This window comes from Heterodontus francisci, chromosome 30 (genome assembly GCF_036365525.1).
Source record: "Heterodontus francisci isolate sHetFra1 chromosome 30, sHetFra1.hap1, whole genome shotgun sequence".
In the NCBI taxonomy this organism is placed as follows: domain Eukaryota; kingdom Metazoa; phylum Chordata; class Chondrichthyes; order Heterodontiformes; family Heterodontidae; genus Heterodontus; species Heterodontus francisci.
Window position 1 is genome coordinate 46,043,744 of NC_090400.1, and position 285,233 is coordinate 46,328,976.

Sequence of the window (285,233 nt, forward strand, 5' to 3'; positions counted from 1 at the left end):
ATGGTGTGTTTAAAATTAAACTCTGTTACGGTAAGACCAAGTGAAGGCTGAGAGGGAACCCTAGACCCCTTTCTCACCTGGTCGTAACAGACCAATTCTCATTTGAAGAAGTTTCTGAAGTATGTCCTTCACCCCCAAACGACCATTGATTCTTTCATAAGGTGCAGGGTTCTTACCTCCAACAGGAAACTACGCATATTTCATTTGCATATAGAAAATTATCGATGAATATATGAATATAATGTGGATAGAATGTCTTCAAGAACCATCATTACTGAGGTTTATCTACCTTGCTGATCTGAATAACAAATTCCAATTGTTCCCCACACCAAACTGGTGACAGTTCACAAAGCAAATGGAAAGGAACATCCTGGAAAGTTGAAAAGGTAGGCACCTCCAATAGATCTGCAATGGATGTTGACCTCCTGTAAGGTTTGCAAAGATGGATACATCCAAACATCACATTACTTAGGATTGGCAATGATTTTTAAACGCTCAGAAAATAGAAGAAACATGCGTCCTTCCTTCTGTTTCTCGTCCACTGGTTCAGAAAACTTGAAAGGGTATTCTAAATCAGAAAGCACCTCAATATTTCCAAGCAAGGTGATTGAAACAGATCAAGGACCACAGAAGGCAAAGGCAGCATCAGGGCACTGCTCGTTGCTGGCATTCACGGTCTCAAAGGAGTTTTGTATAATATCGACAGGCACGGTGATGCCTCATTTACTCTTTTCAACCAAGTAGCTTAATTCTATGCTGAAAATACCCCACCTTGTCAATCTACTTCCTCTGTGTATCCTTGTGCCATCTCCGTTAGGTTTGTGAAAATAGTGCGAACTTTACAGCAAATCATACTGACATGAAGAATTTCATTTTGAAAGGGTAATCCACAGCCAAGGATTTTCCAGAGCTGATAGCCGTTCTCCATAGCCTGGCAGTATCAGCAATGTTTATAATGGTGTTTCAGTCAGGAACCATCCAGGAATGGCTAATTCAAGAACAAGCTGACAACCTCAAACTGTACTCACAACCTATCTATGTAGGAATAAACAGAGAAGCCAATATACAACCATAGATTCCAAACAGGTCCTTACCCTGCATTAGGCAATACAGCTCTGAAGGAGAATTTCTATTCTCGGACAATGGGCCTATCCCACTGCATGTGAAGTGTAACTGGAAATGAAAGAAGCAAGATTTATTTTTCCACTACCACGTTTGATGCCACCAAATTGCATCTTTTCTGAGGTGTTTGGATCTCTATATTTGGAAACTATTTATAGATTGGTAACTAGGTGTCCTAAATTGAATTGAAGGCTTTTGAAATTCTTTGCTAATAAAAACACAATGCATAGTGGATACAATCCATAAATAACTCCCAAATATAGAGATCCAAACACCTCAGAAAAGAAGAAATTTGGTGGCATCAAATATGGTAGTGGAAAAGTAAACCTACTTCTTTCAATTTACATAAAAAACACAATCCATAGTGCTTAATTTGGAAAGTCCTATAAAATTAAATACGGATATAAAAAACAACTATTTTATACAAATATTTGAAAATATTGGTCCACTGTCTCTTTAAGTTATGTAATCCAATTACAGCTCCCCAAACATCTCCTTTCTGTTGGACAGAATATATAACCTGGTGACGTTGCTTTAAGAGCCTGGGAGGTGGTGCTGTTTTTTTTTCCAGATCAGGTTTGTAGTAGCGACAGTGAGTGTAATCCTGGAGGCTGCGGGCAGGGAAGCAGTGATCTGTTAGACCGGCGCTGAGTGCATCTGCCCTTCTTCAAGACTGAAGTCCAAGGGGAGATAGAATGGCAGCTCAACAAACCAAGGTAATGTGAATCGAGGAGGGAAGTGGGGGACCCCAGCCTAAAGACTTCAGTCCGAGTATTTAACCTTAGCCTATTAGAGAAACACTAATCCATGTCATCAAGCAGATATTGTACAGTGGGGGCAGAATTTACACTGAAACCTCATTTACAATAACTAGGGCCACGAGTGCTTTTATTAAAAAAAATAGAAATTTCCACTGCGGTCCAGTATTTTTTTGTGTTGTTGAATAAGTTGGTATAGCGCCAAGTCAAGATGTGAAGTGGATTTGAAAGTAAAATCTTTTAGATGCAGTGTGGTATGGTTTTTTTTTGTGACTGCGACACTCCGGGCAATCGCTGTATTTTGACCCCAAACAATATTCCCAGTGCTGTTTGTTGAGCGAGGATGGCTTCTTGTAAATATTTGCTCATTTTAATTAATAAATGTCCGCATCCAAACATTGTGGATACTTGGAGGTTGATCAGTGTCTGAGCCTCTTGCTGTTTCTTGTTTGTTTTCTCCAGCATTGCAACACATAAACATAGGACATTGCAAAAATCTGGCCCAAAAAAAGAAGCGATGAGATCTGTTGGTCCCAAGTTCCATTGAAGCTGGTGCACAGCTCGGAAAGGTGTGTGTTTCTGTTTGTGCATTATTGCACATTAAGGCATATCGATTAGCAACGGGTTGCAACCAAAGCGACACAGGGAACCAACAGTGTCCATTCATTATACGATTATTTTAAGGAAGTGTTGCCACGGTGACCTCGCTGGCAGGACACATTTGCAGCAACGTTTTGTTTGGTCCGAGTCAGCGCGAACGATTTCATGCCCTGCTCCATTTGCAAATCATTAACTCGAAAACTGTCTTGAAAAATGAGAATGAAGTTTAAGCGACACGGTGAGCCTGCTGCAGTGCAAACCTCTCGCACTGGCCTGGTATTTTTTGAGTAGGTTGGTCCTGACTGAGAGATTGAGAACACTGACAGTCCCCCCTTTAAATTGTACAAACACTGGCTGTTGCATTGGGCAGTGCTTTGTTTGATGTATGTCTAGCTCCCCAGTGTAAACCTACTTGAAGGGGTGTTTGATGTTCTCTGTTAAAAAATCCATGAGCTGCATTGATTCAACATTTGTATGCATCATCATGATCAACTGGTATGCTGTGGGTCTTGGATGTTTCAGCACACTCTCTTTACTGAGTACTGTTCCTGTATTATAATTGGGGAATGGATCCCATCCTCTAGGTGATGGATGTTATCCTGAGCAGCATTGCATACGCACTGAGCCAAGTGCTGTTGGAGACAGAGCATGTGGGTAGGAGGTAACGTGCAGCTACAAGCTGCTCAGCTTGCTCACTTTCAAAATGGAGGGCTCCAGCTGGGCGGGATTGAAATGCTGTCCTTTGCTTTAATCAGATTGCTGATCTGCTCTGTAGCTGATCTGGGAGCTCATGGTGTGGATGTAGGTGCCAAAAGTGGGGTAGTGTACCATTTCCTTGCACCGATTTATCTCAACTTGATGACCACACAGTTTACCAAATAAATAGAAAAGTTCTTCTGGTCCAGTTAAAATAAACACTAAAGACAAAATCCCAGTAATGTTCCATGTACATGCTAAGATGACCTCCATACATTCGCCCAGGCATGCGCCATGGAGAGGTCACTCCATAGTTGCCTCACAGCGACTGACACCACTGACCACCTCTAGGCGCTTACCCATTGTCTCTCGAGACAAGGAGGCCGAAGAAGAAGAAGAAGAATTCATGGGATGTGGGCATCGCTGGCAAGGTCACCATTTATTGCCCATCCCTAATTGCCCTTCAGAAGGTGGTGGTGAGCTGCCTTCTTGAACCGCTGCAGTCCAGGTGGTGTAGGCACACCCACAGTACTATAAGGGAGGGAGTTCCAGGATTTTGACTCAATGACAGTGAAGAAACAGTGATATAATTCCAAGTCAGGATGATGTCTGGCTTGGAGGGGAACTTGCAGGTGGTGGTGTTCCCATGCATCTGCTGCCCTTGTCCTTCTAGATGGTAGAGGTTGTGGGTTTAGAAGGTGCTGTCTAAGAAGCCTTGGTAAGTTGCTGCAGTGCGTCTTGTAGATGGTACATACTGCTGCCACAGTGTGCCAGTCATGGAGGGCATGAATGATTAAAGTGGTACATGAGATGCCCTGGATGGTGTTGAGCTTCTTGAGTGTTGTTGGAGCTGCATCCATCCAGGCAAGTGGAGAGTATTCCATCACACTCCTGACTTGTGCCTTGTAGATGGTGGACAGGCTTTCGGGTGTCAGGAGGTGGGCTACTCACCACAGAATTCCCATTTTCTGAGCTGGGAGGTGGTTAGATTCTCTCTTGTAAGAGATAGTCATTGCCTGGCACTTGTGTGGCGCAGATGTTACTACTTATCTTCGGGTCTTGCTGCAGGCGGGCATGAACTGCTTCATTATCTGAGGAGTTGTGAATGGTGCTGAACACTGTGCAATCACCAGCAAACATCACCACTGCTGACTTTATGATGGAGGGAAGGTCATTGATGAATCAGCTAAAGATGGTTGCGCCTAGGACATTGTCCTGCTGATAAGACAGGACATACCTAGGATTGGTGATGAAGGAGGCTGGGATATTGGTTGAAAGATATGGATTCTGTGAGTATGACTTTGAGAGGCTAGACTTTGAGAGGCTGTTGCTTGACTAGTCTGTGGGACAGCTGTCCCAAAGTTGACACAAGACCCCAGCTGTTACTGAGGAGGACTTTGCAGATTTGATTGGTCAGGGTGTACGTTTGTTATATCCGGTGTCTAGGTCAATGCCATGTGCTCCATCTGGTTTTATTACTGTTTTGTGTAGTGATTTGATACAACTGAGTGGCTTGCTAGGCCATTTCAGAGGGCAGTGAAGACTTAACCACATTCTGGTTCTGGAGTCACATATAGGCCAGACCGGATAAGGACAGCAGATTTCCTTCCCTAAAGGACATTAGTGAATCAGTTGGGTTTCTATTACATTTTGGTAGTTCTGTTACTGATACTAGCTTTTTTTTAAAATTTCAGATTTATTCAATAAACTTAATTTAAATTCCCAGCTGTTATGGTGGAATTCGAACTCTTGTCATCATTAGTCCACGTCCAGTAACATAACACCGTACACATGAACTTTGGACAAATGGCTTTTCTCACCCTTGAGAAATGTTTTGACGTTTTGATTTAATATTTAATTCCTGCTGAACACTTGGAAGGGAATTTTGTACTTACTTTAATTTTATTTATTTAGAGATACAGCACCAAAACAGGCCCTTCCGCCCACCGAGTCTGTGCCGACCATCAACCACCCATTTATATTAATCCTACATTAATCCCATATTCCTATCACATCCCCACCTGTCCCTATATTTCCCTACCACCTACCTATACTAGGGGTAATTTATAATGGCCAATTTACCTACCAACCTGCAAGTCTTTGGCATGTGGGAGGAAACCGGAGCACCCAGAGAAAACCCACGCAAACACAGGGAGAACTTGCAAACGCCACACAGGCAGTACCCAGAATTGAACCCGGGTCCCTGGAGCTGTGAGGCTGCGGTGCTAACCACTGCGCCACTGTGCCACCCCTGATCCACTCCTGCTCCTTTTAGCCCCTCGAGCTTTTTCCCCCATTGAGTTAGATCATTGCTGATCTGTATCTTAACTCCATCTACCCGCCTTGGTTCCGTAACCCTTAAAATCCTTACCTAGTAACAATTGGGGAGAGAGCAGGGTAGTGGGATTAATTTTGGATTGCTCTTACAAAGAGCCATCGGACATGATGGGCTGCATGGCCTTTCATGGTGTGAACTTCTATAGTTCAGTGGCTCTTACAGAAACATGACTTGAGTTGAAAATATTTTCGTGAAGATCGACGATGAGCTCAAACAAAATGAGCCCATCTAAGGGAGAATTTCAACGTCCTGTTTCTCACCTGAAAAGTGGATGATCGGCAGCAAAGACATTAAGTGGGCACCCATTTTCCAACCAGATTCCATTTTCAAGCAAGCCTTTAAATGAGCAGTTAGTGCTCCCGCCTCAAACAGCATGTTTCCCTTGAATCTCAGTGACCAGAACTGAACTCAGAGCACGCTAGGAAAGCCATGCCAAGATGCTGTACAATTTTAGCACAGCTTTGTGTTTTGCACTCTACTGGTCTGGCTATATAGTTCAGTATTCTGTTTGCTCTCTTACCTCTGCCCTGTAACGTTGGGACATGTTGAGCATTGAGTCAGGATCTCTTTCAGTGTCACCCATGGCTATTTTGACAGGTAAGTCACCTAATTATTCTTCCTATGTGTGGTATTTTCCATTTGACCTGATTCAAAGTTTTATCTCTCCAATTAAAACTCTTTGTCCAACTCCTTCTATAGTTCAGTTGTTGCCACAGATTGAACTGCCCCTTTAATTGAGGTGTATAAAATTGAGGGGCCTAGATAGAGTGGATAGGAAGGACCTATTTCTGTTAGCAGAGAGGTCAATAGCCAGGGGGCATAGATCTAAAGTAATTTGTAGAAGGATTAGAGGGGAGTTAAGGGGTGATTTTTTCACCCAGAGGGTGGTGGGGGTCCAGAACGCATTATCTGAAAGGGTGCTAGAGGCAGAATTTCTCATCGAATTTAAAAATAGTTAGATATGCACTTGAGGTGCTGTAACCTACAGGCTATGGACAAAGAGCTGGAACACGGGATTAGACTAGATACTCGTTTTCAGCCAGCACGAACACGAAGGGCTGAATAGCCTCCTTTCTATATTTCCTAGTTTGGTATTGTATCTGAATTTGACCAATTCAATCCTAACATATACATTCAATGTTATAGAAAAGAAATGTATTTATTACTTGAGACCCCTAAAATGGACATCGCTATTGCATTTGCAGAGTTTTGAGTAGCTGGACTTGTGGTCAGGCAACTTCAAATACTTACATTAGTCAATCTCCTGTGGCATTGCGCACAGGCAGTTAGGGCCCAGTGTAGTCTCCTGGTGAAATGGTGTTAGACAGGAGTGGGAGAAATCATTGAACCAGTACTCAGATTTTTAATAAAGTCATTCTGATAAATCCAATAAGGAATTCAGGAGAAACTTAGAACGGTTAGAATGTGGAACTTGCTGTCTCAAGGAGTAGTTGAGGGGAATAACATAGATGCATTTAAGAAGATGCCTGATAAACACATGAGGGAGAAAGGAACAAAGGGTTATGCTGATAGGATTAGATGAGGCTTGTGTGCAGCACAAACACCGGCAGATACCTGTTGGGCTGAATGGCCTGCTTCTGTGCTGTACTTTCTGAATAATTCCATGTATGTAATCCAAAATAAGGAGTGGCGAGATGCAAAACTGAAGTGCTGTAGTGTCATCACTGGCTGGAGGGAGTAATTACAATGTAATAAGTTTCGATAGAAGAGACTTCCATTAATGTGGAAATGTAAACTTCATAATGGAAGAAGTTAACACAAAAAGTGCAACAATAATATGACATGAAGTAAATATTTTGCAGACAGGAAGCATGTGTAGACATAAGATTTTTAATATTATTGATGTCACCATAATAATGGCTGTCATCATTATGGGCCTATCCACAAGAGGCTGTTGCCTTTTATCAGCTTCTTCCAGTCTTTACAGTTCAGGGTTGTTCACTTGTGCTTCAAAAGCAGTTAGGCCCATTATGCCAAGGAACACTTTAAGTTGTCGTCGTATCTTGGTCTGGGTTTGTCTTGGGGCCTGTCCCATGTGGGGTGTGGCTTTTTGATGAATACTCTCAGAGAGTCAAACTCAGGTGGTGCACGAAGTGTCCATACAAGAAGAGAGGATATCGTTTGATTAGTTGGGTTGCATACAGTATCATTTGACATTTTGCCTTGAGGCTGAACCTTTTCGTGTGCAACGCGCCCTAGAATTAAATGCACCAATTTGCTCCTCGTTACTTGGTGCATATCTACTTTTCTAAGTCGTATTTAAACATGAATATCACTAATACCTTGCGTTGAGATTGCAGCTTATGTTTGGCCTTTATGTATAGGACTGAGAGTTCATTGCAAAGTTCACAAATATAGTGCGGTCAGGGAAACTGTCCCCATTGGAGGAAATCATGCCCCCTTTGTAAGTGAATTGTGTCAGAATCCAGTCTTGGATTGGAACAGTGTCTGCCAAGAAGGTAGCTGGAATGATATCACTCTTCCATCTTGCTGCAGCTGACCTGCAGACCAAAGCTAGGTGCCTGTTAGGATCAAATCATAATGAATCTTTTTTAGCACATAGTTGGGATATGCTATTACCAGGTCTTATTTTAACCATCAGCAAAAACTATCCATAGGGTACTAATAGGCAATGCTGACAGTGGGTCAGAAGATGCAGTAAAGTGTGATTTTTGAAATGTAATGTCTAAAATAGTGACAGGAAGTAAATGTGCCATTTCAGGAAGTGCATACTATATGCAAGACCTATAACATACTGTGGATGTGTAACTTAATGGAAGAGTGCCCTTTATGCAGTCCTCTATGTAAGGTTGGTAAAGGAATTTCACACAAGAACAAGGGCTCATTTATTCATGTATCACTCAGATGGAGTATTTGACTAGAATTCTCTGCGTAAGTAAGAAACATTTTAATTGATTGTGCAGTATTGATATTCCTGTGTAGTGCCTCATTTCTTCCACAATAGTTAGAATTTAAACTAGTTCTGAAATTGATGCAGACCAAAATCAGCTCAGAGAGATGCAAGTCGTTTGAGGCAGTTTGTTCTTTTTGGAACAAAATATGCTACATTTTCCTCACTCCAGATATAAAAACAACATTTTAAAATGCTTTTGGCCACTGCTGTGCTCGACTTGACCCTGAGAATTGTGAGGTAAATCTGAGACAAACAGCACCGGTTCGAGCCCCTGTTAGTCCATTGTGTCATGCTAACCACATCCATTCTTGATATTTTATATAAAATGCCATTTGTTGATTTGTAATCCTTTCAGAATAGGAGAAATTAATGGCACAGGAGTAGGCTGTTCAGCCTATTGTGTCATATCTTATAACATGCATTCATGTTTCTATAGTTATGGCTATCTAAAGGGATTTTAATTAAGTGCAGTTACATTAAGTGTATTGTATTACACTGGCTGGTTTTGTTTGAGTTTTCCTTTTCAAGTTGTTCTCATTGGCGGTCACATCTTTTAACACCTTCAGTTTCCCCAAATTGCTGTCGTGGCGGCCAGTTTTCACCGTGCTGTTTCTCACGTGATGGGGAGGAATTTTGCTCTGTGTATGTCTGCACACGCATGCCTGTATTATGTTGGACTGGTCTAGTGCAGCAGTAGCTGATAGTGTTGCGATGAGGCATAGTGCATGTAGTTTTGTTGGGTCCTGATCACCCATTTATATCTTGCACAACGTTCACTGGTTGAAATTCAATATGTTTAGTTTCGGAGAAGGATTTCTCTGTATTAATATGGTGCTGTTGTTTGGTGAATTTTGATTGAATCAGTGCTATTTGATTGTATGGCAGGTAGTTTTGATCATTGACTTTATTGTATTATGCATTGAATTTTCGCTAGGGGTTAGAAATTTGTCTTGCTGCATTGTAACTGGCGCTCCTTGATACAACGAACCCGATATTCAATTCTGTTAACTGTGGTGTAGCTGAGTGTGGAGCTGGGTGTATAACAGGCAGTCCAGGTAGTAAACACCCAAGACAGATCTCTACCACCATGTTTTTTTCCTTTTTTTGACCATTCAGAAATTAAAAGTAAATCAGTTGGACCTCTGACTGGAGTAAGTTATGACTTTTAGAATCAACCAAAGCAGAGTCTTTGTGCTTCTCCAGCAGGGTTTCTGATGTTAGTTGATTGAGGAGATATATGTAATCCCTGTTGCTAAGGCTTCACTGTCAGCCCCGATGGTGAGGAGTAGGAGGATGGTGTTAGTTATATTTATGGACACCTGATTCAGCTACTCAGCATGGTGAACAAATTGAGCAGAATATGTTAGATGCTATTCATTCATGTCCAGTGACATAGTGCTGCAGCTGTAGTGGAGGTGTCTCATTGTAATAAACCAGATTATGAACTAGATAAATCTATAGTTGTACCCGAAACTATTTTTTGCAGCATGTGTTTTTAATCAAATAAAGTAGGATTAGAAGCACTGGGAAATAAATGAAAGATATTTTCTCTTTGCTCTTACGGCAGCATCATCTCAGGTACAGTTATAACACAGATCCGATTCAGTACAGAGGTCCCTTACAGTTCTTAACATCAACCTTCAGCAGACCATGCTCCCATACATCAGTGTGACATTACACTTACTGTCCTCATGGACAACTGCTAATTTACCAGTTTAGGGGTTATTCTTGTGCATTTGTACCCATTGGATTATATCAAATGAAGCCAGTGCCACATTTATACTTGAGAGCTGCTTCTAAAAGGAGTCATAGATCTTGTTTCTATTGCTGGCTCTGAAATTCTCGATTGTCAAGGGGAGGCTTGTATAGGTCAACACAAAATGATGGCACGCAGCAATAGTGAAACACATCCATCTCAAGTGCTGAAGAAGCATTAATGCATCCCCATTTGGACAGAGGTAGCCCATCTCCAGCAGTTTGTCGAGAGATATAAATGCAGAGAAATTTGGATCTGCTGTTATTTTAGAGCTGTCCTAAGCCAGTTGTATCCTTTGGAGGATTCAGATTGATACTTTAGCTCATTTCTTTTGGGATAAAGTATTGTCCTGCACTTTATCCCCATTCGGGATTGAGTTCAACCACTGGAAATGAATAAGGGGATTTAATTTCCTCTGATTAATATATTGCATGTAATTCCTTTCTGTTTTAATGCTGCCCTGAACTCTTTTTTTAAAAAGGGTTGTTGATTGTCGTGTTATAATGACACATGAAGGAAACTAACAAGAACACATTTATCAGTGTGCAGTCAGAGGGAAATTGAAGCCCAAGATAGGTGCCAAATATTTAAACTGGTTAGATAAATCCTGTCCATGCAAGGGGCAGTGTGCTACACTTCCACATTCTTCACAGAATTATAAACAGATGAGATCCTTTAGGAGTTGTTGCTGGAATTTTGATGCCTTCTGATTACTTTCTTTAATCCCAGTGGTCTCCCGGACTAGGTTTCAATCACCGTTTAAGGGGGTCGGAGAGGAATTCCCCAATTTTTGCCACTGATTGACCTTGGGTTTTTTCTGGTTCAGGACTGATAGTGGGCAGGGGGTCTGGGTGCCTAATCAGAATGCTCTAGGCATCAAGGTTGTACGGAGCTGACTCAATAGACCAGCTGGTCTTAACAGCAATGAGATAAATGGCCAGTCGATCTGTCATGGTGGGTTACGTTGAAGAGTAAATGTTGGCCAGGGCACTGGGGGACCTCCCTGGATCTTCAATAATGATGCCATGGAATCTTTCACATCCACCGGGGCAGGCACATGGGGCCTCAGTGTAATATCCTGTCCCAAAAATAGTGCCTCTGATAATGCAGCATTCCTTCAGTTCTGCATTGATGTGTCTGCCTAGATTATATACTCAGATCCTGGAATGGAGTATGATCCTTTGGTCACATGACCCAGATACTAGAAGGTGACGAAGTGAATGTGGGCCCCAGTGAATGAGTTGAATGTCTTCAGGACTGGAAGAAAGAAAACTGGAGAGATTTAAAAACAGAAACTATGGTATTGCAGGAAGGGGAATCCATTACAGTTTGGTGAAATCTCCTCAGTGAAACAGAAAATAGCACGAAAATGATTTAGAAAGTGGGTTATCAGTTTTTAAATGGTGTGGGGGAGGTTCAGACTTTATTTTAGTGCTCCATTTTTGTTTTAACCAAATTAGATTTTAAAGGGGATTTTGTTCATTTCTGTTTGGAAAGAAAAGCTAAAATTGGCTTTTTCGTCTGACTTTAATCCAGTGATCAACAAATAGCTTATTGTTCACTTACGACCAACCCAACAGGGGAGAGAGCAGGGTTACTGCCATTCTACCGCAATCCATTCCAAAGGAAATTTAAAACATTTGTCTGAAAGTTTAACCATTTGATATTTATAAACATACTTCATTTGTAAAACTGTAAAACATCTCCTTTAAAATTAGCCCATTTTTAATGAATTGAACTCATCATCAGTTATACTGGATCTTCATTGTGAGCCTGTAATTTTTTTTCCAAACATATATTTTATTCATAAAAGCTTTGTAAAAAGTACATAACAAAATAGTTCAAAACAGTTCAAATTTGATATTTCAGGAAGTGCAGTAGAGATCAGATTCCTTCGATACAGAACATGAGTTGCCTCACAAATCTTGCTATTTCATTTTATATGCAATGTACATTTGCATTACACAAAAACATCTTTTTTTATTTTCAAAATATACTTCATAAAAATCTGTAAAAAATACATTACAAAACAGTTCCAAACAGCACCAAGTCAAACAATACAAAGAGTGCAAAGGAGGTCAGTTTCCTTCAATACAGGAGTGAGTTGCCTCACAACCCTTCCATTTAATTTTACATGCCATGTACATTTTACAGCAAACAAATATTTTCTGGATACAGCCCGAGGGGTTTTCCATGGATCCAGCCCCTCAGTTCAGCTTGGTGGGGGGACCTTACACTGTGGTCTTTCCCCATTGAGCCTTTGCTGCGGCTGCCCAAAGCTTTAGTGCGTCCCTCAGCACCTAGTGCTGCACCTTGGAATGTGCCAGTCTGCAACACTCGGTCATGGACAACTCTTTGTGCTGGAAGACCAGCAAGCTTCGGGCAGACCAAAGGGGGTCTTTCACCGAATTGATAGTTCTCCAGCAGCAGTTGATGTTTATCTCGGTGTGCGTCCCTGGGAACAGCCTGTAGAGCACAGACTCCTGTATTACAGAGCTGCTTGAGATGAACCTCGATAAAAACCACTGCATCTCTTTCCACACCCGCTTTACAAAGACACATTCCAGAAGGAGGTGGGCAACCATCTCTTCCCCACCACAGCCACCTCGAGGGCATTGTGCGGAGGTGGCTGCATTGTGGAGGGGGTGAGACTTCGGGCAGAAAATGCAAAAACATTGTTGGTGTATCATTCTTGCTCCTTTTTCGCTTTGGAGAAAGTGCTTTCAACATTGGCACCCAATACCCCAAATCCTTTTCACATCATTGTCAATGTGCGCATCATATTTCTTTTTGATTGCCTCTTAGTGAGAAAAACATTGTGAAGGATTCCATACTGTAAGTAACAAGCAAGCCGCTTCAGTAATGAATGCCATTATGTCACAGTTGGGATAGCTCTTCAATTCATTTTTACTCAAGTGACAATTTTGATGTATGTGCATCTTCTTCTTTGGCCTCCTTGTCTCGAGAGACAATGGGTAAGCGCCTGGAGGTGGTCAGTGGTTTGTGAAGCAGCGCCTGGAGTGGCTATAAAGGCCAATTCTAGACTGACAGACTCTTCCACAGGTGCTGCAGATAAAATTGGTTGTTGGGGCTGTTGCACAGTTGGCTCTCTCCTTGCGCTCTGTCTTTTTTCCTGCCAACTGCCTCGTCTCTTCGACTTGCCACGCTTTAGCCCCGCCTTTATGGTTCCCCGCCAGCTCTGGCGATCACTGGCAACTGACTCCCACGACTTGTGATCAATGTCACAGGACTTCATGTCGCATTTGCAGACGTCTTTAAAGCGGAGCCATGGACGGCCAGTGGGTCTGGTACCAGTGACGAACTCGCAGTACAATGTGTCCTTGGGGATCCTGCCATCTTCCATGCGGCTCACATGGCCAAGCCATCTCAGGCGCCGCTGGCTTAGTAGGGTGTATATGCTGGGGATGTTGGCCGCCTCGAGGACTTCTGTGTTGGACATACGGTCCTGCCACCTGATGCCAAGGATTCTCCGGAGGCAGCGAAGATGGAATGAATTGAGACGTCGCTCTTGGCTGATGTACGTTGTCCAGGCCTCGCTGTCGTAGAGCAAGGTACTGAGGACACAGGCTTGATACACTTGGACTATTGTGTTCCGTGTCAGTGCGCCATTTTCCCACACTCTCTTGGCCAGTCTGGACATAGCAGTGGAAGCCTTTCCCATGCACTTGTTTAATTCTGCATCGAGAGACAGGTTACTGGTGATAGTTGAGCCTAGGTAGGTGAACTCTTGAACCACTTCGAGAGTGTGGTCGCCGATATTGATAGATGGGGCATTTCTGACGTCCTGTCCCATGATGTTCGTTTTCTTGAGGCTGATGGTTAGGCCAAATTCATTGCAGGCAGCCGCAAACCTGTCGATGAGTCTCTGCAGACACTCTTCAGTGTGAGATGTTAATGCAGCATCGTCAGCAAAGAGGAGTTCCTTGACGAGGACTTTCCGTACTTTGGTCTTCGCTTTTAGACAGGCAACATTGAACAACCTGCCACCTGATATTGTGTGGAGGAAAATTCCTTCTTCAGAGGACTTAAATGCATGTGAGAGCAGCAGGGAGAAGAAGATCCCAAACAGTGTAGGTGCAAGAACACAGCCCTGTTTCACGCCGCTCAGGGTTGGAAAGGGGTCTGACGAGGCACCGCTATGCTGAATATTGTGCCTTTCATTTTGTCATGGAATGAGGTGATGATAGTTAGTAGCTTTGGTGGACATCCAATCTTTTCTAGTGGTCTGAAGAGACCACTTCTGCTGACGAGGTCAAAGGCTTTGGTGAGATCAATGAAAGCAACATAGAGGGGCATCTGTTGTTCACGACATTTCTCCTGTAGCTGGCGAAGGGAGAACAGCATGTCAATGGTGGATCTCTCTGCTCGAAAGCCACACTGTGCCTCAGGATAGACATGCTCAGCCAGCTGCATGTGCAGTATGCATGTGCATACTTGTAACAAAATTAACAGCATTTGTAATCATACTGGAGGGACCTGTAAAGCTACCCTGCCATCATGAACAGCAGTGGAAATCCTGTTCTAGGAGTTGGCGACTGTGTTAGTCCTGAAGGTATGTTGAGCCCTGTATTATTGTTATCTATGAATATGGAGAGTTCAGCATTCATTGTCCCCCATCTCTTCCCACATGTAATTCTAGGATTCTATCAATAGTGAGTAAAATAGTCTAAATAAGCTAAATTTCTTGACATCAGCCTGAAATACTTTGCTCAGATTATCTCTCATACATTTAACTGATTTTTGGACCTGACAGCAAGGGTCCTCCACCCAAACAGGTCACCATTGGGATCATTTAATCTGACTTAAGACTAATGGCTCATGGAAAGCAGTTATGAATAGCTTGAGAGGGGTCAATAGTAATGATTATTTCCACTGCTAACTGGATGACGAGGGCATAAGCTCAGGATTATTACTGGAAACATAAAGGGGGAGGTTAAAATAATTTCTTTTAACGCAAAGAGTTATTAGGAGTGCTTTACCACAAATGGCTTTTCCAAATCAATCTCAAAATTTAAGAGGGAGTTAGACAGCTAACTGGAAAAACAAAATAATGGAATGCATGGCCACAATAAACTGAATGCTAGAAGTTTAGGCACAGAAGTAAGTCAAAGTTTTCACCTGCGCCTCCCCCAACACCCACCCCCCCCCACCTCCTGCCCCACCGACCACACCCCCAGCTGGTGTTTTCTTTTGAATCTAGTTGCCTTAGCAAGTAACATCCAGTTGAGCTCACTCTGCTCTTTGCTTGGTGGGTCTTAAGTCTGGTGTCTGCGGTTTGCAAGTATTTGGATATATGAGCTACAGTAGCTCCAGTGACAAACAGTATGGCTACATAGCAACCCTTGCAGATGAAAACCCTCTTGCTTCTCATCAACTGAACAATAAAATTTGGATGCTCTCGCACACAATCTTCTGGAGCTTTGATCTCCTTTGTAACGCTGTATAAGGAATTACGACCTCAGAGCTGCAACAGATGTCTTCTGTGATGCCGATAAAGGAAAGCAGTGGGCTTAAAATTAATCTACAAAAGGAAATGTGATAACCTCTTGGTCACAAAGCAATTATGCTGGAGGGAATTACTTTAGAATTGGTTCAAATCAAACTGTTGCCAATAGTAATGCATTTTATTAGTTCTTTTCATGTTTCTTGGGTGATTTATTCCTGAAAACTAGACACTCTAAAATATATACAAAAAATGACAAGTCATCCATTTGAATTTGGCAGCATCTTCAACACAAGGGATAGAAGGAAGCCATTCAGCCCATCACACATGTACTAATGCCAGTTGTTGACCTAGGTCTATCTACTCCTAATTTCCGTTAACATCAATTACATTTTGTAAGGTACTGAACTGATTGAATTTAGGAACCTTGCATCCTCACTTTACAAATACTACTTCAATATGCTTTTTAAAATTGTTACAATATCTACTCAACAGCCAAGCATCCCATTTTGTTTATTGGTTGGCACGTGAGTGTAAAAGACAAGGCTGAAGAATTTGCAGTTATCTTGAGCCAGAAGTGCTGAGTGGATGATCCATCTTGACCTTCTGAGGACCCCACCATCACCGATGCCAGTCTTCAGCCAATTCGATTCTCTCCATATGATATCAAGAAACAGCTGAGTGGACTGGATACAGCAAACATTCTGGGTGCCGACCACATCCCAGCTGTAGTACTGAAGACTTGTGCTATAAAACTAGCCGTGCCTCTAGCCAAGCTGTTCCGGTACAGCTACAACACTGGCATCTACCCTATAAAGTAGGAAGTTGCTCCAGTATGTCCTGTCCACAGAAAGCAGAACAAATCCAATCCATCCAATTACTGCCCCATCAGTCCACTCTCAATCATCAGCAAGTTGAAGGAAGGTGTCATCGACAGTGCCATCAAGTAGCACTTATTCACCAATAACCAGCTCGCTGATCATTTTGAGTATCACCATGACCACTCGGCTCCATTACAGCCTTGGTCCAAACATAGACAAAAGAACTGAATTCCAGAGGTGAGATGAGAGTGATTGCCCTTGATATTAAGGCTGCATTTGTCCAAGTGTGGTCTCGGGGCCTAAGTAAAATTTAAGTCGATGGGAATTGAGGAAAACTCTCCCTGGCTGGAGTCATACCTAGCACAAAGGAAGATGTTTGTTATGGTTGTGGGAGGCCAATCATCTCTGCTTAGGACTCACTGTAGGAGTTCATTGGGGTAGTATCCTAGACTCACCCATCTTCAGCTGACATCGTCAATGACCTTCCCTCAATCATAAGATCAAAAGTGGGGATGTTTGTTGATGATTGCACAATGTTCAGTTTTATTTTCAACTCCTCAGATAATGAAGCAGTCCGTGCTCACATGCAGCAAGACCTGCATTGATAAATGGCAAGTAACATTTGTGCCACACATGTGCCATCTCCAACAAGACAGAACCTAACCATCTGCCCTTGACATTCATTAGCATTACCATCATCAGATTCCCCTCCATCAACATCCTGGGGGTCACTATTGACCAGAAACTTATTGGGGACCAGCCACATAAATACTGTGGCTGCACGTGTGGGTCAGAAGTTGGGAATTCTGCATTGAGTGACTCATGTGACTGTCCAAAGACTGTCCACAAGGCACAAGTCAGGAGTGTGATGAAATACTCTCCACTTGCCTGGATGAGTGCAGCTCCAACAACACTCAAGAAGGTCAACACCATCCAAGACAAAACAGCCCACTTGATTGGCACCCCATCCATTACCTTAAACTTTCACTGCCTCCAACACTGGAGTGCCATGGCTGCAGCCTCTGCCACCCACACGATGCACTGCAGCAACTTGTCAAGGTTACTTCAACAGCATCATCCAAACCTGCTCTCCTTGTCCATCTAGAAGCACAGCAGGTGCATGGGGACACCACCTGAATGTTTGTATCACACACCATCCTGACTTGGAACTACATCGGCATTCCTTCACTGTCGCTGGGTCAAAATCCTGGAACTCCCTTCCTAACAGCACTGTGGGTGTACCTACCCCACATGGACTGCAGAGGTTCAAGAGCGGCTCCACTCCTTTTTTTAAGGGCAGTGAGGGATGTGCAATAGTACTGGACTTGTCAGTGATGCCAAAATCCCATGAATGAATAAAAACATTATAATTATGACCTCTTATTCTGGATTACTTTACCAGAGGAAATTTGTTTTTCTGCATCTATCCTATTGAATCCATTTATCATTTTAAATATCTTGATTAGATCAGTGTGAAAAGAGGTGATTAGCAGAGTTCCATATTTGTACAACCTTTCCATCTTCCAATAATTAAATACCTGTTCTAATTATATCAGGAAATTGGACAGAAAGAAGTTTTTGCATAGTGGAAGCTGCGTAGAACGGTGTGAATTTTTGAAAGCAAGTGTGCTGTCATTTTAATGAGCTGAAAATGTCCCCATGTCCCTCCGGAGTGTCGTGTTCTAATTTTGCTTTGGTAATTGGTCCAGGGCACCCACAGCCCACATGATCCTGCTGCAAATGTAAACTACCTGTGAGTTTGACAGTTATCGATGCATTAGTCAGTGTGTCAGCAGTGGCTGAGTTGGCAGCATTCTCTTCTGAGTTGGAACATTGTGGGTTCAAGACCCACTCCAGGAACTTGAGCACAAAGATCCAGTTGACACTCACTCCAGTACATTGTTGGAGTTACCATGAGGTGTTAAATTGAGGTCCTGTCAGCCCTCTTGGGTGGGGCATTAAAGATCCTATGGCACTATTATCCCCTGTGTCCTAGCCAATATTTATCCCCCAATCAAAGTTATCTGGTTATTACCACAGCGGTGTTTGTGGGAGCTTTCTCTGCGCAGGTTGCCTGCCGCATTACCGACATTACAACAGTCGCGACACTGTCCTTCATGGTGGTAAAGCACTTTGGGACATCCTAAGGTTGTGAAAGGTGCTATTTAAATGCAGTTCTGTCTGTCTTTCTTTATCCAGTCTGTCATTGAGAAATGGATGAGGGCCTGAGCTGTAGGTGGACAAACATGGACTCTCAGTCTGCTGACACTACTCAAGGCATTAATGTTTAAAAGGAAGTTTGAGCTGGAATTACATTATTTTACAACTAGTGTCAATTAAAACATACAACAGGTCTCAACCCGTTGAAGTTTCCTTTGAATTAAACAATACAGATAATCATTATGAGATAGAAAGTAAGCTCCCTGGTTTTTTCACTGTCAATAAGGAATTTGGGTTTTGTAGCTTGTGGGGGTTTGGGGTTTATTTCCACATCATAGTTTGCACAAACTGAATACTAATCCATGATTCATACCCGTTGCTGCTGTATCCTGCAGTGATGTCTGAATCCTTACTCACTGTCCAGCTAATGAACTAATAAGTTTTGTTCAAAAAGTGTTTGGATCCCTGGTCAATCTGAGTAAGCTGACCCCAGCCAGGATGCTACACGTGGCCTCAGCATCCCTGGGCTAGGGAGGGGGAAAGGTCAGCCAGGGTGTACACTTCTGATCTCAGTCTCAATTCCTGATGGTGGAAAGGGTATGGAGTATGTAACTGGAAGTAGTGCAAGGACGGGAGTGGTCGCCGCTGTACTGTTCCTCTTGGGAGAATAGACAGATGAAAGCCTCTCAAGTCAGACCTCCCAATGAATCAGTGCTTTGATAAGGAAAGAAAACGGAGAGAAAGATGGGGGAGCAATAAATATTTTTTTGAAAGTTCTGTTTACATATTGCAACAACTTTTTGTTTAAACCAAAAAATATGCATAATGCCCTCTCTGCTCCGTGTGTTTTGTTCAGACCTCGGTCTGTCCACTGGTTGAGGGAGTATCTAAGTTCACGGAAAGAAATAAATCCTGCACACATGAGGATATTTTATCAAGTGTACAACACATAGGAAGAAAGAATGGGAATATAAGTTCTTGACAAATGATGAAAAAATAGCTGAGGATGAAGTTGAAAGAGATCTTTGGGTTTTAGTCTCAATGCTAAAGATGTCCAATCAACAAAGGGTTAAAGCTAAAGAATGTTGTCTAGGTTGCAGTTTATAATATTGCGTCAAGTTTTGGGCAACATTCTTGAAAATAAGATGTCAAGACTATCGAACGGGTGCAGAAGAGGGGTCCTGATCCTTGGATGAGGGGATTGCCCTATCAGGAGAAATTGAGTACGGTAGGCCTATATTCCCTAGGATCTCATTGACAGGGGCTTGACAGGGTCAATGCTGGGAGGATGTTTCTCTCGGTTGGGGAGTCTAGAGGTAGGGGTCACAGTCTCAGAATAAGGGGTCAGCCATTTAGGACTGAAATGAGGAGAAATTTCTTCACTCATAGGGTTATGAATCCTCTTTATCAATTTTCTCCCTCTTTATCTTGCTCATCCTTTGCTGGTTTCTAAAACTCACCCAATCCTCAGGCTTGCTACTCTTCTTGGCCTCATCTTTCAATCTAATACTATCCCTAATCCCTTTATTTAACCCACAGATGAATCAATTTTCTGTGTCATTTTTAATTTCTCAATGGAATGTATATTCGTTGAGAATTATGAATTATTTCTTTTAAATGCTTGCCAATTAGTGGCAGCAAGTTGAATGCGCGATAGTCGCCCGAATCCCAACTATTTAACAAACCCAGTCCCATTAACCAAGCTATTAAATTGAACCAGCAACTTCATCATTATTTATTATTCAAATAGTTGACTGATTTATTAATCCAGGATGATTTTTAAAAATAATTTAGATATTGAAGGTAACAGGAATCAGACTGTAACTGGAAAATCAAATGAGAAATTGGAAAAAGAGAAGGTAAAATAAAGTTTAAATAAGGTAAATAAAAACTAAAAACCAAACGAAACAAGCATAATTAACCCCTTTAGCTGAATCCTATGAACTTTAGTAACATTCTGTTGGAATCTAAAGTATATGTAAGAGATGGGAAAAATTGATGTCACATGATGGGGCGGCACAACGGCGCAGTGGTTAGCACCGCAGCCTCACAGCTCCAGCGACCCAGGTTCAGTTCTGGGTACTGCCTGCGCGGAGTTTGTGACCGCGTGGGTTTCCACCGGGTGCTCCGGTTTCCTCCCACAGCCAAAGACTTGCAGGTTGATAGGTAAATTGGCCATTGTAAGTTGCCCCTAGACTAGGTAGGTGGTAGGAGAATTGTGGGGATGTGATAGGGGATATGGGATTAATGTGGGATTAGTATAAATGGGTGGTTGTTGGTCGGCACAGACTCGGTGGGCCGAAGGGCCTGTTTCAGTGCTGTATCAATAAATAAAAATGATAATGGAAGCACACAAGGAGTGTGAATTTAACATTGAGGAGAAATAAATGCAAGGGATACAAACTGTCTCCAAAATGGAAGAACAAAGTAATTAGAATGGCAGTAAGGACAAAAATGTACAGAGCAAAGAACTTGTGGGGTGGGGGGTGGGGGAAATATATTAAAATATTCAAAAGGGTTAAATCTGTGAAATATGAAAAGGGTGGTATAATTGACAAATTGTTGTTGCTGCTTTCAAAAGCCAACCATCTGTCTCTGTTCAATCATGTCAATTACTGTTAGCTCTTGCCCCTTTTCCCCACCTGCACGCCCCCCCCCCCCCCCCCATTTGAGCACCAGAAGCTCCACTCAGCCCTCAGAGAGCAGAAGATGATGACGAAGAGGGCAGCACTGGACAGCAGGAGCCGTCCCTCAGTTTTACACTTGTAGACACCAGCTCAGAGATTGGCACCATGTGTAGTTCAGAGGGTTAGCTATTGGGGTCTTCACGTGGAGCTGCACCTGAAGTGAGTGAGTGGGAGCATGCGTAGGAGGATACGATCTCTCAGAAAGGAGCTGGCTGGAGGCAGAGCTCATATCTTCACTCAGCCATGCAGGGGAGAGTTGAAGAATTCAAGGGCCCACCCTACAAAAGGAGACTGGTGGCAATCCACATGGACTGTCTAAGAGTGCACAAGCTCACTGGCAGGCAGCCCTGTGCAGTGTCTGAGAACATGCAGTCAAACAAGGAGTGAGTGGTCAGCTCCGAGCCAGTGGAAGAGCCCCCACAGCAATGGAGTTTCTGGAGAATACTTTTATGGAATCTGAGTGCTGCCACCTTGGCTGTGAGGTCTAACATATCTCCTCTGGCTAACAAAGCCTGAAGGAGAGGCTAGATAGGGACGTTAAGAGCCTCCCAACCTGCCTGCATTCTGCTCTCGTGCAGAGAAGTGGGAGTGCTGAATCTCAATTTCCCCTGAGAGTGACATTTGCTCCATGCTCCAGGCACCTGCTGTCCTTTCTGGGGATGACAACATACCTGTTCCTCCACCAGACTCTCAACCAGGTTGGTGGCAGACAGCCAGCTGGGCCAGACTGATCAGGCTGAAGCTGAGTCCCAGTGTCCAGCAGTCAGGTCATTGATGGCTGGAGCTGCCTGAGGTCACCCATCACGGTCATCTCCACTGCCCTCAGTGGAAATTCAGCAACCTTCCAGCTCCCGTACTCTAGCCACAGTGGAACCATCTTGTAGGAGCTGTAGAATAGGTAAAAAAAAAACTAAGTATTAAGGAGCCACAGTGTTAGTGCATGGGCTACATTTCATCACATTGTAAATATCCCCCATTTTATTAACTAACCATGTAAAGCCTTTGTTTTTTCCCAAAAATCCTGCAATGTCTGCTCTCTACTTGTAGCAGAGAGAGAGAATTCTTATCATTTTTGTCTATTCTCGATCCAAATCCAATTTAAAGGCTGGATTATAGAGCCTGTAAGATGGCAGCTGGTTAATGCACTTATGCGTCTGCTTCTCGAAAATTTGCAAAGTACTGTGTTTCATATTGAAATTTGGAACGACTGTGTCAGTGAGTGTTTCTGCCTTGCAAGCCAAAATTGATACCATGTCGAGGTCTGTGACCTGGATGGCATCGTCCCATCAGCAGCACCCTTCTGAAACCAGTGTGTGCTGGCACTGTGCAGAATGCTCTCCTCACGACCTTCATTTCACTTTTATTTTGGCCAATGCTAAGTATGAACTGAATGAATCTTTGAGCAAAGGTGGAATTATCCAATTGTTGAATTCATAGCCTTGCTGTGAAAAAACTCTGTTCTCTTTGAGCAAAGCTGGAACTAGAACCAGTTTATAAATATTTAATCACATAAAATACATTATTAATTTGTAATAAACTTGGGTAAACAATGTTTGTGTTCTGCCATTGCCACCCTCAGAACGTCTGTCTTTATTGTGAATTATAAATCATTCTCATGTCTGTTCATCCGAGCATAGCATCCTTCCATTAATGATGAATTGCAGTGAGCTGTATCTTGGTGTACGGTTTATCTATGCATCTTTAAATATTGAGGTGGATTGTACATGGTTATAACACAAATCAGTATCACTTTCCTACATTACAACGGTTAGCTGTGAAACGCCCCGTGATGTCATGAAAGGCACTATATAAATGCAAGTTCGTTCCTTCTCGCTAATTATGCCGGCTAAACCTTTCAAAATTAGCTGAGAATCTCGCCATGCTGGTTCAGGAGGAGCCAGATGTTATACTGAGACCACGGGAATGTACATCAGTATCTACAAAGAGCAGAAAAAGGGGTTAAAAATGTTAAAATTAGGGTGTAGAGTAGACCCTTCAACAGAACCCCCAAAACATTAAACCAGCCTTTTCTCTTTAGGGATGCTGATTGATCTATTGTGTATTTCTACTATTTTCTGGGGGGGGTTTCAAGCATTTCCAGCATTTTTATTTTATTTTCAATTTAATAGCATGTTTATAAATATTTTAATCTTCCTTGTTGTAGGACTCTAACCATGGACCATGACATATAAACAGGGATCTCACAAGATATTTTCAAATGATAATGAACAGCTTCCTGTTTTACACTTGCAGATCTGCAGCGTTTATTGCAGCAGTTCTTGCACTGTTCCAAAGTTGGGGATGTTGCCATTTAAGAGACCAGAGGCTGAGAATTTCTGACTTTACACAAAGCTTGCTGGATTGTTCACTGTCTCTTCTGTTATTCAAGACTGCAGTATTTTGATAGCTTTACTTGTGCTTTTTAGATTTGTTAGGGATTTGAGGGAAGTGCTTCAGTTTATAAAGAGGGATTTCGTAATTTATTTTCGTGGAAAGGTCTATCAAAGTATAGAATGTACTAACTACAAGTTATTGCAACTGAATCAATCATGGTGCGTGTCGGTGTTTATGCTCCACACGAGCCTCATCTCACTCTACATTATCTCACCCTATCAGCATATTCCTTTCTCCCTCCATGAATTTATCTAGCTTTCCTTAAATACAATTTGGGGGAATCAATTAAATACCTGACGAATTATTAAGTAGCATAGGGAAAAGGGAGTAGAGTAGATGGCTCAGGGTGGAGCAAGCACAATGAGTGGAATGGGTTCTTTCTGTGCTGAAAGTTCTGCTGGGCTAGTGTGTCCAGGTTCATTGCTCAGAATGGCATTGCTAAGGTGCTGTCACTATGGTAACCACTCGAGCTGTTTCTGTACAATCTCCCTGGTTCTGCATTGCGGGAAACCCAACATTTTTTCAATACTTCCTCCCACTTGGTATTAACTGAAACAATTAGCAGCCATCCTGGTGAGATTTCTTGTACAGTTCGCTGAGGTGACACTCCTCATTGTCAGTTAGTTTCTTCTGTCTGCAGGAGCGTGAGCCCCAAATGGTGCCGAGCCTCTGCATTTAAAGGGAAGCTAGATAGGATCATGAGGGAGAAAGGAATAGAATGATATGTTGATGCAGTTAGATGAAGAAGGTTGGAGGAGGCTTGTGCGGAGCATAAACACTGACCTAGACCTGTTGTGCCGAATAGTCTAGTTCTGTTTTACAAGTGCTTTGTAATATTTGTAATGCTTTGTAGCTTCCAGTAGTGGGACTGAGGAAAAAGAGCTCCATTTGTTAAATAGACTGGGTAGATTTTGGACTGTGCCCATTATCTGGTTTAATTCGTGTGTCTTGGCCTTTCAGTGTAGCTCACCATATTTGGCATGAGCTGGTGGCACCCCCACAGTCTGAGCGAAAAGTTCAGTACTGGGACACGTGCCTTGTCAGCAGAGACCCTTGGGTAAGTTCTGGGAATGGTGGGGGGGGGGACTGCGGCAGGGAGGGCAGGAGGGGCTTTGATTGTGACTCCACAGAACTCGAGCACTCATTTTCCTCCTGTCTCCACAGAACCAGTGTTTTTAAAAAAAAAAACATTTCTTCACTTGCCCTCTGTTAGTGGTCGTGGGGGGCCTCCGTGGTGCAGGCCAGAAGCCTGCCCTTCACATCATCAGTAAATTTCTTGACGAGGTCCTTCAACGGGCAGTAGGCCCATAACTTACATATTCAAGGGGCCTTTAAATTTAGCAGTGGGGCCAACACCTGCACAAATTAGGCGCAGGATATCCTATTCCTCAATTGCTATACTTTGTGACCATTTTACACCTGTAAAACAGGCACAACGCAAACTAATTACCCCACTGCCTCACCTCAAAAATAGATGGAGAGCAACCTTGTTGTAAATTGCTTTTCCCATATAAGTCTTAATACAAATTCTGATGAAGAATATGCAAAGTTCCAAATAATCAAAAACCAGGTTTGATTTTGAACAGTGAGCTGGGCCAGGGTTCAGTGTAGCCTGTTGCTAAGCACCAGTCATGCCAGTCTGTTCTCTGACCTGGAGTTAACCCAGCCATGTTATGAAAGCCTTCCTTTTGAATTGGCATTGTGGTTATACTTTAGCCGTGTGTTGATGGAATTTTTTTTAAATAAGTGATTTATGTTAATGAAGAGATTATTACAGAATTAATTCACTAGAGTTGAGATACTGGATGGGCCAAAAATTGATAAAGAGGAGATACTAGATAGGCTGGCTGTACAAAAAGCTGATAAGTCACCAGGACCAGATGAGATGCATCTGAGGATACTGAGAAAAGTACGAGTGGAAATTGCAGAGGCACTGGCCTTAATCTTCCAATCCTCCTTGGATACAGGGGTGGTGCCAGAGGATTGGAGAATTGCAAATATTACATCATTGTTCAAAAAGGGGATAAGGACAAGCTCAGAAATTGTAGGCCAGTCAGTTTAACCTCGGTAGTGGCAAAACTTTTAGAAACATAATTCGGGACCAAATTAACAGATGTGGATTAATTAAGGAAAGCCAGAATGGATATGTAAAGGGCAAATTGTGTTTAGCTAACTTGCTTGAGATTTTTGATGCGGCAATGGAGAGGGTAATGTGGTTGATGTGGTGTACTTTGACTTCCAAAAGACATTATATAAAGTGCCACATAACAGGCTTGTCAGCAAAGTTGAAGCCCATGGAATAAAAGGGACAGTGGCAACATGGATACGAAATTGGCTGAGTGAGAGGAAACAGAGTGTCATAGTGAACGGTTGTTTTTCATACTGGAGGAAGGGGTTCCTCAGGGGTCGGTGCTGGGACCCCCTGCTTTTCTTGATATACATTTATGACGCAGATTAGGGTGTATAGTGCACAGTTTCAGAATTTGCATTTGATACAAAACTTGCTAGTATTGTGAACTGTGAGGAGGATAGAGATAAACTTCAAGACAGAGAGGCTGGTGGAATGGGCGGACAAGTGGCAGATGAAATTTAATGCAGAAAAGTGTGAAGTGAATCATTTTGGTAGGAAGAATGAGGAGTGGCAATATAAATTATGGGGGACAATTCTAGAAAGGATGCAGGAGCAGAGGTACCTAGGGGTGTATGTGCACAAATCATTGAAGGTTGCAGGGCAGATTGAGAAAGTGGTTAGTAAAGCATATGGAATCCTGGGATTTATAAAGAGGAGCATAGAGTACAAGAACAAGGAACTCATGATGAAACTTTATAAACATCGGTTCAGTCTCAACTGGAGTATTGTGTGCCGTTCTGGGCACCACACTTTTGGAAGGATGTGAAGGCATTAGAGAGGGTACAGAAAAGATTCACGAGAATGGTTCCAGAGATGAGAAACTTCAGTTACGTGGAAAGATTGGAGAAGCTGGGGCTGTTCTCCTTGGAGGAGAAGATTGAGGCGATTTGATAGAGGTGTTCAAAAGCATGAGGGATCTGGACAGAGTGGATGAGGAGAAACTGTTTCCATTGGCAGAAGGATCCAGAACTAGAGGACACTGATTTAAGGTGATTGGCAAAAGAAACAGAGGTGCCACGAGGAAAAACATTTTTGCACAGTGAGCGGTTAGGATCTGAAATGCACTGTCCGAGAGTGCGACGGAGGCATATTCAATCGAGGCCTTTAAAAGAGAATTGAATAAATATCTGAAGAGAAAAAATTTGCAGGGCTACGGGGAGATGGCCAGGGAGTGGGACTAAGTGAATTGCTCTTGCAGAGAGCCTGCACAGTCACGATGGGCCGAATGGCCTCCTTCTGTGCTGTAGACATTCTATGACTCTAGACGACTTCAGCGGTTCAAGAAGGCAGCTCACCACCATCTTCTCTAGGTCAATTAGGGATGGGCAATAAATGCTGGCCGAGCCAGTGACATCTATGTCCCATGAGTGAATTAAAAAAAAATGTGGGGGTGGGTAAGGAATGTGGATGAAATATTATGGACGCTGCTGCAAGGTTTCTTTTTCTTCATTGTTCTTTTTTTTTCGTTTATCCTCTCTTTCCTTCTGTCCCCATGACTATCCATACTCTTTGTCACTTTCTGTCTCTCACTGCCACTTCTTTTTTTACGTACCCACTCTATCTTTCTGCAGCATCTCGGTCTGTAATATTCCTATCTCTATAGGGGTACGGTATTTTCTTTCAATACACAATGCATGACAAATAACCACAAATAATGTTCCTGCTGTTTAGAGCACGTCAAAAATGTTGAAGCGATGCTTTCTGAAAGGAATAACTATAGGAAAAAGGCACACAGTCCTTTCAAGACCCAGTCATCTGAGGAACTCCTGGAAACCTTCACGTCGATAAACCTTAGATGTATCTTCTCCAGTGGAACTGGGATGGATGTTGGAATATGGGCGGAAGCTGATTTCAGCTGGGATTTTGTTCCATGTGCAGAATTCCTATGGGGAGAGGGTAGATCAAGGGGACTTGTCTGGGATAGATCCTGGCCTATCCTGGGAACTCCTTGGTGGGCCTCGGCTGAACAGTTACAGTGGAGAGCTGGCGTGACCTGCAAAGGCTCCCTGAAGCTCAGCAGGCAAAGGTAATTAATGCTGGAGGGAAATGAATGTCTTGTTCTTTGACGCTTTTTAATCTGAGAGGGAAATGAAGGTGGTGAGGCCCTCTGCTCCTCAGCCCTTCAGTTGGCTATTCCTGTCCCATCTGAGTGGAATGGCACTGAGGTTTACACTGTGCTGGTGTTCCTTTTCCACCTTTTTCCTTGACCATAATAACCAAGGGATGTGGTGCTTCCCCCATCACTGAACTACACCATAATTAAGCATGTAATATTAGTTCGGCTGATTCCAGGTCTGTAGAATTGTCAATGAAAGGAGATTTCTTACTTTTTTGACAGATCTGTAGCACTTATATTTTTGTTTGTTTTAGCAAAGTCTAACCAAGCTTCAGAAGGCTGCCTAGTTTTGGCCTCGAATGGAAAGGAAATCCTAGTTTGTTTCTCCAGGCCAAATTCAGAAAGTCTCTGTCAGGCTTTTCCCTCTTGGTTCCAGGACAGCTTTTGCCAGAGGCTTGGGTGGTTGCTCTGCTTACTCTCTCATTAGAATTGTTTTGAGAGGCTGGGAAGGAAAAGCGGTTTCCAGAAGCAATCTTAAACCTATCTGAAAACTGAGAATTTTATCTTTCTGCTATTTGTTCTTAGAGAAAAATATTATATTGGTAAATAGTTTTTCCCCCTCCATTGGCTGGTTTAGTTGTCTTTGGTCTGTTTGCTACACAGATGATTTAATGTACTAACATTCTTATAAACTGTTTTTCAGGACCAATAACATGAGCAGAAGGGCAGCTGTGTGGCCAAGAGCTTAAATCCAGTGGAGAAGTTTTTGCCCTCTCTAACATTCCACTGCACCCACCCGTTAAGGCAACATTTCGATGAGTTCCCGGAGTCAAAGCTTCTTTCACCGGAGCCCACCCGGTCCCTCTTCCAAACCCCGGCTGGTAACTGGGGGAGTCCTGGGTGGGATTGCTCAAATAACCCCATGCCTCTACCTCAGCAGTGGCAATGCAGCCACCAACCGCAACCTGGTCCTGTCAAAGGGCATTACCTGCATCATTAATGCAACCTTGGAGATCCCCAATGCCAACTGGCCTGAGGTTGAGTATGTCAAAGTGCCTGTCGCTGACCTGCCGCACGCCCCAATCTCTCTGTACTTTGACAGCATTGCCGATAAAATCCACAGCATCAGTAAAAAGCACGGCTCGGCTTTGGTCCATTGCGTTGCCGGCGTGAGCAGATCAGCCTCCCTCTGTATTGCCTACCTGATGAAGTTCCACAAGATCTCCCTCCTCGAGGCTCATAACTGGGTCAAATCTCGCCGCCCCATCATTCGGCCCAATGTGGGCTTCTGGAGGCAACTGATAGAATATGAACGGAAACTGTTTGGCAAGAACAGTGTTAAAATGGTGCAGTCTCCCATCGGGGTAATCCCAGACATTTATGAAAAGGAAACAAGGAACCTCACTCCTTTCTGGGGCATTTAACACAAATTGAGGGACTAATCTGCTACTACTGTGTAAAAAGGATTTAAAGTCTCCCAGAGGATCATAAATCTGATGCAAAATATTAACATGTAGACACTGCTAAACCCATCATAAATGGATTGAACATCAATTGTTCTGTTGCCCACAAGGCCCTCAGATAAACCAGTGATTCAGAATACTGTAAATCCATTAAAAGTTGCTGGGCTTTATACAGCTTTAATAGTGAAATTAATTTCTTTGTATTTATTTTTAAACATAGATGTATTTCTAAAGTCTAATTCTAATTATTTTATCTTTAATGATTTTATTGCAGTCCTTTTCAATGGGACACCCAGGCAGATATTAAAATTTCTGATGTTGGCTTGAAGTGGATGACTAGAATGGTAGGCTTTAGAATGGAGAGTTCTGCTTGATTTGTGGATAATTGTACAAATTTCAAACATAACCTCAGAATCTCTCCTCCTCCCACCTGTTAAGCTGCTGCTATGAACTTGGGAAGATCATAGCTGATGTTCATTTTGAACAAGAAGTAAACTGTAAATGTAATGATCCTATTTGCACTGCTGCGTTATTGTTGCGTCTTGTGTACTACCTTTGAGACTTACCTGAAAGGTGAGTTTAAACCAGCAGAGATGCGCTTGCCTGTTAAATAGTATGATATAAGATTTCAGTATAGTCAGTGAAATATAAAATGGCGTTGCTATTTTACATTAAGACAAGTGAATAGAAATTTACTCACTGGAGAGTATTGAACCCACGTTCTATAACAGGGACTTGTGAAAGATTGGTTAAATTTGTGGGTCTGTTGCAGTTAAGAAAGATAATTGCATTTGTCTTACCCAGTGAGTGCTTAGGTATTTCTCAGTGGTGTATGTTTCTCATAGAGGTTTACAGATTCCAGGTCTGCGCTTTCCCTTATGCCAGCACAGTCTATATTAGTGAGCCAGACCTCACCATATAATGTGCACTTTCTCCTCTATTTTGACCTGTGAGGAACTTTGAACTGTATTTCTGGGCAGCTGTAGATCACTCCGACCAATTTGGGACTTGTAGAAACTTTTGTCTTTTTTGAGCACATTGTCTAAATGACGTATTGAATGGTCTATGCTTGAGAGTGTCTGCAAAGCTGAGCAAAAGTAATCCAGGCAGTGCAAGAAAACTGTAAATGAAAGCAAATTTATCTGCAGAACTGCTTGTAATTCGTTTTCTTTAATGAGAATTGCAGTGTAGGACGAACTCTATCAACAACGTACAACTTCAAAAAAAAAATAAAAGTGTTTTTTTTGTATAAAGTATTGTCCATTTGTCTATTTTGATATGTCTTACTGCACTGGATCCATTAATCCTACACCATGTGTTGTAACTCAACTCTACATCTATAATAGACCAATCGTGGCTTCTCTAGCTCTAGGATGGGGCTATTGACACCTCAATGATCTACTTCTAACTTTTGAATAGAATATCTCTGATGTGAATTAACAATGGATGATTTTAATTATCGAAAGTAAAAACACATTATACACATTTAAGAAAATAGTCGCCACTGAGTTTATGCACAGAAAATTTGATTATTTCTATTGCTGTCTTGGCAAAGAGCGATAACTGTCTTTCTGGGGCCCTGCCAGGGTTTGAGACCTCTGCAACTAGGTGCTAACATAAAATAACCCTAAAATAAAATAGAAAATTCAGGGAATGTACAGCAGATTGATCAGCATCTTAAAGAGAAATGAAAGATGAACAGATCTTGTGTTCTGTCTATTGCTGATCCAAGCCATCTTGGCATTCAGTCATAGAGTTGCTAATCCTCTCAGGATTGACCTGAAGTCTCCGGAAATTAATGATTAATCTCTAGGACATTGCTTACAGAGAATAATTATTGAGGCATTTAATATTGGAGATGTGGAAAACAAGCTGTTTGACTGACAGCCAAGAATCTTCCAATCAGATAATGACCAATCTGTTCATTTTCTAATTAGTGTGAGAAGGTGGGCATCATGTGGATGGAGGTGTTGGGCGACCAATGGGAGCAAAGGGGTGTCGAGGTTGTAGGTAGGCTGGTCATGTGATGATACTTACAGAAATGCTTTGAGTGAGTAAACCATGACACCATATTTACCTTGTCTAACTCCTACTGCCCCTTCAATTTGAAGCTTATTTCTAATGCTGGGATATGCACCACTGGGACCTGCGGATGCAAGCAGGGCCTTTGAAGAAAGAATTTCCAACTATTATAGTCCAGGACTTGAGCACAATAAGCTAGGCTGGCATTCCAGTGCAGTACTGAGAGAGTGCTGCACTGTTGGAGGTGCCATCTTTCGGATGAGATGTTAAACCGAGGCCTCATCTGTTCTCTCAGGTGGACGTAAAGATCCCATGGCAGTATTTTGAAGGAGAAAGAGATTTATTCCTCAATCAACATCACAAAATAGTTTGTTCATTTTCACATTGCTGTTTGTGGGAGCTTGCTGCAGGATAATTGACTAGCATTTCCTACATTACAACAATGACTACACTTCAAAAGTACTTCATTGGCTGTCGGCTGCTTTTGGGAGGTCTGGGGATTGTGAAAGGAGTTATATAAATGCAAGTCTTTCTTTGTGTGACATCTGTCAGAAACATCCCAAAGCACATCACAGAAAATGAAATAATTTGAAGTGCAGTCATATAGTGAACTATGTCGGCCCCCTTGTGCACAGGAGTATCCCACCGAGGAACCACAGAAAACCATGCTAGAAACTTGCAGGATTTAACAAAAAACTGACGCTTTCATTGTGGACATGTGATTTTAAAAATAATCTCACCTTTTCTAATGAAGAATGGTAAGACCTGAAATGGTAACTTTTGTTCCTTCTTCCACAGATGCTGCCTGACCTACTGAGTGTTTCCAGAATTTTCTGTTTTTATTTAGGAATATCACTGACTTTAGTACAAGTTTGACTTTTACAAGTACAATATCTGGTAAAGTGCAATATCTGGTAATGTACAAGTGCCCCAGGAGTTGGACAGGACACCCCTGTTCACTGTAATTTGCTCTCTGGAACTGATATAGAGTTTCTCATATTCCCCTAGTCTTTAAAGAACAGAAGAATAATCATTTGGTCAGATAATGAGTTTTATTCAAAGTAAAAAGTAAACAACAGCAGGAGGATAAACACAGCAGATTCCACTAGATTGCAACCTTTCATTTATGTCTCCCAACAACTTTCACAGCAGGTGTCTGAGACACATGAAAATATCTTTAATATTCAATGTAGATTCTCTTCCAACACTGAGCAATCAGACCTGCAGTAACCAATTTAAACTGGCAGTCTCATAAGTCTTCATAAAATAAGGATTCCTATAGCATTAAGCAAGATAGACTTCTGATTTGTCAGAATGCTGTTTTATAATACTGAATGTCATATCACATAATGCACAATGTATGATAAAATAACAAAGGCTGTGTTTACGATTATGCCTTTTAATTGGCTTAAAGAGGAAAGTGGTCAGCTATTAAAGAGGAATTGAGTTCAAAGCAACCTGCACCTTTTCAAGGCCTTAAAGTATAAGTACTGTTAAAAAAGGCACATTCTGAGATCAAGTTAAAGGCAAATTGCTATTGCCGAGTGAAGAAGGATTTAGATTAGCAGCAATTTGTAAATCCTCAACTGGTTCTGATCAAAGGTCAGAAAACCCAATAGGAAATGATTGGATTTCCTTTCCTCCCCGCTCACCGCACCCCCGCCCCCCCCCCCAACCCACCATGCAGTCAAACTGCTGGGTTTTATACAGTGTGATTTATTGCTATTTGATGAATATGACATTTGAGCTAATCAGATACAATGTACTTTGCATTTGTGGCTCTTTGAGGCTAGATGTAAGATTGTTATTACAACATATAGATTATGGAATGGATAAGGACCATCCAATCATGTGATAAACATAGGATCCATCCATTTTTTAAAAGAGCCCAAATAGTACAAAAGGAGAGGAAGTGGTTTACTGGAAAGACTGCTGTAGGACCTCACACTACATTAAATAACTTGCCTTATAGAACGTTTGACCCTTCGTCACAGCTTTAAAGCTGTTGACCATTCACTTAAAACATGGGATGTACAGAAGTGAATTCATTTTTTAATAACTAGTTCAGCTAGTTTTATTTTTTTTCATTCATTCATGGGATGTGGGCGTCGCTGGCTAGGCCAGCATTTATTGCCCATCCCTAATTGCCCTGAACCGCTGCAGTCCATGTGGGGTAGGTATACCCACAGTGCTGTTAGGAAGGGAGTTCCAGGATTTTGACCCAGCCACAGTGAAGGAACGGCGATATAGTTCCAAGTCAGGATGGTGTGTGACTTGGAGGGGAACTTGCAGGTGGTAGTGTTCCCATGCATTTGCTGCCCTTGTCCTTCTAGTTGGTAGAGGTCGTGGGTTTGGAAGGTGCTGTCTAAGGAGCCTTGGTGCGTTGCTGCAGTGCATCTTATAGATGGTACACACTGCTGCCACTGTGCGTCGGTGGTGGAGGGAGTGAATGTTTGTAGATGGGGGTGCCAATCAAGCGGGCTTTGTCCTGGATGATGTCGAGCTTCTTGAGTGTTGTCAGAGTTGCACCCATCCAGGCAAGTGGAGAGTATTCCATCACACTCCTGACTTGTGACTTGTAGATGGTGGGCAGGCTTTGGGGAGTCAGGAGATGAGTTATTCACTGCTGGATTCCTAGCTTCTGACCTGCTCTTGTAGCCACAGTATTTATATGGCTACTCCAGTTCAGTTTCTGGTCAATGGTAGCCCCTAGGATGTTGATAGTGGGGGATTCAGCGATAATAATGCCATTGAATGTTAAGGGGAGATGGTTAGATTCTCTCTTGTTGGAGATGGTCATTGCCTGGCACTTGTGTGGCGTGACAGTTACTTGCCACCTCCAGCTGCAAGAAATAAAATGCCATGAATGCTTGTATTCGGTTATTGATCAGACCACATGAATATGAAATTAAAGAATCAGTAACTAGTCATATTCCCTATAATTGAGAAAAATAAATTTGTGCCATTTATGAAGAAGTCTGCAGCAAGCAGGTTTCCCAAATTGAATTTCTCGCGTGCAGTGTTATGTGATACCACACTATGTGGTGTGACATACCGGTAGCATAAAAACCCTTTGTTAGAATCTTGTTACGACCGGGTAAGGAAGGGGTCTCAGGTTCCCCTCTGGCCCCTTTCCTAGTTTGGCCGTAACAGTGTTTAATTTTTTAAAACATTGTGTTTTAGCTCCATCTCAGTGAGTCCTTACTCACTGCTCTCTAATTGTAATTGTAAATGAACCAATAAGACAGGCTTTCTTAGGTTTAAACAAGAAAGATGTAAGTTTATTAACCTTATTACTAAGTCAGTTAAAATTACTAAAATACGCAATGCAACGATGCTAGCATGCACACGCGATGAACACACAAATAGATACAGAGGAGAAAGAATTAGAGGGGGAGGATTTGGAGTAGTAGATGGAATTCAGTTACTGTCTTTAGTTTTGCTATAAAGTCTTTGGTTGGAATTGCGGGTCTTGCAGTTCTCACTGGGGCCCAGTGCACACTTTCAAACTTGCTCCTCTGGTACCAGAAGGCTGAAGAGGTCCTCTGTCTTGAGGTTTAAGTTGCTTCCATGGGTCCCTGGGACTTTGCTTGAGAGAGACAGGGAGCTAGCTTCCTTCTCCTTTATCTTCAAATTGCAGTCTGCACCAAACCTTTCTGTGAGGCACAATTCAACAGTTCCCAGTCTGCCGGCAGGTAAGTCATGTGACCAGCTCTTGGTTTGAAACACCCACTTCTCGGGAGAATTGTTGATTCTTCAAAGTTTACTACACACACTCGGTGGAGGGGTGGGGGTAGGGGGGGGGGGGGGTGGTTGGAGTGCTGGCTCTTAGACACACAAGACGTGGATCATCACTGTTGCCCAGACCAATCATGTTAATTGAATCAGCGAGCACTTCCATTGGCTCTCTAGTCAACTGTCTCTCAGACTGCAAATGTGCAGCCAGGTATCAGCTGTCCAACTCTGGTCGTTTTTTAAATAGTTATGTTCAGTGTCCAGTAAAAAGTTCAAGTAGTGTTCCATATGACAAAATTAATACGTTTCCATTTGGCAGGTGTGGTTTCGGTCACAATCTGTTGGTCGAATAGGAAACAGAGTCCCAGTATTAAGGATGAAAAGTAATTTACAAAAGCACAGATGATTGAGATTTCTTATTCAGTGCAATTTCTCACCTCGCCAGGTTTCCCTATGCCATTTGCCACTGTCTGTTCAACTAGGAAGGCAAACAACTAATTGCCAAAACTCTTGGTGCTACAGAAGAATAGAGCAGGGTGACAGTATCCTAATTCCTCCTCCCTGTGTGGGAACATCTACAAGTCCGAAAGCCAGTACTATTATAAGATGCTGGCAATCTTGTGTTCAAGTACCTTACCTATTCTGCCCCGTTTGAGTGGGCATGGGGTACTTGGCACCTCCTCCATAAACATAGCAAAAAGCTGAAATTTGACATGAAATGAGTCATGGGCACATTGTAGCATTATGTGGTAGAATGCAGTGGAATACCAACAGGCTGTGCTGCTAATCCCACAGGGGCTCAAGTGCAGTCATGGATAGATTGACCTTGTGAATTATCCTTACGGGAAGTGCAGTCTTTCCCATGATGTCAGAATTTAAGTCAGAGAGCTGTAGGCAATGCCATTATTCACAGACTAACATGTTAGTTCAGCTGATAGTTCACCGTTGAAGAACAGGCCTCCTGTAGTAACTAATACAGTGTCACTGGTAATATAGACGGTTAGTGATCGGTTCACTATTAGTTTACAGCTAATTAAGAAAGTCTAGAATGCCACTTGAAAAGAGTCTGCAGTATGAAGTCACCAAAAATTTAAATCATTTAAACTTATTTACTTGGAAAGAGACACATATTTGGGATCATCTTTTTTTTATTCATTTATGGCATGTGGGCGTCGCTGGACAGGTCAGCATTTATTGCCCATCCCTAATTGCCCTTGCGAAGGTGGTGGTGAGCTGCCTTCTTGAACCGCTGCAGTCCATTTGGGGTAGATATGTAGAGATACAGCACTGAAACAGGCCCTTCGGCCCACCGAGTCTGTGCCGACCATCAACCACCCATTTTTATACTAATCCTACACTAATTCCATATTCCTACAACATCCCCACCTGTCCCTATATATTTCCCGACCACCTACCTATACTCGGGGCAATTTATAATGGCCAATTTACCTATCAACCTGCAAGTCTTTTGGCTGTGGGAGGAAACCGGAGCACCCGGAGGAAACCTACACAAACACAGGGAGAACTTGCAAACTCCACACAGGCAGTACCCAGAATTGAACCCGGGTCGCTGGAGCTGTGAGGCTGCGGTGCTAACCACTGCGTCACTGTGCCGCCCATAGTGCTGTTAGGAAGGGAGTTCCAGGATTTTGACCCAGTGACAGTGAAGGAATGGCGATATAGTTCCAAGTCAAGATGGTGTGTGACTTGGAGGGGAATTTGAACGTGGTTGTGTTCCCATGCATTTGCTGCTCTTGTCCCTCTAGTTGGTAGAGGTTGCGGGTTTGGAAGGTGCTGTCTAAGGAGCCTTGGCGCATTGCTGCAGTGCATCTTGTAGATGGCACACACTGCTGCCACTGTGCATCGGTGGTGGAGGGACTGAATGTTTGTAGATGGGGTGCCAATCAAGCGGGCTGCTTTGTACTGGATGGTGTCGAACTTCTTGAGTGTTGTTTGAGCTGCACCCATCCAGGCAAGTGGAGAGTATTCCATCACACTCCTGACTTGTGTCTTGTAGATGGTGGACAGGCTTTGGGGAGTCAGGAGGTGAGTTACACGCCTTCGGATTCCTAGCCTCTGACCTGCTCTTGTAGCCACGGTATTTACATAGCTACTCCAGTTCAGTTTCTGGTCAATGGTAGCCCCTAGGATGTTGATAGTGGGGGATTCAGCGATAGTAATGCCATTGAATGTCAAGGGGAGATGGTTAGATTCTCTCTTGTTGGAGATGGTCATTGCCTGGCACTTGTGTGGCGTGAATGTTACTTGCCACTTATCAGCCCAAGCCTGGATATTGTCCAAGTGTTGCTGCATTTCTACATGGACTGCTTCAGTATTTGAGGAGTCACGAATGGTGCTGAACATTGTGCAATCATCAGCGAACATCTCCACTTCTGACCTTATGATTGAAGGAAGATCATTGATGAAGCAGCTGAAGATGGCTCAGCCTAGGACACTACCCTGAGGAACTCCTGCAGTGATGTCCTGGAGCTGAGATGATTGACCTCCAACAACCAAAACCACCTTCCTTTGCACTAGGTATGACTCCAGCCAGCGGAGGGTTTTCCCGCTGATTCCCATTGACCTCAGTTTTGCTCGGGCTCCTTGATGCCATACTCGGTCAAATGCTGCCTTGATGTCAAGGGCAGTCACTCTCACCTCATCTCTTGAGTTCAGCTCTTTTGTCCATGTTTGAACCAAGGTTGTAATGAGGTCAGGAGCTGAGTGGCCCTGGCGGAACCCAAACTGAGTGTCACTGAGCAGGTTATTGCTAAGCAAGTGCCGCTTGATGGCACTGTTGATAACACCTTCATCACTTTACTGATGATTGAGAGTAGGCTGATGGGGCAGTAATTGGCCAGGTTGGACTTGTCCTGCTTTTTGTGTACAGGACATACCTGGGCAATTTTCCACATTGCCGGGTAGATGCCAGTGTTGTAGCTGTACTGGAACAGCTTGGCTTGGGGCGCGGTAAGTTCTGGAGCACAGGTCTTCAGTACTATTGCCGGAATATTGTCAGGGCCCATAGCTTTTGCAGTATCCATTGCCTTCAGTGGTTTCTTGATATCACGTGGAGTGAATTGAATCGGCTGAAGTCTGGCATCTGTGATGCTGGGGTCTTCAGGAGGAGGCCGCGATGGATCATCAACTCAGCACTTCTGGCTGAAAATTGTTGCAAATGCTTCAGCCTTATCTTTTGCACTGATATGCTGGGCTCTACCATCGGAACATGGGAAATAGGAGCAGGAATAGGCCATTCAGCTCCTCGAGACTGCTCGCCAGTCAACTAGATCATGGCTGATCATCTACCTCAATGCCATTTTCCTGTACTCTCCCCATACTCCTTGATATCTTTAATATCTAAAAATCTATCGATCTCTGTCTTGAAAATACGCAATGACTGAGCCTCCACATCCCTCTGAGGTACAGAATTCCAAAGATTCACCACCCTCCGAGTGAAGAAATTCCTCCTCGTCTCAGTCCTAAATGGCCAACCTCTTATTCTGAGACTGTGTCCCCTGGTTCTCTAAACACCCCCCAGCCAGAGGAAGCATCCTTCCTGCATCTACCCTGTGGAGCCTTGTAAGAATTTTGTATCCTTCAATGAGATTACCTCTCATTCTTCTAAACTCTAGAATATACAGGCCCAGTCTCTTCAATCTCTCCTCATAGGACAATCCCACCATCCCAGGAATCAATGTGGCAAACCTTTGTTGCACTCTCTCAGGCAGTGTTAAAATACATTATTCACATTTGCAAAGCTGTTGGATTCTAAATTGGGTGAATTAAGATACGATAGAAATCAACTTTCATGAGCCTAATAATCTTTCCTAATCTTTGACTGTTATACGTTCTAATCCATCAGTTGGTGCTTGCCTTAAAATAGTGGAGAGAGGAATTTGGTATGAAAGCTTTATGAGTTCGTACGAGCCAGGCGCACATTGAAATTTATGCTCAAGAAGAAGGGATGCATCAAGATTGAGCACAAAGAAAGAAAGGGACAGCAACACTGAGATAGGGGACAGAAGTAGCGATGCCTGGGGAAAAAGCCACAGAAAGTAAAAATAGCCACAGACCATGTAAATCAGAGGCTTCAAAGATCACATGGAGGTTCAAAAAGTCACATTGTTGCAGGAAGTATACAGGAGGAGTGGAAATAAACTGTTACTGATCCAGTCATTTACAACATAAAACTCACTATTTGTTCAGAGATGTAATGTTCACGTTCAGCCTCGTTCCAAGAACATAACCACATTGTCCCACCTTTGCTCAATGGCAAGGTAAACTCCAGGTTCTGTTCTCACTTTCATTGCACCTTTACTGATTAATATAATGGAAACTTTTGCAAATTAGTGGAAGTTGGCCATTTAACCCTTTAACCCATCAATCATGTTTAAGAAAAACTAGATAAGAAGTATTCCTTCTACCAATATTTAGAGCAATGTGAAGGAAGTATGCCAGGGGAGAAATGAGGACAACACTAATCTAATGCACAAGAATATCTTCTATTCATTTTTACTAGAAACTCATCTGCTGTATTAATATTCATTGTTTTCCCTTGATAGACAGGTCTTAAACGTGCCTGCATAAAACTAGTATGGTTGGAGACTTTCCTGAGGGTAACAGCTTTGGACTTTTGGGGATAAGAAAGCAATCTGCACCATGTCACAGTTTATTAAAATGAAGAGCAAATTGCTCATCTGCAATGCTTCTCCCTAGTGTGAAAGCTATGTGGGACAAAGTCTGCCCTCGCTCAGCACTTGGGAATTAACATGAAATGTGAAAAATAACAAGCTGGTCACTGAAGAATCTGCAAACACTGTGGAATGAATATCGCACTGGAAATTTGCCAAAGTAAAAGGGGAAAAGAATTTTGTAGTGTTTTGGAATTGCATTGTACATTCCGTCTGCTTGGTGTCACTATACACACCCATGCTAACAAAGGGAAACTGAAAGTAAAACAGAATAAAGAAGACTCCATTATATTCAGCAGTATACTGTCTCAGTTTTTTTGCCTCAGATTTCTTACTAAACTTGGCTATACCTCACTCCAGGCCCAATGACATCACAACTTGAACCTTACTCACAGCCTCAGGACGTCCCAAAGCACTGACAAGTACTTTTTTTTAAAAAAGAAGTGCACTGACTATTGCAATGCAAGAAATGCATTTGCCAATTTGCACACAGCAAGGTCTCACAAACAGCACTGTGATAATGACAGATAATCTGTTTTTTACTGATGTTGGCCGAGGGAAAAATGTTGCCAAGAAAATGGGCTTACCTTTTCTATTCGTTTTCCCGTGATCTTTTATTGTGAAAGCAGGATTATCATCTTTTTGATGGTCAAAACTAGGCAGGAGGCAGAATGTGGACAGAGAATGACATGAATCATAGTTGGAACCCTAAGGCTTGCTTTGCCGCTGATGAAAATTTAATAACCTCACTAATTGACTAGGTGACTATCTCATGAGGCACAGGAAAATCTGATTGTTATTTTTATAAGATTTATAGGGGTGGAAATTCATTTTGGCCCTTTTCGGGTCTGAAATAGATATTGGGGTAGGAGTAGGCACCAGAAGCTGGAGGTCCAAGGCTCTCCTGAAATTTCCACTTTTCCTGTATATTCCTTGCAACAATGTGAAACAACTTCCATGTGATCTTTGAAGCCTCTGATTTACACAGTCTTGACTACTTTTACTTTATCTGGCTTTTTCCCTCAGGCATCACTCCTTCTGTCTCCTTGCCGTCTCAGTGTTGCTATCTCTTTCTCTGCGCTCAATCTCAGTGCATCCCTTCTTGAGCATAAATTACAATCTGTGCCTAGCTCATAGGAACACATAAAGCGTTCATACTAAATTGCTGACGCACTGCTGTGACCCAGAGTCATTTTGGAGGACACCTGTATGCAAGTTACTTGCAAGTCATGTGTGATGCTGGGACTTGTAAAGGAGATAATTAAGTTATGATAAATAAAGACTGTTTTAAGTCAAGAAGCTGCAACTATGCCCATTGGCAGTAAATAGCTAACTCTAAACTTTTTAGACTCAAAAGGATTGGATTCCTTTTTATTGTTCAGACATTGATAGTACAGTGAGACCTGGATTTATATGCAGGCCAGCAATCCATGCTTCTAAGAGAAAAGAAGTTTAGGTAATTGCAACCCAGTTTGATTTGGCTACAGATGCTCACGACTCCTTCTTCTTTGGCCTCCTTGTCTCGGGAGACAATGGGTAAGCACCTGGAGGTGGTCAGTGGTTTGTGCAGCAGCGCCTGGAGTGGCTATAAAGGCCAATTCTAGAATGGCAGACTCTTCCACAGGTGCTGCAGATAAAATTGGTTGTCAGGGCTGTTACACAGTTGTCTCTCTCCTTGTGATCTGTCTTTTTTCCTGCCAACTGCTAAGACTCTTCGACTCACCACGCTTTAGCCCCGTCTTTATGGTTGCCCGCCAGCTCTGGCGATCGCTGGCAACTGACTCCCACGACTTGTGATCAATGTCACAGGACTTCATGTCACGTTTGCAGACGTCTTTAAAGCGGAGCCATGGACGGCCAGTGGGTCTGGTACCAGTGACGAGCTCGCTGTACAATGTATCCTTGGGGATCCTGCCATCTTCCATGCGGCTCACATGGCCAAGCCATCTCAGGCGCCGCTAGCATAGTAGGGTGTATATGCTGGGGATGTTGGCCGCCTCAAGGACTTCTGTGTTGGAGATACGGTCCTGCCACCTGATGCCAAGGATTCTCCGGAGGCAGCGAAGATGGAATGAATTGAGACGTCGCTTTTGGCTGATGTACGTTGTCCAGGCCTCGCTGCCGTAGAGCAAGGTACTGAGGACACAGGCTTGATACATTTGGACTTTTGTGTTCTGTGTCAGTGTGCCATTTTCCCACACTCTCTTGGCCAATCTGGACATAGCAGAGGAAGCCTTTCTAATGCGCTTGTTGATTTCTGCATCTAGAGACAGGTTACTGGTGATAGTTGAGCCTAGGTAGGTGAACTCTTGAACCACTTCCAGAGTGTGATCGCCGATATTGATAGATGGGGCATTTCTGACGTCCTGTCCCATGATGTTCGTTTTCTTGAGGCTGATGGTTAGGCCAAATTCATTGCAGGCAGCCGCAAACCTGTCGATGAGTCTCTGCAGACACTCTTCGGTGTGAGATGTTAATGCAGCATCGTCAGCAAAGAGGAGTTCCCTGATGAGGACTTTTCGTACTTTGGTCTTCGCTTTTAGACGGGCAAGGTTGAACAACCTGCCACCTGATCTTGCGTGGAGGAAAATTCCTTCTTCAGAGGACTTGAATGCATGTGAGAGCAGCAGGGAGAAGAAGGTCCCAAACAGTGTAGGTGCGAGAACACAGCCCTGTTTCACGCCACTCAGGATAGGAAAGGGGTCTGATGAAGCGCCGCTATGCTGAATTGTGCCTTTCATATTGTCATGGAATGAGGTGATGATACTTAGTAGCTTTGGTGGACATCCGATCTTTTCTAGTAGTCTGAAGAGACCACGTCTGCTGACGAGGTCAAAGGCTTTGGTGAGATCAATGAAAGCAACGTAGAGGGGCATCTGTTGTTCACGACATTTCTCCTGTAGCTGGCGAAGGGAGAACAGCATGTCAATGGTGGATCTCTCTGCTTGAAAGCCACACTGTGCCTCAGGATAGACACGCTCAGCCAGCTTCTGGAGCCTGTTTAAAGCGACACGAGCGAAGACCTTCCCCACTATGCTGAGCAGGGAGATTCCACGGTAGTTGTTGCAGTCACCGCGGTCACCCTTGTTCTTATAGAGGGTGATGATATTGGCATCACGCATGTCCTGTGGTACTGCTCCCTCATCCCAGCACAGGCAAAGCAGTTCGTGCAGAGCTGAGAGTATAGCAGGCTTGGCACTCTTGATGATTTCAGGGGTAATGCCGTCCTTCCCAAGGGCTTTTCTACTGGCTAGAGAATCAATGGCATCACTGAGTTCCGATTTTGTTGGCTGTTCATCCAGCTCATCCATGACTGGCAGAGACTGGGCTGCATTGAGGGCAGTCTCAGTGACAACATTTTCCCTGGAGTACAGTTCTAGGTAGTGTTCCACCCAGCGGTCCATTTGTTTGCGTTGGTCAGTGGTTGTGTCCTCTGATTTAGATTTGAGGGGGGCAATCTTCTTGACGGTTGGCCCAAAAGCCCTCTTAATGCCATCATATATCCCTCTGATGTTTCCTGTGTCAGAGGCCAGCTGGATATGACTGCATAGGTGTTGCCAGTAGTCATTTGCTCAGCGCCTGGCTGTTCTTTGTGCAGCGCTTCTGGCAGCTTTAAGTGCTACGGATGTTAACTCGCTGGGGGCTTTCTTGTAGTTCAGCAGTGCAATGCGCTTAGCACTACTAAACTGCACATAATAGGCTGTCAGAAATGGAAATTTTGTGCTGGTGCAGAAAGGGTTCGAGCATCAGCTTGGCTCAGTTGGTAACTCTGTTGCTGTTGTTGCAGATTCAAATTTCACTGCAGGACTATATACTCTCGGCTGATGTTTCTGTGCAACAATGACAGAGTGCTGCATTGTCAGAGGTGCTGCTCTTGTGATGTCTAACTGAAGCTCTCTGTTAGTGAATGTTAAAGAACCTAACGTACTATTTGAAGAGCAGAAGGGTATCCAAGCCAACATTCATCCCTCATCCCTACTGCTAAAGGATGATTAATCTCATTCATTTCAATACTGTCTGTGGGATCTGACCCTGCCGATATATCATTCTATTTGAAGTGCTTTCAGATATGATATGGTGCTAGAAGTCTTATTTTTCCTTCTCAAAACCTAGGAGCCCCAGTTATCATTCCTTTCTCAACTCCCAACACCACAAGAGTCCTTTGTGGACCCTTGCTGTGTACGGAATGTGGTAATTTAGGGGGTATTTAGTTTCAGAGTCTCACCAACGTAAGAAGTGTTGCATAAATGCAAGTTTGTTCTTTTGCACAAAATGTGGAGTAGTAGAATTTTAGGAATAAAACTGAAAGCTGCAGAATTGGGTTTTTTAAATGCTGTAATAAAGAATTTTTAAACCCAAGTCGTTCGATTGATTTTTTAAAAGACATACCTTGCTTATTAGATTACAAGAGGATTGGTTCAAATCAAAACTGCGAATAATAATAAGCCCTGCTTACACAAAGCAAACCATTTTACTCTAAAGTAAATGACTTATTAGTGGGAATGATTTTGCTGTTAGGAACTTGTAATCTCCTGAATGCAACATCCGAGGGGGTCAGACTATTTATTTACACTATCTGACCAAGGATCTGGGAAACCTCAATCATTCGAGTGATTCAGCAACTAGAACGCATGAATGCATCTGTGCCTTTCTTCAAAACAAGGGCATAGGAATTAGGAGCAGGAGTAGCCTTCAGTAAGATCATGGCTGATCTGATTATAACCTCGACTCCACATTCCCACCTACCTCCGATAACCTTACACATCCCTTGCTTATCAAGAATCTATCTACCTCTGCCTTAAAAATATTTAAAGACTCTGCTTCCACTGCCTTTTGAGGAAGAAAATTCCAAAGACTCATGACCCTCAGAGAAAACATTTCTCCTCATCTCTAACGTAAATGGGCACAAATCTCTGTTGTCAGCAAATTTAGCAACCATATCTTCGGTCCCTTCATCCAAGTCATTTATATAAATTGGAAAAAGTTGAGGCCCCAGCACTGATCCCTGCGGCACACCACTCGTTACATCTTGTCAACCAAAAAATGACCCATTTATACCTATTCTCTGTTTCCTGTTACCTAACCAATCTTCTATCTATGCTAATATGTTACCCCCTACACCATGTGCTTTTATTTTCCACAATAACCTTTGATGTGGCACCTTATGGTGGTCTTTTTGTGGACGTGAACCCAGGACTTCTGAAAATCTAAGTACAATACATCCACCGGTTCCCCATTATCCACAACACGTTACTTCTTCAAAGAACTAAGCAATAGATTTGATACTTGTTTGATTTGGAAAGTTGCACAAGGGCATTGGTTTCCTGATTTGAAAAACTGCACGAGTCCAGTACCAAGACAGCAGAGCGCGAGAGAGCTAGGGCCATTTAGAATTTGTTCATTCAATCTTAATTTGTAGCAGAGGGGACGAGACACAGAATAAACTGTGCATAATGTACCTTACTCCACACAGATCCAGCCAGCTCAACAGCATTCTTCTGGGGAGGGAGGGAAGGAAGGTTAGGTCCCTATCTCCACCTATTGTAGAAATGGTCCCACATCCATCCCTTTTGGTGAAAGATAGATCATTGCATGATTTTGCACCCTGGTAGTCCCTTATTTTTATCTCCTAAGATCACTGTATGGCTGAACATGATCATTTACAAGCGGTGATTCCAGGATCCAGCAGTCTTTAATGGGCTGCCAGTCTACCGTGCTACACTGGGCCCATAACAAAGCTCATTGAACAGGGGAAAGAACTTGGTTCCACTGCGTCATCACCCCTCCTCCCTCCCCAGGAGATAGTCACATCAAGAGCTAAGAATCAGCACTCTATTTGTTTTGTTAAATATTGCCTATGTTTATAAATACACTGAATTCCATTTATTGACATAACAGTAAACTCATTAGATATAAATCCAAGAGCACACCATTGTTGCAACCATTTTACTGGCTCCCATCAGTCTATTTTATAGACGGTCACCCAGTATGTCCATGGATAACCAGATGATGAAACCTGAAATACATCAATAAAATAGTATTTTACTTATATGAAAAAGCTAGAAAATTCACTCCTGAACTAACTGTTTCAACAGACAACTCAAATTTATAGGGTACCTTTAACAGTGAAAACCAAACGGAGGCACTTGACAAAAGAAAAAACAGATGCCAAGTCAAGGCAGAGGGAGGAGGCGTTATTAGGAGTTAGGAGGAGTGACCAAAAGATTGGTTGAAGTGGGGGATTTTAAGGAAAACATCAGCAGCATTGAGTAGAAGGGGAGTGGGAAGAAAAGGGTGGGATGTTCCATCAGCAGGAACTTCCTGTTCAGTAAACGACAAATTGTGTGAAATTGAATTCAAAGTCTTGGTGGTTTTGATATTTAAATTATCACAGCGGGTGTGTGTGTGTGTACACGTGTGTGTGTGTGTACACGTGTGTGTATGGGTGTGTGTGTGTGCATCCTGTCACATGTTCTTCGAAGGATTCCTATATATATCATGTCATAATCCCTGAGATGATCAGTTATATAATTAGCTGGCTTTAGGGAGGAACCACAACTGGATTCACCACCCAGCTTATTCATTTAAATCAGTTCTGTGTTCAAGAATATCTAATTCAACAGCTATAATTCTCTGATTTCCTGACTAGCTCGAATGCACTAATTTGCACAATAGGTCAAGTATGTGCAGATTCAAAAAGTAGGACTGGTCCATGACTAATGCAGCTTCCAGTTGTATGAGGCTAGCTTAAGTGACCTTTTCCTTTTTTGGCAGTTATATAGAAAACCTGTGTTGGGCTCTTGCATCGCCAGTAGCTCAACCTACTAAACCGTTTGTTTTTACTGTGCTAACTTGATTTGTAGTAGTATTAGGCAACATAGAAATGAATAACCCTTTCCTACACATTGTTCGTTCGTACTAAAATTGGTATCTCTCCTATAGAATGAATAAAGCCTATGTTGCCCAGGCAGTGAGAGATTCCACTTGTCCTCCCCTATCTTTTTTTGCAGACCGAGTTGGCAATTAAGCTCTGAGCCTATTGTAAGCTTATAAAGCTCTTGGCAGTATAATGGCAGACTGCTGTTGCAATGCATTGCATGCACAGAATCGTAATCATACGAGTGGATGATGACAACAGTGGCATTTTGTTTCCAATCCACCCTCAAGGGTTACAGCTTTGAGTGTGTGTTAAAGTGTGAGCTGTGAATGGCAGCACAGAAAGATGAAACAAAATTAGATTAGCTCTTTAGTCCTGGGTTCACGTCCACAAAAAGAGAGAAACTTGTTTTTTTATCCTGGTAAAGTCCTGGACTGATTTAGATATTGCTTACTCCCAGGGCTGGATTTTATAGTCATGCCACCGGGAGCAAAATGGCAGCCGTCCCGCACGTGACCCACTCACCGTAATGACGGCAGCCGTCCCCCCAATCCCGGGGGTGGTATTGGTGACGTCGTGAACAGCGTCACCTGTTGTCAGATCAGGTCCTGCTGCCATCTTTAAAAGGCTGCCAGCCCTGCACTCACTCTTTCCTTGAATTCTACAGCAGCTCAGTCATCGAAAACGTCCATCCGTTAGCATCAATTACAACCTCAGCAAGCAGAACCTCTGGGCATAGTGCTGAGAATGCCAGAGGTGAGAGCAGGGATGGCCCCATGCTTCAGTGATACCTCCCTGCTGATTCTCCTCTGGGATGCAAGGAAAAGGTGGCAGGTCTACTTCCCCAGTGATGGTCCTCCCGTCTGACCAAACAAGCCTGGACAGAGATCGCAGAGGAGGTTCGCAGCCATGGGGTCACCCAGCGCAACTGGGTCAAGTGCAGGAACAGGGTCAATGACCTCCTACACTCAGCGAAGGTAAGTTTCATGGTTCCACATAGCTTGTTGCGTTCTGTTTGCCCACAAGTGTAAAGCCGCATGGCACAGTCATTCTAATGATAGGAGAATCATAACGTAATGATAGCAGATTACTGACTGCATAAGTGAGACCAGTCGCCCTCATTTCTATCGCAGCCCACATTAGATCCATTACAGTTAGAGTCATTATGAGGGCAGTGACATCCTCCAGGTGCAGAAGAGGGGCCCATATTCGCATTGATGTCCTGTAGTGACGTTTGGAACTTAATAATGACTGCATCCTTGATCTTTCCAAAGAGGGCCCACAAGAGTAGGGAGGCGTCCAGGACCGGTAGTGGTGTGGCCGACCTGAGGCCTTTGTCACAGGCTGAAGAGGCGGCGCTGGAGTTAGCCAGGAGCCAAGGAGCACGTGCGATACTGGACGTCGAGCTCAGGATCCCAGTTGAAGAGAGTGATTATTGACAAACACAGAATGAATCAAAATAACATCTCATATGCAAACGCTCTGCTGTCATTGTTGCGACCTGTGTACCATAACACCTAAACATCTGTTCTTCCCGTTGCATCGTGCAGGGCAGCACCCGCAAATGCTTGCGGACACCAAGGGGACGACGACAACCTCAGGAAGAACTACACTTCGAGGATGCACCGTCCCCAGACACTCCCGCACCTTCCACCAGCGCAGATACACTCACCTCGGAGGGTATCCAATCAGCATTAAATGAAGGGTCACAAGCTGTTGAGAGCAACACACGTGTGCCTGAGCAGCTGGCTGAGGCTCAGAGAACCCAGGCCTCTGACAATCAGAGGACTGTGGGTAGACGGGCCTATGCTGAGCCCCGGGCTGATGATGTGTCTCTGGTGTCGACAGCATAGAGCATGCTGGCGCTGCAGGGAGAGGTTTCAGCAACACTTGGCGGAGATGCCAGAGACCATTCACAGTCTAGAGCGGATGATGGAAGACTCCATCCATGCCATGACTGGTGCGATATCCCAGCCACGTGCATGCATGGCTTCATCCATGGAGAGGTTGACAATTCTCATGGAGGGACACATTCCATGGATATGCCATGACCTGCAAACACTCACCTTGGTCATGACTTCAGCAGTGGCAGGACGAAAGAAGGACCAGGAGCATGGAGAGTGTTTCCGTTCCTGGTCCTTCTCAAGGCTGCAGTGAGGATCCAATGAGCCTTGAGAGGGAGGAGGAGAGTCTGCACTCCACTTCTGGGGTCTCCCCTCAGGGTGATTAAAGTGTGGATATGGCTGATGTACTTTAATTAAATGTGTTTTCCTGCCAATCATCAGCCTTTATTGTCTGCAAACCTCATTCTACCATCGAGTTATGTGGCTTTCAATTACACCATAAACTTTACAGTATTGCCAATGTAACCACTGGGACATCATCGGCATGTCAATATGCCCGAGGTGTAACTGCACAAATTATGTCACATGGGCAATGGCTCATTTTGTTGCTGCCAGTTATGCCAGAGAGACAGATATTATGGAGACAGAGGACTACAGAGGACATGCATGATGGTGAGTTGTGTTCTCAAATTTATTGAAGTTTACAGATTCTGGAAGCGCCCATTATCAGTTTCTGCCTTGCCTCCCTTGCTTGCTGTTCATGTCGGGCCTCCATCACTGCATTCTTGTTCTTGAGTGCCTTCTGTGTCCTCATCGTCAGAGGATGTGTTATGCTCCCGTACTGCTTCATCCTGCAAGGCCTCCCTCCTCTGTACTGCAATGTTGTGCAGAACGCAGCAGACTGCAACAATGTGCCCAACCCTGTTTGGTGTGTGCTACAGGGCTGCAGCAGATCTATAGAGGCAGCAGAAACACATCTTCAGCATACCGATGGCTTCTCGGGGGAAGCCATGGCAGGTGACGTAACGCTCTTCAGCATCATTGGTGACGTTCCTCATCAGCATCAGAAGTCATGTCATCAATTCATATCCCCAAGAATCCACCCCTGCGGGTGAGCAGGGGGAGGGTAAAGCAGTGGCACCTGAGACTGGCGCAGTATGTACGAGTCTGGGAGCTTCCTCCTGGGCTGCATCTGCCTCTCGGGCCTGCTTCCGGTGAAGATGCCTCATCACAGCAAGGGCATCCAGGAAAACAGGGTGGATCAGACCCATCTCTATGCTCCTGGTAACTTCAGATTCCTTCAAAAGGACAAGTACACCTATCTGGGCAGAGATTGTGTTAATTCCTGCTTTAGCAGTGTTCCGGCATGAGCTCTATGGTATGGCCTGACGTTGCCCACACAACCTTTAAATAAGTGCGAACCATCATGACCATCAGAATACCATTTGAGTTGCCTGCAATGGACCCCCAACAAAAGCAGCCTATATATTTCCCATTTCTGCGCCCCCCCCCCCCCCCCACCTTTACAAACAGTGCATCCACTTGCAGTGTTCCTCCCCTCTCCCCCACCCCAACAATTTACAATTGCAGAGTTCACCCCAATTCCTCCTCCCTCCCCAAACAACGATTTACACTTGCAGATTTCCAACCTCCTCTCACTTCTGGGGAATAACCTTAGTGACAGTGTCCGGTATTGTGACAGGTTCTGCAGGACAGCAGGGCAAAACTTACCTAACCTTTGCAGGCACCGAGGACTCTCGCCTCAGTGGCTCCAGCTTTTCAAGGATGGGAAAGTGAAAGCACGTGAGTGCCGCACATCAAGCAGAAAATTGCGAATGGCTGGTTCTAATTAATGCAAAAAGGTCATGAACATATTTAAAGTCCAGTTCTGTCGCAGAGCGGCAGAGTTGCTGCTACGGACCTTTGCTCCCTCGGGAAAATCGGAACCGGACGTACGGCGTCGGGTTCCGTGGTGGGCAATTTTGCTCTAATTCTCTGCCCCCATCACCACCACCACCACCACCAACCCCTGCCACGAAACCTGCCTTCAGGCTGAGCACAAGATCCAGCTCCCAGTGTGGAAGGCAAAGTGTGTGGTGACCATACTGTGCAGTAGGAAAGAGTCTCACCATTGGTATATTTAAAGCTTAAGTGTGATCATAATTAATTTGCTTTCTTTGGTAAAAATGAGATTAAACCTGGATATTCTGATCCCATTAAACAAAGAGGGGAATATATACATGCAAGTTTCAGGACTTAGATTGTGAGTTCAAAACTAGAAGATATGAGTATAAAATTAATGAGCTAAAAAAAAACTAGAAATTTGAAGAACGTTTTTAAATCTTAGTTGCTCCGTGAAATAGATTCACAAATAGAATTATTAATGTTGTGTTAGGCAAAAAACTTACATTTATACAGCACTTTTCACGACCTACTGATGTCCCAAGGTGCATTACAACCAATTAAGTCCTTTTTGAAAGTGGAATCGCGGTTGTGAAATATGTCAGTATCTTGAAAAAAAAAGTGGATGGACGGGACAGAAAAATATGATTGACAGTTATTGGAATATGGATAGATAAGTTGCCTTGGGGATACATATCCCACTAGTTCTGGGAAATAGATTTTTGCTCACCTGATGGCAACGCCATTGTTAACTTCCTGGATCTACTAATACCAGTTGCTGGAAAAGTTCTGTGTTTTTTTTCTTTAAAATAGGCCACCCAAGCTGATGGCGTAGAGAGTCATTGGGCTTACTGCTAGGTGTACAATAGGATTGCCAATGCTCCAGGATTGCTCAGTAGTCTCCTGGAATGGAAAATGAAGCTCCCAGGAACCGCTGCTAGCGACCCACGAGAAAAGGTCGTCTTGCACCTGAGGTTTGCGTCTGTATACATCTTTCACTTGCTTATGTGCCGCCTCCCAGACCTAGGAACTTCCCGCACAACAACTGCTAGTGCAAAACTACCAGCAAAGATATTACAAGTAACGTAGTAGCATTTGCCAACTGCGAGTATCTCGTGATCAAAACCTCCAACAACACATCCAAAGTTGGCAGCCCTGATGCACGATAGTCAATTGGGAACCAGTGTTGCAAGCACCCCTCTAGGCCACTACAAAGATGGCTGTATGCATTCAAACAGCACAGCTCCTCGCCTGCTAGGATCCTGAAAGTGTCATGCCAAAGGCAGCTGAATCCAGAATGGAAAAAAGTTCCACTAAAAGTCTGGGGTTCACTTGATTTACAATGATTTGGAGGGGCGTGGGACAGCAAGATGCTTCCAAAACTATTCCTCAGGAGATTTCACAGGCTGTAGAGGCAATAGGCCCCACAGTCTCTCATCACACGCTCGACATTCTTTAAAGTTTAAAAGTCCTCTGGTTTTTCAATGCTTATGAATTTGTTGAATGCATTAACAATGAGTGTTGACGACATCATCAAAATAATTAGGGCTCAAAGGAGCTATTTTGTGCAGTGGTTTGAGGAAGCACTTACATAAGATCACTAAAGCATAAGGGGCAATGTACAAAACCTACTGCGACTGTCTATTGCTGCATGTTTAGGCTCAAAGCCTCACCTCAGTCAGTCCTCCAGTGAATTCAATCTGAAAAAAATTACAATAGGATAAATCACAAAAGATATTGATCATAAATTTAATATTTTTTTTAAATGGCACACTGATTAAGAAGCTCAGAAATCAGTCACTCAGGGTTTCAGCTAGCCCAGTGTTGTATTAAATCACTAGTTCACTCATTACTTGGAGAGCAGTGAAACAAACAACAGAATCCAATGCCACTTGGAGCCTATGTTTACAGTTTACATAACAATTACCATCTCACAGTCAAAGTGTTTGATGTTTGTGTTATAAGACTTTCAGTGTGAACACAAAGGTTTACACATTTTCACCAGACTAAAAGCTGTACTGGGATCATCTCCAAACAACTGCTTTACAACAACAACTTGGATCTATATAGCACCTTTAATGTAGTAAAATGTCCCAAGGGTGCTTCACAGGAGCATTGTCAAACAAAATTAAACACCAAGCCATATAAGGAGATAATCAGACAGGTGACCAAAAGCTTGATTAAAGAGGGGGAGGTTTTCAGGAGCATCTTAAAGGAGGAAAGGTAGAGAAGCGGTGAAGTGTAGAGACAGAATTCCAGAGATTAGGGCCTAGGCAGCTGAATACACGGTCACCAATGCAGCAATGAAAACATAAGGACAACTGAAGGACTCCCACATGCATTTACAGCAAGACATTTGGTAATGATATTGTTATTTTATAATTTATAGCAGCCTAGATCTAGGAGGGAGGTTACATCCCTCCTAGATCTAGGCTTCAATAAACTATAAGAACAAACAAATGTAAAACCACTCAGTGAATGCTAGCCTGACAAGGCCCTTTGGGCATCTCATGAGATATAGTCTGGGACAATTTGTGTTTATGTCAGGTTTTTAACATTGATAGCTTTCAGGTGATTTAGTCAGAACTGTGCAACAGCCCCGACAAACAAATTTCTCTGCAGCACCTGTGGAAGAGCCTGTCACTCTAGAATTGGCCTTTATAGCCACTCCAGGCGCTGCTTCACAAACCACAGACCACCTCCAGGCGCATATCCATTGTCTCTCGAGATAAGGCGGCCCAAAGAGTCAGAAAAGCACAATAGTTGCCTTTAGGCTGTTCAAATTTTTGCTTAAATTGTTTTTTTAAAAAAATGGTTGATATGTGCGAAACTGGTTTCTAGAGTGCACACAACAGACTATGAAAAATACCAACTTTATCTGCACCACAGGTACATCAACGCAATGAAATGTTTGTTAGCTTTTGTGCAACGAGAAATTATGTAATGCAAAGGCAGATTTTCAGATTGACATTTAATTTGCACACACAAGACAAAATATACTGTACACACACAAAAGACCAAACATCAAAAATAGTTTCATCACACACTTCAAATGGTTCAACATAACTTGTCATTCACAATGAAAAATGAATTCTGGGATTAACATGAAGCTCAGATATTACTATAGACCAAATATGTCTCCAAACAGTTCTATATAGAACACAGCTTTCTTGTCTGTTCTAACAGTACACACAAACATCAGTCAAGAGCTGTGGTGCTTCTAGTGAAGGTTACCTACACTTCATGCATCTCAATGATTTAGAAGAGTAAGAGTTGTGGTCACACACAGACAGACAATATTGTCATAGTGTGGCTGCTGAAGCCCATTGCTGGAGCAACATTTATATAATACACTGCATGGTGCATTTTCCTGAAATCCACTGCCTAAAGGAACCTTGAAACATTACATAAACTCACTTTGAGATGCTGCATTGAGGTATTACAAAATAGGCAATTATTTTCATCGAAACAAATGATAGAAATGAAAAATTCACTGCTCAGTATTTATATTTACTTTAAATACCTCTCAGTGGATTACAAGAGAGCAACCAATGTCATTGTGTTTAGACCAGAAGGAAACCACTCAAAATTTTGAGACATGGTTCAAAGATCATCCAAAGCCTTTGAATAGCCAATTCACTCAGAGGGGCTGGTTCATTAGGTTATGTCAGTTTATCTAGTTGATAAAAGTAGTTGATGAGCAACTAGGCTGTGTGCACTGTGGATATAGGCTGAGATAAATATCTATCAAAGGGTTGAAAGATTTATCTGCAAAGTAGAGAGTTACCATGTTCATTTAATATACAATAACTGAATCCTCATTGCATTAGCATTCCAGTACACCAGAGAAAATACAATTATGCATTACAAACATGTTTTCGGCAAAATAGGAATGTCTGTTCAGTAGCCACAATCAATATGCATGTGCCCCTGTACTAACATGTTTAGTCTGAGAGCAATTTCAAAATTCCCCCTTCCCCATAGTGCAGTCAATGAATGTATAAATCTGGTAAATAACACAGCTAAATATAACAGCACAGTTTCTGTTTCTGCCATGCTGAATTAGCTAATCTCCATCAGTGCTGGCAGTGAATTTTATACTATTGGTGGATGTGACATTTTATTTTCTCTACTTCTTGGGAAGCCCCTCTTGTTTGCTGTTCTCACTCTTGAGATGAAGAACATATGCTACCACTAAATTACCTCCCCAAGAAAACTTTATATATTAAAGGAAAAGACATATTTATGTAGCACTATTGATAAAAGTACCACATGGGTAATTGCTTTACAAAGAAGGAAGGCATAGAAGTAGGATAACTAACTGTTTGAATCAGAGAATGCAAAGGGTAGCTGTTAAGGGAGTAGAATCAATGTGAGAAGAGGTCATTAGCAGGATATTGCTGTGATTGGCTCTGAAGTCGTTGTTGTTCTTGGCCTAACATTTAACTTACAGGAAATGACACAGGAATTGGATCTGGGGCTTTTGCTAAAAGAAAATGTGAGCACAATGGGCATTGATGCTGAAAAATGCAAGTATGATCTTAGGACATATAATTCAAGTAAGTGATAGCTAGCTTGTATAAATCACTGGTCAGGCCTCCAGCTCTGTGCACTGAACAAGTACCACCAACTGATTTTGAAGGGAGTACAAAGAGGAGCTAAGTTGATAAATAGGAATGACTTGAGCTTTAAGGAAGGTTTTGGGTGCACTGGAAAAAAAAGGAGCTTAGAGATATTTAATATTTAAACTTGCTCCAAGTATGATATTTAACAGTAATAAATGCTATAGGTCAAGGGGCTATGGATTTAACCTTTGGTGAGAAAAGGTGAATACACAGTTAAGAACCTACTTCACGCAAAGGGTGAGAAACATTTGGAGTAGGCCATTCAGGAAAGTAGTGGAAATGCAAGTCTTGAAAAGGGATAGACTAATGTTTTATACAAAATTTTCATGGGGAGGGTAACCTTATAATTCATCCAATAGATGTGGTCGGATACAGGTTACTGACCTAAAGTATGGGACAGCAAAGAAGAGGGACTTCCTAAGGAGAGAAAATAAAATGTCAAATCCACCAATAGTGCAAAATCCACAGGAGCCCTTGGTGGAGATCTGCTATTGAGCACCATTAGAGATAAAATAGTTTGTGATCTTTTGAATCAGCCAGATGAATAGAGATCGTCAAGTCCAGTCCTGTATATTGCTAAGATGCTACGGAGATTAGGACATAGAACAGTACAGCACAGTACAGGCCCTTCGGCCCACGATGTTGTGCCGAACATTTAACCTACTCTAATATCAAACTAACTACCTACCCTTCATTCTACTATCATCCATGTACCTAGCCAAGAGTCGCTTAAATGCCCCTAATGTATCTGCTTCTACTACCACCGCTGGCAGCGCATTCCACGCACCCACCACTCACTGTGTAAAGAACCTACCTCTGACATCTCCCCGAAACCTTCCTCCAATCACCTTAAAATTATGCCCCCTGGTGATAGCCCTTTCCACCCTGGGAAAAAGTCTCTGACTATCCACTCTATGCCTCTCATCATCTTGTACCCCTCTATCAAGTCACCTCTCATCCTCTAGGCTCCAATGAGAAAAGCCCTAGCTCCCTCAATCTTTCTTCGTAGGACATATGGGGGCTTACCAGTTAAATTTACTTATGAGTGATGGATAGTCGAACATGGTCTCCTGCTGCTACCTTGGTTGCTTTAGGCAGTTGGGGGGCAGAATTTCTTTTCCTCAAAATTGCCTACCCCAGCCACTGAACACCTAACCTGGCTGCCAATTGCACCCCCCCCACCTACAAATCCCCCAGACCCGGCCACCACTCCCTCCGGCCTGTAACCTGATTAGTGTAACCCAGCTTTTCTCCCCGACGGCCTCGACTGCCCTCCCCAAAGATTGTTCCCCCTCATCCCCATTCCCCGGACCAATATTACCTCCCTCTGGTCAGCAATAACCCACCTCGCTGGTCCACTTGTCGACTCCCCAGCAACTGATTCCGTTGCCCTCTGGATTAAAGACAGTATCTTCGCATTGCTCTATACAGACAGGGTTTGTAAAATGATCTAAGATCAAATTATAAGAATAGTTACAAAAGATTAGATCAAACAGAAAATCTGAATGTTCACCATAAAGTTGCATTTATAATGAAACATCATGTAGAGTCACAAACAGGCTTTTGCCTTTAACTTCCAGTACCTCACCTAACTAATCATTCATTATCTATGTATGTGCCTTGACAAGCGTGTTGGCAGTTTATTTCAACACAGAGGACATCAGAGCTGAGCCTGATGAACCCCATCACTTACAGCACTCATCATTAGATAAATAACTGAAATGGAAATCATTTGCCAATGTTCCTCTCCTCAATTCAGAGGCATTGAGGCCAAATGTAGTAGAATCTGGGTACAAAACATTCCAGAGCTTGGAAATCTGAAATAAAAACAGAAAATGCTGGAAACACAGTAGGTCAGGCAGCACCTGTGGACAGAACAGATCCATTAATGTCAAAACTGCTTTGACGAAGGTCCACACAGATGCACGGGAACACCACCACCTGCAAGTTTCCCCAAACACCATCCTGATTTGGAACTATGTCGCTGTTCCTTCACTGTCGCTGGGTTAAAATCCTGGAACTCCCTTCCTAACAGCACTGTGGGTGTACCTACAATCCAAGGACTGCAGCGATTCCAGAAGGCAGCTTACCACCACCTTCTCAAGGGCAATTAGGGATGGGCAATAAATGCTGGTCTAGCCAGTGACACCCACATCCCATGAACAAATTTAAAAAAACAAAATGTAAACTTGCCTATTGCCAGAACCTGGGACCATTCCAGTCTGTATGACTCAGCTGTTTCACTGCAGGAAGTGCAAAAAGATTCAGATTGGCCCAGCTGGTCCATAGCAACAGCAACATTGACAAGAGGCCCATGGTTGGGAGCCTGCCCACATAACCACATCTGAAGCATGGCTTGGAGAACAGAAGATATGGAGGGAAGAATGGAGGTAGCTTCCTATTCAAACACCAAAACCTCCTTGCTACCAGTTTTCGTATCATGTCTTTTGATTTACTGTAAACCTGATTGTTAAAGATTCTTACAAATAAGAAAAAATTGATCTTGAGGTCTGAGAGATATCATGGGATATGAATTTCACAGATGTTGTGACAGGCCAGATGAACTACAATGTTTTCTGGTCCTGCGCATTCTAGGCTCCTATATAATCATTAAAGATTCCAATGTGGCTAATTTCAAATATATTTTCAAGTTAACTGAAAACATTATTTTTCTTTGTAAAAGGCAAGAGTATATATATGAAAGAATTAAGCTAATAATTTTTGTCCACAAATTTGATTTATGGATCTAAATCTTGCCGCAAAAAGTGATTAATAAATTTTCAAAGATGTGGTTTTGAATTTTTGAAGTGTTGCTAAGTAATGCTTCACAATGTTTTCAGTGTGTGTGGGGTACGATCTCGGGGTTGGGGGAATATATCTCTGAGATTTTCCAATGAATTTTTTGAAGCATAATTTCACTTTAAATTTTTAAAGCTCCAAATGTAGGAACTATTGATGTTTCGACAAGCAGGCAAAACCTGCTGCACAAAAATGGCTGCCACACATTCTGTAACAATGCACAAGGTTTCTATAGCAACAGGAACATCACCTTAGAGACAGTAACGTAGGACACTAGAGGTGCCAATGAGGAAGAGCCCAATCTGATGTTAACTCTGGTGCTGAGTCATTACAGAGAAAGGATATCCAACTACACCAAACTGCCAGTAAGAAACTGTTCCAGTCATCTCTAATTTTTTTTAGAATTACATCAAAACTCTATTAACATGATTATAAACAAGTTTTCATCCTACATTCTTTATTAAAATTATAATTTAGAAGCCATGTCAAACAAAAACAAAGGAATGCTCATTATTAGGAATGCATGCTAAAAATGTAGAAAATACCAGTCACATATATTTCAACTGCAAAAACCCAAACAGTAAGGTTTAATGTACAATACAATATTGTGATTGAAAGTTTTAAATACATCACCAATCACACTATTAATTTCTCACTTTGAATGGACACAAAGCAGTTTTTATCCTGGTATCAGGAATCAGCAAAATGAACGAGATAGTCAAATAAAAACTCATTCAGGCAAAGCAAGTCTGTAAATCCCCCCCTCCCCATGATTACATAAATACCACACGGAAAACAATTCTCACAGTATATTAACATGGATAAAAGAAACACATAAAAAGTGCATTTACAGTTAAGATCGCACACCTTACATAACAAATCAAGTGAAGTGCTCCCCAACACACACAGGGCTGATTAAAACCAACTCGGAAAAGCACTGAGTCTGCTTATGTACTCCATTTAACCACTACTGAATTGAATACGGAGTCAAACCATGGAGTCAAACCATGTAACAGAGTGTTCATAAAAAGCGAATACTGCCTCGAGTTTCTGCTTCCCAAACCTCCCGATTAACTTTTGTGATGGTTAAGTTAATTTCAAATATACTACATATGTATCCCTTCACATAAAGCAAATGTTTCGATCTATAGTGTTAGAGCTGAGTCTCTGAAACATCAAATAACATGATCATGGAGTACTTTTGTGGCCGTCACAGAATTTATTGTACAGTGATTAATATAATTTGCACTGCACCTGGTTCAGTTCTGACAAAAGTTCACTGCAATTTATTTGTTATTCCAGCAACAATTTTAGACAATTAAAACTGTTTCTTGAAATAGACACTTTATTATAAAACAGAAATTCTGTTGCAAGAATTTAAGCTAGAAATGGATATTGTAGGAAATAAATCTACCCACCCAAACCACCACACCCCCCTCTCCCCAGCAATACAATCAAACACATCAACTTCTACTGAACTGGATTATCCCAGTGGAATTCCATATTTCCATCATCAAATCCTAAATTCAGATTCCAGAGGTAGTGAAACACTTGACTCACGACCAGAAAATCGCACATTTCACAATTAGGTTCTCCAGTGCTCAAGTTCACTCTCAACCAGGAAAATGTCTGCACAGATAGATTGCTGTCTATACTTCCATGGGATGCATCACAGCCTGTCCAATTGTGAGCACACTATTTGCCAGCTGATCATTGAGCCAACCTAACAGCGATAGTGTGAGCTCGACACTGAAAGAGGTTGTGGAGGGAGGAGTGGGGTGGGCGGTGGTTATAAAGATATTTTATATTGTGTATAGATATATAAATGTAAATGCTTAAACCAAGCAGTACAAGAACTGGACCTGATGAAAATTCAAATTAATTTGTACATTGTGAAAGAATATTGAACTTTTTCCAAGAAAACGGGGATGTTTTCATAAGACATCTCAACTGCATTTGATCGAGATAAACATTAAATTGCAACCAAGGGAAACCTACAAAAGGGACAACATTGCTTCAAGCCTTCCCAAATACAATTTGTAGTACTGTACTTCCACAATATACTTAGGCGATATATCCATGAAACACAACAAATTTTTTGCATGCTACTTTGAGGAAAAGTGCCAGAAGAAGATGCCATGATAGAGTTATTGGATATATTGGGGGCTAACTTTGACTTTGGGTGATGGCGTGAAACCGACAATATCAATTTGGCCACCTGTTATACATCCCTCAATCAGGAGATGTATAAAAGGTGGCTGGTCCAATATGGCCCGTTTTACACCATCACCCAAAGTCAAAGTTACCCCCATAGAGTGCATACAGCATATGTGACTTTGATAACCCAGTGCTTCCAATTTAGCTCAGTGGTTGAGTGAAATGGGCTCAACTGCGTTGCATTTGACACTCCAAAAAAAAAATGTATACATCAGAAAAGGAGTGCAGCCATAAAAAGAATTTGCAGTTTTCAAAATCTTCCTATACAGGATTATTTAGGGGTATTCTTTGAATTCACACAGCAATTAAATAGACTGGTCAAAATCTAACAACTTTCACATTGTGAATAAAGATCATTGATCCCTTTAAATGATACACTATATACAATACCTGCTGCTTCCATACTGCCAGATGTGTTCTGCAAATCTTTTAAGTTTTCATCTCCACTCTGCCATGTTCTGATTGGAATTCAGCAAGAGTGAGGAATGGACCTGTGCAAGGTTTTGACATTAGTATAATTCCATGTCCACCTGTGCATTGTGTATTTCTTCCCTTCCTACACCCCCCTAAATTAGGAAGCACTCAACTACTATCATTCACTTCACTCAGTGCGCTTGCTGAGAACCGGTGAAAGTTAAGGACATCTGAAGGACGTGAAGTAAGTTGTTTTACTCATTTGACTATCAGACATTTAGATAATTTAAAATAAAGACTTTTAGTATCCTTTCATATAATTACAAAACCAGAGTGAGGTTAACACTTCCCAGTCAGATTGCCCATTTAAAATTGACTAACATTTAAACCATTGTATCTATTGCCTGCAACTGCAACCTCTGGACTTCAAGTAACTAGGAACAGACAGATAAGCATAGGTCTGTCTGAAGTGCTGCTGCATATCTTCTGGAAGGAGAACCTTTAGGCAATCCTGCTTCTTTAGCTTTTGTTAGACAGTAACTCATGTAAATAACTTCAAAACAACATTGGTGCATATTAAATATACTTTAAAAAAAATTAAAAGTTGCAAATTGATTTTCTTTCCAGGCTACACTATGTCATCCTCCACTTTCTGTGAAATGTCAGTGAGGTGCAAACAGTGGACAAGTTAAGTTTGATATCCTTCGTTCGCATGGCAATATGTCAGAGCAGGTCTGGTAGGATGAGGCCTGGAGGTTTAGGCTCCACGCAATTAATCCAGAAATTGGCACAGCTAGCATGATACTGGTGACCGCCATAAGACAACTTAAAATTGTCACTCTCTGAGTTAAAGGCCTGGAAAGGAAAAGGAGCAATAAGAATTTTCAGATTAAACACAACTAGCATTAGCTGTAAAAATTAAGCACAAGTTTATATATATTTACATTCCAGTAAATATTTGATATCAGGTCTATCTACTGTATATACTTGCATATACAACTAGAAATGTTTGGGGTTTAAAGTAGGGATTTGCATATATACGTGGGTCATAATTTCCCTCAGGTTCCATGCTTGTGAAGGAGTTTTGCCAAAGGCAGACCAAGCAGTACCATATCAATGCAGTCCTATCAGTTACTGCTATCAGCTGCTGCTTCACTCTGCTCCTCCAATGCTGTAAATATTTAATTGCAACTTCTCTTCTTGACCCCTGAAGTTCCCACCATCAACTTGAAATAGGACGGACTAGCAGAATAAATGCAGGGAGAAGAGATTTAGAATCAGTGCCAGGAGCCACAACTGAAGTCATTGCCATTTAAATGTCACAATACTTGAAGAGCAGAGTAACAGCTGGTTGAAATGAGAAGAGGTAAAATAATGTTGTGGGTATGAAGTACGCATTATGGTGGACAGGAGATTTTTAATGTTGACCCTTATCTTATATAAAGGTCATGGATTTTTTTTTGGATGGTGTAATTTGTTGGGGGGTTGTAACCATACACAAATATATACAGTCGGTGTATATGAAAAGTCAATGAAGGATGGTTAATGTTACAGAAAACTACCAATGATGGTTGACAAAAAGCTGAAACTCTATGCTGTTACGATCACTCGAACTAAAAGTTATTTTACAAGTGGAGAAAAAAGTAGTCTAGAATTCTCTTTTATATAGAGTGCCAGAAGCTCAGAGGTGATGTGATCCACAGGTGCTCGAGTCAGCATGCCACATGTAAGTTTTGTATACAACCCAAAAATAAACATGGATCCTGTTCACATCTATAATTACTTCCTCTATTACTATTCATTCATTTATATTTTGATTGGTCAGCAGCTTAAGTCTGAACATATTTGAAACTGTAATAATTGAAATTTATGCATAAGATGCGATAATTCCTTAGTGCATCAAATGCTTGTCACAAAACAAATCTGAACATCATTCACAAATCCAGCTTTCAATTTAGCACACTTGAAGAATTTAAAGTGACAAGTTCTTAAACTATTATGTCTCAGATAAATCATAGTTTTAAGTTCGACTCTCCAGGACTGATTATGGGAAAGCTCTCCCCTTACAGATATAGCCTATGCTTGCAGATTAAACAATTAATGGACCTGGCATCAGACTGTAGGACTCTACAAAGGGGCCGTTCAACTAATGACAGTCTTTTAAAAAGCCTATGAGTTTGTTCAAAGCTCACACTGAGGGATGCGTCAACATTGCATCAATATATAAGGCATATCGTAATTGTGCTGTCAACTGGATTCGATAACTAATGGATCAATCTGAAAGGCAAAATAGATAAAATTTTACAGATTGCAAACAGTACATTGGGGAGCTTTGTGCTGCAAATAACCCAAACTAAACCTGACTTAAATGCAATAGATGCCATAGAATATAAAGAAGCAAATTTTTGACTTTCATCGCATAGTCACTCCTCATCTGAACAGACACAAATCCCACACTGAAAAAAATCCCAGGTTTCTGTATTTTATTAGTGCAATCACAATTATAGTTTACTTTGCTTCAAGAAAAGAAGTCAGATACCAAGACATAACACACAGCAAGTGAGAGGGAAGTAAAAATGAATTGAAAGTCAATCTGGCCACACACTTTACACAAATTGAAATAAGCATGCTGTGAAAACATCTGGCTAACTGGAATAATACCTGACGTGGCAGAATGTGCCGATTAAGTTTATGGGTCATAATAATAACTATACACATGTTGGTATATCTGTGTCAAAATCCATTATAAATCCAGGAAAATTATGGGTGACAAAATCCATGATACATGTTTAGTACAATTGGGGCTGTATCCATTGTTGTTACAAGGAATTTATTTTTGTATTAAAAAACTTAGGATTTTGTGTGTTTCTGTATGATTAAAAGATTAATCAGGAGAAAGAAATTAGAGTATGAGAGGAAGCTAGCTAGAAATGTAAAAACGGATAGCAAGAGTTTCTACAGGTATTTAAAAAGGAAAAAAGTAAAGTGAGTGTTGGTCCTCTAGAGAGTGAGAATGGAGAGTTAATAGTAGATAATAAGGAAATGGCAGATGAAAGTAACAAATATTTCGCTTCTGTCTTCACTATAGGGACTACAAAAAACATTCTAGTAATAGCTGTAAATCAGGAGGTGGAAGGAAGAGAGGAACCTGGTGAAATTACAATCACCAGGGAAGCGATACTGAGAAAACTGAAGGAGCTGCAGGCTGACAAGTCCCTGGTCTTGATGGACGTCATCCTAGGGTCTTAAAAGAGGTGGCTAAGTAGGTAGTAGATGCGTTGGTGTTAATTTTTCAAAATTCGCTTGATTCTGGAAAGTAGCAAACATAACCCCTCTATTCAACAACGGGGTGGAGGGGGGCCAGTTAGCTGGACATCTCTTGTGGGGAAGGTGTTAGAATCGATCATTAAGGAGGCTATAGCTGGGCACTTAGAAAAACTCAAGGTAATCGGGAATAGTCAGCATGGCTTTGTGAAAGGGAAATCATGTTTGACCAATTTAATGGAGTTCTCTGAAGGAGTTACATGTGCCGTGGATAAAGGGGAGCCCATTGATGTACTGTACTTGGATTTCCAGAAGGCACTCGACAAGGTGCCACATAAAAGGTTACTGCACAAAGTAGGAGCTCATGGTGTAGAGGGTAACATATTAGCATGGATTGAGGATTGGTTGGCTGGCAGAAGAGAGTATGCATAAATGGGTCCTTTTCTGATTGGCAGGATGTGACATGTGGAATCGCATAGGGGTCTGTGCTGGGACCTCATATTTTTACAATATATATCAATGACTTAGATGAGGGGAGCAATTGCATGGCAGCTAAATTTGTAGATGACACAAAGATAGGTAGGAAAGTATGTTGTAAAGAGGACATAAGAAGGTTGCAGACCGATATATAGGTTGAGTGAGTGGGCAAAAATCTGGCAGATGGAGTATAACGTGGGAAAATGTGAAGTTGTTCACTTTCGCAGGAAGAATAAAAATGCAAAGTATTACTTAAATGGAGAACGACTGCAGGATTCTGAGGTGCAGAGGGATCTAGATGTTCTAGTGCATGAGTCACAAAAAGTTAGTTTGCAGGTATAGCAAGTAATAAAGGCGGCTAATGGAATACTCTCCTTTATTACGAGAGGAATTGAAAATAAAAGTAAGGATGTTATGCTTCAGTTATACAGGGCATTGGTGAGACCACATGTCGAATACCGTGTGCAGTTTTGGTCTCCTTATTTAAGGAAGGGTGTACATGCGTTGGAGGCGGTTCAGAGGAGGTTTACTAAATTGACACCTGGAATGAGAGGGTTGTCTTATGAGGAAAGGTTGGACAGACTGAGCTCGTTTTCACTGGAATTTAGAAGAGTGAAGGGAGACTTGATTGAAGTATTTAAAATCCTGAATGATCTTGACAAGCTGGACATGGAAAAGAAAAGATGTTTCCTCCTGTGGGTGAGTCCAGAACTAGAGGGCACTGTTTTAGAATTAGGGGACACCCTTTTAGGGCAGAAATGAGGAGAAATTTTTTCTCTCTGTATTGAAACTTTGGAACTCTCTGCCTCAGGTGGTGGTGGAGGTGGGGTAATTGAATATTTTTAAGGTGGAGGTAGATAGATTCTTGTTAGGCAAGGGAATCAAAGGTTATCGGGAGTGGAATTAGAGACACAAAGAGATCAGCCATGATCTTATTGAATGGCGGAGCAGGCCAGAGGGGCTGAATGGCCTACTTCTGCTCCTAATTCATACGTTCATATATGTTTTTAAAAAACTGAGAAAGGATTTCAGTGGACATCGAGACACCTGAACTTTATTGATGTTTTGAAAGGAAGTTCAACAAAATCTGAACTCTATGGACGTTTTGAAAGGAAGTTCAACAGGAGCTGAATTTGTAAACAAGGACAAGAAAGCAGGTAATTTCAAGGAAACCAGTGAGCAGTTTGACCTCAGAGCTACTCTTTGAGTGACGAGAGAGAGAAGTTTCAGTTTCGAACTTTAAAAAGCCAGTGAGTTTGGACAAAAAGCAGGCATTCTGAAATTTGATTCTGACCTGCCTAGAGATTGGAAGAGAACCCAGAAAAAGTATTACCTCTCTGTAAAGGAATCCTGCATCTCTCAAGAAACCCTGTATTTCAAATGTGGCGGATTCCTATTGCCTCCTGTCTCTGAAGAATCCCTGCATCAAGCTGTACTGTTGCCTCCTGCATTTTTAAGAAATCCTGAATGCTTGCAGAAATCTTGTCTCTTTAAAAAAAACTTTTGCATCGAATGTGTAACAGAGAACTGACACCTGTTGCTACACCTCTGAAGGTAGACCTATGTGAAGCTGCTGCAGCTGAATTTCCTTGAAATGCCTACCCATCACAGACTGTTCATCAACCTCGCCTGGAAAGATTTCGAGTGGCATTCAACTATTCGACTTTGGGACACCAAGCCTAACCGAAGATTTTCCTTCCAGATCATGACAGACTAAGTTATTTTATTATTCCTTTCATTCCTAGGAAACAGCTGTAAACCAAAATCCTTTTTTTTCCCGATTAACTGGTTTTTGGATGTGTGTGTGCATGAGGGCTAGGGAAAATAAGGAGCTTTAATATCTCAACTCATATCGATTTACTTCATTATTGGTTAAGACTTGGTTTTATAATAAATATTTAATTTTGTTGTTGATTACAGAAACCTGGTTGGTGTGCTTTATTCTGGGGACAAATAGAATATCTAGCTGTTTGATTTTGGTAAAAGGGAAAACTTGTTGATATGCTGTGACCCGTGGAGAAGTGGGACTGAATTAACAATGCACTCCTCCCGCCTCAGTCGTAACATTGTTGATTGGCCCTTTCTTGGTTATAAAGTACACTAAAACTGATCTCAAATCAATAAGCCTTAATGTATCAGCAACTATTCATAAGGCAAAAAATTGTATAAATATTTAGTCTCTGACAGTAGAATCTTCCAAAAATAATTTTATTTAAACATTAAAATTAATCTCACCTCCAAATCCTAATTCATTACAAAACAATTTTGTTTAAGTTTACAGTCAATGTTATTGGGTGCAAGCCCATCCCTCCTCAAAGGATAGCTGCATTTTATCTCACTATGATCAAAATATTTAGTGTAATAGTCCACTTTGCTTAAATGAAAGGAACCAAATACTGACAGACAACACAGTAAAGAAAAGGAAACAAATTCAATGACATTTCTGACAACACACGAACAAAAAGCACTGAATGAACGCATGCTTTATGCTGGAATATGTGCAAAAATATTTCTACAAATTTCAAGTGTTCAATGTTATGAAGTAAATGAGAACACAAAATATTTCTTCCTCTGTAGTATTCTCTACAGTGAAAGAGCATTTTCTTCTTTTAAAACAGAAAAGTACTGGAACTACAATGTTCCCCAGTCCTCAAAGGATTAATTCCTTCGATATTGTATCTCAGTAAGATCAAGACTTCACTGTCCTGCACCCCCACAAACCTTTCACTAGGAAAATTCTCTTCAGATTTCACTGTTCTGCACAAAAGAAACCACAACCAGTTTTCGAGACAATGACCAGCAATCATTCAAAAGCAAAATATAGCAGATGCTGGAAATGTGAAAGTAAAAACAGAAAATGCTGGAAATACTCAGGCAGCATCTGTGAAGAGGGGAAACAGCTAATGTTTCAATGACCTTTCATCAGAACAAAATAAGAGCGATGAACAGGGTTTTAAACAAGTAAAGAGGCAGGGAAAGGGGTGGGTGGGGAGAACAAAAGGGACGGTCAGTGATAAGGTGGACAGCAGGAAAGGTTAAATGACAAAAATGGCACAAAGCAAAAGGAGATGGTAATGGGACAAGTAAAGAAACAAAAGATGGGTCTAGAAGAGATGGAAATGGGAAAAGCAGAATCATCATCAACAGCTACCGTCCGGCAAAAAATGGGGCAGAGGTTATGATCTGAAATTGTTGAACTCAATATCAAGTCTGGGAGGCTATAAAGTGCTTAACTGAAAGATGTACTGTTCGTCGATCCCAGGTTGAGCTTCATTGGAACAAATGTAGCAAGCCAAGAACAGAAAGATCAGAGTGGGAGTGGGGTACAGAATTAATATAATAAGTGACTGGAAGGTCCAGGTCATGCGTGTGGACTGAACAGAGGAGTTCTGCAAAGCAGTCACCCGATCTGCATTTCTCTCCCCAGTGTAGAGGAGATTGCATTGAGAGCAGCGAATACAGTCTATTAAATTGAAAGTAGTACAAGTAAATCACTGTTTTACATGGAAGAACTATTTGGGTCCTTGGACAATGAGAAAGGAGGTGGTAAAAGGGCAGATGTATCTCCTGTGCTTGCATGGCAAGGTGACATAGGAAGAGGTGGTGGTGTTCGGGGAATGGTCCCTTCAGAATGCTGAAATATTCCAATGAAGCTCAATTTAAGCTCGAGGAACAGCACCTCATCTTTCAATTAGGCATTTTACAGCCTTCCAGCTCAACAGGTTTATGGACCCTGTGTTACCCCACATTACTCGATATTTCAGTGGGATTCTCTGCTGCACCGTATTTGGGGCCATTTTCAATGTTCCCATCCTCAACGAAAGAGAAATACTTGGTTGGTTATGAACCATCATCCCTTATGTCATTTAATCTCTCCTGCCTTCCACCCTATTACAGGCCTTCTGTTTTAGCCTTCCCCCAACTTTTACCTGTCTCCGTACTTGCTTAAAACCTGTTACATCTGTAACTTTGTTCACTTTGATGAAAAGTCATCGACCTGAAATATTAATCCTGTTTCTCTCTCCACTGATGCTGCCTGACCTGCTGAGTATTTCCAGCATTCTTCAAGTTAATGCATTGCTCCAACAGTGAAATGGGTAACAATGAATTCCTAGTGAGGTGTCTTAATTATTACTTTAATAATTACAATACAATTTGAATTCAGCACAGTGACAGGCTGACGGGCTATAATTTTAGGCTATTCAAGATGAACACTCCACCATTCTGACGTACCCTTGTGGCACTAGCCTCATATTGTTAGGTATATTAAGCGGATTGTGGAATTATTCGTCATCACTCAAGATACTACTTTCCCTTTTCCCCTCTCTCTCCCTGGTGATGACCCCTCACCGAAGTACAGTCTAATCAGTGGCTGTTGCCTTTTGTGTCCTTTGCAAGTGGCCGTTATTCAAGTGTGAGATATGCAACTGAGGAAGTCACCACAGGCAAGCCTGATCCTGTTATCATCTGAGGTCTACCCATGCACATTTCCAGCAGGGGTTGCCACACAGTGATCAGAAGCAAAAACCATAACCCCCCCTTCCCTAACCCCAGGAGCAGTGCAGCAAATTATTTTGCTTAGATCACCTTACTCAGCACATACTGGATGCAAGCCTTGGACCCTCCTGGTCTGGCTGGCTCAGAGATGGATACTGTCCCTCTGAACCAGAAGGACTAAAATACTGTTTTAAGGCGAATAATCTGATTTGTATGGTCGTTGCATGTTGTTAACTAAACACTAGGTGGCCCCCTGATTGGAATGAGCACATTGCAGCAATTACACTTTGGTTGTATTCCTAGGTTAGTCTTTGATGGAAGACTCTGGAGGGTCTGGAAATAAAAACAGCTATTACCACAGTAATTAGGAACCTATGGTGTAACCAGGTCAGCTGACATTCAAAGTGGGTACATCATTGATTGGAAAGATTTCCAGTACAGACAACTCTATAAGTCTATAAAATAATTCCTTCCAAAAGAGTCTCCTGTCCATTAGATGACTTTAAATTGACACTGATACTAATATCATAATTCCTCGCAACAGAAGTGAAGCAATTTTGTCCATGGTTTAGCTTACTACTGGTAATTCTGTCACAATATATAAAGGTTAAAAACTGGTTTTACTCACAGAAATCACGTCCCTCTTAACTTGGTACAATATTGCGACAACTGCTCAGTTGGCTGCTGGGCAGTTTGTTTGAGCAAGCAGCCGAGTCACTCAATTCAAAAATAAATATGCTGTATGATTTGTTCATATACGTATCTGATTGGTACTTTTTGAATTTCATTAACTGAGCTGTTTTGGCTTAGAGTTTTTGGGGGTATTTATAAGTCTGCATCCTTCAAATCTGAAGTCTTTAAACTAAGGTTCTGATTGGAACCTCTGAACAAAGTAAACAAGAACTATTCCCAGAGAATATATTGTGACATTCTCTGTAGTTGGTGAGGAAAGGATTAAAACTGTGTGAAAAAGTAATTATGGTCATACTTTTACACTGCAGTGTGAACTATTTATTATTTTCAATTAAATAAGAAACTAGTCAAGTTTAAATTGTTGTAAATATATGAAATATTTTGGTTATTATTTGTTTGTTCATATACTACTTAATAGTTAGTTTGGCATTAAAGCCTAAAATAAGATCCAGTGTTTGTGTTTCTTAGCACATCCCAAAGACAAGGAGGGTCCCATTAAAATAGCCCATGGAACTGTGTGCACTGTCATATTTCATCTGGATAACCAGGTGAGTTTGGGTTGCCAACTCTGCCTGGAGGCATTGAGAGGTTTAATCAGGTGGCGTTCTTGACACCGGACCACTTGACATCTAACCATGCGTCATCTGCAAATGTTATTGCAACTCTCTCCCCATCTTCTTGGATTCTGGTTTGGACTCAGGCTCTACGTGAAGGGTCTGGGCCCCTCCGTCAGAGCCAATCTGTACTTGGACTTCACGTGTCAAAACTGGACCACATGGGCTGACCTGAATCAACCGGAGAGATGTACAATGGGCAACGGGCTTGGTGTATGGAGCATTTCTCACAGGGCACATCGCCCTAAACACAGCTCCAGACCAACATTTCTAAACCACCCCTTGGGTTTAGAATAACAAAGGAGAGTTTTCCTAGAATTATTGAAATTAAAGCACAGGAGGAGGCCATTCAACCCATGGTGCCAGTGCTGAGCAGCAGTCCAGGAGATCCATGCCCCATTCTGAAAGACTCTCGGGCAATCTGGGAGCATTGACACCACCTAAGGTGAGTGAAAAAACTCACAAGGAATTAGGGAATGTGGGCTTACCTACAAGAATGGTCAAACACAGAAACTAAAAATGTTCAGCGTCAAAAGGGTAAAAGCATTTTTTTTTTCTAAAGGCATTCAGCTATATCTTTATCATTTCTTGTTGGACTGTCATTTAATTGCAGCAATAATTCTTCCTCTTACACCTATGTAAATATTATAAATGAAAAGTGACACATATAGTCTTTTGAGCATGCATAAATGAAGTATTTGGGAATGTGGTAATTAAGAACATTGTATTGTATAATACTGCAGATGGAGTAGGCAAAACTTAGTGTTTAAATAATAGAACAAATGGATGATAAAATATGTCAAAAAATCATTTCTTTTCTTCAAAATGTCAGTATACAGCACAACCTCCTGTAGGTTTATTAACCCCTTATGCACTGTGACAGAATTAAGAAAACCAATACCTAAGTAAATCTTAGACATAAATGCTTCATTTTTGTTACAATATATTCTCATGAAACAGTTCTCATTTGTGTGTAATGGGTACCCACTTCAAGGACAAAAGAGCAGCACTGCACTAACGGAAGTGTCGCCTTTCGGATGAGACATCAAATCGACCCCCTATCTGCCGTCTCATGTGGCTACAAAAGATCTCATGGCACTATGTCAAAAGGTGCAGGGGAGTACTCCCAGTGCCCTGGCCAACATTTATCCCTCAACCAACATCTAAAAATGGATGACCTTGTCATTTATATCATTGCTGTTTGTGGTAGTATGTTGTGGGCAAATTGGCTGTCACATTTCTTACATTACAAAAGTGACTACACTTCAAAAATACTTCATTGGCTGTAAAGTGCTGTGGGATATCCTTTCTTTTCTTTCTCGTTAACTTTGCAATTAAAAATCCATAAATAGTAAAGGAGTGACTCCTAGTCCAGTTTTTAAAGCATTTGGAATTTCTACTTAATAAACCCTCAATTTAGGTCCAAATTAAATTTCTCAAAGATGAAATTCAGAATTTGACTGCAAATCTCCTTTACAAAATCTGTTGTGAAGAATTCACTCAATACATCTACCAAATACTACATACATAGATATATATACACACACACACACATATATATATATATTATAAATTCTACCCCATTCATACTTTAATCCTTTAGGATAATTGTGCCCTAATCATTTTTTCTTTGTTCTGCAGGAACAATGATTAGTAAGCAGGGTGTCACATATACCTGCCAACCTTTTAGTTTAGCCATAATTGAACCACGATTGAAGTCAAAGCAGAGACCTTCAGCTGTTTAGGATGCTCCTAAGGAAACATTAACACAGACCAAATTGTGAACCTTGGTTTCCAATACTTTCTGTTGCTCTTCATAAGGTGATGGCTCATGATGGAGTACGGTTCCACAGATGCCAACAGCCAACTAGCTTGTTATCTAAATGGACAGATATTCTTGATGAGTGACAGTTGGGCATTCTTTTAACCAAGTGGGAATCACTGCTGTGTTCGGTTCTGTTCTCATCTGACATTCACATGCACAGTTAGGCTTTCTCGCAGGAGTTACTGCATACTTCTCAATTCAGGCTGACTGCTCCCAGCTACCGAAAGCCCCAATACTGCCCTTGCTGAGATTACCAAACTCAGTACAGACTGATGATCGAATTTGTGATCTTGAATCTTGCTCTTCAACCTTTTGTTTTCAAATCATATTCATTAGAACTGTTAAAGTGCAGGCTGAATGGAGTCATGATTATGCATCTGTATTGTAATAGACCGATCAGTCTTTTAACTTGTCTACTATATGAAATGGCCCCATTATGGGTGATAGACATTCCTTTCCTTGTTGGACAATGAGGTGTACATTCATTTTGGAGTCCTTCATGCATCAATCAAAAACTCTGTCCCCACACTTTGAGCATTAAGTTTATACTGTTGGGAACCTGCATTTTTAGTGCATGGCACCCATTTAAAGCAATCCCTCATTACATTTAATTGTATATTTTAGAGTTGTAATATGTTACATTTGTTAGATGCAAGAAATTTTACATTTTTGAAAAAATGCATTAATATTCACCAACATGCATGTTGAAACAACCCATTTCTGATGAGTGAAATACCAATTTCCTCATGCAATCCAAAAATTACAACTGAAATACCAGCAGAAAAGTGAGACCCATCAGCTTTTGTTAGGAGACAGATTTTTAACCACTCCAAAAAAACTCAAGACCCCAAAATGATTATAGTGTAAGAAAGGAAAGGAAAGATATTAAAATTATCCCTGCAAGCAGTTCAAGGGTTAATTTTAATTTAGCCCAATTCCATAGCCATTTGGCAGATGAAATGTTTTGAGAACATAACTTTTAGAAGGTCATACTTGTTTAGGATGATCCTCCAAGTTTTCTTCCTCCTGGAATAAGTGAGATGTGAAGTCAGTATCCTGGTTAGCACCACAGCAACTGAATGATTTAATCCTCAAAAGGTCAGCTCAAATTATTTTGCATCAAAACCCTTTTCATATAGTTTCAAGTTACACAGAATAGACCCTGGTTGAAAGGGGTCAAAGAGGAGTGGAAGGCAGGGAAGAAATGCCTGGAAACATTTCCTCAGCCTGTTGCTGCTACTTTTGGCCAGTTAAAGCAGCTGCTAAACCTTTAGTGGATGTTGATTTAGCTCCCTCTGCACCTTGTAATGTACCTGATCACGAGGCTCAGTGGACAACTCATCACCAGGGACCAGTTTAAGTATGATTTCCAACTGAGGTTGTTCTTCAATCCAGGTCCTCCCTATTCATGCTGCAGCTAAGCAATGCACTGCATTGGGACCGCAATCAAGACTTGAAAACCTGCAGAACCATGAAATGCCTTGCTGGTTTTCACATGCAGTTTCTGATTTATTAGCTGTAAACAAAGGAATAGAGAGGCATCAATGGGCACAGACAAATGCCCACTGGGCTGGATCTGCTCCTTGCAGTTACTCATCACTACATTAGTCCATTAAGTAAATAACTATTGGAATGTGAGCAAGCTACAGGTAGCTTGTGCTTACCTTGCTTCTGGAGTCAACATTAAGCAGACAAACTCCACAGGCGAGCTCTTTCGCATTTTTTATCCCAGGACGTAGAATACATGAGGAGAAATCCAGTGAGTTTTCATCTGGCTGTGAAGAATGCAGATGGCTTAGATTCATAATTACATTTCAGACAATGTAGCTTCAAAGTCTAGCTTCTCTGTCTCATAGTCACACTGTAAAATTATTTTCCTATGGATAAAAGGAGGGCTTGTTGGGTGGAACCCAACAGCCATGTCCTGCTCAAAATTCTTCTTAGCAACCATTCAAGACTGGACTGCTGGATTTTTTGAACTCAACATAATTCAGCAAACGGCTTGACGACCAGCTTTGGTCTAACATTTTAAGTTAATATTGAGTATCCAATCTTATGATGCTCACCCAGCTTCATTAAGTCACAAAATCACCTACTGCAATTGGCTTCCATTTTTTTCAAAACAAAAACTAACTGAAAGTGATCTACAATACACTTTAGTCTAAGATTGCTGAATTCCCTAGTTGTAAGGTCCATCTGGCCAGACTGGATAGCTGACCACAATAATTCAATTGATGTGCTTCTGCATAAACAGTCAGAATACTGATATAAAACTAAGTAACTATGATATATAGATATAGCTAGATAGATAGAGGTAGAGACAGAAGAGAGAGAGATAGAAAGAAAGAAAGAAAGAAAGAAAGATAGAAATAAGGATACATATATAGATTGATTAAATATATAGAGGTAGATTTTCCGGTTTGGGCGCAATCGGCAATTCTGACGCTAATTGCACTCATTTGAAAGTTATTGTTCCCATAAGTCTCCACTCACACTTATCTGCATATTGCCAAATGCAAAATCTACTATGAACCAGTGCAAGGGGCAGAGTTTTAAAATGTAATTAAAAAAAAAATTGTTTTAAAATATTCCTTGATATATTTAAGAGTGGTAACTTGGCAATGTTTGATTAATACAGCAGAAAATGGGTTTAATCACAAGAAATCAGCATTTTAAATCACAGTGTCAATCCATCACCTGTGAGTAACCTGATTTTAAATTACTGAAAAGAACTTAAAAAAAAAATATACAAAACTATTTTCTGGTTAGACGGGTACAATTGCCAGTTACTTAGTAAATTAAAAAAAAACCTATTAGTGTGCTTGTGCCCAAAATATCCAGCTTAATTTTTGGAGCCTCTTTGAAGGCCTATAAGCGAGCCCAATTAGCGGATCCTCCCAATGGTGATTAATTCACCCTGGGGGTGCGCTGGGCCAGCTTCTAGCATGATGTTTGTTAAAACTAGCATAAAAGATCACGGAAATGCTATTTGTGCTGAATGCAATTTGCGCTTAAAGTTCTGCAATCTTTTCCACCAGTTACATCAACATTAGGGGAACAGCACCCAAAGAAACCAGTGCAATCGAGCGGAAACTCCTGGCCATATTCTACATAAACTAGAATGCCATTGGCCTTTGCTTCCGTTTTCTTTGGCTGTATTGGGAAGATGTGATTTTGGACAGTTCAAAGCTGAAATTTAAAAACAGTACAGCAAGGAACAGCAAAATTAATCCTCATACAATTCTTCAATGGATATTTCAATTTTATAGTTACTTCAGTGATAAGACAATTATGGCTTTTGTCAAAATGCGCCAATTTGGTTACACATTTTGAATTTCCAAGTTATAACTTTTGTGATGTGTGAAATCAAAATTACTTGAAGTTCGACAGTTGCAACAATCATTTTCACCATTTATGTTCTCCAAGGCAATTTTAATGATTGGATCTTTAAGCAACAATCATTAAAATGATGGAACATAAACACTGCTACCGTAGAAAATGATCCATTAAGCTTCAATATCACCCAAGTGAAGAAATTGATTCCTGGTATAAAATCAAAATTAATGCGCAATGGAAGATAGCCACATCTGAAAATGCATTATAGTTTGAGGAAAATGCAAATCTTTTGCTGATGCAGATTTTTATTTTGATATGTATATATCAAGCATATGTGTATTTATATTAGGTGTAAATAAGTACTATAAATAAGTATACAATGATAGCAATTTGGTAGTTACAATTATCAGTATTCTTTTTCTTAAAGTTGGCAACTGTAATCATTATGACAATGTCTATACTGCTGTTTTTTTGACCTGTATGATCAATGGGTGGAAAAGCAAATCAGTCTGATTCACTTGTCAGATACTTTTCTTTGATCTAAGGAATCGGCTTGCGTCATTGTTAAAACCGGAATGCTTGATGCAGTTGCGCAAGGTGTTCATATCTCACTAACCGAACTTCTGTAAATGAAGGTTTGCAGTTCTATCCCCTCTGTTTAATTGTATGCATGTAATGAAACTACATTAAATTTAGTAAGTAAGTGGGGTAATATTTGGTCCTCAAGTACCCACCTCTTAGGAACATAGGAGCAGGAGTAAGCCATTCAGCCCATCGAGCCTGCTGCGCCATTCAGTACGATCATGGCTGATAATCCACTTCAATGCCTTTTTCCCACACTATCCCCATATCCCTTTATGTAATTGGTATTTAGAAATCTGTCAATCTCTGCTTTAAACATACTCAATGACTAAGCTTCCTTAGCTCTCTGGGGTAAAGAATTCCAAGATTCACAATCCTCTGAGTAAAGAAATTTTTCCTTATCTCGGTCCTAAGTGGCTTCCCCCTTATTTTGAAATTACGTCCCCTGGTTCTAGACTCCCCAACCAGGGGAAACATCTTACCTGCATCTAAGTTGTCTATCCCTTTAAGTATTTTGCAGGTTTCAATGAGATCACCTCTCATTCTTCGAAACTCGAGAGAATACAGGCCCAGTTTCCCCAATCTCTCTTCATAGGTCAGTCCCACCATCCCGGGAACAAGTCTGGTGAACCTTCGTTGCACTCCCTCGTACTCAAATCCTCTTGCAAAAAAGGCTAACATACCATTAGCCTTCCTAATTGCTTGCTGCACCTGCATGTTAGTTTTCAGTGACTTATTGACGAGGACATCCAGGTCCCTTTGTACATCTACACTATCTAATCCCTTACCATTTAAAAAATACTCCAAGGGGAATAGTAAAGATAGTTTCCAGATAGTAGGGGACAACAGTTGTTTACAGTAACAGCTGGATCGCTGAAGGAGAAGTTGGCGCTTTATAAAACCCAAAGCTATAATCGCTATAAATAATTTTTCTTGAATTAACTTAACACATAGGTGCTGGTGTCAATTTAATGTGAACATCAAGTGTTATTTTGTGAACAAAGACTAAAACTAAATGCTTTTCTTACCTTCTGTAGCATCCCAAAGGAACGCAATTGTAGAAAGAAAACTCAGTGAATGCAAGGTATTTTGATTCTCTACTGCCATATGCATCTTCAACTATTACTTTAAAACTACTCAAGATTTCTCCAATTACCTGCTCATAGCCACAGTATCCATGGAAAAAAATTCTCCAGCTTTTTATCTCAACAATAAACCTGAAACCAAGCTCACAATACCAAATCAAAGCAAAATAGAGAGTTCTAGCTTGTTTTACGTTAATGAAGAATATGGATCTCAATTAACTTACAAAACTGTAGGGATTACTCAAAAGTTTTACTGTAGATCTCAAAATCTAGTGGAGTTGGGAAATTATCTATCCCATAGGGGAACAGACAGCATTCTACCTGTTGCTGATTAGCTTCTTTACCTTATCAAAACTGGGGGTGGCAGCTAATGTCCAGGGGACAAATTCCAATTTTAGGGACGGCTAATGTGTACTTAAGGTTTGTTCTCCCCCACCAACACCCCACCCCCCAAACCCTCCTTGGAATGGATGGCCATATTTCGCAGCTGCACATTTTAGCTGCTGCTAACTGGCATTATGGTAAGCTCTCATCTCGCAGACACCAGATTATCTGAAAGACTCTTGCTGAGTCAAATAAAATGACTCCTGCTAAAATAGTAACTCCTGTGATCCACTAAGCATAGCTATATTTCATTTTTGCTCTAACCAGACCACTTGCATATATATATATATATACTCATTTAAAAAAAAAATTCCAGTTTTACAAATATCCTTAGGAACAAAGTTGTAGCTCTCAGCTTAGAATGGGATAGCATGTTGGATCATCCCAAGCTTTCTACTTGGATAGAGCATCATGTCTTCAAAATAATGTACAATAATCAGGATAATCCCTACCTTTTGACAGAGATTCCCAATCTCAATATTGAAGCTCTATAATAGATGCTCAGAAACAACCTCATCATGGAGGAAGCAAAATCCATTTCAAAACCCAATTGCAGCCTTACCGTGAGGGGAGTGAGAGACATGAATATCATCAAGCTGCTCCAGATCTTCTCTATTTCCTTCATCAGTAGCTGAAGCTTCTCATTGCACACTGCTGTTGCTTTAATTCCAAGCTCAACACGTTTGCTTACTCTATACACCTCTATCACCCCTGTTAAAATAAACAAAGTGTTCACTTGTGCATAGTCTACTTTTCACTTTTTTTTTTAAGTGCCAATTTTTACTATAGTGATTTTTATAGTTAATTTTATGATTACTTCCTCCCTCCAAGCAGTCTCCTGACCCCTGTTTTATATTGAACAATGTTAAAGGAAGTCAAAAGGAACCTAGACAATGCGATCACCATCAAAGACTTTTTAAAAAAGGAAGGAAACAGCAAGGCTCTAGCTAACATTTTTAGAAACTCTCTCTGTGGGAAGAATATATTTCCAGGTTCCTTGCTACAGATGGAGCATAATAGCCCTGGAGAAACCGCAAAACTGACTGATCAGGAGGATACCAGGATAAAGAGGCTGGTTTATGAGGACTGTCAGTGAGTGAAGCATTTGCTGATTGTTAAGGCAGAATATTACAGTAAACAGCTGGTCTTTCAGACTCCATCTCCGGATTTAGCTATTGCCTGGCTGCCCAGACAAATGGCCATTAACAGACAGTTGTTGCCTTTTACCACAGGCTAGAGCAATTAGGTCTGCATTCTCTTAAACTGATATGATAGAGGAGAGGAGAGATTTGATAGACCTTCAAAATAGTAAAAGGAATAAACATGGTAAACTCAGACAGATGATTTCCATTGGTAAGTAAACCAAAGACTTAGGGCTGTAATCACTAGATACACAAAAGTGGAGAGTAGAAGAAACTTTATTCATACAGAGTGACCTAAGCAGGTGCAATGCTTTGTCGCAAGTGGCTATCAATGCTAAAAATCGATAATAGTATTCAAAAATGTAAAGACGAATATAAAAGGGTATAGGGAGAAAACACAAAGCTGGGACTGTGGAAAATCAGCCCCAAGAGCAACCTAAATTCAACACAGGCAAAAAGGGTCCAATGGCCTCCTCCTGTGTTAAAACTTATATAAATAAAGGAGCAAAACCTAAGGACTAGAGTTCAGCAAACACTGCCTCACAATTCCAAAAAAATCAGAGAATTATATAACCAGTAGAACAGAATATTATTGCTGGCCATCTGAAGGACATAATAAATGGTCAATATGGTTTTAGAAATATTAGGTCATGTCTTGTGGTTTGCTGTGGCAAAATTGCTGAAAATCACAGGTAATGGCAGGGGATAGTCTGCCTGCAGATGTGAGTCAGTCCTTTCAATTTGTTCTTTTACCAGCACTTTAATTTTAATCAACAATCTGTTTTAAAGTAGTGGCAATCTGTGCCGCTCAAACACCTAACAGTGAAGCAAGTTTCCACCTAATTACCGGAACAGATAATCTTGAAGTGGGCAAGCACCGCACAAATTCAAGTCTGAATTTAAGTGTCAGTAAGCTGAGCACTTGCTGATTGTACAAGTCAGAGTATTACAGACAAAGGGTCACTAACAACTAACAGACCAGCGTTATTTTTTTCTCTGCAGCTGTCTCTGTGTTGCTAACTTGCATTGGTCTGTGGAAGCTTAGATGCTGGATAACTTCAGTGACTCATTGGCAGCTTTGAAGAGTTTTTAGGTATTTAAGCGATCACTCTGGAGAAAGTCTGTAAGATGAGCTGATAACAACAGGTTTTACAGTCAGCTCATTAACACTAGCTTGGACTCAACATCAAACAGTGTTGGTGGGCTGAGCAATTGATGACAGCTGTTACAGTAACCAGATAGAAAATTCTGTTATGCTGAGGCAGTCTGAGTGAGACAGAACACTTTGAATCATGCCGCTGATTAAAACTGAAGTACCAGCGAAGAACTGACAGTTCAGGAGAAATGTCAGGGACTATTGTGCTATGAAGGTGAAAATCAGAGGACTCAAAGTGGCATAACACACTGTGACAAATCACTTGCCCACAATATGTCTCACCAATCTACAGACATTTTCAGGAGTGAAGTAAACTGGCAGACAAATGCTTTCTGATGGCATTGGACAGTTCTGATGTGAGGCTTACAAATTAAGATTGAGGGTCAGACAATAGCAAATTAGCTATTTTGGTAGTTGGTCTGAGCAGCAGAAAGCAGAAGACAATGACAAATCGAAAAAGCTCCAGCTGGGCCAGTAACAATTGGATTTCTGTGCAGTTTATTCAAGGATCATTGCTGTTTACACTATTCATTAATGCTATGGAGGAAAGTGTTATAATAAAATTAGATTACTGGCGTGAAGTGATTGAGAACATTCAAAGGAACCTGGGCAAATAAAGTGGATAGTCTAAAGAATGGCTGATGAATTTTAATGCGGAAAATATAAGGTACTGCACATGGCACAGGAAACATCTGCAGAATGAATTTGTGGAGATTCTCAAAAGTGGAAAAGGATTTTGGAGCAATCATCTAGTGAAGAAATGTTATCAACCAGGTTAATAAAGGACAAAGAGGAATCTCAAGGGCATTTGATTAAAAGTTATTTCAACTTCATGTAACTCAATAGCAAGACCATTGTGTGCCATTATTAGCAATCTACCTTCAAAAAAAATTGATCCTTTGGAGTATGACAAGAATAATTCCACAATTTAAACCTTCTGTGTTACATGGAAAGGCTTTTTGAAATGAGCTTATTTTCACTGTAGAAAAGATAATTAAGAGGGAGCGTGATTCTGGTCTTTAAAATACAGCAAAGCATTAAGATGGAAGTTACTTAACTTAAACTATGATTACAGAACTGCAAGACACAAGAACAAAATTAATCAGCCTTGAGCAAAACTACTAAACTATTGATTAAAATAAATTATTTCACCCCATAGTGGGTGATCTGCAAAATAGACTGTGAACAGGTCAGTTCATTCTAGTTCAATAAAAGTTTTTTAAAAAGTAGTTGGATATACATTTAGTTAAAAGCAGTACTAAAAATAAGTGTAGAAGCAGATGATTATATATTCTAGAAAATACAATGGGGTTCTGTCCTGGTGAAACCAAGGAAATGCAACCCATGAAACGCATTTGGTGATGACAGTTCAGTATTTTAGGTTAGGCTAATATTCTGAAGTCTCAGTAGATTAAGCTCAAAAAAGCATTTGATGACGAAACTTACAAAGTAGGGGATGAATGAATGTGCAAATGGAGTCTGAGTGGGCCACAAATAAAGTTTAACGTAATGTTCTCAATAATTTACATATTCCTCAAGCTGCTGATACCAACATAACTTGGTCTTCTGATTTGCAATTCATCCATCAACGAAAAATGGACATTAAAAAATAGCGAATAAGAAATATAAGTGCAAATAGGACTAAGATACCGAGGCTTCCAAGGACAGATTTGCAGTGGAGGTTGGTTGTGGTGGGGTGGGGTGACGGCAGGGGGTGCGGGGTGCTGCCAATTGGACAGCCCTTCCCTAGAGGTTTGAGGGGAAACTTTGCAGTCCATTACCTTTAGGAGGCGTTAAGTACAGCTTTTTTTTAACCTCCCTCATGAGGGCAAATAAATTGGATGATCCAAGCTACACATGGTCTGTTGGAAGGAAGAGATTTGATGGGTCCATTTCTAATTCCACATTTATGTATAAGATTGTGTTTTACAGTTACAATAAGAGCACTAATGCATTGATCATGAATTGTTCTGTTCCATTATCAGTATCTTCACAGATCAGGAATCTCTACATCCATTTAATGATTCACCAATAGGTATCCTCAAAATAGCTGTGTAAAATGCAGAGAATCAATGCAGCAAAGTAAAAATATAAATACAAACTGCAAGGTAGTTTCCACCTCCTTTTAACTGGCTGGGAAATAATGTGTTATTTGTTATTATGAATAAATTACTTGAAGGGGAGTCAAATAGTTATGTCATGCAGGCTCCCACCTGCCAAGAATGAGGCGCACCTTATTTCGCCACATGAACATTAAAACTTAAAAGTGCTGCTGGGAAGAAAAGAGGGCCTATCACAAGGAATTGCCAGACTCCTCACCAGAAAGACCTTTTTTGCATAGTACTTGGACCAAAGAGGCCACTCCCTGCTCCAATTTAATCCACAATGGACTTTTGATTACCAGACGTTGAAGGTAGAGAGGCTAGTATTCCAGGTGAACTGCTAAGATAGCCAAATACACAAACAGACATGGTCAGACCAGCTTAGTCACATGCCTAGCTGACTTGGAGCTTTTTGAATTTGAACTTGCCACAGAGAATCTGAACGGAGAAAGCTGTTTGCTTCTGGACTGAAAAGATCTCTCTCCTGTCTGCTTCCATCTCTTTATCACGGAAATGAAGACCCATTGAAGACACATGAACCCCAAGACAGAAAAGTCTCTTACAGTGAACACGGTTTAAGAATAATACTGGGCCCTAATGAAAAGCAAGACTACCTACAATCAAGGACTACAGCAAGCTCGAAGCACAGTAAAAACCCCTCTTCAGAGATTGCCTCAAACTTTTTAACTTTATTTTTTCTTCTCTTTTCTGTCTCCATTTGCATGCGCATATAGCATATGCATGCTAGCGTGGGGCGCGGCGTGTATCTGTAGGCGTTAACCAAATTAGCGTTTAAGTTTAAGGTTTAATAAATTTCACTTTTCTTCTTTAAACCAAACAAAACCTGGTCTACTCATTTCTTTGCATTATAATTGGAAAGTGGTGAACAACGATTCACTGAGGGGGAGATCAAAACACAGTGTGTTTAAAATTAAACCCTGTTACGATAAGACCAGGGGAAGACAGTAAAAGATCCCTAGACACCTTTCACACCTGATCATAACAGTTACAAAATAATATTTTCCTGATCAATCAGTGCTTATAGCACAGCCATTTTGGTATATTCTCAGCTATTTAAGGATGCTCCAGGATGATTTTGTTTCCACACATGGTCAAAATGACACACTTGTACTAAGATCTGCAATCATGGTAGCCAAAAAGAGTCACTGTGATTTTTATGGAGATTATATACTGTGACATCCATGCTACCAACATTCATATTACAATGCATGCATACAATGCTACTAAGTGGAAGCATTTCCAGCTTAATTTACTATTTTATGCATCTCTACAAATATAGAAAACTTTATGACTATATATTACTGGTATGAATACTTTTTCCAATAAGTTAACTGCAATACACTAAGCCATATAGGTCACAGATTCGATTGCAAGTCTGAGTCGAGTTCTCAGATATTAGCTGGTATAACAACTGAACCATCACAAGTAATCTGCATGTCACTGTTATACAGTGAAAAGTGCTTGTGGATAGATGTTGGGTGAAGACAGGACTGGGCTTGGCTGTGATGCCCCTTGCAGCCAAACAGCCTGCTGGCATGCAATGCTGGCTTGTGCATGAAGAATGACCATTTGAACAAGGCAGTGAAAGGCTTCCAGTGGCTACGGAACAATTTCCTATTAATATTCGGTACGTTCGGGGAAAAGGGGGGAGATAATTGGAGAACAAGTACGAACTATTTAAATTAACCATATAGATAATGCTCTACAAGCTGCTGAATGTGTTTTTTTAAAAAAAAATTTTAATATAGAGATACAGCACTGAAACAGGCCCTTCGGCCCACCGAGTCTGTGCCGACCATCAACCACCCATTTATACTAATCCTACACTAATCACATATTCCTACCACATCCCCACCTGTTCCTATATTTCCCTACCACCTACCTATACTAGGGGCAATTTATAATGGCCAATTTACCTACCAACCTGCAAGTCTTTTGGCTTGTGGGAGGAAACCGGAGCACCCGGAGAAAACCCACGAAGACACAGGGAGAACTTGCAAACTCCACACAGGCAGCACCCAGAATTGAACCCGGGTCGCTGGAGCTGTGAGGCTGCGGTGCTAACCACTGCGCCGCCCTAAGTAGCCTGATATGAATGCCATTTTGTTAAAATTACCTACATTAAAAATACTTGTAGCATTTGTTAAATTGAATGAAGGCCCCTTGTGATTTTCAAAATACACAAGTATCTTCCTTCACACACCTGCAAAAAACATTTTCTGCAAACTCTAATGAAGAATGTCAAAAGTAGAATTGAGAATATGCATAATGAGAAAGCATTTAATAATTGATGAAATTCAAATTGCTGGACCCTGCCTGCAATTTGACATGCCACAGGGTCCAGATCACAAGCAGCAAGAGGAGCTTGAAGAGAAGTTAGGCTCTTCTCAATGGGGGAGGGGGGTGGAAGGGAAGGTAGGAGAGAATAGTCAATTTTAATGAACTGCTAGTTTAACAGTATTATTCATAAAAGCCTGAGGAGACAGTCATCTGCTCAACCCTCAACCATAAACTACTGAACATGATTTCAAAAGTGTATACTTGGAGACCCAAAAAATGAATAAAAAGTAGGATGTTAAATTTTTAAGAAAGGAATAATGTTTTGTTTTGATACAGAAATATTACTGACATCATCTTTCCTGGAGGACAAAATGCTCTTGGGTCTTCAAAGTGCATCCCCCCATAACCAGAAACCCCCAGACACGAACAAAGCAATATCAATTAACAATTGCTGCCGTTTATTCCATACCCAAGAGGTATTCCATGCCTTGTGTTGACTGGATGACTTCACTACACACAGTTGAACTGCTGATTCCATTCAAGGTATCACTGGCCTTCCTGATCACCTAAAAAAAAATGTTTACAATGAAAATATAAAGACTGGAACAATGAAATGAAGCAAGTAACAAACTGATATATCCATCGATGGGCAACTAAATAGAATGTTTATATCAAATCTCTAAACCTCAGGAGTAATTGATAGTTTCACAAATTGTGGCAATGCTGGTGGGGTATTTAAAACTTCTGCCATATCAAGAGTTTATTTGAAGCTGCCCTGATGAATCTTTCAAAAACAGCTTGCATTTATACAGCGCCTTTAATGTACAAAAATATCCCAAGGTGCTTCACAGGAGTGTAATCAAGCAAAAAGTGGCATCGACCCAATGAACAAGATATTAGGATGGCTGACTAAAAACTTGGTAAATGAGATCAGCTTTCAGGAGCATCTTAAAAGAGAGTGGGTAGCGAGGCAGACAGGTTTAGGGAGGGAATTCCTGACCTTAGAACTAAGACAGCTCAAGGCATGGCCGCCAGTGGTGGGGGAAGGGAGTGGGGATTGCACAGTGGCCAAAGTTGGAGGAATGCAGAGTACTTGGAGGGTTGAAGGGTGGAGGTCACCGAGATAGGGAGAGGCGAGGCCATGCAGGAATGTATATCACAAGGACCTATATCTTAAAATTGAACTTTACTGGACTGAACCAAGGTTGCGAGTGCAAGGGTGATGGGTGAGTGAGATCCGGTACCAGTTGAAATACAGGCAGCTCGTGGGACGAGTGTGGAGCTGATACTGATCGTGTACAACCAGCTAAAACCAAGTAGTCCAATAAGCATTGATAAGCTTCTTGTTGCTTAGGACACTCCACCTATTACACCATTAACTTACAGGTTTGCCTTATCTGGAGCAGAGTGAGGAGAAACCCATCACCCTACTCCGCCACGTGCCATTAAAGAACTAGGTTGGCTGGTTAATCATCAACAGTGCTCTGGAGTATTGCAGAGCTGCCTCGTGGGGTATCAGATTACCAAGCTTGCTAAAAAGACTTGATTTGGCTCTGATCCCTTAGCAGACATTTTACTTTGGAACCACCTCAAACCCAAAAAGAGGTTCAAAAAACAAGTGATATAAACAAAACATTAAACAATACCCCTGTTACACGCTTATTTTTGTTCATCATGATCAAGACCCAACTGTGGAAACAAAACCAAAATCAGACATATTTATTTAGCATCTCTTGTGGCGCTGGACAAGAGACAAGAATAATATTCTGAATAGCGGCATACCATTAAACAATGTTCATAGCAAATTATGAACTGCCCAGCATTATGTCTTTTGTCACAAGTAAAACAGCAAGCTGCAGTCATAGAGTCATACAGCATAGAAACAGGCCCTTTGGCCCACCGCATCCATGCCGACCATAATGCCTATCTATACTAATCCCACCTGCCTGTATTAATTCCATATCCCTCTATGCCTTGCTCATTCAAGTACCTGTCCAGATGCCTCTTAAATGTTGCTACTGTTCCTGCCTCCACCACCACCTGTGCCAGGTCATTCCAGATACCCATTATTCTTTGTGTGAAAAATTTACCCCTTTGAACCTCCTCAGTCTCACTTTGCTTGTTGAACAGTTCAGAATATGTAGAACCGACACAAGCACGACATTTTTCAGCTCAAACTGGGAAATTAAATGCGGTGTCCCGTTTCAATTACAGTACCTTACCCAAAGTAAATCCCAACGTACATCGATGGAGACTAAAGTGACCTGAGCTGTAGTTATACTGCACTACTGATTTGAGATTGCTGGTTGTAACGAGTAGTTCACAATCAGTAAAAAGCACATTATACATGGATGTAAATTACGCTCCCTAGAAACAGCTTCATGTATTCATAGAGCTCTACTCCCCAGCCAGTAAGTTTTAAATGTCAAGAGTGCAGGTGGGAGCATCCACATACTCAGTTTTTTAAAAACTCTGCTTATATTTGTAAAGCATGCGGACGGCCCAACAGAGGATCAAAGTATATTTTGTACCTAACTCAATGCCCCACTGGTGTTAAACCCCCTGTAGTGCTAAGCCCAAGGAGAGCAGGAGGATCTCCTTGCAGGGATCTCACACTATGGTGTCCTGGCACCAGATTTTAGACTTAATTCAGAGTTATAAAGTTGCTTTTGCATTACTGTAAAATGATCCAGAAAGTGAATATACAGTTGTACCCCTAGTCAATTAGCAGCAAGTTCAGACTCAGGTCCAGGCAGACAATGTCCATGTACTTCTGAAAATGACATAGGATTCTGCTACAGCATACTATTACAATACAGCGCTAAATAAGATGTTGAAGGTTTCACCTGTAATGCACTTTCTAAACATCTTTGCCATTCATAAGCGTAGCGTTCATTCTCCTGAAACAAAACAAAAGACAACAAAAGCGATTCACCAACTCTTAGCTGAAGCTAAATCCAACTCCTTCCACATGTGGTATACTAAAATATGTGTAGCTTACTGCAGTCAAACTGAAATATTAATTAAGCAATTATTACAGTAGAAGAGAGTCAACAAAATATACTGCTCTGTGAAATGCACATTATGAGTGCCCAGGTCAAGAACTGACAAAACCATCACACGCCTGGATGGCCCTAGTAACAGAACTAGTCACCACAAGGCAGTCAAGCCAGTTCATAGATAATCATCAACCCATAACCTTAAAAATTTGTAATATATCAACACCACAACACATACCTACTTCAAACTTTAAGCAGCTCTTTTCTCTAACAAATATTCCAGGTAAGTAAATCTCACCAGTTATCATGAACACAATCCTACATAAAGGCTAATTTGTTGCTAAACTCTAAAGAAATCTAGCTTGTAACACTTTTTCCACCATCTGTGAATGTCACTTTATCTTGCTGCAATGTGTTCCTGGCAGGATAACGTCCCTGTAAGACAGTTGTGAAACTGTGCTATATAAAATATTGTACAGCTAAAAAAGTGCATCTTTATTTACAAGTTTTGTTCATTTATTTTGAAACACAAATACTGTTTGCAAGTAAACTAGTGACATTTACCCTCTTAATATGCACATAAGTTAATTTCTCAAAGCCATTCCTTTCTTGGCTTCAGTTTCAGAACACCCCTGGTGCCAGCCAGTTGGACCAGCTCGTTTACAATAATGTGTAACCTTTCCTGCAGAACAAAACCTGTAATCGGGCACAGAGATTCTGCAGCTAGAAACTGTGAACCATCAAAATTTCCTTCCTCAGCAGCAAGTAGAAATCTGAAACATCTTCCAGCTCTGTGCTTAACAAGTAATCGTTTTCGGAATACGCAATCTTTACCTCCACTTCCCCAGTTAGGTCCTTATATTTGTCCCTGATGACAGGCAGTGGTGCTGGCTTCTCATTTAGGGTATTTGATCTGTCCCTGAAAGGCTGCTCTGAAGCTGGTGGAGCATGGGTGACTTCTTTATCCCCGAGACTCAGACTCCTTTTATGAGATCCTGCAGGGGTAGGGTTGAAATCTTGTGTTAACCTAGTTACTCCATTTGAGAGAAAGTCACAAACATAAATTATGTCTGGCCAATATACCACAAAATTGTAACCATGGAAAGAAGCAATTCTCACAACAGAGGCTTCAGTCAATAATATATTTTAAAAATCCTCTCTGCTCATAAGAGAAGGTTCAATGTTCTGTGGTATTTTAATAAAAGTTCCATATTACTTCAATTAAATAACAAATTAATATATATAATAATAAACAGTTAAATAATTTTAAAATGCCAGTTAATTTGATACTTTGAGCACTACAATACAAACTACTGGATTGCACAGTACATTGAGAATCTCTATCACGGAGATCTCAGCCACCATTAGACCATTGTTCCCTTTTCGAAAGTGCCAATATTTTGTCAGAGAAGTGAGCAATATATTTCTCTTGGAGAAGCTTCAGAAGACAGAAACACATTATCTAAGGAATGGCTTTTACTGAAAATTTAAAAGTGGTCACCGGCGATATTTGGAAAAAATGTTGGATTTCAACAGGTGGGTGCATTTTTGGGGGAATGGGAAGAGGGGTTTGGCTCCAACACAAGGGAGAAAATTTTAGCTGAACTGAGCAGTTTTATGGAGGACTCCATCCCCCTTCCCCATCTTAGGCTGACCCATAATATTTGCAACCTCGGCGTCCTGTTCGGCTCCCATATCCTCTCCATCACAAAGACCACCTATTTTCATCCCCATTACATTGCCTGTCTACAAACCATCGCCTGCCCCCTGTAAACTTCAGCTCATCAAAAACTCTGCTGCTCAGTTTGGATCCCATACCAAGTCTTGCTGACACACCACCCATGTTCTCTCTGACCTACATTCATTACCAGTCTTCTAGTGCCTCAAATTTAAAATTTTTATCCTCATGTTTAAATCCCTCCATGGCCCAACCCCTCCCCCATCTCTCTAACCTTCTTAAGCAAAACACCCACCCCAGAACATTCTGTTCCTTTGACTCCGGCTTCTTCTCCATCCCCACCATGCCTTTAGCTGTCTAGGACCACACTCTGAAATCCATCCCTAAGCTACTGCGTCTCTTCACCCTCCTCTCCTTCTTTAAGGCCCTCCTAAAAACCCAAGTTTATGGTCACCCCTCCTAGATCCTCCTCTTTCAGTTTGGCCTCCATTTATGCCATTGTGAAGTGCTTTGGGACATTTCCTACATTAAAGACACATAAATGTAAGTAGCTGTTATTGCTGTGGTTGAGGAGGAAACTCAATGAAGAAAGCATTCAACTACACCCTAAAATAAGTTAATAAGGCACATGTGCAATCAATAAATTTGCTCTTTGCAAATTCAGACAAAACAGAATTACTATTTTCAACTTTGTTTTTGGCTACCGTGAATTTTCTTGGCAACCCAAGATCTAAATTTTGCTTTCAGCAAAAACAGCTTGTTGCAAAAGCCAACTCTGAGGTTAAGCAACCAGAAACAGTAATATTACAATTACTTCAATACAGGATACAGATTGTCCATACATACCTTGTGCAGAAAGGTCAAAGGTTTCCATCTCACTCTTGATCATCTCCTCACTGGACTTCACCTTACCCTGGGAACTAGCCATAAGAAAATCAAATTTACTAATTTTGGGCTTTTCACTTTGGAATTCGCCAAATTCATCAAAGGCTTCAGTTTTTGTCTCTTCAGAAGAAACTCCATTTGTGGAGACTGCAGTCCTTTGCTCTGCGTCATCCAGGTTTGACTCTTTAGGCTTAGTTATCTGTCCCTCCCTAGATGAAGTAATTGCAAAGTCTCCAAAATCATCACCATTTTCCTTTTTCCCTTTGGCCTGTTCTGCAGTTTCTTTGAGGTCTCCAAAAGCCCCAAACTTATGCTGTGAGCTTGTATCCTCAGCTGTGAATGTTGTTACCGTGGAGACAGTCGTCATGGTGATATTCTCTGAACTACCGAAAGAGGTTTCTTTCTTCTGAAGCACTGAGGTGGAGGACAAGGATCTGCCTTCCAAGTTCAGGAAGAATGGTGGCTGCTTCTTCATCTGGGTGCCAGAGTCGTCTTTCTCAGACCAATCGTAATTGGTTAAACTGCTCACTGCAGAGCCATTACTGAAGTTACCAAAGGGGTCAAATTTAAAGTCGTCCAGATCTGAAAGAAACAGTGAATTCTGGTCATTGACCTTGAACTTTGAATTTTAAAGTAAGTCTCTAATTTGGCAGAATGACATTTTCTGAATACTTAACTGTACAAAAAATAAACGACAAAGACTAAAACTGATCAGTGGCTGTACAATTCTTGATTATTTGCATTTCAGCAGATTAATTTGAGACAGCACTCAGCCAGTGGCAGGGTCTTCTAAGGTTTCAGAAGCACAGCTGACATCTGCTCCAAAAAATTTAAATATGTCAAAACTGATTAGGATTTTTGTTACTGCTGAGGCACAGTTCCAAAATTTATTTTCCAGCTAATGTGGCAGGAAAATCCTTTAGTGTTAGACTGATATGTCATATTCTGACAAATGCCTTTTCTCTTTCAGCTTGAAGCATTGGCCTAAAGCAACTTATGTTAAAGATAGTGGTGCTCCAAACAGACATTAAAGCAGATTTTTCAGTCAGCTTCAGTTCTGTAAAGCTGAAGAATGTTGCTGGTTGTAACCAGCAATTGTGGCCTTTACTTCCTCAACCATTGATCTCATGACAAGACAAGCGCAGCCTGTTAATTCTTAGGCAATCTGCACATGCTTTAGACCATGGAAATGTAATAATAGATAACCCAAAGTTTAGGTATGACAATGCATTCAAGTGGAGAAGGAATTTAGCATTCTTTATGGTTAAATTTCTGACTATTTTAGGGTGGTCTGCTGCATTTGGTCAGCCAGCAAAAATGTACACAATCAGAATTTTATAAAGAGCATAATTAGCTGAATGTGTCTGAATGGTGGAGCTCCTGTGTTCTGTACCACAGAGTGGTAAGCACCCACGATACTCCACAGCTAATTCCTGATCTTGAACACCCTAAGGACAAAGGTAAGGATCAGTAGCTCCCTTCAGGATGGAACAGTCTATCCTTGGCCTTTCCACCTCCAAGTAGTCAGTTAGGGTATCAATGAGACAGGTCTATGAGCAGATCATCCCACAAATTTCATTGCATCAAAATATTTTTGCAGTGCAGGGAAAAACTAAAAAATGACAAAAAATTCAAGAAATTTATAGCAATTTGCCAATCTTGATTCTATAATCTTCATTGTGATATCCTGACTCACATACCAAAGAAAATCATTGTTTTTTTTTTAAAAAGATGACTAATGTTCAATTTCTTACATTGTCAGATACAGTTTTATGTTGTTTTTTGATGGTACTGACATTAGCCTGAAAACAATCAGAACTTGCTGCCAACGAGCTGCCTGATGAGATTGGGACTGAAATCTGCAGCAAATGCAGATTGCCAACAGTGATGGTCAGAATAAATTACTAACAGCTGCACTGAAACCAAAACTACCACTCTATAGGTAAACAGAGATCATTATTGTTAACATAAAAATTACATTGTTTTGAATACTGTAACAACAGTTGATTACACTTTTTTTTAATTGCAACTGTAGAATGCCATTGTCAACTTCAGAAATGAGAGCTCCATTTGTTATCATCACAGTTTCACTTGTCATTCGGAACACATATTCAAGTATCATCAAGCTGTAATAAAGTACTTCAAAGATAAACATTAGGCAAATCTGGATACAGCCTATGCTCACTAGTGTAAATCCGTTCTTGGATCAGACAGATCTTTACTGAGACTTAACTTCATCAAGTTTATCAGTTATAAGGAATTATAATTAGTTTTTCTGTCTGGACAAATGTCACAAAATGATAACTAAATGGTTGGGTGCACTTTTGAATAAATTGTCCCAACAAAAATGTAGCTTGCGTCAGATGCTAAAATAGGTGCATTTCTGCATGGAAGATCAAATCTTGGCACAATAGTTGACTTCTTCCCAGCCTAATTCTACTGAGTATCAACTACCAACAATAGACAATTTCAAGACTGAAAGTTCGGAATATAATTGGTGCATTATTTCGGTATTAGATAATAGTAGCTTAGGATTTCTGGATTATAAAGATAGATAACGTGGACCTGATACAGCCCCAACAGAGACATGAAGACCGCTGGACACCTGATCAGCAGTCCCAGAGGTGAAATTATAACACTTGCTGATATTCAAAGATAAGTTTTCCTTATTGCTTAGGATTTGACAAAGCTCTGTTGAGAACCATATTGATCAATTCACAGCTGTAAAACGCTTTCAGGAATCGAGAGATGTATGGGGGGGGGGGGGGGGGGGGGAGGTGGAGCAAGGGAAGAGAATGACAGAAATATTAATGGGGGAGTTCATCCTCCACAGGAACGGTTCTCAATACAACAGCACAAATGTTGGCCAGGAATAACTTCTGTTCCCCCTGCACAGCAACCCCCCCCCATTCCCTAAACCGCTCACCCTTCAGGGTGAAGGAGAAAGTGCAACATCTGATGGAACTAACGATCACCTAAAAAGGTGATGAGAGGAGGCACAAAATAAACCATCTTGGTCAGGTTTATGTACAGTAAGAAGTACAAGTCAGCTGCTAATTGTCAAGGATACTTGTAAGAGGATCTCAAGTCTTTGCTAGTTACTTAGCACTTACTGCAGTGTTGTGAAGTCACCTTCACAACCCAATCACTGGTTGTACCTATTAGAAACAGGGAGATTAGTTTACAGCTCGGGCTGATGGAATTCCTTTTTAGCAAACTTGAATGTAACGCATCCAGCAAGCTAACCCAATCAAAAAAGGTAGAGATCTTTTAGCATGGCATGACATGACATGACTAAAGTTATTTTTTTCTTACATTTAAGCACAAAAAAGTAAGCCACTTAATGACGGCAGAAAGAAGGGACAATAAGCAGAAGTGCCTTCAATAACTATTTATTTTCCTTTAAAGCATTTTTTTTAATAACTTGCAGAATATTCTACTCATTCTCCCCTGGGCCAGGTAATTGTTATTAGAATAAGGAAGGTGATTTGTTCTCTTGGCTTCAGCATTGCTGCTTTGAACTGGAATGCTACAACATGCCCAACGTGACTCAAGAACAACTCTCCCTCAGATTTTCCGCTTTTCTGGGGGTAGGTGACTTTTAGCAGCACCTCCTTTTAAATATAGTGCTGAGATCAAGACCTCAATGGCAATGGAATTAATGCAAGGTAGCAGACCAGCTTTGAAGAATGTATTAACTAGGGAAGACTGCTGAGAATATCATTAGATGTCAAAGTTGTCTTTACGTTACTCAGTTTAAAACAAAACTTGAGATGTAGACAACTGTATTATTTTGCCAAACTGACTGAGGAAATTGGACGGATGGGGGAAAATCTTAAAACTTTAGAAAACAAATTATAATTCTAAAACTAAATGTGCATTTAACAATGGCAAGACAAAATATTGCTGAATAATATTTGGCTTCAATTCTAATAGTTACCTAGCTGCAAATACTGAATAAAGTATTTGATAATGCTTTACTGGATATAGTTTGAACTGGTAGAATTGAATAATAAATTGTAGAGTTGTTAATCCAGTCAGATTTCTTTTACAAATTTATAGGACTGAGCTAACTGGTCAAAACTAATGGAAAAGCCAAGGTCGCCGACAGAAATGCTGTGCCCAACTTAAAGATGGTGTGAGAGAAATATTTGCATTTCTGTAGTACTTTATTGCATCTCCCAGGCTGTCCTGAAGAAAATACTTTGCAGTCCGGAGACTCTGCCTCCGGAGAATACTTGGCATCAGGTGGCAGGACCGTATCTCCAATGCAGAAGTCCTCGAGGCGGCCAACATCCCCAGCTTATACACACTACTGAGTCAGCAGCGCTTGAGATGGCTTGGCCATGTGAGCCGCATGGAAGATGGCAGGATCCCCAAAGACACATTGTACAGCGAGCTCGCCACTGGTATCAGACCCACCGGCCGTCCATGTCTCCGCTATAAAGACGTCTGCAAACGCGACATGAAACCCTGTGACATTGATCACAAGTCGTGGGAGTCAGTTGCCAGCGTTCGCCAGAGCTGGCGGGCAGCCATAAAGACGGGGTTAAAATGTGGCGAGTCGAAGAGACTTAGTAGTTGGCAGGAAAAAAGACAGAGGCGCAAGGGGAGAGCCAACTGTGTAACAGCCCCAACAAACAAATTTCTCTGCAGCACCTGTGGAAGAGCTGTCACTCTAGAATTGGCCTTTATAGCCACTCCAGGCGCTGCTTCACAAACCACTGACCACCTCCAGGCACTTATCCATTGTCTCTCGAGATAAGGAGGCCAAAGAAGATAATAATCCCAGTTCTGCATAATAGTTCACAGGTTATGAAGATAACGTCTTATTCTAATTTATATTTTCTGCTACGAAAATTTGTTTTATGAGAATGTTGAAAACATAATCGTTCCAAAGTCAGGTCACACTAACACCTAACTTGCAGTCATAGCATCTCCAGATGCTATTTTTAACCTCTTTAGCCAGTTCACATTGAATCAGGTGTATTAATATATGAAATGTCTTGCATATAATACACACTTCTTGTAAATGTAACATATACTTCCTGTAACACTTTCCCATCACACTGTTTTGTCGATGTTATTGTTATAACACAGTATATCTGCTAACACACTATAAGCAATGCCATAGGAGATCGGTTAGTAACAAATATTTGATCCATATGCTTGCCTGTCATATTGTTTGATTGTAATGTTGTGTTGAACTTTTAATGTAGTTATTTCATCAATGCTATCCATGTGATGCTATGGGGCTGGATCACTGGAAATATATTTTCAGTTGGTTTTTGGCTGCCCTGAGGACTCCCATTCTCCCCTCAATTCCAGACATTTTACACACTGCTTGTGTTCTAACCCCTTTTAGGCAGACCTGAATGGCTCCAAGCTCTGCCTCTCTTCCCATCTATTGTCATCCACCTTAAGTACTCCAATTCTGCTGCCTCCATTGCAGTAGTTGTATGGGTTTACAGCTCTGCATAGTTCTAGGGCCCATTCTCAATGTTCTTTCCGGCCATATGGCCCACTCCTGTCACATTCTCTATTCTCCACGTGCAGACTCTGCTCTCACTACTCTCCCTAGCTCAATGCCCAAATCCGGTCATTCGCCCTGGTTCCATAGCTATGCCTGCAGCTGTTGTCCTCGGCTTTATACTGCCTTATGTCTGGTCACTACTTACCATTCCTTTCCAATCCCAAGCTTATGACCAACAACTCCAATCCTTCCCAACCAGGAACTTCATACTCTTTTCCAACTGAGCCTTTGCGCCAGCCCTTTAGGTCTCTCCCATAATGCAGTGGCCCCACATTTTGGCATTGGTCACAGCCGTGGCTCTTGAACCACGGCAACAACAATGACTACATGACAATTGATAGGTGTAGCAAATGGAATGCTATCCTTTTATTAAGAGAGGAATAGAAAATAAAAGGATGTTATGCTTCAGTTATACAAGCATTGGTGAGACCACATCTCGAATACTGTGTGCAGTTTTGGTCTTCTTATTTAAGGCAGGATGTGATTGGAGGTGGTTTAGAGGCGATTTACTAGATTGATACCCGGAATGAGCAGGTTGTCTTATGAGGAAAGGTTGGACAGACTGGGCTTGTTTTTATTGGAGTTTAGAAGAGTGAGGGGAGACTTGATTGAAGTATGTAAGATCCTGAATGGTCTTGACAAGGTAGATGCGGAAAGGATGTTTCCTCTTATGGGGGTGTCCAGAACTAGGGGGCACTGTTTTAAAATTAGGGGTCGCCCTTTTAGAACAGCAATGAGAATTTTTTTCTCCGAGGGTTATGCGACTTTGGAACTCTCTGCCTCACACGGTGGTGGAGGCAGGGTCATTGAATAACTTTAAGGCGGGGGTAGATAGATTCTTGTTAGGCAAGGGAACCAAAGGTCATTAGGGGTAGATGGGAGTGTGGAATTAGAGACACACAGATCAGCCATGTTCTTATTGAATGGCGGAACAGGCTAGAGGGGCCGAATGGCCTACTTCTACACCTAATTCGTATGTCTGTATGTAGTTTTCAGACTGCTCTCCTCCCTCCCAGTTCCAACCCCTATTCACTTACTCCCAACCCAGGTCACATGTTCTCTGTCACCCGTGCAATACAGTTGTTCCAGGACGGTTTTGATCCCCTGCTTCTCTCCACATGGACCTAGAACCTATCTAGCATGTTATCAACCTTCTCACTGTATGCTCTTGCCTTTACAACAAAGCTTTGAATGCTCCATGGCACTTCACATAGGAGAACACAAAAGCATAAGATGTTACAGAATACTTGGGAGAGATAACCAAAGGCATGGTCAAAAATGTAGGTTTTGAGGAGACAACTAGCAAGGAAAAGGGGGATAAAACCAAAAAGTGCTGAAAATACTCAGCAGGTCTGGCAGCATCTGTGGAGGGAGAAGCAAAGTTAACGTTTCAGGTCAGTGACCTGAAACATTAACTCTGCTTCTCTCTCCACTAATACTGCCAGACCTGCTGAGTATTTCCAGCACTTTTTGGTTTTTATTTTATTTTTTTTAAATTTTATTTATTTAGAGATACAGCACTGAAACAGGCCCACCGAATCTGTGCCGACCATCAACCACCCATTTATACTAATCTACACTATTTCCATATTCCTACCACATCCCCACCTTTCTCTATATTTCCCTACCACCTACCTATACTAAGGGCAATATATAATGGCCAATTTACCTATCAACCTGCAGGTCTTTGGCATGTGGGAGGAAACCGGCGCACCCGGAGGAAACCCATGCAGACACAGGGAGAACTTGCAAACTCCACACAGGCAGTACCCAGAATTGAACCCGGGTTGCTGGAGTTGTGAGGCTGCAGTGCTAACCACTGCGCCGCCCTAATTTCAGATTTCCAGCATCTGCAGTATTTTGGTTTTATTTAAGGAAAAGAGGGAGTTCAAAGTAATAAAAATACAAACTGAGTGAATCAGTAAAGCAACATTTGTTGAGGGGCATGCAATGTGAGAGATATGTGGAGATACAGGGGTGCAGACTCTGGTGAAGGGAGACAGAAATAGGAACAAAAGAAGTCAAAGACAAACACAGATAAAGAACAATGACAAAGTCCATGAGAACCAGAGGAGAGGGGGAAAAGAAAAAGAGAGAAAAATGGAAAGATAGGCAAAAAGAGAAACAATAGAGAATGGAACACAATTGCAGGGACAGAGGAAGAATCAATCTTGGGATTTCTGTCAGCAAGCAACATCATGGAAGAACAACAAGTTTAACCCAAAAGAAATTAAGATTCCAAAATATGATTATCACATCAATGGAACTGACTATAATGGAACAACTGGAGGAAAAACACCAGTTGTGGGATATAAATTTCATCTCAGGAGTCATCCTTCTGACAAAAGTGTAGATGGCATACAAGATATTTGAGAGAAGTTACACCATTTAAATCATTTAGCCTTCAATAGCCAAACAAAACACATTTTTGTGGTCTTGACCTGAAATTTATCATGTTTTTTTAAAAAATGGGTTTTACGTGTCACTGTTAGTGCATCACGTCAATTCTGTTGGTTAAAAATCATTTTGTACATTTGCAGGAGTTTGATAAATAGGAGACGAACCACTTCCTGTGAGCACTTTTAGTTTAGGGCAAGTCAACATGACATTACACCATCAAATATTCCAAGATCAATGTTTATTAGCAAGATGCCACTTCAGAAAAAAGTCAGAAAATATTGTATGCAGTATTCATACATTACAGAGAGTTACAGCTATTTAAAATACAGATTAGGCTTCACATGCAACAGCTCAGCAAACAGAGCAAAATACAGAAAGAAAAGTTTAAGAAAGCAGATTCAGGTAGAAGGTCTTTTGAAGCATTAAGCATTTTTATATAAGAGATTGCACTTAATTACAAAAAGCAATAAGATAAGTTTGTTAGAATGCAATTGAATCTTGTTAAAGGCATAACCAATATTGATTACCAGAGATTTCAGGCATATATTCTTACACACCAGACTTAGATCAGAAATTCTACATACAGGGAGTAAAGTGGGATTTTATGCTGCATCAAGTATGCTTTTATTTTGGTTCAACTGTACAGGATTAAGTCGTCAGCAAAGCTGATTTGAAACAAAGAAGGTTTTACAGAATTTTTGGTTAGACACAGAGCAGTTAGACATGAAACCAAAGAAATGATCAAAATGAATTTAAACCCTGCTTTCAGCACAGATATGTTAATTTTACACCTGTTAAGAATAGAGCGATTTAGAATTTTCTTTCATTAGTGGCTAGCAGAGATTTCATTTTAAACAAAGTCCCACTAAGATAGATTTTTAATTGGAGTAAAAACAAATTACTGTTCAGAATTCAATGGACGATTGTCTCAGGCAAATATTTTGGTACTAACATGATTAAAATCTTTGCTATTCATATTGGTTTTGAACAATTTCTAATGTAAAACACAAGGCAGAATACAGTAGATCCTTGCAATAAATATGGAAATCAGCTTAAATTTGCTACAATACAGTACAAATAATTGGTGTTTTTCACGCTGAAAGCGAGTTCAGACTGCATTGCACAACACACCAACAGGAGGCTGAGATTCTGATTAAAACTAATTTACTTCAGACTTGGTTCGCGTTATAAAGCCAAGTCATTTATGTGAGAGCACAAGACTACACACTGAAAATCAAATAGGTACAAACCATTCAGCACTTCATGAAATTAGAGATGCCTCTGAAGTGAGGATTAAATGTAAAATAATGTAACGGAAGCCATCAATAACTACAAGTGTCTCACTCCACTCATGCCATTCATTTACTTTTAATCGCAAGAGATAGGTCTTCAATATCCACATGGATAGAAAGTAGTTTAGCCTGTTTACACCTTAACAATTTTTTGCTAAGTTTGTCATCCATTTAAATATCACATCCTTCACACATTAGGTGTTCATCTTTACTATAAATACCAAAACCTGTGACTATTGGCAATTCTTTCTCTCCTGCATTTGCTGCTGCTGTCTTGAGTGTGCTACCTCAGCCTGTTTTGAAACAATTTACAGATTCTGCTTGACTGGCCGCAATCTGATCCACCAGAATAGGAGTTTTAAATATTCTTACATGGTGAGCCTTCTTAAATTTTACACCTTATTCACATTTAGTCAATCTTTAGCATCTGAAGTGTAACTTTTAACTCATATCAGCAGTAGTCAGATCAAAATCAAATGCTGTTTTAATTCAGTCAGACATTTTGGTTATGTAAGCAAGACTTTGAAAAGTTACATGTAATCAATCCACAATTGTGCAACTGAATGTCACACTAATAATCACAGTCGAGGTGGTGTTTAAACTGAAGTGCATATAGTAATGGGGCACTGAGGATTATTGGGTATACTTTCACAATATTTTAATAGAATGAAGTAAATATGATGCATCAAGTAGTGCGCGTTTTATTATTCTTAGACATATATACACTGGACTATAAAGGGTCCTGTTCTTCTCAGGAATGTTTTGATTTAAGGCTCACGATTGCTTTGCAATATGTCAAGAAATCGACTCAATTTTTCATGATAGCATAAAACAACACTAGTCAGGATCATTCTGGTACAGGAACTTTTGCTTTTTAAAAAAAAAAGCAGCACTTATATAAAACTGCTATTCCTGGGTCTAACGGCCCTGTGATTATAAACCTTTCACTGCTCCAATTTAAAGTTTGTTTAAATAAAAAGCCCTTAGTACAGTCTGCTGGTTTCACAATTCAACTGGCAGATAAAGGGAAGAGTAGAAATACAATTACATTTAAACCCGTAACTATACATTGTCCAATTTCTCTTCCATTAGTAATACAATGGTATGAAAAAGACCTTTTGCTTGGGATTATTTTACTAGCCCTCGGTATGACTAATGCACCAACAGGCAGTGGTTCCTTGATTCAGTTGATGGGACTTCAAATATGACCTGCCATTAGTACTTCCCTTAACTGAACTTATGAATATTACTTGTTAGAACCAAGCAATCCTCATGTATATTATATTTTATAATGTATGTTAACGCATTTGTTATGTTACTTTTCACAATAGATTAGAGTGGATGATGTTTTACAAGGATGGGGCCACGGTACCATGCAACAATGTATTATTCTGCTGCTTGAGTGCAGTGTGTGTAACTTAAAGCATCCCTTTAAGGCCACAAGGGGTAATTCCTGCATCTTTCTGGATCAATTAACAATCAGACTAGCTTTCTCTTTAATTTTTTTGTATAAAAGTGTGACACAAAGTCAATTTGATACTTTCTGTTGATGGGGTGGGGGGGGGGGGGGTATGATTTCATTTGTTCAGTTTTTTTGTGTGAAGTACGATGTTGAAATTTGCATGTATGTCAATGTAATGCCTAAAGTGTGATGGAGGCACCTCCGAACTTCAATACATCTCCATTTTGAAACAAGCTAAAGATAATTAAATTCAGTTTTTAAACAAATCTGTACACAGCATATATTTTTAAACTAAACCGATCAGACACCAGATTGATCTCGTCTGCTAGCTGACCAAAAATCTGATCTTGATGGATAAACACATACTATCAATTAGACGCCACTGACTTAATTTTGAAAAATAAAGACTAGACCTCTGCAACATTAAGATACAGTTTCTTCACCACCAGGGAATTCATAATTCAAGTTTTTAAGGGATTTTGTTTATCAAGGAAAATAATGTTGCAAGGATTTGAACAAATAGCCATTATAACAAGGAAGATGCACTACACTTAACTCCTGATAATTCAGTCATTTTTGTCATTAAAAAATTGAAGTATTCAGTAATTTGGATTAAGCAATATAAATAACAAGACTGAAGTGGAAATTTATGCTAAAAATGTAGTTATCAGATAACAACTTAAACTTTAAATTCAATAGATTATATAACTATATTCTCAATCTACACACATCGCTATTTCTATGTTGTTGAGTTATTCTTCAATTATATTTACAAGTTAATTCATACTATATCATGCTTGCAGCTACATTCAAGGTTTTAAACTGAGCTGAATTATACAAACATATAATCCTGTCAGACATGATTCCACTGAGCAATATTTGAGGGCCTAAACATCTGAAACTATGCAAATCACATGGAGGCACATCACCAGAAATTTGGCTCAGGCTAAATAATACTGCTTTTAATCTATAGTTCTCCCTCAATTTCGTCTGAAGACTTTATCCTCAGTTAATCAAGATAACCAGATTAGATCCTAAACAGACTTCTCCACTAATACCCACCTTTCTCTATGTTCAGGCATTAAAAAAAAGGTAATCCGTCATGGAACAAAACTAACCCCAATTTTTCACTCATTCCCCACCTCCAACAAAATGGTTCAACTTCTTCAGAATCACTCAAGTGACCTAATACGTAAATGAAAAATTCATTACGTGCAAGACTAGCTGGAAAATCATACTTAAATATTTACACTTTCAATCTGGGAACCAGAATTCAAGCATTCCTTTTCAATTTGCGTTGATCATTACAATTCATTCTGGCAATGATGCTGCTAAAATGGTTCTCAAACAGTAGCTACCGATGAGGCACGTGTGCTTGAGAATGCCATGGTTTAATGCCACTTAACTTGTGCGAAAATGAACACTGCTCCACTAGACTGAGGTCAGAACACTAATTCTGGATTATCTTGGAGATGTAACTGTAACACAATAAACAAAATAACACTGCTGTCTCCAGAGGGTCTGAGACCCAAATAAAGAGGTGGCTGATGGTGGGCTCTGGAGGCACTATTGCCCCCTACAGCACTATAAAAAATGTAGAGTGACATCTTACTGACTGCCAGTAGCAAGTTGTCTGCCAACATCATTTTTTTGTTCAATGGCAGAAGTGGAAAATTCCCCAGCCACTGAAGAAAGGTCAATGGCCTGTATTGAAATTCACTAGCCACTGAGGAAGGCATAATGACTGGAAACAATATGAACAATACACATATCAAACACATACAAGTACAGTTATCTTGGATTCTGTAGAAAGTGTATGCAATATAAATGAGACTGTTAACAAAGATCCTTAGTCATCAGTGAAAGAATACTTCTTTTTGTTGTGCAATATAAACACATTAATAACAGACCAGCGATAGGAAGAATATGCTCAATGGACCAGAGAGACTTTCAACAACTGGCAGTAGCCATAGAATCGCAGGCTAGATTATATGCCCATTGTCTATAAATGAGTGTAAAATCTAGTCAGCTATTTCTTATTTCCAGTCAGGGAAGGAAAGAGACCTATAAAATAGAAGCATCTGTGGGGGTGTATAACCTCACCCATCACCCAATAGGGTCCCCCAGTAATATTGCACTGTAAATAAAGACCAATTATGTCAAAGGCTTTTAGATATATTTCTACAAAAACATAGCCACAGCAAACTGATTCTCATCAGCTGACTGACAATTAACTATAGAAAGAACCCTGAAAGAGCAATAAAGTACTGGCACAAAAGACGGCACCACTATTGGCTATTTAAATGTACATAAACTATTTTCTCATCTCGTTAACAATTATAAAAGCCATAATATTTCCAAAATGCTATTTTTTTTTATCAACACTACTGTCTAGTGCTCCATTCTCCATGAAATTCACGATTCATTCCCTATGTTTTTCAAGCACTCTGACACATCCACACCCACATTCTTCAACATAACATCAAAATTTTGTCTCGCTGTTGCTTTTGCTTTCAGCGCTATGCTAGATTGGATTAAAAGAAGTTGCTGTGTTGTGTAAACAGCAGGCATCTAAATCCAGGGGTTCAGACAATAACAAATTATGAGAACAAGATTAGATTAAATTACAGCCTTGTAAGCGAAGGTGTCTTGAATTGAAATGAATCCTGTGGTAAAGAGCACTCTGGTTCAGCACATAAATACCTTACTTACACCAATGCCTCAAACTTGCCACCACTCAAGGCCTAGACATCTCTCGGGCTTTGATCATAGATATAACTAACTGCATTTATCCCACAAACTATCCCAACCCTCTCCAAATAATCCTCCTTTGCTCCAACATCTCAGTCAATCTAATTAACAGTTGTATTTGCTCTTTGATACCCTTGTGCCTTTCAGATTCCATCATAGTTTTCCAATCTGCCATTTGCGGATACAAGCGCCACTTCTGCAACCTCAAATCTGATGGCAGTAGGCTGAAGGGCACATGGTCAGTCCAGTCATCCACTACACGATTACCTCAAGCACCAGCATCTCTCCTTTCCTGGGGCCAACTCCTCCTTACTCCTGGAGAAAAGGAGCACCTTAAAAATCACATCTACCTGCTTTGGCCATCCTATATTATACCCTCCACCTTTCCTCAGAGTGTGAGAAGGGTAAGGAAATCATGATGGTTAACAGGCTTTGTGATCCATCTCCATTAATGGCTTCTCCTCCTGTATAAACACCTTTAAGGTGTTCCATCCATGCTTCCTCCTATTCCACAGTTACACACTATTTAGAGGCCAATTATCTGCAAATACACCTTTCAGATGTCAGCTTTGCCTTTCTGCTATCATCCCAGACCTCTGATTGCAAAGATGCTGGCTGTCCATCATAAAGTCAAGGATGAGCCAGTACTTTCTAAAGCTCAACAATGGCAAAACTGGGCCATTGTGTTTGATTGCTGACAGAAATTGTTGAATTTGCTGAATCTATCTCCTTCCCAGCTGTGTGCTCATTTTGAGCCTTGTGATATGTAACCTTGATGTTGTCCTTGACCCTGAACTGAGCTTAAAGTTCATGTGCAGTCCATCATAAGACTGCCTACTTCCACAGAATGCATCTGTCTAAATTGTACCTCACCCACCTACAACCTAATTTCAAAACCCTCACTGAATGCCTTCAACACGGCCTAGCTTGGCTTCTCCTTGCTGGTCTTTCAAGTTCTGTACGCTATACAAGTTCCAGCTTGTCCTAAGCTCCGCCACTCATACTCTATCCTACACCCGTCACGCAACCTCCCACCCCTAGTGCAATGACTTCAAAACTCTAATTTTACGGGGTTTTTTTTTACATTACAGAAGCTACTTATACTACAGTCAACATTCATCCCTTCCCCCAATCACTGAACCCAGCCCAATGAACTCCTGATGAATATACAATGTATGTTAGAAATTGTTTCAAGAACAGAAACTATCCCTTGGTTTGTGCAATACAGGGAAACCACTCGAACTTCATGTTAAGTCATATTGAGGTCATATGTGTCCCTCGATGCACCAAGGACACTCTAGCATATATGGTCTAAACCCAAAGTTTTGGCGATTGCTCTAAATTGGAGAGTTTGCAAACACATGTGGCAAGATAATACAGATAAGTGTTACATTGGTTACGATGACATACATCATCATAATATCTTTTCTGTGATAACAGAATACTGATAAATATAGAAAGCAGAATATCTCTGGCAGCTAGCAATTACTCCATTAGAAATAAACGAAGTACTCTACAATCTGTGTGGAGATTAGGCCTGTGAAAGGGGATTAAAAATACCGTAACATATGTGTTTTGAATCAAACAATGGAAAGGCTCATCATTCATAAAAAATCTTTAACAACTCTTGTTCCTAAAAAAATTCAACTTGTTCAAGTGGATCAGAGCGTACTTGGAACATAGCAACACATGAACATGGAAAACAAATGGACATGTGTTGCATACAAACAATCGAGATAGAAGAGGTCACTACAGGAGTAAACTTGAAGATATAAACACTGAGCTTTGCTTAAGATATCTTTGATACTCAACTGCAAAACAAGGATGAGCAGAAGCACACACACACACACACACACACACACACACACACACACACACACACACACACACACACACACATAATTTGTTTGAATCCACAGTGCATCAGATGTGTAGTTTGGAGAAACTACAGTTGTCAATAACTAATTTACAGTTGTAACACAGAAAATTTTTATTTGAGCAACCTAGGTGAGGTGCAAAAAACCACAATGTGAGACATCACGCCTGAAAAGACAGAAGATTAAACTAATTAATTTTTCCACATATCCTACAGAACGTAATTTTCCACTACCTCTATAGAATTCCCCAAATTACTTTATTTTTTGATCCAGTTAATCTGAATTTAGAAATATGATAATTTCACCTTATAGATTTTCAGTTTGCATTAGATTAAAAACCTAACTGGCTCACTAATGCCCTTTAGGAAAGGAAATCATGTCCTTACCTGGTCTAGCCTAGATGTGACTCCAGTCCTATACCACAACGCTTGACTTTTAATTGTCTTTTGAAATGGCTTAGCAGGTCAGACAGTTGTATCACCACCTTCTCAGGGCAACTAGGGATGGGCAAGAAATTCTGACACCCATATCCCCCGAATGAATTAAGAACAGAATTTAAGCCAGTGGTGAAAGAGATCTAGGTATTTTAGTGTACCATTACCTAAAGGCTTATGACCAATTCTGTGAAGCGTTATAGCTAAAACAAACAAGGTTCTAGATTGTATTCCCAGGTCAATTCACTGTAAAATATATTTTTGGCTGGGACAGAGATCACCTTGTACAAGAGCTCCTATAATAAAATCAGGGTCTAGGTGATCTTCCGGAATAGTTGTGATTGTCTAAATGGGTTGGAGAAAAATTTCCAGGTTCTTCTCCTGATTAGCCTGGATTTTTTTTCTGGCTTTTCACTTCTTCCAGGAGATTACACTGCTTCAGGCAGGTGAGTGTGTCTGTTTTGTGGTCAAGTTGGCATCACAGATAGATGGCACAGGCTAAATGGACCTGTGGGTCTTATCTTGTTTGTCATTTTTTTGTATGTTCAAACAAGCAAACGTACTGATCAGCATTTACAGTGAATTTTAAATTTTTTGATAATGCTCTTGTCATGCAGGCCCCCACCTGCCAAGAATGAGGCACACATTATTTCGCCACATGAACATTAAAACTTAAAATTGCTGCTGGGAAGAAAAGAGGGCCTATCACAAGGAATTGCCAGGCCCCTCGTCAGAAAGACCTTTTATGCATACTGGCAGACAGTGTTGGAAAAAAAGGACCAGTCCCTGCTTCTCCAATACACAGAAGACCTGGTCAGGCCAGTTTAGTCACATGACTAACTGACTGTTTGAATTTGAACTTGCCACAGAGTTTTGGAACTGAGAAAGTTCTTTTCTCCATGACTGAGAACACCTCTCTCCTGTCTGCTCACATCTCTTTCTCACGGAACTGAAGACCCATTGAAGACACATGAACCCCAAGAGAGAAAAGTCTCTTACAGTGAACACGGTTTAAGAATAATACTGGGCCCCAACGAAAAGCAAGACTACCTACAATCAAGGACTACAGTGAGCTCGAAGCACAGTAAAACCCCCTCTTCAGAGACTGCCTCAAAACATTTTTACGTTATTTTTTCTTCTGCTCTTTTCAGACTCTTTTTGCATGTGCGTATCATGTATGCATGCTAGCGTGGGGCGCGGTGTGTATCTGTAGGCGTTAACTGAATTAGAGTTTAAGTTTAAATAAATGTCACTTTTCTTCTTTAAACTGAAGAAAACCTGGTGTGCACATTTCTTTGCCTAATAATTGGAAAGCGGTGAACAAGGATTCACCAAGGGGGGAGCTCAAAACACTGTGTTTAAAAAACATAAACCCTGTTACAATAAGACCAGGTGAAGGTTAAAAGGGACCCCTCGACACCTTTCTCACCTGGTCGTAACACTCTTCATAACGCTAAAAAAGTACACTACAGATGCCAGTTAGCTGGCTGAATTCACTTCTCTGACTAGTAATTCTCTGAAATTAGTTGGCACTAAACTTAAGCAGGAGGCTCTTAACCTCTTTACCTGACTTTCTGCTGACTGCTGGTCATTTCTCAGTTGAACAGGAAACCAAAGGCTTGACCACTGGTCCTCCCCCAACTCTCTCCAGAGATTGGCCAACTGAGCTGTCAATGAAAACTTTCTTAAATATGGGCTTCATGCGACTAACGTCCACTAAGTTCACATGAATGAGATCATCCCAACCTATTATGCGAAAATATTTATTGAAGTGTCTCAACGAACCTCCACTGTTTCAAGCTGATGTGGCACATAGGAAGCGCCATTTCTCAAAATATAATTAAAGGCTGCACAGTTGTAAGTCAGTTGTTGACAACTGTTCATTGGAAAAACTACACATATTCTGTTTCATAGATCCAAACATATCAACATGAGGTGAGTATGAAGAGAGAGAGAGAGAGAGAGAGAGCTAATGAGGAGAGAGGGAAGAGCATGTGGGTGGAAAAGGTGCCATGATTAGCGAGAGCTTAAATTCTGCTGCAAGCAAAATGCACAGTGTAACAATTAGAAACAAGTGACTGAGCAAATTATAGCACCAGCTAGGCTAAATAATGTGAAAAGATTTTTTTGAATAATCCTTAATACCTATTCGCCAAAATAGAAATCGACGTTTTTTTCAAACTGCAAAAAGCACTGCGCCAGGCAAACACAGCATTGAAGTTGTTACATAGCACAGAAGAACTCCCACACACAAACACATTGCATCCAACAAAAGGACATGAATCTAAACTCCATTTTAAATGCGACCATTACATAATAGTATACAGACATTTTATTCCCTTGTGTTTAACAATGTGAAAATGTAACACCTCTAAGCTCTGTATTCTCTCCAAGTCTCAATTCCAATTTTAAAAATTTACTTATTCAAATATAAGAAAAGCATCCCATTTTAATTTGTTTGTAGTTTCTGCACATAAAACTAGTTCTATTCATTGAAAAGTGATGAGGCTCTTTATTTTAATCGTACCTCAGGCTACAGGACCTTGGCTCCAAACTGCCTTGATTACTAAATCACACATTTACTTACAGCTTCTAAACAACAAATTATTTTGCAGTTAATGTTTATGTCATAAGACCAAATTGTTTATAAACAAGATTTTAACCAGCATGTGACTATATTTTAAATAAAAGTACCTTTCCATGCCAAAAAAGCTTAATAGGTCTGGTCAAATGGAACTGATGAGAAATTCTAACTGCTGATGAGCAAATATTTTAGGGAAATAAATGGCGTTTTGTAGCAAGATGCTATTAGGTGGAAGTGTAATCTAACTGCCACGACTCAACTTAACATAAAAGGTTAGTGCATGACCTATGACTAAAATACAGATGAGTTATCTTACTGAGGCACTTTTAGAGTTGCCAGCAAGGTGTAGACGATAAATCATCCCACTCTAACTGGTCTTTGATGTGTTTCTGAATAGTGAAACAAAGAATGACCTGGCTCTGGCCATCAAAATGGACTCTGGAACCATTTTTCAGCCAAAAATCAATGTTTCCAAAGCAAGAAGGTGAAACTGTCACCCTGATCTGCTCTTGCACATCTCCTAGCACCAGTCTACCATCTTCTCATTCAGTGCAGGTATGTCCTGATATTAATAAAGCAATTTTTTTCTACACATGCTGCCATTATAGAAAGAAAGAACATGCATTGGAATAGCACCTTTCATGCCCTCAGGGTGTTCCAAAGCCAATTAATTATTTTTGAAGCACAGTCACTGTTGTTTTATAGCCAATTTGTGCACAGCAAGGCCCCGCAAAAACATTGAAATAAATGAACAATTGGTAATACTGCATTTACTCTCCCATCTACATTCAAACATCAGTTTCTTTTGAACTATTTGCTCATTGCACAGCAGTGTACAACCTATGACAATGGAAACATAAATAATAGAATAATATGGTATAAATAATGTACCAAAAATTAAATACCTTGGTTGTTGTGGTCACACAGAGTGGTCATAAACAGAATGCATCATAAACAGAGTTTAAAGGTTGGGAATTTAGTGAGTGTGGAAATTGGGTGCAGAGAGGGAAGGAGGTACTGCTTTTTGCCTCCCGTGGTGCATGTTACAGGCAAATATTGGATTTAATCGACCTATAACAAACTAGATCGAGTAATTAAAAACAAAATACTGCATATGCTGGAAATCTGTTCTGATGAAAGGTCACAAACCAGAAACATTAACTCTATTTTTCTCTCTACAGATGCTGACTGACCTGTTGAGTTTTTCCAGATCAAGTAATTAGTTCAAAAACTAAAAACTATAAGCTAAGTTGATTAAATACATAAACTTTAATTAAATAAATAAGACAAGGTTATTAGATAGGGAATGCAGGTATGTGCCACAACTGCAGCAATTGGGAGTTTGTCGAGAGCATTGCGAACCTGGACAACCACATCTACAGTAAGCGTCTACATCTTGAAGAACTTCAGCTCAGAGCTGTTGAACTGGAGTCTGAAGAGTTGACATCGAAAGGCATCAGCGAGGGCAAAAGAGTAACCTGGACAGTGATCCAGGAAACAGTTACCCCCTTAGTTTAGGTAGTGGTACAGGTCCGGTTTGTGGCCATGGACAGCAGAGCGTAACTGCGAGTCAGGATGACAGGGGGACCACAGGAGTCTCGGCTTTGCCTTTATCCAAAAGGGGATTCTTGCTGCTTGTATGAGCCAGGGCACAGTCGACAGGACGGAAGACAAACAGACCACGGTACCGTGGGACAGGAGGCTACTCAAGTGGGGTGGGCGGGGGGGGGGGGGGGATGCGGAGTATAAGGGGCCTATACTCCGTAGTTTAGAAGAATGAGAAGTAATCTCATTGAAACGCAAGATTCTGAGAAGACTTAACAGGGTAGATACAGAAAGGCTTTTCCCCTGGTTGGAAAGTCTAGAACTAGGGCGCATAGTGTGACGGAAATTACACCTGCCAAATGGAAACATATTAATTTTGTCATATGGGACACTACTTGAATCTTTTTTTACTGGACATTGCACATAACTTGTTTAAAAAAAACAAGAGCTGAACAGCTGAAAACATGATTGCACATTTGCATTCTGAGAGACATGAATGGAGAGACAATGGGGGTGCTCCTTGATTCAATTAACAAGATTGGTCTGGACAATAGTGATCATCAACATTCTTTGTCTGTATAAGAGCCAGAACTCCACCCCCACTGACTGTATCTAGAAAGCTTTGAAATCCAACAACCCTCCCAGAAGATGCTGTTTCAAACAAAGAGATGTTCACATGACCTACCTGCTGGTAAGACTGGGGCTTTATTGAATTGTGCCTCACGGAAAGGAATCAGACTGCAATTTTGAAGAACAAAGAGAAAGAAGACCTCCCTCTCTGTCTCTCTCCAGCAAAGTCCCAGGAAAACCATAGTGGCAGTTTCTACACTTCACGACTACAGACAAAGCATATCTTCAGCCTTCTGGTACCAGAGAAGCAAGCTTGAAATTGTGCACCAGGCCCCAGAGAGAACTCCAAGATCTTAACTTCAATTGAGGACATTGTAATAAATGGAATTCAGTTACTGGGTGACAAACTCTCCTTCAACCCCCTCTAATTCTTTCTCCCCCTCTGTATCTATTTCTGTGTGTGTTTATCTCACATGCATGCTAGCATGATTGCGTCGCGTATTTTAGTAATTTTAACCATGTTACAGTGATAAGGCTAGTAAATTTACATCTTTCTTGTTTAAACCGAAGAAGACCTGTCTGATTGATTCATTTGCAATTACAATTAGAGTGCAGTGAGTAAAGGCTCACTGAGGTGGTAAGCTAAAAATCACTGTGTTTGAAAAGATAAGCACTGTTAGTGACAAACCAGGAAAGGGGCAAGAGGGGAGCCTGAGGCCCCTTCCTCACCCGGTCGTAACAATAGTCTATGGAGAATATAGGGCTGAGATGAGGAAAAGTTTCTTCACTCAGAATGTTGCGATTCTGAAAGTCCTAAATTCTATCAATCTATGGGAATCGAAGGATATGGCTTTTTTTGGCAGCATGGTTTTGTGAAGGGAAGGTCGTGTCTCACTAACTTGATTGAGTTTTTTGAGGAAGTGACGAAGATGATTGATGAAGGAAGGGCAGTGGATGTTATCTATATGGACTTCAGTAAAGCCTTTGACAAGGTCCCTCATGGCAGACTGGGTACAAAAGGTGAAGTCACACGGGATCTGAGGTGCGCTGGCAAGATGGATAGAGAACTGGCTCGGAAATAGAAGACAGAGGGTAGCAGTGGAAGGGTGCATTTCTGAATGGAGGGCTGTGACTAGTGATGTTCCGCAGGGATCAGTGCTGGGACCTTTGCTGTTTGTAGTATATATAAATGATTTGGAGGAAAACGTAGCTGGTCTGATTATTAAGTTTGCGGATGACACAAAGGTTGGTGGAGTTGCGGATAGTGATGAGGATTGTCAGAGGATACAGCAGGATATAGATTGGTTGGAGACTTGGGCGGAGAAATGGCAGATGGAGTTTAATCCGGACAAATGTGAGGTAATGCATTTTGGGAGGTCTAATGCAGGTGGGAAGTATACAGTAAATGGCAGAACCCTTAGGAGTATTGACAGGCAGAGAGATCTGGGCGTACAGGTCCACAGGTCACTGAAAGTGGCAACGCAGGTGGATAAGGTAGTCAAGAAGGCATATGGCATGCTTGCCTTCATCGGTCGGGGCATAGAGTATAAAAATTGGCAAGTCATGCTGCAGCTGTACAGAACCTTAGTTAGGCCACACTTGGAATATTGCGTGCAATTCTGGTCGCCACACTACCAGAAGGACGTGGAGGCTTTGGAGAGGGTCCAGAGGAGGTTTACCAGGATGTTGCCTGGTCTGGAGGGCATTAGCTATGAGGAGAGGGTGGAAAAACTCGGATTGTTTTCACTGGAACGACGGAGGTGGAGGGGCGACATGATAGAGGTTTACAAAGTTATGAGCAGCATGGACAGAATGGATAGTCAGAAGCTTTTTCCCAGGATGGAAGAGTCAGTTACTAGGGGACATAGGTTTAAGGTGTGAGGAGCAAAGTTTAGAGGGGATGTGCGAGGTAAGTTCTTTACACAGAGGGTGGTGAGTGCCTGGAACTTGCTGCCGGGGGAGGTGGTGGGAACAGATACGATAGCGACATTTAAGAGGCATCTTGACAAATACATAAATAGGATGGGGATAGAGGGATACGGTCCCCGGAAGTGCCGAAGGTTTTAGTTTAGGCAGGCATCAAGATCGGTGCAGGCTTCGAGGGCCGAATGGCCTGTTCCCGTACTGTACTGTTCTTTGTTCTTTTTTGATATGGGTCTATCAAGAGGGAAAGTGGAGTTGAGGTAGAATTTCAGCCATAATCTTATTGAATGGCAGAGCAGGCTCGTGGGGCTATATGGCATACTCCTGCTCCTGTTTCTTATGCTGTTTAAAACATAACCTATTTACTGTGCCATTCATACAACATTGACGTTTCAGACTTAATTTGGTGAGTGGCGATAACTTTGGTGCAGATTCAACTTTATCAGATACTCACACCAGTCTCGTGCCTAAAATTCCACTTGACTGCAGCCAAAGCTCTAATTCAGATCTCTGCAAAGCACTTTAAAAGAAATTCTCAAATGAACAGTACTACCTAACCATTTCTACTCTATGAATGTTCTAAGCTAATTAGGACAGTTTCACAAATGAGTCTAACTATGCAGCTGCACACCTTCGCAGACTCGAACATTTTAAATGTTGATCTGCCCTTGCGAATTCATAAGGTTGAAGAACTCTCAATACATTGTGATTACCAATTCAGTATTCTTCCAACTTAGCACCGCAGTGAAAAACCTTCACTTTGCATCCTGAAAGAAAACCCTTATGCTTGCTCCAGGCATTAGGGTTCACCGTGCAGGCATTACTCCCACACTGTAGTAAGAGATCAGCAGATCAGAGTCTCTGCACTGTGACCAGTTCAGTTGAAAACTATTAGTCTCAGTTTAGTCTAATTTCAGGCCCTCTGTCCCACTTTTTAAATGTCATACATAATCTGCCACTCATTAAATTTAGTCTGGTATGTCAGTGTTGTATGGATGGCATACTAAATAGGCTCTGTTTCAAACAACAACCAAGATATTTAATTTCTGGTACATTATTTATACCATATTATTAGGTTAGTTAACAAAAGCAAATGTTTAGAAAGGGAAGGACAGAAATTTGTGGGCACTCTCTCAAGCTCAGTTTTCAAGGCTAGTGTTTGTTAAACCTGTCAGTAGACCTGGAAACCCTCCCCAAACCACCAGTTTTTTTCATCCTCCTTATTAGCACGCATTTTTGTCCAGTGAATTATTTTACATATTACTGACACATTCATCCCCATTGCCCAGTCTGTTTTACCATTAGTTGAACAGACTATGCTTAACTTTTCTAACACTGATCTGCACTTAGCAGGGCAAATTCAAGTTATGCCCAGACATTTACATCCAGAATTAAGCCCAAAGCTCTTTATTCCAGACAATGTTTTAAAAGTGCTTTAAACAGCTTTCTAGAAATATAAACAACAATGCTGGCCTTCAGTAATGGTGCCCTTTCACAATAAAGAGACTTATTTGCAACTTTGTAAGAAAGTTGTGGTTAAAACTAGGCACCATGTTAAGGCACCAAGTCCCTTCTGTACAAGCAGTAGCAATATATTGAATATGGTTGCCTATAAAACAATAAAATGGAAACAGAAATTTGTAATGCTGGTCAAAAGGGTGCAGATAAAGTAATTCAACTAACACAGTGCCATTCAGCCAGACTACAACTGTCGCTTTCTCTGGGACTGTCTCAATTATTCATTATATTATAATGGATGACCTGAATATGTAGGTGTCTGCTCAGAAAAAGTGAACAGCATTTGGATCATTCCGTTAATTCCAAGAACTGAAAAATCATTGACAGCAAATATGCTGGTTCAATTGTGGTAACTGATGACAATGTAGTGGACATAGGTACCCTAACAATTGAAGTTGTCTGGTGATAACTCTAAACCAAGGGTACTAATTGGATTTAGCCACTATGGTTAACAACTGAACACAATTATGCCCATTGAAAAACAGTTGCAATCAAAACAATTCCCAACAGCCATGATTATACAAAATGGATAGCTACATATATAAATGGTAAATCATTGGTGCTGCATTATAGAAAGGTAACTGCAGTACGCAGATGATTTGGTTGTATTTACCAGATCAAGCGAACCATTTCCTCACCTGTAACAGGAGGTGGCTGACCAATGACAGGTGGTAAATCCAGCGAGCTGTCAGACAACACATGCTTCAGATCACCACCCTCAGCTGACTTCATGTCAAACTGACCAGATAAGGCATCTTCCGAGTCCTCTTTACCAATACTGCTCCCACCAATAGAAGGAAGGTCCAAAGACTTCACAGAGGCAGAGTCCTCTTTCGCCTGTTTAAAAGCAGAGAGTTTATCTATGAAAGTCTTGTCCGAGGTGCTGAATGCAAGGGACAACTTGGTAACTGGAAAGTCATCCTCATTCTTCTCTTGGGAAAGGGAGGTGTTGTCTTTTTGTTCCTCAAAACCAATCACAGACCCTTCTTCAGGTAACTGTTTAAAGACATCATACTTGTCTACAGTCGAGGTTGGAGGCTGTTGTCCACCTTCAGCTATGCCAAGTGAGGCATCAAAAGATACTGCAAAGCCATCATTCTTCTCCTGCCTGAAAACATTATATTTATCATTTGACTTTTGTTCAGAGGATCCAGTGGTGCTGGTGCTGCCAAAAGCTATAAAATCAGCAAATTCATCCTGACCCCATCCCCCACCCGATGAAGTACTGGTTGCTACACCAAAAAGGTTGAAGTCCCCAAAGTCATCAGTTCCGCCAGCAGTCTTGCTACTGGCTGAGGAAAAAGTACCAGATGATAGTGATGACAATGATGATGCAACACATACAGATGATGTAATGGATGATGTCACAGAAACTAGTGGAAATGACACGGATTTGTTCTCTCCAGTGCAACTGACAGAGGTAAAAAGGTCCGTGAGATTGAAAGTGTCTTTAGGCTGTGCTACAGGTTGCAGTTGCGGCTGAAGAAATGGCACAGAAGGAAATGCTGTTGTAAATGTCTTTACTTGCTCTGACGAATCTACTGGTGAAATGCTGTCTGCAGTTTTGAAGTCTGTGAATCCATCATCATTCCCTGGTGACTTGAATTCTGCAAAGCCCTCCCCTGCAAACATACATCTTTTCAGTGACAAAATACCAGCAGTTAAGAATGGAATTCTACATTTCACTTTTCACAGCACACAACACAAGCATTTTCAAGTTAGTAACTATGACCAAAGCACCAACCCATACCAAGCATGCACTGCCAAGTAAAACCCTACATAGAACATACCACCATATAATTTCTCATTGTAGGGAAGAGGGATGATCAACGAACCAAATTTAAATACCCAACCGGCCCAAATTAGGGCCATTATGTAAATCTGGAAAAAAGAAAGTGAGAATTTTAACCCAGCTTCGATGGGTAAATGGTCTGGATATTTCCCATGGCGCATGCATGGCAGCATTCTGCTAAGTATCTATCCAGTCCACACACAAGTGATGGTACATTGTCTGGTTCTGCTCACATGGAACTATATTGGCAAACACTTGAATTTACCTTTGTCTTTTTAAGGAAAAGTTTCTGTTACTTTATTCTGTTTGTATTTTTCATTTTACTACCTGGAAATATTGTAGTAACTGCTTCAAAAATCATTTTGGAGGGGGTGAAAGAGGAGGGAGTCTACTAATTCACAATACTGTATTTGAGAGCAACCATCAGCTTTCTTGGTCCCGTCAATTGGATTTCAATCTATCACTTCTCCTTCTGTAGCACTTATGCTTACAGCCCAAAATACATCACCCATGTGACAGTGATTTTCTTTTTAAACCATCATTTATATTTTATATGAAGTAATGTGGAGACCACATTAAGAGCTGTAAAACAAATATAAAAGACCAATATTTTTCCCCCTTTTTCTACTGCAAGTTTATATGATCATAGCGTACTATGGGCCCACAAAGTGTATGCCTCCTCCTTCCTCCCAAATGCCTAATTCTTCCCAATTGAAAAAGTTAGATAAGGCAACCTGTCCCCAGGCATTTCAAAGTGCAACTCACAAGCTAGAATGAAAAGATATAGAACAGTAACACAGCAAGGCTCACTTTTAGAATTTATTTTCTTTATATATGGGAGAACGTCTGCTCTGCACCTTTTCCCTTTTTCCCCAATAGGGAATCCACTAACTGAACAGTGAGCGGGAATCATCAAACCATTCTCTGGTGCAGTGTGTTAAAATATGGATATATCGTTCTATTCCACTTCAAATTCTTTTTTAAAAAGGCGCATATAAAGCAAAAGAACAGAAAATAAAACACTACAAATGTTTAGACACTTCAGCTACTTTAATTACTTTAGCTGCAACAAGAGAATTAAATGTACAAATAAAAATATTTTATAGGATAGGATAGCATAGAATATAAGAGCAGGGAGGTTCTGATTGGAGTTGTATAAAACGCTAGTTAGGCCACAGCTGGAGTACTGTGTACAGTTCTGGGCACCACACTATAGGAAGGATGTGATTGCACTGGAGAGGGTGCAGAGGAGATTCACCAGGATGTTGCCTGGGCTGGAGCATTTCAGCTATGAAGGGAAACTGAAAAGGTTAGGGTTGTTTTCCTTAGAGCAGAGAAAGCGGAGGGGAGATATGATTGAGACATACAAAATTATGATGGGCATAATTTGTTAGATGTTAGATAGGAAGAAATTTTTTTCCTTTAGCGGAGGTGTCAATAACCAGGAGGCATAGATTTAAGGTAAGGGGCAGGAGGTTTAGAGGGGATTTGAGGAAAATAAATTTCACCCAAAGGGCGGCTGGAATCTGGAACGCACTGCCTGATGAGGTGGTAGAGGTAGGAACCCTCGCAACATCCAAGAAGTATTTAGGTGAGCACTTGAAATGCCATAGCATACAAGGCTACGGGCCAAGTACTGTAAAATGGGATTAGAATAGTTAGGTGCTTGATGGCCGGAACAGACACAATGGGCCAAAGGGCCTGTTTCTGTGCTGTATAACTCTATGACTCTATAAAATATAAATAGATCTGCTTAATCAACTGGATATCTAGGCAACACTGGCACTGTACCAGTTCTTACACTTTATTTACACTTGTATGAAAGCCGTTAACTCTTTCAGCTGGGGATTGCAAGAATTCATCAGAAAACAATGGGGCAGAGGGTGGGAGCAAGAAAAAGTCCAAAGTGAACATGTTTATTGTTCAAAATAATGTCCCATACTATAGTCAAAAAGTATACTGCCAGAAGAAGGGTGTGTGTATGTGCGCCCATGTGTCTGTGTGTATTTTGAGGTGGGGTGGGACGGGAAGGGCAGTTGGAGAGGGGGTTGTGGGTGCATGTGTTTTTTAAAATTAAGTTTTTCCCCTGATGACCTACCAGATCAGTGTCTCCTTGCTGCCCGACTACTGAATATGGAGAATCCTGAATCATAATCATTAAATGCTAATGGTGGTCACAATTCTGGGCTGACATGAAAGCAAATTTGGAGATGCAAGACCTCGGGAAAGCATGGTTACTGATGGCATTTGTAGAGCAACCAGCAAGTCTACATAGGTTAAATACATGATCATTTCTACCTCTTTGGGAAACACTATGCCTTTCATGCAAGGAATCTGAAAGTACTCTACTGGCCACAGCTATTGTATATATGGTTATACACGCTGGTCTATATCCACTCACCTGAGGATTTATTTTCTGCACTCTGGCCAAGTTCCCGAAAAACACTGTATTTGTCACCAAAATCTAAAAAAAAAAATTAAAACTGAATCATAATGTATTCAAATAACCTGATATCTTCTCATCTTATTTCTTTAACAAAAATGTGCTAAAATAACAATCCAGTGCAAAAAATTTCCTTAGCTGAAGTACTACAGACTCAGTTTATAGTGCAGCATTAATCTGAAAATTTCACACTTTTGCCTCCTCATCAAAATATTCTTGGGAACTTTGTTTTTGTGTTGCACAGTTATGTCATGCAGGCAGCTCACATTGGTGCTTGCAAATGATGATACTGAGTACCTGAAAGGCAAGCTGCTCCATATCCCAGTGCTAATATCCCTCTACTTGAGTACAAATGCATAAACAAAAATCACATGTTAAGGCACCACAGATGTCTCCCTACCAGTGAAAGTTCTGGGTTGAAGAATATTGGGAGTCAGCCTTGGCTTAGAAGTTGCACTTTTGCCTCTGAGTCACAAAAATGACCTGCATTGAAATAACCGCCTTTCACAACCACTGGACATTTCAAATAGCTTTCAGCCAATGAAGTATTTTTGAAATGTAATCACTTTGTAATGTAGGAAATGCAGCAGCCAATTTGAGTACAGCAAGCTCCCACAAACAGCAATATGATAATGACTAGATAATCTATTTTTGTGATGACCAGGATCCCCTGCTCTTCTTCCAAATAATGACATAGGATCTTTTAAGTCCATCTGAGAGGACAGAGAGGTTTAACGTCTCGTCTGAAGGATGGCACCTCTGACAGTGCAGCACTCCCTCAGTACTGCACTGGGAATGTCAGCCTTCATTTTTGTGCTCAAGTCCTGGAGTGGGACTTAAACCCACAACCTTCTTCCTCAGAGGCGAGTGTGCTACCAACTGAACCATGGCTGACTCCGTGAAGGTCATTCATGGGTTCAAGCCCTACTCGGGATCCAAACTCAATCTGTGCTTACACTTCAGCACTGTACTGAGGGAGTACTCGCACTATTGGAGGTGCTATGTTTTGGATGAGACATTAAATCTAGGTTCCATTCATCCTCTCAGATGGATATTAAAAAATCCAATTTAACTATCCAAAACAGGGGAGTTCTCCTGGTGTCTTGATCAATATTTACCCCTCAGTCAAGAACACCAAAAAAAAAATTATATGGTAATTTATCTCACTGCTGTTTGTGGGACCTTGTTGTGCTTAGTGGTTGTCAAGTTTCCCTAACTCAGTGCCCACACTTCAAAAAAACAGGCCCTGTTGGCTATGAAGTGCTTGAGGACATCATGAGGTCGTGAAAGGTGTTATAAAAATTCAAGTTCTTTCCTTCTTTTATTTCTTATTGGAAAGGTACCTCTCACATGCCATCTGATAGCTGGTAGTGGTTTGGGAGCAGAAGCAGTGACCTGAAGCATTGAATAATGTATGAAGTGTACGCAGCAGAAGGGGAGGAAACAACGATCAACAGGATCTTCTCAGAAAATATAAAGTCTAGTAATAGAACAAGTTCAGTAAAGTATACTATGAGGAAGAACAAAAATAAAATATCTCTTTTTTTGTACAACATTTTATTGGCATTTCCTGACAGGCTGATTTCATTAGTTTGAAATAGCATTCTGGAATTACTAAGCAAATAACATCACACTTATAAAAGCATATTTATTTTTTCTTTGAAGAAATTTGATGCAGATCATAATCTAATCCATCCAGGAATTTAGAAAATGCTAACAATTGGGACATGCAGGCTGCCTTGCTTGTATCTACAGTTAGTTATAAGGAGAGAAGAATTCCATTCATTACAATTTTTAAATGCTCAACTTTGGAGTAAAACGTAGACAGTGTCAGAAGGCAGTCCACCGTACCTGCAAATGATGAACTTTCTGTAGGCTTGTCTTCTGTCAAGTCTTTAAAGACTGCATATTTGTCCACTGAAGAGGATGCAGAGGTTCCTGAAATTGGAGTCAGTAATGTATGTGCACTGAAAGAGAGAGAATTCAATTACCCACAAAATTATCCCAAACACAACTGTTCATAAATGCATGCCTGAAGAACTGCAAGTAAGTAGTTTATCCTGCAGTTATAATTACAGGCAATTGTCAATGTTACAAACAAAACAAATAAGACACTCCAGCTAAGTCCTATAATCCTGCTTGCAGAATTGACCAAGTGTCCTTTCAAATGCAGTAAAACATTATAGCAGGCCCACTTGCACTTCTACAAACTTTGCATCCCCAAAAACATTTATTTTATTGCCCTCTGAAGGAGGAAGGTTGTCAAGAGGCAAAGAACTAAAGTAAAATATAAGTCTCTATATGACTTTCAGTAAAAAGAAAAACAATGACAGAAGGTATTCATGTCAGAATGAGAGGAACACCACCCTAAAAACCTCAGATGCCAATCCAGTGATTTTTCACAGCCAGGGTGTAGTCCACACTTTGTGACATCAGTGCGTAGTGGTGTATTCTACTGCCCATAATTACCTATTGAACTGTGAAAACTATTTTCTCACAAGTAATGCTTTGTTAAGCCATTTATGATTGTTGTTTCAGTACAAGAGGAGCACAAATCCTACCACGGACTGTGAGATTTTAAAAATCCTCTCAGTAGGAACAAAGAAAGACCATCCATTCTGAATTGAATCAATTGTTGTAAACTACAATAACTGTTTTAGAATTTGACTTCATAACTTAGATTGCATTTTCCTTTCAGAAAATGAGATCTTCATATTCATGTATGGCAGCAAGAATAGAAAAGCAGAAGATTTTGCAAAAGGCGTGAAACTTCTAAATGTGGATGTGCAGACAGACTTGGGTACTTTTGTACAAGGAACACAGAAAATTAGCATGCAGGTACAGCAAGCAATTAGGAAGGCAAATGGCATGCTGGCCTTAATTGCAAGAGGACTGGAGTACAAGATCAAGGAAGTCTTGCAACAATTGTACAGGGCTTTGGGGAGATCACACCTGGAGTACTATGTGCACTTTTGGTCTCCATGTCTCAGGAAGGATACATTTGCATTGGAGGTGGGACAACAAATTTTCACTAGGTTGGTTCCTGGGTTAAGAGGGTTTTCTTATGATGAGATGATGAGTAAACTGGGCCTATACTCTCTGGAGTTTAGAAGAATTAGAGGCAATCCCATTGAAACATACAAGATTCTGAAGGAACATAAATGGGTAGACACTGAGAGGTTGTTCCCTGGCTGGAGAATCTAGAACATGGCAACACAGTCTCAGGATAAAGGTTCGACCATTTAGGACCGCGATGAACAGAAATTTCTTCACTCACAGGGTTGTGAATCTTTGGAATTCTTTAAAAAGAGGGTTGTGGATGCTCCATTGTTGAATATATTTATGGTTGAGATACAGATTTTTGGTCTCTCAGGGAATTAGTACCCTCTTACAGCATCAAGTTAAGAACTTTAATAAACTGAACAGTTAAGAGCAAGTAGCTAAATATTGCAATCATATCAGGATTCAGAAATGTTGGGTAAATCAAATCAAAACACAATGACAGTAACAATAAATGGTTTTCAATTTCCATTTGACACCATTATCTTTGATGAAGAGAAATCTTTACCACCCATTTACAATGGATCACCTTTTATAATAAGGAAACAAAGGTAATAACTTAAAATCCTTCCTTAACACATTCTATGTGTGCCCATTTACATTGTATCTTAATAAAGCTGTGATAATTTTCAGCTCATTACCAAGAATATTCATTCATCATTTATGACTCTATTCTGATTCCAGAGACAGCTTTTGTAAGGTTTGAATTTTAATGAAGAATGATAACTATTAACCTGCAACTCATTTTATGCTACAGTATTAAAGCCTAAATGTAGTCATTTTTAAACATTTGTGAGTCATGTACTTAACCTCAATGAAATGTTTTTTAAAGCCAAGAAAAACCTGCAGGAGCACAATACATTGCCACCCACCAACTGGCCATCACTTATTTTCACTAAGGTTTTTCTTTGTACTGTGTATTGGCCCACATAGGTTTCTCAACATTCAATTTTCAGCGTGGGTGGAAATGGGGCTGCTACCATTGCCTTCAGTTTCTCTTCCACCTTTCCCTGACTGAAGATATTTGAGTGAGAGGCACCAATTAGAATCCCATCCTAGCACGAATCACCACCATTAAGGAGAGGCGGAGAGAAAACTGGGTGTGGGAGAGATGCAGGGAAGAAAGCAGCATATGTGAAATCAACCATATAAAAAGGAGAAGGTTTCAGGAACTCTGAATACTTAGTGCAGAACCTTACCACCTTCATCCCTGCCACAATGGCGAGACCATTTTCAGGTTTGGAATCCGACTCTCTGCACAGTACATCCGGAAGCTGCTTTTTATTAAAGCCAACCAAATAACATCCTGCCTCCGGGCTCCCCAACCAAGACAGAGGGAGGGCAGGATGATGCATCATTCTGTCAAAGGAAGAATTTCTAATTCAAGGGACCACAGCATGCATCAGAAAAGCTCACCAGCACTTGGATTTTTCAGGCTACAACAACTACAGGAATGGAGAGGGGACATGGATAGGCTGCCCCCCAGGTCTCTCATTCTTACCTGGAGGTCCTGCTGAGAAGCTGCAGTGAGGTGAGCTCTACTAAGGATGGGAGGAAGAGGATAACCTCTCCACCCAAGCAGATATGGATGGAAGTGGCTGAAGAAGTTAGCGGCAAAAAGTGTTCTCCCTCCAACCTGGAGACAGTACACAGAGGATCTACCACCTCAGGAGGGCATGACAGGTGAGTGGCATAACACCTTCAGGTGCCAAGCCTCACACTCTGACTTGCCCAGCATTCTCCTGCATTAGAACAACACACCTTGCAGTTCCACTCATTCCTCTCCCTGCAGGCACCTCACATCCCTATCTGAGCAGCTACACTCACCTTCAGCCTACTGCACCCTCACCTCACTGTCACCCTCCACAAATGGTATCCTTCCCTGACCTGCACACAAGCCATTATGAGCATTTACATCTCTCTGCTTTCTTTCCCTGCAGAGGAGAGCACACAACTTGCCGAGAGGCAGAGACCCAGGGGTGGGGAATGGGTGGCCCTCCAGTGACAGGCACCTACTCAGCTATTGGCAATGTGTGCCCACCTGCTACACTCAGATGGAGAGATTCCAGGAGGCTGCAGATATCAGCAGTGACCTGCCATGCCAGCCTGAGCCTCTGAGGGACTGGTACTCAGACATACTGAGAGAGCTGATCCTCTGCCTGTAGGTCCTGTGTTGGGGGTCTTGTCTTCTACCAGCTGGATCTCAGTATCCATCCTATCTCCCCTGTGGAGGGGCAAGGCTATACTGTTCCTGCTGCTGTTGGAACAGTTAGTGGTGGTGTAGCCTCTGATCTTGACCCTCAGCAGAAACCATGTGCAAACATTCCTTCTCGCAACTAGAGAAAACTATAAATTATAAGCAAAATCTTGTGACTTGGTTCAAGGTCCGACCTATGCTCCGAGCTGCCTTCAAACTAGTGTAATTAGGTTATAAAAACTAGAAATGCTGGAACCACTCAGCAGGTCTGGCAGCATCTGTGGAAAGAGAAGCAGAGTTAACGTTTCGGGTCAGTGACCCTTCTTCGGAACTGAAGAAGTTCCGAAGAAGGGTCACTGACCCGAAATGTTAACTCTGCTTCTCTTTCCACAGATGCTGCCAGACCTGCTGAGTGGTTCCAGCATTTCTTGTTTTTATTTCAGATTTCCAGCATCCGCAGTATTTTGCTTTTATTTTAGTGTAATTAGGTCGTTTTGTTGCAACCGTTCATTCAAGTAAAGAATCCTCTCATTTGAGCAGACTAAAAAAAAAATGCCTCGATAACAAATTTGACAGCTTATTAAAAGGGCAACAATCTCTCACTATGCAGGCAAACTATTTCCCTGCTGGGATCAGAAAAACTATACCAACTAGATAAGTGTGGCAAGAAAAACAGCTAGTGGCAGAAACACTTTCGGTTTTAGAATCATCAAATACTGCAGCACAGAAGGAGGCCATTCAGCCTAATGAATCTGCGCCAGCTCCTGCAAAGAGCAATCCTTTAAACTCACTCCCCTGCTCTTTCCTGATAATCCTGCAATTTCTCCTTCAAGTATTAATGCAATTCCCCTTTGAAGCCTACTAATGAATCTGTATCCATGGTAGCATAGTGATAATGTTACTGGGCTAGTAATCCAAAGGCTGGACAAATGCTCCAGAGACATGGGTTCAAATGCCTCCAAGGCAGCTGGGGGAATATAAATGTAATTAATTAATAAATCAGGAATAAAATGCTAGTCTCATCAATAATCATGAAACTACCAGATCATCATAAAAACCCATCTGGTTTGCTAATGTCATTCAGGGGAGGCAATCTGCCTTCCTTACTGGGTCTGGCCTACATGTGACTCTTAACTGCCCTCTGAAATGGCCGAGCAAGCCATTAAGTTCAAAGGCAATTAGGGATGGGCAATAAATGCTCACATCCCAAGAACGAATTTTAAAAAAACTGTAAGCAGTGCATTCCAAATCCTTGTGTCGCCTCTGGCTCTTTTGACAATTACCTTAAGTCTGTGTTCTCTGGTTATCGACCTTTCAATCATTGGAAACAGTTTCTCTTTATTTACTCTATCTAAACTTTCATGATTTTAAACGCCTCTCTCCTCTTCACCTTTTCTGTTCTAAGGAGAGAAACCCCAGCTTCTCCAGTCTGTCCATGTAACTGTAATCCCCTAACCTTGGAACCATTCTAGTAAATCATTCATATGCTCTTCAAAGCCTGCACATCCTTCCTAAAGTTTGGTGTCCAGAAATGGACACAATACTCCAGTTTACGGCAAAGATCATGAGACTCAGCTTTACGGCAAAATCATTCATGTGAGAACACTAACAGACTTTATTACTCAACATCAGTCTTTTCCCCTGTAATTTGAACTTTGCAAGGGAGGCAAATAAAATTTAGTCTTAAAATAACTCGGCTTCTCTAGCAATAACTAAGATATTAAAGAGCATATGGATGGATCTGAGATACCTACTGCATCTTAGATATTTTTTGGGATGATGAATGATATATATTTTTGTTCAGCAGTCAGCACAGACATATCAGCATAGTTAAAATTCCATTCGCCAACCTACTAGTTGCTTTTTGATCCAACAGGAACTGTTTGGCATTTTACTTGAACCAGCACTCATGACTAATTCAATTATAAATTTATCCCCCCTTTGATCAAAAAGGCATCAAGTAAAGGGCATTCATTCAATTGTGAAATCTGTTGGCTCAATGCTAAAATCTAACTCTCAACTCCAGTCTTAAGTTATTGGAGGGAAAATATCACCTGCCCAAATACAACAGACCAATTCATACATTTTGACAAAGGGTATTAATATTAGCAAACATTGGTCTGTTGAGCTCTTATTTTACCAATACACTATACCAATATATTTCACTATATTTAGAGCTGGGATTCTGAAACGAAGACTCCATTCAGACTTCTTGTGTAATTTTTTTTAAGGAGTCAAAGTATGAAGAAATCAGCATAGCAATGATGTCCTGCATCATATCATTTTAGCCAGCCCTGTTGATAAGCTATCCAGTTAATAAGTATACTGCTGTCACCCAAGTCATTTATTACATCTACCTTTCACTTTTATTACACTGGTAGGCTGTCTGGTTTCCAATACCGGCAACTGGAATATCAATTGGCTGGATCTAACTATGCAGATAGCTATCACATGCTAATAGTTCAAACCTGATTGTGGTCTGTGAGCTCACTGGCTTTGATAAGCTTCCAGACGCTTCACTCTTGAACCCCTTGAATGAATCGTCAGCTGTGTTAGACTTAGGAGCCTCCTGAAAATCCTGGAAATCATCGTCATCAGATTTTACAGCCTGGATAAAGGGAAGGTTTTGTTCTTATACATGTTAAAACTTGGAATTATTGTTCAGGTCATTGCTATTGCATTGAATAGCACGCCTTTTTTGCATATCAACTACATTTACTGGACATATAGTGCCCAAATAGTCACGCTGTAACAATCATCCCACATATATGCTTTAGCTAAAAGGTAAAACAAATAATAATCACAAGTAATGTGTAAAGTGTTCATGTACAACAACATTGAATTAGGTAATTTAGTCTTTGCAAGATTTCACTAAAAGTCAAGATTACAGAGACTAAAGAAGCTGCAGTACTGATGTCCATGAAAATAATCTTAGAATGGTGCAAAACTACAGCGTGTTGAGAAGAAAAACAAGAAAATGGTTGAAACACAGTATCTGCAAAGAGAAATGATAACAGGTTAACGTTGGTTCTGCTCTGTCTTTTCTCTTGTCAAATACTGATAAACCAGCATTTTAAGTTTTTATTCTCAGCATTTTCTGCTTTTATTTCAACATTTCTAGCTTGTTTCTTTTTATGGCTGATTCCCTGATTGGCAGAAAGCCTGCATTTCCCTGAAGCACCATGGGTGATGTGCCAGGGAATCAGCCCTTTTATTTTTACTTTATATCCAGACAAGTTAGATGTTTGATTTAAATAAAAGACACCAACATATCGAACGAGCTGTATGAAGAACCTTAATGACTGTATGAGTAACTTAGCAGTAAATTTTTTTGATTGAATGGTTCTCTGCTGACTTTTATGGGAAAGCTTGACAATTCTCATTAACTAACAGTTACAAATATTAGTTTTCATGAGAAGCCAGCTTTTAATAGACCTGCTTCGTAAAATATCTAGTGTCTATTGAAAAATGTATTCAGTATACAGCTAATTTTTAAACAAAAATTTTAACACTTGTAAATTTTGATTTCTTTATTTTCGAACAAGGTAACGTCAAAACTTTTATTTAATCGATGATCATTTCTCACAGTGATAACCTTACATCTGTTATTTCTTCTGCTTGACCATCATTGTCTCCCAAAACAAATCAGAACCCATGGGCAGTTACAGCATCTCAAAAAAACTAAAATAAAGCTGGAAACACAAGGACATTTAAAAAATATATTGTAAATCAAAACATGCACCAGTGGGGAGAGTAGAGGGTAAAATTAACCAGTGTCCCCAGCTCCTCATCACTGCCCACCAATGGAAAGTGCATGTTGTGTGGACACTGACAAGGACATGGTTGGGCTCAGTGATGAACGACACCCCAGGTGCAAATAGCTCAATGGCCGGGCTCACACTGGAACCTGATAATTTGGGTAAGGTACCCAGTGCCAGTGACTGTTGAGAAATGTACCCCGACACAGTAATCCTCTAAGACCATGTTTTGTCCAGTTATGTACACAGGCCCAGATTCACTCTTCAATCTGAAGGTAACTGGTGGAGTCAGCTCAATGCCAGAGATTATAGTCATTTGCAAGATGGAAAGCTGTAGTGTAGCAATAGGAACTGGCACACTGTTGTCTTCTGGTACAATTTCCACAATGTTCAGTTCATCCTTAGCACCAACTCCCAAACATATCGTCTTTAAAGCCAGTTGATGATCACAGAGCTCAACATCTGTAATTTCAAATTTTTGCGTTGTCTGTTCTGCATTCAATCCGCTTCAGAGCAGGATGGATATTAACATGTTGATATGAAAAACTGCTGACTGAGATATAGATTTATGAATATTTATCAGAATTTACCAGTTAGTTTTCAGAGTTCCCTCTGTGATTTATCTTGCATAGCATCATGCATTAGAAGACAATACATGAGTCTATTGGAAATATGCTAACGAGTAAATAAGGAATCAGCACCAAGAAAAAAAATCTTCTCAGTGTTCAATCAGACAATGGCTGAATGGCTGTTTCGAATTCCTATCTTTTCTTGTTCTTCATTATTTTTGTAGGTTGCCTTTCTGGCTTTTGAGTCAGCTGAGTGATTTTAATGTTCAACGTTTTTAAAATTCCATTCTCATTTCTATTTATTATCTCTGGTGCACTGGATTACAAAGATGATTGCTCTCCTGTTGGAACACCGAGTGCAGGCAAGATGCCCCGAGGTATATTTATGGTTAAGACCGTGGTAACAGGAAGTCACAGGTGATAATCTCAGTACTATTTCTTGTTTTGGTTAATAATTTAAAATACTTTCTTAACTAGCTCTCAATTTCAGAATTATTATTTGGTTTAGTTACTAATGTATTGTACTTGCTGAACTAAAAATGGCTGCATTAGAATAATACGTGTAGTTACCTGACTGACAGGGAAAGACGCCACAAAACCACTGGAAACTTGGGTTGCACTGCCACCCACTGGTACAGGACGGTTCATTCCTACCACAGGCTGAACAGATATAGATACAGTTGTACCAGTTGGCAGCGATATCATAGATTGCTGTGGCATTGAAGTAGGCAAAGATATCGGGGTCCCACTTAATGTAGGAATAGGAGCAGATGGAAACTGGTTGAGATTTTCAAGATTCAGTGCAGGAATGCCTCTCTGGAAAAAAAAAAAAGCACTGATTAGTAAAATGCAGAACTAAAATCACAATGGACAAACTTTTCCACAATATTCCAGTTTAAATGCTGTGCTACCTTATAATCAACTCAGACTTCTGAAGCTTTCAATTACATTCAGTTGATTACCAAACATAATATATTATATAACGAATGGGCATTATGTCCTTTGTTTACAATAGGATTGTCAATCATGATGGCAATCCTGTGTCAGTAATTCCATTGTTAATTATTCACAGTCATGAACAAGTATTGCAAGGCTGTTGCTGATGATTGATTGTAATCCAACACTTTTCAAAGACTAGCAATCACAGATTTTAAAAAGTTGCATGTTTAGTAATAAAGTTTAAATATCATTGAAAATTGTGATCCATAAAGGTTGGGGGAGTGTGTAGCAGGGGGATAAAACCATATCCATGAATTTCATAACACATATATGTCTGCCCCCATATTTTTTTTCTGGACAGCAGGTGTTGGTGATAATTCTGGTTTCCCATTTACACCTCCTCTAGTCACATCTTTTGTTTCTTTACTTGTCCCATCATCTTTTTGCCTTGCACCATCATCCCTTTTGTCACTTAATCTCTCCTGTCATCCATCCTATCGCAGATCTTCACTTTTGTTGTTTCCTTTCCACCTACCAGCCCCACTCTTTCCCTGCCTTGCTTAAAAACTGCTACATCTCCAAGTACTCCCGATCGACATCGTCCTGAAACGTTAATTGTTTCTCTCTCCACAGATGATGCCAGACCTGCTGAGCATTTCCCGCATCTCAGATTTCCACCATCCGCAGTATTTTGCTCGTGTTCAAAAAATAAATTGTCTTTGGACAATTTCAAACCAATAATCTGTGGCAAGGTGCTACGTATCAGTTATGAGCTGCTCAAGCTCCATCTGAACACCTCAATCACATTACTAACTCAGACACTTCCAACTATCTAACATGCTCAATACTAAATTTGAAAACAGAAAGCATTCAACAATCATCTGGTACATCTTAAATCCAAATATTCTGTAACATAAATTGTTAATTTGAAAATTAGAAAAAAGAAATCCAAATAATTGCATGCAAACTAATTGATTTTAAAAAATGAACTATGTTACAGTACCTGCGACATAGCTATCATAGCCAATACTGTGTAGAGTTCCTCTTTTGTAAGTTTGCCTGGTGTCGCTCGATTGGCAAAAGCCCATATCTGACCCAGCATCTCTCTCGGTAATCCCGATGAGAGAAGAATTGGGTAAAGCTTTGCTGTATCAATGCCCGCTGGGGTAATAGTGGCTTCAAGAACTTTCTTGTAGAGTTCTGTTGGAATATTTTAATGCAAGTTTTCAAGTCAGGAATGCATTTGAACCAGAACGAACATTCATATCTCATGACCTGCTGTTGTGAGATTTGGAAATCCACCCCTCTCCCAACCCCGAACAACCAAGTGCTCATTTATATCACTGTTACCATGCTACAATGAAGGAATACTGGGGAATAGGAGTAAATTATAAAATAGGAAAAAACAGTAAAGATAGAAAATTTCTGTCAGGATAAATTATAAATGAGTTTGCCTAGGGAGAACTAAAATTTACAGCAAACACCGTATCCAGCTGAATTGTTTAAATATGTAATGATCATGAATGGAAACTGTAATTGAAATCCAATTGACAGCATTATAAAACAGTGAAAAATGGACCACTTCAACATGACCTCTTTAACCATCAATTTCAGAAACAGGTTTAAACAAGTACAAAGCACATCATACCTGGGACAAGGCTGTCATTGAAGAGCCAAGGTGGTAACATCGGCTGAAGTGTTTCCTGTGTAGGATACACTCCTACACCTAAGGAAATAAAGTAAATTAACAATTACACAGGAAAATAAAATGGCCTGCCATTGTATATAATTCTTCTCTCAGAAAATACTTTCGAATGAAAGCAGCAATGTGACATGTTCGCTCAATATGCTGAGCTCCAGTGCAGAATTTCTGAAAAATGTCCAAAGTGATTAGTTAGATGATAACGAAGGAATTAAGATATTTATTTGTTTCCTTATTCGTGTTAAATTAAAGTGCAGCATTTTCCATTTATCAGTTGCTTTCCCTATTGGCTAATAAATTGAAAGTGTCAGGGCTTAAATTTCAGGAAATAATTCAAAGAGGAGTCATCACTTTCCAAGGAAATTCAGTCAGTCGCTTTATGCAATGGGCCCCAGTGTGTTTTTCTGAGGGTACCCTTGGTTCTTCGCCCCACACATTTCTTTTGATTTCCCCATGCTCCATGGGCCACGCTCAAACAGGAATCTGTTCCAAAAACTCCTCCACTTTCACCAGCAACTCGGAGGCACAAGAGGCACCACAATTACCTTTTCTTCTGGGAAACACCTGATCTCTGTTCAGTACATCTCCACAGATGAGGAGCAAAAGACTCAAAACTATGCCCCAACACACTGCGAACTACTGCAGCTTTTGAAGTCATTACACTGCCTGCTCAAAGGAAATTGTTTACACTTGTACCCATAATATGCAGGTCTGTAATTTATTTGCATCGCTAGATTTCAATGTACACGAATATAAGTTCTCCATTCAGATCCTTTATTGGTGACACCTACCAGCACCATTTTTAATTTGTAATCTTGGATCCCTCACAAAGACTTAGAAATACCAAATCAATAAAATCTGACAAGCCTTCATTAATGAATAGGAAATTCAAGCTTTAGCAAGGTTTCTAGTAATACCTGATTTATGGTAATGTGAAAGCATGAGAACGTAGTGTTTAATACACATAAAATGAGTGGCAATTTGATAATCTCATTACTTTAAACATGAATAGTGGTATACTGAACAGAATAATCTTAGTGGGGTGTATTGAATTCTATGAAATGACAAAAATTAGATGATAATGATACTTATTATGTTTAATTCATCGATATAATTTATTTAAATATCCTTTGGAATCAATTGAAAAAAATGAACAAAGGGGATTTTTATGAGAGGGGACGCAGCAAAAGATACAGCTACAATAGGGGCGGCACAGTGGCGCAGTGGTTAGCACCGCAGCCTCACAGCTCCAGCGACCCGGGTTCAATTCTGGGTACTGCCTGTGTGGAGTTTGCAAGTTCTCCCTGTGTCTGCGTGGTTTCCTCCGGGTGCTCCGGTTTCCTCCCACATGCCAAAAACTTGCAGGTTGATAGGTAAATTGGCCATTATAAATTGCCCCTAGTATAGGTAGGTGGTAGGGAAATATAGGGACAGGTAGGAATTAGTGTAGGATTAGTATAAATGGGTGCTTGATGGTCGGCACAGACTCGGTGGGCCGAAGGGCCTGTTTCAGTGCTGTATCTCTAAACTAAACTAAACTAAATTAAATAAAAATTATACATAGAAGCTTCTCCTGAAACACTCCGGCATCTAAAGCTCCCAGAAGGCACACATCTTCCTATCTTAAAACATCCACAAGATGATTCCACAAATATTTGCTAATTACAATCAAAAGACTTTGCAGCCAAAGAACAGAAATGCAAAGAACTACAGAAAATAATTTAATTTAAAATCTTGAAATCAATCATTAATCAAAAATAAATATGAACCTCAAGGATTTTAACTGTAAAGTAATACTACTGGCATCTGCCCCTGGTGTCTAGAGTATCAGTATTAATATACCAATACTCAGCAAAGTCAGGAACATCTTACATGGATGCTCAATGTGAAGCCTTGACTGATAAAATGATCATAGTGACTAGAAAGACATTTACTGCAATAGATATTTATTTTCCTCTATCTGACTGACTAGAGTACATGCAAAGACTAAACATGAATTGCAATGTTTAATCTACACAGAATTCTTACTGAATCAGAATAGCAGCGCTCCTTGAATAAAGTCCAGTAAAATTTGGAATAGCTCCGAGATACAAAAGCCTGTCATTCTACACGAGTGAATTATAATAGATCACAAAGACAGTAAGTGATAAGAAAAGGTGATGAGGGAATGATAATGGGTTAACAAAATTGGAAAAGTAAAATTAAAAGAAAAATATTTTTCCTGATTTTGCAGAATCCTGGTTATTAACGATTGAAGAAAATAAAAAAAAAACAAGTTTGCTCACCACTCTCTTTGGCAGGTGACTCTGGCTCTGGATCCTTTGGCATGTCTGCCGTGAAGACACCATCGAGGCTTTCAGTTTGGATGGCCCAGTTACAGGCCTTGGCACTGGACTGAAACTGAGTCGAGACTGGGGCTTTAGACCCAATTTCAGCCAAGGGCTGAGACTGGTTAAATTTAATGTGTGCCTTCTTAGGCGTGCTGAGATCACAGGAAGCAAACATTTTCTCCTCCAATGAAGGGCCTAAACAAACAGGAGGTGGAACAAGTGTTTCCCAGCTTAGTTGAGCGAACATATAACTAAGTTTCATTGAAGTTTCAGAATCCAAGATTACTCTCCTTAATTCCTAATGAAGTGGTATCAATTAAATATGTATCTATCCACAAAAAAAATCAAATGCCTTCCCTTTTGCACTAAAAACAGAAAACCTAAAATAGTTCATTGCAAGTATGTTTTATCAGGTGAAGAAAACAAATAAACTAGTTTGAAAAATTAAAAATGCTTCACATTCAAACAATTTTAATGTTATGATTTTGTTTACGTAAAACTCTCTCAGATTTTTTCAATTTGAGTGTTTTAAAAACGTTTTGACAATTTAAAATAAGTTCTGTACTTGTTACCTTGGCTGTTTTGTGCCGAATGCCCTGCTGTAGCATACAATGAAGATGCAGATGAGGGATGGGCTGAAGCAACAGGCTGGACTGGAGCTGCAGCCAGCTCAGACTGCAGCCCAGACTCTAAAGTGGGATGGAAGGGTTGGAAAGACTGGAAACTGGTGGGAGCCGCAGGTGCGGCAGATTCAGGCCCTTGAATAAAGTCACTGAATTCTTCATCATCAGGAAAGGCAGGGGATGGGGAAGGAAGAGCAGCTGATAGGGATGACTGGGGAGTATCTGTAAAAATGGATAAATCAAGATAAGGCAACACAGAAATCAAAAACTAAAAGAATTAAAAAATACATGTAGGCAAATGAGAATTAATAAAAAGTTTCTCTAAACAAGAAACAATATGTCTACTTCTAAAAACGCAACAGAAAACAAACTATGACAGCTTTTTCCAAAACAAAGACTGAAATTTTACATATAAATAACTCCCGCCCTCCAACTCCTAGAAATAAATCCTAATTTTTGTTCTGTATGTAGGAAAATTGATAACCACGTGAAACCAAGAGACAGGTTAGTAAGCTAGAGTGTGAAGATCAGCATAAACATTGCCAATGCAGACAGCCATTTATGGAAAAATGCAATACTGTACAAGTAACCCTTCCAAAGATAGAAAACAAAGTTTCACCAACAGCTGAGCTCAACAAGTAAAGACAATTCAACACTTCGTGCTGGAGAATAACAAAATACACAATATTACACACCTGTAATCTATTTAATTTCCAAAAGTTCAATTGTATACTTGTTAAATAAAATTCTTTTAGGGATTAATAAAGGATTCCTGATCAATCAGCAATTCTAAGGCCATATCTTTTTAAAGCCACATCAATTGTCATTTGCTGGGCTTATGTCAACTAAACTAGGTGTTGAATATGTTTTATTACACAAGAGTAAGAAAGTTTCCAGTAAAAACTGAAATAGCATAGTGTAAACCCTGTAAATTGGTTAAGTGCTAAAAAAGGCATGGTTTGCAATTAGTGCTAGAAGCAGCAACAAAATGGATAGAAAGAGAGAGATGAGTATTAGACATTGTGAAGGGATCAAACTATTACCCGGATGCCATTTTCTTCTGAATTGATCATGGAGCTACCACTTAATTTTTGGTTTGATTTAAATTTCTCAAATTTTTACAGTGAATGTAAAACTATTAATTCCCCTCCTGGAGCCAGTATATATGGGAACCAATTAAACAAATTGGATACATATTTGCTACATTAAAGTGTAGTGCAGCAGAACAAAATTAGCAACATGACCACCATGCTGTTCAAAATAATTCCTAAAATCTGCACAGTAGGTACATTATGAACACAGTATCATTTAAAATGATAGTACTGGACTGCAAATGAATCATGGCCTGGATGTAGATTATTGCAATAAAAATGCAAAACAACCTCTTAGCAGCAATAGTCTGGGAGAAAAAGAATGACAAATTCAAAGACAAGGGAACATTTTGCAGTTATCTATAGCATTTTCTTCCTAGTAGCTGATTACTGTTTCTCCCCAGCTAGCCTGCTTCTCATTTTGGTGAAGTGTTGGAACAGCCAACCATAACTGTACCAGGTCAGGAATGATCTGCAAAGATGGCAGCAGGCTCTAATTGTAATTACAGCTCCTCCCTCCCTGGAGTCTTATGAAACACAGCCAAGATTGCAGGGGAGCCAAAGGGTTTATGTAAACTTGTTAGTATTCTTAACACATGAAAAAGCACAAACCATATTCCCTGGTGCCTTATTAACGAACTTGGAGCCATGCTGTTAGATGCAATCTTGCTGATAGAACAGATTAGATGCAACAACATCATGACAAAACAGCATGTTAGATTTCCACATTTATTACTGCAATCTTATGTTTCAAAAAAGCACAATCAAAATTCAGGAATTCATCCACGTAGCAACTATGTTTATACAAGATGTTTAGTACAGGATGTTACAGCCGCTTCAAAAGCGCAAGACATCTTGGCATCAAGGGTAGGTGCCTTAGACAAAAAGAGTTAAACAAATAGAATGATTGTCCTAACCCAAGAGGTCATATCACCAGGAGCAAAGGAGGCTGGTTTTACAGTAATTGAAATCTGCATTATTAAGCTGGTCTGTGTTCCGTATTGTACAATTACAAGTTGCATGGAAAATGTAATTTTAAAAAGACTGGCAAGTTGCCTGGTGGTGCAACACATTGGTGTTCTAACACATTGCACTCCAACAAAGTAAGATGCATCATCAACAACTTTTAGCACAGAAACTCCTGACTTTAGCGATACTGGCCCAGATTTCTCTCCCCCACCCCAACTTTTCGCCTTTTGTCCCCTTCAGGGAAGCTACTTATGCTGGGATATAGATCATCCTTCAAGACACGTGTTGGCAAAAAGTTTGATGATGCAAGGGGAGTATCATTTTCATTGATTCTGAAGTCACCTCATGCCTCATGTACATTCAGGACTAAGAACACCAGATTGGTTTTCTTTCCCTCTCTAGTCAGGATTGCTGAACACAATTTTTGTGTTCCCATTGCCACCCAGTTGAAATCAGCTAACTCAACACAAACCAGGGATCAAGCTTGGGATCTTTCTGATCTATGTGGCTCAGTACTGCATCAGACAATGAACTTATCAACTGAGCCATCAAAAAAGACCTCTCTTTGGTTGGAGATGGGAGGCAGGGAACAGAGGCTTTGCTGATGTAGATTTAAGTCAGGAAACCATGCCTCCCAATAGTAGGTTGCACAGCACCACTGAGAAAGGCCTTTGTATTTGAGCATTGGTAGAGGGTTATGGGGTGGGGTGGGGGGGCGGCGGGGGGGGTGAGGAGTGGACACAAAAAAATTGAAGGAAATATATTTTGATAACATGGACAACATTTTCCAGCCTACAGTGATGAGATCAAGTTGAAGTTCAATTGTCAATGGCGTACTTAAAATTCCAATTTTCTGTTTAAAGGGCTGCTGTAAATCACAGCTTACAGAATTGTAATGTAGAGAGAACTTTCAGTGCTTCCCCTATTGCCTTCCTGAAGAATGGGTTGATAAAATATCTCCTACTCTTATTTCAAACATGAGTCCTGCACCTACCCTGTTCAAAACCCAACATTTTGCATCTAGTGGAATACTGGAAGAGAAGATCCCCACTCAAACCAAATCGGCACCAAGCATTTCAGTAAGCGGGTGGTCTGCAAAAAGAGATCGACACCCTATGCATTTTTTCAGGCTGATGTGCAAGAGAAAATAATTTCTATTCAGTGCCAGCTGAATATGCCTGAGCAGTAGTGGGTGGTGGGGGAGGAAAAAAAAAGGTTGTTGTTTAAGGTCAGCTTAGCTCTTTTCACGATTTATCTTCATCATAAATCACGGACAAGAGCATCTTCTTGTCAAATTAGATTCTATAAATTTGTAAATGTGGGAGCCAGTTGCTATTAGAGTGAGCTTTACTCGTTTAAAGGAGCATTGTTACCTGATTTATTGGGATGTGAAGTGGGGGCTGGGTGCATCTTTGCATCCCTTGTGAACCCAGCAAGGTTTCCTTTAATGGCTTCCAAGGCATCATCTCTGTTCTTTTCCCCCATCTGAAGTCAGAATGAAACAGAAACCAGTGAATTAATTTTAAATAATAAGAAGCTGTATTATATCTAGGAATAGTATTTTTGAGTAAAAACACATTTTCATTTATCCTAATTAAAAAGTGAAAAATAATTTAGAAAGCACTCAGGTTAAATATACTTCTTCATACCCCTGCAGTTCAAGTTTTTTTCTATATGTTCCAACAGGAAATTAGTAAATGCAAAATAACTTCCCCACAGGGACAACAGAAAAAAAAAACAGAAGGTTGAGGAAACCCACATCACTTGCTATGGAAACCACAGAGGCCGGGTAACAGATCAACCTCTTCCATAATGGCACATGGTGTGGGGATGGAGAGCTGCTCATATTTTCCTCTATTATGTGAGGCTAAAAAGGTGCCTACTTTCAGCCAAGCCACTGTGGAGCAAAGATAAGCAGAGGTTCCCTCAGAGATAGGAAGGCTAAACAGGGCTTTTCTCATAGCTCTCAGCAGTATGGTGGTGGGTAAATTGTTAGAATCTATTCTGAGGGACAGGATAAACTGCCACTTAGAAAGGTGTGGATTAATCAATGATAGTCAGCATGGATTTGTAAAGGGAAGGTCATGTCTTAGGAACTTAACCAGGAAGCAAAGGGTTGTAGTCAACGGATGTTTTTGCGAATGGAAAGCTGTTTCCAGTGGCGTTCCACAGGGCTCAGTGTTGGGTCCCTTGCTGTTTGTGGTATATATTAATGATTTGGACTTAAATGTGGGAATTTTGCCGATGACACAAAAATTGGCCATGTAGTTGATAGTGAAGAGGATAGCCGTAGACTCCAGAAAGATATCAATGGTTGGTTGAGTGGGTGGAAAAGTGGCAAATGGAATTCAATCCAGAAAAGTATGAGGTAATGCATTTAGGGACGGCAAATAAAGCGAGGGAATACACAATAAACGGGAGGATATTGAGAGGGGTAAAAGAAGTGAGAGAGCTTGGAGTACATGTCCCTGACGGTGGCAGGACAGGTAGATAGAGTGGTGAAGGAGGCATATGGAATGCTTTCCTTTATTTGCTGAGGTACAGAATTCAAAAGCAGGGATGAAATGCTGGAAATGTATAAAACACTGGTTAGGCCACAGTTGGAGTATTGCATACAGTTCTGGTCACCACATTACAGAAAGGACATAATTGCTCTGGAGAGAGTACAGAGGAGATTTACAAGAATGTTGCCAGGACTCGAAAGTTGCAGCTCTGAGGAAAGATTGGATAGGCTAGGGTTGTTTTCCTTAGAACAGAGGAGGCTGAGGGGTGATTGAATTAAGGTGTACAAAACTGAGGGGCCTAGATAGAGTAGACAGGAAGGACCTGTTTCCCCTCACGGAGAGGTCAGTTACCAGCGCACACAGATTTAAGGCGATTGGTAGAAGGAATAGAGGGGACATGAGGAAAAACTTTTTCACCCAGAGGATGGTGGGTGTCTGGAATTCACTGCCAGGAATGGTGCTGGAGGCAGAAACCCTCAATTCTTTTAAAAGGTACCTGGACATGCACCTGAAGTGCTTTAACTGGCAAGGCTATGGACCAGGTGCTGGAAGGTGGGATTAGATTGGGCGGCTAGTTTTTTTTCCGGATGGCACAGACACAACGGGCTGAATGCCCTCCTTCTGTGCTGTCATTTTTCTATGATTTTTTCCAATGATTTCATAGCTGCACTGGCAAAGGCCTGCTAAGTAGATTGCCCACCAAGTCATAGACAATGCAAGGTGTAGAGAGACCAGTGTAACAGGGAAAGTTAAAAAAGCATTTAAATAACACAAAAGTATATAAAATAAAACAAAAATAAAATCACTTAGCCCATCAAGGTCAAATAAATTAAAAATTATGCACAATTTCTCATCATTTATTCACCCAATCTCTTGGCTAGTAAATTGAATTGTAGGTACCTCTACTATCTCTCCCCCAAATCATAAAGCTCATCAGGAAAAAAAAACTCAGGCTATTAATCCAACCTTACGACATAGACTATTCAACTCTGACCTACACTTATCCATGGTTCTATAAACACAAAATCCACTCTTCTGTGCCAATTAGATTATCTATCCTTATAAACATCAACTCTGTTCTTGAACAGCATTCCAAATGATCTTGAAAAAAGTTGATATACAGCATTAATCACTTTTGTTGGGTACCTGTTGAGTGTGGGGGAAAAAAACATCTAATTTGGGCAAAATACAATCATCAAAAAAATAGCATGCTAGCTTAGAATGCATGTATTCTAACTTTGGAACCACATTCTCAGTTAAAAACCTGCTTATATCTACAGTGGCCTGGATTTTGCGGTTAAAAATAATGGCAAGAATATCGACGCTCACTGTTTTTAAACAGTAAATTGAACAACAACTTCCAGCAACCATATATATGCAGTTAGATGTAGAAATCAGGAAGTTGCTGTCTGAGTTGTTCTGCTCTTCCAGAAGCTTCGCTACAACAGTATCCCTCAGAGAGATTCGGCATTCAAAGATATGGAAGAGTGTAAAGTTGGGGCACTTAAATGATAAAGTTAGGGTTTATCCATTTAAGCACAAGTTAATTTTTAACATTGTGATAAGCCAAACAACACCTCTGGCACTGAAAATTAACTTTTATAAATATAGAGTCTCATTCCTTCAGATTTTATTTACAATTAATGATTTTTTAAAAATTAAATCATTTATTTACTTTTTCTTTCTGTCTCCTTTATATCTCTCTCAATTCCATCTTTTTGTCCTCTTCATTCCACTTTCTGCACAAGATTTATCATTGAATTAACAAGCCTCAGTAAGAATTCTTCAATCTGATTGGTTAAGAAGATACATCAGTTCGCACAGATCCAAGATCCCATGAAGAGGTCGCTGTGCTGTTTTGGCTTTCTAATAATAGCCCAGAAGCCCATTGAAAGTCTGCAGGCAAGTGCAAGTGTAATGAATGGCTGGCACCGTTCATTCATGGTTCAGAGCAAAATCCAGACCATTATTTATGAACTTCAATTTTTTCCACAACTTTTCTCTTGAAGTTGTTGGCTCTTTATTGGGGTGTGCTCACCCAAATGACTAAGTTATGACTAAGCTTCAACAAGGGGTGAAGCAGGCTATATAACCATAGTTAGCATCACAGCCAAGTTCAACCCTGTGTTCACCCTATATTTAAACACACGCTTCCAGTAGGGGTTGTTAATCAGAATCAAGAACCTTGCCCAATTTTCTACTTGCTAACTCACAATGCTCTAGCTAATTGTATCAACCCTATCATCACCCCTTTAGAAAGCAGTTAAGTCAGCACAGACTAGGTACAAAACCTGGCACTTTCTGGACCTGTACTCATGGATCAAACTATTTAAGCCATCAGGGCAGCTCTTTTATTTTTGAAGATCTTAATCTTTTTTCTCTTCACGGAAATCAGGTTTGGTTCAGGGTCTCTCTTCATTTGTATCCCTCTTCTGTGAACTTTAACCAATCCAACAAAACTTTTGAAGGAAAGGTGCTCCAAATTACACATAATATTCAGAACATAATCTCACAGTGCGTTACACCAGACTAAAATATGCAGCTTTAGTCTAGTAGCAAAATACTTGAGAACTTTCTTTGCCAATAAATTAAATAAACCATCTGGAACAAAAGCATATCTATGATGCCATAGTGGAATACCTTAGGCTTTACACTGCTCAGAAGACGTAGCTTTTGCTTCTGCTCTTCAAACTGTCGGCGCTTCCTTTCCTCTTCCATCATCTTTTGCTGCTGTTCAAATCTTTTCCTAGTGAAACAAAAGTGATCAAAGGCTAAATATCACTGCATGGTTGCTGTACTATTCACAAGCTTACAATTATCTCTGGACTAACCTATTTCTCATTCCACACTATAGAATAAAACCAGCGAAAACAAACTATTTAAATTACACTAATCAGACTGCCTCGCATCTTATCAAAATGCCATTCATTTCAATGCAAATTTTTCAACATAAGATCAAGAATTTCTCACCACTTTATTATCCTTTGAATATAGTATACATTTGGAGAGTACAAACAGCTACAAATGCAAGTAGAAATGAAATTCTCCTGATACATATTACTCACTCCTGATAGTATTTAAGCATTCACTGGGGAGCGAGGAGAGAGACAAATAACCACCTTGGCAGCTAAAGAAAAATTTAACCATTTAAATACAGCACAAAAACAGGTGGCTGAACGATCTACTTTTACAGCTTTGCTGCCAGGTTTATGTTTGCTGGGTTTAAGGAAGGTCAGGAACTCTCAAGACAATAATTTGTAGGCTTGAAACCTACTAACCTCTTGTTCATATTCGCATCCCTGACAAATCACTTCCACTCCTGAAGTTGACTAAAATTACAACTTTGTTTTGCATGTTTTTTTTAAATGAAAGACAATAAGCTATCTAATCACTCCAAATCAATTTAATACCAGAAAATCGTCTTACTGTTGCTCTTCAGCAAACTGCTTTTGCATATCTGGTGTGTATTGTGGTGGAGAAGGACGCATCCCCATGTAATGATGCTGTGGCATGAATGACATTCCAGCTGATGGCATTGGTCCCATCGCCATTCCACCCTAAAGGGAAGAAAAGATTAAAATAGTACATCCGAATAAGCATTATAGGAGTGAAATAGGTCATTCAATTCAAATTACATACCTTGCTGTTTCGATCCATCCAGAGAACCTCTCATCTCCTTTGTACCCTCTACTCCTTGCTCAATAAGACTGTGTAATATGTCTTGTGATAGAAATATCACCATGGTAGCCCAATACTTCCTTGAGCAAGTTGTTAATAATTAAGCAAACATTGCAAAATATATGGGAAATCAATTGACATCCAAGTGTACCCTTTAAATAAACATTCCATTTGCAATGTCTATCAATTAACAAGTACTGTATTCATTTTGATAATGCACTTAAACAATATGCGACAATAAATAAATACAAGTACTTTATCCTAAAGCTAATTTTAAACAGTATCTCACACAGCAGGGGGTGGAACTGTTGTATCAACAAATCTTAAGCTATAAAATGTCACCATGACCTTCCCTGGTGTGAGTGTGGGGGGGGGGGGGGGGGGGGTAGAAAGAAATAAAGCAATGGCAAAAATATGTTTAATATACATTTTCTTCTTCCCCCACCCCCCCCAATTTTTTTGTGGGGGAAGGGGGGGTTGGTGAGGAGCATCTGCCCCCTTCAATGTTTGGTCTCCCTGTGCAATTTACACTTTAGAGGTCAAGCAGATGACTTCCATACAGTGTTTTGGGTTGTGCAATTGTTGCTCGAGATTGATTCTCACCCTGATTTTCCCCTCTTTGGAGGCAAAAATGCAGCGCAGATTTCAGCATCTCTCCACGTTTGCACAGGCAAGATTGGGAACTCCAGCTGTGAAGAAAATTGTACCTTGCATCCCAGCATTCCAATACACTTGATTTTGTGCATTAATTCAGTGAGAAATGCTCTATTCAATATGCCATAGTTGATGCAGAGGGGTAAAGTTTGTGTATAAGTCGAACTTTCACCACCTAATTACCTGCATAGGTATCGCTCCAGGAGGCATCTGTGAACCAAAATTCATTCCCATCATGCTTTGCATGTTGGGTTGCATCACAGGTACCATGGGGAATCCCTGCTGTTGCTGCTGCTGTTGCATTGGCATCATTCCTATACGAACACACAAATTGTGAAATGGATATCTTCATTTAAACTCACCAGATCAGTTTGACAAAACCTAAAGAATAACACAGCAATTAGACAATGCGTTAGTTTTAATTTTCGAAAATTCCCTAGATTCAGGGAAGGTTCCATTAGATTGGAAAATAGCCAATGTAACTCCTTTATTCAAAAAGGGGGGGGGGGGGGGGAAGAGACAGAAAGCAGGAAATTACAGGCCAGTTAGCTTAACATGTCTTAGGGAAAATGTTAGAAGCTATTATTAAAGGGGTTATAGCAGGGCATTTAGAAAAATTCAAGGTAATCAGGCAGAGTCAACATGGTTTTGTGAAAGGGAAATCATGCTTAACCAATTTATTGGAGTTCTTTGAGGAAGTTACATGTGCTCTGGATAAAGGGGAGCCAATGGATGTATTGTACTTAGATTTCCAGAAGGCATTTGATAAGGTGCCACATCAAAGATTATTGCAGAAAGTAAAAGCTCATGGTGTAGGGGGTAACATATTGGCATGGTTATTAGATTGGCTAACTAACAGGAAAGACAGAGTAGGCATAAATGGGTCATTTTTGGTTGGCAAGATGTAACGAGCGGTGTGCCACCAGGATCAGTGCTGGGGCCTCAACTTTTTACAATTTATATAAATGACTTGGATGAAGGGACCGAAGATATGGTTGGTAAATTTGCTGATGACACAAAGATAGGTCGGAAAGTAACTTGTGAAGAGGACATAAGGGGACTACAAAAGGATATAGATAGGTTAAGTGAGTGGGCAAAGATCTGGAAAATGGAGTATAATGTGGGAAAGTGTAAAATTGTCCACTTTGGCAGGAAGAATAAAAAAGAAGCATCGTGTCAAAATGGTGAGAGATTGGAGAGCTCTGAGATGCAGAGGGATCTGGGTGTCCTAGTGCATGAATCACAAAAGGTTAGTATGCAGGTACAGCACATAATTAGGAAAGCTAATACAATGTTATTGCTTATCGCAAGGGGAATTGAATACAAAAGGAGGGAGGTTATGCTTCAGCTATACAGGGTAGTGGTGAGATGACATCTGGAGTACTGTGTACAGTACTGGTCTCCTTATTTAAGGATGTAATGCGCTGGAGGCAGTACAGAGAAAGTTTACTAGACTAATACCTGGAATGGGCAGGCTGTCTTACAAGGAAAGATTGGACAGGCTAGGCTTGTATCAGCTAGAATTTAGAAGAGTAAGAGGCGACTTGAATGAAACATATAAGATCCTGAGGGGTCTTGACAGGGTGGATGTAGAAAGGAAGTTTCCCCTTGTGGGAGAATCTAGAACTGGGGTCACTGTTCAAAAATAAGGGGTCGCCCATTTAAGCAGAGATGAGGGAAAAAAATTCTCTCAAAGGGTCGCGAGTCTTCAGAATTCTCTTCCTCAAAAGGCGGTGGAAGCAGTCTTTGAATATTTTTAAGGCAGAGGTAGATAGATTTTTGAGAAGCAAGCAGGTGAAAGGTTATTGGGGTAGGTGGAAATGTGGAGTAATCAGTTCAGCCATGAACTTATTGAATGGCAGAGCAGGCTTGAGGGGCCGAGTGGCCTACTCCTGCTCCTAATTCGTATGTTCTTTTGCCATCAGAAATACTCCACGACTCAAGACAGCTATCTGACTACATTAAATTAAGCTAAACATTACTAGGAAAAATGATCTTTAACTTTTGAGTCTGGTATACCACAAACTATATGGTCATTAGTAACATACAAATTGAGATCTGCTCACAGTGTTTTTATAATATCATAAAAATTTAGTTGTTGGAATGTTTAGAATACCAAAAGCATTTTTTTTTCAAAAAGCATGTCAAAAATAGATGATATTTAATGGCTCAGTACGTAATACTAATTTAAGTTTCGCTGGTGACCAGCCTCAATACGATTCATTTAACTGCTGATTGAGGTTATAGTCACCAGTAAAATTTATAAATAGCAGATACCCAAGAATGAGGACAAAGCAATAATTACTGAGGACTTGGATCATTTTAACCAACATATTCTGGCTCTTCTTCCCTCAACTGTCTCCATTCCCCTCCTGAATGTGACAATCCATGATGAGATGTGGTTCCACAGGTGATGGCACCATGCTCAAACGACCATACAAGGGTGAGCCTTGGTAGTGTGTGTTAACAGGCTACTTCAACACTGCATTACATTGCTTCGATCATTGGAGCTCAACCTGATCCTGTTCTCAATCAACATCCACACTTCCCTGCAAGAATCACTGAAGAGCAATCAAAAATAAGATCTTTATAAATGTTTTCCCCACATGGCAGTGGTGGCCCAGGTGGCCCGCCTCTCTTCTGCAGTATTCTCTATACCCTGGTGCCCTTGGCGAGGGAACATGCATTGTCTGCTGGCATGCCTGAGGCCTTCTGCTACCAGTGAGCATCATTGGGTATACAGTGTCTTATAGACACTGGCCGTAACATTCTGATTTAGCTCAAAGATTTCCTTTCCTTTTGTTGTGGCTTTTTTTTTCTGCTTAGCTTCTTTTAGTTCGATTGGACCATATAATTCGCTCTTACATTAGTGGTACTGTAAAAGGGACTTTGTTGTGCTTGTTTGGTGACTGGGCAACCCAGTGTCACCCTATTGATCCATCAAAAGAGAGCCGTCCCCAGTGGTAATATGTTTCCATCGCTAGCTCGGCGCAGGTATGTTCCTGGTCTTTGCGGCTCAATACATGGCATAGGCTCAATTTGTAACAATTAAATAAATCCTCTCTCAGTGTCTGCTTATATAACATACCATAAAACCTGTCAATTAGGGACATCTAAGAGACTTGCATCAGATGTCTTTTTTTTTGCAAGTGTCCTTAGTTACAAAATGATCACTATGTACAGTAAATCAGATAAGCCAAATATCCCTGGATTTGCTTTATCTGCTGCTGAGTTGCTTCTTTTTTTTTAAACCCTCAACTGGGACTGTGCCTAATTCTGGGGCCCTGCCAGTAGGATGTGATTTCAGTTCATTTTCTATTTGTTGATTTTCCCAGTTCATTGCCATCCTGGGGACCTACTCCACTAAGGATGTTGTGATCCTGGGATCTGATCTGTTACATTGGCAGCCTGCACAGGGCGAGGTGCTGCTGGAGGACTTAATTGCCTAGGAGATCCCAGTCAAATTAAGAGGATTAATGTCCTGTAGACACCTGCCTGGGAGCCCCTCCCTCCTTGTGCTGCAGCTGCTAATGTTTTAAGTGCAGGGGGGTGGTGGTTAGAGTGCTGTTAGCAGTTCATCAGCGCCTAACGTACTGGTGGAGTGAGATGTGATGTTGCCTGTTGCAGTTCCTGGCTTTTGCCCAATGAGAAGTTCTTTGTCCAGCATCCACAGCCGTAGAGAAAGCATTTTATCCCTGGGATAGATGAGTGCAATCATTTAATCCCAGCTATAGTGGTTTCTCTGTTGCTGTGGACCCTGGGAAAGAGCTCCCCCATTCCACAAAAGCTGACCTGTGTGGCTCACATTTTAAAGTTGTAAACAGACTTGGTGCACTGAAGGCTATCTGTAGTATATAATTTGTAAGTGCATGTAGTTTCAAGGTGCAACTTGCATCTGCTACAACGCAACTTATTTGGGACTGTCAATAAGTGTCTTTTTTGGGAATGTCCTTTGATGCCGGTTTCACTGTAGTACATAAAATATGAAATGGACTGTTTTATTCAGTTTCTTTATTCCCCCGCCCTTCCCATCCAGTCCACCAGACACCCACTATTGACATAATGGGAGATAGATCTATCTGTTATGCTGTGTGGTGATAGTCATACTAATAAATAATCCATCGGAAGTTTAACAAATCATGAACAATTGATTACCAGACAATAATTAGTTTGTACCACATTATATATCCCCTACTTCTCCTTTTTGAAATGAGCACATTATCACATAAGATGTTGACAGATATTTTGTGAAAATATACCTCTGAAATATGCTAAACACATAAATAGGAGAAATTTTACAAATGTAAGTACAAATCCCTTAATTCTGCAGAGCGAGAATTTTAAACACCTTCTCCGAGAGAAGTAAAGAGTGATCTTAACTCCGAGTTAGACTACATCATAAATAAGGCAGACCAATGTGACTAAATGGTTGTATTTCCACCATTTAACCTACCCTAGTGCCTCAGAGTAGCTGAATTGTATAGACCAGGAATGTACCACGTTTGCTTCCATTTGTGCTGAGCTACCTGACTGCAGCTAATGCAATGATAGACGCATTTCTGAGTTAGCTGATATCAGGGGCTGTGGAAAGGGTGTGTGAATTAATCCCAATGTCCCGGAGGAAAATTATCCAGGATTCCTAACACCGGTCATGATTTGGGAAGCGCAGGTGTGAACATTCCTGAGGATGGGATTGGAAGTGGGAGGGGTGTCCGTTTTGATTAATAGCTGATACTCATCATCTCATTGTTTGGGCACAGGCTTGAAGAAAGGCCACTTGGATGAGGTATCGCAGGGTGATTTGGCACCTATGGAATCATACTTAAACAGTCAGCATCTTAGAAGAGAAAACAGACAGAAAAAGACAGCAGGGTGATGAAGAATTTTGGCTATTTCCTGTAATTTCAGAACATGCCTTGCAACCAGGAAAAAGAGAAATGTGCAATTACCACAGCTTTGCTGATACTGTATGTATTGAGCAACTTTGAAGTGATGTCCGCTTTTACCCGAGTCAGAGTTCAACGCTGGATAATAGGTAAGACCTATGGGTGCTGACTACATTAGTCATTTCCCTATTATCTGCCACAAATGCTTGAACTGATAGAAATCTCCCCAAATGCCACTTCAGTATGGTTTACTCCTAAACACGACTTCAATGTTAGCTCAGATGATGATTGCACAGGAAGTGATACCAGAAATCCACAAAATGAGAACTGATTCGGTTAAAAGGTTATCATTTTGTTTTCTCTACAAGTGAACAGGGGAAAAGCAATTAAAATGCAATGTTTCAAGTCCCACAGAAGTTTACTGGATAGAAGAATGTCAGGGTGTAGTACTGCAGCATTGAGACCAAAACATCTCGAGATTCAATCCCTATTGTGACCTAGCTGGTCTCAATGTGTATTCCAATTAGCCTCAGTATCTTAGGTTAAAAGATGGGGGCAGGGGCAGAGGGGTTGCCCAGTGCTCCTGCTGCTGAATACTTTGCAGCAGCTCCTGGCAGGAAGTGTGTCCATATAGGTATCGTTCTTGGCAGTGATGCCCCCCAAAGTAGGCTGGAGCAATCAATGCCTGAGCTCAGAATGGCCTTGGGGGCAGACATACCAGATGGTTCCTGGTGCCCATGGAGCCATTCTCCACTAAGAGTGAGCACCTTGAGTAAAAGAGAAAGGAAAAAATAAATTTTTTTTAAAATGTAGCATTACAAACTGACAGGATCATAATACACCTATACATCAAACAGAGCACCCCCCACCCAATCCCTGCCCCGCGCCAGGGCAGAGGATCCGGTTAATAAATAATTACTGCAATTAGACTTTTTTTTTTTAAAGTGCCCTTTTAGTTCTGACCACAATACAGGAATGAATGTAAGTAAAAGGGTTATTATTTCTGAAGTAAAGTAATTGCTCAAACTCAAATTTAATAACCAAATTAAATTCTTTGTTGATTCAGCATCTTCTTAAACTTCCTTTATATTGCTGAGACAGTACAGCTGAAATCAGTCTCAATTACAGGCACATTGTTTGTGGCATTGTATCAGTGAGCCTTTGCAAGGAGCACTTACAAGAACATAAATATTTATAGGGCAGTATAGATTGGGAAGTGGTCGTAAGGGTATTTCTTACAGTCTTCTTGCTGCTTAGAATTGGAAAACTCTTTCAGGAGTTGCAATGGGCATGATTTCCTCAAATTGTAGCATATCTGAAGAGCAAATAGTGAATTAGAAGACCTTGTGGCATGGTGCTTTCAAAGAAAGGCCACAATGACTATTCACTTTAAGCTGGAATATTAGATCACTGGTGTAATGAAAACAGGATTTTTTGTGATTTTAAATAGGTTAAATCCACAGTAAAAATGGTATCAGCTAGCTGTGCCTCACAGATCTCAAATTGGAAACCACCTCTGTTCTGTGGCAAGCTTAGACTGTGGGCAGTCAATATTTGTGATGGACTGTACACAGTTAGCCCTCGTCAACTATTCAGTGTAATTCAGTTATAGTTATTCAGTGTAAATGTCTGACTCAAAAGAAATTTTCCTGTTTGTTTCATATCCATGCCCACTGTCTATTTATAAGGGATCTTCTGAAGGCCTAAATTTGTGAATTCAATTCAGTGACAATTTTGCACACATCAGAGGCACAGTGACAGAATTAAATCACAATTTATCAAAAGGAATGTAGAAGCATAGATAGGAGGTTGGTTCAAGGGTTGAAAACAGAGATGTGACTAGTTGACTTTTTTTTTAAATGGAGGCTTGTAAACAGTGGTACCAGTCAGGGACCTGAATGTGGATATAGCTGGAATATCAGAATTTGCTTATGACACAAAATTAGGGAGCATGATGATTGTAATTGACTTCAGAGGGGCATAGCTTGATGAATTGAACAGATCAATGTTAGTTGAAAATTTACATAGAAAAATGCAAGAAGGAAGAATGAGGAGAGCAAACATACATTAAAAACAATAAAACTTTAAAAGTAATGGGGCTTAGACAACCCTTTACAAAGGAATATAGCTGTAAAAATAAGTAGATAGGACCCAAGGTTTTATAAATAGCAAAAAGGTTAAAATGGAAATTTGCATTTACATAGCACCTTTAATGTTAGAAAACATCCCAAGGTACTTCACAAGAGTGTAATCAGGTAACACTGACACCAAGCCAAAGAAGGAGATGTTAGGAGGAGAACCAAAAATTTAGTGAAAGAGTTACTTTTAAGGAGGGTCTTAATGTTGAACCTATGCAAATTATTGGTTAGGCCACAATTAGAATATTGTGTCTAGATTCAGCTCCCTACTTTAAGAATTATATCAAGGCCATGAGAAGAAGAGGAGACTTACTGAGAAGATGCCAGGTAAAAGGAGACTAGAAAAAGTGGGGTCTTTTCACAAGAACAGAGAAGATTCAGAGGTGTTCAAAGTTATATGGAGCTTTATAAGATACATTGCAAAAAACTATTTTCACTGTTTGGTGAGCCAGTAAATAGAGAACAAAAACTTTACAGTTGTCACTGAGCAAATGAAGGAAGAGATTAGAAAAAATGTTTTTACATCAGAAATGCCTTGTGAGAAGCAGCGATGGAAACAAACGCAGAATAGCTTTTAAAAGCAATCTGAATAAATATTTGAAAAATAAAAATTTAACTGGATATGGGGAGAGGGCAGGAGAAGGGGACTGTGAGAGTTTTGTGGCCCTGCACAGACATGATGAGCTAAATGGCCTCCTTCCGTGGCTGCGTTATCAGCAGCAGCAACCTGTCCACCTGGAAGGGTGTGAGTGAACATCATCATGAAGAGTCCAATTCAAATCCCATACACTCATCATTTATTTATTTTTATTTAGAGATACAGCACTGAAACAGGCCCTTCGGCCCACCGAGTCTGTGCCGACCAAACCACCCATTTATACTAACCCTACAGTAATCCCATATTCCCTACCACCTACCTACACTAGGGGCAATTTACAACGGCCAATTTACCTATCACCTGCAAGTCTTTGGCGGTGGGAGGAAACTGGAGCACCCGGCGAAAACCCACACAGTCACAGGGAGAACTTGCAAACTCCGCACAGGCAGTACTCAGAATCGAACCCGGGTCCCTGGAGCTGTGAGGCTGCGGTGCTAACCACTGTGCCGCCCACAGTGTGGATCTGCTCTGATCCCATTTGCTGGAAATCATCTTCAAGAAGACTGTTTCAACATTTAAAAAAACCTTATAATTCAGAGGCTGCTCTCTCTTCAGTCTATTGAGGTCCTATGTGAATAATCTTACATACAAAGTGTATGTAACTGTGTTTTAAGGAGTTTGTTGAGAAGCGGTAGAAGAACTATGGATGCTGCCATCCCAGTTGGTATGAATGTCAGGTTTGATTATTAAGTGCATCTTTGTGCTTTGGCATACTATTTTGTCTAACAATAAATTTGAACAAGCAGTTTTAGCTAACATATGCATTGTGGTGCAGTGCTGTGAATATTTTTCACCTTCTGAGGCAAGCGATTTTCTGCAATTTGGAATTAATTATTAGACTGGGGTATGCTAACCCATGAACAGTAGTGATTACAAATGTAGATTTCAGATCACTGGGGCTTCAAACTGTGTATGGAAACTGTGGCCAGCTGTAAGCATGATAAAAGGCCCAAAGGTGCACCGGCTAGACTTGCCTACACCAAATTTTCTATCCCACTGTCAATGAGATTTGTCAGACTTCTTGCAAGGTTGATGGGGTGGGAGGGAGGAAAGGAGTAAACAAATGGAACAAAAGCAGGTCTGGCTGTTTACCTCATTTTATGATGGTGGGGGGGGGGGGGGGGGGGGAAGGATTGAGATGACTTCTTCCACACATTAAGTAAAACACCACTAACAGCAACATGCACTAGACTATTTCATCTACTCAATAAATGACACACAGATATGGAGAAGCAGGAGCATTTATACACATTTCAATTTTAAAAAATATTTTATATTTTTTCATGCTAAATCCAACAACTCAAAAACAACGCACTTGGAGCTTACTACAATGCGTTAAAATAAACACATGCAAAACAAGGCCAATGCAATGAGTGTTTAAAGATTAATGATCATACATCGCATATAATGAATCACAAATGGTACAAGAACATAGAAAGGAAAGTAATCAAGATATGCATGGTAGAACTGCAGCATTGCCATACATACCTTGGGGAGGAACTAATCCCCCTGATACTGGGAACATGAAGCTGCAACCAAAGTAAAAAAATAAAATTAGCAAAACAGATCTTCACAAGTCACTGACAGACTTTAAACTGCTGAAGTCCTTGAAACCCATATTCTAATTTGGGGAAAAAATCTTTATACAAAGCATGAAATTCTCTGTCACAATTATTGAAACAGAGACCATAAATATTTTAACAGGGAATTAGGTGTCTGAAAGGGAGGAATATTAAAATATATGGGGGGGCAAGCAGGATGGTGGAATTGAATTCAATGGCCGCTGAGGAGAAAAAAGGCAGAATGGACTTGATGGCCAGAATGGCCTGTTACTGTGCTGCAGCATTCGATGATTCTATGCTAAGTTATTACTGCCATTATGGAAAGGGGTGCTCATTTAGGAGCAGGGTGGTTGTATTCCCCTTTTGAATGTGGAGCCTGTAGTCCAGTGGACGTAGAAATTTCTGACCCCACCCCCTCCCCACCCAATAGTTCCTTAACAACTGAGTAAATTCCAGATAGAAAATAGAAAATTAAGAATCATTAAAAAATGATCACTTACCATATAGGGATTCCAGTTAACAGTATTTAAAACAATTCAAAACTCAAATCCTTTTGCTCTTTTTAGGCAGCCTACCGTAAAATGCAACACCCTCAGCCTATGACGTTCTGTAGCAATTCTTTAAAAAAGGTAATGTCATGCATAGATGTCTTGAGCATCTGTGCAGTATTGCTGTCAGTATTAAACTGAAGCTTTGTTTTACCAAAGGAAACTTTCTAGTACATCACCACGTTGAGAATTCCTGATCTCGACCAGAGCATTAGAAAAGCTGCAGCAAAACATCGACGAAAGCCCACCCGCCCATTAAATATGTGACAGAACCTCAGCACTTCCCTTTAGTGATTAACTGCACCGCCTAGCAATTAACTGCAACACAATACTGGCACAGAACTGCGTGCCAGTTCCACCTCTCGCTCAACATGGCACTGTGCAGTGACCTATTATTTGCGGGGTGATGGAAGGAGAGAAAGGGACCTAAAGAAGACAACTATCCAAAGCTGGATGCACAAAGCAAATGTTTCCACCACCAAAAGGTTCTAGTTTCTTCAGAAGGATTTAAATTACTTCAGGACTTTAGCAGATGCATTTTTCGTCTCATATTTTGAGCTACCCAAACATAAATTTCTGACAGAAGATCCTTAGCACTGCATTAGGTCAGTATATCTGGAACAAGAAGCTGGCTGATAGATTTCTTCTTTAATCAACTAAGCACAGTTTGAAGAATCAGACCTACTGAGTGAAAACACTGGCTCTGCAAAGAAAATGCCAGTGACAAACACAACTAAGCAGGTTTTTCCACTTGACTGCAACTTATTCTGCAGCACAGTATCATCATGACTCATGACTTGACAATCCAACAGGACATCCTAAATTTTTAAGGATAATCGGTCATTGGATTTACAGTGACTGTAAGCAAAAAAAAAGTACCAACAAGGTTACACATGCAAAGTGACTCAGCGCAGCTTTGAAAGAGTAAATGTGTCAGCCTTGGCTCAGTGGGAGCACTTTCAATTCTGAGTCAAAGGCTTTGGGTTCAAACCTCACTTCAGAGATTTGAGCTCATCATTTTGGTTTACACATTAGTGCAGTACTGACAAGCGTGCTGCACTGTTGGAGATGCTATCCTTTGAAAGAAATATAAAACCAAGACCCCATTTGCCCCCTCAGAAAGACGTAAAAGATCCCATGGCACTATTGAAGATGACATGGGAGTTATCCCAGTACTCAAGCCCACAACTATGCCTCAACCAACTTCATTAAAACAGATTATTTGGTAATTTATCTCATTGCCGTTTGTGAGACCTTGCTGTGTGCACACTAGCTGCAGTGTTTCCCTTTTTTACACTCCAAAAGTAATTCATTGGCTGTGAAACACTTTGGAACATTTTGCGTTTGCATGTAACTTTCAGTACTAAATGACTGATTAGTCCTAAAAGTTGATCTCTTGAATGTGGTGTTGTATTGTCAAATCATGAGTCACAATGGTGCTTATGCTGCAGCCTTGATTGGAAATACCTGCTTAGTTGTGCTTCCAGTGCTTTCACTCAGTAGGTCTGATTCTTCAAAATGCTTAGTTGATGATAGTCAACATTTTTCCTATGGTATTACCGGTCTGAGGTTGTGTCAGTCCACAATACATCAGCTTACCGTTGCTTACTTTTAAGTCATACACAAAGATCCATGAACATGACGACTCCATGTGCTGCTTACCCATCCCCGCCCCAGTCCCACTATATAATGTATTTTCTGCCAGTGCTAATTCCAATGAATTGCCAACATGGTGAATAAATCGGCAGCAGGTTCATATGTGAAACACATTATTCTTTCCATTCATTGTTACCCCCCTTTTTATTGTTTCTAGCAATAACTGTTTGCATAAAATGCACCAACACATTGCCTACAATTTCAGTTAGAAGCAGTAACACTAGTAACCTAGGTGAGTCTCCAAACAAGAATATTCATACACATCTGTCTAGATTACTGTACTATTTGTATAAGTTTACCTTAACCAAGAGAAAGGAGGCAGGTTTATACAAGCATCAACCCCATTCCCCCAACCCCTAAAAAGGCAGTGAGCTCCCATACTCAACCATGAACCAGAAAGCAGTACTAAATTGAGGCAAGAGAAGCCAGCAACTGAAGGGGTAGAGAGAAAGACAACACGATCAATAATGTAGACAGGCCCATCATCTTAATGAGGGAACTGTGTTTGAAGAGACAAATTTTGTGTAGGAAGAGCTGGCAAAATGTCTGCGGACATAACTGCCACAACACCTCAAACAGAAAAACTGAGAGTGAGAGCAACAGTCCCTTTATTTGCCTCACTTCAGAAATACTCCAGGAGAGCTAGTATTTTGTTATCTAAAAAATCTGGAAGTTACAATATAATTTAGTTATCATACTAGAATCATAGAAGAAGCCATGAAATCTTACTTTCATAAGTCAATGTCAGAATAAAATTATACAATTACAACCATAAGGCATACTTGGCTTAATGTGTGCATTTCAAGGTTGGAACACATTCAAAAGTTGCAGATGATAAAGGCTCCAGAGAACGGGTCTGCAAAGAAAAGCTCTAGTTTGTGCCAATTATTACAAAATTGTTACCTTGAAGGTATTTTTTCCATATCAAGAGATACTCGAAAGAGGTGTTTCATTAAGTATTTCCAATATTTACCCCATTATTTGACTGTAGATTTCTATACAAGAGGTTCCAAAGGTTATTTGGGCATGTTACTCCCGTGCATTATGTTTGCCAATTTTTTAAATATTTGTTCTCGAGAAATGGGCAATATTGGTAAAGCAGTATTTATTCACAACTTGCTGTGGTGGGATTTAAACTCATGACCTGTAGATTGCAGGTTCAGGACGACAATCACAAAACTACAGCACCCACTACATAGTTTATTTTGTTGCCCTCTTCATCAAAGTGCCAATGCAACTAAAGAGGTCAAAATGTCATGTACAAACAAGGCCAAAAAATAGTAATATGAACTGGCCCAATTCTCAAGCACTGTAAAAACAGCTCACAATAGAACAAACATGTAATAGTGTGCTCCAGAATTTAAGGCAGTATGTACAAAATATGATAAAGCAGAAAGCAATTTTTTTTGGGGGGGGGTGTTTGGTTAATACAGAGACACTGCTCTGCATTAAACTTGATTAGATGATTAAACATCATTACTGTAGCTGGATATCTAGATGGTATTATTTTTCACTATAGTACTGTGGTTCTTTGTTAGTAGGGCACTCAAAGAACTTCCTAATCTACAACCATTATTTTAAACTAACTTTGTTTGAATTAAAATATATCATTGGATCCCCAAACAACATTTTTAAATAACACTTAGTTACATTTAGGATCAAGAAGCAAACATTACCCACAAACATTCCACTTCCATACACTGATCAAATCACACATATATAATTTAAAACTGAAAACGCTCTCAGCACGCAGCTATTTGATAATGAGATAGTTATTGTCATTCCTCCATTTTGATTATTAAAAAGCTTATTTAAAAGTGTTGAAGATCAACAGGAATGAACTCTGGGCTGCTCTAAAGATCGCTGCAATTTTACTTGTTCAGACTCAAAAATTTTAAAGGAAGGTCAATGTGAAATGCTTCTTACATGGCTCACAGCATTTCAACAGGACTGTTAGTTCTGCACTATATCCATGTTCTGTTTTGTTCATTCTCTGAAAAGGTCAGTACTAAATAGAAAGCTTTCGGTATTGCTCACACTGTGCAGCCTGGGGGCACAGTGTAAATGAGTGAGAAGGATGTTCTCCTCACAATTCATCACAATAAGTTCCCAATCTCAGCACTTCTATGTGGGAAAACTCAGCTAGTAGGAATGGAGGGACATTTTTCAATTAATATTCAATTCCCAATAAACCAACACAGCTCTCACAGGTTTCCCAACAGAGTTAGAACCGTCAAAGCCTAAATGTGACAATTTTAACACAAAATGCCATAAAATCTTATTTTATTTAATATGCTGCAGTGCTCAATATTATAGGCTTTGGGAAGCATATAGAAAGGACAGTTGATTCATAGTTTCGTATTTCAGTCAATTATAAATTAGAGATCATGATGCTTTGGAGGATGCGTAGCAAGAGGCTTCTTAAGTAATAGCTATATTTAACAGGAATACTTGAGATATTAAATACATTGAGGAAATGGAGAGAATATTGGCTGATGTGAGTCATACCATTTCAGCAACTTCTTTAATCCAGCAATCATCAGCCATGCTGTTAGATGACTTTTAAAGTTAAGTTAGTAAAATTCATCCATTTGAATCGTATGTCTAGCCAGTTGCAGATGGAAACATAACACCTACGGGAAGAGGGGAGGGAGCAGAGAAATTAAGTATTCAATCATGACATGATTATTGGGTCAACTTGGACATCTACAACATCTGCTCAGCATTCCTTTTTGTTCGGGAGAGAGGGTGTTCTTCAAAACCATAAGCACTACTCTAAAGAGGTTGGCCACTACTACATCTTTCCAAAATGGTTGACAGGACAAAACGGCCTTCAGGTATCGTAGTTCACAAATTCTTGTCTTTTTTATTACTTTTTTTTTTACATCCACTCATGCAACAAAACGCAAAGAACACACTGGTTGCCAGAGATCAACAAGCCAGCACCAAAATCAACTCTCTGTTCATCCCAGGAGTTCCCAAAAATAAAAATTAGATACAACCAAACCTGAACATGAAAAATATAGTTCAACCTATATATACACACACTCACTGGGGAGATAAATCAAGCAATATCAAAGCTGGTTTATGCCCTCACCCTTTTCCTGACAAACTCCAAATGGCAAAGATCAATGGAGATACATTAAGTGAGTTTATTAATATTTTTATTGCCCGACTACACGTTTATTAATCGTTTTAATAAATGGTGAGTGTATATGGGGGCGGGGAGACAAACAGGAGGAAATAACAATTCACATTTTGGTGAATCACGTTCGACCAAGCAACTTCCACCTAAATTAGTAATGCTAAATGAAAAGAGATAGGGTCGGATGAAAGATACATGAAGCAGCGCTCTCCTTCTGGAACATCAATTATTCAGTGCACAGCACATCAGCTTCCCGTTCATTTCAAGTAGAACTACAGCTTGAAAATAAGGGAATGGAATCCTATGTTTCCTTATATTCGGCCACAATCTACCCTTAACAGCCTCCACACAACAACATTAAAGTGGGCGGGGAGAAGAGAGGAACCTGAAGTTTAATTCCAAATTCTTAACCATTCTTTTCAAGCGGATTGGGAAAAGGACTCGCAGTTGTTTTAAAAAGATGAATCAAAGTGAAGGTAAATTTAAAGGCCAGACTGGAATAGAAATGAATTTTCCAGGTGTATCGAGGCCTCTAGGGGTAAATATAAATGTGTGTGTGTCCTGGTCATTGACCCAGACTAACCCCATTTCCACCATCACCACCTTAAAGGTGGAGACGCAGCCACCGGCTCAGCGATGAATCTGACCCGCCACCGACACAACTATAATGAATTATCTGATAATATTTTATATTTTTTAAAAAAAAAAAGAGAATCGATGTGTCCGCTTACCCGCTGTCATTGCCGCCACTGCCATTGCTACCGCCGCCACCTGAACCTGGTCGCAGCGCCATCTTGATTCGGCTCCTTGTCAACCCAACAACTACTTCCGGGTCTCTCGCTCCAAAGGTCACCTGTCACCAGCTGTTCAGCCCAGGGCTCAGTGTATCAGTCTCACTGCAACATGCCCCAAGCACCTTCAATATGGGTACAGCATCATTTCGTCTTTAAAAAAAAAACAGTTTCAGCGGAAATGTGTCAGCTCCACTGTCTCCTTTAAATCCTTATATCACTGTTTTCTTTCAATCGTTCTAAATTATGCACATGTTTGGTGTGAGTTATTGGAACACAGCAGCCGAAACTAAAGGGGCTGCTATGGTGCTTCTTTTGTCAATCAGGCAAAACCCAGCTGTTGTGTCCTCTTGGTGCATTAACACTGCTGGGATAGACAGGGAAAATATTGGGAAACCAACAATGGAAATACAGGAAAATATTTCAATTCTGTAGGGAAAACAAAGATGGCCAAGCACATTTGATGAACAAAATGCAGAAAGAAGAAAGGGTTGTATTTATATAGTGCATTTATATCTCAGGATGTCCCAAAGTACTTTTTTGTAGTGCAGTCACTGGAAGCACAGCAAGCAATTTGCACACCGCAAGGTCCCACAAACAGCAATGTGATAATGAGCAGATCATCTGTTTTTAGGTGTTGGTTGAGTAATAAAAATTGGTCAAAACACCAGGGAGAACTCCCCTACACTTCGAAATAGTACTGTGGGATCTTCACGTCCATTTTGAGAGACCAAACGGGGCCTTGGTTTATAGTCTCAGCCAAAAGACGGCAGCTCCAACAGTGCAGCACTCCCTCATTATTGCACTGAAGTGCCAGCCTGGATTCTGTGCTCATGTCTCTGGAGTTGGAAGTGAACCCACAGCCTTCTGACTCAGAGATAAGTATGTCTACAACTGAGTCATGTCTAACTTAAACTCCAGATGGTAGATTCGGAGATTCAGTTAAAAGATTTGATCATGTAGTAAATAATTTGCAAAATTTGGGAAGCTTATTTACTGTGGAAGCTACTTATAATTATGTATCACACTTGCTCTAAATTGCCAAAAATGCAATTTTGAATGCAGTAGAACAAGAGCCATTCTGACAGAATGTACTCGAATTATTAATCCCATAAAAACTGTTAGGCAGAGTGACTAAAAGTGCAGTAGAAAGACTGTTGTTGTGACAATTAAGACATTGTCTCTATGTTTTATTTTCTGAATGTCTAAATTAAATTGAAGGCTGCTGCTACTTCACTGTTTCAAAATGAAAGACAGGAGACAATCTGAATGCAGAAAGGAACAAATGGCTGTTAGTAACCAATTTAGTTAAAGGGTGCTTTGATCCGAATAAACAGAGACCAAAATGTAATTTCCACTTTCTGCTTGTGTTAAAACAAGTAGACCATACCACCAACGGTTCACATCACTATCATTTTGTTTACTTATCTTTCATTAATTATTTTACTGAACAGTATCTTAATGACCTTTCTGCTTTCTATATCATTTCATCTAAATAAACCTGGATAGTTTTAGCCAGTACACAGTGGTCTATCAATGTACATCTTTCACATCATGAGGTCATAAGAGAATGTGGCAAGTATCCCAACTATTCTCCAGGAAGCGATTTGTCACAATTCAGGGTTCATAAGAGACTCTCTTTGATTATGGATACTGTAGACTACCTGTGGCCAGAAAAAGGTGTTGGGAAAAGCAGTAGAAAGTGTTTTTTCTTTATTCTTTCATGTGATATGGGCATTGCTGGCAGGTGAGCATTTGTCGCCCTTCCCTAATTGCCCTTGAACTGAGTGACTTGCCAGGCCATTTCAGAGGGCAGTTAAGAGTCAACCACATTGCTATGGGTCTGAAGGAAACATATAGGCCAGACCAGGTAAGGACAGCAGATTTCCTTTCTTAAAGGGCATTAGTGAACCAGATGGGAATTTATGACAATCAATGATAAATTCATGGCACCATTGAGACTAGCTTTCAATTGCAGATTTTAATTAATTAATTGAATTTAAATTCTACCAGTTGTCATGCTGGGATTTGAACCCATGTTCCCAGGGCATGAGCCTGGGCCCCTGAATTACTAGTCCAGTGATATTATCACTATGGCCCTGTCCCCCCTCCTCAAAAAAAACTGGTTGAGAGTTCCTTATCTTTATGGATAATAGCACAAGCATACCCTACAGACATGAAGGGGCCTAAACAGATTCAAGTCTTTCTTTCTTTGAAATAAAGATCTGCTTTGCTGATCCATAAACTAAAGTGGTCAGCTGGTTGTTAATGTTGTTCACAGTTTTCTGAAAAGCTTTTTAAAGTTAACACTATGCAGAAAAGATTCGCAAGAATGGTTCCAGGGATGAGGAACTTGAGTTACGTGGATAGATTGGAGAAGTTGGAGGTTGAGAGGATATTTGATAGAAGTATTCAAAATCATGAAGGGTCCAGACAGCATAGATAGAGAGCAACTGTTCCCAATGATGGAAGGATTGAGAACCAGAGGGCACAGATTTAAGGTAATTAGCAAAAGAAGCAAGGGCGGCATGAGGAAAAACTTTTTCAAGCAGCAAGTGATTAGGATCTGGAATGCACTGCCCGAGAGTGTGGTGGAGGCAGGTTCAATTGAGACTTTCAAGAGGGAATTGTATTATTATCTTAAAAGGAAGAATGTGCAGGGCTGTCACTGGGTTAAAATCCTGGAACTCCCTTCCTAACAGCACCGTGGGTGTACCTACACCCCAAGGACTGCAGTGGTTTAAGAAGGCAGCTCACCACCACCTTCTCAAGGGCAATTAGGGATGGGCAATAAATGCTGGCCTAGCCAGCGATGCCCAAATCCCATGAACGAATAAAAAGTAAGACTTCCTTTGGGTGACCCTTAAACTAAATTGGCCAGCAGGTACTTCTGCTCTAGATGTTCAGGATATATTTCTACCGTGCTTTTTACTTTAAATTCAATGCTCATTTAACAAACTTAGAAGGTTTCCTATAGCATTGCTTATGATAAGTCAGAAGATGTAGGGGCAAAATTTACATAGTACCTACAGCACAGAAACAGGCCATTTGGCCCAACAGGTTCATGCCGATGTTTATGCTCCACATAAGCCTCCTGCCACTCTTTCATCTAACTCCATCAACATATCCTATTCCTTTCAATGCCCGTCGCCTCAACTACTCCCTGCAATGGTGAGGTTCACATTCTAACCACTCTGTGAAGCGGTTTCTTCTGAATTTCCTATTGGATTTATCTATAACTGTCTTATATTTATGGCCCCTAGTTCTAGTTTTCCCACAAATGGAAAAATCTTCTCTACATCTACCCTATCAAATCCTTCCATAATATTAAAGACCTACATTAGGTCACCCTGTCTTTTTCTATTCCACAGAAACACCGCCAGCCTGTTCAATCTTTCCTGATAGATATAACTTCTCAGTTCTGGTCTCACTCCAGTAATCTTTTTTTGCACTTTCTCCAGTACCTCTGTATCCTTTTTGTAATATGGAGACTAGAACTGTTCACAGTGCTTCAAGTGTGGGCTGACCAAGGTCCTACAAAAGTTTAACATAATTTCTCTTCTTTTCAATTTTATCCCTCTAGAAATTAACCCCAGTGCTTTGTTTTCTTTTTTATGGCCTTATTAACCTGTGTTGCTTTAGTGATTTGTGTATCTATATTCTCATTCTTGTACTCCCCTACTTTATTCAGTAACTTATTTTCCAAGGAATACGTGGCCTCCTTATTCATGTACCTCAGGGGTTTCCAATCTCCTGCTGTACAGTGAAGACTCTCGTGAAATGACCAAAACAGCCGTTCACGCTTTTTCTCTGGGGTTTCCGACAAAGATACTGCCGCAACAGCAGCTCCTTCTCCCTTCAGCAGCACCCGTCATATGCTCAACTGGGTTTCTAACTCTCCCCAAACATTGCTCTCTTTCATTCAACCCCACCCCAGTCCACACCTAACTTGACATTCATCTCAGCCCCAACTAGACCCTCAAGAATATTTTTTTTCACTCCCTTATTTCCTCCCAATAACTGTATCTGTTTCTCTCTTCTCAGTTGCTGGACTGCAGCACTTAGCCAATAAAAAATTGGGAGCGTGTTCATTGGAGACTGTCATATTTCAGGACTTTTTTGACCAATTTTCCACAGAAAGTATGTGCAAGTGTTACAGTTAAGGGTTAAAAGTTAAGAAAAAAGCAGTGTCGAAAAGACATTAAAATTCTAATGGACTAAGCTTTGATGTTGTTTCCCCAAAGATTGCAGATGAAAAACAAATACTACATGCCAGTTTTGTTGGAAGATCCCTGATCCTAGAGGCTCAGCATCAATTGTCAGGCATAGACCATCCTTTCCAATTATGAACACAGGGAGATAAAAAGACAGAGATGCAGACAGTCAGGCCTTAGACAGAAAGCTGCCTGGTAAGTTTTTACCAGGCGGAGGAGAATGATGGAGAGCAGTAGTAAGTTATTTTGTTTAAGTCAAGGAAAATTACACTGATACGGGAAGGACAGCATGTTCATTATTTTTGCTATATTATGCAAAGACATCTCGTCATAGAGAGTCATAAATGTACTGAAGTGAACCTGTTTATGGCTGTTGCACTGCATGTACCTTTGCCTGCCAAATAGAGCAGCTTAACTATTTGTATCTGGCATTGTCATCCTGGCTGGTTTCTAATTCCACCATCAAAAAGATTGGGGAGAAAGCCACTCATGACTGGTCCAAATCACAAGATATATATTACACCCCTACATAACATTATTGTATAAGTTGATATTGGGCAATTGTTACGACCGAGGCAGGAGCAATGCACTGTCAATTCAGTCCCATCACTCCACAGGTCGCAGCATATTATTAAAGTTTTCCCACCCAACCGGAAACAGCCAAATTAAACAGTCTAGTAACCCCCAGAATAAAACAGACCAAACCAGGTATCTTTTAAACAACAAATTAATTATTTATTAAAACTAAATCTTAAACACTATTAAGATAAACCTACGTCTAAAGACCTTATAACCTATTTTAACCGAACTCCCCATTCTCACACATACTCAAAAATCAATGGTTAATCCTTTTTTTTAAAAAGAATGTTTTCAAAAATTAGCTGTTTCTTAAGAATAAATAAAAAACTAGGTTATAAATCTTTGTGGGTTACATTCCTGATGGGTGAGGTATTCTAGTGTAAAAAAAAATCGGATGCCACTCGAAGTCTCCACACGGATTTGATGAAGTCATTCAATAGATAGGCATTCAAAGCACCTCGGCTGCAGCAGGAGTCAAACAGTTCTTTAAACAAGGAGTTTTGCAATGGGTCCACTCAGCATTTCGACAGTCTCAGTCGAAATTTCAGAAAACACAATCAGTCAATCTTGAAGGAAAGACTTCTTGGATTGGAAGTAAAGAAAGGAATTTTGCTACCTCCAGCAATGCAAATGGTCTCTTCAAAGGGTTTTCTCCTCCTTAGGCAATTAACACGGACTGTAGCTCATTGTAGAATTTCTTCTGAGAGAAATAGACAGCTCCTTCCTCCAGTAAGCATGCTTCACTGTTGTCTCTCTAGTTCAAAACTGGTTTTAGCTGGTTTTTAGTCAAATTGAAACATTATACCATGTAACCTCCTCACTCTCCTGCTGTTGCCTAGGTAACAAGTGCAGCTGTGGCACACTGTTCTCAGAAATCTAAAACTTCTCTCTCTGTCTTAAAGGCACACTGTTTCAAACAGAGGAGAAAACAAATACAGTTCTGTGACACAATACAAATGTACTTAGGTGTACAAGGGTCTTAAGATCTATCTATGGGAAAGCTGGATTCACTGAACCAAGAAAATATCTAGGCAGATGTGAAGCTTAACCAGACTCCTGCATTCATCGCTTTTCCTCTGTTTCTCTTGGCTTCTTTCCTTATTCCTTTTTCAGTTTATTCTCCCAATTCTTAAAACTAAATGGAGTGAGATAAAACTTATAACAGAACCATTCCATTCTCATTTCTGCACTGTTCAAACTGCCAGACAGGGTGATGTAGAAAGAGCTGATCACAGAAAAAGATATGATACTGGTTGTCAAAAGAAAAGAGAGGTGGCAATCTTCTGTGCAAACTTGCTAGTGGCTCCTTGGAGCTTTTCCAATGAGGAGGTGGATCAATGCCAGAAGCCAAACTCCCACATGCGCCTGGGAAAACGGCCATATGATGACTCCTAGGTGTTTCCTAGCCAAAAAGTATGTGGCTCCTGGAAATTGTAGTCCTATGATTGTCCATGGACAGATTTAATACAAATTTTACCTGTTTTGCTGAGTAAGGTGTGTTCGGTGGGTTAGTTGGGCAAATCATGCTTCTTGGGGACAGGAGAATAGAGTTGTTAGATCCAAATTTACAGGCACTTTTTTAAATTGGTTGGGAGGGGAACTGCATGATGCATTTTTTTCATGATGTATGATGAAAAACAATTGCAAAATGTGCATAATGCTAGTACGAAGTAAAATGTACTCATTTAGAAAGAACACACTTGAAAAATAAGGAAATAGAACTCAACAAAAATTACACTAGTGTAACAAAAACATTTTATATATAGATCAACTTCAATAATTGGCAAAACATTTAACATAAAAGTAAAGTTACATATTTGTGTTATAAATTTAATGATCAAATATGATAATCAATATTCACTCCACTTAGTTCAATAAAAATCAATTTTTTTGCAGCTCTTGGTGCATTGCAAAAAAAAACACAACGGAATGACGGGATTGCCACACTGCTTCTGATTTCAGCCCACTCACCAGGTTCTGATGAACAGTCATCGACCTGAAACTTTGACTGTTTCTCTCACCACATTTCCAGCATTTTCTGTTTTTATTTCACGCACGAGAAATGCTTGCTGACTGGGTTATGATTGAACATTTCCAGTTTATACACAACTTAACGCCTGGTTATGAAACAGAATTGGCCAAGACAGATGCACTGTATAGTTCTTCCTACACTGGCTAAACCATGTCCAGCAATGCTAAACTCAAATCAATCATTTACTATTTATGATTTATAAATTTATACAACTCATTGCAGATCAATAAACACCATTGTATAAGTGTAAAAATCTTTTTCAAAATAAAAAGTTCCTTCCATTACAGAAACATTGATAGCATTATAAAACAAGGGTAAGAAATGTCAAACATTGCTGAGTGATACACCAATTTACCTGTACTTGCTACAACCTAGCATACTGTATTCACTGCTCATTGTGCAGGCTCCTCTACTGGTGCAGCAACTCGCCAAGCCTCCTTCAACAGCACCTTCCAAACCCGTGACCTCTACCACCTATAAGAACAATGACAGCAGGCACATGGGAACACCACCACCTGTAAATTCCCTTCCAAGCCACCCACCATCCTGACTTGGAACAATATCGCAGTTCCTTCACTGTCACTGGGTCAAAATCCTGGAACTCCCTTCCTAGCAGCACTGTCGATGTACCTACACCATATGGACCGCAGCAGTTCAAGAAGGCAGCTCACCACCACCTTCTCAAAGGCAAATAGGGACTTGCCAGTGAAGCTCACATCCCATGAACGAATAAAGAAAAAAAAAAGATCACAAATTGTTACAAGTGCTTCTATATTTTTAAGTATTTTTTGAGAACTCTTGTATTTTACAGCTGGACAAAGGTTTATTTGGGAAAACTGAAAAGACTCCATGGATGGGTTTTTACCAGGGTCACTGAGAGGTAAGGCTTTGAAAACAGTCAGTTACTGGAAGGCACCTGTTTTCAAATAATTACTCAGCAGGGTTTGTTTTTGACTTGGAAAGATGTTTACAGAGAAGTGACAGGTCAAGATTTATAGGGTTCAGGCGGCTTGACTTGTGACACTGTTTATGGTTTTGTTTTGGACAGTGAGTTGGGATATGGACAATGGTTTGAAAAGACAGTTGGAGAAAATTTGCCAAGAACAAACCACCCCGACTCAGTCTGTTCCAGCAGTTTGGAAAAAGCCTGCCAGTTTTCCATCTCTCAAGGAGCTGAAAAGCAAGTATAAGAAGCAGACTGAAACTGTGGCTGCATTCCTCCTGTAAGGCCTGTGTCTGAAACCTCTGTTGCTGCATTTCCTGGAAGCCTACCCAAACTGATCTTCAATATCACCTGAACAGAACTGTTCTAGGAAAATCCCAGTGGCAGCCGTCTATACGCATTTGGGACGCCAAACCAAAACAAAGGACATCTTTCCATATCTTTTCTTTGTTCTTCAGGAATTAGCAAGTATTTAACCCAAGTGTTTCTTGTCTTTTTTTTTGCAATCAAGCTCTAAAACACAAATCCCTTTATTTTTCCACTTAACCGGTGTATATGTGTGTGAGCGAGAGTGTGTGTGTGTGAGGAGCTAAGGTAAAAAATGAACTTTAATATTTCAATCTGTGTGCTTACGTTTTACTTCATTACTGGTTAAGACTTGTTTTATAATAAACTGATAATTTTACTGAAGAAACATAGTTGGTGTGTTTTATTCTGGGGTAAATATAGAGTCTATGATTGACTATCGGTAAGTGGGAAAAAATTTAAATATATGTTGTGACCCGTGCAGAAGTGGAACTAGAATAAACAGTGCATTCCTTGCGCCTCGGTCGTAACAAAATGCACATTAGGTCACCACTTTGCTGAACACCTGTTCTGTCCACAAATGTGGTCCCAAACAGTTTTTGCTCGCCACTTCAATTCCCTGTCCCATTCTGATCTTTCTGTTTGACCTTCTGGTTACAAAATGGAACTCAAGGAACAAAACCTCATCTTTCTAGTAGGCACTTCAGAGCCCTCTGGCCTTAAAACTTTAGTATTAGCTCCCATTTTCTCTCTGGAGGGAAATGCTGCCAAATGTGTGATGGATATACCAAAGTTTCCATGGTGGGATATGGGAACAGGGAAAGAGATGCTGATTGGTGCTTGGAGTGGAACTCATTTAACACACCCGTAATCTAACTTTGTTTTAGAGTTTATGCCCTATTTTGATGTGTGATTTTGAACAGTCTGTTTTGCTGTCTTAAATTGCAGTTTATGCCTTTTGATCATATTATCAAATTGGTACACTTCAAATGATGATTGTTCAATCTGTAACAGAACAAGGCCACGGATTCACTTCAACTTTCGTTAAAAATTGATTGTAATAATCCCATAGCATTGAGCAGCCAAAGTACCAGGAAAATTATGTGTGAACGTGGAACCCTTCCGATTCTAGTCAGGTGAACTACACAAAGTACAGTTCTGCATACTGATCGGGTGTGCTTATTGGTAAAATCTAATAATTCTTAGATAATAATTTATTTAACTGGAAATGCACAGATATTTAGCAAACAGCTGATGGAGACTTAAGGCAGCTTCAATTAGCTGTTCCTGTGGCATTAAAAAAATAAATGTGTGAAAGCACTTGCAATAGACAGGACTAGTACCAAATTCATTCCTTTTTCTAAAACATTCTGCATGACAGTGGCACTGCAATACTAAGGCACTCTTCAGTGAATAATTAACAGGACTTAAATTGTACTTTAACGAGGTGCAAAAAGCTTATTGATTGGCCTCAAATAGCCGGGACATGATGTGTTTTAAGTGGCACCTTTGTAATTAAATTCAATGGTAATGGAAATGGTTAGCCCCATTTGCTCTATATAGGTGCTGCCTGGGATAAATGTGGACGATGTAAGTGGTGGGGACTGTCAGTAAGTGGCCATGAAGCTGTCAGATTGTTGTAAAAACTTAACTGATTTAGGGAAGAAAACCTGCTGTCCTTACTCAGTTTGGCTTAAGTATGACTCTAGTTGCACACAAACATGGCAAACTCTTAAGTGTTGTTCAAGGCGGCGGCTCACCATCATAGAATAATACAGTGTAGAAGAGGCCCTTCGGCCCATCGAGTCTGCACCGATGCATTAAAGACACCTGTCTACCTAATCCCATTTGCCAGCACTTGGCCCATAGCCTTGAATGTTATGACGTGCCAAGTGCTCATCCAGGTACTTTTTAAAGGATGTGAGGCAACCCGCCTCTACCACCCTCCCAGGCAGGGCATTCCAGACTGTCACCACCCTCTGGGTAAAAAAGTTCTTCCTCAAATCCCCCTTAAACCTCCTGCCCCTCACCTTAAACTTCTCTCCCCTCGTAACTGACCCTTCAACTAAGGGGAACAGCTGCTCCCTATCCACGCCCCTCATAATCTTGTACACCTCGATCAGGTCACCCCTCAGTCTTCTCTGCTTCAGCGAAAACAACCCAAGCCTATCCAACCTCTCTTCATAGCTTAATGTTCCATCCAAGGCAACATCCTAGTGAATCGCCTCTGCACCCCCTCCAGTGCAATCACATCCTTCCTATAATGTGGCGATCAGAATTGCACACAGTACTCCAGCAGTGGCCTTACCAAAGTTCTACATAACTCCAACATGACCTCCCTGCTTTTGTAATCTATGCCTCGATTGATAAAGGCAAGTGTCCTATATGCCTTTTTCACCACCCTATTAACCTGCCCTTCTGCCTTAAGAGATCTATGGACAAACATGTCAAGGTCCCTTTGTTCCTCAGAACTTCCCAGTGTCAGGCCATACATTGAATACTTCCGTGTCACATTACTCCTTCCAAAGTGTATCACCTCACACTTTTCAGGGTTAAATTCCATCTGCCACTTTTCTGCCCATTTGACCATCGCGTCTATATCTTGCTGTAACCCAAGACGCTCAACCTCACTGTTAACCACTCGGCCAATCTTTGTATCATCCGCAAACTTACTGATCCTACCCCCCACATAGTCATCTATGTCGTTTATATAAATGACAAACAATAAGGGACCCAGCACAGATCCCTGTGGTGCGCCACTGGACACTGGCTTCTGTCATCACTCTGTCTCCTACAGCTAAGCCAATTTTGAATCCACCTCATCAAGTTACCCTGTATCCCATGTGCATTTGCTTTCTTGATAAGTCTCCCATGTGGAACCTTGTCAAAGGCTTTGCTGAATCCATGTAAATCACTGAGAAAAATTAAGGATGGGCAATAAATTCCAGCGTTGCCTACATTCAGGGAACGAATAAAAAAAAAAAAATCACAGTAAGCTGTAAAGGACAATTGGGAGCATTGTAGTTTGTAAGAGAATAGCTGATTGACTTTACCTTCACTCTCATGCATCAACTAATTCAAGACTCTTCTAAAATACATAATTCATTGCACAATCCAGAGATTTGTCAATTATGAAATAAACATTTTTAATTTATAGAATACTGCATCTCAAACAATGAGAGAAAGATAACAGTCTGTGTTGACATCAAGTTTTGTTGGTTACCTTAACACTAGACTGTTAAAATTATAGAACTAATCATGATTTTTCTGCTGAAAATTAATCACTGCATAGGCACCTATTCAAACTTTAGCCTAAATTATGTCAGTGATATTTCCAACAGTCATATGTGTAACTATATCTATTACAGAGAGTAACTTCCATACAATAAATTCTTGTGAGAAATAATTTAAATTATCCAAACTGCAACTTCCTATATCAGATAAAAATTGCTACTTTAAGTGTATGTGAAGCCTACATCCTCACTCCCACAACACTTGCTATGATATAGATACTGATTATTTCTAAAGGCTCAAACATACAATGTACAAGACCACAATTTTGCAGAATCACACCAGCAACACTCTGCTCTTGAGCATTTATGTAAAAAAATAATTTTAGATAAACATCTTAAGTTTTTTTTTCAAATAGAGAAATGTAAACTACAGCACTGTTCAGCATAAATTTCTCTGGTCATCTGCTCATGGCCATCAGATGCTCTACTTTTCAACTGCTGTATGTGCAGAAGGCACAAGACTATGCAATCTTGACCAATCCCAGCAGCACTACATTAGCTGTCAGTGGAGCCTTGTTTAGCATTGGTGGCTGGTACACTTGTATGGGAATTCTCTTTTGTCTTCTTATTGCTCTTCTGAATCATTTTTCTGAGAACGGAAAAGTAAAAGTACAAAGATTAAATTTAACTGGAGCTAGCTGGGATACTAAGATACAGCACCAATTGTATTTGTACAGTAGCATTCCTTATTTTCTACATTCACATTTAGTCTTAAAATTTTCAAATTTCTTTTCTAATAACCATCTTGGGCTTTACTTCATAAACCAAATCCTCCTTATTGCAATATAGCATTGATACACATTCAGCTCTCCAACAGACAGCTGGCATACTGTTTGGACAACAGAGAGTCTAACCTGCCCCATTTAATGTTACATAACTTTAAATTCTGCCATTTGATTTCAAACAATTATTACTGCATCATTTTATTATCCAATATTAAAGTAGACTTTTAGAAATTGAACATAGGTAATCTCAAGCCAGTTTAAAATCAAAAAGGTGCCACCTTTTCAGTCTCTGCTACAGTGGTCATTTTCATACACTATCACTATGCCAGATAACACACTCATCCAACATGGCACTCACCCTCTTGATATTTATAACAAAGAATCTTTTAATTTACAGTAATTTTATCTTCATACTTGAGGCAATAACTCAGAAATAAATTAAACATAGCTTTAGCCAACATTCTGGTGACTGCTTGTTTTTTTTTAAAAATAAGCATTCAAAGCACTCCATTTTTAAAAACATACTTTTTCCTCTCAATCCTGAAAATTCATTTTCAGAGGAGGAATTGTATACATCTCAAAACATAAAAACACAGACATTAGAAGTTGTGAAGTCTTCCAAACATAAAATCTGGCACAAGGCTCACATAAATACATACTCCAAATTCTTTCTTCAAAATGAGTTGATCTGTTGACTAATTTAGTTTCATTTCAGACAACTTAGGTACAACGTTCCCTCTAAGCTGTGCACGAGTGCGAATGGACAGCAACCCAGAAGGTATCGTTCACAAGTTGGCCCCTTTAAGATACTGCGTGTGTGTGGCCAAGGTACCGTGCACTGGAAGAACAGGCTGCACACGACAAAAAAAAAACTAGAGGGGACACTACTTAGAAATACTGTTGTCTAATTTCACACAGTTTAATTCAAACGTAAATACTTGAAATTTAAAACAAAACCTTACTTCCTCCTGGCAGCCTTTTCTAGGAAGTATTTTGGTGTGGTCTTGATATCTGCTCGTTTGATTGGATTTTTGATCAACCTTTTCTTTTGTTTACTGCAATGAAGGTGAGATGGTAGCCATTATTACATCCATAGCATTACTGGATTAAGTTCCAAGGTCAATGCAGAAATTGAAAAAATGCCATGATAAAAGAACATGCACATGTACTAAGAATGGATTAGGTATCCAACACAGGCTACCATACTGAAAGATTCAAACCACCCTTAAATTGTGGCATCAGCAGGATTTAGGTTCAAGTCCATCCTGGAGATTCGTATTCCAATGCTGTTGTTGCAGAAACGCTGCTTTCGAGACACCAAGCTCCTATCTTCCTTTCCTTTGCATTCATTGAATAGGCTCAGCCTCAGTATTCTAGCCAGATTATGCTGAGATAGAGATAAAATGTTCCTAAAACATTTATATTCGACAATGTAAAAGTAGGCATTCTTTTGATGCAATCATCTACATTCTTTAATGGAAGCTCATCCACCACATTTGACAGAATTGTTATTATTCAGAATGACTTTTTGCTGGAGAAGAAACAACAATACCACCTACCATTGATGAAAAAAATTCCTTTGTTAATTCATTCACGGGATGGAAGCATCACTGGCAAGGCCAGCATTTATTGCCCATCTCTAATTGCCCTTGAGAAGTTGGTGGTGAACCACCTTCATGAATACAACTGAGTGGCTTGCTTGGCCTTTTCAGAAGGCAGTTAATCATCAAACACATTGCAGTGGGTCTGGAGTCACATATTGGCCAGACCGGATAAGGATGGGAGATTTCCTCCCCTAGGCAACATTAGTGAACCAGATTGGTTGTTACAACAATTCACTAGTTTCACGGTCACCATTACCGATACAAGCTTTTTATTCCAGATTTATTTAATTAACTGAATTTAAATTCCCAGGTGCCATGGTGGGATTCGAAGCCCTGTCTCCAGATTAATCCAGGCCTCTCATTACTAGTTGAGAAATAAAACCACTATGCTACCATACCCCTTAACGATGAACAAAGAGAACCATAGAAAAGCCAATCATTAACACAGTGCACAAGAAACCACAAAGATCTCCTGAGGATGGCTAATTCAGAAATAGGCTGTGATTTGTGGCCTTTTCTCATCCTGGACAATGGATATTCTACTGTACATGAATGATGAACAAATGAAGGATTAATAGAACTGGAGTACCTTTTATGTTCATTTGTCAATGCTACAATCTTACAACTTGTATCTGTGTATAATTAGGCTTAGAGCACTTATTTCAGTGTTCAAAAAGGTAAACGTTAATCAAATAAATCAGAAGAGTGCTATACATAAAAACAGTACAGTTGAACAGAAGGTAACCCTTTTCTGCAACGGGAAAGAGCAAGGATACAGGATCAATCTACCATCCAAAATCTCAGCCACAACGAATGGAAGGCTGTTACTGTCATACAGGGAAGGAAAGAGAGAGAAGTATTAACCCCAGGCTTCCCTGGCATAATTGCTGACAGCCAGCTCAAAGCAGCATTTTGTAAAGTTAAAATACTGTTGACAAGAACCTTTCTTTAAATTAATGCTCCCATTAAAAGGATTGCTATTAAACTGTGTAATTCTTCCAATGTAGTTAATTAAAATGCTAATTGTCAAATAAGCCATTATGAACAACAGCTGACTCATCACAATGTAGACCTGCTTTGCTATCTCCAATAAAGGGGAGGTGTGTATGTAAAATAATTAATCTTCAAGCATACTACACTAAAAAAAAAAGAGGAGAAGAATTAAAACACAAGTTCAAGGCTGTTGCATTCCCAGGTAAGTCCATATTTGTTTGGAAGAGGCAAGTTATACTTACTGAGCTTTAGAACCAACTGGCTTAACCCAGGTTGCCAGATATCCAACCTTCAATGTTGCAACCTAGCCCAATCACCAAGATCAAATTCCTTTGTCTGAAACAGCCATATACAGCATCTTTAATAGCAGTTAGTGTATCATGTTTTTCAATTATTGGCACTTACCTTTGCAGTTTGTTTATTTGCATCATGTAGTCTGGTACAGGGCAGCCAGCTTGTTTGATAACATTTGCTATACTAATTGAACAGAAAAAAAATTAGTTAAAAAACTACACACTTCTGAAAACTTTCAGCCATAGTCTCACATCAACTATAACTTGCCCTGATATCATTTTTTGGCACAAAGTGTTAGCATCTATCTAGGAAGAACTGTTATGTCCATTGTGCCCTTTGATTCCATCACAGTACAAGACTGATGAACTAAGCATCTAGCAAACAAGTCAGGAACTTCTATTTCTCACACATCAGCCAATAGCTCTTTGCTCTGAATTGTCTGAATGAGATGCGGGCTGATCAGCACTTGCCAAACATTTTTACAAATTAAAACTCAGTTCACTAAGCGTATGTTTGGACTGATGACAGATCCAGCCTCATTCCTTTCAGGTTAAAAGTTAGTTTAGCTACCATTTAGGATTTGCACTGCTCTACACTTTGCATTCTGAGGCAGTATTGCTGTAATGTAAACAATTTCAATACTGGAATGGTGACTAATAAACTGTTTAAATTCACACAAGGGAGAAGAACAGATCACAGCATCCTAACAGTAGCTATCAGCTACTTGCCTGTGTAACATCAAATATGACAACACAGATAAATGAACTTAATACATCTCATTAGTGATTCCTAGAGTGATCAGTTGTGTATTATAATTGGCTTCTGACCAATGAAGTGCGAGAATGTCAAGTGGAATGAGGAAAGTAAGTGCCATATGGACACAGTTTATCCAACAGAAAATAATGATGCATGATCCAAGTGGAAAGGAGACAGTATTTAGGAACATTTCTTGCTTAAAATCAAAAAAAAAACTTACATTGTGACAGCAAATTACTACCTTTTCACCTCCTCAGCTGAGGAACTTAGAAGTGATTTAGTCATAAGAAAATAATGTGTATAGCATGTTAGGATAGTAATTTTCTCTCTAAATTGCTAAAATATAAAAAAGACCTTGGTCTAAACCATTTGCCATGGAGAAGTGAATTATAGAACAACTCGATAACACAGAATTGTTGCACCTATCTGGAAGTCATTTTGGTTCTGAGTGTCAGTTATGGATCAGCACTTCTGACTGCAGCGCATGTCAAAACCTAACAAGTATAAAGGCAATTTTTTTAACAGTTTTTTTTATTTTACAAAGTTAGTGATACTCTTTCACCTCTGTCATTTTATATAGGCTTTTAGTTTTAAAAGGATCTTTTGAAACTACCCGAATGAAACACTGCGCCTTTGGGATAAGAGCCCAAGCTTTTACAAAAATTTATTGCAAAATGGCTGATCTTTATTGTTTCTCTGAGGGAAAACAGTTCACTGGAGCAAAACTGACATTGCCTCTTTCTAATAATGGTTGTCACTTTTTAGATGTCAAACCAGAAAAAGCAAGAAGCCTCTGTATTCTCATTATATGAAATAGATTGTTAGAACGTGTAGCACTTGCACAATGTGAGCAATATTTCAATAGCCAGTCAGTGAGCACTAACAATATACAAAAAGAACATTTTAATCACAGTAAGGGACAGCTCAATTATGGTTTTCACAATGCACTTGCTCTGCCTCAAAAAAATGGAATCCATATATATGCATGCACACCAAACATTATTTTATTTCCTATCCCACAAAAGTGCCCCTATTAAAAGAAACACAGGTGTGCAATTCCTTCCCTAACAGCACTGTGGGAGTATCTACACAAAGACTGCAGCAGTTCAAGGTGGCGGCTCACCATCACCTTCTCAAGGGCAATTACGGATGGGCAATAAATGCAAGCGTTGCCAGCAATGCCCATGTGCCATGAATGAACAATAAAAAAAAGTGGATTAGCTTTACTCAAGATAATAGGGAACCTCTAACTTTCTGTACACCCATGTTCAAACTGACCTCCGTAAAAGTGGTTTATCATCTTCTGTGAAAAATGTAATAGCCTTTCCTTGATGACCAGCTCTTCCAGTACGCCCTAGTTACAAAAATACACTCGTCAGCAAAACTCAAGTAATGGTCACATCACATAGAAACTATGCTGCTTGTAAAGGCAGAATGAATTATTAATCTGCTTTTCTCGCTCATAGTCAAGCTCTTCATTCCCTCTCAGCTAAGGCATTCTCACCTCCTAGTTGGAGGTCATAATTTCAGCTGACATTTTACTACAGAATCAAAGGGATGCTACATCATCAGATGCTCTTGCCTTTGGATGAGAGGTCGCATCTGCCTTTTCTGATACACTATTCTGTTACACATTTATTCAAAGACAATCAGGACGTTCTCCTGGTGTTCTAATCAACATTTCACCTGCAACCGATACCACCAAAAACCATTCACCTAACTGTTGTTAGTAGGATATTGTTGGTGCAGAATGGCTGCAGCATTTTCCTAAATATCCCTGCACTTCAAAAAGTATTAAATTGAGTGAAGCAGTTTTGACATGTTTGAATAATATATGAGCATTATTAGGGAGAAATGTCACAACAGTGTTTCAAAGGCTTACCTCACCAGAAATTATAATATTTTAACAAAATCAGCTTCCTGTTCCTTTATCATTAAAAAACACTCTCTGCACTAACACGATTAGTATACTAGCATTAGTATGCTCATGCTATCAAAGAGATGACATCCATATTTCAAGATGACAGACAATAGATGTAATAAGAATTCTGACTTATGTAAGAAAATACATTTCCCCATCAATATGCTCCCCTTCTGCTCTCTGCTACTTTGCCCAAGTGACCAGTCTTCCGGAGCCGCCTAGACAGTGAGTGTTGACTTAGCAGCTGAGTCTGATGCTGTCCACACGGGCAATTCCAGCATGGGTCGCTGGGCAGCAATCAGAAATGGGAATCTTAGCTGATTATTCCACTCACTCAGCAGGGGCAAAGAGGCCACTTCTATTGCTGTCCCAGCTAAGCTGAGCTAACAGAGCACAAAGTGTGGGGAAACTGAGAAACAAGGCTGAACCCAGAATCTTCTCATCTGCATGGCTTTACAACTGGCACTGCAAGCTAATCCCTAACATTTAGCCATCATGCAAGCTGATTATTACAATTTTAATAGAAGCAAAATTTACAGGAGTCACTTATTTTCTGTCAGTGCTTAATTACAGCTTATAATTTGGTTGAAGCAATTTTTCTTCTCTCTCACATAGCTTTCATAGAATCATAGGGGTCAGTGCTTGAGGTTCTGCTGTGCACACAGCATCATAAGATTGTGCAACAAGAAGCCTAGTTTCAAAACCATTGTGGTTCTGCATCACTTTGTGCCATAATTAATTATGAGTAACAGGCTGCAGTTCAATATGTGGATTCAGATGATGCTAACAGGCAGAGGGGTTGAACAAAAAGAAAAAGCAATAGCCAGTTTCTAGGAACATTCCCTTAGGGATCAGGCACTGAGTTCTGCTTGATGGCTTCTGCACACCTGGGACCAGATTACTCACTTATTCCCTCAGGTATAGGTGAGCAAGGCCAATTTCCAAAATAATGCAATTTTGCCTTCCCCCAAATTAGAAGATGGCCATATTTGCCACAATTACTGGATTAAACACTGGACAAAATAAATCCAACACATGAGAGTTGGCCGAACTTTCTGAAAAGCCAATTGTTATTGTGCACAAAGTACAGTAAATTTCAGGAGGCTTCGCCAGCCTGTCCATCAAATTAATCCATTAACAATTATATCTTAAAAATGAAGAGTTACATGTTGTACATTGCGTACATTGGGGGATTTAACAAGTAAATTTAGAACTCAGAACTACACCCGTTTTTTCCTAGAGACCATGCCCATTTGGGGGGGTGGCTGTTGGTGAAAGGCACTAGATCTGCTGCAGTATAAACATTTACAACATTTTTGCATATTAAATGAAGCTATATATAAAACTTTGTTGCCTCTCCAAAGAGCACATACTCCTGTGTCTAGGAACTTTGTTCAGGTTGCTGCAAGACATAATGCATCTTTGCAAAGTCCAACATATCTAACAGTGCTATCGAGAGTATTTTCTTTTTTATAAACAATTGAAATTTCACTAGTGATATAACTGTATACATACCTACCTATTCTATGAATGTACTCAACAGCACTAGTTGGAAAGTCGTAGTTGATGACTAGATTCACTCCTTTAAAATCAATACCTCGAGCCATGAGTGCAGTGCAAATAAGGACCCAAATTTTTCCCGCTCTGAAGCTGCACACTACATTATCTCTCTGTGGGGAAAGTTGGGGGAGGGGGGGTGGAAAATACAAACATTCAATTTCTGTGAAGCCTACAAACATACACAAAGTAAAAACAGACTTTAATTCAAAGCTCCAGTTTCTGGGTCCATAGCAGATCCAACTATGATTTGAAAACAAAATGAAAACAACAGCTTGCTCGAATAAATTTTTTTTTTTAAAGTTAGGAGGTACATTATAAAAAACTTCAAGCCAGAAAATACAAGGTATTGACTTGAACTGTAAGCACAGTAAGTCATCCAGTATCTCAACAAGTGGCTCTTTGTGTCAGCCTTGATAGTGAGTGAAGAGCTATTTCACCACAGTGAGTTTCATAATCAAGGTCAATTCTTTCCTGATCGACAAAGAGACAGTTTCCAACCAAAAGAGATCATGGGAGGCCTGCCGATTTTCTTCCCTGCCCCAGCCTGAGGACACTGCTGCCAAATCCAGCCCTCCTGCCACTGCTCCAGCTGAGCTTGGCCAATTCAGAACTGATCACTGCCAGAGATCAGCCTGTTGTCTGGCTCTGTATCAATCATGTGAAAACCAGAACAAGAGGGTATTGTCTTAAAAATTAGAGCTACGCTATTTAGGATTGTAATCATCACTGAGAAAATACTAACACTCGTCTCCATATGTATAGTGGTCTATTCACAAAACATCCCAGAGCGGGCGAGACAGCCCTACGCTGTCCCCACTCCATGTCCAATTGAGCCTGAAGCATGTTAAATTATTGCACAAATATGCACAGTTAGGTTGTCGATATACCCTCCTCTAAACTGTGTTCAGAATATATAACAGCACTGTATCAGTGTATAAAATATTAATTATAATTTTTCTTTGAATTAATGGATTATTAATTGCTAAATATGTCATTTTTCCTGTTTCAACTGTTAACCTATTAGTTTGCTATGTTTGGTTTCTTCAAACAAAATGTGTGAAAATAAAAGTCATTATACCTGCTGCTGTGTTCTTTCTGCATGGATAACCTCAACGTTAATGCCCTCATAGATCAACTCATGAAAGAGTTCCTTTGCTCTTTCAATAGATTGAACAAAAACTAGCACTGGAGGTGAAAAACCCTTGAAGGAAAAAAGTTAAGTACATTACACAGACTGATGCAAATGAAACAAGTCACACTACTACAATCTCAAGCTGTTCCTATCACCAAGAGAATTCTCACACAATACTGAGAATGCCACATGTTGGTATCCAAATAAATCATGAGATTTATAAAACATTTTACCACACCAAAAATGAACATTCAACGTGGATTAAGGAGCATGGGTGCTCACAGGACCAAACAGCATTGAATCACTTGGCTTTCCTGTTGCAAACACATGCAGGCACCAACAGTCATTTTTAATCAAACATGTAACACTAGACAACACATACGAATTACATACATCACTGCCTGAGATCAGCTAGTGAAAGTTTCTCTTTATGATGAAGCATGACATTCCACCCACCTTGCATAACAACTATATCTGTAAGTGCTAGAAGAGAAACAGGCTTACATATTTCATCAGGTTGACAGTAAACAGAAGTGAGAATGGCTGCATGATGAGGACACTCATTGGTTCTCCAACACGCAACATCTGGAAATAGGAGTTGCTAAGTCATGCCTCAATCATATCCCAAATTTCGCTTGAGGGAGGGATGGAAGAGAGAAAGCAATAGGGGAAGAGGCATCAACAAAAGTCTGGCAGCATGTTCCCTACCACATGATGGGCCGAATGGCTTCCTCCTGTGCTGTAACCATTCTATTCTATTCAATTTTACCTGCCATTTTCAACAGAATATTATGCAGTGCCAGAAACATAAATAAAAGGCAAATTACTGATGGTCTTAAAAAGATTACCAGATTTTAAAAGAATACAGTATTGAAAAGTGAAAACCATCAGTGTTATAGATTGGTGCCACATAGTGGAAGCCTGAGGAAACTACACTGCATATACAGCTGAGGTTTCTTTACTTGGGATACTCAATATAGTCAGTCTCTAATTAGGACTGAGCAATTTCAAATCAGAACAATTTGCCCAGATATTTCGCGCGGGGGCTCATTTCAATAGTGGGGGCGGCCTCCACGTCCCTGGCAGCATTGCATGAAATGACCACAATTGATTTCACGAATACTCGAACATCCCCTCCCAACCTTCTAACATCTGGCCTCGAACCCCTTCCCACCATTCACACAACCAACTAAATCTATTTTCCCCGCTTCCCCACCCCTCCCACCCTGAAATTTTTATTACTCCGCCATCTCTACCAGGTACTTGCCTCCGTGTGGAATTCCGAAGGAGCGCAAAAACCGAATGGAGGCCACAAAATCTGCGTGGAACGGCAGGTAAGTTACTTTGCATATATTTAGTGGTCATCTGCATATGGAGATGAAGGGCCTGCCGCCAGGCGGCGGGGGTGGGGGCCGCACTAAGGTCTCCCCGCTGCCGGTAATATGTGGCGGGCCCTTCTCGCGTCGTGGGTCGAGGCGGGCCACTCCCTGAAGCATTTTACCGGCCTCCGCACAGTGAACCGTGGCATCGAGGGGCCGGTAAAATTCAGCCCTTGATCTTTTCATTGAGAACTGTTGGTGAGACATTGGCCGTCTCAATTTCTCTGCTCCCCTCACTCTAACTTGTCTTCCTCTGAACCTGCTACTCTCCGTTCTCTCAGGTCTAACCCTGACATTATGATCAAACCTGCAGAAAAGGAAGGTGCTGTTGTTGTCTGACTTACAGTCCTCTACCTTGCAGAGGCTGAGTGCCAACTCTCAGACACTTCTTCCTGCCTCCCCCTGGACCATGACCCCACCACCGAACATCAAGCTACTGTCCACAGGACTGTCACTGACCTCCTGAGATCTTCCCTCGACAGCTTCCAACTCATAGTCCCACAACCACGGATAGTCCACTTCTACCTCCTTCCCAAAATCCACAAACAGGACTATCCAGGCAGACACATGGTTTCGGTATGTTCCCGCCCCACTGAACTTATTTCTTCCTATCTTGATTCTATCTTTTCTCCGCTGGTCCAATCTCTTCCTACCTACATAGTAGTGGGAAGTTGTGTGTGGAATCAGAGGAGATAGGGGAAGTGTTAAATGAATATTTTGCGTCAGTATTTACAGTAGAGAAAGAAAATGTTGTTGAGAATACTGAGATTCAGGCTACCAGGCTAGATGGGATTGAGGTTCACAAGGAGGAGGTGTTAGCAATTTTGGAAAGTGTGAAAATAGATAAGTCCCCTGGGCCAGATGGGGTTTATCCTAGGATTCTCTGGGAAGCTAGGGAGGAGATTGCAGAGCCTTTGTCCTTGATCTTTATGTCGTCATTGTCGACAGGTATAGTGCCGGAAGACTGGAGGATAGCAAATGTTGTCCCCTTGTTCAAGAAGGGGAGTAGAGACAGCCCTGGTAATTATAGACCTGTGAGCCTTACTTCGGTTGTGGGTAAAATGTTGGAAAAGGTTATAAGAGACAGGATTTATAATCATCTTGAAAAGAATAAGTTCATTAGAGATAGTCAGCACGGTTTTGTGACGGGTAGGTCGTGCCTCACAAACCTTATTGAGTTTTTCGAGAAGGTGACCAAACAGGTGGATGAGGGTAAAGCAGTGGATGTGGTGTATATGGATTTCAGTAAGGCGTTTGATAAGGTTCCCCACGGTAGGCTATTGCAGAAAATACGGAAGTATGGGGTTGAAGGTGATTTAGAGCTTTGGATCAGAAATTGGCTAGCTGAAAGAAGACAGAGGGTGGTGGTTGATGGCAAATGTTCATCCTGGAGTTTAGTTACTAGTGGTGTACCGCAAGGATCTGTTTTGGGGCCACTGCTGTTTGTCATTTTTATAAATGACCTGGAAGAGGGTGTAGAAGGGTGGGTTAGTAAATTTGCAGATGACACTAAGGTCGGTGGAGTTGTGGATAGTGCCGAAGGATGTTGTTGGGTACAGAGGGACATAGATAGGCTGCAGAGCTGGGCTGAGAGATGGCAAATGGAGTTTAATGCGGAAAAGTGTGAGGTGATTCACTTTGGAAGGAGTAACAGGAATGCAGAGTACTGGGCTAATGGGAAGATTCTTGGTAGTGTAGATGAACAGAGAGATCTTGGTGTCCAGGTGCATAAATCCCTGAAGGTTGCTAACCAGGTTAATAGGGCTGTTAAGAAGGCATATGGTGTGTTAGCTTTTATTAGTAGGGGGATCGAGTTTCGGAGCCACAAGGTCATGCTGCAGCTGTACAAAACTCTGGTGAGACCGCACCTGGAGTATTGCGTGCAGTTCTGGTCACCGCATTATAGGAAGGATGTGGAAGCTATGGAAAGGGTGCAGAGGAGATTTACTAGGATGTTGCCTGGTATGGAGGGAAGGTCTTACGAGGAAAGGCTGAGGGACTTGAGGTTGTTTTCGTTGGAGAGGAGGAGGAGGAGAGGTGACTTAATAGAGACATATAAGATAATCAGAGGGTTAGATAGGGTGGATAGTGAGACTCTTTTTCCTCGGATGGTGATGGCAAACACGAGGGAACATAGCTTCAAGTTGAGGGGTGATAGATATAGGACAGATGTGAGAGGTAGTTTCTTTACTCAGAGAGTAGTAAGGGCGTGGAACGCCCTGCCTGCAGTAGTAGTAGATTCGCCAACTTTAAGGGCATTTAAGTGGTCATTGGATAGATATATGGATGAAAATGGAATAGTGTAGGTCAGATGGTTTCACAGGTCGGCGCAACATCGAGGGCCGAAGGGCCTGTACTGCGCTGTAATGTTCTAATTCTAAAAAACATCCATGACTCTTCTGATACCCTACGTTATTTTGACAATTTCAAGTTTCCTCTTCACCATGGACATCCAATCTCTCTACACCTCCATCCCCCACCAGGACAGTATGAGGGCTCTCCGCTTCTTCCTTGAACAGAGGCCCAACCAGTCCCCATCCACCAACACCCTCCTTCGCCTGGCTGAACGTTCTCACACTGAACAACTTCTCCTTCAACTCCACTCACTTCCTTCAAGTAAAAGGTGTTGCTATGGGTAACCTCATGGGTCCTAGTTATGCCTGTCTTTATGTGGGATATGTCAAACATTCCTTGTTCCAGTCCTACTCAGGCCCCCTCCCCCAACTCTTTTTCCGGTACTTTGATGACTGCATTGGTGCCATTTCCTGCTCCCACTCCGAACTGGAAAACTTTAGCAACTTTGCTTCCAATTTCCACCCTTCTCTCACCTTTACATGGTCCATCTCCGACACTTCCCTTCCCTGACTTCTGTGTCTCCATCTCTGGGGATAGGCTGTCTACTAATATTCGTTAAAAGCCCACCGACTCCCACAGCTACCTTGACTACACTTCTTCATATCCTGACTCCTGTAAGGACTCCATTCCATTCTCCCAGTTTCTCAGTCTCCGACGCATCTGCTCTGATGATGCAACCTTCCACAACAGTGCCTCCTTTATCCTCAACCGAGGATTCTCCCCCACTGCGGTTGACAGGGCCCTCAACCATGTTTGGCCCATTTCCCACACTTCTGCCCTCAAGCCTTTCTCTCTCCCCCAGAACCGCGACAGTGTTCCCCTTGTCCTCACTTTCCACCCACCAGCCTCCACATCCAAAGGATCATCCTCCGCCATTTCCACCACCTCCAGCGTGATGCCACCAAATGCATTTTCCCCTCACCTCCCATCAGTATTCCGAACGGATCGTTCCCTCTGCGACACCCAGGTCCACTCATGCAGTACTCCCGACACCTCGTCCCCTTCCCACGGCACCTTCCCATGCAATCACAGGAGGTCTTATACCTGTCCTTTTACCTCCTCTCTCCTCACTATCCAAGGCACCAAACACTCCTTTCAGGTGAAGCAGCGATTTACCTGTATTTATTTCAATTTAGTATATCGTATTCGCTGCTCACAATGCAATCTCTACATTGGGGAGACCAAATGCAGATTGGGTGACCGCTTTGCTGAATACCTCCGCTCAGTCCGAAAACATGACCCCGAGCTTCTGGTTGCTCCTGTGTTCCAGTGAACATCAACGCAAGCTCGAGAAGCAGCAACTGATCTTTCGACGAGACACTCTACAGCCTTGCGGACTGAACATTGAGTTCAATAACTTCAGAGCATGACTGGCCTTTTTCCAATATTTTATTTTTTAACTATGTGCCTGCTTTTCATGCAGTCAGAACTGCTCATTATTCCGCTATTAACAGTCTCTCTGGACTAATGCTTTATTTTTCACCACAAGCATTAACACACGCTTTGCCTTTGCCCCAGGACAGCGTTGTTATTTAATCACCTTCTGCCCTATCAAACACCTTCCCCTTTTTTCTCTCCCCCACCCCCTCCCCTTCACTTGCTTAAAACCTAATTCTTTTCTACCCTTTGCCAGTTCTGATGAAAGGTCACAGACCTGAAACGTTAACTTTGTTGCTCTCTCCACAGATGCTGCAAGACCTGCTGAGTATTTCCAGCAAATGTTTGTTTCAGATTTCCAGCATCTGCAGTATTTTGCTTTTATCTTAATCCTAGATACTGATCTTAGTATCCACCATTTAAAAAGTTCACTGCCACCCAGGGCTCAACTTTTCAATGGCTTTGCAATGCCAGGACTGAAAAGGATGCTAACTCTGCTCAACCCAACAGTCGCTTATATCATAGCATATGTCATTCAAGTGGGTCCATCTTGACCAGGACTCTCGCAGGAAGCTTTTTGACTACTTGAATAGAAATATTTCCACTTAGGTAGAAGATACTTTAAACAATTTTTGAACAGACAAATGAAATAGTCGTTCTGGTCATATGCATGTAATTATCTAATTCATTTTGTACCTTTTTAGTCAGGTCTCTCATTGCCAGCAGTTTCCCAGTTTCAGTACCCACAAAAACTAACTCCTGCTCCACAGTTTCCACAGCAGAGTTCCTACAAGAAAAATTAAAAACTACAGCACATGTTTTAACCAGAATAGTCCAATCATTGCTCTTTATGAAGATATGAGTAAACCAATACAGGCAGCCCAAACAAAAGGCTTAAATATTTTTGCAACAAAAGAAGTCTAATAAATGTAAAGTTTGTGTTGTCTTTCCACTTATAATTTATGCGCAAATTGCGATGGAAACATAGTTGCGGTTAGATTAAGGGCGTACATGTGTTGCTAGATCAGTATTAGTAGACAGGAAATTCTGTTAAAAGATAAAGGTCAACTGAACAAATTGTTTGAAAAATCCCTGACCCTCACCCCATATGGGAGAGATGCGAAATTTTCCAATGGCTGAGGTGGTTTCTCAAAATGGAATTACAATTTTTGTGCAACACTTTTAACTTTTACTCAAATTAGAGCACATTATATGTAATCATATTGATGCAATATACTGAACATGTACAAAAAAAATCAGCTGTGATCATATACCCATTTTGATGCCCATCTTCTCTGTTCATATATCCAGCCAATGTTTAGACATTTCAATGCAAATGGACCTTGCAAACTTGTATCAAAATTACTTTAGTTACAATTTAGCATTTGAAGAAAACTGATCTTTGTTCCTTGTATAAAATATAAAAAATGGTATAAAAAGTAGCTTTAAACATATCACAGTAAAAGTAGGTTAATATTCAGTAACATTAGCATAGATGTCTCACCTTGTACCAATCGACACTGACACCACATTGTCCAAGTTCAGTTTGCACCATTGCTCAACGTCAAATGCAAATGTGGCACTGAACATAGCTCGCCGCACATTGTGAGATGTACATGCCAGGAAGATGGTGGCTAACTGATCTCGGAATCCAGATTTACCATCTTCAAACAACTTATCTGATTCATCAACAACCAACCATTCCACCCTGAAATTAATTTAAATAAAAACAACACTTTAATTTGCCATATTAAAGGTTACAATGCTGATACCTACACATCCTAAATATTGCCTCAAACCTTTTGAGCTTTGAGTTGGGTAATATTCTTGTCACTCTGCAAGGATCAACCTACAGCCAGATTCCATTTCTCACGACACAGGCAGAACATGAAAGACTCATCATATCTGCTATTGTGGTTGATCTGGAGGAAGCTAGGACTGGATGTATTGGGGCGCTCTAGATTTCTGCATGCAGTCTCTATAACATACATCGTAGTGTATAATGCATACACTATATATCCACTTACTTTTAAATGAATGCACCATTCCTTTGAAGCATCAATCTTGCAATGTCGATTAGGGAACAATACTCAGCTTTTCCCCTACATTAACAGTACCAATTCAAATAACTGAATTCCTCAGTTAAACTGCTCTGATGACTCACTATAACAGTACTGATCAGACACAAAGAAAAAAGGCAAAGCTAAAATTTAATGCTTCTGAAAAAAAGTAAAGTGCAAAGTTCAAATGTGTATTTGTTTATTATACAGTGTTATTTTCTGGTACTGGACTGCAGACCACTACTGGATAAACCTGGGGAGTGGTTATGTCACAATTGCTGATCCTTGAGTGAAGGCCTTGCAATACAGTTACATGAAGTATCTCAGCTTATGCCCACAGCATTAGCTAATAAAATGGGGGCGGAGGTGGGGGGGGGGGGGGGTTAATATGAAGTGAAAATGCCCTACCAACTCCACAGCTCAATATAAAAGCAATACCCCATGAAAGTGATTTTTCCAAGCTTCACTTGTGCAATTTTACTTGCCAGTGGAACCCCTCAATTAGTTTCCTAATCCTGTAATCACTGTCAGGTAACTTTTTTATTTACAAAGCACAAGCTTACATTTTACCAGCACATTTACATTCAATACCTAACCCCTCATTGTCAATAAACTTTGATGCAATACAATAAAATCTTTCCAAAAGAAAACACTGCTTGCAATAGACAACTCTGTAAACATGACAAAATGTCAAGAGTTATTTGATTCTAGTATACTCTTAACTTTCTGTTAAAACACTGGTAGTGCAAAAAAACACAAGAGCAACTTTATGTTTAAAATATTGAGTTGGACATCTAACAAGTAAATGAAAGGTCAGCATCTCACTGATGTGCATAAAATATACAAACTGATTTCATTTGAAAAATCTAATTTCAACAAATACTCAATAGCAAATGAGGCTGAGGGAGATTTCTAGACCACATGCAAATGTTTTATGAATAGAATACGATGGTTCTGTCTCAGCCCTCGATTTAACGTATCGTGCTATATTAAGCTAACAGATTTACTTCATTTAACATTCAGGGATTTCAGAAATAAAAACAAAGTGCTTGAAATATTCAGCAGGTCTGGCAGCATCTGTGGAGAGAGAAACAGAGATAATGTTTCAGGTCGATGACTTTTCATCAGTTCTGACGCACTCTTACTGCATCTGCAGTACTTTTTTTATTCAGGGATTTCACCCTCATTCTGCAAATGTTCTCCCCTTCCACTCTCTTGAAAAAGACTGACTGCCTAGATATGGTTCCACAGAGACCCATCTGTGCCTCTTGTGAGAATCTGGATTGAGAGTATCGGCAGAATATTCAACCATGGGATTCACAGCCAAACCCAATCACATCATCACCCAACATCCAAAAACACACTTTGCAGCAAGCAATCAGAAGCAGATATAATTACCAATTTTTCCTCCTCTTGTCAAGAGTCACCGAGGCCAACTATAGCATTTCTATTGCCATTGCAAGTGATGTCAGCCATCTCAATAGCCCAGAAATTAAACTTGGACTCTTCTGGTCTATATGATTCAGCTACATTCTGTCTTACTAACTGAGGAATATTACGGATTTTCCATTTAAAATATTTCCCGTAACAATTGGGGAGGTGGTGGCGTAGTGGTAATGTCACTCGAACTAGCAATCCATAGACACAGACTAATGCTGAGGACATGGGTTCAAATCCCACCATGGCAGCCGGTGGAATTTAAATTCAATTAATAAATCTGGAATTAAAAAATAGCGAGTCTCAGTAATCGTGATGACGAAACCACTGTTGACTGTTGTAAAAACCCATCTGGTTCACTAATGTCCTTTAGGGAAGGAAATCTGTCGTCCAAACCTGGTCTGGCCTACAGGCGACCACTAGAGAAAAGTCTAAAAGGAATGAAACCGAACGGACCACCCGGCATTGACTTCGGCACCGGAAACAACAATGGCAAACCCAGTCCTGTTAACCCTTCAAAGTCCTCCTTACTAACATCTGGGAGTTTGTCCCAAAATTGGGAGAGCTGTCCCACAGATTAGTCAAGCAGGAGCCTGACATAGTCATACTCATGGAATCATATCTTACAGACAATGTCCCTGATGCCACTACCAACCAGAGGTGGCAGCACAGTGGTATACAGTCAGGAACGAGTTGCCCTGGGAGTCCTCAACACTGATTCAAACATGGGCACGGAAACCTCCTGCTAATTACCACCTACCGCCTCAGCTGATGAATCAGTACTCCTCCATGTTGAACACCACTTGGAAGAAACACTGAAGGTGTCAAGGGCACAGAATGTACTCTGGGTGGGGACTTCAATGTCCATCACCAAGAGTGGCTCGGTAGCACCACTACTGACCGAGCTGGCCAAATCCTAAAGGACATAGCTGCATAGTCTGCGGCAGATGGTGAGGGAGCCAACAAGAGGGAAAAACCTACTTGACCTCGTCCTCATCAATCTACCTGTTGCAGATGCATCTGTCCATGACAATATGGTAGGAGTGACCACTGCACAGTCCTTCTAGAGACAAAGTCCCGTCTTCACATTGAGGATACCCTCCATCGTGTTGTGTAGCAACACCACCGCGCTAAATGGGATAGATGTCAAACAGATCTGGCAACTCAAAACTGGACATTCCTGAGGCATTGTGAGCCATCAGCAGCAGCAGAATTGTATACAACCACAATCTGTAATCTCATGGCCTCTACCATTATCTCTACCATTATCAAGCCAGGGGCTCAACCCTGGTTCAATGAAGAGTACAGGAGGGCATGCCAGAAGCTGTAGTAGGCTTACCTAAAAATTAGGTGTCAACCTGGTGAAGCGACAACACAGGACGACATGCATGCCAAACAACGGAAGCAGCATGCTATAGACAGAGCAAAGCAATTCCACAACTAATGCATCAGGTCTAAGCTCTGCAGTCCTGCCACATCCAGTCACAAATGATGGTGGACAAATAAACAACTAATGGGAGGAGACCCCACAAATATCTCCATCCTCAATGATGGTGGAGCTCAGCACATCAGTGCAAAAGACAAAGAATTTGCAGCCACCTTCAGCCAGAAGTGCCGAGTGGATGACCCATCGCGGCCTCCTCCTGAGGTCCCCAGCATCATAGATGCCAGTCATCAGCCAATTCGATTAACTCCATGTGTTATCCAGAAAAGGCTGATGGCGCTGGATACTGCAACTGCTATATGCTCTGGACCTGGCTGCACCCCTAACAAAGCTGTTCCAGTACAGCTACAACATTGGCATCTGTCCGACAATGTGGAAAATTGCCCAAGTACATCCTATTCTCAAAAAACAGAACAAATCCAACCTGGCCAATTATCGTCCCATCAGTCTACTCTCGATCAGCAAAGTGATGGATAGTCCGGTCAACAGTGCTATCAAGCGGCACTTGCTCAGCAATAACCTGCTCACTGACGCTCAGTTTGGGTTCTGCCAGGGCCACTCAGCTCCTGACCTCATTACCAGCTTGGTCCGAACATGGACAAAAGAGCTGAATTCAAGAGGTGAGGTGAAAGTGACTGCCCTTTATATCAAGGCAGCATTTGACCGAGTGTGGCATCAAGGAGCCTGAGCAAAACTGGAGTCATTGGGAATCGGGGGAAAGCTCTCCGCTTGTTGGAGTCATACCTAGCACAAAGGAAGATGGTTGTGGTTTTTGGAGGTCAATCATCTCAGTCCCAGGACATCACTGCAGGAGTTCCTCAGGGTAGTGTCCGAGGCCCAACCATCTTCAGCTGCTTCATCGATGACCTTCCCTCCATCGTAAGGTCAGAAGTGGGGATGTTCACTGATGATTGCACAACATTCAGCACCATTCGCGACTCCTCAGATACTAAAGTAGTCCGTGTCCATATGCAGCAAGACTTGGATAACATTCAGACTTGGACTGATAAGTGGCAAGTTACATTCGCACCACATAATTGCCAGGCAATGACCATCTCCAACAACAGAGAATCCAACAATCTCCCCTTGACATTCAATGGCATTACCATCGCTGAATCCCCCACTATCAACATCCTGGTGTTCACCATTGACCAGAAGCTGAACTGGACCAGCCATATAGGTACTGTATCTACAAGAGCAGGTCAGAGGCTGGGAATTCTGCAGCAAGTAACTCACCCTTTGACACCCCCAAAGCCAGTCCACCATCTACAAGGCACAAGTCTGGAGTGTGATGGAATACTCTCCACTTGCCTGGATGAGCGCAGCTTCAACAACACTCAAGAAGCTCAAAGCCATCCAGAACAAAGTAGCCTGTTTGAATGGCACCCCATCCACCACTTTCAACATTCACTCCCTCCACCAACACACAGTAGCACCAGTGTGTACCATCTACAAGATGCACTGCAGCAACTTACCAAGGCTCCTTCAACAGCACCTTACAAACATATAACTTCTACCACCTAGAAGGTCAAGTGCAGTTGATGCATGGGAACACCACCACCTGCAAGTTCCTCTCCAAGCCACATATCATCCTGACTTGGAATTATATCGCCATTGGGTCAAAATCATGGAACTCCCTTCCTAACAGTACTGCATGTGTACATACACCACATGGACTGCAGCAATTCAAGAAGGCGCCTCACGACCTTCTCAAGGGCAATTAGTGATGGGCAATAAATGCCGGCCTAGCCAACGACGCCCACATCCCATGAAAGAATAAAAAAATTGCAGCTGTTATAAATCAATTTCACGGTATTCATACATGGCAAGATGTAATCCACATAAATTAATAACCTGCTTTCCACCAGATGGTCATGTTTAGGGCCCCATAAGGCATAAACAGAAGTCAAAGTACTGCATCAACTATGGCTTTCATGTAACATTTCTGAAAAAGATTGTATCGATACCTGCTGAGGTCCAGAGCTGGGGGATCCTGTTTTAACAAATAAATCAGTCTGTTTGGAGTAGTCACCAAAATATCTGGAGACAAGAGAAAAACATTTCAACTACTGTGGTTGTTAATATCAGGTACTTGAGAAAACTGAGCCATTATATTGTTGACATTTAGAAATAGGATCACCTCCATTCACAAAAAAACATCCTCACCTTTTAGGTTCCATATGGTTTCTGCCCACTACCATTCTTTCTCCATCAATAGAGAGTGAAATGCTTTAAACTGCAGACCTCTTCATAGTTACAAATGCCACCTGATCAAGATGGCCAAGTCTGCTTCAATAAGCTTGAACTTTTTTTCCAGCAAATTTGTCCTCTGCCTAGGTGCAAATCTCCTTCTAGCAACCATGTCATCACTCAAGGTTGAGGCTCAAGGGTTCCAATTAGGGCTCAGTCCTGATCTTAGGCCAATCTCTTCAAAGCCAATTTAAATCATTTTATTTTCACTTGGAAATATGCAAAATCACTCACCAAATTTATTTGATGTCTTAGGGCCAAATTTTTTGGCAGCCACAGCTGCTTTGTTGATCATGTGAATTCTGAACCCAACACCTTCAGAGAGTTTTACTAGCTCTCGATGAGTCTGGAAATAGAGGAACAGTCAGATTAACTTAAGTTCAATGAGAATACTTGAGAGTATAGGCATTTATCTTGTTCTTCCTGCAATTTGTTTGGAAAAATATTTTACGAAAAACAGAAAAGTTCCGACCAATAACCTCCTCATGGATATACAGATTAGTATTTCAGATGACTAGGAAATATACATACAATAACTTATATTTACATAGCAACTTTAAAGCTGTAAAATTTCCCAAGGCACTTCACAGAAGCCTTACCAGACCAAAAAGCTTGTGCAAAGAGGTAGGCTTTAAGGAGTATCTTAAAGGAAGGGAGAAAGGTGGAAAGGGTTGTGCAGGAACTGCATAGCTTAGGGCCTAGACAGCTGAGGGCACAACCACCAATACAGTGAAATCAGGGAAGCACAAGAGGCCAGAATTTATATACATCTCGGAGGGTTGTAGGAGGTTACAGAGGTAAGGAAGGGACAAGGCCATGGAGGTATTTGAAACACAGGATGAGCATTTTAAATTCGAGGTGCTATCTTAATTTTAAGAAAAAAGCAGAATTACCTTTCAAAACACGTGAGCTGTTCTGGTTTCTGTGAGTGCAGGCAAACAGACTTAAAGCTGCCAATTCCTAAACTTATGATCATGAAGTTGTGAAGGCAGTACAGTGCCAACAAAATATTACACATGGTAACACTGAAAAATTCAATGCCAATGTCTCAGAAGCTGTAATACTCTGCTACATTAAGACCAGCATGTTTAATAAGAGCACAACTCATTCACCTAGTCATTGAATGCATTCTGATGCTGGCACAGGCTCAATGGTGTTCGTGTTAGCTTTTTGTCAACTGTCTCAAAACAAGCTACTGTGTGTCAAAACTAAATACAGCTTAAGTAATGGCAAAGTTTTCTTTTTAAAAAAAAACTAACATTTATCCTCTAATAGGCTTGCTGTTTAATAGTTCTCTGATTAACAAAGCATACCTGGCTGGCAAGCTCACGAGTAGGAGATAAGATCAGTGCTCTGAAACCCTTGTTCATTGGCTGCTTTAGACAGGTCAAAATTGGAATGCAAAAAGCCAATGTCTTTCCTGATCCAGTTGGGGCACAGGCCAGGATTTCACGATTCTGTGAAAGGTACATAAAACAGTTTGAAGATAACTCTGATATAACAGTATATATTTAATTCAAAGTCCTCAGGATATTACAGCTATTGAGAAATGCCTCATTATGTTTACTTCCTTTTATGTTACTTATCCATCAGTCTTCAAAATATAGGAATCAGTATGCACAATTATTGCCACAGCTCGATTGAACTTTAAATTCAGTGCCCAAAATATGAATGATGTATCTTTCCCAAAACTTGCACTGTCAACACAATTTGTTCTCATTTTGGACCTCCCAATGTCACATGCAAATGACAATCCACCTGGCATCTGTCTACACCTTTAAAGTTGGTCATTCTGAGATATTCAATAGCAGCGAATTCCAACATTCCCTTTCATTATTTTTGTTACGCGTGGCCTATTCAAGTAAGTGTGTGGGCCCATTAAATTTTTTTGTACAGCCGCGCACGCCTGGTAACTTAAGGGGACTGAATGTTGCTCGGTCTGTACAGGATCTTTTGGGTTGCTGCACAGCCATGCACGCGACTTATAGAGAACACTGGCAATATCCCACCCTTCTTATGGGAATATATTCCAGTTCCATAAAGCCCTTTCCTTACTCAGCCCAGCTGAGAAATTGCACTGAAAGTGCAAACCCAAATAGCAGAACCTGCTAGTAAACCAATGTACTTCACCATGGGGTCATTGCAAAGTGCTGACACTTTACTTCAGGGATATAAAGTTTTATATAATAAATCATACCAAGAGAAGCTGCTTGGTTTAATAAAATTCAATGGCAGCAGCCTTCTAGTATCTTGCCCATGTACCCACTATTGATGTTAGTCTGAATATAAAGTGTCAGCAAGCTTAACTGTTAACACCATAATAACCAGTCTCCATTCCTGTACTTGTCACCGCAAAATGTGCATTTCCAGCAGAAGTGAACAGTAATCAGGAACAGAAATACTCCACTCTCTAGTCCATGGATACTGAGGGAATCCGTGGTGCCTTTTGTCTCAGCCAAGCTTAGCTATATTCGCTCAGATTTGGGATAAAAAAGGCAAAAAAAACCTTGCATTTATATAATGCTTTTGATGACCACCAGATGCCTCAGGTCACTTTACAGCCAATGATATACTTTTGAAGTGTAGTCACTGTTGTAATGTAGGAAACGTGGCAACGAATTTGTGCACAGCAAGCTCCCACAAACAGCAATGTGTTAACGATCAGATAATCTGTTTTTGTGATGTTGATTGAGAAATAAATGTTGGCCAGGACACTGGGGATAACTCACCTTCTTTGAAATAGTGCCATGGGATCTTTTACATCCACCCAAGCAGGCAGATGGTGTCCCATCGAAAAGACAGCACCTCAGACAGCGCAGTACTCCCTCAGTACTGCACTAGAGTGTCAGTCTTGATTTTTGTGATCAAGCCCTGGAGTGGGACTTGATCCTGGAACCTTGCGACTCAGGTGACAATGCTATCAACTGAACCTCGGCAAACAATCAGATACCTGCCTGGTCTTCATGGCTCAGTATCAACATGTCACAGGGCCCAAATTTAACACCTATCTTAACGAGTCAACAGAAAAATACTTACATGTAGCATAATGGGTATGGCTTGCATCTGTATAGGGGTAGGCATTTGGAACCCAGCTTCCTGTATGTGCTGAATAATTTTTGGGTGGACCTTATATTCTTGTAGGAGCTGCTCAAAAGTAGCAACAGGTTCAGGAATATCGGTTCCATCCACGTAAATCCGATGCTTACGCCGGAATTTATTTATCTTGAAAAGGAAAAAAGGAACAGAATTTTAACATAACATAGGCAAACATTACAGTGGTTTTAAACAGATTTCTCCCAGGAAGGCTTATAGTCAGTAGGCATGTTCCTAGATATGGACTAAAGACAAACCTTTTCTCGTCGTTCATGTTCCAGTTTCTCAGCACTGGGCTCTGTGCCCCGATTGTCAGTAGAACTCTTGATCTTCCTTCCCATTGAGGAAATCAGCATTATCCCATCATCATCTTTGGTGTCGGCAAAAATGTCACATACTGTTTTGGTCTCTGCTGATGGTGGCGAGGGAAGGGGGAAGTGGGAAGAGAGATCAGGAACATTTATTGCCAAATGTCAGTAAAGGCTCACAGTGCAGGATATAATCAGAGTTGAAACAGATTAATTAAAGTACAAAGTCGTAACGATCAAACTCTTAACCTTTACCTCCATCACCAAAGTAATCATGTGGATTCAGTGCTATTTTATTATACATTTAATATTCTCCTCTATCCTGTTCCCATGGGTGAACAGCTCACTGGGCAAACAACTCCAACACCACTGTCAACACTATTCTTAATGAGGCAGCCAAGAAATACATGAGGGTTCTTGAGAAAGATAATTCAGACCCTGCTGATCTAATTCTCTGTACACACATCAAATAGTTAAGCAGGTCCCTGTCAGCAGTACAACCAAGAGCAGAAGGCAGCAAATTGGGAATCATTTGGTCTGCCACTGTGGCATACACGGAAGTAGTCTCATGCTGATTTTAAAAATATTTCCCAAGGGTAGTACACCATGTTCAAGCATCAACAAGTGCCTCTGAGATAATCTCCAGTTTCACTAAATTTCTAATGTTAGCAAGATCACTAGCAGGAGGCCAGGAAACTTCAGACAGGGTGAAAGGGATTGCCACCCCCAAGCCATCCTGACTACTGTATGAGAAACAACATTGGAAGAGGTTCGAAATCAGGTTACCTGCCCACTTCAGCGCCAGTCCAGTGAGAATATATAATAGAAAAATAGGGGAAATTAAACAGTGAACAGCCTGAAAAGCAATTATTTTAGAAAATTGAGAGTGTTTTTTAAAAAGTAAATGTGCATGCATTTTTTTTAAAAAGGAAAATGTTGAGCCATGAGCTGCTGTGTGTAAAATTTGCATTAAAATCTTTAAAAATGTAGTGGCAGGTGTACCAATGGCAGAGAAGGTTACCGTATCTCTTCTTGTCACACTAAAGCATAAAATTCCTGTTCCGTGCTGAATTCACTGATCATAACCACAACTATAGTAAAGGCTTTACAATTGGCCGCAGTGCCTCTGCCAACATTGGTCAATATCCCTGATTACTACCCAGAGCTGCCCACTGGAAAGTATGCTTGGATTAGGACTGGGTTGTGATGTGTTGCTCCAAAAGTCAAATAACTTACTGACATTATCATGCTTCAACAGAGAATGGCCACTTGAGTAAGACACCATACCCTCAGTTATGTCCTTATTCTTATGCCGGAAGGGACAAAAACAATTGTGCAAAAGGAGATGGGGGAGGTGGCATGGCAGGAGAAATGAATCAAATCCTTCCTCTCATGACTTTGTGCAGTATTAATGGCATGTTAAATATTACTGCATAAGAATGACCATGTGCTTTTCTAGGTAAAAAGGAAGAAATCATTCACTATAAAAACAAAAATTACTGTATTTTGTAGATATGGAAATCAGAATTACTAAACTTTGTGATTATTCTACTGTCTTAGCATGCTCAGTTCACCTCAGTTAACCTGTTGCATCTCTAACTTTTTCCAATTCTTATGAAAGATCATTGATCTGAAACGTTAACTGTTTCTCTCTCCATGGATGCTGCCAGACCAGTTGAGTATTTCCAAATTTTTCAGTTTTTCTCTGTTTACCTTTGTTCCTCTTTTTGCTCCTTTTCCTCTTTTCTGTGCTACCTGTCTCAAGTTTTCTTTTTCCTGGGGTCGTAGATGCGTCATCTTCACACTCTGCAGCAGAATCCTCTTTCTGACCATGGCTTTTCAATGTACTAACCACTGGTTTGCAGCTTTTAGCACAATGATTGTTAAAAAAGTCAAGGTCAGTAGCATTTTCACTTAAGATGGCATTGCTTGACTTTGTTACCTGGAATTACATGAACAATATACAATAAGAAGGTGCATACAATTTTACAGCATAGGTTGAAATGTATTGTAAGACATCACTGAAAGGTTCAAATATCAATCTAAGTAACAAGCGACTTAGGTTTTGTGCCTATCAACGCCATCTGAACCACAAGTTAATGCTACATCCTCGAACCATATCCCAGCTGATATTAATCTATTGAAAACATCCGGGGTGATTTATGAGGGCAATTTTAATCAGATTCTCCCTTCCAGCAACTGATGTTACAGCAGACAGTGATTCCACAATCAGATCACTTAGTTTTAAACAGCAGCCATTAAATGTTAAGAGCACTTTGGGAGAAACAATATGGAAAGGCAGTATAATCCAAACAGTACTATTTGGAGACAGATGTAAAAAGAGACACACTCGGGGGTGTATATTCGCAAAATGTTTGAAGGTGGCAGGGTTAGTAAATAAAGCAACTAAAAACGAAAGAGTATGGGACTTTTGGCTTTGTAAATAGGGAGAGCAAATGCAGAAACAAGGAAGTAATTCTAAAATGTTTACAAATCTCTGGCTAGGCCTCAACTGCAGTGGTACGCACAACTTTGGCACCACACTTTAGGAAGGACGGCAAGGCCTTGGGAGAGACTAGGGAGGAGATTTACAAGGATGATACCAGGGATGAAGGACTGCAGTCAAGTGGAGAGATTAGAGAAGCTGTGATTGTTCTCCTGAGAGCAGAGACGTTTAAGGAGCAACCCAATAGTGGTGTTCAAAATTCTGAGGGGTTTCTCCCCATTTGCTCCGTTTCCTCTGCCAACTGGTACAATGCCATCAGCAGTATGTGTAATGGGTATCCCAGTTCAGTGTGATCAGCAGTAGGTGTGATGGGACCCCTGGTCCAATATCATCAGCACTCATTGTGATGGGGCTCCCTGTCCAGTACCAGCAGCGGTCAGTGTGATGGGTCTCCCGGTCCAGTACCAGCAGCGGTCAGTGTGATGGGACTCCTGGTCCAGTACCAGCAGCGGTTAGTGTGATGGGTCTCCTGGTCCAGTGTGATCAGCAGTAAGTGTGTTGGGTCTCGGTCCAATGTGATCAGCAATAAGGGTGTTGGGTCTCTTGGTCCAAAGTGATCAGCAGTAAGGGGGATGAGATTCCTGGTCCAGTGTGATCAGCAGTAGGTGTGATGGGTCTCCTGGTCCAGTGTGATCAGCAGTAAGTGTGTTGGGTCTCGGTCCAATGTGATCAGCAATAAGGGTGTTGGGTCTCTTGGTCCAAAGTGATCAGCAGTAAGGGGGATGAGATTCCTGGTCCAGTGTAATCAGCAGTAGGTGTGATGGGTCTCCTGGTCCAGTGTGATCAGCAGTAAGTGTGTTGGGTCTCCTGGTCCAGTGTGATCAGCAGTAAGTGTGTTGGGTCTCCTGGTCCAGTGTGATCAGCAGTAAGTGTGTTGGGTCTCGGTCCAATGTGATCAGCAATAAGGGTGTTGGGTCTCTTGGTCCAAAGTGATCAGCAGTAAGGTGGATGAGATTCCTGGTCCAGTGTAATCAGCAGTAGGTGTGATGGGTCTCCTGGTCCAGTGTGATCAGCAGTAAGTGTGTTGGGTCTCCTGGTCCAGTGTGACCAGCAGTAAGTGTGATGGGTCGCCTGGTTCAGTGTGATCAGCAGTAAGTGTGATGGGTCTCCTGGTCCAGTGTGATCAGCAGTGTGATGGGATCTCCTGCACCAATACCATCAGCAGTGTGTGATGGGTCTCCTGATCCAGTGTGAGTGATGGGTCTCCTGGTCCAGTGTGAGTGATGGGTCTCCTGGTCCAGTGTGAGTGATGGGTCTCCTGGTCCAGTGTGAGTGATGGGTCTCCTGGTCCAGTGTGAGTGATGGGTCTCCTGGTCCAGTGTGAGTGATGGGTCTCCTGGACCAATACCATCAGCAGTAAGTGTGATGGGTCTCCTGGTCAGTGTGAGTGATGGGTCTCCTGGTCCAGTGTGAGTGATGAGTCTCCTGGACCAGTATGAGTGATGGGTCTCCTGGTCCAGTGTGAGTGATGAGTCTCCTGGACCAATACCGTCTAACTGTGATGGGTCTCCCTGTCCAGTACCAGCAGCGGTCAGTGTGATGGGTCTCCCTGTCCAGTACCAGCAGCGGTCAGTGTGATGGGTCTCCTGGTCCAGTACCACCAGCGGTTAGTGTGATGGGTCTCCTGGTCCAGTGTGATCAGCAGTAAGTGAGCTGGGTCTCTTGGTCCAATGTGATCAGCAGTAAGGGAGATGAGATTCCTGGTCCAGTGTGATCAGCAGAAGGTGTGATGGGTCTCCTGGTCCAGTGTGATCAGCAGTAAGTGTGTTGGGTCTCCTGGTCCAGTGTGATCAGCAGTAAGTGTGTTGGGTCTCCTGGTCCAGTGTGACCAGCAGTAAGTGTGATGGGTCTCCTGGTCCAGTGTGATCAGCAGTAAGTGTGTTGGGTCTCCTGGTCCAGTGTGATCAGCAGTAAGTGTGTTGGGTCTCCTGGTCCAGTGTAATCAGCAGTAGGTGTGATGGGTCTCCTGGTCCAGTGTGATCAGCAGTAAGTGTGTTGGGTCTCCTGGTCCAGTGTGATCAGCAGTAAGTGTGTTGGGTCTCCTGGTCCAGTGTGATCAGCAGTAAGTGTGTTGGGTCTCGGTCCAATGTGATCAGCAATAAGGGTGTTGGGTCTCTTGGTCCAAAGTGATCAGCAGTAAGGGGGATGAGATTCCTGGTCCAGTGTAATCAGCAGTAGGTGTGATGGGTCTCCTGGTCCAGTGTGATCAGCAGTAAGTGTGTTGGGTCTCCTGGTCCAGTGTGACCAGCAGTAAGTGTGATGGGTCGCCTGGTTCAGTGTGATCAGCAGTAAGTGTGATGGGTCTCCTGGTCCAGTGTGATCAGCAGTGTGATGGGATCTCCTGGTCCAATACCATCAGTAGTAAGTGTGATGGGATCTCCTGCACCAATACCATCAGCAGTGTGTGATGGGTCTCCTGATCCAGTGTGAGTGATGGGTCTCCTGGTCCAGTGTGAGTGATGGGTCTCCTGGTCCAGTGTGAGTGATGGGTCTCCTGGTCCAGTGTGAGTGATGGGTCTCCTGGTCCAGTGTGAGTGATGGGTCTCCTGGTCCAGTGTGAGTGATGGGTCTCCTGGACCAATACCATCAGCAGTAAGTGTGATGGGTCTCCTGGTCAGTGTGAGTGATGGGTTTCCTGGTCCAGTGTGAGTGATGAGTCTCCTGGACCAGTATGAGTGATGGGTCTCCTGGTCCAGTGTGAGTGATGAGTCTCCTGGACCAATACTGTCTAACTGTGATGGGTCTCCCTGTCCAGTACCAGCAGCGGTCAGTGTGATGGGTCTCCCTGTCCAGTACCAGCAGCGGTCAGTGTGATGGGTCTCCTGGTCCAGTACCACCAGCGGTTAGTGTGATGGGTCTCCTGGTCCAGTGTGATCAGCAGTAAGTGAGCTGGGTCTCTTGGTCCAATGTGATCAGCAGTAAGGGAGATGAGATTCCTGGTCCAGTGTGATCAGCAGAAGGTGTGATGGGTCTCCTGGTCCAGTGTGATCAGCAGTAAGTGTGTTGGGTCTCCTGGTCCAGTGTGACCAGCAGTAAGTGTGATGGGTCTCCTGGTCCAGTGTGATCAGCAGTGTGATGGGATCTCCTGGTCCAATACCATCAGTAGTAAGTGTGATGGGATCTCCTGCATCAATACCATCAGCAGTGTGTGATGGGTCTCCTGGTCCAGTGTGAGTGATGGGTCTCCTGGTCCAGTGTGAGTGATGGGTCTCCTGGTCCAGTGTGAGTGATGGGTCTCCTGGTCCAGTGTGAGTGATGGGTCTCCTGGTCCAGTGTGAGTGATGGGTCTCCTGGTCCAGTGTGAGTGATGGGTCTCCTGGTCCAGTGTGAGTGATGGGTCTCCTGGTCCAGTGTGAGTGATGGGTCTTCTGGTCCAGTGTGAGTGATGGGTCTTCTGGTCCAGTGTGAGTGATGGGTCTCCTGGACCAATACCATCAGCAGTAAGTGTGATGGGTCTCCTGGTCCAGTGTGAGTGATGAGTCTCCTGGACCAATACCATCAGCAGTAAATGTGATGGGTCTCCCTGTCCAGTACCAGCAGCGGTCAGTGTGATGGGTCTCCCGGTCCAGTACCAGCAGCGGTCAGTGTGATGGGTCTCCTGGTCCAGTACCAGCAGCGGTTAGTGTGATGGGTTTCCTGGTCCAGTGTGATCAGCAGTAAGTGTGTTGGGTCTCTTGGTCCAATGTGATCAGCAATAAGGGTGTTGGGTCTCTTGGTCCAATGTAATCAGCAGTAAGGGAGATGAGATTCCTGGTCCAGTGTGATCAGCAGTAAGTGTGATGGGATCTCCTGGTCCAATACCATCAGCAGTGTGTGATGGGTCTCCTGGTCCAGTGTGATCAGCAGTCAAGAGCCATCGCCACCCTCATACAGTTTGTACCAATGTGCAACATTTATCTCCTCTGCTCCAATAGAAACATTCTCAGACTTTCAACTTAATGTTTCGACAAAAGGAAAAGCACTTTTCTGCACAGCTTAGATGAACTTGCAGGCAACCCGCACTGGTTGTAGTTTAAGTTCAGGTGTGATTTGGGCCCAGAAGTCAGGCTGCGGCCTAGTGCCGGGCCAGCGTATTACACCCCACCCCTCCTCGCACTCGCGGTGGGTGCCTCCAAACAGTCCCCCCGGGGCGCCAGGTTTGCCCTGGCCTTCGCGTAACACCTCACCCGCAACCTCTCGGCGTCCCTCCCGAACCGCTTCCAATCAAACCGGGCACCGGCTCCCAGCGCGCGAAACAGCTCGAACGCCTCCATCGCCATGGAGAAGACGCAACGCAGTCCAGAGCATCGAGCGCCGATAGCCCGTCTCTCGAGCGATTCCTCGGCGATTGACAGCATCCCACCTGGGTCTGGAATTAAAGTGACAGTGCACCTGAACCTGACAGTCGCCCACCTCACACCCACTGGCTGAAATTGAGATAGCACACCCTTAAAATAATAAATAATCCATCTTCTGTTTGCTGGAAACTGAAGACAGACATCGCCCTAAAATACATCATTCATTTAATCGCAATGCCTAAAACAAAAAAGGAGTAAATATATTAAAAGAAATCTCAAGCTGCTGATCAATTTCAGAATTCCATGATACTGGCAGCCAGTCTTTATGTGCGATCTTAGCGAGCTTCTCACTGCTGCTCTCACATGCGTTCAAGTCTTCAGAAGAAGGAATTTTCCTCCACACAAGATCAGATGGCAGGTTATTCAACCTTGCCCGTCTTAGAGTGAAGACTAAAGTACAGTAAGTCCTCATCAGGGAACTCCTCTTTGCTGACGATGCTGCATTAACATCCCACACAGAAGAGTGTCTGCAGAGACTCATCGACAGGATTGCGGCTGCCTGCAACGAATTTGGCCCGACCATCAGCTTCAAGAAAACGAACATCATGGGACAGGATGTCAGAAATGCTCCATCCATCAAGATCAGCGACCACGCTCTGGAAGTGGTTCAAAAGTTCACCTACCTAGGCTCAACTATCACCAGTAACCTGTCTCTCGATGTAGAAATCAACAAGCGCATGGGAAAAGTGTCACTGCTATGTCCAGACTGGCCAAGAAGGTGTGGGAAAATGGCGCACTGACACGGAACACAAAAGTCCGAGTGTTTCAAGCCTGTGTCCTCAGTACCTTGCTCTATGGCAGCGAGGCCTGGACAACGTATGTCAGCCAAGAGTGACGTCTCAATTCATTCCATCTTCGCTGCCTCCAGAGAATCCTTGGCATCAGGTGGCAGGACCGTATCTCCAATGCAGAAGTCCTCAAGGCGGCCAACATCCCCAGCATATTACACCCTACTGAGCCAGCGGTGCTTGAGATGGTTTGGCCATGTGAGCCGCATGGAGCATGGCAGGATCCCCAAGGACGCATTGTACAGCGAGCTCGTCACTGGTATCAGACCCACCGGCCGTCCATGTCTCCGCTTTAAAGACATCTGCAAACGTGACAGGAAGTCCTGTGACATTGACCACAAGTCGTGGGAGTCAGTAGCCAGTGATCGCCAGAGCTGGCGGACAGCCATAAAGGTGGGGCTAAAGAGTGGCAAGTCGAAGAGACTTAGCAGTTGGCAGGAAGAAAGACTGAAGTTCAAGGAGAGAGCTACCTGTGCAACAGCTCTGACAACCAATTTTATCTGCAGCGCCTGTGGAAGAGTCTGTCACTCTAGAATTGGCCTTGATAGCCACTCCAGGCGCCGCTCCACAAACCAGTGACCACCTCCAGGTGCTTACTCATTGTCTCTCGAGACAAGGAGGCCAAAGAAGAAGAGTGAGTGTTGACAGGCTATTCTACCATGGCGAACATCACAGCGAGATCAGTTCTCGTCTGACGTGCACACACGCTCACTGCCTAGCAAGTGCCACGACATAATGATCACAAGTGAGAATTTTGGGTTATTTTTAGCCCATTTCCCTAGTTCAGAAACTGCAAGTTATATTCCTGGCTGACATCAGCCAGGTCATCATGAACCAGAAAACCAACCTGAGATCTGTATTGCTTTTTATTAACGGAAAACATTCAGGGTATTATTTCACAGAAAAATAATGATTTACAAATCCAGTCAGTCCTATCCTCTTGTGAGTTTTCTTGTTGACTGAAGAACACAATTTGTCCCACATATCCATTATTAAACAGAAACCTTTGCAAAATAGCAGATGTGCTGATGTACTTGTAGCTAATTGAAAATATTTGCTCCATACCCACAGTTTTCAAAGCTGGGTATTGAAAGAATGACAATTCAGCACATCCTCAGCACCAGTTGCTACTTCATTCCAAATAAATATGGGTTCACCCAATTGGGTGGACAGGCAATAAATGTTCAGGTTTTTTTAAACCATTAAATATAGGGAGATATATTTGTGTACATACTCATTGAGAAAACCATTGCAAGATTTTATTGCTGTAACTTTTTTTCATAAGCCAACTTTTTTTACATCACAACTCTGTCCCCCACCTCCCTGATTTCCACTTCACCCCTCCCCACCTCAAGCAAGGTCTCCTAGCAAAAATATAGTGTTCAGAGGCTGTTTGCCTTCTAGTACTATGCCAAAGTGGCTGTGTACTTGTGGCCAAGGCTTTAGAATGAGAATTGAAGGGTATTTTCAACCAATTTTGTTCTCATCTGCTGCTCAACCATCCAGCAGGAGTCATTGGATAGTAACCAGGAGCTGAAGTTCCAACCAGTTTTCTCTTCTCCATCTCAAAGGCACTGAGGCCAGTTTTAACACCTCTACTGTCATCCTACCAGAGTCAGAGTCAGAGTCATACAGCATAGAAACAGGCCCTTCGGCCCACCACGTCCATGATCAGCTAAATCAGCACAGACAGTTAACATATTTATATCCTGGTATATACAATAGTCCGAGTGTATCAAGCCTGTGTCCTCAGTACCTTGCTCTATGGCAGCGAGGCCTGGACAACGTATGTCAGCCAAGAGCGACGTCACAATTCATTCCATCTTTGCTGCCTCCGGAGAATACTTGGCATCAGCTGGCAGGACCGTATCTCCAACACAGAAGTCCTCGAGGCGGCCAACATCCCCAGCTTATACACACTGCTGAGTCAGCGGCGCTTGAGGTGGCTTGGCCATGTGAGCCGCATGGAAGATGGCAGGATCCCCAAAGACACATTGTACAGTGAGCTCGTCACTGGTATCAGACCCACCGGCCGTCCATGTCTCCGCTTTAAAGACGTCTGCAAACGCGACATGAAGTCCTGTGACATTGATCACAAGTCGTGGTAGTCAGTTGCCAGCAATCGCCAGAGCTGGCGGGCAGCCATTAAGGTGGGGCTAAAGTGTGGCGAGTCGAAGAGACTTAGCAGTCGGCAGGAAAAAAGACAAAAGCGCGAGGGGAGAGCCAACTGTGTAACAGCCCCGACAAACAAATTTTTCTGCAGCACCTGTGGAAGAGCCTGTCACTCTAGAATTGGCCTTTATAGCCACTCCAGGCGCTGCTCCACACACCACTGACCACCTCCAGGCGCTTACCCATTGTCTCTCGAGATAAGGAGGCCAAAGAAGATACCACAACCAGCAATATCTTGCTATTTTCTTGTTATAATCCTTGCAAAAGATATCAAAATGCTACAGACTCACTTTCGTCCTGAACACTGACCCAAAGAAATTCGGGACAAAGGGAACACTGGCAAATAACTAGTTCTCGTCAATGCATTGTGCCACATACTTCTAAGTCACAAGAGGGCAGTAAAAATATACTGTGATGTCTCTAGAGTCTCTTTGCAAAGCTGAGGCTTTTAACTTGTAGATCAGTAATTAAATCATCCTCCCTGCTTCTTGCTTTGCCCCCTGTTTTTGCCTCTGCCACTGACTGTCCAACCGTTCACCTCCCCTCCCAGTTCCACTCCAAATGATACAGATGTTAATATGCAGACTGAATCAAACTGGGGCCCAGCTGATTCTGTGGATTAGTTTCAAATCCGACATAGAGAAAAGAGGTGAAAGCTGGCCTCTGTGCTGGTTATGAGGTTCATAAGCACACCTTCCAACCTAACAATTTTTTTTTATGACGATGAAGAGTCAGCCGAGTATTTGAAGGCATGAAGTGAAGGGTAGCCAGATTTCCTGGGGATTCCGAGCCTGATTTAAGCCTCCAGAAGATCTGGGTTGTCACAACTTCATCCCTCACTTACTCTGATTGATGTTGAATCTACCAGCAAAGTAAGTGCAGAGACCGAGTACATTAAAAAAAGTACAAGTTATTGTTCAGAAATGGGAATATCACCCTTGAAATAAGAGTCAGTTAAAATATCTACCTGAGGGAAAGGTGTTATGGCAGTCTCAATGTACGTGTGCATGAGTTAGTCGGAGAAGTATAAATCACACATGGGTGAAGGTGAAATGGGTCATTGCTGGCAATGTGGCTATGTACACATGGGTTCACCTGCATGTGGCTATTCACCGTTACCATCGTTAGCTCTATGCAAAATATGGGAGGATTCACAATTTTCTGACCGCTGTTTTCTCATCTGCTGAGATGACAAATAGCAATTTTTTTCTTTCACTTGCTAAAGGCAGACTCAGCTAACAGTGCAATAGAGCAACCTCTATAGTCTGGAATGAACACCTGCCATGAGTCTTTTCAAAGCCCAGCTTAAAGGCAGTACACAAAAACCACTGGAAACGGAGGATATGCAGCTTTGTAAAGTGTGGCAGGTTGAACTGAGACATAACCAGCAGGTTACATTATTAACTTTTATTACATAGGAACATAGGAGCAGGGGTAGGCTATTTAGCCTATCGAGCCAGCTCCACCATTCAATTAGATCATGGCTGATCATCTACCTCAATGCCACTTTCCCACGCTATCCCCATACCCCTCGATGTCATTCGTATCCAGATAGGGGTGGCACAGTGGCGCAGTGGTTAGCACCACAGCCTCACAGCTTCAGGGACCCGGGTTCGATTCTGGGTACTGCCTGTGTGGGTGGGTGGGTTTTCACCGGGTGCTCCGGTTTCCTCCCACATCCAAAAGAACTTGCACGTGATAGGTAAATTGGCCGTTGTAAATTGCCCCTAGTGTAGGGAGGTGATAGGGAATATGGGATTACTGTAGGGTTAGTATAAATGGGTGGTTGTTGGTCGGCACAGACTCGGTGGGCCGAAGGGCCTGTTTCAGTGCTGTATCTCTAAATAAATAAATAAATATCTATTGATTTCTGTCTTGAACATGCTCAATGATTGAGCTTCCTGGAGTAGAGAATTGCAAAGATTCACCGCCCTCTGAGTGAAGAAATTCCTCTTCATCTCAGTCTTAAATGGCCTGTCCCTTATTCTGAGAATATGTCCCCTGGTTCTAGACTCACCAGCCAGGGGAAACATCCTATCTACATCCACCCTATCACGCCCTGTAAGAATGTTATAAGTTTCAATGAGATCATCTCTCATTCTTCGAAACGCGAGAGAACACAGGCCCAATGTATCCCTGTATGCTTGATATATTTTGATTCCAAATAAACCAAATAGGCAGCTACAATAACATTTAAAAGGCTGGGTTGGTATTACATTTCCTCCTATTCCATCAGGCTGATAATGCCAAATCATGGAAAACGAGAGACATATTTTGAGTTGGTCCAGAATACTTGTTAATGCATGTAGCTATTGTCTGGACCTGACATCCAGGTCTAAAAGAGGGAAACATTTTTTGAAGTGAATGGACCCCTTAAGGGGAAATCAAGAACCATTTAACTTGAAAATGTGGTTGAAATTTGGTCAGTGATGGTTGGCCTGACAGTCAAGTTGCTTCTCATCGAATCTTGCTTTTGCTCATCATTTATCTGAAACAATCAGGTGAAAAGAAATTGTGACATTCAAAAAGCAGTGAAACTTGATACAGAAAAGTGCATATGAGAATTACAAATGTATGTTAATGAAATTATCTTCCCAGAAAATATCATCTTGGCTCAGTTAGTATCGCTCTCACTCCTGAGGTTGTGGCTTAAGCCTCTCAATGGACTTGAACACATATTCTAGGTGGGCACTTCAGTGGGTGTGTGCTCCATTTCCATTCAGGCCATATTTCATGACTCTATTTGCCTTTTGAAGCAATCACAAACAAATCCACACCACTATTTGAAGAGGGGTAATGAGTTCTCCTGGTGTCCTGACCAACATTCTTCCCTCATAAAAACATCACTAAAAATAGATGAACTGGTCATTCACCTCATTTACTGTGTATGAGACCCTGTTGTGTACAATTGGCCACCATGTTTGCCTATATGAAAAGAATGACTGGTGCAAAAGTTATTCATTGGTTGTAAAGTGCATTGGGATGTAAAACGCAAATTCTTTCAAAAGACATTTGAGCCTTAAGAAAAGAGTATTTAAAATAAATAGGTTAAAATGCTAGAAAAAGCAATGCAATATAAACACATTACACAGACATTTACTAAAAGCCCCATCAATAAATTCTGGTGTCCTGTTCAACGGAAGGCTGACCCACTCCACCGCCCCCACCCAAACAAAAATCACATAACACATTGTAGAATTTAATCTATGAGTACTCAGTTGAAAAATATTTAACCATGAATTATATGCAAAGCATAAAGCAAAAGTTTAAACTATCTTTTAATTCGCACCCTCTTTCCAGATCCATCATTTCTTCACAAGGTAGTGATTAAAAAAAAACTTCAGTCATAAGTTAAGTTTAGCCTTACACACCAGCATTATTGCACTAATTCATTCGACAAATAAATTTATAATAAAGGTGGTCCTTAATTTAATATTAATGCGGCACAGTGGCGCAGTGGTTAGCACCGCAGCCTCACAGCTCCAGCGACCCGGGTTCAATTCTGGGTACTGCCTGTGTGGAGTTTGCAAGTTCTCCCTGTGTCTGCGTGGGTTTCCTCCGGGTGCTCCGGTTTCCTCCCACATGCCAAAGACTTTTAGGTTGATAGTTAAATTGGCCATTAGCAATTGCCCCTAGTATAGGGAGGTGGTAGGGAAATATGGGGACAGGTGGGAATGTGGTAGGAATATGGAATTAGTGCAGGATTAGTATAAAATGGGTGGTTGATGGTTGGCACAGACTCGGTGGGCCGAAGGGCTTGTTTCAGTGCTGTATCTCTAAACTAAATACTCTATGCCAATCGTGTGTCCCAGTCCATTTTTGGTCTATTCACAATAGTGCCCTCTGCCTTTCTAAACCTGAGTGTGTTCACGTGCGTTGCCTCGGAATTGTTTTCTAAATTAAAAACCAGTCGGCCATAATTTGCAGTCAAAGTAAGGGTGATGGCGTAAATGGTGCAGTAACTTCAGATGGATGCAGATGTGCAGTTAAACTGAAATATCCAAAAATTGCTGTTCAAGTGGCACTGCTCCATCTCACTGCCTGCCTCACCATTGAAATGCATTGAATGGCGTGAGGTCATCTTATTTGCTCGGTAGATACGAACTGAACTCACCACAGGAAGTTAAGTCTGATCCATTTCAATCTAAGTATCCTTTTAATGCTAAGTGTTAATTACTGCCAATCAAACTCTTTGGCACTGAAATTAAATACTGCAAGTGTGGAGTCTCATTCCTTCAGGTTTTGTTGTTGAAGATTTTATAAATGCAAAATTTTAAACTAAAATTTTATTTTCAACTTTTCCTTTCTACCTCTTTATTTTCTCTCTCTCTTTCTGTCCAATCTCTCTTTCTCTCTCTTTAGTTCTCTTTCTGTACATGACTGGACATTGAATTCACCCATTCTAATTTACACTTCCTTCTCAGTCCTTGCAATGGTAATTTAACAATCTTTCCATCTGATTGGTTGAAGAGATACACAGTTGTGTGCCCTGTTCACTCAGGTCCCAGATGTCCTGTTTCCCTCACTGCACCAATATCCGCTCGTGTGTCATGCCATGCGAAACATTTAAAAACCTGAAGTGCAAGGCCATGTCTAACTCATGCAGATGCTGTTAGATGCCCTGCCACAGCAAATATTGCCCTGTATCTCATAAAAATGTTTGAAATGGACCAGAATGTACCATTTTTAATATAAATGTCTTATTTTTTGCAGGGGTGGTGGAACATGGAGAACAGTCCCTAAGGAACAAATAGGTGCATCAGCAGCATGTATTGGGGTGGGCGGGGGTGCTGGGTGTCCTGGCAGCATTTGGAAGGAAATGTTGACAATTTGAATGTTGCTGCCGGTACCCCTGCTTTTCACATTTTGTGATTTTGAAGATTGAGATGTTTCCCAGAAGCTATAAACAAACTTGATTCCTCTTTGTACTTTTAAATTCTGAAAATATTTTGTTCATATTATTAACTGCTAAATTGTTTTGGAGATTGATGGATTTCACAGGAATTACATGCTAGTAATTGAAGATTCCTCAATTATGTGACTAAAACTTCTAACTTTTAACTCGATTACTGCCATAGAATGGCTCTAAAGGAACTTTTTTGTACAATACCCTGCATTTTGGGGAGGCAGTGCCATATTGGTAATGTCATTGGACTAGTAATCCAGAGCCCAGGCTAATGCTCTGGGTACATGGTTCAAATCCCACCACGGCAGATGATGAAATTGGAATTCAATTAATAAATCTGGAATTAAAAGCTAGTCTAATGGTGACCATGAAACCCTTGTCGATTGTTGTAAAAGCCCATCTGGTTCACTAATGTCCTTTAGGGAGGGAAATTGACCGTCCTTATCCAGTCTGGCCTACATGTGACTCTGAAATGGCCTAGCAAGCCACTCAGTTGTATCAAACTGCTACAAAGTCTATTAAAAGGAATACTGTTGGTGTATCCACACCCAAGGACTGCAGCTGTTCAAGAAGGCTGCTCTCCAAATATATACTTTATTCATAAAATTTGTAAAAATACATTACATAACAGTTTGAATTTGACATTACATAAAGTGCAAAACAGATCAGTTTCTTTCAATACAATACATGAGGTTCCTCACAACAGTATAACCTTTACAGGTTATATTTACAATGTACATTTATATTCCATGTCAAATATTCTCTGGTGCACAGTTTCCAGCCTCTTCGTATACTATAGCGGGAGGACCTTACACTGTGGTCTTTCCCCATTGAGCCTTTGTAGCGGTTGCCCCAAGCTTTAGTGCATCCGTCAGCACATAGACCTGGACCTTGGAATGTGCCAGTCTGCAACACTCGGTAGTGGACAGCTCGTTGCATAGGAAGACCAGCAAGTTTTGGGCAGACCAAAGAGCGTCTTTCACCGAGTTGATGTTCCCACAGTAGAAGTTGATGTTTACCTCAGTGTGTATCCCTGGGAACAGCCTATAGTGCACTCATTCCTGCATTACGGAGCTGCTCGGGATGAACCTCAACAAAAACCACTGCATTTCTTTCCAGATCTGCTTTGCGAAGGCACATTTCAGAAGGAGGTGGACAATGATCTCTTCCCCACCGCAGCCACCGATTGCCCTCCGAAACCTTACCCAGGTGCCCATTCTTCTCAATGAATGGTGATTGTGTGGACCAACAGACTATTTGTTCAATCAGGTGCACACCACAGTCAAGCTCAATGACTTCACTCAATGTCTAGCCCCAGTCACTAGCTAACAACCGAGAGTGGCACTGCTGGCTGATTCACCACCAACCCACCATCCCCCATTCCCACCTCCCCTCACCCCCAAATCTCTCATCCAGAAACACTAAGGTCAATTTTAGCAACACCATTGGTAGTATTGTGGTTAAGGTACTAGATTAATAATCTAGATATTATGAGCTCAAATCCCACCATGACAAATAATTAATCCAAAAAAATGCAATCATAAAAGCTGTGGTATTGTTGCAAACATCCAACTTGTCCTGCGGAAGGGAACCTGCTACTCCTATGAGTTCAGGCCTATGTATGACTTGATAGTAAAAAGGGACAATGCTGGAAATACTCAGCATGTCAGGCAGCATTTGCAGAGAGAGGAAACAGAGTTAATCTTCCAGGTCAATTGCTGAGTATTTTCTATTTCAGATTTCCAGCATCTGTATTTAGCTTTTGTCGAGTGTAATGGTCTGCTTGACTCTGTAGCCTAGCAAGCCTTTCAGACATGCAAACAATTGATGCAAGAAAGTCTACCTTGACAGACCAACATAGCAGTGTCATCCAGATCCTGAGAACAAATGCTACAGAGCACGATTCAAACCTGGCCTGTATGACCATCCATTTTATATTGAGGCTCTCTTCTATCCTGTGTTCCTTTATGTGGTCTGTGTTGACCATTGGTGGCTTGATTTGAGATGACAATCACAAAGAGGAATAATGATTATGGTATAAAGACTACTAGTTTAAGTACAAGAAATAGGCTGTAGTAAATTACCAAGAAATTCTTGTCTTATATATATATCATCATAATTTAATTTAATTTAATTAACTTGCCTTTTGTGCTTTAATTACCCATCATTAGGAATCTTATTTGGCCCATTTTGCAACCAACAAATCATACAATTAAAAGCTCCTTTTAGTTCTTTTGTCACACTTGCCTGTTTGTAAGATTTACAATGGGGATTTACAGTACTACTTGCACATCCCAAGGCAGTGATAGTCCAGCCCCTTGGTTATCAATCACATTGACCCCCTGCATCGCGCTGCTTTCCAGGAGCCATGTTGCTACCCATCAGCACAAGATTTCTAATACGCCATCACCTCTTTGAACCATGTAAAAGGGAAAATAATGGAGCGACCACTTCTCTGGGCATTATTCTCTCTTAGGCTATCATACTTAATATGCACATAATTGCCAATTAGCCTGACTAAGTGGACTTGTGACCTCTTCCCCGCTGTGACACCCAATCCATTTAACAGGACAGTCACTCTCAGATCACAGTGTGGTTCTGATGTAAGCTCTATTATCTTTCAGCAAAGAAACATGCCCAGTTATTCACTCTTGTGTTTCCACATTCTGTTCTTTTGTCCCTGGCTTCTGTTCTCTGCACTACTAACCTGGTCACAACTTTTTGACCTCATGTTCCTGCTCCTCCCGAAGGTATTGTTAGATCACTTTGCAACTGAAAGTACTTTTTGTCCTTTTTCCCATAAAGTGCAGTCAGCAAAACTGTTTCAAGTGGTGGAAAATCGTTTTTGATTGTGTATGTGTGCATCCTTCCTGAATCAGGTGCACAAGCATCACTGAGAACTTTTCTGTACATTACACTTTAAACAGGGATGTTAATATTCTCCTCTCTTCTCCTGAAGCATTAGTTTGTGTTTAAGTGTCAGCCGAGGCTCAGTGGGGGCACTCTCACCTCTGAGTGTGGGATATTAGTCCCACTCCAGGGACTTGAGAACAAAATCTGTAGTGCAGTATTGAGGGAGACCACTGCGCTGTCGAAGGTGCCAACTTTGGGATGATGTGGATGTAAAAGATCCCATTGTACTATTTTGAAGAGCAGGACAGTTCTCCCTGGTGTTCTGGCCAATATTTATCCCTCAATCTACATCTAAAAAATAACATCTGGTCACTATCACATTACTGTTTGCGGGACCTTGCTGTGTGCAAATAAGCTGTCATGTGTCCCTACATTACAGCAGCAACTACACTTTAACTAGGTATTTAATTGGCTGTGAAGCACTTTGGGATATCTTGAGATCACAAAAGGTGCTAAATCAATGCAAGCTCTTTCTTTTGAAGTACAGTTCCTTGGGCACCAAAGTCTTATAATACATCCGATGACCATTCGTTACTTATGAGCCTTGGCAGTGAATGTGAGGAGGGCATTCAACTTTGAGCAGGTCCTGGGAAGGGACGTTACGTCCAAGTCTGTTTCTGCCCTCGCCTGAACTCAGTACATAGACATTTTCAAGCAGGGGATCAGTGGCAGGATAATGTTTAAGATTGGAAACGGTCTGAAATTTTCCCTCCCTATCAGAGATATTGAGGACAATTATAACTGTGCAGTGGGTATGGTAGCACAGTGGTTATGTTACTGGTCTTGTAATCTTGAGGCCTGCACAAAGGACTTAAGAGCATGAGTTCAATTCCCACCATAGCACCTGGGGAAATTTAAATTCAGTTAATTTAAATCTATCAGGCTTTAAAAAGCTAATACTAATGATGATGATAAAACTACCAGATTGTTGTAAAGACCCATCTGATTCACTCATGTCCTTTAGGGAAGGAAAGCTGCTGGTCTGGCCTACATGTGTCTCCAGATCCACAACAATATGTATGACTTTTAACTGCCCCCAGGCCTCTGAAATGGCTGAGAAAGCCACTCAATTGTATTCAAGAAGGTGGTGAAAGCTGCACTTTGGTCTGCACAAAACTTGCTGGTCTTCCAGTGCAAAGAGCTGTCCATGACTGAATGTTGCAGACTGGAACATTCCAAGGTCCAGGACTATGTCCTGAGAGCGGCACTAAAGCTTGGGGCAGCCGCCACAGAGGCTCAGTGGGGAAAGGCCACTGTGTAAGATCCTCCTGCCATAGTATAATGAGGGGCTGGAACCCATGTTAAACACCTCAGGCTGTATACACCAGAGAATGTAATGCAAACGCACATTGTAAATATTACCTGGAATGGCAAGTGTAGTGAAGCACATCATGTAGTATTTTGAAAGAAACTGATCTTTATTGGACTTTATGTAATGTCCAATCTGAATTGTTTTGTAAAGCATTTTTGCAAATTTTTGATGAATAATGTATATTTTTGAAAAAAAATTCAAGAAGCTGGTTCACCACATACTTCTCCAGAGCAATTAGGACTGGCAATAAATGCTGGCCTTCCCAGCAATGCCCACATCCTGTGAATGAATTTTTAAAAAAGCTACTGCCTTGGTTGAATCAGATGACTCAGCACAGGCCAGAAATTTAACTTGGAACCTTATGACCTGTATGGCTTTAAGACTACAACATTATTTATTTATAGATACAGCACTGAAACAGGCCCTTCAGCCCACCAAGTCTGTGCTGACCAACAACCACCCATTTATACTAATCCTACATTAACCCCATATTCTCTACCACATCCCCCACCATTCTCCTACCACCTACCTACACTAGGGGCAATTTCCAATGGCCAATTTACCTATCAACCCGCAAGTCTTTGGCATGTGGGAGGAAACCGGAGCACCCGGAGGAAACCCACACAGACACAGGGAGAACTTGCAAACTCTGCACAGGCAGTACCCAGAATTGAACCCGGGTTGCTGGAGCTGTGAGGCTGCGGTGCTAGCCACTGTGCCGCTGCAAAAATATGGAACGCTTCACAAATTTGCGGGTCATCTCACAGATATCTGAGGAATTTTCTGCCTAACGTGCATTTTGATGGAATTATGCAATATTAAGAACATAAAGATACCATGGAGAATGCTTCTTTTTAAAGATGAGAGAAATGTTTCGTTTTAAACGAAATAGGCAATAAATACATCATGACCTATTATGTTATTTCCTTTATCTGCTGACATCCATTTTTGTACCCCCCTCCCCACCCCCACCCCCTCCCCACCAGTCCCCATATGCTATGCACCATGTTCAGCTAAAAGTGATCAGTGCGCTTGGCCAGAATTTTCCTGGCCCCGGGTTGGTGGGCTTGGAGGCGAAGTGGTGATGGTGGTGGGGGTACCTGGTAAATTAGGGATGGCTCCCCAACACATTCCCGCCATCGGGAATGTTTCCCAGCGATGAGCTGGGAGATGGATTGGCTGCTCCCCACACAGAGACAGGCAGCCGATTTCAGTCATTAAGTCCCCTATTAGGGGCAATCTTTCGATGACACCAGCATTTGCTTCTGGCTGCTCCATAGGCTCCATGACCCAAAGAGGGAGCCGGGGGAGGAAAGGCGTCCCCCGGGCCGCAATGCTCCATCCGGAGGGGTTTCCCCTTCTTCGCCTGGGGTCTTGCCCCTCAGCCATCCAGAATATGAAGTGAAAAGTGCATTTTGAGGCCCCCTTGCGTTCCCCGAACTCCCTCAGCTGTGCCCACCTCTCCCAGTGGGGCTGCTGAGGCTCCAGAGCTGCTGGCTTTCTGATTGGTCCGGCAACATCTACATTCCACCTGCCATCCTTGATAGGACCGCAAGCTCGGAGGCGGCCAATTAGGAGACTGTCTCCAGGAAGATGGCTTGGCCGGTCTCCCTCACAGCAAGTGCGGGCTCAGAACCTCTCCATTTGGTTCCAGGGTCAGAGTCCTGATGCCTGCAGGAAAATTCTGCCCTTGTTTCTAGAACTCTGCCTCTGTCATTGTGGAACCAGTCACCAGGAAGCACAAAGAGCAAATAGAAATGATAATGACTAAATTTTGGCTCCTGTGGAAGCACAATTTCTCCTTGTCTATCAATCATGAAATTGCCTTTCATCTGCTGTTTATATCCTATACTCATTGGTTGTAACATATCCTTTATATATCCCATTACACATTCGCCCTGACTTATCTACTTCTCTGGGATCTACCAAAGTAAAATTGCACAACCTTGAGTATAATTGTTTTCTTGTGGGTTGGAAACTTCTTGCTTTTTTTTTTGAAGTAGTTTCCTCCTATTCCCAGGTAGGGCTGGCTGGGTTCCCTTAGCCTGAAGTACATTAGTAAACCATTTGGGTTTTTAAACAAAAAACCTAGCAGCTATCATGGTCATTTTGTTGGTGCCAAGCCAGAAATTATCCAATTTATTGAATTCCATTATCACAACTTGCTACAGTGGGAGTGAACTCATAACCTCAAGGTTACTAGTCTAGTAACATGGGTATTAAGCCACTGTATCCACTGATAAGATAAGCCATTATACTAAACACCATGGAACTTTGAGACATTTCTGAAAGATGATATGAGGCACTATTTAAATGGAAATCTTTCATTTCTACTTGCACTGCAGAATAGTGAATGCCCGCACGAGGAGGCAGCAAAACCTGCAAGTTCATTATCACCTTACGGATACACACTTCTTTGTATGGGCATTCCCCATTATGCACAGCATGATGCACATCTCAGGAATTCCCAGGTAAAGCCTATGTAGTGTATTTCAGCCACGCAGTTTCCTTAAATATTTAATGGCAGACTCTCAGGAACATAAGTTAATCCATTAATAATTTTACTAAATTATTGTACTGTCTGTGTGCAGTTTGGATTGTAAACGTGGAAAAATATGGCAATTAAGTACATGCATACGAACATATGAATTAGGAGCAGAAGTAGTCCGTTTGGCCCCTCAAGCCTGCTCTGCCATTCAATAAGATCATGGCTGATGTTTTCTGTCTTGAATTCCACACTCCCATCTACGCCAATAATCTTTGATTCCCTTGCCTAACAAGAATCTATCTGTCCCCACCTTAAAAATATTCAATGACCCCACCTCCACCACCTTCTGAGGAAGAGAGTTCCAAAGTCACACAACACACTGAAAGAAAAAATTTCTCCTCGTCTGTGTCCTAAAAGGGCGACCCCTAATTTTAAAACAGTGCCCCCTAGTTCTGGACTCACCCACAAGAGGAAACATCCTTTCCACATTCAACTTGTCAAGGATCTTATAAACTTTAATCAAGTCTCCCCTCACTCTTCTAAACTCCAGTGAAAACAAGCCTAATAAAATAAAAATAGACTGACAGAATGGCTGGGATTATGTCTTGGTGAGGGCGTCTCAACCACCAGCAAAAGCGCCGGTGAGAACCCTGCGTCGCTTCCTCTGGAGAAAATCAAGTGCCAATTAGGCACTTAAGTGGACCGTGACGGGCCTTCCCCAGGATCAAGGACACCGCCGATGGAAATCCCACCCTCTGAGAGCTATCGGCCAATCAGAGGCTGGCTGCTATTTAACTCAGCAGCGCCACTGCAGTGGTAGTGGCTGCTGCCAGTACTGGACTCACCCACGCCGCTGGACCCAGGCCACAGGTAAGTTGTAGTGGGAGGGGTTTCGCCATTGGGGGGGGTTTTGGGGAGGTGGGCATAGCAGGGGGCGGGGATCAGCAGCAAGGGCAGGGGTTATCTCTCAACGGGCCCCCTCTTTCCCATTGCAGGGTCCCTCATTCAGGCACGAAGTACTTTTTAACAAGGGAGCCGCAGCTGGGAGCTGGCAAGCAACCCGCACAGGTTTACTTGGCATCCTCCGTGTGGCAATGGGCCTGCCTGCCACTTAAGGGCCTCAATTAGCGGCAGAGCAGGAAAGCTGTTCATAGGCCTTCCTGCCCCGGACTTAATTTAGGGGTCGTGTTTGGAGGCAGCGAGGGCATATAATCGGGTCCTCCCTGCCACCATCCTGCCCAATTATATGCTCTCCCCGCCTTCAAACCCGACACAGGGCATACAATTCCCCCCAATGAATGTAGTAGAAGGAAACACAAAGGTGTAGAGAGTCTGGTTTTGGAATTTTCTGTATCTTTTCACAAGGAAATATTCCTTTGTCAGACATTTATTTTCGTGGAGCTGTAGGAGCAAAGTTTGCCTCGTGTGTGTCGCATGCAAAGGTACAGTTTGCCATCCCTACATTTTATTAGACAATGATACCAAATTTTACCTGCTGAATCTGGTGTCAAATCAGCACGTGTATCATCGTGAAGAAGCATGGTTGCAAAAGGGTGTTACAAAAATAATTGGTAAAATGATCATGGATCAACTATTACAAGTGCCTTTTCTGTGGCACTGACAGGCTTGGGTGCTCTGACACACATCCTATCACCACCACTACTCCCCTGTATGTTAGAACTAATATTAACCATTCAGTGCTACTAGCTGTGAGAATTTAGTTTCATTTTCATTGTTTGAATGTTGTAAACTGTAGCTCCGCCAATGGCCTACTGGGTGATGGCACCACCCAGTGCCAAACCAAGTCATACAGACTAGAAGATCTCGGACTCTTACCCTTGCCTGTACTGTTAACTTATCTCAGTTAGGGATGCACTATGACTAGCCTTAGCATTCCTGGATTAGGGAAAGTGGCAGGTGGAGTGAAATCCATCAGGGATCCCAATCCCAATTTTTCTGCAGTGATGCCTGCTGGACTGTATGTATGCTGTCGCCAGGTCAAATCAGGATCAGGCTCACTTGTGACGGCCTTCACTGTTGAATAACCTGACAGCACTCACAATTGAGGCTCAGACATCAAAGATAACCACTTGGGCGAAATACTTCAAGAGCTGATAGTTCTCAGAAAAGGAGAAGAGAAAATTAGAGGCGTTTGTAAATTTAAATTTTATGAATGAGAGAACTTGCATTTGTATTTGTGCCTTTTGCAACCAAAGTGCTTTAATGTCAATTTGGTACTTTGGAAGTAAGTCACTATTATAATATAGGAAATATGGCGCCCAATCTGTGCACAGCAAGGTCCCACAAACAGCAACGAGATCATCTGTTTTAGAGATGTTGGATGAGGGAGAAATATTGTCCAGGACACTGGGGAGAACTCTTCTGTTCTTCAAATAGTGTCATGGGAACTTTTATACCCAACTGAGAGGGTACACAGGGCCTCAGCTTAATGTTTCATCCAAAAGACAGGGCAGTGCAGCACTCCGTTAGTATTGCACTGGAGTGTCAGCTTAGATATTACTTTTTTCCCCAAAATATACTTTATTAATAAAAATTTTCAAAAATACATTACAAAACCGTTCAAAACAGATCAAATTTCACATTTTGGAAAGTACAATAGAGATCAGATTTCTTCGATACAGAAAAACATGAAGTACCTCACAATTCTTGCCATTCCATTTTAAATGCATTACATAATAAAAAAACATTTTGGTGTATACAACCCAAGGGGTTTTGCACAGTTTCCAGCCCTCAGTTCACTATGGCGGGAGAACCTTACAAAGTGGTCTTTCCCCACTGAGCCTTTGCAGAGGCTGCCCCAAGCTTTAGTGCGTCCTTCAGCACGTAGTCCTGGACCTTGGAATATGCCAGTCTTCAACACTCAGTCGTGGACAATACTTTTCTCTGGAAGACGAGCTGGTTTCAGGCAGACCAAAGCGCGTCCTTCACCGAATTGATATTCCTCCAGCAGCAGTTGATGTTTATCTCAGTGTGTGTCACTGGGAACAACCCGTAGAGCACAGACTCCTGTGTTACAGAGCTGCTCGCGAAGAACCTCGACAAAAATCACTGCATGTCTTTCCACACCTGCTTTGCAAAGGCACATTCCAGAAGGAGGTGGGCAACTGTCTCTTCCCCACCACAGCCACCTCAAGGGCAGCGTGAGGAGGTGGTGAGACTCTGGATGTGCAGGAAGGATCTGACGGGGAGGGCTCTTCTCACCACCAGCCAAGATACGTCTTGGTGCTTGTTTGAAAGTTCTGGTGATGAAGCATTCTGCCAAATGCCTTTGGCGGTCTCTGCTCGGGGAACCATCTGACAGGATCCATCATCTCCTCATCCCGTAAGGCCTTGAGGACATTCCATGCAGACCACTGCCTGATGGATTGGTGGTCAAAGGTGTTTTTCTGCACAAACTTTTCCACGAAGGATAGGTGGTATGGCACGGTCCAAATGGATGGAGCATTCCACGGCAATGTGACCAGGCCCATCCTTCGTAACCCCGGGGACAGATAGAACCTCAGCACGTAGTGACACTTGGAGTTTGCGCAGTGGGGCTCTACGCACAGCTTGTTGCAGCTGCACACAAAGGTGGCCATCAGGATGAGGGTGACATTGGGTACGTTTTTGCCCCTTTATTCAGAGGTTTGAACATTGTGTCCTTGCGGACACAGTCCATTTTCAATCTCCCGATAAAGCGGAAGATGGCTCGGGTGACCACCACAGCGCAGGAGTGGGGTATGGGCCAGACCTGTGCCACGTACAGCAACAATGTGAGCTCCTCGCACCTGATGACCAGGTTCTTACCTGCAATGGATAGAGAACGCTGCTCCCACATGCTCAGTTTATGTTTTACCATGGCTACTCACTCCTTCCAGGTTTTGGTGCATGCCCTGGCCCCTCCGAACCATATCCCCAGCACCTTCAGGTAGTCTGACCAGTTCCCAAAGAACATGGCCTCACTCTTGCTGTGGTTAGCTTGGGCTCCCGAGGCCAGTTCGCACTGGTCGCAGATGCTCATCAGTCTGCAAACGGACAGCGGATCTGAGCAGAAGACAGTGACATCGGCCATGTACAGGGAGGCTTTGACCTGAGTGCCTGCGCTGCCTGGGATTGTCACCCCTCTTGTGCCAGTATCCTTGTTAATAGACTCAGCAAAGGGTTCAATACAGCAAACAAACAAGACAGGGGAGAGAGCCCTATCTGACTCCAGATTTAATCAGGAAACTTTCTGATTCCCACCCATTGATTGAGACTGCGCTACTAATGTTTGTGTAGAGCAGTTGGATCCAATTGCGGATTCCCTCCCCAAACCCCATTTTGGAGAGCACGTCCATCATGTATGTGTGCGATATCCTGTCAAAAGCCTTCTCCTGGTCCAAGCTGATGGGGCAGGTGTCCACCCCCCTGTCCTGCGCATAGGCAATCGTATCCCTGAGTAACGCGAGGCTATGAGAGATCTTCCTGCCAGGTACAGTAAAGGTCTGATCGGGGTGGATCACCAACTCCAGAGCAGACTTGACCCAACTGACAATGACTTTGGACAGAATCTTGTAGTCAACATTAAGCAGTGAGATGGGCCACCAATTCCTGATTTCCGCCCTCCCCCACTTCCGCTTGTAGATGAGGGTGATGATGCCTTTCCTTATGGATTCCGACATGCTTCCAGCCAGAAGCATACTCTCATACACTTCCAGCGTCAGCTTAGATATTACATTCAAATCTCTGGAGTGGTACTTGAACCTGCAATCTTCTGAGAGGCTCAAGTGCAACCATAGAGCCACAGCTGACACCTATAAGTCAAAGTTGTTTTCATTTCATATATTTAGAAAAGTGGATTAAGTCTATCATCGATCCTTTCAAATATTCATGCTATTTACTTTCCTCTTAACCTCTTGAGTTCTCGTCTATGCATTGTGTTATACTCCATCCAAAGGGGCAGCAGGGTGACCTGCATCCAGGCCTCTGCTCTTGTTGCTGCATCATCAGTCAATAGGAGATGCACAAGAGCAGTTTAGTGCAACTTCCTTACTGGTTTTCACTCCCTTTTTATGGGAAAGCACCTGGCCTTGATCTGAAACATCCTAATAATGATTTTATTTTGAAATAAATTGGAGTAAGGGGAGGAGTGAAGTGGGCAGCTGCTCCAATAACAGAGTTTTGGACTCCCACGTAGATGTCAACAAAAGGTTTCTGTTCTCAAGGCATTCCATGTTGTGGCAGGCGAGGCTCTAGGTTATACGGCCTCATAAAAATAAATTGATTTCAAGGCAGCTGGAGATGGATTTTACAGGTATTAATAAATTAAACAAAACAGGATTCTGTTTAATGTTCTTAAACACATAGCCACTAGCAATTCATGAACAAACCCTGGAATGAGGAATGCAGCTGTACTGGGGGTTTTAGATAGTTTGGGGAAGTAATTTTTTTAATCATAGTACACAAACTCAATAAGTTCCAACCTCTCTGCGCAATTGGAATTCTAGACAATAAGAAATAGTCAAAGCTGTAAGAACTTAACCACCACTTCTTGGCTGGCTTAATGTTCTTTCCAACCTTGGCGACAACCTTCACCGAGGATTCTCAGTTTTTTAAAAAAATCAACCCGAGTTTAATGGAGTCATGAGTTTAGTCCTCTATGACCTAATCTCATTGGGCAAATGTTGTGAGCTCTTGGACAGGTCATTAAATAGAATGCTGATGAAAATGTGAAGGGGCTTGTGGGGGGAGAAAAAGAATACTGAAGGGCCAGTTCTACTCTGTGTGGGCAAATCCTTCATTGCCCCAATCACAGAGCTGCAGGACAGCTCAATTGGCCCTACTGACAAACTGTCATGGCCGACGCTGCCTTGCCAAGTGCCCGAAGCCAACAGATTTAAAATGGTTTAAGACTTTCTCCACTATTTGAAGGATTTTAAATGCTCTGTACTTGGTATTGCCAGATCAAAACACAGTAAAGATGTAGTACATACAAATGCATTTAAGGGGGATGCTGCACAAGTATATGAGGAAGAAGGGAACAGACGGTTAAAATGGTAGATTTAGGAGAAAGACAGGAGGAGGCCTGAGTGGAGCATAAATGCCAGCATGGACTGGTTGGGCTGAATGGCCTGTTTCTCTGCCATATACCCAATGTAATCCTATGCAATACTTTAAATCCTCTTCATTGCTGAGGTGGTTCCTCATATTGTCTTTCTGATTGGGGGTGTGGTGCGGTCTCTCTGCTGGAATCAGTCGTTAACTGACCATTTATTGTCATTTTCACCGGGTTCTATTAATGACATTTTGGTCACAGGTTTGTCTTCAGGCCTGCCTGTTGTTTGTTGGTCATGTCATCACGCTGCTAACACAATATTCTCGCTCAAGGTGAGGGATCGCACTCTAGCAATTGGAACACTCATCCACCTTTTGCTCCCAGTGTCAGAATCAAGCTTGAAGCATCTGTAGAATAAACTTCCATAAGGGGATTTGGGGATAGTGTGGGTAAAAGGCATTGAAGTGGATGATCAGCTATGATCGTATTGAATGGCGGAGCAGACTCGATGGGCTGAATGGCCTACTGCTGCTCCTATGTTCCTATGTTCCTCTACGCTTATCTCAACAATGTGATCGATCCTCAGAGAAGAGCACCTCTATGGTACTGATGTGTGGCAATTCCATTTGCTATACGAACCATCCTGTGACTTCTCTGAATGTAACTGCCATTTCATGGGGCAGTTTTCTCCCACAAGTCACTATGAATATTGAGAAGGACCAAACTCACTTCATGTAGGATCCTGACAGCCAGTAGCTGGAGGAAACATTCATCCCTTTACTGCAGGCTGATTCAACTGCAGATACCAGGGGTGAAAGAACTGTATTCTAATACACCCTATTTTACTTTGTAATGCATCCGAAACACAATCCAAATCCCGCAAGTGGGATTCATTCTGATACTGGAACCTGAATTACTGCTGTAAAATACCTAAACAGCCATTTCTGTTTCAAAACCAGTGCCAAACAAGGTCCATCTCAGGAAGCAAGTCTTATAGAAATGGCAATTATAGGCACACATGTTGAAGCATAACTTTGCAGAGATATGGGCAAAGAGCAGGGGAGTGGGACTAATTGGATTGCTTTTCAAAGGGCCAGCACAGGCACAATGGCCCAAATGGCCACCTTATGTGCTGTATGATTCCATGACTCTATAATAAAATCAAAAGCACATAGACCAGCTGATGTGTACTATTGCCATGGGATCCTGAAATCAAAAAAAAATTAACAAGCCTGTTGATTAGGATGCGGCTGTTGATTAGGTAGAGGGCTAAATTCAATAGCCCCCGGAAACGGGCACAGGGATCACAAAAAGGGATTAACACGCACCTGTTGCTTCCGACTTTATGCTGCCTGCTAATTTACTTGATTGTAGTGTGCAATCAGCACTAACTGTGCCTTTGAGCGACCTCAGCAGGGGGCACAAAATCATGAGAGGTTAGCACCAGCTAACACTCACCTGGGCTACTTAAAGGGGAGATGTATTGTGGCTGCAGCAGGTGCTGGAAGTCTTTCTACCACTGATTCTGACCAGGGAAAGACACAAGAATGGCACAACATGGGAGAGATGGAGCTCTAAGATTTTCTGATGTTGCACTGGAGGTCTTGGTTGAGGAGGTACAGAGGAGGTATCCACAGGAGGCTCTCCAGACAAACTTTCAGAGGGCTGTGGGACCAGATAGCCACAGAGGTCTATACCAGGAGTCAAGCTCCAAGGATCTGGATGTAGGGCTACAAAAAGTTCACTGTCCTCACTCGAGCAATGTCTGTGAATGCATCTTCAAATGCCATATCATGCCAACTTTCCCAGAAGCCTTACTCACTGCTTAATGCACCACACTCAAATCACTCATGTAACAATATTCCCTATCGATCAGGAGTCATATCTCACATGCATAACTTCACCTCCCCTTCACACACCTTACACTGCTGTATCCATATCTCACAGCCTGCGGATACTGTCAGCTATTCAACCCATGACAGCCACGTCACTCAAACAGTTTGCACCACACTCACTGACACGCTTCCCGTTTTCTGGAAGGACTAGGTCAGCACGATCAAAGGCAGCAGGAGCTAACTAGCAGGGGACAAGCATGGCTGCATGTCTTCATACCCATGGAGGAGATGTGCTCATCATCATTGGTGCAGCCTTTGCCGAGGCTGTGTCCGGTGGTGGGGCTGAAACGATAGAAGACAATGGTATTCTCATACCCAATCCTCTGTCTCGCATCCCACCTCCCTGTCATGCCCCAATCTCTTCTGATTTGTAAGCTGCAGATGGTGTCAGCTTGCACCTCTTAGTCCACCACACCCCCTCCCCTCACCACAACCCGACCTTGAGCCTTTCTCCTTTCAGATACCCAAGAACTGAAACCTGGCCAGGCAATGGTGGGAGAACAACAGCTGGAAGAGCAGTGAGACACTGATGATGAAGAAACACCATCACTCGCTTTCACACTCACCATCACCAGTGCAGATACGGACACGTTTGTACATTGGGGGACAGCTTAGAGATGTGATATGCATGTGGGGAGACTCCGGGCATGAGTGGCCTGCAGTCAGGGCGGGGAGCAAGGTTAGTGCAGGTACCAGCTGCCCAGAATGCAAGGTCACACACGAGTTCTGCTACAGAGGACTCAGATGAGAACTTCAGTGCGGCAGGCTACAGCAGAAGGCTGACATCTGTGCACAATGAAATGCTTGGTGCTTAGGCAGGCCTGCCAGAAAGCCTGTATGCAAAGGTCGGAGCATGGAGGAGTCCAGCACTAACTTTGCACAGGGCTTTGTGTAGAGCTCGGAGCCCATACGTTCCATCACGGAAGAGATGGCCAACTCCATTTGCACACTTGTGGATCCAACCATGATGAAGCATCTGATGGCCATTGTCTCAGCTTCCATTGCAGCACAAGCAGAAGCTACCCAAAGTCTGGGTGCTACAATAGAAGCTGAGTCTGAGGCCCTGCAAGCCCTGCTGCCATCATGGCTGTGGACACCAGATTTCAAAGTGGCTTGCAGGGTCCTCCACAAACCTGCTGTCCTCTCTCAGGGTGACAGCATTCATCCTTCCAGCCCTGCCACTCTGCCAGTGCTCCTGCTGTTGCCTGTCAGCCAGCCCAGACTACTGCCTCCCATGCCAAGGTGTTGCAGTCCAAAGCCGGGCCTTCTAAACCCGGAACAGCACAAGGATATCATCCAAGACCATCTGCATTCTCCTCCACTGAAAATCAATGCCTTCCAGCAGCCATGCAGCAGCCACTAGTGTAGTACTGCGTAGGAGCACTAGGACAGGTAAAAACACATTGAAGACAAGTACTAAAGGAATGCACTAAAGGTGTGATTAGTTGATGTTTATTTGCATTATGCCATGGTTTCATTTATAAATTTGGTTTGTAATGTTTATTTTGTATTGTGACCAAGCAGACACTCTGATGGTCAGTGACAGAGGGAAGGTAAAATGTGGGACTGTTGATGAATGGGGAATTGGGTTTGCATTCATTGGTATCACAGTCGGATGAGTTGTTCATGGACAGCACAGCCAGAAAGGGGCTGTCTAGGTTGCCTTTTTCCATCCCCTTCCTCCTCCTCCTCTTCCTCATTCTCCTGCTCCAGTTGCTCACCATTTGACTGGTGGCAAGGGCTGTGCCATCTTGATGGCGAGGTTGAGCAGTTCTTGATACTCGCTCTGCCAAGTCCTGCATGGCTCCGCCATAGCGGTCCAGGCAGCGGAAGCATTGTTTCAGCACTCCAATGCTCCATTACATTTCCTGTGGCAGCATGGCTTTCATTCTATGCATGCTGCCCAGGTGTGTATTGGCCACACACTTGAGTCATCAGCACCTTGTGCCGTGGGAAGCCCGTAATCCTCACAAAGCCACACGCTCACTCTGCCTGCTGCTCTCTGGCAAGAGAGAATGAAATGTAATTAGTTCTCTTTGAATAGAGAGCGTTAATGACCTCAACAGTGGATGGCAAACTGTGAGATGTTGCAAATATCACCTGCTCCAGCCTGGAAGGAGCCTGATGCATAAAAGGTTATGGCTACAGTTACCTTCACAACCACTGCCACTGGCAATGCGGTCCTTCCCTGCTCTGAAATGGCAGGTGTGGCTGCAGCGGGTGGCATATTTCAGTGAGGATGTCCTTACTGATGCGCAGACATCATGCACATTGTTCCTCACTGAGGTTCACATAGGAAACCTGCTTCCTGAGCACCCTGGGTGGATATGGCCTCCTGCTGGGAATCCTTCTCCCCCTCCTCCTCCGTCTTCCAGCAGCTTGCCCTGCTCTGTGTGCCGTCTGCTCATTCTCCCTGTCAAGCTGTATTCCAAGAGGAATGCCTATCAATGCACCCATACCAGGGAGCACACGGTTTATGCAGAAGCCTTTAGATCAGGACCAAGTCCTTCAGCACCTGCCACACCACTCCCTGTACACTTTAGCAACTTTAAGGAACAATAGAAAGCACCAAACACTAGTAGAATCGTAGCAACAGCCAGTAGAAATCAATCAATCTTGAAAGTAGTTGATGATCCCTTTAAATAGCATAGGAGGAGGGAGTACTTCTTTATGCTGAACCAGTGTTCAGTCGTGTGCAGTTAGAGAGACCATTAGTTGTAACATTGAGCTCCAAAATGGCAGTGCTGGTGTCAAATCAGTGTAACACGCTGACTGACATCATAATGTGTCTATTCTGCATACTTCTGGCGGACGCTCACTGCGCACTCGCTAATGCCGTCACTGATGTGGTGTCCGGCACGACTTGCACCACAAGTGTGTGCACGCACCTCAGGGGCCATTTTGGACCTCAAAGGCCACTCGTAGCAACCAAAAAAAACAGGCGTTACACTTCCACATTTTGTGTCGATTATCTTTTATCTGCAGACGTACATCTGGCTTTGTTTCTCATATCAACTGGATATGTACATAAATATTACTTCTTTATATTTAAGAGGACAAGGTTTATAAGGCCTCTCACCAACACAGAATGGAAAATCAAGAGCACATTAATCATGATTTTCCCTCCATTGCAATCAATGAGCATGAAAATTCTCTGGTATGCACTGACTGTATGTATGGCCCAGCTGATAGGTGGTGGCCTCCCAAACTTTATTCTGACTGATTGAAAACTGTTTATCGCTTCTTGCCTTCTCTACTTCTGTTACAGTCATTGGTTCCGACCGCAGTTTTGCTTTACCTCAGTTTTACACCTTGAAAAGAACTTCTTCCCTCATTCTTAATCCTGTCAACACAATTTTGTAATCCATAAAATTTTGGAAAACTGTGTCCTGCTCTGGCAGATTTCATCCATGATAGGGGCTGGATGCCCAATGTCTACGGCACCCAGCACGACACTCCGTCCACCCTCGAGTGGCAATGCCCATCTCTATTTTACAACTGCTGGTTTGAGAAAGGTGACTGTGTTAACCCTGTCCAGCTTTCAGATTTTACGCTAATCACACCATGTTTCACCTTTTAATGGTTCACATCTTGTAGCAATTCATCTGTTCTTGGGAACCAGAGCTCTATTAGCTTGTTTTTGTTCTGTATCTACGAAAAAGTACCAAAATGGCCGTTTTTTTAAAAAATGGAACTCCATTTAATCTTCCAGCATGGATTCAACCCTGAAACCTCACTCCAACATCTTCAAGCGAAGAATGATTTCTTCACACAGAGGACGATCATTTTGTCAATAAAGTGGTTAATATTGAATTAGCCATCCATTATACAAAACACCTGTCCTCTTTCCATTGAAGTCAAAATCGGACGCAGCCTATAATGGGCCGTTAATTCAATATTATCCAGAGTTCAAATTGTCCCCAAAGAGTCCTAATACCTGGAATGGTTTCCAGCATGGTGGAGGCAGAAACTGTGGAAGCATTCAAGATGCAGTTGGATACTGTAACAGGGAACTAAAGGTTTCTATGGCAGTAAAAGTGTGATTGACAGAATTGCTCCTTCATCTATCTTTGTGGTCTGTGTTAATCACACAAGAAAGCTATAAGAACTTTTCCTGAGTCCTAACAACCTCAGCTGTTAGCAACGATGTCAGAATTAATGCTGGGCAGTTTGTTTTCACAGGATCAATGATGCATATACACTGTTGACTCTATGCATCAGTTGTTAATAGGCACAAACACCTAGGTGCAGTAACTCTGGATTGGGTCTCGCCTACCATTGGAATGAATAGGAAGCACATTTAAAACCTGATTAAACACAAGAGACCTCACACTAGTGTTAATCTGGCACAAATTTAAACTTGGTATAAAAACCTGAGTATAAAGCTTACTGAGATGTTCACAGTAGTTGATCCCACTCACCTTTGTGACTCCGATTTTCATGCTGGTGTAGCTTGTGGGTAACAGCACTGGAAACAGACTGGAAAAGTCACTTGTTTGGACTGAGGCTCAAGATTTTCTGGCTGAAAGAAAAAAAATCTGTTTCTGTGCATCCACTGTTTGAAAATAAAGATTTATAATTGTCCATTCTTAATAATGTGCCATGGTTTGCAGCATTGGAGTGACACAGCCTTGGCAAAACATTATATAGGCTACTGTTAATCTGTGCCAATCCCTTCCATCTAGGGGTTTGAAAAGCAGAATTGACTTTACCCTTCTGAGAGTGTAAACAATGGTGCCACTGCACCATTCCCATCTCTGTGTTGAATTAATCTAACTCTGTCATCCACTGTTACATCTTGTCCTTCAGTTAACAATTCCAAAACCATGAAATATCCCACCACCTTTCACCACCATTAGTAGGAGATGGACAGGATAGGATAGGGCAGAATTAACCCACCTCCAGTTCTACCTGAGAGGGAGCACTCCCACATGACAAATCAGCACAGGCAGTTCCCTCCTGCTGGGTGGGTTTATTTCGAATGACAGTGAGCATCAAAAGTTAAACTCGGGCTTTGTGAATGAGAGTCCAGTGCTTGATTGCACCAGTCACTCCCATGAGTGAGTCCTTGTGCTCAAAGCTCAGAAGTATTGCAAAGAGAGAAATCTCAGAACGCAAAGCACAGCTGAGTGACCCCAAATCAAATGGAATGACTGTGCTTTGCTAGTGTAAGCAAGATCATCCAAATGCCAGCAAGCTGGCAGCATAATGGCGTTAGTAACACACTAGAAACATTTCATGCAGCAGAGACAGGTCCATTGTGATATTCAGTGTAAATTTGATTTATTGTCCATTGTTAAACACTTTCTCTCACATTCTTCAGAGCTCTCAATAACCATTTGTCATCGATATAAAAGAAGGGCCGCTGAGTGAACTGTGGTTAATTACTTTAATCACATTGTCAGGAGTTCTGCTGGTGTTCTTTTTATGCAGTTAAAATGGAATAGAAAATTTATACTCTATACAATATTTGAACTTTGCTTCAGTGCAAATAATGTAACAGCAAACTCCAAAATATATTTAACAGTATTTTGTGACCATATAGACTGCAAATTGACAAACACTAAATTATTCAGATGTTGACATTCGTGTTAATAATCAAAAGGGCAAAAGAGACAACTTTCACTCAGAGGGGCTGCCAACCATCATCAACTTTCCGACTGGATGGTGCAGTTTTTACGTCTGCTATTGGGAATTTCTAAACTTTAGACCAGACACTTAAGGGGCCGATTCTCTGACTGCTGTTGGAGATGGGAGTCCCGCTCCTCCCCTGTCCCTTCCCTCCCCTCAACCCACTCTTCACATCTGGAAATCACAAGCACACTGCCCATGATTTACTATTCAATAAAATAATAAATGGAAAATCATATCTTCAATTTCTTGTTTAGTATGGTTGGCATGCAAAGCTTCTCACCAATAGCAGTCCCTCGGTGACCGACTTTCACAATAGAAGCACAAACCAGGAAGAGCAGGAGTGCTCGGCCAATCCTCTATTATCCAATCGCGCCCCCGCCCCCCAACAACACTCCACCCCCCCCCACCCCCCCACCACCGCCACCACACACTGTTGTCACTCTATCCACCTCTCATACTGGGACTTCTTCAGTCTGCTGGTGTTGAGGGAAACGGCCTGACATTCCTCAAATGTGGAGGAGTGACAGACGCTGGCAGCTCATCTGATTAATATTAATGAAGCCGGAAGCCCAATTTCAGGCCAGTCTCAGGCCTCCCATTTCGGGCATACAATGTGGTCGCCTTGATATCCCGAATTGAGTGCCGACAAAACTATAGTCCAGTGACTGCACTTCACAAGTAATTTATCAGTTGTGATGCACTTGGAATGTTTTCAATATGTGAAAGTTGGTTTGCAAGTGCAAATCTTTCTTTACCTGCTCTTGTTCGATTTTGATTTGGGATAAAGTGACAACCCTAAAGGGAAGAATCACATTTCCAATAATCAGCTTTGATTTTCAAAAGAAAATGACATATTGTTTTTCTAGTTCTGTTTGCCGTTCTGCAGAATTCCCTAATAGTTATAGTGGGTAGATGATCTGTTGCTAGATCTCTCTACTTCTGACCCTGGAACAGGCCATCAGTTGGTGCTGGAGGAACAGATCACACTCATCTACAACTTTTTCCCTCTTTCTCTCTTTCCGTGCAGGGAAGCCCTTGGCCTCTGATTTCTACCTGTTCCTGATGACTGGATTGTGGTTATAATGTGTCAGCTTTGGCTCAGTTGGTAGCACTCTAAGTCAGAAGGGTGTGGATTTAAGTCCCAGGCCAGGACTTGAGTGCAGGAATCAATGCTGACACTAGAGCAGTACTGAGGGAGAGTTGTGCTGTCGCTTGGATGTGATGTTAAACTAAGGGCCTGCCTTCCCTCTCAAGTGGACCTCAAAAGAATCCCATGGCATTATTTTGAAGAAGAGCAGGGGAGTTATCTCCAGTGTCCCGGCCAATATTTATCCCTCAATCAACATCACAAAAAAGACAGATTATCTGGTAATTATACATTGTTTGTGAGAACTTGTTGTATGCAAGTTGGCTGCTGTGATTCTAACATTACAACAGTGACTACACTTCAAAAGTACTTCATTGGCTGTAAAGATCTTTGGGACTTCCTGGGGTTGTGAAAGGTGCTATATAAATGCAAGTCTTTCTTTTTATTAATTGATAATTTCCAAGAGTTGGATCTCCAGTCTCTGCTGAGTTAGCTCATCCAGCTAGTGCAGTGGCAGGCAGTGTACAATTGGCTCTGTGTTAAGAAACTGGGAAATCACTGGGAACTGAGTGGCACACTGGGTTCAAATGTGGTCCAGGATGATAGGTTGAAAGTTTCCTTTATCTGCAAGGCTCCTATGTGAACTGAGTTGGACAGTCTCACTCTAGCTCCTAGTGAGCACAAAACTGTCCAAGATTTATCACAAAGGAAAATTGAAAAAAAAAGCGCTGAAACACATATTTGAAAAGAGGAAGCTTTGCTCCATATCTGGCTGCGCTGTACCTAGTTAGGAGGTACTTGCTGCTGACAGCGGTTTCCTGAAATGGCAAGAGCCCCATTCCACAGCACTAATATTCCTCGCCTTTATGAGCACGAAAAGCATGACGAGTAAAAGTGTGCTATTCAAGCATGTGCTGCATCGCCGACGTGCTGGAGGTATGTGTGTGTGTGGAGGCTGTTTGAACCCTCAATGCTTCTGATACCTCATGTGTTTGAATAACCTGCTCCCAATCATTGACTGGAACTCTACCACCACCTCCACCCCCCGCCCCCCCACCCCGCATGAGTGGACTTGGAGGCAGGGGGTGGGGCATAAAATCGAGTGGGATGGCACACCCTTCGCCTTCCCAACTCTGTTGGTATTTTACCAATGGCAGGGAGGTGGTGGGCCCATCTGTCCTTAGGCTCTTAAGTGGCCAATTAATGGTAAAACCAATAAAATATAGTGGCCTCCCTACAGGTTCAGGGGAGTGAGGGTGCATTGATCAGACACCCTATACCCCATAGAGGGCTCTCCCAGCAGCATGGGCCACCTCCGCTCGATGAACCCTCCCACAGCCTTTCAAACGCGCCCCCACCACCCCAACTTGCAGGGACCCACCCGATTGGCTCCAGCAAGCCCGCTCCACTCACCTTCTTCGGCCTCCAATCACTCGCTTGATCTGGGGCCTGTTGCAGTCCCAGCAGTGGTCACCGCTCCCTGATTGGCCAGAAGTTCTTAGAGGCGGGACATCCTGCCTCAGAGAGGTGGAAGCCACAACCTCAGGCAATTAGCTGCGTGAGCCATGCAAAATAGGGTTGTGGTTTCCAGGGCTGGTGGAGACGGGCGGTGTAATCCCGGCCATAATCAAGGTGACTAGTGGCCAGGTTAGTGCACCCCATCAAGAGTTAATGCATTCAGAAAAAGGGAGTAATGAATTTTGGCAAGAAAATAAAAACTTTTGCTCTCAACAGCCTGTTAAATATGAAATATCACTGACGAGAAGGCAGGAAATGTTCACCCCTTTCTCAAAAAGCACAGCCTAAGAGTGATAGTAATACTCATACCTTCCTCCATGAGAACATTAATCCTTTTCTCATATACATCCTCTAGATCATTTTGATCTGTGCTGATATGCAAACTCTTTTACCTCCTTATCGATACTCCCACTCACTTTGGGCCTAGAGTAGGCTGACTCTCATGCTAAGTATATTTCAACTGAGAGATCACACAGCCTTCTGTGTATCTTGGCAATAATTCAAAACATAGACTGTGTGTGGTAATTGTACTCAATTGTCTTTACTTAAACTTTGATGTGTCAACAAAATGTACAATTTGATGTGGGACCTCATTATTCTGTACAGCTTCCTTCTCTCAGCATGGTTTCAGAAAGCTTGAAAGTAAAAGCATTCATTAAAACTAAATAAGAAAAATGGCTGGGTGATATTTCCTCACGGCAGCTTTAAGGGAGTGTCCCGAGTCACTGGGAGGCCAGAATGGTTTCAGAATTTTGACTGTTCCCTCGACCTGCCTCTGCTTGAAGTCAAATTGCAGGTTCCTGGGCAGCCAAATAAGCCTGGGAAATGAAAACAAAGCTTTCCCACTCAATCACTCCAATTCTGGCCTCCTGCTCTTTCCCGTTTTTCATCACTCCATCATTGGCGGTGTGTCTTCAGCTGCTAAAGCCTGAAGCTCCGGAATTCCTTCCCTAAACCTCTCTGCCTCCCCACGTCTCTCTCCTCCTTTAAGACATTCTTTAAAACCTACCTCTTTGACCAAGCTTTTGGTCATTTGCCCTGATATCTCCTTCTGTGGCTCGGTGTCAAAAAAATTTTTGTTGGTAATGCCTGATTAATCACCTTTGGGCGTTTTGCTACATTAAAAGCACCATTTAAATGCAAGCTGTTGTTGATCTCTGACTCATACAGGGACACAGCAGGAAACTGATGAAAGCTCACAGACCTGAAACATTAACGCTGTTTCTTTCTCCACAGATGCTGCCTGACCTGCTGAGCATTTCCAGCACTTTCTGTTTTTATTGCAGATTTCCAGCATCCGCTGTATTTTGCTTTTTTATTGACAAAGCAGGAAAACTGAGCACCAATTGTGGAATGATTTTGTCTCAGTAAGGGCCTTACAATATTTCTGAAAATAAAGCCCAACATTGCACAAAAGTCACAGCAATCTACCTGCACTTTATTGACCAAATAATAGGATCTTGTCACCTCTTATTTAAATATATGAAATGTCTCATCCAATAATGTCAGGAATTCAATGGTTAATATGGGAACGATGGCTGAAATGGAGAGTCTATGAAATGTGAGAGAGAACAACATCAATTTGACAATCAAACTGGATTGGGCCTGATTTTAACTGTGTGTAAGTGGATAGGTTTTGAATGAGTTAAAATCTCACCCAAATAGTCAGAACCTTAAACCTTTCAACATTATTACGTCCAAATTAGGGACTACAGAATTTAACAACAGGAAATTAACTGCATTGGTAGCAAATCAGATTTTATTTATGCAAAGCCCCATCAGGGCAAAACCATCAAGTTTAAGCTTCATATTTCAGTTATAAAATGAAGCTGAAATGATGGACTTGAAAAATTATGAGCCAGCATTAAATTGACATTTGAAATATGCCTGGGAGTTGTACTACCCAAGAAACGTGATGCATTTAAGAGAAAGTTAGATAAGTGCATGAGGGAAAAAAGAATTGGATGATATGCTGATGGGCTTAGATGAAGAAAAGTGGGAGGAGTCTTGTGTGGAGCATAAACACCAGCACAGACCAGTAGGGCCGAATGGCCTGCACCTGTGCTGTAAATTCTATGTAATTCTAGTTGGCCCAAGACCACACCTGCTGGTGCCTTCTAATCTTCAACCTACTGGAGTTTGTGGGTTCAATGGGAGAACATCTAATTTTCAAGTAGCCAGCAGGTACACCCGCCATTATGGGCACATCTAGGTGCCAAAAACCTCAAGTGCCTATTTGCCGAGTAGGTGGTGGGAGAGCCGTGCCTGACCCACCTTGCTGGAAACTCCAGCCCCTTGTGCAAGAGAGCTGATCCTATAATTTTACAACAAATTGCATGATCTTCAAGGATCCAGACTACTTCCAGAGCCTGGACCCCTCTTCCCATTGTATTTCATCTCACCGGGCACGCTGGCCTCTATGATAGGCTAGAGAGGTGGGATCTCCAAGCACAGACAGTCTCTGCCCCAGCCCTGCACCCTCTGATATGACGAGCCCTGTAAGGGGCAGATGGAGGCCTTGCCCCATACAGGGCCAGCCAGGATTTCTAACCAATGACAGAGATAATTCTGTCCTAACCTTTTTCCAAGCTGTTCCAGAATTACAGCTGTATTCCAATGGAACCACTGAGGAAATTCTGCTATACTTAATTTACACTGTTATGAGACGGAAAGAAAGACACTTACTGACCAATGTAGCACATTCTGTATTATCCACATTTACCTTTCATGAAGTCGATATCCTTGAGAAATTCTATTTAAAATCCCTGGAGTGTCTTTGCAAACTTTTACTGCAGCTCCTAAAGCCTCTGCACTCTTGACCCCTAAACCCCTCTTACTTTCTACTTCTCTCTCTGCATTTGTAAATCTTCGACTTTGGCTTGATGTCCAGTCATTCTTTTAAAGCACCTTGGCAATATTTTGCATATTGTAACGATACTATTACTGCAAGATTCTAGTTTACAGGATCTCATAACTGAGGCTCTAAAAAAACATTTTCCCCCTCAGGTGGATGTAAAAGATGCTATATAAATGCAAGTTTCTTTTCTTTCTCGTAAGGTTTTTCAAGAATAGATGAAATCTGTGTAAGCAGGACAAAAAAAAGTTCTCTGGTGACAGAAAAAGACAAGTTGTAGGCTGAAGGCACAGGGCTCAAAATGCTATTGTGTTTAGGCATATGATGTGTGAAATAAAATCAGCAGGTAGGCTTGCAAATGGGAGTATTAATATTAATCATTTTGTTTACATGAATTACAAACTCAAAATCTGTCTGATCGCAGATGAGAAAATTACTTCACCTGGTGCAATAAAAGTAATGGGCCCATTTATTCCTAGGTTGTCAGGGCAATAGAGAAAATATAACCAGACAAACAAAACCATGGCATTGAGGCCACAGAGAACCCATCACCTGGGATACATAAGGTAGATTTTTGGTCCTGTCAAGTCCAGTCCAGAAGGATTAAGAACTCGCACAGATCTAGCCAACAGTGCAGTGTGCCGACTGCATACATTGGTTCCAGCTATTTATAATTATGCAATTATTCACAGCTCCTACGCCAACTTGGCCTTGGGCAGGGATTTAGCCTAACAAGAAAAACAAAAGATTATGGATAGCGTCATGCTGGGCCCCCACCTACCAAGAATGAGGCATATTAATTTTGTCATGAACATTGATTTTAAGCTGTTACTGGAGTGAAGAAAGGACTTGTTAAACAGAACAGCCGTGGCTGGAAAAGACATTTGCTTATTAACAAACGGTGCTTGGAAGGACAAAGGACCATTCCCTGGAACGTTCAATGCACAATGGATCTTGATCTCCAGGTATTGTGTGTAAGAGGAGCATTCCAGAGACTGCTAAGGTGATACAATCCAAGATGTGGTCAGACCAGTTAGTCACATGACTATCCTGCTTGGCAACCTGGGTTTTTCTGAATTGTACAAACAGTTTGAACTGAGAGTGTCTGTTTGCTCCTGGACTGAGAAGATCTCTCTCCTGTCTGCTCCCATGACTTTCTCACAAGCCTCTGAATCCACTGAAGACACATGAACCCCAAGAGAGCAAAGTCTCCTACAGTGAGCAAGGTTTAAGAAGAATACTGGACCCCAACGAAAAGCAAGATCTACCTACAATCAAGGACTCTACAGTGAGCTCGAAGAGCCATAACAAAACCTCTTCGGATATTGCCTCAAACTTTTCACTTTATTTTTTTCTTCTACTCTTTTCTGTCTCTATTTGCATGTGTGAATCGCGTATGCCTGCTAGCATGGGCGCGTCGTGTATCCGTAGGCGTCAACCGAATTAGAATTTAAGTTTGAGTTTAATAAATGTCAATCTTTCTTCTTTAAACCTAAGAAAACCTGTTTGTGCTGGTATCTTTGCCTTATAATTGGAAAGTAGTGAACAAGGATTCACTTAGGGGGAGCTAAAAACACAGTATGTTTAAAATTAAACCCTGTTACGGTAAGACCAGGTGAAGGCTGAGAGAGAGCCCTAGACGCCTTTCTCATCGGGTTGTAACAATAGGTTAAATAAAGAGCAATTAGGCTGCTTAAAGCAAAGTGGCTGCACAGGGACGTTCTTACAGCTTTTAATTTGTTCATTCGTTGGTGTCAGCTTCTTCCCAGAAGGTTGACTGTCATAGATCTCCACCACTGTCTGTCCTGTGCTGTCCTTACACATTCTGCATTGGTCAATTGCACCCATTCCATTATATCTGTCACCCATTTTCTTCTCTTCTTCCCTCTCCTGCGTTTTTTGTCAATCTTCCCTTCCAATAATTGTCTGTCTACCTTCTGTTCTAATGATGTGACCAAAGTATTGTATCTTTCTTTGATGTTATGCACTAATTTCTTCTTTTCTCCAGCCATTTCCAGCACTTCCTCATTTGTCTTTCTGTCTGCGTCGGATATACAGAACATCTTCCAAAGTGTCCACATCTCGAAGGTATTCAGCTTATTAATAGTCTCTTTGTTTGTTGTCCATGTCTCCGAGGCATATAACATAGAAGTCAAAATGTAGCACCTCAGCATTCTTTTGCTAAGATTTAGGGTCAGTTTCTTTGACGTTAACGAGTCCCTCATTCTGACAAAGCTGATCTTGATTCTCAATTCTCCTTCAGATCTCACAATTGGATCTCCCATCATCTGTGATAACCTGCCCAAGGTATTTAAACCTTTTCACTTGTTTCAGGACTTGTCCATTTACTTCAATTTTCACTCCAGGATTAAGTCTCTGCTTATCACCATTGTCTTGGTCTTCTTCACATTCATTCAACTTTCAGGCACACTCAAAAGGCATTTCAACCCATTCACAGTCTTTGCCCTGGCTGAAGAGGGAGAGGGGGAAAACTTACAGGCAAATATAAAATGAAAGGAAACCCAAAGTCCACTCAGAAATGAAATCTACAGGTAAGTGACAGAGCAACCTTGTGTCTCTTCTTTTGTTTTATGGTTGGTGAAATGGGCATTATGACACAGAAGTAGGATGTTTGATGCAAGGAGTGTTGCTCTGTTTGTCACTCTGTGGCATCCTTCCTACAGAACAGCAGTTTGGAATAAGCATGATGCTTAAAAGACAAGTGTTGAAGTGATCTCCAGGACTACTATCAAGCTGAGCCTATGTTGCAAGTGTCCTTGCAGCAGATGACATCTCAGCAGGAGACAGTTTGCTGTGATCAGTGACAGCCAAGTGTGCCAAAGCCAGCAGATTTTGTTGTTGGCATAAGGACAAGTGCAGTCAGTGCAGCAGAGATGCCCACTGATCTGCTTGGCAAGCCTTCTTTCATCTTGCTGCACTTCCACCATGAAATATTGCATTTGGGGCACATCAACTGCGTCAATTTCCAGCGACTTATTGGGCAATAATGGATATGATTTCTTGATGGGGAGTGGTGGGGTGATATTTAAAACCACAATACCACAAGAAGAAATTGTTCCCTAAAATATAATTCCCCTCATTCATATTTACAAAAAAATTCAGAAATATTGAAAAAATCTCTAATAAACACAGTGTAATGCTAAAAAGATGCTTGAAAATTTCTAACGAAAAAGATTCTCTTTATAAGAATTTCATTGTCTATGGAGATTCCCTAGCATTCATTCAACATGGGCTTTGGAGGGTAAAGGTTCAATTGCAGCGTTAAAGTTAAAAGTGTCAGGTAGTCATGTATACACATTTACCCGCACTCCGGGACTTCAATAAGGCTATGACTTGAAATCTGTGCACACACGCCAGCATACAAAATGCAATTGAGCCAAAAATCATGGAAAGAAGGAATAGGGTATGAGATATGTTGAAATACCAGCTCCTCCTATTTTCCAGTCCCCCTTCAACCCATGCAGATGAACTAAAAATCTACGCTCACAAGTTAAATAATCTACAAGTACAATCACTAATTTGTCAAAACAGAGCATTTGACTCAGAGGTGGAGTTGGGTGTGCCACTATGCCACAGCCAAAGTGGCCCTAGAAGTATGTCAACGATTGGGTGGAATCTTATTAATAACGTCTCAGGGGTTTCCAACATGAGGCACCACATATATCAAATAGTGCAGTTAATAGGGGTGGGGTCAGGAGGAATTAATGTGAACACATTGTTTGCAAACTAACTAGGAACTACTTCAATGAAGGACAAAGTATCACCTACTGACAGCAGAATATTACTTACTCTGACTTCTTTGTGCTTTTGGTCTCTCTGAGCATTTCTGTGCCAGACAATCTGAACTGCATCAACATGATGGGCTAAGGAGTGGAAGGACATAGGATTACCTAAATGATGATTTCCTAATTTGAACCATGTAACGATAGTTCTGAGAGGAGGCTGAATTCTGCCGAGGGAATCCTTGAACGGATGATTAACCCATGCAAATCTCATGCATCCTACGCAAGCATAACAACAGAGCTAATAATAAGACTTCTTAATGAGTGCAAGGACAGCAAGAGAGGCACAAAAATGAGGTCAAGTATGCGAAAATTCATTGCTATTTTCTTAAGCAAACATTACAATAATATATAATTGAATTTATTAGCTAAGTAAGTATATATAAAACAATCAGCACCCACAGGCTTCCCTATCCCATCAGTACTGTGGGCAAAGAGCCACATTCTGAGAATGTCATGTGTGACGTGATGTATTTCAGTCTGCCTATGTTCTGCTGGGAACAATGTTAGTGGTGATTTGTAGCGCAGTGATTATGTCAAGATGAGGTAACTTCATTGTTCTGGCCATCAACTAAACCAATGTATCAATTCTGAGGACAAAGGAAACCACTGGTAAAAGTGAGTCCTGAACTTACCAGGTGCAGGCCAGCTTCCTTCACTGTGTCTTGATGCAATGTTGCACTACCATTTTGTCTCCCCATTTTTCTCTTGTTTGTAAGGCGCCTGTCACCACGCACCCCTCCTCCTGCTGGTAGAGTGGGCCAATTTGGGGTGCTCAGGCTTTCTTCATGACTGTTCACTCCAGGATATTTGCAACATAACAATAAAAGAGGTATAATTGGCCTGTGCAGGCCATCAAAAGGGCACTATAACAAAGCACGGGTAACCAAGGCAATTCATCAGTCACAAGTAAATCGCTACAAAAGAAATGCATGAGTAAAAATATGTCCAGTACAGTTATAGCTGAGTTACCAAGTTCAGGAATGTCAATTTTGCTGACATCAGTCCATTACCTTTTTTTATATAAAAGGTATTAACACATCTCATGATCAATGGAGGTATGAGAATAATTTGCACCAGTCTAGATTATCTGGGGCCCTGACATAATCTACTTTTTGAGATAAGAGTGTCAAGATACTGCAACTGTATTCAGTCGCACGTCTTACTTTCAGGCCTCTGAGACACAATGGGCAATTTCTGTGCAGGCTACCAGCACATGCCAAGCATCTGGCCTCTCGCCTCAGAACACCATACAACCAAACAACTAGCATGTAGGAGGCGAGACCAGGCTACCCAGGCAAAGACTCCAGAGATGAAGCCCCCATACTGGGTCCCTTCCCAGAAAGCCATATGTCTTTTCTATCACAAGAACAGTCAAACACCTCTTCAGTTACTGGACCTCAGGCTGCATCTAGGATATGTACTAGAATAGAGAAAAGAAAAAAAAAATTATTTACCCAGTGAGAGGACATTATGAATAAGGAGTAGGATGGCTACTGTTAATGTTTATTATAATGAGTAGGCGTTCTTATTTCATGCTTAATTATTCATGCAGCATGTTTGGAATTGCAGGGTCTGGTCAGTGATAGAAAGGTCTGAGGTAATGTGAGGTTCCAAGATATATTTTGAGTAGTGAGATTTTGACTTGAACTGAATGGAGCGGTGACATTGGTGACAAAGTAAGGCAATTGCAACGGTACAATACATTAATTATTTGAGTTGTGATGCCTCACAGCCATTTCTAGGGACACCTCTGATTGCTAGTCCTGTTGATACTCTCCTTCGTGCTCCTCTACCTCCAATGCAGCTGGGACCACCTCCCCAGGGATCCCCATGTTCAGGTCTTCTTGGACTGCAAAGTTATGCAAGGGCACAGAATGCTACCATTATATGCGATACCAACTTCAAAACATTGCAGAATTCCTCCAGATCTATCAAGGCAGCAAGAGCACCCCTTTAAGATCCCTCCAGTTCTCTCAATTGTGGCAGCATGCAATGCTAGTAGATCTGATGGAAGCATGTCTGGACTGCACCCTGGGTGCTATCTAGTGGCTGGCTGAAATGAGCTATTTTCATAAAGGTTGAGTTGTGGTAACTTCTACTGCCACAGGCAGAGCGGTCCAGACAGATGATCTGGGCTGCAGGTCTCCATGCAGAAGGTGGCACACTTCACCTGTAGCCTCTTTGGTGCAGCACACTATTCTCAAGCTGAGCTCCTCACTCACATCTTCATAAAAGCTGTGTAGTCTGTGGATTGTACAGGGGAGTAATATCCGTGAATCCTCTTCAAATAGAAGAAAAATAAGTTGCATTAATAGTGCGCCTTTCATGACCTGAAGACTTCCTAAAGCACTACACAATTAAGTTCTTTTGAAGTGTAGTCACTGTTGTAATTGAGATAAACATAGCAGTCACATTGTGCACAGCAAGGTCCCACAAGCGGTAATGTAATAATGACTATTTAACCTGCTTTTCTGGTTGCGTTGGTTGAAGGATAAAGTTTTGGCAGGACATCAAGAGAACTCTTGTTCTTCTTCAAATAGGCAAATCAGCAGACTGGGCTGCAAACCTGGGATCTTTCTGACCCCTGGAGCTTAGTACCAGGCTAGGTCCACTGAGCACAGGGAGAGTGTATTCTTGATAGCAATGAATGATGAGAACAATTGGTTATATTTAAATAAGCATTTTTTGGATTTTTTAATATAATATGAATCCGTTCTCTTTAGGGATCAGTGAGACACTAAACAATGTATGTTGGTAAACTCAATCAGTTTCTCCAGACATGTTATCTCCTTTGTGTACCAGCCTAGTCATGACATCAGCTTTGCCTAATCTCCACATGGATTTCAATGCCTGAGTATATTTGCTGCAAACCCTCTGGATAACAATGCTTTCCCTTCTGAGCCAATTCATCAGAAAGTTTCTTTTTGTTGCTGAAAGCTTGCCCAGCTCCGCACCCCAGGCTTAAAGGCACCTGGGCTGTTTACCATACAATACCTGAGCACAATGTTGGAAATAGCTTCAATGGGCTGCATTGCCTTTCCAATCAGTGTTTGAGAGGCTGTTAATCTCTGCAATTTTATATAAAATGCAAGAACAGATCCAACAGGAGAGCAGTGGACACCCACTCAGAGGCCTATTTTCATCACTCCACCATTGATGGCCATACCTCCAGTTGCCTGGCCTTAAGCTCTGGAATTCTCTCTCTAAACCTCTCAGCCTCTCTTTCCTCCTTGAAGATGCTCCTTAAAAACTTACCTCTTTGACCAAGCTTTTGAACATCTGCCTTAGTATCGCCTTATGTAGCTTGATGTCAAATTCTGTTTGATAACATTCTTGTGAAGCACCTTGGAATGTTTTACTGCATTAAAGATGCTATACAAATGCAAGTTGTTGTTGTAGTAGCAGTATCAGCCTCAACCACAATTGCAACTACACTGCCCTGACTGGGAGTCTTTAGCCCAGTTGAGAGGCATGTTATGGCTGATGGCGGTGGAGCACTTTCTTATTATGGGGATGAGGAGGGGAAGAAATCTTTGAGGTCCCCCTCACAGTATAAAAAGGTAACTCTGCAGCTGCTTTATGCATGCATTGCGCTCTTGTACATTAGAATGAAGCAAAACCAAATCATTTCTAAAAAGCATCTGTGTACTTTGTTGTATTATGCTTTACAATAAAATAAATAACACACAGCACAGTGCTGTGGTGTTTGACTCTAGTAACACAACAGGGCAGTGACTAACTGGCAGTGGATTCCTCAGCTGCCTATGTGGAGTGGTCTCTCCAGGCTTCCTGTCAGGCATGGATTGATTAATACAGTTCATTCACCTTCTGACAGACTGCCTTTGACATTTGACCTTGCTGATCTATTGATGCTTCAATACCAGTACTGATCCAAAGGGTAGTGATAGTGGTTTCAAATGGATAGAACAGAGCAGGTCCGGTCCAGTCAATATATAATTCCATTAAAAAATAACTGTGAAATATGTATATACAATCGCGATCACAAGTATAAATGAAGGTGGCCCATGGACTCACCCATCTGTATATTTTCAGGCTTTTTGCCTCCACTATCATACCCAATAACTAGATTATAGTTCAATGTTATCTGAAAATTATTAACCAGTTCCAACACGATCCTCACATATTGCTAAGTATTAGTGATGTCGGTGCTGCTGTATTTTGGGCAGCTTACGAACGCTTCTGACATTAGAAACCCATTGTGTGTAGGCAGGTTTCTTTATTGGCTTAGGTTCTACTTCAGGAATTAAAACAACACCATGGAATTCTAAGCTGGTATAGTGTACAGAGATCACAGTTAGATCTGTGGGAGGGAGAGGACAATATGAAGCTCTAGTAGCACTGATGGGCAATCCTGTCTAGGGATGTTGCTGTGCTCTTTGCTTTTTGCTTTCATCTGCCTGATCATCTCCACACCCAACTAGTTCCACCTGTTGCTGTGAATGGATGACCAGAGCCACTCCCCTTTAAAATAGAAGCAAAATACTGCGGATGCTGGAAATCTGAAATAAAAACAAGAAATGCTGGAACCACTCAGCAGGTTTGGCAGCATCTGTGGAAAGAGAAGCAGAGTTAACGTTTCGGGTCAGTGACCCTTCTTCGGAACCCTTCTTCTTTGTGAAGGATGCACATCCCTCTTACAAAGCCAAATGCCCCTTGTACACATGGTGTGCATCTCCTGCATCATATGGATCTAATGTTTATATTCCTCTACTATTTTTCTTTGTTATGAAGTACAGAACCAAAATGTGTTGTTTTTCCCAACTGGGATAAGTTTCAATTTGTCAAAACAGCAGCAACAATCTTTTCATGTCGCATTCAACCTAGGGATCCTTCACAGACTAACACTTAACATGGCATAAAGAGAGAGTGAGAAAGAGTGAAATTCATCAGTCTTTAATTATATTGCTTATTGGACTGTGTGGGGGGTAGGGAGCAAGAGCAAAGAGAGAGAGAGAATCATAAAAAAGGCTTAACGTACTGAGGCTTAATCAAAGGACACAAATAAGGAAATGGTACATTGCAGAAAATAAATTACAAAGTGGAGTTAAGGTGGATGATCAGCCTTGTTCATATTGAATGGTGGAGCAGGCTCGAGTGGTCAAATGGTCTACTCCTGCTCCTATTTCTTATGTTCTTCTGATATAGGTATTAGTGTCAGAGTTTTAACATGTTGTAAAGATTTTGTTTCAATGCTTGCTGCATTCTTTTTGCTGAAATCTGGGCTATACCTCATTCCTAACTGTAACCGCACTCATTATCTATAATCATTAATCACACTGTTGCTTTTGAGATTTAAGGCACCCTGGTTATCAATAAGTCAGAACATTACATAATAAGGGTTTGTTAACGTAAAGACTGCAAGCAACAGAACAATCAGCTGTTTAATATGAACCATCAACTTGTGCCTTTAATGTGCATTTATGATTACATAGTGCAGGTTCTTTTGGCTTATTTTTGAATTCACTCTGAAACTATTCTGGAACATGCTGTAGAACTATGTCACATTCTTGATAAGCGAAGGGGTGGAAGGTTATCGGGCGTAGGTGGAAATGTGGAGTAATCAGTTCAGCCATGAACTTATTGAATGGCACAGCAGGCTCGAGTGGCTTACTCCTGCTTCTAATTTGTATGTTTGTAAGTTCACACAAATTAAATGATATCATTACATCACCTCCTCCCTTCTCCACATCATTCCACTCTACTCTTCCCCAGTTGCATTGCAGAAAGTTTGGAGGAATCACATCCATCCTTTCAGAAGCTGGTATTCTGATGCAACATACCAATCTTTACAGTTATCCAGGGCAAGCCCAGGGTTCAGGAATCTCTGATTTAGGAAGTCGTGCCCCTATCTTTACTACCCCACTTAAGTCTTTGTAAGCTTTGTCCGAGCAAGTTCCCATCCTTTCGATTATGCTCCATGAAATGACTTGGGATATTTTTCTACCATAAAAGTATCGTTGTTCGTTGTTTTCCAACTGGATTGGCCAAGAGATTTCTGTCCCAACATTCTCACTTTACAGCAAACATTGACAAGAGTTGAGCGTAAGATATATCTTAGAAACTTTATTGGTGTTCTCCTTCCTTGCTGGAATCAAGACTCATTGCAGCATCTCCTACTTTAACAGGACCTCAATCCAGTACTTTGAAGCTCCTTTTACCTCCCTTCGGTCTTGTTATCACGCTGTGTGAATATTAGCATTTGCAAGCTTAACAAATTCCTTTCCCACCATTTTAATGGAGGCGTGAATCCATGTAAATAGCAAACAAAAGAATTACGTCCCATGGTATGCTAATATTCACACCGTGTAATTTCATGTTCATGCCTTCCTATCCTCCTACACCTCACAGGCCTTTAAAACCCAAGCAGGTAATCATATAAATGCTATTTCTTGACTTATCTCCTCTTCTCTCCTACTCTTTTCAACTTTGGCAATATTCTGCACTGTGGATCTTGGCACTTCCTCAGATTCCTTACTACAAAGAATCTGAGATGCATTTGAAGTGCCTGAAAACAAAGAGATTTGTGACTTCAGACATCATTGGTGCTGTAATTCATTAGAAATGATTGGCAACCAACTCATACTGTAGTGCAAACAGAACTTTGGCTTGAGACTGAAATTTAAACTCACCTGAAGTAGTCACTCCAGAGACTGGTTTCAACATTTGCTAAACATGTCCAGTTAACAGAAGTGTCGGTGTAGAGATGTGAAATTTGCTTCACTGTGAATTGTGTAGTTCATGTGTGCTGCTTACAATGCATAACAGTCCCTGTGACTTATGTTCATGGGATGGAGGCAAAAGTGCAGCTGCATTCAATAGTGAGTGAAAAAACTGAGAGCCCTACCAAGTATTTCTAGGCTAACTCAATAAATACTGTTTGTCCAATTAACAGGGACAACAATCATCCCTCTCCAAACCTCAGAAACAATCAGTATTATTTGCTAATCAATATATTAAGCTATATTTAACCTCAATAATTAGAAACAAATTAGGAGATTATTGGGCACATTTACATCATTATCGTAATGATGGTGTGAAATAGTTTTGCATCACACTGACGCTGCAATTATAATGTAAATGATCCTGAATCTGCAGCCACCTGACACCACAGAAAAGTAGAGGGTGGAAGGAGTCTCACTTCACTTTGGAATCAGGTTAGGCCTTTACACCTGACTTACATCACACAAGTGAAGCTGAAACCTCATTGCACCGTCATGTAAACCTGCTGTAAAAACATCACCAAACTGCCTTAAATAGGATGTGAGACATTTTCTTCAACTGAGAAATCTAAGTGGAGGCCCAAGGTGAGTTATCCTTTCTGTTCATAAGCTGGCATTTTTGCAGCAGGACTTTTCATGCAATATTGTCGTACAACACCCAGTAAGTGAAGAAAATAATGGAAGCTGTTGTGGGATGTCGCATCAAATTATTGCCCTACTCATAGCTCATAAAGGGTGAAAGAGTAAAAGAAAGAGTGAGGTAAATAAAGAGAGGGACCCTAAGCGTGGGTTTTACAAGCCTGTAAATTGTACAAGTATACAGGACTGTTATTCTGATGGCCTTGATTTATGCCACTGAAACTTGGCCAATGTATGCATGACACCTAAGCTGCCTGAGACAACTATTGAAGGTCAGGTAGTCAGACAAGATCCCTAACACCAAATTTCCTTTAAAAAGCTGAATGCCTCATATAGAGGCTCTAATCATGAAAGCATGGCATGTAGTGTAAATGCCTGATGAAGGAATCGCAAAGAAGATTTTTTATGGTGCATTGACAACTGGGAAGCAACCTCATGGTGAACAGCAAAAGAGATAATTAGACTGTTTAGAAGCGACAGTGCAAAATAGACGTCTATAAGTGGGAACTAACTGCTTAAGCTAACAAACATGGTGAAAATCCATCCATGAAGGCACCTCCTACTATAAGGCCCATTGCATTGCTGATGCTAAAGGGAAACACTAGCTGAGGAAGATGGTTGAGGGAGGCGTATTGTTTAAGACAGTAGGAGAATGCCCTTCTTTTTAAATAGCAACATCGTATTTCTTAGGTCCACGAGCAAACAGGAGCAGCTTCGGTTTCTTATCTGAAAAATGGCATGCCTGCCACTGCAACATCCCTTCAGTATAGTCCTGAGGTCCATAGCAGGGTTTGAACTCACAGCCTGCTACCTCAGGGAGGAAGAGTATTACCAACTGAGCCATGAACCCAGTGCAATAAATGCCCTCTATTGTGGCATCGCAATTGTCAAGCTGTGTAATGCACCTCAGCAGTGTAGCTGGCTCCTATTGCAATGGTGTCATGGAGATTAATGTGAATATCTCCTTTGTTCAAGCATATTATTAAAGACAATTAAAACAGCCAATGATTTGTCTTGACTATAAAAGAGGAGAGTAGAAAATTAGAGGAGCATCACATCTGCATCACAGTAACATGATGGAAGTCAGGATTGGGCAAAACAAGATGCTTCCTGGAAGAATGGAGGGGAAGAGGTGGGGTAAAGGAAATGATGTAATTAAACAACCTGTGTCATAATGGAGCAATCCAAGAGTGGTGTTTGTTAGAGAACAGGCATGCCATGGGGGGGAAGGAAGGGCACCTAAAAGAATTTCTAGAACTATATATGGGGAAAAGACCAAATGATCTACCATTTCTGATCGACTCATGGAACTACAACCTGTTCCAACATTTTTAAAGATTCTTGATAGGAATAAGAATTGCTCACCCGTGCCATTCATGTATTTTAATTAATGTGATGTGTCGATCTGACAGTTAAAAAAGAACAGAAAGAACTTGCATTTATATAGTGCCTCTCACTACCCCAGGACTTATTAAATTGCTATGCTGCAGCCAATTTGAGCACAGCAAGATTCCACAAACAGCAATGAGATAAATAACCAAATAATCTGCTTATTGAGGTATAAATGCTTACCAGAGCACCAGGGGAATTCCCCTGCTTGTCTTCGAAGGGTGCCGTGGGATCTTTTAGGTCCACCTGGGGGGGGCACAGAGGGCCTTTGGTACACAGTCTCAACTAAATACAGTTTAGCAGGAGTTTCCACTAGTTGCATTGGTTTTGTCAGCACAATTCGGCCAAATCCGCGTCAAAGATCAAGGAATTTGAAGCGCAAATGATGTTTCATCTTTATGTTGTTTCTGGTTCCCAGATGTTGGAAAGAATCTTGGAAAAGGCTGGAGTCAGTCTTGTTTAATTCAGCACCATGTTTTGTACTGTAGAACCTGGGTTGAACTGGTTCTTGTGTTATATATAACATGACTCCCCAGTGCAGCTGTGAATGAGGCCCCCCACTGGAACACTTACACATAACAACTAGTTCCTAGCTAATCAGTTCCTAACACTTAACAGATTGTATAACAAGATACACATGTATAACAAATTATATCCAGGACAAGTTGAGTTTCTGTTGATCTTTTGTGCTAGTTTTAAAAAAATTGGCCACACCCCTAGATCAAATTAATTACAATGTGAGTTTCTGTTAATTGCTCCAGTTTGTGGGTCTTTGAGCAGGGCTGTAAGAATTAAACTTATTTTATAGGCGCAAGGGCACTGTTGGCATGTTTGAAAGCTTTTTTAAAAATTTACTAATGAAGTGACTACTTTACACCAATGCAACTAGCAAATGGTTCTGTGTGGTTTTCAGTTATTTAAAATTGGGTTACTCACAGAATGTGGGTGAGACACTGCTTAAAAATGCTTAATTTTGTGATAAACCCATTTTCAGTATTCATAAAATGCACCAGGTTACCACTCTTACATATATCAAGGAATATTTGTAAGGTAATAAGTTTCTTTAAAAAACTGCATTCTAAAGCGCTGCCTGATTGCACTGGATCATGGAAGATATTATGTTCAGCCATAAGCAAATAAGTTTCAGTGGAAACATGAGAAAAACAACACTTCTTAAAACTCGTGTAATTTTGAGTGCAATTTGCACCTTGATCGCTGCTTGTGTCCAAGGTGGAAACTGTTGGCCAGCACCTGCAACAGTGTGGGACCCCCTCAGCACTACACTGAAGGGTCAGCCTCATTTACATGCTCAACTTGCTAGAGGGAGATTCGAACTCACAGCCTTCTGACTTAGTGGTGAGCCAAGGCTGACACCTAATTCGATACAAAAGCACAGAAAATACAAAATGTCCTTGTCCTTGCAAGTACTGAGTGGTGTAAAGAAAGGTTGCACCTGCACAGTGCTTACACTGATAACTAAAGTCATGGGTGTCATCTCTCTGGTGTCTGAACATTTCTGTTTCCATATCCGGCTGGGCGGAAAATTGGATTGGGACCAAAATCTGGGTTTTTGGCTGATTCGCTGCCACTTGGAATCAACCTCCTCATGTAACTGGACAGAAAATGCCAAATGCAGAGTTGAATTTTGTCATTTTAGCTGATTGGTGGAAAGCGGATCCAATCACAAGTACAATTGGTGTCAGTGACATTAACTTTTTATCGCGGGCAGAACTTTATAGCCAGCACAATTTGTGAGAGAGGATGGAAAACAAGATTCTTTCCATAATATATTACATCTTTTGTACTTGCAAATGGTGGCCGGCAAGTGACTTGTGCTGACATTGATGAGGTTGAAATGTTCTAGTACTGCTGTGTTATTGCACCTGTGGGACTTTAAACTTCATTGCACAATTTAGTTGCAAACCTTTATGGTTATAATCTTCCCCCTTCACCCCCTATCACAGCACCTTACACACTAATCAGTTGCTTCTCAGTGTTTAGTTTAGTTTAGTTTAGAGATACAGCACTGAAACAGGCCCTTCGGCCCACCGAGTCTGTGCTGACCATCAACCACCCATTTTTACTAATCCTACACTAATTCCATATTCCTACCACATCCCCACCTGTCCCTATATTCCCCTACCACCTACCTATACTAGGGGCAATTGCTAATGGCCAACTTACCTATCTTATGCTCTTGTGAAGTGCCTTGGGATGTTTGACAATGTTAAAGGAATATAGGTGGTGAAATGGCTTCATAGGCGAGGTTGGTATAAACTTTTTGAGTGCTTCTGTAATAGTAACAGAAGTAGTTACAGTACTGACACTAGCAACCCAGGAGGTGGTGGGTTCAAATCCCACCGTGGCAAGTGCTGAAATTGAAATTAATAAATCTGGTCATTTGTAGGATAGCATTAGAGAGGAAAAAAATATGAAAGCTGTTGGATTGTTGCCAAAAAAAACTCCACCAATTCACTCAAGGTGCTTCATGAAAGGGAGCTGGTCACTGGCTGGCCTGCACATGGCTCCTGGTTGACTCTTAAACTTCTGAAATGGCCCCCCCAGTTTTATAATAATGGCTAATAAATACGGCCTTGCCAGTGTCAATCATGTCCCGAGAACAAATTTTTAAAAAACGGGCGAGCACTTGTGTGTCTGTTGTCCCATCACTGGGGTAAAATGGGAAAATTTGCTAGCCCAGCAAACAGCTGAGGGAAATGTTAGTAACTGCGCATTTCTTTTTGCCTAAGGGTCAAAGTCAGGTCATAACTGCTTTGCATGGACTAGCTGTTGGATAAAAGTGACAACAGCCACAGACAGAGTTGTAGCCAATCAAAAGGGTGACATTACAGGCACTCGCAAGATCAGACTGAGTAAACGCAGCCAAACCTGGGCCTGCAGCAGGCCAGAGAAACTCGGAGTCATGCCAGGTGACTCTGCATCATTAATGTAAATGGTGCTATAGAAATAAGAGGACATTATCTGATTGCAGCCCAGCCAGCAACTCTTCAGGGCTGTCCTGCCTCTGGCCAAGCAAACCCTCAGTTATGTATACAGTAAACAGACTTCCAGAGTGTTAGCACCTGTTAAATTAGCATCACTTTCATCTGGGGGTCAAAGGCAGGTCACAGCCTCTTCTCATTGTTTTCTAGTGAGCTTACTATCAGATACAAGTGACAGCAATGTTAGGCAAACATCAAGTGTCACTCTAAATGCACTTGCACAAAGTACACACCTTTCCTGATACAGGACTTAGGCACCTTGATCCTTCTCCAGCCTCTTGAAGGCTGAAGCAAGCAAATACCTCAATGAAGACAAATTCAACATTGATAACGTTAGCTGTCTCTTGCTTGGTTTGGAGGAGCGGTGGATCCACCCAGGCTGCATGCTACCATTCCAGTGTAACTGAATCACGCTGCGCACTGGGTTTGTACTGAAGGTAACAATCCGGAGGGATTGAAAGGAAACTTGAAGCCAATTCCGATTTACAGCTGCGGTCTGAACGGGGATGTGGTTCCAAGAAATGAGGGCCCATTGCTCAGCTGGATCAAGATGATGTAGAACTTACCTGGAAGTTATTGCTTTGAACTCATCAGCGTGCATTTATATAGCATCTTTGAAGTAGTAAATCATTCCAAGGTGCTTCACAGGAGCATTATCAAGCAGAATTTGACACATTAGGAAATATTAGGATAGATGGAGGTAGGTTTTAAGGAGCATCTTAAAGGAGCAGAGAGAGGTAGAGGTGGAGAGGATTGGTGGGGAGGGGGCATTCAAAGAGGTAGATTTTGTCTTAAAGGAGGATGAGGCTGCCTCATCTACTGAAGCAGGTATGAGGTACGGGAGAGCACAGGTTTTCCGACCATTAAAGATGGTCAAAAAGTTAAGGGTGGCGAATTTCCGACATGCGCCGCTGGGGATGTGGGTGGTATGGCTGAGACCGTCTATCCTAAAATGACCCCTTTTGCTTAGCTGCTTATTTCTTTCCTCAGGCTAGTTGCTAAGATAGCAAGGAGACAACAATAACAAGGGCAGGGCGCTCACAAGTGCGACCCCGGTGATCACTGGGAGCACAACAAGACTTAGTAAAGAATCATTACAGAACCTGACACAATTTCTAACAAAGCCCAACCAATGATTACTACAGGTTTAGCATCACCTTTGTTCTTTTGTACTGTATACATCTCCCTATAACATCTGGGATCCCATATGCTTTATGCAGCTTTATCAACTAGCCTCCCACTTTTTCAGATGTGTGTATCAAATCCCCAAAGTCTCTCCTACTCCTTTAATTTCACTATTCAGTGTAAATGTCCTCCCAAAATGCATCATAACATAGGAATATTCGGAGTAGCAGTCAGCCATTCAGCCTCTCGGGCCTGCTCCGCCATTCACCTTACATTCCTCAGCATTATGTTTTATCTGCATCTATACGCCCAATCTACTAATTTCTTCTGTCCTTCTGAAGTCACACAGTTCTCTTTACAATTAATCACACTCCTTATTTTTGTTTGTCCTCAAATTGTGGCACCTTATCAAAATTGTTTGGAAAATACTTATAGATAATAATATCCTTTATCATTATAGTCCATTATTTTCTCAAAGAACTCTACTAAATTTGTCAGACATGACTTGTTGTTTCCAAATCCATGCTGGCTGTCTTTAATAAACCCATGTCTTTCTAGGTCGATACTAATTCTGTTTTATGACTTCTAGAAGCTTATCCACTACCAATGTGAGACATCAATTCTCCTCCTGATGGGTCTCTCTTTCAGACAATGTTATTACCTAGAACTCCAGCCCTTGTTAAATCTAGAGTTAACTATTATTTTCCGGGGATGAAACACATGCTAAAGGCAATGAGAATCTATGATTTCATCATCGGTGCCCCAAAGTAAACTCTCCGATTCTCTCCATACTTCCAAAAACCATCAAGGTCTTTTTCTGAGACATTGGCCCTTCTTACCATTGTTGCTGACTGTACCAATATAGAAAAGAAACAGGGAAGGCCTCAGGCTGTGAGCCAATACCAGCGTTTACACACTCTCTACAGCACCAAATCTGCTCTGCTTGGCCTGAGCCCAGATGAAGTCCACATTTTTTGACCTGGTAAGTGGGATGCTAGCCTGAGGTGGATCTTCCTGCTTGAGGCAGTTCCAGTCGGCCTAGTTACAGGGCCAAATTTTGCACTTGACTTTCAGCTCTCAGATGATCAAAAGAGTTGGCCACTGTTAAGTGTGGTTAGTGGGGTTTATCAGCTATACAAAGCCATTAATGACTGTGAAATAAAGTGCAACACAGACTTGGTGATATGTTTTTGCTTTCCAGTGCAATTTAAATGACCAATTATGATAATGATTTGATTCTTTTGATGATATTTGATAGATCAGCAAACAAGGGAACCAATAGCAGTATCTCTTCCCCCCCTCAAAGGACTTCAAAGATAGTCGTTTCCAAATCTTGCCTGCGGAAGATTGGCAACCCAGCAATGGAATAGTGGGCACTTCCATCACCATCCCTGGCCTCCTGTTTACTTGCCACATCCTCAGACGCGGGGATTCACTTTATTGACTTCAGAAGGATAAGTGAACCCTGGCAGGATAAAAGCCAACAGCATCAGGGCAACTCAGCTGCCCGATCTTTAAGAGCTGGAGAGGGGTAAGAATGAGATGTTAAAAATGAGAGAAACTAAAAGAATAACAATCTTTACAGGTTCGGACAGATTTATTTTGAATTTTTCCACATTCCCATGGTTGATATTTAACTATTTGGTTCTATCGATTTATTTTTGTTGCTGATGGTTGTGGGGGGAGGGGGGTGGGGGGGGGGTATGGTTGGTAGGGGGGAGGTTGGGGGGGACGGAGGGGGGCGTTGGGTTGTATTGTCCAAAGAATCAGGATGGGACTCTAAGAGTTAACAGGCTAATGGCAAATGCATAACGAACCCTGGAGTCTGCAGGTAAATGGGGAACAGAACTGGTGCAAGAGTACACTTACCTCTCCACTCTAGCTGAAGCAAACAGTGCCATGTGATGTTATTGTCTTGCTTGATAATCTAGCTTTACTCAGTCTATTATTAGATACTGAATGTGCAAATACAATAAAGTTTACATAAGGTGAACCACAATCAATGAATTAGGCAGCCAGAGTTTTGTGCATCATTTTACTAATCCACTCAACTATTCTCTTGAGTATTAATTATACTAATATGATATCCATAGGTCTGTGAGTGTTCTTTACTTTCATTTCTCAGCCCGAAAGAAAATGCCTAGATTTTGGACAAAGGAATCTGCCCTTACTGCTGGCTAAGCAAGGATTAACAACCCATAAACTGCACAGAGTATATGAGTTAGATGTCCTTTCTTTTTTGTCCACTGCCACATTTGTCACAAGGTTCATAACTAGAAGCAGGCAGCACTGTGATTAATGATGGTGTTGTGCCATTAGAACACACAAAATACATCTGACTGCAAACTGTCCCCAAATGGCTGAATTGTTTTATGTATAACAACAATCGCAACTTGCATTTATATAGCATCTTTAACGGAATAAGACATCCTAAGATGTTTCACAGGAATGTAATCAGACACTAATGGATACAGAGCCAAAGTAGGAGAAATTAAGCAGCTAAACGCTTTGTCAACGAGGTAGGTTTTAAGCAGAGTCTTATAGGAGGACAGATAGGTGGAGGGTTTTGGGAAGGGAATTCCTGAACTTAGGACCTACATGAGTGAAGACACAGTTGCCAATGGTAGGGCAAAGGACATGGGGGATGCACAAGAGGCCAGAGTTGGAGAAGCGTAGGGTTCGTGGAAGGTTGTAGGGCTGTAGGAGGTGACTGAGGTATGGAGAGGGCAAGGCCATGGAGGCCATTATTAAATTGAGCAAGTATTTAACAACTACACTTTGCATTTCGGATCATCAAACATTTTGTAGTTTAGAAATTAAGATTTATGCGTGTATGACAACATATATTATTGTGCGGTGCTCATAGGTACTGGGTGTTGGCACCAGGAGGAAAGAAAGGGCAATGCCAATGTGCACCACTAGGTGGAGTGAAGCATACAATCCAACTGTCTTAAAATAAAAGGTCAGAAATGATGCTGTTTGTCGGCATAACACATTTGTGTATAATTTCTCTGTTTGACATAGGAATTTGATACAAACATACGAAGTAAGAAAGAAAGAACTTGTGCCTTTCATAACCCCAGGATTTCCAAAGTGCTTTACAGCCAATTAAGTACTTTTTTGAGTCACAGTTGCAATGTTGGAACTACAGCAGCCAATTTATGCACAGCAAGCTCCCACAACAGCAATGGGATAATGATCAGACAATCTATTTTAGTGATGTCAGTTGAGGGATAAATATTAGTCAGGACCCCTCCACTGCTCTTCTTCAAATAGTGCCAGGGGGTCTTTTACACCCACCTGAGAGAGCAAGTTGGCTCTCTGTTTAACATCTCACCCAGAAGACAACAGCTCAGCTTCAATACTGAACTTGACACTAGATTATGCACTCAAACCCTGGAGTGGGGGTTGAAGCTACAACCTTCTAGGCTCAGAGGTGAGAGTGTTACCAACTTACAGATCCAAGGCTGACACCTTGACTAGATAATAACATTGCACTGTATCAATTTCAGGCTCATAGCAGTCTACTTGAGCTGTACCGTCTCTATAGGGTGATATGTGTTCCTATTTAGGTAATGTTACCTGAATTGTACTTCAGCGAGTAGTGCAGGAGTTTAATGCAATTCTCTGTGCACTATTTTAACCCCTTTACATTATATTTCACTGCTAATATTGCCAATAAGACCTGAAATTCTTCTTTTAACAAAAGAATGGGAGTATTCTTATCTTTTTCCATACTGATCACACTGCAGATAACATCAAGGGAAAGACGAGCATTGAACCGTACCATTTTTGAGAATGTGATGTTGTTGGCAAGTCATTAATTACAGAGGAAAACAGATACTCTCCCTCTTTTTTATTAGAAGAGTAACTTAATCCATCGATGTTTGTCAATCTCCAGGAAATCTATGAAAGGACTTTACAGCCATACTCCCATGACATTTAAGGTGTTTATACATCTGACATTATTTAATCCAGATTGTGGAAAAGTGAGCCACCAAACCACAGAAGTGCCGCACATAACAGTGAATTTACTTTACCTCAAGGTGTTATGTGAGGAGTACTAACCTAGGTGCACCCAGATCTTCAAAAGCTTTTCACATATAAAATCATTACCATACGACCAAACTATAGGATGTCTGCTTGCTTACTGACACACAGGGAGTTACAGAGAGATTTAATAAAGGTGTTCAAGATTATGAGGGGTTTTCGACAGAGTAAATAAGGAGAAACTGTTTCCACTGATGGGTGGGTTGGTAAATGAAGGACTCAGATTTAAGAGAATTTATAAAAGAAGCAGAGGAGGATTAAGAATTTGTTTTACACAGCGAGTTGTTCTGATCAGAAATACACTGCCTGAAAGAATGGTGGAGGCAGATTCAACAGTAACTTGGAAAAGGGAATGGGATTTATGCTTGCAAGGAAAAATATGCAGGGCTAACGGGATAGCAGGGAAGTGGGACTAATTCGATAGTTCTTTCAAACTGCTTGCACAGGCATGATAGGCCGAATGGCCTCTTACTGTGCTGTAAGGTTCTATGAAGATGAGCTGCAGATTGTTCACTGATCTCAAGCTCACTTATGTGGTTCTTCATCTTACTAAGAACAGCTGGAAGAGCGCACAGTGCAGATTTGGGTATGGAAGGAGTGTTCAGCTTGTTAAAGGAGCAGTGTGACAGAAATGGGATGGATTTTCCTCCGCAGTGGAATAGCAACACAACATAGGTAGACTGGGATCTCCACCCTACCCCATATCTGCCCCCCTTGAACCCAGCTGGGTCAAGGGTAATGTTAACATTATTGTCAGGTTTCCTGCCTTATTTGAGTGAGAGAGGGAAGTTATTATGGAAAATAGGTCTGCAGCCAGAGGACACAGATTTAAGAGAAGAGAATTGTCAAAAGCTTAGCTCATTTCATTGCTGTTTGTGGGAGCTTGCTGTGTGCAACTTGCTGCCGCATTTCCGTGCATTACAACAGTAATCACTTCAAAAGTGATACGTTGGCTGAAAAGGGCTTTGCAACATCCTGAAAGGTGCTATATAAATGTATGTCCCTTCTTTCTTTACTTCAACAGGAGTCGGCTCAGGGTGTTAAAGATCCCAGGACACAAATCAAAGAAAAACCTGGAGTTCTGCTGGCAGATGAGGGAATATTCCTCTCTCAACCAACACCGCCAAAAATAGATTAACTGGTCACTCACTCATTACATATGAACATATGAATAGGAGCAGGAGTTGGCCACTCGGCCCCTCGAGCCTGCTCTGCCATTCAACAAGATCATGGATAATTTGATTGTAACCTCAACTCCACATTCCCGCCTACCCCCAATAATCTTTAACCCCCTTGCTTATCAAGAATCTATCTAGCTCTGCCTTAAAAATATTCAAAGTCTCTGCTTCCACCGCCTTTTGAGGAAGAGAGTTCCAAAGACTCACAACCCTCTGAGAGAAAGAATTACTGTTTTAAATGGGCGACCCCTTATTTTCAAATAGTGACCCCTATTTCTAGATTCTCCCACAAGGGGAAACATCTTTTCCACATCCACCCTGTCAAGATCCATCAGGATCTTATATGTTTCAATCAAGTCACCTCTTACTCTTCTAAACTCCAGTGGATACAAGCCTAGCCTGTCCAATCTTTCCTCGTAAGACAGGACACCCATTCCAGGTATTAGTCTAGTAAACCTTTTTTGTACTGCTTCCAACGCATTTACATCCTTCCTTAAATAAGGATACTGTGACGGAAATCACACCTACCAAATGAAAACATATTAATTTTGTCATATTTTTTTTCTTTGGCCTCCTTATCTCGAGAGACAATGGGTAAGCACCTGGAGGTGGTCAGTGGTTTGTGGAGCAGCGCCTGGAGTGGCTATAAAGGCCAATTCTAGAGTGACAGGCTCTTCCACAGGTGCTGCAGAAAAATTTGTTTGTCGGGGCTGTTACACAGTTGGCTCTCCCCTTGCGCTTTTGTCTTTTCTCCTGCCGACTGCTAAGTCTCTTCGACTCGCCACACTTTAGCCCCGCCTTTATGGCTGCCCGCCAGCTCTGGCGATTGCTGGCAACTGACTCCCACGACTTGTGATCAATGTCACAGGACTTCATGTCGCGTTTGCAGGCGTCTTTAAAGCAGAGACATGGATGGCCGGTGGGTCTGATACCAGTGGCGAGCTCGCTGTACAATGTGTCCTTGGGAATCCTGCCATCTTCCATGCGGCTCACATGGCCAAGCCATCTCAAGCGCCGCTGACTCAGTAGTGTGTATAAGCTGGGGATGTTGGCCGCCTCAAGGACTTCTGTGTTGGAGATACGGTCCTGCCACCTGATGCCAAGTATTCTCCAGAGGCAGCGAAGATGGAATGAATTGAGACATCGCTCTTGGCTGACATACGTTGTCCAGGCCTTGCTGCCATAGAGCAAGGTACTGAGGACACAGGCTTGATACACTCGGACTTTTGTGTTCCGTGTCAGTGTGCCATTTTCCCACACCCTCTTGGCCAGTCTGGACATAGCAGTGGAAGCCTTTCCCATGCGCTTGTTGATTTCTGCATCGAGAGACAAGTTACTGGTGATAGTTGAGCCTAAGTAGGTGAACTCTTGAACCACTTCCAGAGCGTGGTCGCCAATATTGATGGATGGAGAATTTCTGACGTCCTGCCCCATGATGTTCGTTTTCTTGAGGCTGATGGTTCGACCAAATTCATTGCAGGCAGCCGCAAACCTGTCGATGAGACTCTGCAGGCACTCTTCAGTGTGAGATGTTAAAGCAGCATCGTCAGCAAAAAGGAGTTCCCTGATGAGGACTTTCCGTACTTTGGTCTTCGCTCTTAGACGGGCAAGGCTGAACAACCTGCCACCTGATCTTGTGTGGAGGAAAATTCCTTCTTCAGAAGACTTGAACGCATGTGAGAGCAGCAGGGAGAAGAAAATCCCAAAAAGTGTGGGTGCGAGAACACAGCCCTGTTTCACGCCACTCAGGATAGGAAAGGGGTCTGATGAGGTGCCGCCATGTTGAAATGTGCCTTTCATATTGTCATGGAATGAGGTGATGATACTTAGTAGCTTTGGTGGACATCCAATCTTTTCTAGTAGTCTGAAGAGACCACTTCTGCTGACGAGGTCAACGGCTTTGGTGAGATCTATGAAAGCAATGCAGAGGGGCATCTGTTGTTCGCGGCATTTCTTCTGTATCTGACGAAGGGAGAACAGCATGTCAACGGTCGATTTCTCTGCACGAAAGCCCCACTGTGCCTCAGGGTAGACGCGCTCGGCCAGCTCTGGAGCCTGTTTAGAGCGACTCGAGCAAAGACTTTCCCCACTATGCTGAGCAGGGAGATTCCACGGTAGTTGTTGCAGTCACCGCGGTCACCTTTGTTTTTATAGAGGGTGATGATATTGGCATCGCGCATGTCCTGGGGTACTGCTCCCTCGTCCCAGCACAGGCATAGCAGTTCATGTAGTGCTGAGAGTATAGCAGGCTTGGCACTCTTGATTATTTCAGGGGTAATGCTGTCCTTCCTAAGGGCTTTTCCGCTGGCTAGAGAATCAATGCCATCACTGAGTTCCGATTTGGTTGGCTGTATGTCCAGCTCATCCATGACTGGTAGAGGCTGGGCTGCATTGAGGGCAGTCTCAGTGACAACATTCTCCCTGGAGTACAGTTTTAGGTAGTGCTCAACCCAGCGGTCCATTTGTTTGCGTTGGTCAGTGATTATGTCCCCTGATTTAGATTTGAGGGGGGCGATCTTCTTGATGGTTGGCCCAAAAGCTCTCTTAATGCCATCATACATTCCTCTGATGTTTCCGGTGTCTGAGGCCAGCTGAATATGGCTGCATAGGTGTTGCCAGTAGTCATTTGCGCAGCGCCTGGCTGTTCTTTGTGCAGTATTTCTGGCTGCTTGAAGTGCTACGGATGTTAACTTGCTGGGGGCTTTCTTGTAGTTCAACAGTGCAATGCGCTTAGCGGCTATGACAGGTTCCAGCTCTTCAATATGAGATTGAAACCAGTCAGTATTTCTCTTCGCACGTTTGCCGTAGGTGGTCAAAGCTGACTCATAGATGGCGTCTCTGATGTGGGCCCACTTGGTCTCAGCATCCCCTGTGGGAGTGTTTTGAAGGGCTGTTACAAGTGAATTTAGAAATTTTTGTAACAGCTGTGGATGAGAAATTCTGCTCGTGTTGATGCGCGGGTGGCCCTTCTGCTTGGAATGATGCAACTTCTTTGGTCTGAGTCTAACCTTGCTGCACACCAGGGAGTGCTCGGTGTCGCAGTCCGCACTGTGGAAGTTGCGTGTGATTTGAACACTGTTTAAGGAGGCTCGCCTTGTGATGAGGTCTAGCTGGTGCCAACGACGCGATCTTGGGTGCCTCCATGAAACCTGGACACTACTTAAACCTTTTTTTTAACTGGACATTGCATGTAACTTGTTTAAACAAAAACAACAGAGCTGAGAAGCTGAAACATGGTTGCACATTTGCATTCTGAGATTCATGAATGGAGAAACAATGGGGGTGCTCCTTGATTCAATTAACAAGAATGTTCTGGACAATGATAATTAACATTCTTTGTCTGTGTAAGAGGTAGAACTCCACCCCCCACCGAGTGTATCTGGAAAGCTTTGAAATCAACAACCTCCCAGAAGATGCTGTTTTACACAAAGAGAAGGTCACATGACCTACCCACGGGCCAGACTGGGGCTTTTTTGAATTGTGCCACACAGAAAGGATCAGACTACAATTTGAAGACAAAGAGAAGGAAGACCTCCCTTCTGTCTCTCTCTCCAGCAAAGTCCCAGGAAAACTAAGGTGGCAGTTTCTACACTTCAAGACTACAGACAAAGTGTATCTTCGGCATTCTGGTACCAGAGAAGCAAGTCTGAAATTGTGCACCAGGCCCCAGCAAGAACTACAAGACCTCAGCTTCAATCAAGGACATTACATCAAAGACAAAAGACACTACCTGTATTCCATTTATTACGAACTCTACTTCTACCCTCCCCCCTCCAATTCTTTCTTCCCCTCTGTATATATTTGTGTGTTTCTCTCATATGCATGTTAGCGTAGTTGCATTGCATATTATAGTAGTTTTAACTGGGTTAGAAAGCTAATAAACTTACATCTTTCTTGTTTAAACCCAAGAAATTCCGTCTGATTGGTTCATTTGCAATTACAATTGGAGTGCAGTGAGCATAGGCTCACTGAGGTGGTAAGCTAAAAATCACTGTGTTTTAAAAGATAAACCCTGCTGCAGCCAAACCAGGAAATGGGCAAGAGGGGAGCCTGAGACCCTTTCCTCACCCAGTCGTAACAGTAATTTGCGCAGTACTCCAGGCGTGGTCTCAACAATGCCCTGTATAACTGAAGCATAACCTCCCTACTTTTGTATTCAATTCCCCTCACAATAAACAATAACTTTCTATTAGCTTTCCTAATTACTTGCTGTACCTGCATACTAACCTTTTGCGATTCATGCACTAGGACACCCAGATCTCTCTGCATCTCAGAGCCCACCAATCTCTCAACATTTTGATAATATGCTTCTTTTTTATTCTTCCTGCCAAAATGGACAATTTCACATTTTCCCACATTATACTCCATTTGCCAGATCTTCGCCCACTCACTTAACCTATCTATATACCTTTGTATCTATATATCCCTGCTGCTCTCACACACGTTCAAGTCTTCTGAAGAAGGAATTTTCCTCCACACAAGATCAGGTGGCAGGTTTGGAAGACCAAAGTATGGAAAGTCCTCATCAGGGAACTCCTCTTTGCTGACGATGCTGCATTAACATCTCACACTGAAGAGTGTCTGCAGAGTCTCATCGACAGGTTTGCGGCTAACTGCAATGAATTTGGCCTAACCATCAACCTCAAGAAAACGAACATCATGGGACAGGACGTCAGAAATGCTCCATCCATCAATATCGGTGACCACGCTCTGGAAGTGGTTCAAGAGTTCACCTACCTAGGCTCAACTATCACCAGTAACTTGTCTCTCGATGCAGAAATCAACAAGCGCATGGGAAAGGCTTCCACTGCTATGTCCAGACTGGCCAAGAGAGTGTGGGAAAATGGCGCACTGACACGGAACACAAAAGTCCGAGTGTATCAAGCCTGTGTCCTCAGTACCTTGCTCTACGGCAGCGAGGCTTGGACAACGTATGTCAGCCAAGAGCGACGTCTCAATTCATTCCATCTTCGCTGCCTCCGGAGAATCCTTGGCATCAGGTGGCAGGACCGTATCTCCAACACAGTGGTCCTCGAGGCGGCCAACATCCCCAGCTTATACACACTACTGAGTCAGCGGCGCTTGAGATGGCTTGGCCATGTGAGCCACATGGAAGACGGCAGGATCCCCAAGGACACATTGTACAGCGAGCTCACCACTGGTATCAGACCTACCGGTCGTCCATGCCTCCGCTTTAAAGACGTCTGCAAACGCGACATGAAATCCTGTAACATTGATCACAAGTCGTGGGAGTCAGTTGCCAGCAATCGCCAGAGCTGGCGGGCAGCCATAAAGGCGGGGCTAAAGTGTGGCGAGTTGAAGAGACTTAGCAGTTGGCAGGAGAAAAGACAAAAGCGCAAGGGGAGAGCCAACTGTGTAACAGCCCCGACAACCAATTTTATCTGCAGCACCTGTGGAAGAGCCTGTCACTCTCGTATTGGCCTTTATAGCCACTCCAGGCGCTGCTCCACAAACCACTGACCACCTCCAGGTGCTTACCCATTGTCTCCCGAGACAAGGAGGCCAAAGAAGAAGAAGAAGAAGAAGAAGAAGAAGATACCTTTGTAGCCTCCTTCTGTCCTCTAGACAACTTGCTTTCCTAACTATCTTTGTCTCATCAGCAAATCTATTATCAGTTCATTGCTACTTGTGGGACTTTGTAATGTACGTATTCACTATCATATTTACTGGCATGGCAACAGTGACTACACTTCAAAACAAAATAATTCTTTGGCTGTGAAGCCGTTTGACTGTCCTAAGGATATGAAAGGTGCTTTATGAATACAAGTTTTTTTTAATGGAGGTGTCTTTCAAATCCAGAGTTTTCATCCGAGCCAGATTATTCAAAATAATCGCTAGAAATAAAAGCATATCAATAATAGTAAAAAGAAAGACTTTCATTTTTACAAGACCTTTCACAACTTCAGGATGTCTCAAAGTGCTTTAAAACCAATGAAGTAATTTTAAAGTGCAGTCACTGTTGTAATGTAGGAAACACGGCAGCCAATTTATGCACAGCAAGCTCCCACAAACAGCAATGTGATAACGACCAGATGATCCATTTTAGTGATGTTGATTGAGGGATAAATCTTGGCCAGGATACCAGGAAGAACTCCTCTGCTCTTCTTCGAAAAGTGCCATGGGATCTTTTACATCCACCTGAGAGGGCAGAGCATTTGGATGTTGGATTTATCAAACTTCACTGTCCTATTTTCTCAGAGGTGTCCTTCACTATGAAGCAGCTTTGAATAATAGGATGAGATCATTATTAGCACAGAGTAAACCAGTGTTAGCCCAGCAGTCCTAATGCAAATAAAGTTATCAATTACAGAAGGTTGAGAAATATATCTGACCATTGGAAAGACTGACAACAAACTTCACAACTGATAATGATAAAGGGCACAGTAGGTGTTTGAATATTTGAATATGGTCTGAATGCAGCTTTATCTGCACTACTGAAGACAGTACAGGATACATTTCGCAAAGGCCCAAGCCACTGGTGGGATCTTGCAAGCAGCCAATGCTTCAAAAACTGCAGACACTGTGGGACCTCAGAACTGACCCTCATGGACCAAATATTTCAGGCTAGGTGGAATAACTGATAAGATGTTAATTTCTTTGCAAGAAAGCTATGACTGTTGATTGCGTAGGGCAGTAATTTACAATCTACACCAAGTGTCACAATTTTTGGAGAGTGATAGCATCTTTAATGATCCTGCAAGTCTTGCTACTTTTCAGATATTCACTGCTTTTGGTAAACCTCACCTCATTCAGTGCATTGTGTTCTGGCGAGCCTCATCGTCATGAATTTCTGTTTCAGTAAATCTCTATTTTTGGTGAGTCTCATAGTTTGCCAAGAGTCTCTGATGACTCTTTTGATGAGTCTCTGCTTTTTCATGTCTCACTGAATTTGGTGACTCTCACTGTTCGCTCTTTGAGTCCTTGTGTTACGACTGAGGTGCGAGTAATGCACTGTCAATTCAGTTCCATTACTCCACAGGTCATAGTACATTATTAACGTTTTTCCCACCTAGCAGAAATTAGCCAAATTAAACACTTTACTAACCCCACCCCCCCAAGATAAAATAGACCTTTAAACAACAACAAATTAACTATTTATTAATAAACTAAATCTTAAACAATATTGAGATAAACCTGTGTGTAAAGATCTTTTAACTTCTTGTTTCACTTAACCTTCATGCACACACACGTACATTCAAAAACCATCGGTTAACCGGTTTCAATAAAATTAGAGCTCTTTCTTAGGAATAAATAAATAACTGGGTTGTAAGTGTTACAAACAGGTGAGAAAAGTGTCTAGGGGTCTGTTACTGTCTTCACCTAGTTTTATTGTAACAGGGTATTATTTTTAAACACACTTTTTGAGCTCCCCCTTTGTGAATCCTTGTTCACAGCTTTACAGTTATAAGGCAAATAAATGAGCACACCAGGTTTTTCTTAGGTTTAAAGAAGAAAAGTTACATTTATTAAAACTTAAATTTAAATTCTAATATTGTTCATGCCTACGGATATATGATGCGCCCACGTTAGCATGCATATGCGATATACGCATGCAGAGAGGGACAGAAAAGAGAAGAGGAAAATATAGTAGAGAGGGGTTTGAGGCAATACCAGAAGAGTTTCTTGTTTACTGTGCTTCGAGCTCACTTGATTGTAGGTTGTCTTGCTGTTTGTCGGGGCCCAGTGTTCTTCTTAGACCTTGTTCATGTAAGAGACTTTTCTCTCTTTTTGAGGTTCACGTGTTTTCCCAAGATTCAGTTCCATGGGAAAGAGATGGGGGCAGGCAGGAATGGAGAGGTTCTGCTTCAGTTCCAGGAGCACACGGCTTTCTGAGTTCAAATCCCTTGTTGGAAGCTCAAATCTCAACAGCCAGCTAGTCATGTGACTAAAACAGGTCTGACCACTTCTGTGTTTGTGGATTCTGCTATCTTAGCAGTCAACTTGGAATGCTAGCTCCCCCCAACTTCAGCGTCTGGTAATCAAAAGTCCATTGTTGGTTGAATGGGTCAGGAAATGGTCAGGCGGGGTCTTTGAATATTATTAAGGTGGAGGTAGATAGATTCTTGTTAGGCAAGGGAATCAAAGATTACCAGGGGTAGATGGGAGTGTGGAATTCGAGACAGAAACAGATCAGCCATGATCTCATTAAATGGCGGAGCAGGCTCGACGGGCTGAATGGCCTATTTCTGCTCCTAATTCTTATGAACGTATGGTCATAACTCTCAGTCTTAAAGGTATATTGCCCCCTTAGTTTTTGAACAGAGGAAAATAAAAACTACATTTCCATGACACTTAATGATTCTCTGATTTTGATGGGTTTTGCTATTTTGAACAGCCTTATCATTTTGGTGGTACTCGCTGTTTTGGTAAGTCTGTTTCTGGTGTATAATCAATTGTTTTTCGTTGATTTCATTGCTTGGTGAACTTTATCATTTAGGTGAGTCTTATTGGTTTTTGTGAATCCAAGTTTTGGCAAGTTTCACTTATTTCAGTTAGTTTCACAGTTATGGTGAATTTTATTCCTTATGAGGGCGTGCTGCACTGTTGGAGGTGCTGCCTTTCAAATGAGACATTAAACCAAGGCCCTGTCTGCTCTCTCATGTGAACGTAAAAGATCCCATGTTACTATTTGAAGAGCAGGGCACTGATCCTTGGTGTCCTGGCCAATATTTATCCCTCAGCACCTAAAACAGATCATCTAGTCATTGTCACATTGCTGTTTGTGGGAGCTTGCTGTGTGCAAATTAGCTGCCATGTTTCCTACATTACAAAAGTGACTACACTTCAAAAGTACTTCACTGGCTGTCATGTGCTTTAGAATATCCTGAGGTCGTGTAAGGAATTATATTAATGCAAGTCTTTCTTTTCTCCTTTTCTTTAACATTACCTCTATGTTTAAGTAAATAATTCCCACCAAATATGGTGCATAGAAACATTTCAATGTAAATTAATATGTATCAAAATCAATCTCCAGCCTATGCTTAACAGCACAAGGGAACATCGCTGAGAATTGAGCACTTACAATTATTGCTTAATACTTCCAGCTTTTCAAGCTTTAAGGGGAAATTCTTGAAGAGGAATTATTGTCATTAAAAACAACTTGTCAAATATTTCTTCTGAACTGGGGACTAAGAAAACCTACAGCTTGCGATGAAACGATGAGCAAGTGACAAGTTATATGTTTTGGTGTGAACAAATGAAGAGAGATTCAATAAACACTTTTGCATGTGAACATGCTGCTCCTTTAACAAGGTTGCATGCTTATAATTAGCTTGTTTCATGGTGTCTTTATCCTGAATTTTGGCACCAGTTTTCAGTGTGTCGGTGCCATTGTCATGAGGGAGACTGCCTCCAATTGGTTGTCAAACGTCATTTCTGCTTTCAGGTGCAAGACTCTTCCTATTTAAAAAAATTAACCCGTCTGCAGCACTGTCACTCAGATTCTGTCCCTTCAGCTCTTCACAATCAGCAGTCACTTAGAGCCATAGCATCATAAAGTCATTGTGGCACAGAAGGAGGCCATTCGGCCTATCAATCCCATGCCTGCTCTCTGTAGAGAAATCCAGTCAGTCCCATTCCCCTGCTCTATCCCCGTAGCCCTGCAAGTTTATTCCCATCAATTACCCATCCAATTTCATTGATCATCTCCACTTCTACCACCCTCATAGGCAGCGAGTTCCAGGTCTTACCCCCCACCCCCCCACCAACCCCACTGCTTTGTTTGAACTTCATAATGGTGTGAGCAGACACTAGACCTGCAGCCCTCCTGCATCGCTCTTCAAATGCAGTTGGTACTTTACTCGCAGCTGTACTGTCCCAGCAGCACAGGGCTTTTTAAGCTCAAGATTTGTCTGGCATGCATATCCATAGGGGTAGATCTTGACTTTGTGCAATAATGTAAAATTGGTGGCAGTCCGCTTTACGTCTCTCCCAATTGATGTCAATGGAATTTAAAAATTGGGGGGAAAATACAGAAGGGGCTCCTGACTCACTATCATCCATTTTACACTATTGCACAAAGATCTACCCCATAATGTTTTTTAGCACCAACTTCCATTCATTTTCAACGATGTTTTCAATTACGTGGATTGAAACTGCTTTGTGTGATATCAGTGCCAGATGCATTAATATGTAATAGCTTTCAAAAGGGAATTGGATAAATAATTGAGAAGGAAACAAATTGCAGGGCTATGGGGAAAGAGCAGAGGAGTGGGACTAAAGAAAGACTTGCATTTATATCGTGCCTTTCACAACCTCAGGACATCTTGAAGTGCTTTACAGCCAATAAAATACTTTTGAATTGTAGTCATGGTTGTAATGTGGGCTTTGGATAGCTCTTCCAAAAAGCCAGCACAGGCACACTGAGTCAAATGGCTTCCATCTGTGCTGTATCATTCTATGAATCCATGATGGTATGTTCATATGGCATTCCTCTGTGTGCTATTTTAATAGAAGCACTAACATATTTATTTCAAATAGGTTATGTTGTGGGACAACCTTAAGCGGATCACCTTAAGAAGCTGTAAGTGAAGGTCACTGGAGGAGGTGATGTCGTGTCACACATGACCTGGGAGTTATGAATGTAGCCCGATAGAGTAAGATGTGTTTAGATGCGGCTTGTGCAATACTGTTTGTATATATCAGTATGACCACCAGCTAACTGCTTCTTGACTAATTCCAAGGTTTTGTCGTGGTGTCACATTTGACCCCGGGATGAGCTGTCTATTTCCACCTCCGTAACAGCACCCGACTTTGCCCTGTCTCAGCTCCTCATGTCTTAGTTACGTCTAGATTTGACTAATCCAATGCGCTCCTGGCTGATCTCCCACATTCTACTTTCCGTAAACTTGAGGTCATCCAAAACTCTGTTGCTCGAGTCTTAACTCGCATCAAGTCCTGTTCGCCTATCACCCCTGTACTCATTGACCTATATTGGCTCCTGGTCAAGCAACGTCTCAATTTTTAAATTCTCATTCTTGTTTTCAAATCCCTCCATGGCCTCACTCCCTCCCTATCTCTGTAATCACCTCCATACCCACAATCCTCCAAGATATCTAATTCTGGCCTCTTGTGCATTCTGTTTTTAAGCGCTCCACCATTGGTGGCCATGCCTTCAGTTGCCTAGGCCCCTAAGCTCTGGAATTCCCTCCTTACACTGCTCTGCTTCTCTACCTCGCTTTCCTCCTTAGATACACTCCTTAAAACCTACCTCTTTGACCAAGCTTTTGGTTATCTAACCTAATATCTCCTTTTGTGGCTCGTTGTCATACTTTGTTTTATAATGCTCCTGTGAAGCACGTTGGGACATTTTATGATGTTAAAGGTTCTATATCAATATAAATTATTGTTGTTGTTGTTGCCTTCATAACCTTACTCTCAAAACCACTCCAAGGATTGATCGGACGTGTTTCTTGACATCAGTTGCAAACTTGCCTCTTACCGATTTTAGCCGTATTCCCTTGCCCTGCTGTGATTTAATTTAAAGCAGCACTCTGGATTTACCTTTTTCAATTCCACTTTGTATCTTATACACTCCATAGGCCACTCCACAATACAGTCATCATTCCAAACTGGCAGTTCAGCAACATCAGAGAAAAATCACATCAATAAGATATTTTGTTTTTAAAAATCTGTAAGCAAATATATTAATTAAATGCAGATTGTTTCAGAAGAGCAAAGACGCAAGGTTTTCAAGGTTGTAACTGTGGCATACCACCTTTAAATTTACATACTTTGCTGTTAGGTCAGGAGTCAACTGGGGGAAAGACTTGAATTTTCAACGGTTGATAACGTGCGAGTTCCCCAAGCAAGTTCACTCCATAGATCTTATCTGCACATTATTTTAAAGCTTTGTGAACAGTTTTATTACAGCTGCAAGGATTTGGTCTAGTCTGGTGTGCCCAGTCTCTCTCTGTATTGCTGTGCCTTTAACTTTTATACAGTTGGGAGGGCAGTTATAACATGCGACATCTCCTTTTTTATTTCTGAGCCAAGAGCAAATGCTACTTCCCTTGCAATGCCCCAAAAAGTCTTGTATTTATATAGCACCTTTCACAACCTCAGGACATCCCTACGTGCATTACAACCAATGAAGTACTTGCAGTGCTGTGGTCGGACCAATGACATATCCATCCATGGGCTGTAGGGTTAACCAACGTGTCTTCATGCCTTTGCACACCCCACACCTTTACTCCACCCCACTTAAAAGGGATGGATCGAGTTTCAGTTAATTGCTTTGTAGAAAGGGCAAAAAATCAACGTCTCCTTTAAAGGTCCTCACCGGTGGCGTAGTGGTATTGTCACTGGACTAATAACCCAGCGACCTAGGGTATTTCTATGGGAACATGGGTTTGAATCCCACCACAGCAGAAGGTGGAATTTGAATTCAATTAAGAAATCTGGAATTTAAAAAAAAGCTAGTCTATTGATGGCCAAGAATCAATTATTGTAAAAACCCATCTGGTTCACTAATGTACTTTAGGGAAGGAAATCTGCTGTCTTTATCTGGTCTGGCCTACATGTGACTCCAGACCCACAGCAATGTGGTTGCCTCTGAAATGGCCCAGCAAGCCACTCAGTTGTATCTAACCACTACAAAGTCAATGAAACCGGACAGACCACCCAGCATCAACCTAAACACTGGAAACTACAAAGGCAAACCCAGACCTGTTGACCCTGCAAAGTCATCCTTACTAACATCTGGGGGTTTGTGCCAAAGGTGGGAGAGCTGTCCCACAGACTAGTCAAGCAACAGCCTGATACAGTCACACGGGAATCAAACCTTACAGAAAATGTCCCAGACACTGTCATCACAATCCCTGGGTATGTCCTGTCCCACCAGCAGGACAGACCCAGCAGAGGTGGTGGCACAGTGGTATACAGTTGGGAGGGAGTTGCCCTGGGAGTCCTCAACATCGACTCCGGATCCCATGAACTCTCATGGCATCAGGTCGAACATGGACAAGGAAACCTCCTGCTAATTACTACCTACCGCCCTCCCTCAGCTGATGACTCAGTACTCCATGATCACCACTTGGAGGAAGCACTGAGGGTGGCAAGGGCGCAGAATGTACTCTGGGTGGGGGACTTCAATGTCCATCACCAAGAGTTGCTCAGTAGCACCACTACTGACCAAGCTCGCCGAGTCCTAAAGGACATATCTGCTAGACTGGGTATGCGGCAGGTGGTGAGGGAACCAACAAGAGGGAAAAACATACTTGACTTCACCCTCACCAATCTGCCTGCCCCAGATGCATCTGTCCATGACAATATTGGGAGGGATGACCATCGCACAGTCCTTGTGGATACCAAGACCCGCCTTCACATTGAGGATACCCTCCATCGTGTTGTGTGGCATTACCACCGGGCTAAATGGGATAGATTTCGAATAGATCTAGCAATACAAAACTGGGCATCCATGAGGTGCTGTGGGCCATCAGCAGCAGCAGAAATGTACTCAACCACAATCTGTAACCTCATGGCCCGGCATATCCCCCACTCTACCATTACCATCAAGCCGGGAGACCAACCCTGGTTCAATGAAGAGTGCAGGAGGGCATGCCAGGAGCAGCAACAGGCATACGTCAATGAGGTGTCAACCTGATGAAGCTATAACACAGGACTACTTGCATGCCAAAATGAGCAGCATGAGATAGACAGAGCTAAGTGATCCCATAACCAACTGATCAGATCTAAGCTCTGCAGTCCTGCCACATCCAGCCGTGAATGGTGGTGGACAACTAAACAACTAACTGGAGGAGGTGGCTCTAAAAATATCCCCATCCTCAATGATGGGGGAGCCCAGCATATCAGTGCGAAAAATATGGCTGAAGCATTTGCAACAATCTTCAGCCAGAAGTGTCGGGTTGATGATCCATCTCGGCCTCCTCCTGAAGTCCCCAGCATCACAGATGCCAGACTTCAGCCAATTCGATTCACTCCACGTGATATCAAGAAACGACTGAAGGCACTGGACACTGCAAAGGCTATTGGCCCTGACAATATTCCGGCAATAGTACTGAAGACCTGTGCTCCAGAACTTACCACCCCCCTAGCCAAGCTGTTCCAGTACAGCTACAACACTGGCATCTACCCGGCAATGTGGAAAATTGCCCAGGTATGTCCTGTACACAAAAAGCAGGACAAGTCCAACCCGACCAATTACCGCCCTATCAGTCTACTCTCGAGCAGCAGTAAAGTGATGGAAGGTGTCATCAACAGTGCTATCAAGCGACACTTGCTTAGCAATAACCTGCTCAATGATGCTCAGTTTGGGTTCCGCCAGGGCCACTCAGCGCCTGACCTCATTACAGCCTTGGTTCAAACATGGACAAAAGAGCTGAACTCAAGAGGTGAGGTGAGAGTGACTGCCCTTGACATTAAGATAGCAACTGCAGCGGTTCAAGAAGGCAGCTCACCAACACCTTCTCAAGGGCAATTAGGGATGGGCAATAGGTGTTGTCCTGGCCAGCAACGCCCACATCCCATTAATTAATATAAAATAAATAAATAAATTTGACTGAATATGGCATCAAGGAGCCCTAGCAAAACTGAGGTCAATGGGAATCAGGGGGAAGAATCTCCACTGGTTGGAGACATACCTAGCACAAAGGAAGATGGTTGTGGTTGTTGGAGGTCAATCATCTCAGCTCCAGAACATCACTGCAGGAGTTCCTCAGGGTAATGTCCTAGGTCCAACTATCTTCAGCTGCTTCATCAATGACCTTCCTTCAATAATTAGGTCAGAAGTGGGGATGTTCGCTGATGATTGCACAATGTTCAGCACCATTCACGACTCCTTAGATCCGTGTAGAAATGCAGCAAGACCTGGACAATATCCAAGCTTGGACTGATAAGTGGCAAGCAACATTCGCGCCACACAATTGCCAGGCAATGACCATCTCCAACAAGAGAGAATCTAACCATCGCCCCTTGACATTCAATGGCATTATGATCGCTGAATTCCCCACTATCAACATCCTAGGGACCAGAAACTGAACCGTATCAGCCATATAAATACCGTGGCTGCAAGAGCAGATCAGAGGCTAGGAATCCTACGGCAAGTAACTTACCTCCTGACTCCCCAAAGCCTGGCCACCATCTACAAGGCACAAGTCAGGAGTGTGATGGAATACTCTCCACTTGCCTGGATGGGTGCAGCTCCAACAACACTGAAGTAGCTTGACAGCATCCAGGACAAAGCAGCCCGCCTTATTGGCACCCCATCTACAAACATTCACTCCTCCACCACTGATGCACAGTGGCAGCAGTGTATACCATCTTTAAGATGCACTGCAGCAATGCACCAAGGCTCCTTAGTCAGGACCTTCCAAACCCACAACCTCTGCCAACTAGAAGGACAAGGGCAGCAAATACATGGGAACACCACCACCTGCAAGTTCCCCTCCAAACCACACACCATCCTGACTTGGAACTATATCGCCGTTCCTTCACTGTTGCTGGGTCAAAATCTTGGAACTCCCTTCCTAACAGCACTGTGGGTCTACCTACCTCACATGGACTGCAGCAGTTCAAGAAGGCAGCTCACTAAAGGCCGGCTCGGGCCTGCAAATGAAACCCGACCCGAGCCCGACAGAACCACACCCGACCAGAGCCCGACCCAGCCCGAGTCCTTCCATTTTTTCCCGCGCCCGAACCGACCCGACCCGACCCGACCATCAGTTAACCTAGCTTCCATTTTTCACTTTGTTGCTGATCTGCACAAGCTTAAAATGACTGTAACAAAACCATCTTTCTAGTTCAAATATTACATTAACAATGGAGCTATGTACCAGAGGTGGTGATAGAGTGTGTCCGACCCGGTCCGACCCGACATGAGCCCGAATGCCAGACCCGGAAGAGCGGCCCGACTCGGCCCGAACCCGACACATGTCACTGGGTCCCGTCGGGTTCGGGTCGGGTAGCCATGCTGTACAGCTCACCACCACCTTTTCAAGGGCAATTAGGGATGGGGCAATAAATGCTCGCCTGGCCAGCGACACCTACATCCCATGAATGAATAAAGAAAAACCATGAAGCAACGTGCTCTGGAGATAACACATAGAATTAGTATTTAAAGAAAAAAAACCATAGCTGCATCCTTTAAATGCCTGAATATTTACATAGCTCTTAAATTACCTCAGTAAAATAACACATCCTTTGTACCACTTGCTAATCGGTCACCATTTCTTCAATACTTTTTAGTGATGTATTTAAAATACAACTGGCAAACTTTTTCATATGTGTCAAAATGAAGGATTACAGTTTTGGAGAATAGAACGTTGTTTAGATGGATGAGGATGGAAATCTCCTCACTCTACTGACTGTCATGGAGGGGGGGGGGGGGTGGTGAGGGGCGAATTAAGTTGCATGATCCAAGCACCCAAAAGTCAATCGTGTCAATTCCTTCATCTGCTATCTCAGTGATAAAACAGCGTATGGACTGGGGTGGGGGTTCATAATTCACAATATTGCTGTGGGCAGTTTGGCAGTTTTAACACACAGCCCATTCGCATGGCACAAAACTGTGACAATCTCGGAAAAAGGTGGTGGTTGAGGAAACGGAAGCAATTGGAGTTAGGTCCTTCTCCTGTGCTGAAGGGGGTTGTCCTACTGTGGCACGGTTCCATGGAAACTTACCTCAGGTGGTTCTCAGGGATCCCATGCTGAACCTCCTTAGATCCAGGGGATCCCAGTTTAAAAACATGTGTAATAGATGGAGCCTCATGTGGAGCATAAACACCAGCACAGACCTGTTGGGCCGAATGGCCTGATTCTGTGCTGGAAATTCTGTGCAATTTCCTCGCTCATGGCGGGTGTTCCTCAATTGGAGTTTGATGTTGGACTGTGTCCGTTAAAAATAAAATATTTTTTAGACACATTTATATGACTGACCACAGGTTATATTTTTTAGTGACTATTTATAAAGCTTGTCTCCATCGAGTTATTTTAGCAATTTTTACTCATCAGCATTGGTGCATAGCACTGTACTATGGTGATCAGATCAAAGTGGCCTCTCTGTGTGAGAGGCAGTTTAGTGACATTCCAAGACAGTCATTCCAAATATTTATTGACCTGTATGTAACCCCATTATTTTCAATGGCAGCCAGTTTAAGACTGTTTAAAAAAAAAATAGATACAGAGTGGAAAAATTTAATGGGCCAGTAAATGTCTCTCATCTTGGCCGAGGGCAGACGCTTCATTTTTAAAAAATTGATTTATATTTTTTCTCATTTTTTTTTTTCTTTCCACAGGCTTTTGTCTTTGAGAATCCTCCTTCAGTTATGAGGTCAGGTAGGTGAGTGATCTGCCGACTTTTCCACGGCTGCCATGCGGGGTTGCCAAGTTCCGAAAACAAAGCAATAATTTCTGTGAGATTATTAAGCGTGATGAACGAAGCACACCCTGCAAACAGTTTGGCAATGTTAGGGACTAAAAAATTACTGAGGCCAATTTAAAGCAATATTGCTGAATGTTATATAAAACATTAAAGAAAGAATTCAGTATAGGAAATACAACAATTGTAGCACAAAGGTGAATGCTGCAATAATACTGCCTCATCTATGCATGTAAAATATACCATTGTCAGCTATTTTCAGTGAGATTTAAAAGAATGACTTATCACATATTAATCAAACTTTCAGACTTTAATTACTTTAGGGACTCACAGAGGAATTTTCCCAAATTTTTCCTGAATTTAACCATATTTTTCTTTTTCCCTTGGTCTTTGTACCTCTTCCAGGAATTAGCATCGTCAGTGTTTGGGATGGGTGCTGGACAAGGTCAAGGTTAGTATTGATGGCTCTATTGCTATGTCCTTGTGTACCATTCTGATACAAGGCTACTCTGGATGAGGCAGCAAGGGGGACTTTTGCTGCCAGATAGGAACTGTTACGACTGTGCTCCCACCTGACAGCCAGAATATCTAAATGAAGAGCCTTGGTCCAGTAGCTCAGTAAATCTACTACACCGTATATACGTTCAGAGGTGAAAGTTTCAGGTTCAATTAGTGATCCATGTTGATGTGAAGCAGGGTTTTTTTTTTTCATTCCTCATATACTGAAGTAGTCCGTGCCTGCATGCAGCAAGACCTGCACAACACTCAGGTTTGGCCTGATAAGTGGCAAGTAACATTCATGTGACACAAAAGTCAGGCAATGACCATATCAAGCGAGAGAGAATCTAACCATCTCCCCTTGGCATTCAACGGCATTACCATTGCTGAATCCCCCACTATCAACATCATGGGGCTTACCATTGACCAGAAACTTAACTGAACAAGCCATATAAATACTGTGGCTATAACTGCAGATCAGAGGCTGAGAATTGTGCGGCAAGTAACACACCTCCTGACTCTCCAAAGCCTGCCACCATCTACAAGGCACAAGTCAGGAGTGTGATGGAATACTCTCCATTTGCCTGGATGGGTGCAGCTCCAACAACACTCAAGAAGTTAGCACCATCCAGGACAGAGCAGCCCACTTGACTGGCACCTCATCCACCACCTTAAATATTCACTCCCTCCATCACCGGCTCACAGTGGCAGCAGAGTGTACCATCTACATAATACAATGCAGCAACTCACCAAGCATCCTTCAACAGCACCTTCCAAATCCACGACCTCTACCACCTAGAAGGACAAAGGCAGCAGACACATGGGAACATCACCACCTGCAAGTTTCCCACCCAGTCAAATACCAGCGTGACTTGGAACTATATCGTCATTCCTTCCCTGTTACTGGGTCAAACTCCTGGAACTCCCTTCCTGACTGTGGGTGTACCTACACTAGATGTTAGCATTTCAAGAAGCCAGCTCACCACCATCTTCTCAAGGGCAATTAGGAATGGGCAACAACTGATGGCCTTGCCAGCAATGCCCATATCCCATGAAAGAATTAAAAGAATGTGGGATTTGCTGGCTAGGCCAGCATTTTAATGTCCATCTCTAATTGCCCTTGAGAAAGTGGGGGTGAGCCACCTTCTAGAAACGCTGCAGTCCATGGGGTGAAGGTATTGCTACAGTGCTGTTAGGTAAGGGGGCAGTGGAGATGCTACCACTGTCCTTTGGGAAGTATGTGTGTGGACATTGCAGTGAGAACAGGATTGGGCCCAGGTGTGATGCTCCACTGAGTTCAAAAGCCTGCCAAAGGTCACTGTTTAAACTCAAAGCTTGGGCAGGCTACTGGAGGGCTGCTTTATTCAAGCATGGATCACTGCTTTAAGGAGAAAAGTGGAGAAAAAAGGATTGTAAACTAAAAAATAAATGGAAGTATTCAATAAATTATATGAAACAGGCACACCTATTTTGAACAAAGATATACACTGAACAAATTAGAACTTATATAAAGAATGTAAATAAAGATTGTGTGCTGTGACATTTCCCGATTAAACATGTTTTGTATTGTATATTCAAGACTATAAAACAGCATATGAATTGCAGCATCTTGTTGTGTAACCTTTCTGAATGTATCATGCTCAGTCAGTGTGAAGAAGCATTGTGTCCTTAGTGAGTGAAAGTTGCCAGGAGTGTGATTGAATGATGCACTCAACTCAATAGTTGAGAACACAACGGTTCTTCACACTGGCTGATCAGAGCAATTTGTCTCCCCCACCCACCACCCCCCCACACACACACACCCCCGTGGAGCTAGGAAGACGTACACACCAAACATCGACACAACAAAATGAGACTATCTTCAGCCTCACATTCCTGTTAAGTGTCAGTGCCGCCATTACTCCTGTGAAAAAAAATTGCACAGTTCTACATTCTGCTTCAGAATGCATAGATGGGAGGTGTGGGTTATGATGTGGACCATCTTTGTTCTTACAATGTGTCTCCTTTTACTGGCAAGAACAAGATTTATTCTAGAAAGAGACTATTGTACAGACACAAATAATCAGAATAAAGGAGAAAAATTAGTTCACAATTCATTCCAAGATCTGGGAAATAGCCAACATTGACTGAAGCTCAAGAAATTCAGCAAGAACCAACGAGTTCTGAAAGTATTCTAGATATGGCGGAAGCATTTGCAACAATCTTCAGCCAGAAGTGCCAAGTTGATGATCCATCTCGGCCTCCTCCTGAAGTCCCCAGCATCACAGATGCCAGACTTCAGTCAATTCGATTCACTCCGTGTGATATCAAGAAACGACTGAAGGCACTGAATACTGCAAAGGCTATGGGCCCTGACAATATTCCAGCAATAGTACTGAAGACCTGTGCTCCAGAACTAGCCGCGCCCCTAGCCAAGCTGTTCCAGTACAGCTACAACACTGGCATCTACACTGCAATGTGGAAAATTGTGTACAGGTATGTCCTGTACACAAAAAGCAGGACAAGTCCAACCTGGCCAATTACCGCCCCATCAGCCTACTCTCAATCATCAGTAAGGTGTCATCAACAGTGCCATCAAGCTGCACTTGCTTATCAATAACCTGCTCAGTGATGCTCAGTTTGGGTTCCGCCAGGGCCACTCAGCTCCTGACCTCATTACAGCCTTGGTTCAAACATGAACAAAAGAGCTGAACTCAAGAGGTGAGGTGAGAGTGACTGACCTTGACATCAAGGCAACATTTGACCGAGTATGGCATCAAGGAGCCCTAGCAAAACTCAGGTCAATGGGAATCAGGGGGAAAACCCTCCGCTGGCTGGAGTCATACCTAGCGCAAAGGAAGATGGTTGTGGTTGTTGGAGGTCAATCATCTGAGCTCCAGGACATCACTGCAGGAGTTCCTCAGGGTATTGTCCTAGACACAACCATCTTCAGCTGCTTCATCAATGACCTACCTTCAATCATAAGGTCAGAAGTGGGGATGTTCGCTGATGAATGCACAATGTTCAGCACCATTCGTGACTCCTCAGATACTGAAGCAGTCCATGTAGAAATGCAGCAAGACCTGGACAATATCCAGGCTTGGGCTGAGAAGTGGCAAGTAACATTTGTGCCGCACAAGTGCCAGGCAATGACCATGTCCAACAAGAGAGAATCTAACCATCTCCCCATGACATTTAACGGCATTATCATCGCTGAATCCCCCACTATCAACATCCTAGGGGCTACCATTGACCAGAAACTGAACTGGAGTAGCCATATAAATACCATGGCTACAAGAGCAGGTCAGAGGCTAGGAATCCTGAGGCGAGTAACTCATCTCCTGACTCTCCAAAGCCTGTCCTCCATCTACAAGGCACAAGTCAGGAGTGTGATGGAATACTCTCCACTTGCCTGGATGGGTGCAGCTCCAACAACACTCAAGAAGCTCGACACCATCCAAGACAAAGCAGCCCGCTTGATTGGCACACCATCCACAAACATTCACTCCCTCCACCACCGACGCACAGTGGCAGCAGTGTGTACCATCTACAAGATGCACTGCAGCAATGCACCAAGGCTCCTTAGACAGCACCTTCCAAACCTGCGACCTCTACCAACTAGAAGGACAAGGGCAGCAAATGCATGGGAACATCACCACCTGCAAGTTCCCCTCCAAGTCACACACCATCCTGACTTGGAACTAAATAGCCATTCCTTCACTGTCGCTGGGTCAAAATCCTGGAACTCCCTTCCTAACAGCACTGTGGGTGTACCTACCCCAAATGGACTGCAGCGGTTCAAAAAGGCAGCTCACCACCACCTTCTCAAGGTCAATTAGGGATGGGCAATAAATGCTGGCCTGGCCAGCGATGCCCACATCCCATGAATGAATTTTTTAAAAAGGGCTATTATCGATGAAAAATTCTCATTTTGTATTTATTTTGGGAGGAGACATGGGTCATGACCCATCTGGGCTCCATAAAATTTATATACTTATTAAGTGTCAGCTTGTCTCTGTTGATACTACTCTCTTGCCGTCGAGTCAGAATGTTGTAGGTTGAAGCTCCACTGCAGGATGTATTTTCAGCTCACATTTCAGAGCTGCACTGAGCGACTGCTGCATTGTCAGAGATGGTATAGATTGGATGTTAAAATAAGGCTGTATCTTCTTGTTGAGGCAAGCATAAAAGATTCCATGGCACTACTTGAGGCAGTAACATTTCCTGGTCAATATCCCTCCTTCAGCTAATACCACCAAAACAGATTATCTGGTCATCCACATCGATCCTGTTTCTGGGACTTTGCTGTATGCAAATTGGCTCCTGCTTTTGCTTGTATAACAACGTTGGCTGCATTTCAGAACTATCCTAAAGTGATTTGAGATATCCTGTGAAAAGATGTTATATAAATACAAGTTAATGAAATTATTTATATTTCTCTAACGCCTTTCACGACCTCTGGACATCTCAAAGCACTTTACAGCCAATGAAGTACTTTGCAACATTGTCACTGATGTAATGTAGGAAACACAGCAGCCAATTTGTGCAATGCAAAGTCCCACAAAGATGATTTAATGACCGAATAATTTGTTTTATTCATGTTGGTCAAGGGATAAATATTGGCCAGGATAAACTCTCTTCTCTTCAGATTTTGTCATGATATCTTTTACATCCAGCTGAGGAGGCAAACATTTGAAAGACAGCCCCTCTGACACTGTAGCACTCCCTCAGTCCTACACTGAATTATCAACCTGGATTATGTGCTTTGGTCTCCAGAGTGGGACTTGAACCTACAATCTTCTAACACAGGGAGAAGCGGTTGATCCTTTGCTTCCCTTTCCTGGCACGTTATCATAGCTTGAGAATGATATGGCTCTTGTCAATGGGACGGCAGTCTACTTTATTCTTTATTCTGTAACTCTACCAGCTCAACCATTGAGAATGGGCATCCAGACCAGATACTTCTGCAATAACTATTCTTAATTATTTTCTACTGATTTAGCATTGCCCAATTTAGTATTCATTGTACAGAGAGAATGAAAGATATTTGGAAATGTGTTACAAGTTCTGACACAAAAAATGGTTCTTATGGCATCATAAACCACACGATTAGGGATTGAGCAGTTGATAACTTCATTAGGATCCCCCAAAATACAAGCAGAATTGGCTGTGTAATGTTCAAGCGTTATCTCTGACTTGTGCTGCTGTCTGACAAGGCTCCTTGCCAAGATCAGAGACACTTTGTATAACATTTTATGCAAATGAATGTTTCCAAACATTTTTATTGTGATTATATGTAGAGTCATTCATTTTCCCCAGTGGTTAGTATTCTTGCTGTTCAATTCATATCTTTGCCATTCACAGTGGCACAGTGGTTAGCACTGCAGCCTCACAGCTCCAGCGACCTGGGTTCAATTCTGGGTACTGCCTGTGTGGAGTTTGCAAGTTCTCCCTGTGTCTGCGTGGGTTTCCTCTGGGTGCTCCGGTTTCCTCCCACATGCCAAAGACTTGCAGGTTGATAGGTAAATTGGCCATTATAAATTGCCCCTAGTATAGGTAGGTGGTAGGGAAATATGGGGATGTGGTAGGGATATGGAATTAGTGTAGGATTCGTATAGATGGGTGGTTGATGGTCGGCACAGACTCGGTGGGCCGAAGGGCCTGTTTCAGTGCTGTATCTCGAAACTAAACTAAACAATTGCCATTCTTTTTCCTTACGGGTGACAATATGGTTCCAACCTGCAGCTTTGCATTTCATGAAGGAAGAGGGGATTTTATTGCAACATAAAATGTGTGGTCTGCTCACATTTGAAGAAAGGGCAGTTTTGCTGAAAATGACACATTGAAGGAATGGCAAGGTTGTATGGCAAGTGAGAACACTGAATCTCCAAGACACAAGTACCATGGGGACTTAACATTTGTCATAGCTAGTTTCAGGCATGTCATCATAGCCAGGAGCCAAGAAAAGTCCAGGAAAGGAGGGAAAATTTTAAGGGAATCCCTGTTCTTGCATGTCTCCTAGTAACTGGTTATTAAAGAGTATTGACAGAAATCGGGGATCAGGTCATCTGCAATCTCTCTTGCCTGGGAGTGATGTGGCATAGGAGAACCAAAGTAATAAAACAGCTGGAGTTTTTTTTTCAGTAACTCACTAGCTAACTAAATAACCAGGATCTTCATTATCCAGCATGAATTTTAAATGGATAGTTTTTTATTTAATATGGATAGTGTTGTATCATGTCATGATGAAATGTTGAGTAAAGGGGACTTTTGCTTCTGGTGACTTGTATTGAATTGCAAAATACAGAACGAATGTCTGAAGAAGGCCCAGGAAACTGAAAAGCACTTGCTTGTAATATGTGAGATTCGTAAAGATCAAGGACTTGAAGCTGTCATAAAGTGCAAGGCAGGAAGAAAGAATGTACTGCACATTCTGTACATATCCCTGGCACAGGTGAAGGTACAGAATTTATATTGCTCTACTACCAGCAGTCCAGGTTGGTAGAGGCAAGAACCCTCACAACATTTCAGAAGTAATTAGATGAGCACTTGAGAAACGCCATTGCATACAAGGCTACGGGCCAAGAGCTGGAGAGTGGGGTTAGAATAGATTGGTGCTTAATGGCCGGCACAAACACGATGGGCCAAAGGGCCTGTTTCTGTGCTGTATAACTCTATAACTCTAAATTGCTATTCAAATAGTGAAACATAGTGCATTGCACTGCTGGTGTGTTCACGGAATTCTATAATTTCTCTATAATAAGCCTCAGTCACAAGTGCCACAAGCATAACTGATCTGAAAACAGATGTTGAAAGAACTTTTTGAGCATAACTTTGAAGGTTTTATTTCTGAGTCACAAAGTTCCGGGTTCAAGTCCCACCCCAGACCTTGAGCAGAAAAATTAAGGCTGACACCCCAGTGCAGTATTTAGGGACTGCTGCACTGCCGGAGGTGCCATTTTTCAGATGAGTCATTAAACTGAGGCCCCATCTGTCTGCTCAGGTGGATGTAAATGATCCTATGGCACCATGTTGAAGAAGAGCAGGGGGGTTATCCCTGGTCTCCTGGCCAATATTTATCCCTCAATCAACATCTGATTGATTATCTGGTCATTATCACATTGCTGTTTGTGGGAGCTTGCTGTGTGTAAATTGGCTGCTGCGTTTCCTACATTACAACAGTGACTACACTTCAAAAGTACTTCATTGGCTGTAAAGCACTTGGAGAAGTTCAGTGGTGGTGAAAAATGCTATATAAATGCAAGTCATTATTTCTTCATATGTAGGCTCACGATTAAGTGGTTACAAATTTTGGAATTTGTTTCATGATGCAAACTATCCATTCTCTGTCAGGCAGTAGGTGGATTTTTTTCACGGCAGTAGTTTTTTGCAGCTCAATATATCTCTGAGGCTACCACAGTCTCCTCAGGAGGAAGGCTACATGGTGGGAAATGTCTCTCATGAGACAACAGCAAGGACAAAGCTAAAGCTAAGACAAAGCTGTTAAATTTATAACTGGGAAGCAATGTTCCACTCATGAAGCAATCTGGAATGTACCCCTCAGTGCAAGTAACAGGCCATGCACAACCAATTTACCCTCTAAAATGCACAGGTGCATAGTTATGCAGGAATCTTGAATGTATGGTGCAGCGCAGTAATCAGGCTGTGCACAACAAAGAAAAGTTACAGGAATAAAAACAGGGAATTCTGGAAATACTGAACAGGTCAGGCAGCATCTGTAGAGAGAGAAACAGAGTTAACATTTCAGGCCTTTCATCATCGACATGAAACGTCGCGATCTGCAGTAATTTGCATTTGTAAAATTAGAGGGAAGATTGTTGGGAAAGCAACAACACTGTGTCAAAGTGAGTGAGGTGCCCAGAGCATGAGTTTTGCATGTTGGTGAGGGAGTTTATAATTCATATTTTGCTTTGAATGGAGCTGGGGCAGGGTTTTGATTCAGCATTATTCGTCAGGTCAGCTTCAGGGGAATGGTCCTAACTCAGGTCCATTAGGGGGTAAACATTTATTTTGTATCTAATTTCCACTGCTCATAGTCCCCTCAGCTTGGTTTAGGTGGTAGAGCTCAAGCCTTTGCATTCCAAGGGTTACAGGTTCAGTCCTCTCTAGAAACTTTTGCATGTAATTTAGATTGGCACTCTCGTACAGGAGCAAGGGAATGTGGCATTGTCAGAGGTGCTATGTCAAACTGTGAGCCTGTCTTGCTTATTCCAGTGATTCATTAAGGTGCATAGGAAGCACGTTGAGATGTTTCTAAGCAGAATAATTAACAGCAATCTAAGTGCAAGCTCTTTCTTTTCCTATGACACTCAAAGGTTTACACTTCTAATGGACATTACAACACAAGTTCATCACTCTCATGATATATTTGTTAAATATCTGGGCCAGGCTTTTCAAATTCATGATCTTGCTGCCCCTAAAAATGAATGGGATGAAGATCACAGGCTGGTGAGTATACCAGCAAACCTTGGTCCTGGTTCTAAAATAAACTGGAATATGTTGTGCTACATCAATGAGGGAAATAGGCACTTTAACTGTTATGGCAAAATTCCAGCATTAAAGCAATATAAAAGCCATGATTAGCCAAGTAAGAATGTTTAATAAAAACTGAGGTGGGCAGTATGACAGTAATGTTTATTTTAAGGAGGCTTAAATTAGTTCCCAATCAGTATCTCTGCTAGAGATAAATAGTTCAGAAAAATCTCACAGGAGAAACTGGAACAAAGTCAGAGAGTGGTGCAGTGAGGCTCACTCTAAGACCAATTGTTGTCTGACCAACCATACATTTATTTTAGTTCATTAGCATCTAGTAAAATAAAAACAGTTCATTCATCTCTCTCTCTCTGGGGTAGATTTTACGCAATAGTTATAAAATGATGATAAGGAATGGGCAGCCCGCTTTATATCTTTCCTGAGTTTTATATTCCATGGAAAAATTGGCACCCATTTAAAATGAGTTGCCAATTCCCTATTCCCTGTTTTACGCCATTGCACAAAATCAAAATCTACCCCTTTCCTTATGAAAGAATTAAAGTTGCACAATTGAAAGACTGATAAACATCACGTCTATTGTGTGGAATGTTATAAAGGTCAAGAAAGGTTCTAAAGCAAGATTTGACAGCAAACAAGAACCCTGCCCTGTATTAAACAAGGCAGACCAGTACTTTTCTCAGACCATAGATGGAAAATTCCAAACACTGGGCTTGGGATCCTCCTCACCCTTTGAACATCAGGCATAACCTGTCCATTGTTAGGGATGATCGAGGCTGTGATGGGTTCTGGTCAGCTGTCTGTCTACTCCCAACACCAGCTTTGTATCTTATCAATTTAAGTCGTGTCCTGTCATAAAGTCTGATAACAAGTATGATTTTTTTTGAACTACCATTACAAACATAAATCTTGTAATGTGCATCACACCCCAAGTGTCTGTCGCATCTCAAGTACCTCATCTGCTAGCTGTCACAGAGCAAAAAAATAGTGATTGGCTTCAATAATATTGATTAAGAAAACAGCAAATCACAAAGCATTATTTGTTCATTCACTCTGATAATTGGCTGAAATACAATTCCATTTATGAAACATATACAAACATACACAGCGCAAATCCTCAACAAAATCTTCAATCAGCAGATGACAAATACCACAAAACCAAGCCATCAAAGTGCTCAGTTTTCTTCAAGTACTTTGAGTGGTTCTGGTTTGTTCATGTCCTGCACTACATACATCTAAAAGTTATATTTATATGTAATAAATAAATAAAAATCACATAATTCTGGAAAAAACTGTATTTTACTAATACTTTTATAATGTTTTTTCCACAAAGGCCTATCTTCTCTCTCCAGAGCCTAGGGCTTGAGTGCTGCTCTGTCCTTAAAGTTTTGTGCCTTCAATTGGCCAGGAAGGTCTACATCCTTTTGCCAAATCTGAGATATAAATATTGGCCAGGACACTGGAGCCACCTCCCGTCCTTTTCTGCAAAATAGTGCTATGGGATCTTTTATGTCCACCCGAGAGGGCAGATAGGGCTTCGGTTTCATGTCTTATCTGAAAGACAGCACCTCCAAAAGGTCAGCACCCTCTCTGTACTGCATTAAAGCATCAGCCTAGATTACGTGCACTAGTCCCTAGAGTGGGACTTGAACCCACAACCTTCTGAATCAGAGGTGAGAAGGCTACCAGCAAATACTGCAGCCAATTGTGCAGACGATGATCTCAAAACAGCAAATGAATGTCCAGAGAATCTTTATGGTGCCATTGATTGAAAGGGGGAATATTCACAAGGGCACTGGGCTGACTCTCTGCTTCTCCTTTGATAAAGCCATGGGATCTTTTTTGAGTGGGCAACCAGAACCTTAGGTTGAACATTGCATCTGAAACACCTCCAACAATCTAGCATTCTCTCAGTACTGCACAAACTTAGATCATGTGCTTAAATCTATATTGGAGCTTGAACCCACATGTATCTGACTGAGGCAGTCAACTTAGGCAAGGTAGTATGTGTTTAATATGCATCAGTTATTAAACCACAGCTTCAATTCAGTCAGCCCTGCCTACCTTAGAGACATCTACACAACAACATTTACCACACTCCAAAGATAATTCTTGATATGAAATGTTTTGAGATACTCCAATAATGTGAGAAAATACTGTAGAAATTCAAGCACTTCTTTCAGTCCGCAAGCAGGACCCTGAGCTTCCGGTTGCTTGCCATTTCAACACTCCCCCCTGCTCTCATGCTCACATCTCTGTCCTGGGATTGCTGCAGTGTTCCAGTGAACATCAACGCAAGCTCGAGGAACAGCATCTCATCTACCGATTAGGCACACTACAGCCTGCCGGACTGAACATTGAGTTCAATAATTTCAGAGCATGACAGCTCCCCACTTTACTTTCATTTTTAGTTATTATTTCTTCCTTTTTTTTTTACATTCCTTTTTACATTTTTTACAATCTTTTTTTGCATTTATTTCATTTCATCTTAGTTTGTTCAGTTTGCTTACCCACTGTTTTTTTCAGGTTGTTTTTCTTCAGGTTTGCACTTGCTGCTGTTCAATATTCAGTATATTCACACCTAATCTGTACTAATGCTTTGTCTTTCAACACACCAGTAACATATTGTTTGCCTTTGCTCCGTGACCTTTTGGTCAGCTATGTGGCCTGGTCCAATCTGCACCTTCTCCTTTGTTATCTCTTGCCCAACCCCCACCTCACTTGTTTATAATCTGTGACTTTTCTAATATTTGTCAGTTCCGAAGAAGGGTCACTGACCCGAAACGTTAACTCTGCTTCTCTTTCCACAGATGCTGCCAGACCTGCTGAGTGAATCCAGCATTTCTTGTTTTTGTTTCAGATTTCCAGCATCCGCAGTATTTTGCTTTTACTTCTTTCTTTCCCTCTGTGCTGTCTCAGGATCAGGTTGAATACTAACTGAACAACTCCCCATGCTACTTCACTTATAAATGTGCAGATATGATTTTCCCAGCCTGTAAAAGTTGCTGTTAATCCTGCTTATATTTCACTTTATAAACAAATGGACTGGGACTTGACAGAAATAAAATGGAAAATTATAAGTGTTTGTGTCCATTTAGTTACTATTGTGTTCTGTCTGACAGCAATATCTCTCTCTGGTGAATCTCTGTGCTTATCAAGATGAGGAAAGTGTGTGGTGAGAAAGGGAAGAGTTTTCCATTTTTTGTTGCATTTAGTGGCACCATTAAGCACTCCTAGCTCAGGTATGGCGCTAGTTAGATACATAGTCAAATTTCCCCTTCACCATCAGCTTAACACTAATATGCTGTAACCCCGCCTCATGAAAGGAAACCTTACTGTACCAGTGTGA

The 285,233-nt window shown here is 41.7% G+C and overlaps 3 protein-coding genes across 11 annotated transcripts; 1 reads left to right on the top strand and 2 right to left on the bottom strand.

The window, feature by feature from the left end:
* Positions 1-1,689: 1,689 nt before the first annotated feature.
* dusp14 (dual specificity phosphatase 14) lies at positions 1,690-30,634 on the top strand. The gene is made up of 2 exons (XM_068009990.1): positions 1,690-1,838; positions 28,622-30,634. The coding sequence occupies exon 2, from the start codon at positions 28,734-28,736 to the stop codon at positions 29,340-29,342; it is 609 nt and encodes a 202-aa protein (XP_067866091.1). The 5' UTR covers positions 1,690-1,838; positions 28,622-28,733; the 3' UTR covers positions 29,343-30,634.
* A 27,802-nt stretch (positions 30,635-58,436) lies between these two features.
* Positions 58,437-157,126, bottom strand: synrg (synergin, gamma). Of its 8 annotated transcripts, XM_068010481.1 has the most exons (24): positions 157,053-157,085; positions 150,899-150,939; positions 147,333-147,381; positions 141,912-142,042; positions 140,823-140,953; positions 140,037-140,142; positions 136,266-136,377; positions 132,782-133,054; positions 132,165-132,404; positions 129,826-129,903; positions 129,181-129,377; positions 127,809-128,054; positions 125,380-125,519; positions 119,506-119,621; positions 117,613-117,675; positions 114,058-115,041; positions 89,492-90,112; positions 87,802-87,962; positions 86,815-86,868; positions 84,438-84,534; positions 77,830-77,978; positions 73,545-73,655; positions 72,874-72,906; positions 58,437-61,365 (listed from the first exon to the last, which is right to left on the bottom strand). In XM_068010481.1, exons 4-24 carry the CDS (start codon positions 142,038-142,040, stop codon positions 61,234-61,236), a joined length of 4,173 nt encoding a protein of 1,390 aa, XP_067866582.1. In that variant the 5' UTR covers positions 142,041-142,042; positions 147,333-147,381; positions 150,899-150,939; positions 157,053-157,085; the 3' UTR covers positions 58,437-61,233. The 8 variants fall into 8 exon arrangements, 7 of the variants coding, with proteins under 7 accessions (XP_067866582.1, XP_067866579.1, XP_067866584.1 ...); XM_068010478.1 differs by lacking the exon at positions 147,333-147,381 and having other exon boundaries at positions 157,053-157,126; XR_010968768.1 differs by lacking the exons at positions 72,874-72,906; positions 147,333-147,381 and adding an exon at positions 62,703-62,787 and having other exon boundaries at positions 61,296-61,365; positions 157,053-157,126.
* Positions 157,127-168,307: 11,181 nt separating this feature from the next.
* On the bottom strand, positions 168,308-199,953 carry ddx52 (DEAD (Asp-Glu-Ala-Asp) box polypeptide 52). Of its 2 annotated transcripts, none has more exons than XM_068010487.1 (15): positions 199,840-199,953; positions 194,881-195,109; positions 193,117-193,268; positions 192,803-192,988; positions 191,080-191,223; positions 190,001-190,112; positions 189,484-189,556; positions 184,080-184,283; positions 183,272-183,362; positions 177,411-177,533; positions 176,292-176,442; positions 174,130-174,205; positions 172,207-172,278; positions 170,167-170,259; positions 168,308-169,068 (listed from the first exon to the last, which is right to left on the bottom strand). In XM_068010487.1, the coding sequence occupies exons 1-15, from the start codon at positions 199,930-199,932 to the stop codon at positions 168,975-168,977; spliced, it is 1,893 nt and encodes a 630-aa protein (XP_067866588.1). In that variant the 5' UTR covers positions 199,933-199,953; the 3' UTR covers positions 168,308-168,974. The 2 variants fall into 2 exon arrangements, with proteins under 2 accessions (XP_067866588.1, XP_067866587.1); XM_068010486.1 differs by having other exon boundaries at positions 193,117-193,271; positions 199,840-199,952.
* Positions 199,954-285,233: the final 85,280 nt, after the last annotated feature.

What these genes read in the sequence shown, in the direction of transcription:
- ddx52 (XM_068010486.1), bottom strand. Translation starts at nt 199,932, where the DNA reads ATGGCGATGGAGGCGTTCGAGCTGTTTCGCGCGCTGGGAGCCGGTGCC. An exon ending in CTCGTGAGCTTGCCAGCCAG is followed by an intron (nt 190,113 to 191,079) that starts GTATGCTTTGTT and finishes CTCTATTTCCAG; the next exon opens with ACTCATCGAGAGCTAGTAAA. An exon ending in TCAGTGTCGATTGGTACAAG is followed by an intron (nt 183,363 to 184,079) that starts GTGAGACATCTA and finishes TTTTTCTTGTAG; the next exon opens with GAACTCTGCTGTGGAAACTG.
- dusp14 (XM_068009990.1), top strand. Translation starts at nt 28,734, where the DNA reads ATGAGTTCCCGGAGTCAAAGCTTCTTTCACCGGAGCCCACCCGGTCCC.
- synrg (XM_068010478.1), bottom strand. Translation starts at nt 157,114, where the DNA reads ATGGCGCTGCGACCAGGTTCAGGTGGCGGCGGTAGCAATGGCAGTGGC. An exon ending in CAGTTTGCTGAAGAGCAACA is followed by an intron (nt 140,143 to 140,822) that starts GTAAGACGATTT and finishes TTGTTTCACTAG; the next exon opens with GAAAAGATTTGAACAGCAGC. An exon ending in AGGCATGGAATACCTCTTGG is followed by an intron (nt 77,979 to 84,437) that starts GTATGGAATAAA and finishes TTATTTTAACAG; the next exon opens with GGGTGATAGAGGTGTATAGA.